At 37.8% G+C, this 288,358-nt stretch overlaps 7 protein-coding genes, 2 non-coding genes and 1 pseudogene across 28 annotated transcripts; 4 read left to right on the forward strand and 6 right to left on the reverse strand.

Moving 5' to 3' along the window:
• Positions 1 to 4,329: 4,329 nt before the first annotated feature.
• KLHL23 (kelch like family member 23) lies at positions 4,330 to 21,839 on the reverse strand. Its single transcript, XM_045066754.1, has 4 exons — positions 20,029 to 21,839; positions 17,853 to 19,067; positions 14,364 to 14,516; positions 4,330 to 7,355 (listed from the first exon to the last, which is right to left on the reverse strand). The coding sequence occupies exons 2-4, from the start codon at positions 19,063 to 19,065 to the stop codon at positions 7,045 to 7,047; spliced, it is 1,677 nt and encodes a 558-aa protein (XP_044922689.1). The 5' UTR covers positions 19,066 to 19,067; positions 20,029 to 21,839; the 3' UTR covers positions 4,330 to 7,044.
• A 1,979-nt stretch (positions 21,840 to 23,818) lies between these two features.
• Positions 23,819 to 43,106, reverse strand: PHOSPHO2 (phosphatase, orphan 2). 10 transcript variants are annotated; one of them, XR_006602486.1, is made up of 6 exons: positions 42,844 to 43,106; positions 42,051 to 42,084; positions 32,472 to 32,562; positions 29,651 to 29,729; positions 24,356 to 24,453; positions 23,819 to 24,206 (listed from the first exon to the last, which is right to left on the reverse strand). XR_006602486.1 is itself a non-coding variant. In XM_045066696.1 (4 exons), exon 4 carries the CDS (start codon positions 37,753 to 37,755, stop codon positions 37,030 to 37,032), a length of 726 nt encoding a protein of 241 aa, XP_044922631.1. In that variant the 5' UTR covers positions 37,756 to 37,781; positions 39,935 to 40,073; positions 42,051 to 42,084; positions 42,844 to 43,096; the 3' UTR covers positions 37,020 to 37,029. The 10 variants fall into 10 exon arrangements, 5 of the variants coding, with proteins under 5 accessions (XP_044922631.1, XP_004744091.1, XP_044922632.1 ...); XR_001178106.2 differs by having other exon boundaries at positions 29,651 to 29,713; positions 42,844 to 43,105; XR_006602488.1 differs by lacking the exon at positions 42,051 to 42,084 and having other exon boundaries at positions 29,651 to 29,713.
• Positions 43,107 to 43,156: 50 nt separating this feature from the next.
• CFAP210 (cilia and flagella associated protein 210) lies at positions 43,157 to 80,129 on the forward strand. Its single transcript, XM_004744095.3, has 9 exons — positions 43,157 to 43,321; positions 48,608 to 48,834; positions 51,861 to 52,034; positions 52,133 to 52,326; positions 62,032 to 62,188; positions 67,850 to 67,989; positions 71,692 to 71,884; positions 73,041 to 73,205; positions 79,654 to 80,129. The coding sequence occupies exons 1-9, from the start codon at positions 43,273 to 43,275 to the stop codon at positions 79,996 to 79,998; spliced, it is 1,644 nt and encodes a 547-aa protein (XP_004744152.2). The 5' UTR covers positions 43,157 to 43,272; the 3' UTR covers positions 79,999 to 80,129.
• A 6,330-nt stretch (positions 80,130 to 86,459) lies between these two features.
• Positions 86,460 to 141,041, reverse strand: PPIG (peptidylprolyl isomerase G). Of its 8 annotated transcripts, none has more exons than XM_013052049.2 (16): positions 140,889 to 141,038; positions 139,429 to 139,471; positions 139,294 to 139,331; positions 122,999 to 123,046; positions 122,623 to 122,700; positions 122,461 to 122,535; positions 121,144 to 121,251; positions 120,308 to 120,352; positions 119,217 to 119,304; positions 113,122 to 113,151; positions 112,895 to 113,034; positions 94,804 to 95,017; positions 93,815 to 93,982; positions 91,272 to 91,359; positions 87,985 to 88,121; positions 86,460 to 87,786 (listed from the first exon to the last, which is right to left on the reverse strand). In XM_013052049.2, the coding sequence occupies exons 5-16, from the start codon at positions 122,681 to 122,683 to the stop codon at positions 86,679 to 86,681; spliced, it is 2,262 nt and encodes a 753-aa protein (XP_012907503.1). In that variant the 5' UTR covers positions 122,684 to 122,700; positions 122,999 to 123,046; positions 139,294 to 139,331; positions 139,429 to 139,471; positions 140,889 to 141,038; the 3' UTR covers positions 86,460 to 86,678. The 8 variants fall into 8 exon arrangements, with proteins under 8 accessions (XP_012907503.1, XP_012907501.1, XP_004744087.1 ...); XM_013052047.2 differs by lacking the exon at positions 140,889 to 141,038 and adding an exon at positions 140,477 to 140,830; XM_004744030.3 differs by lacking the exon at positions 139,429 to 139,471.
• On the reverse strand, positions 90,651 to 90,757 carry LOC123388035. The gene has a single exon (XR_006602569.1). It is a non-coding gene; the product is annotated as a U6 spliceosomal RNA (small nuclear RNA).
• A 9,098-nt stretch (positions 141,042 to 150,139) lies between the features above and the next one.
• Positions 150,140 to 204,522, forward strand: FASTKD1 (FAST kinase domains 1). The gene is made up of 15 exons (XM_004744026.3): positions 150,140 to 150,234; positions 152,760 to 153,277; positions 155,319 to 155,384; positions 168,883 to 169,008; positions 171,075 to 171,473; positions 173,646 to 173,756; positions 174,640 to 174,771; positions 185,345 to 185,831; positions 187,544 to 187,658; positions 194,751 to 194,879; positions 196,092 to 196,223; positions 196,588 to 196,701; positions 201,878 to 202,016; positions 202,847 to 202,961; positions 204,328 to 204,522. Exons 2-15 carry the CDS (start codon positions 152,943 to 152,945, stop codon positions 204,421 to 204,423), a joined length of 2,496 nt encoding a protein of 831 aa, XP_004744083.1. The 5' UTR covers positions 150,140 to 150,234; positions 152,760 to 152,942; the 3' UTR covers positions 204,424 to 204,522.
• LOC123387978 lies at positions 157,232 to 159,972 on the forward strand (annotated as a pseudogene).
• Positions 204,523 to 208,941: 4,419 nt separating the features above from the next.
• Positions 208,942 to 225,366, reverse strand: KLHL41 (kelch like family member 41). Its single transcript, XM_004744025.2, has 6 exons — positions 224,165 to 225,366; positions 220,560 to 220,717; positions 220,329 to 220,436; positions 215,654 to 215,839; positions 213,651 to 213,797; positions 208,942 to 209,601 (listed from the first exon to the last, which is right to left on the reverse strand). The coding sequence occupies exons 1-6, from the start codon at positions 225,272 to 225,274 to the stop codon at positions 209,490 to 209,492; spliced, it is 1,821 nt and encodes a 606-aa protein (XP_004744082.1). The 5' UTR covers positions 225,275 to 225,366; the 3' UTR covers positions 208,942 to 209,489.
• Positions 225,367 to 228,480: 3,114 nt separating this feature from the next.
• Positions 228,481 to 253,325, reverse strand: BBS5 (Bardet-Biedl syndrome 5). Of its 4 annotated transcripts, XM_004744021.3 has the most exons (13): positions 253,052 to 253,182; positions 252,347 to 252,437; positions 250,849 to 250,931; positions 246,747 to 246,812; positions 245,814 to 245,863; positions 245,556 to 245,683; positions 241,332 to 241,467; positions 238,516 to 238,611; positions 236,097 to 236,159; positions 234,032 to 234,166; positions 230,016 to 230,099; positions 229,072 to 229,095; positions 228,481 to 228,920 (listed from the first exon to the last, which is right to left on the reverse strand). In XM_004744021.3, the coding sequence occupies exons 2-13, from the start codon at positions 252,361 to 252,363 to the stop codon at positions 228,819 to 228,821; spliced, it is 984 nt and encodes a 327-aa protein (XP_004744078.1). In that variant the 5' UTR covers positions 252,364 to 252,437; positions 253,052 to 253,182; the 3' UTR covers positions 228,481 to 228,818. The 4 variants fall into 4 exon arrangements, with proteins under 4 accessions (XP_004744078.1, XP_004744080.1, XP_004744076.1 ...); XM_004744023.3 differs by lacking the exon at positions 252,347 to 252,437 and having other exon boundaries at positions 250,849 to 250,981; positions 253,052 to 253,299; XM_004744019.3 differs by lacking the exon at positions 252,347 to 252,437 and having other exon boundaries at positions 228,482 to 228,920; positions 253,052 to 253,275.
• LOC123388041 lies at positions 244,350 to 244,453 on the forward strand. Its single transcript, XR_006602575.1, has one exon. It is a non-coding gene; the product is annotated as a U6 spliceosomal RNA (small nuclear RNA).
• Positions 253,326 to 288,358: the final 35,033 nt, after the last annotated feature.

Genomic DNA, 288,358 nt, shown 5'->3' on the forward strand with positions numbered 1-288,358 from the left:
AAAAATGCATACTCATCTGCACATTAGTACTGTTATTCTGAGTAGTGTGTGTATGTGTGTGTGTGTAAGATGTGGCAGAAAGCAAATGATCTATAGTGTGATATTCTAATTCTAGTATCCCAGGTGACTCTGAGAACCAGACACTTCCTGTGGCAAAAGGGGTCTACAGATGTTAGGATAGAAGAGGTTGGGTAAACACCCTAGAGTGCTTTTAGCACTTCCCTGACAATGCTAAGACCTTACAAAATTTTAACTCTAATTACCCCCTCCTGTCTTTTGTGTTATTGTTGTTATGTATTTTAACTTTAGACCTAGAAACAATGAACAATCTACTGGCAGTAAACATTGCTAGCACCCAGGCTTTGAGTGAAATATCATTTCTTTTTTTTTTTTTTTTAAAGATTTTATTTATTTATTTATTTGAGAGAGAGAGAGACAGTGAGAGAGAGCATGAGCGAGGAGAAGGTCAGAGGGAGAAGCAGACTCCCCGTGGAGCTGGGAGCCCGATGTGGGATTCGATCCTGGGACTCCGGGATCATGACCTGAGCCGAAGGCAGTCGTCCAACCAACTGAGCCACCCAGGCATCCCGAAATAGCATTTCTTAAAATACCATTTCTCAGTAAAAGAAACCAGGAATGCTTGGAGAAATCTCAGATTCCGGGTTTGAGGCAAGAGAGATACAAGATGAGCGAGGAGTATGCTGTCCTACCAATCAGCAAAGAAACTATGGAAAACTATTGGGACTCAGCCAAAAGGAACTGGAAAACAATCTGTAGATCCTTCTACCAGCTTAAGAATGGAATAAATCAAGCTTCAATAAGAGTAATCACAATAAAATGAAAAGTGACAAGTAGGTTTAAATCCACAAGTTCATAATGATTAAAGAAACCAAATCTAATAAATCACCTTTGAAGGATGCTGTTTATTTAGCAAACTGGTACATAAAGGTAAGAATCAAGCATTTATCCTACTTTTCCTGTACCTCTGGGTAAGAAAACTAGTAAATGTAGAAAAGATTATAGCACTGGAAATCACCATTTGGCAGACTCTAAGGAATCAAAGATCTAGGTATTGTGTATCTGTGTTAGGGGGGCCCTTAGCTGGTGTATTAAATCAAGAATATGCAGATTATGTCCTGCTGAAGGAGAAGGCATAAGCCATCCACACAGGGATCAGCAGGTAGCTTCCTCAGCATCAAAGCTCCCACTTTGGGGAAGTGAAAACCCCAGGGTCATTTTGATGAAGCCATAGTTTCCATACACTCACATTAAGGAAGAAAAGTCATATGATTTATTACAAATGTCAGAAACCAAGAATTGGGGGAGTAGGGGGCACACAAGAAGCCAGGGCAAAGGCAGTTTTCTGTCCCAGGTCAGGAGCAAGCAGGAGCTAGAGAGCAGGGTAGCAAGCACTTATTACTTATAAGGTGGTTGGGGCAGAAGCCACTAACTTTTTCCAGGCTCCACTCTACATGTTTATTTTAAAAAGTACCCAAGAGAAAGCAAAGCAGGAACCTGGATGGGGATCCTCAGCTCAGGTCTTCATCGAAATATCCAAACTCTGGCATGTACGGTACAGTATAGGGAACATAATAATACTGTAATCACTTTATAGAGTGACAGATGGTGACCAGATTTCTTGTAGGATCATTTCCTGATGTATAAAAATATGAAATCATCTATGATATACACCTGAAACTAATAGGATACTGTATGTCAATTATACCTCAATAAAAAAATAAAATTCCAGAAACAAATATCCAGACTCTGGGTGTAAGCAGGGTTGTCATACCAAGAAATGCCTAGCAGCAACTCCAAATAGCGGTTTCCTCATCACAGTGTCTGTGGTTGCTAACATCAAAAGGAGACAATTGCAACTGTGCCTTTTTTTTTAAGATTGTATTTATTTATTTATTTATTTATTTATTCTACAGAGGAACACAGCAGTGGGAGTGGCAGGCAGAGGGAGAGGGAGAAGTAGTCTCCCCCCAAGCAGGGAGCCCAACACAGGGCTTGATCCAGGACCCTGGGATCATGACCTAAGCCAAAGGCAGACGCTTAACTGACTGAGCCACCCAGGTGCCCCCCCCGACAATTATTTAATAACAGCCACAGGAAACTAAAAATCCAGGTGCTAATACTAGTGGAAGAAAGAAAATAATCACCACAGTAAGAACAGAGGTTATTCGCAGGGGTGGGAGGCTGTGTTCGGGATGTGCCCCTGGAGTGGTTGGCCGGTCCTCTGTCCTGACGGGTGCCAGTTACAAGAGGGTTCGCCTTTTTATAACTCATTAAGCTGTTCATTTGTTTCATGTGGCTTTCTGAATTTGTATCCTATTTGACAGTTTACAAAAAAGTTTAAGAAATCATACAGAAACCAGTGAAGCTCTTATCTCCCTGCCTGCCTATGCTCAAGGTCCCATACTCCCTTGTCCGGGAGAAGGCTTGTCTCATTTCCTTAATGAGGAAGGTGGGAGGAGAAAGAGCTAAAGGGTAGAAGAGGGCTGCAGAAGTATGTATCTGGGAAACCCAAGTGCCATCCTTGTGTCTCCATCTGCGTGTATACGGAAAGATGTAGTTAACAAGTTTCGGTGTCAGGCAGGCATTGTTAAGAATGTTCCCAGATCCCATGAGCCCAGTCTTACGTTGGTGAGCAAAAGTGGTAAGGCATGTGGGTTTTTTGGGAGGCAAGGTGTGCTAGGGAACAACTGGCTCCATCTCTCCCTATCAAGGCTGAAGTCCACAGCTCTGGCATTTCACATTCCCCTGTGAGAACCTGTGTAAGAGAGGCACTTGCAGGTACACAGAGGTAAGAGCTTGTGGTATGGTTTGAATTTCAAAGGTAAAAGTTGAAATATTGGTAATCTTATGTATACAACAGAACACAATTTACATTGATTCTTCCTAAGCCAGCAGAGAACACCCTAAATTGTGGCTTATTGGAATATAGAATATTCACTGATGGTTTGAGCAAGTCACTCAATACCACTCCAGTGAAGCCCCAAAGAGAATATTACATCTTAAATCAGAAAGCTAAGGCGGAGGCACCTGAGTGGCTCAGTGGTTAAGCCTCTGCCTTCAGCTCAGGTAGCGATCCCAGAGTCCTGGGATTGAGCCCCACATTGGGCTCTCTGCTCAGCAGGGACCTGCTTTCTCTCTCTGCCTGCCTCTCTGCCTACTTGTGATCTCTGTCTGTCAAATAAATAAATAAAATCTTAAAAGAAAAGAAAGCTAGGGCGGCACCCGGGTGACTGTCAGTTAAGCCTCCCACTCTTGTGATCTCCTGGTCCTGAGATCAAGCCCCTCGTTGGGCTCTGCACTGAGCGTGGAGCCTGTTTGAGATTTTCTCTCTCCTCTCCCTCACCCTCCCCCACTCCCTGCTTGTGCTCTCTAAAAATAAATCAAATCAAATAATATAAAATAAAATAAGAGTTAACAGTTTATGACTCACGATTTCAAAATGCATAGGTGTCCCTGTAGGGGGCGGTAGTTAGGGCATCAGTAGACACAGTCTTGGCAAGAACTAGGCAGACAGAAACCCCTAGCTAGCTACGTCTACTAGCACCTAAGAAAAATGAAGCTGTCTTTATAGAGTTTCAAACATTTTCAGACTAATAAAACAGGTGTTTCTGGTCACTTTGTGTGGGAGGGGTGGGAAAGGCCGGGATTGTCTAGGGAACAGACCGTCTACACCTGGCTGCTTCGGCTCCCACACCACAGCACGTAAAGCACTACTGCTTGTGTGGGCTGTGTGAGGCAGCTCAGCTTCCACAACCAAACATCACAGACTGGGCGACTCAAACAACAGAAAGTTTGCTGACAGTTCTGGAGGCTGGAAGTCCGAGACGAGACCCAGTTCTGGTAAGAGCTCTCCTTCTGGCCTGCGGATGCTGCTTTCTCACCGTGGTGTCACACCGGCAGGGAGAGAGAAAGCTCTCTGGTGTCTTTTACAAGGACGCTAAGCCTGTCTGATCAGCGCCGTATCCTTACATGCTGAATTGCTTCCAGAAGAGGTACTTCCTACCTCTACAGTCACACTGGGGATAAGGGCTTCAGCCTAGGCATTTGGCGGGACACAAACATTCAGTCTTTAACACAAGCATATATTTACATGAATGTGAAAACGGAGGCTAACGTACTACCTTAAGCCAGTTCTCCAGATGCTGACCCTATTTCAGTTGCAGCTCAAAACTAAAAATATGACTTGTGAGAAACTGCTAACTTGTTTATTTATTTATTTAAAGAGGTGGGTGGGGGTGAGGAACAGAGGGAGAGAGAGAGAATCGTAAGCAGGCCGCACAACCAGCGTGGAGCCCCACACAGGTCTCCATCTCACATCTCAGATCCTGACCTGAGCAGAACTCAGGAGTCAGATGCTTAACTGACTGAGCTCCCCCTCACCCCCAGGCACCTTGAGAAACAGTAACTTTAAAATTTGGATACTTAGAGTTCTCTTAATTCAGTCATACTTAAAATCATCTCCACAGTTTTAATTATTTTGCAAAATAGTGCTGGCCCTTCCAAAGCCATGCTTTGCATTTAATTATAGTAAAATATTTTTCACTCATACTACAATGATTTGGAACTTGGGATAATGCTGATAGAAGTGTTTACCTTCCCTTCCCTAACACTTTCTTGTGTGTACAGAGCAATAGCAAGAACAGAATTTTACAGAAAATAGGCACAATAAATTAAATACCTCAGGCCGCAAACTGAGGAATGCTTTTTTTGTAAAAATAACCAATACCATCACCTTTCTTTAAAAAGTACACTGGAGAGACAAATGAAATGCTAGGACTTGAAAAAAACTAAAAAGATATGATCCATGAACTCAAAATTGTATATACTTCACATATATAATGATAAATCCTTAAAATGTGACAATGGGAGTTTTACTGGGCCTGAGCCATAGGGAAGAATTCCCAGAGGCTGGACTCCAGTCAGGATTCTATAGGACCTAGGTAAGCTAAAAGCAGAGGAAGGTGATTGCAACTCTTTTCATCTATTCCATAAAACAGATCTCTAAAACACTACTGGACATCATATGACTGGCCCAGCATTAATTGCTATGTGTCCTTAAAAGCAATAAAAGGGTCTATAATCCAATTATAGATTGAAATCGTCTATAATCAACGGTTTCACTAACTCTGTCCTTTGACTCACTCAGGCCAAATTCAAGCAGTTTTACCACATATTCAGTGATTTACTTATTTTTATTGAAAACACAAATATTAAAGAAAACCATTAAAAAAAAAAAAAAGAAAAAAAAAGAAAACCATTTAAATAAATTAAAAATCATTCCACATCCCCCTACACTAACACAAAGGATTTGTTTTGCTTATTACCTTCCACATGCAAAAAGATTTTACGAAGTCACAATCATAGTACGCATACTCTTTTCTATGGTGCTTATTTGACTTACCGACAGACACAACCATGTTTTTACAGTCTTCCAAATAATTATTTTAATGGCAGTATGATACTTCATTATTTTATCAGTCCGCTTTCTTCTTTGACACATAGACTATTTTCAATTTTTTTTTGCTATTATAAATAATGCAGACATAAACATCCTCATGCATTTCCCTTTGTTTTGTTTTTATATTATTCTTTATGTTACAAATCTAGGAGTAGAATTTATGGGGTAGAGATATGGCCCTTTTTTGGGCTCCTTCTACGTGGTACCATATTGCATTCCCAAAAGGTTGCACCTATTTAAAATGCCACCTGAAATGAATGCATTGAACAGTCCCTTTCTTAAAAAAAAAAAAAAAAAATCAGAAGAATTAGGTAGTTTTCAACTTTCATGTTTTAAGTTAAAAAATAATTACTGTGTCTTTAAGAAAATGAAGAGTGTGGAGAGATGGTCTATCAGATCACTAAAACTTCAGCTAACTTAAGCAGTGCTTCCCAACTTTTATCAAGTTTTGGCACACACAGAAAGTAATACTGCAGGCACACTGGGGAAAGTGGACAAAGGTGTTTCTGCTCAGAAGCTCCAGCCACCCAGGCTACCTCTAGCTGCCCCAGGGGTTATGGGAACCCACATGGAGGCACATCTGTGGCCCAAAGTCCATGGGTCATGAAGCTCTAATCAGGGAGAGGTTAAGTGACTGTGACTCAATTCAAGTCACAAAAAAATCTAGTTAGTGGCACAGCTGGGAAATGAATGCAAATTTCTTCTCATCAATGTATTTTCTATTACATCACAACTGTTCTACATGCCTTCTGGCTCTAAAAGTCAATTTTGTATGCAGTAATGTATCTACACTTATGAATAAAGAGGATTTTTCTAACATGCTTGAACTAAAGACACCTAAACTAGCAATTTACATCAAGGCGGAAAATTAAAAATAGCTCTTAGCATTAGCAAATATTTAACTATTTTCTCTGCAAATGTTCAGATTTGCTATTCTTTAAAATTTAGTTTGTAAACTCTGAACAGTAATAATCTTTTGCACAGTATCTTGTATACCTCAGGCAGTCAGCAAATAAAGAACAATAAATTATACACACTACAAAGAAAAAAAGACTTAAAATAAGTCCACATTCTAAACACATCTAACCATGGAAAAATGCTATTTTAAAGTGTTGATTTTGTAGAGGTAGAGAAGAGTCCCTCCTTAAAATTTCAAATTCCTTGCTAGCTAAATGGAACCTTAATATACACTAGTACATTACAGGGTCAGAAGAGACATTTCATTCCAAAGAATGATTCTGACCTGCACCCAGTGTTGATGCTACCAGGAGAATAATTCACTACAAAGGTTTTTCACTTTTTGCCAAGTGTCCAAAATTCCATATTACCTTGAAAAGCAGAGATTATAGGGTGTTAACCCTACTGATTCAAATGTAAATACACATAGGATTTTTCCATTAATCACTGCGTTAAGGTGAAGAGTTGGGGTTAGACATGGGAATTCACCCATTATGTGTCAGGCCACAACGATAAGTAAGGGACTCCAAATCCCAAATTCTGTCTTTCTCTGTCTCTTTTATTACACCCGAAAACAGTGATTACTGGGTCCACTTCTATGGATTCAATCAGACATTATACACACAAACACATCCATGGGACCGCATGGCGCTTGGAAGATTGCCCACTATTTCCCACTTATTAAGATCTGGATCATATTTCTCAATGCTCTGAAGATACGTTCCTTTCGAGTAGGAATATCCCCCAGTGACATAAATACATCCATTCATGATGACGGCACCACACTCCATCCTCCTTTCCATCATGGGAGCTATTTCTCTCCATTCATTTTGTTCAGGGTCATAGCATTCCGTGATTGTAGTCTGTCCGCCAACTAGATAGAGCTTATTTTCAAATGGAACTGAACACAATCCATATTCTATTAAAAAGAGAAAAAGCAAAATTTTATTAGGATAACAAACAGAGATCCCTTAGGCTGGTGATGTAAGAATCCCTTACAATGCGGCATACAAAAATCGAGTCGTCTTGACATTCTGATTCCTCTACCACAACACTGAGCCTTAAAATCCATCCCCTATCACCCGATTCAGACTGCCTCGCCCTGCCATTCTCTCTCAGGTGGTCCCTCCTCTGGCTTTACAGGGTGCCAGGGAGGAAGTCCTCCTCAGACCTCTACCCAGCACAGACACCTTTTATTCTACACTCTGGGTACAAGTTGTGGAGACCCCCTGACGTTCTGACGTGAAGACGTCTGAGGGAACTGGTGTAGGCTCCTTCAGGTCTTAGTGGCCACCCCCTACAACCAGGGGCAGGCACTCTGTAGCGTCTGCAGCGCCGGGGGCAGGACGGAGGACCTGGCTTGCCTCTCTCACACTGCTGCTCAAAAAAGACAAAACCAGATTAGTGGAGATCTAGAGTCTATGATCCTAAGAGACCAAAAGCAGCTCAAAGGCAGACAGCTGCTGTGTGGGGTCTGGATCCCAGGCTGGGAGTCTGCCTCTGGAGTTGGGAGGAGGTGGGTCAGCCTTCTGGGCTGTTTTAATTTTTCCCATATTATTTATCCCTCTCCCTCCGCCCCCTGCCTCCCACAGGCAATCAAGGCACCCAGCTCTTCTGGAACCTCACTTCCTCTCCCTTCCCAGCACTGTCCCTCAGGTGACGCAGGCGAGGCAGGCGAGGCGTCTGAGGTACCAAATGCAAGGCTGCTGCTCTCATTCTCTGAGATGGACTCGGACTCTGTGCCTCTGGCATCGCTCTTGCCTCACCCTGGTCCCAGCTGTGCTTCTTCCTTGCCCCCATTTCCAGCACCATGACTAACCTGTGAGTTCATTCTCCGGGAATACCAACCATAGGATTACACTTAAACACCCCTAGCTGCAGGCCGGGAGAAGGAGCAGGACTTGTCAGGGGCCCAAACATTATGGCAAATAAATGAAGACTCAGCTTGCTATTGCTGAGGGCTTCCTCCTGCCTAGAAACTTCTGCTCCCAGGACTTGACACAACCGCCCCCTTCTTGTCATCCAGGTCTCATCTTACGGTCATCTCCTCAGAGCGCCCTCCCCTAACCACCCAGCCTGACGTGGCCAGGCAGGCATCCCCTCCACCTCACCCTCTTTCATATTCTCCACAACACTTTTCACTGTCTGACGTTTCTTGGTGACTGTCCATCTCCCCTCCGACAGTGTAGGACCTGCATCCTGCCCACTATTCCATCCCTGTTGGGGAATGGCAAGTGTCTGGAACCTTGTAAGGACTCATTAAAGTTTGTTGGATCAATGAATGAATTGGAACTTGTACCCTCTGCACCCAAATGTGCACTCCCATTATTCTGTGGGGGAAAAAACAAAGCTTATAAGCCCCCCTTCAGAAAGAGACAATGTATAATAAAAAATGTGATTTCTCCTTTAAGAAGGCAAGCACATTCTTATCAGTAAAGTTCTTGCTATCTAGGTTTCAAAGGCTAAGGAAAAATCTCAGAAGATGAGTCCACATACTGGTTGTTCTCAAAGTATCTGACAGCGAGGAAAACAAGAATTCTCCTACCCTTGTAAAGCCCCATTTATTTTACCCGGGTTTCCAGTTACTATACATGCAGAAGTTTTGTAGAATTTGTTTTGGTACTTGTGAAACATTGTTTATGTAAATTATATGAGTGATTCTATTAAATGGTTGTGAAAATTAATAATTCAGAAATTTTATCAGTTTGTGTGATTCAACAAGTTCACTAGGCTTTTCTTAAATTTCAAAGTTTAGCAAAAAAACCTCAATTTGTGGTTCTTAAGAAAAATATCTTGATCTTCCTATAGCAGGAAAAATGTTTAAAATAAGGTGATTCCTGGGGCACCTGGTTGGCTCAGTTGGAAGAGCATGCAACTCTTAGTGTTGTGAGTTCAAGCCCCATGTTCCGTATGGAGATTACTCAAATAAATAAACTTTAAAGAACAGAAAAAAAAAAATAAAATAAGGTGTTTCCTGATAGTTTTTTTCCTGTTACCCAAATCAACATAACCTTCTGTTATTGTTGATGGAAACTTCTTCTTCCACAGGTGTAACTGCTTTTTTCCTGTTGGTCACTCTACAAAGCTATTGAGCCCAAAGGACTGTGCCTTGTTTATTGAGCTCCTAGCACTACACGTCACATTCGGGAAATACTCAGCAAACCTTTGTTGGGCAAACGAAGGAATGAACAATTTCAAACTAAGTACAAGAATGGCACCATCTGTCATGGCTCAAGAAGTTTACACATAAATATTCACTATAAACACACACTAGTCTGTATTCAGGGTTGCATGAGTGATATGAAGAAAGCCATGCAGGGATTCACAGACAACCACAATATTTTCAGATATTCAATATCCACTGAAATGATTTAGACTTTTTTCCTAAGATTATTCACATTGAAAAGACCTGTAAAGCTTATCTAATCTAACTTCTTTACTAGAAAGTAAGACCCAAGAGCTTAAGCCGCTGCCCACGACTAGCCATGTGAATAAATGGCAGAGCCAGGAGAGAACTCTCTTCCCACTTGATGCAGCTCTCCATAGGCTTTATCCCTTTACTACTTTCTGCTTCTTCCCTGGTCTTCCCACACTCTTCCTTCCCAGCTCATCCCTTAAACAGTGCCGTTTCCCAAGACTGTGCATAGCTGTACTCTGAGTCCTACCCTCCCAATGCACCTCAACCATCTCTACACCCACAGTCATAGATAGCCTCCAAGCAAAGGACACCTTGATCTCTAAATTTGGCCCCACTCTTCCTCCTGAGCTGCAGACCCGTACTTCCCAAGCCCTGATGGACAGCTCTCGTGGGTGATCCAACCAGTCCTCCATACTTAACTATAAAACTGAGCTCCAACTCGGCTCTCAACTCTCTCATGTTGAATGCGTAACATTTCTCACATCTACCCGTTTTCACCTCCTACCGCTTTCAGGCTTTCAGCATATCTCACCTGGTGTATTATGACAATTTTAACAGATTTCCCTGCTGTCTTTCTCCTAATCTATTCTAAAAGACTCAAGAGCTTTAGTAGTTCTCCATTTTTAAACTTCTCCTGACTGCCATTGGAAGCCCTCTGGGAAATGCTCTTCAACCGAACTCTCCCATCCAATCTCTCATTCTACCCTCTCACATCTCATCATACACATCCACTCCCGAGTCCCCAAATAAACCTGGAACTTGCCTTCCTGCTTCCCACCACTGGCTCCCTTCTGCCAGAAAACACTTCTTCAAAAAATACCTTAATTATAGCCATTCTTTAAGGCCTAACTCATAACAACATACTCCTGGAATTCTAAGATTTCCAGATTTCCCTTAAATTAGACTCAAGCTCTTTCTACCCTTAATTTCAAGAGCACTTACTTGTATACCTGCCTTGTATTCCTGTTATGTATGTATATTTGCTACTAGATTCTGGGTTTCTGTAGCAGTAGAGACAAGCCCTTAATCATCTTTGTGTCTTACAGAATAACGAGAATGGTATCTTTCCCAAGGTAAGGTCTCAATAAATATTACCTTGCATTTAATGAAATTAGAGTCCCTTGGTTTTTAACTATCCAAAAGTACCACCCTTAAAGGTATCAAGAAAAAAAGATAACACTTGTATTACCCTTGAAAAATAACGGTAGTCATGATTTCTTTGTAGTCTAAGCTATGTATCTGTAAGGAAGGCTCAAGACTGGCACTGTACATTCCTGGGGAGGTGCTCCCATGATGAAGAAGAAGCATACCTTGCTACAGTTCACAGGATGCAACTCCAAATGCCTTCAGGGGCTAAGGAGCTAACAGACTAGTTGAATGAAGCAGGCCAGGGGGAGGAGAAGCAAGAGCACAGTCCCCCAGGTCTATGGCGGGATGAGAATGGAAGAGACTAGTGAAATGGAGCATGCAGGTGCCATTTAAAAGTGAGCAGCCACTACGTGGCTCCAGTGATCTCTGCCAGAAGGAAATGTGGTCCATGGTTGCTACAATTTTTCCAAAGGCCAGAAATCATGACTTTTCTTTGAAATCTCCTAGATTTTAAATATTGGTAGCAAGCCAGTTAAAAATATCTTAAGCACTGAAAGCCAAAAAGAACAGACCAGGCAGGGTACCAACTTGCTACCTTTGTTTCTTGCATTATGTCAGGAAAAAGTCCAATGGAAAGCAAAACTTAACAAACATTATTATATGTTCCCATCGATTTATAGTCAAATTTAGTATTTATTTCTGATTTATTTTTTAGTTGGCCATGGATTTTCATGCTTTGGCTTACATCTCATTGCCTTTCAGACTCCCGTTCAAGCAGTGAACAAGGTACATGTAGCTTAAATATGTTATAAGATGTTTGAAGGATCCCTTATATGAAATATATATTAAATTGGTAATGTAAATAACTGCGCTCTAATTTGTTAATATGACTTTTCATATACTGGACTTTCTTTGTAAAGATGTCAAAGTCATGTCTAACTGTTAAGGTTAACAGGGGGAAGAAGCAGTTCTTAAAAACATGGCTTCCCCGCCAGATTGCCTGGATTTGAACTTCACCTCTAACAAGCACTAGCTAGCTGATCTTGGGAAATTTATTTAGTGTCTCTGTGCCCCAGTGACCTGCAAAGCTCACAGGATTGCTGTAAGGTTTAAACAGATTACGACATAAAAAAATTACTGGAATAGTTAGTGCCTGGCTCATACTAACTAAATAAATGTTAGCTACAGCTCAATTTGAGCTGGTATTATTATTTTCCATTATAACTTCATTGGTCATAACAGAAAGTGGTGGGGGGTCTGAGCTAATACATCTGGGCTACTAGGAGGAAGAAGGCAGCCTGTTCCATGATGTCTTCAGAGCCAGGACGGGCTGTGGCTGAAGTCTCTTGTTAGGCAAAGCCTGTGGCCTATGGAGCTCCAGCCCAGGTGCAGAGGACTTTCTCTGAACCGTGAGATGAAAGGTCTGTTGCTGGGGTGGATCCAGCGGCACTGGTCCAGAGCAGGACAGCCTGCTCCACTCCCTTAAGGAGAGGGAGGCTGCTTAGTCGCTGTAGCATGGAGTATGCCATCAGACTGCTGAACTGAACCTTGGTCCACCACTTCCAAACTGTGTGACCTTATCCTTTCTTGCCACCATTTCTAAATATGTAAAATGGGTATAAACAATACCTATTCACAGGGCTATAGACATAAATTAAGGTAATATTATGTGTAAAGTGTTTAGTCAGTACCTGACGTGTAGAAAGTGTTCAGGAAGGTTAACTGTTACTATCACTCTCGGATGGTTCAAGCTTGCGAATTTCAACCATGCTCGCCAATGACTCACAGAGATAGAAGCCTTATGCTATATGGAAAATGATTCAAAGTAGTATAGTGATATGGTGATATAAATCTTTCCTAATGAAAAGTCTCAAACATATGCCATAACTGTAACAGGCTATGGCTCATACTTCTCAGAGCTCTTCACAAAGAGACAAGTCAAAGAACAAAGGCACAGTAGGCAGAAGGCTGGCCATTCCTTACGGGCAGACCACAGGTCACCTTCCTGATTGTTAAAGTAAGGCTAACACAGGGTTCTGCCCATCCCAGGAGTAAGGTGCTTAATAGTTATCGAGACCCAGAAAGAACATGCCTTTAAAAGAAGACACCACCTCCTGTTGAACACAATCAATGGTCACTCCCCCCAACTGTTTGACAGACTAGTGCTTTTTTTTTTTTTTTGACAGTTTGGTGACTTTTTAAAATTTAAATTCAATTAGCCAACATATAGTACATCATTAGTTTCAGATGTAGTATCTAATAATATATCAGTTGCATGTAACATCCAGTGCTCATCACCTCACATGCCCTCCTTAATGCCCATCCCCCATTTACCCATCCCCCACCTCCCCTCCAGCAACACTCCATTTGTTTCCTATAGTTAAGAGTCTCTCATGGTTTTTCTCCCTCTCCAATAACTTCCCATTTAGTTTTCCCTCCCTTCCCATGTGGTCCTCTGCGCTGTTTCTTATATTCTACTTTGAGTGAAACCATAGGCTGTCTTCCTCTGATTGATTTATTTAGCTCAGCACGATACCCTCCAGTTCCATCCATGTCCATGTAAATGGTAAGTATTCATCCTTTCTGATGGCTGAGTAATATTTCATTGTGTATATATATATTCCACATCTTCTTTATCCATTCCTCTGTCAATGCACATTTAGGCTATTTCCATAGTTTGGCTATGGTGGACATTGCTGCTATAAACATTGGGGTACAGCTGCCCCTTTGGATCACTACATTTGTATCTTTAGGGTACATACCCAGTAGTGTGATTGCTGGGTCATAGGGTAGCTCTATTTTCAACTTTTTGAGCAACCTCCATACTGTTTTCCAGGCCGGCTGCACCAGCTTACATTCCCACCAACAGTGTAAGACAGTTCCCCTTTCTCTTCATCCTTGCCAACATCTGTCATTTTCTGACTTGTTAATTTCAACCCTCCTGACTGGCGTGAGGGGGTATCTCATTGTGGTTTTGATTTGTATTTCCCTGATGCCAAGTGATGTTCAACATTCTCTCATGTGTCTGTTGGCCGTTTGTATCAGAGTAGTGCTTTTTAACTGTCTACAAGAATTGTTTCATATAATGCATATACATGAAAGAACGCACTCAACAGAGGAATAAGAAACACAACAAAAGAACCTAGGTGAAGAAAATTTTAAAAAGAAGCTACCATTTTTAACCACCCAGGCTTAAAATGTGTCTCATAAAAACATCAGGGAAAGTATTTGTAGATGTGATCTAATCAGAATAGCCTGTGATTACTGTTAGATGGACATATGAATATTCTGAGCCTTCTAATTACACCCATGGGTAGTCTGCTGTAAGTCTAGCATTTTCTTTTTCCAGGCCATTTTTAGCTGTCCCTCATAGTCTAAACTGTATTACAACATGTGCTCCCTGGAACAGTATTTAATTACCTGGATGTGGACTGGAGGTGATGAGGCTCCACTCATTGATATCTGAGTTGTAGCTCTGGACCTTGTCGTAGGTGCAGCTCCCTCTGTAGCCACAGTGGCCGCCAATGACATAGATAACTTCGTGTAAGACGCAGGCAGTCGCATTTCCCACGCCTGTGTGTTAATCAAAATCATGTCTTCAGATGGATCTATCGTTGTGTTTCATGATGAATATTTGGGCTAAATTCATTATTGTTTCTGTTGCTACTGACAGTAGATGTCAGGTCCTGTGCTAAGTGCTATGAGAGATGGAAGACTGAATACGAAAGGTCCCTTGCACTCTTCTTCTTCTTCTTTTTTTTTTTTTTAAAGATTCTATTTATTTATTTGACAGACAGAGATCACAAGTAGGCAGAGAGGCAGGCAGAGAGAGAAGAAGGAGGCTTCCTGCTGAGCAGAGAGCCTGATGTGGGACTGATCCCAGGACGCTGGGATCATGACCTGAGCCGAAAGCAGAGGCTTTAACCCACTGAACCACCCAGGCGCCCCCCTTGCACTCTTCTAAAAGAGGGTGAGACACTTACCCAAATATTTAGAGCACCGGGTACGGAACCACTGTGAACATTCAGAGCCTGGAGACACTGCTTTGAGCAGGGAAATGATGGCTGGAGGTGGCAGAATTTGACCTGGGTCCCAGCAGGTAGGACTTTGGCAGGTAGAGGTGAGAGAAAAGGCAAGTGGAAAAGGCAAGTGCAAAGACCCAGTGGGCAATGTCGCATATCCCCATTTGATGCCAGCACACGCAAAGGCAGGTGACCCAGCTGGAGTTGCCAGATGGGAATTGAAGCTGACACAGTAAGTTGGAAGCCACACTGCAAAGGATCCTAGTCCCCAACTATGAAGACTTCATTCAGCAAGACTTTAAAGATTTTTAAACAGAGGAAGAGAAAGACTACAGAAGCAGAAGGACAAAAAGAGTCAGACATCCAGATATTGGCCCAGGTGGGAAGTATTGAGGGCCCAATTTAGAAGGGGTTTTGGGTGTGGAGGGAAGGGCATGGAGGTAAGAGAGACAGATAAACACATAAGCCTTGATGCCCGACTGTGTCCGAAACAAGCAAAACTGATGGTGAGGTCCTAAGTTCGGGAAATTGGGAAATGCTGATGCTCTAGGAAAATGGGGAGGAAGAAATGAGTTCGGCAGAAAAAAAAGCTCAGAGGAAGTAAGATGAGGCTCATTTTGGTCGAACACATCAGTTTAGTCTTTCAACCAACAGTTGTTGGTTGACACATGCTGGATGCAGTTTAATGTGCGTTTCTACTCCAGCATAAATGTGAGTTTATACGCAGGGCAGCTATGATGAGGGAGAAAAAAGAAATCAGGAGCTCCTAAATAGTCAAGTATTTATTTCTTCTCTGTACATCCCTAAACCAAAAAAGGAAATGAATTTGAAATTTGACTCTACACAATTTAAGTTCTGATTACCAGAGGAAGCTGATCATTCACGTCATGACTACAAAAGGAAGCAAACTGGGAAAAGTAATGTTACCCTTGCAACAGAAAAATGAGAAACTTATAGTTCAAAACCAGCACTGTCCAAAGCTGGATAGAACGGATACAGGATTACCCTTCCCAAGGATGATTGAATATAACCAGGAATCAGACTTCAAGGTAAAAGTGTAACTAAAACTGGAATTTCAGACCCAGCTGGTGTGTGTGTGGGCGGGCGGGGGGGAGGTACTTCGGCATATGAGGGTCTCCCATTCCACTCAAGGTGAAGGCAAGAACACACAAGGCTTTCTTTAACAGTGGACCCACCACGGAAGCATTTCTTTTCAGCAAGTGTGTTTCAAATATGATGTTTAAAGATCGCAATAAAGTAACCAACTTTCCTCCTCATGAAAATATGCTCTGAACTATGAAACCATGGCAACCAGTATCTCGTCATCAAGAAAGAGAGGCAGAAATGTATCCAGGTTGACAACAGCCGCTACAATATTTGAACCTTCCTTGTTTCTTTAGTAGGAAAGGAGTCAGGAGGACGCTGAAGACCATCCTGGGGATGAGACCAGGAATGGGCAGTTAAGCTGAGGCAGAGTCCAAAACAGGAATGGCAGCAGCAGGGGGGGCTCTAACCCCCCCTTGTCCCCCTCTACCAACCACTACTGAACCTTCATGCATGCAGGAGAGCAGACATGATTTCCTATGAAAGAAAATTTTGCTCTGTCAAAGTTGACGTGGTTTTTTTATAAGGGCCTTCATTATGACAATAATGAACAACAAATAGTGACAATTAACACCCACAACAACTCCTGACACTGTGTGCTTCCCCTGCTCCAGACCCTGTTCTACACACCTCACATGCATAAATTCACTTAATCCTCTCAAAGCCCTGAGCTTCATAATGTTGTCTCCCCCATTGTACAGACAATAAAACTGGGGCACGGGGAGATGAAACAATTTGCCTGAGCACACTAGCAAGGAAATGGAAAGTCAGGATTTGGACTCAAGCAGTTTGGCTTCAGGAGCAATGTGCCTGATCACAAGACCGTTCTGCCTCTCGGGCTTCCTGCCTGTCATCCAACGACCACACCAGGTCAGATTCCCAGACCAGGTCAGATTCCCACACCCTCAGTAGTATTAAAACAGAAACAGAAAGGCCTGGGAAGGAACATTTGGAATAAAATGACGCAAATTTAGAAACAACCTACCAGTTGTTTTTGTGCAACTCCCCAGCACAAATGAATAAATGTAATTAAGTAAGATTCCAGTTTAACTTTTTTGCCAGTGGGAGGGAAGGAGAGCAAGGCTAATCAAGTACTGAACACAGCAGAAAACAGAGTGTTTATCAGACAGACATTGAAACCCAATAGTGTGCCTGGCGGTGTAGACCACAGGAGGGAGGGCATGGGATCTGCCCCTATCTTTCACCTTAGGAAGAAAGACTTGAATCTCAAAAAGCAGGGGCTATCTGTCTCTACTTTTTTAGAGAATGTAATTTGTTACACTTTCAAAGTTTTAATGAAAGACCTTTTAAAAGAGAGATGATCAGATAATGGGAGGGAAAAGACTGAATATTTAAAAGCAGAACTGAAAAGGGTTCAATTTCAAGAGCATAAATAAATAAATAAGAACTAATAAAACCACCCAACTTTCTCTTTTCATTTAGCCTTTGACTTAAATATAAATTCTAAGGACCTGAAGCAAGAGCTAAACTTGAAACAGGCTGTAGAGTAAGTGGGATGAAGTATACTGTTTTCTTATATAAATGATATTTTTCTAGTCTGAGGAACATGCTCTAATCACATAACCTCAGACAAGTTGGGGACTGCTCTACTGTGCTTCTACTTGGAACATTCTGTCCACTATTATTTGTATAATCTATTATAGTTCCTAGATAGCATTCCAAAGTGATGCATTCTTTTTAAAGTTCTCTGCAGGAGAATTTAGACCACTGGCCTAACCTCAAACATCTAGAAAATTAGAGAGTAAATATAATCTGGACTTACCTTTAATCATGTTTGCAATAGGAATCCATTTCTCTTTTAATGGATCATAGAACTCGGCCTCTTCTGCAGGAGCCCCTTTCCTGTAACCGCCTAAAGCGTAGACGCAGCCACCCAAGGTGACGGCACAGTGGTAGTACCTGGCATTGAGCATAGGCAAACCTTCTGTCCATTCATCACTTTCACTGTTATAGATCCACACTGTGTCAAGAGCTTCTATGTTATCCGTTCTATAACCCCCAGTTACATAAATGTTGGGTCCCAAACATGTAACACCATAGCTCTCCCTAGTATAGTCTGGTATTTCCGCTCCCTGAATCCAAACATTTGTCAGAGGATCCCATATGTGAACCTCTGATAAAGGATGCCAGTAATAACCTCCAATGATGTACATTGTGGCTGTGGACCTCTGGGAAATCTCTTTATGCAGGGGATTCAGAGCATTGTATATTAGAGATCGTATCTTATTTTCAGTTAGTAGGCAGCTTCTTTGAAGACCTAAAGCTGTTTTTAAATACACTGGATCTATATCTATGTTTACATAGCTTAGTAAATTATACAGGCATTCAATTCGATTTTCCACATCATGAGCAGTCCACTTAATAACAGGCTCTATGATAGCTTCTTCTTTCCAAACACTGAGATTCTTTCTGGACAATATAAAGAGAAATTTTTCAAGGCTGATTTCCAGAAATTCTTCTTGCTGCCACACTTCCTTAAACCTTGAACAGAGAATTCTTCGAGATTCCTTCTCTAGTTCTGGACACATGTGAAATTCTGCAAAGGAGTGCATTCCAATACAATTATCAATATCCAAGTGCCTTACCAAAAACTGCTCACAAGCTTTCTTTACCGAAAGGAACTGTAGCAGATCTGCTGCTTCAAGGAGGCTTTGAACGTTTCTTTTAGTTATTTCAATCTGGGAAGTGTATGCATAATTCACAAGGCCTTCCAAAATATCATGGTGGATGCCAGAGATTTTTATTTTATTTTTAAATTTTTCTTTCATATCAGCTGTAAACATTGCCTTAAAATAATTGCTGCAAGCAGCTAAAACAGCTCGGTGACAATGGAAGATTATGCCTGAAGGACACTGAAGGGTAATATCAGTAAATAATCCATCCAAGTAGAATGTTCTGAATGCATCCAGAAAATCGACTGGATGCGCTGTATCCTTGAAAAGGTAAATATAATCTTCTTGTCCTTTTAGAGCCATGGCTGCAATAAACATGAAGTAAACGGGTTTTCAATTTTGCAGATTACGGCAAATAATCAAAAGCTAAGGACGCCAAGGCTTGCGATGATTGATTAGCATCGTACATACTCCAAACCTAGATTAAGTTCAGCATTCTAAGTAAGAAACGCAAAATGTGGATAGACTATTTCATAGTTTATGTGATGGTCAATTTAAATTCGGGGTAGCTTGGAGCCTGAAACGAGGCCCCCGGGGTTTTCAGTAATCTTTTAAATTAGAAATACTGATTTGCTACCCCATTCGCCCAGTCTCCGCAATCGGACCCGAACTGGCTGTCCGAGAGGACCCCGCTTGGCAAACCAACTGTCCGAGGGGTCGCCCCACTAGAGACCGGACTTTGGCCGTCTCTGCTCGGCCCCAATGCAACCTTTTTTCACTAGCTCCATCTCCCTTGCAAGTCGCATCGAGCTGCCAAAAAAGGGAGGATCGAAATAGAATTGAAAAAGAAGAAATCTCGGAAAAGGGAAACCCTGTACCTTTCTGCTTGAGAAACGAGAGAAAAGAAAGCGGCCGGGCCGCGGCCCCTCCACGGCCCCTCCACGCCCCGCCATCCCCGCCATCCCCGCGCCCCCTCCCCCGCCGCAGCCGCAGGGGTTTCCGCGCGCCCCGAGCCTGGGCCCCGGGCCCGCGTTCCCGCCGGGAGACCGCCCCGCCCCGGGCCTGGCGCGGGGACTCGACTCGAGGGCGCCGCGCGCAGCCGGCCGGGCCGGGTGCCCGCGTCCCTCTGCCCCGGGACGCCGCACGTGTGTGGGGAGGGCACAGCGGGCGGCCCCGCGCTCGACCCAGCCCAGCGCCCGCGCGGCCATTGTCTCCGCGCCTCTGCGGCCGGCGGGCTCGGGAGGCGGCGCGGCCTCGTTCTCCCGCGCCCGGCCCCGCCGGCTCCCTTACGGCTGGCCCCGGGCGGCGGGGCCGCGGGACACCTACCTCCGGCGGCGGCTCCGGGACGCGGTGCTGGCCCACGGGCTAGCGGCGAGCGAGGGCGGGGGCGCCTCCGGACCCTCTGACCATCTTTGGAAGAGGCGCGGCGGAGGGTGCCTGCTAGTGCAGCTCCAGCCCACAAGCGGCTCCTATTTTGGTGCCCCGGCTGCTCCCCGCCTCCAACCGAACGGCCCCCCGCGCGGCCTGGGCGCGGGGCCACTCGCGGGAACTCCCGGGTGGCGGCACCGCGCTGCGAGCAGGGGTGGGGCGGCGGGGGGGGAGGTGTCGGCGGGCACGCGGCTGCGGCCCCTTCCCGGCGGTTCCTCCCAGCAGCAGGTGGGAAGGCTGCCCTGAGGACAGGGCTTGCGCGACTAGCTTTCCCCTCTCTCCTTGGGTCTGTGTTCCACACAGCACACACCCCCGAGCGTTTTCCGTCTACACCAACTCAGTAAGTCCTGAGTTAAGACCACATATGGGAGCTGAGGGGGGACTGTATCCCTTCCCCCTTCCTTCGGTGCTCTCACCAGCCCAGGCCCTAGAGGGAGAGATGGAGAGGACCGCGTGGAGAGAACGCCGCAAACCTGGAAGGTCTGGGGTGGAAGATGCCTTCAGAATGCCAGAAGTAGCTGCCGCTTTTCCACGAACCCTATCCCGCTCGCCAGCGGAGCACTCAGGAGCGAGTCCCTGGGGCTGTTTTGCACACTAACCTGGAAGCTTTCAGAAAAACGGAGAGCAGCTAAGGGGAAGGATTCAGGTTAAGGTATTTAGAGTAGAGTAGCTGGAAGAATCAGCCTCCGGTCCTTTCTTCCTGGTGACAGCAGGTCCCGTCAAAGATGTCCATGTGCTACACCAGAAGGTTCATTTTCTTCCAGCAAAAGCCAGTTTCAAATCTTGTCATTTATCATTCATCCATTCATTTGCAAGTTTTTATTGAGGGTCTGATAGGGCTAGGCATTGGTACCTAGAGATCTTATGGAGCTTACAGTCCAGCCACGTCAGGGGAGGAAAGAGACCAGGATGAAATGAACACTAGAGGCCCAGTGTGTTTCAGAGTATGGTGTGAGAGGGCAATGGCCAAACTATATGTGAACACAGAACTCTGAACCACAGAAGAACCCCCGGAAGCGACACCATAACTTCTGTAGCCAGAGCAGAACAGTCAGGACATCCTCAAGGACTGCCAACTTCCCTGTTTTTGCTGGACTTCCAATTCTGGACCCATCAGGGAAAGCCTGTGTGTTCCGCAAACCAATCACATAAAATCCCCCTTATTTCTAGTAGTCTGCCTCCAGCTTTCCCAGACCAACAACTTCCAATCAGAACATACCTGAAACCTTCCCCTTTTTTCAGTTTTATAAAGCTTTCCCAATCTTCCTGTCTGCCTTTGAGCCTCTGCCAAAGGCAAGTGATGGTGGCTGACTCTGTTACTATTGCAAGAGCTGAATAGTGTCCGCTTGTTCTCATTTGGGTGGTTTTAGTTTCATTCTACAAGTCGATCTCAATCGAATTATGTGAGATGCTAAGGATGCAGCACCCCACAAACACCACCACACGCAGACTTCGCCTAGGAGCCCTAGGAATCTGTATTCTATTCAAGGGCATCAGGTGATTCTTTTGCACAATTCGAAGAATGAATGTTGGACCCAAAACGGAAGAAAAACAAAAGGCTCAGTATCTCAACATCTGGTGAACTGTTTGGTAGAGAAGAAAAGTATGTGAGATTTTGTTTCAGGGTTACCATTCATCTCTGCTACTTTTGTAACATATAGCCTTAAGCAAGTCACTAAATTTCTCTGATCCTTACTTTTCTGATACATAAAACAGAAAATACTACTATTTGCTCAACTTAACATAAGGTTATCAGAAAGACAAAATAAAATTACAAATGTGAGAGCGTTTTGGATGTGGCATTTAAATATTATGTATGAAAGCTATTATAATGAGAGGATATTTACACTTAATTCTTCATCATAACCTCAATTTAGAAATTAGTATTTTAAAACATGTCTTCAAAAAATTATAAATTTTGTAGTTAGTTGTGATTATAGACAGCTTGTCCTTCGTGACTGATAATGATGTTATTGTTGGGGCTATCATCCAAGGCTGTGATTGTGACTGATTAAAGATGGGGCATTCTTTCCATGTTTGTCACTGAAGTGTCACAGATGGCTGTTTGTGGCTATGGTGCCAAGTCTGATGTAAAGAAAATATTATAGACTCTACCTAACTAAGAGCAGGGGCTTCTAGAATCAAGATGGCATGTAATAAGTTATTACTAAATATTAGAATTCACTATAGTGCCATTGGCACAGGTATTTTTTTTGTTTTTTGTTTTTTGTTTTCAGAAAACTCAGTCAGTTAAGCAGCTGCCTTCAGCTCAGGTCATGGTCTCAGGGTCCTAGCATTGGGTGCCCTGCTCGGTGGGGAGTCTGCTTCTCCCTCCACCTGCCCCCCCACTGTTTGTGCCCTCTCTTTTTCTCTCAAATAAATAAATAAAATCTTAAAAAAAAAAAAAGAAATAAAACCTTTTGCTTCCATTGCCTGATGTTGTTCCCTGGTTGTGAATATTACTTAAAAGTGTATATGTTACACATCAATTATATCTCAACTTTTTAAAAGGCAAAAAAAAAAATGTGTCTATGAATATATATTAGACTGCCTCAACTTGCCAAGGGAAGAGCAGGGCCTGTAGGGGGCTGCCAGAGCAGTTCCTCTTTACCACATGCTTTGTCAAAGAGATCACTGCAAATGCTAATAGATTTGATGCACTCGGAAACATATAATTAGCATTCATAAGTTAAATAAAGTAATGACACTGTTCAAGAAAACAAATGTGCCATCTGTGAATTCAAGTCTTGAGGAAATAAAGAGCCACCGTGGAGATGAGCTATAAATGACTCTTGGCTGATATTGAGTTTGGCATGGAGTTAGATGCCTTTTGACATCACGCTTCGCTTTTCAAAAGACTCTTAGTTTCTAAAAATAACTATTTTATTTATTGTTTTAACTGTATTAGTACATCTTTCCACTAAGTATTGCTATGTCATCAACTGTTTGATATGTTGATTGTGATGTCATTACCAATGTGTGTAAATGACGGATATATATAGGAACTTTTGTATATTTCATTTACATACTGGATTAAATAAGTTGCTGCTAAGTATAAAATAGTAAGGATATTTATAAGGCCACCACATACAGCTGTGTAAGTTGTGCACTGCCCAATTCCAGCTCGTTCCCCTCAAGTAGAGTACAATATGAACACTGTCCTTAGGAGTTGTATAGTTCACAACTAGCACAGACATATTATAGCCACTTTGGAGCTGATAACATCTGGCAAAGCTTGTTTGGTACGCTTTTTAGAAAATAAGAATGTTAACAGTCTAATGACTGGGTAACAAATACTTTTGTAAGTAAGAAGTTTTAAAATTCCTTGTTTTTAGCAAAAGTAAAAGAGCATTTTTGACAAATAACTTGGAAAGAATCCACAAAATGAGTGGTACTGCTATAGTAAAATTCCTCTCATTCCCATCAATTTGTCTATGTGAACACACTTTTTCATGGATTTTATCGACAGAAATGAAAAACAGGAATATCATTGACCTAAACTCTGTCTCATTCCAACAGTAAGCAATACTTAGCCAAAAACGTATGGCTTAAGTGAAAAGAAAATCACCCATCAGATGAAATAAAATTTTTACTTTTAATTTAGACATATTTATGTTGTTTGATCAATTATAGTAATTTTAATGTTAATTAGCCCAGAATTCTTTTTACTACTTAAGAATCAAAGACATCAAATAGTTTAAATTTTAATTTATGTACATTTTTGTAGCAGACAAATTTAAGGAGGTGATTAACAAAATGTATAAACGTATACAGACAATCCTTTCTTTGAATGGTTCCAACATGCACGAATTTCAGTTACTGTGGTTTAGTTAACACCAATCCCCTAAACTGGGTTCGAATTTCAATTACTATGGTATATTAACTGTAATTGTACAAAATACAAATTTCACCCCTAGCTCTTCAATCCATGAGTCACCACATAAATAAAGATGAACGTCATGGTCAGTGACAAAACATGTTTCTTCTCTCAAAATCATTGGTGATTGGTCACTGCATGTCTGATTCAGTTCACATGTGGATAGCAAAGTTTGTAGTTGTCTTATCTCCTTGTCTGCCTGTGAAAAATGTATGTAATATTTTACAAAAATAGATCATTGAAAGAGGACATTGGCCAACAAAATGAAAGCACAGCAAAGAATTGAGGGATCATGCCACAAGTGAAATTTGAATCGAATATAATGAAATTCTAGAAGAAACAACTGACCGTGGGAATGTTGACAGTGCCACCACTCGAGAAAGTCGGGTCATGCAGTCAGTGGAAATTGCTGCAGGCCAACTTAGTGACTTCAGTGAGGAAACAAGCTGTTGACAAAAAAGAATGAAGATGTCCCAGAAGAAGTGATGTTAGCAAAAAACTTCATATTAAAAGAACTCGTGAAGATTCTTCACAACATTGAAAATGCAAAGGATAAAATGTTGGAAGCGGATCCAAACTTAGAAAAAAGTATGACAATTCACTAGGGCATAGATTCTGGTCTCTCTGTATTGTTAAGCAGTATGACAAAATGAAGGCAAGAACTGTTCAAACTACTCAGTAAAAATTTTTTACAAAGAAATACTTTCATCCTCAGTGTTTCTAACTGCAGTGTACTAAGTAAGTACTGATCTTGCTATGTTTTTCCTTTTTCTTATTTTTTTGGTAACTAATTTGTAACTAATAGTAAGGCAGTTTTTAATGTTCCTGCAAAAAAGTGTAAAGGTCACAAGACAATTAAAATGTTTCCCACTAATTATTAACATTACTTTTTGCACAGTGATCTTGTATGGTCATTTTTATGCTCCTGCACTACTGTGTAAAATGAGGACTGCCTGTATTTTCAGTAAGACAACATTTTCCGGGAGAAGTGGAACAGAAATATAGGCTCAAGAAGAAAAAAGAAGGAGCTTAAAAATTTTCCACTGTTGAATAAAAGGCACAGCATAGGAAATGTAGTTGATGGTATTGTAATAGGTTGCCAGGTGACAGATGGTAGCTACATTTGTGGTGAGCATAGCATAATGTATAAGATTGTATAAACAATCAACAATCACTATGTTGTATGCCGGAAACAAATGTAACATTGTATGCCAATATACAATTACTATGCATATTTTTTTCAATAAAAAAGGAAAAAAATTCACACTGTTAAAGAACAATTTATTTAGGTTTTTTTTAAAAACAATTTATTTATTTTTTAAGATTTTTATTTATTTATTTGACAGACAGAGATTACAAGTAAGGCAGAGAGGCAGGTAGAGAGAGAGGGTGGAGAAGCTGAGCAGAGAGCCCAATGCCGGGCTCGATCCCAGGACCCTGAGATCATAACCTGAGCTGAAGGCAGAGGCTTAACCCACTGAGCCACCCAGGCACCCCCATTTAGGTCTTTTTTTTTTTTTTTATGATATTAAGTAATTTCTATACACAACATGGGACTCAAATCCACAACCCCAAGATAAAGACTTGCATACTCCACTGACCAAGACAGCCAGGTACCCCCTGTTTATGTATTTTTAAATGAATGATGGCAGGTTTCAAGTTACTATAGACAGGTTTTATTAAATAGACTTAAAAGTTATTTAAACTCCTATTTAAAAAGTCATCCCTGGATTGCCACAGTTGCTCAGTCAGTGGAGGGCATAACTTGATCTCGGGGTTGTGGATTCGAGCCCCATGTTCAGTGTAGAGATTACTTAAAAATAAAATTTTTAGTGGCGCCTGGGTGGCTCAGTGGGTTAAAGCCTCTGCCTTTGGCTCAGGCCATGATCCCAGGATGCTGGGATCAAGTTCCCCTGCTGAGCAGAGAGCCCGTTTCCCCCTCTCTCTCTGCCTGCCTCTCTGCCTACCTGTGATCTCTGTCTGTCAAATAAATAAATACAATCTTTTAAAAAAAATCTTTAAAACAAAGTCCTACTTTCTAATATAATATATTAGAAATCACAACCTGGGGCGTGGTGGGGGGGTGCGCCTGGGTGGCTCAGTCAGTTGAGTGTCCAAATCTTGATTTTGGTTCAGGTCATGATTGTGGGGTCATGGGATGGAGCCCCAGGTCAGTCTCCATGCTCAGTGTGGAGTCTGCTTGAGATTCTCTCCCTTTGCCCTTCCCCTTACTCATTCTCTCTCTCTCTCTGTAGCTTTCCAAAAATAAATCAATAAAATCTTTAAGAAAAAAGAAATCACAGTCTTAGCAAATGTTGAAACCTATGTTGAAAAGTCTTCAATATCAGTCTGAAGATGTGGAAGTGAGTATGTAATTTTTCAGTTGTTTGGGAGCACTTGTTCAAAAAACTTAAGAAAGCCTCAAAACAGGAACTAGTCTGCTTTGCGGGGGAGAGTCACTTAAAAGATAGCGGTTTATTGAAAATATGTTTTTGGTGCCACCGTTAAAGTTAAATTCCAGATAAAATTAATGGAAGACAGAGTATAATAAACTAGAAACTTTTTCAATTACAAGCGGCAGAAACCCAATTCTTATGAACAGAAAATTTAAAAAAGTAAGAGTATTGGCTCAAATAAACCAAGACAAACAGATACTTTAAAGTAAATCAGCGATTAGAGCTCTTTAATGACTCTGTGTCTCATTAAGGAAAAGACAAATTACTTATAATGGCTTCCTGGACCCCCACACCAGCTGTGCTTTCTGCTCTCACTAGGAACAGCACTGCTTCTGTCCTCATTAACGGCTCTTCCTTTTCCTACAACTGCTTTTTGCAGCTACTGCTTTGTGACCCACTCAGGGCTCCCTGTCAGGTTTTTACTCAAGGATCAACTTCTCAGTGAGGCCTTCTCCTACGAACCCATTTAAAATTGTCTCCCTGCCCTGCCAGCTATTTCCTATCTCTCTTACTGGCTTTATTTTAACCCATAGTTCTTATTACCATCTAGAAAATCATATATATTTGCTTATTTATCAGATTATTGTATCATTTCTCCCACTAGAATGTAAGCTCCATGAAAGCACTGATTTTTGTCTGTTCATAGTTGCTATCGCTAATTCAATTCTATATTTTTAGAACAATGTCTGCATTTAACAGGTGCTCAATAAATATTTGTTATATAAATGGAAACATGAATGTATTAACAGGAAGACTTCTGGAATTTTGTTAAAAAACATGCTCAAGGTCCATAGTTCTCTAGGAAATGACGTAAGTGACTTAATCCACAGTAGGATAGATTAGCATATGGTCTAAAAGGTTTGACTTTTTAAAATTTTCAAATTTAAACCATCTGGTTTATCTCTTCATTTTTTAAAAAAGATTTTATTCATTTATTTGACAGAAAGAGAGAGAGACAGTGAGAGGGGGAGCACAAGCAAGGGGAGTGGGAGAGGGAGAAGTAGGCTTCCTACTGAGCAGGCAGCCTGATAGGGCTCCATCCCAGGACCCTGGGTCATAACCTGAGCCGAAGACAGACGTTTAATGACTGAGCTACCCAGGTGCCCCTATCCCTTCGTTTTAATTCTCTTATGGGGTCTTTGTCACTTCTCACTTACAGTAAGACTTTCCTGTGTTATCTCTTCCCTTTCCTCCCAAGTTGTACATAACCTTTCAATGTCCCCAAACACCACTTCCTGCACATCACTTCCATTAGCTTACTCCTGAGAGCTTTGCAGAAAAAATTCAAACTCCACTGGTTAGCTTTCAAACCTGTCCATAAATTGGCCAAATCCCACTTACAAAACTGATTCCATTACACCCCAGTTTAAACCCTTGACTTCATAACCTCATCACAGCCTCATGAGTATGCTGTGCTCACTCCATCTTATTTCAGATTATTCCCTTCATCTGGGAAGCTCTATCCTTTCCATCTCTCCAAATCCTTTCCATTTTTTAAAAAGTAATCTCCATGCCCAGCATGGGGTTTGAACACATGACCCCGAGATCCAGAGCCGTATGTTCTACTGATGCAGCCAGCCAAGTGACCCTACTTTCCATTTTTTAAGGTGTGCATCACAGTTGACCGCTTTCATAAAGCTTCTCTTATATCACAGTTAATCAATTGGGCACCTGGGTGGCTCAGTGGGTTAAGCTGCAGCCCTCAGCTCAGGTTGTGATCTCAGGGTCCTGGGATCGAGTCCCGCATCGGGCTCTCTGCTCAGTGAGGAACCTGCTTCCTCCTCTCTCTCTCTGCCTGCCTCTCTGCCTACTTGTGATCTCTCTCTGTCAAATAAATAAATAAAATCTTTTTTAAAAAAAATCAAATGATGGAGAGCAAAACACTGCACTATATGGTCAATCAGTCCTTCCTTGGACTAAGTACTTTTAGCTTATGCTAATTACTAAGATGCCTCATGAAGCATACTTTGTTTTTTGTTTTTTTAAAGATTTTATTTATTTATTTGAGAGACAGAGATCAAAGTAGGCAGAGAGGCAGAGAGAGAGAGAGGAGGAAGCAGGCTCCCTGCTGAGCAGAGAGCCCGATGCAGGGCTCAATCCCAGGATCCTGAGATCACAACCTGAGCCGAAGGCAGAGGCTTTAACCCACTGAGCCACCCAGGCACCCCATGAAGCATACTTTGGTATTGTGAATTATGAAAGTAAGTGTACCACCCCTTCAAATTATAACTTCTTAGAAGGGTGTCTTTCCTTGGAAGAGATAGTTCTATACTTCCAGAGGTTTTTGTTTTGTTTGCACACAGTGGGTGGCAAAAACATATTTGTTGAATGATTTTTAGCCTCCAAAATTGCACAAAAGGATTTTCTAGATTTAAGTGTGAGAAGGGCTAAGTTGTTAATAGATCCATGAAAGAATGTTATTTCATACTGAACTGACGATGATAAAATACCTTTTGGACCAACTTGTGAAAAGAGTTGTGATTTTTGTATGTAACTTAATCCAGGAAATGACTAAATGGCAGGAAAAATGTGAATGAGGAGCACCTAAGTGGCTCAGTCAGTTAAGCATCAGACTCTTGATTTTGGCTCAGGTGATGATCTCAGTATCATGAGATAGACCCCCGCAATGGGCTCTGTGCTCATTCGAGTCTGGGCTCTCTCTCTCTCTGTCTCTCCCCTGCCCCACTGCCTAAGCTCATGCTCTCTCTCCAAAACAAATAAATCTTTTAAAAAAATGTGAATGAGGAAGATTTCCATTTTGCAATGACTATAAAAATCTTAGGAGGTAAACAATATTTGGTTTAATTATAAATAAATATGTACTAGTTGTTTAGATACACAAATGACATTTTATTATTTAAATACATGACAAACTAATTTTTTTTTACTCAGTCATGTTTTCCATAAACAATGGGACTTTCTAAGAATTTCTGTGTTAAGGAACATCTATGTTAATATTTTGTTTCTATTTGAACAATCATACAGACATTAGTTTGTATGACATAAACAAGGATAGATATAGTTTTTGGCCTAGACTATTCCATGAGCCCTTATAGAGAACATCAAAAAAATCTGTGTACAACAGAACTCTCACATTGTCCACCTAAGAAAGAAATCAAATAGAGTACACAATATGGTAATGTATTAGTCAAGGAATTTAATCAATTACAGTTTATACATTTCTTACAGTTAGTCTCATCTGAAGATGTGTTGTTCGGTTATTACATCAGTAGAGGACTCCTCTCATCTTCTGTAAAAGAGCATATCTGATTATAGGGGTGGGGAAAAGGCTATAAATTCTAGTCCCACTCACACTATTAACAGAGCTACTCTACCCCATTTGGTCCCTGCCTGCAGTTGTCCTACTGACATATCAGTTATCCCTTGAAGGAACTTATGAGACTGTTAAAAAAAAAAAAAAAAAAGTCTTTTCTAACTCTCTTTCAGGGCTAGTATAAACCAGGAGCTAAAAAAGTGAAATGCTATAAAAGCAAATCAATACGTGGGCATATCAGGGGTGCCTGGGTGGCTTAGTCGGTTAAGCATCTGAAATTGGTTTCTGCTCAGGTCACTATCTCGGGGTCCTAGGATGGAGCCCCACCCACATCAGGCTCTGCCCACCAGGGAGTCTGCTTCTCTCTCTCCCTTGGCCCCTCCCCCCATTCATGCTCTCTGTGTATCTCTGTCTCAAATAAAGTTTCTAAAAAAAAAAAAGGCAAAAGGAAAAAAAGATGGCTAGATAGAAGGATGTATAGATATGTGAAAAAACAAGCAGAGTTAAATGTTAATGGTAAAATTTAAATAATAGGTACACATGTGTTCATTGTAAAATTAAAAGATTAATAAAGGAATATTACAAAAAGCTGTGTGTCCCTGAATTTCGCAAGTTACATGAGGTGAAGTCCTTGAGAGACTTCTTTTTAAAGTATATTCAACATTCTTTAACTCCCTCTTCAATAGTGGAGTCTAGTTCCCGTCCATTTGAGTGTGGGCTTAATTTAGTGTTCTGTTTCAATAAATAGAATATGGCAGAACTTATGGTGTTTGGCACCTGAGACTAGGTCACAAAAGGCATTGTGGTTTCCTCTCTGCCCTATCTATTAGATCACTCACTTAGCAGGAAACCAAGTCTTTTGGGACACTCAAGCAGTTCTTTGGAAAGGCCCAAGTGGTTGGAAATTGAAGCCTCTTGCCAAAAACTAGCAATGAATTGAGACTTCCTGATAAGCCGTGAGGAATTGCAGCCTTCTGCCAGAAGCCATGTGAGGAAGCCACCTTGCAAGCAAAGCCTCCAGCCTTAATGGAACTTTCATGGCTATAAGCCTAGCTGACATTTTTTTTTTTTTAAGATTTTATTTATTTATCCAAAAGAGAGGGACAGCGAGAAAGGGAACACAAGCAGGGACAGTGGGAGAGGGAGAAGCAGGCTTCCTGCTGAGCAGGGAGCCCAATGTGATCTTGATCCCAGGACTGTGGGATCATGACCCAAGTGGAAGGAAGACGATTAACGACTGAGCCACACGGGCACCCCCCTAGCTGACATCTTGACCCGTTAAAGATCCTGAACAACCCAGGAGAGTGCTCCTGAATTCCTCATCTACAGAAACTGTGAGATACCGCTTAGCTTTAAGCTGTTAAATTCCGAGGTAATTTGCTATGCAGCAATAGATAAATAGACCCAACATACGACCAAAGTTTACTCAAGAAAAATTATACAACATGAACTGTCCTATATCTATTGAGGAAATTGAATTAGTAGCTAAAATTCTGCCAACAAAGAAAACTCTAGGCCTGGATGGCTTCATTGTTGAATTGTATCAACATTTAAGAAAGAAAGAATGCCAGTTATTAAATTAATTGTTTTTCTTTTCAATGTCGTTTTTTCTTCTGACTGCTTTTTCCATCTTTGGTTATCAGTGTTTTTTTTTTTTTTTTTTTTTTTGGTTATCAGTGGTTTAACAGTGATGTGATTCTATGTGTTTTTTTTTTTTTTTTAATCCTGTTTGGGGTTTATAAAGACTCTTGAATTTATTTTGCTGTTGTACATCAATGTTGTAAAGTTCTCTGTTATTATCTTTTAAAACACTGCATGTTTAATTTTTTTCCTCCTTTCCTATGTTTCCATGTTAGATCTTACATAACTTCCATGTTTCTTTTCTTCTGTATTTTCACTATTTTGTCTCTCTCCACATCATTCTGGTTGTTTCCTTCCAACTTGTGCTCATACTCTAACTCTTCAGCTGGGCCTGTTCTGCCATCAAATCCATCCACCAAGATTCTAATTTCGGTCATGGTACTTTTCAGTTCTAGTATTTCCATATTGTTTATGTAATTTTCAGTTTTTTTTGCCAAAATTCTCCTAAGTTTCATTTGTGTCTGAAAATGCTAATATCTGTTTAAATGGAGCTTCTGCTTCTTCTGGTATTCATTCATGTCTTTTGGTGTGGCTACTTTTTATCGTATGCTCCAAAAGGTATTTGCAAAACTATTTATAGAATTTATTTTGAGACCTACTGCATTAATTTTTCTACTGCTGCTTACCAGTATTACCACAAATTTAGCATCATAAAACAAGAGACATTTCTTATCTCATAGGTTCCGCGGATCATGAGTCCAAACACACCTCCACTGAATCTTCTGTTTCAGGGTCTCACAAATCCAAACCAAGGTGTCAGGCTGAGCTATGATCTCAGCCGAGGTCCCACTAGGAAGGGATCCACTTCCAAGCTCACATAGTTGTAGCATGCAGTTCCCTAAGGGCTACTGCACCAGGGACCTACTCTTTGCTGTTGGCTAGAGGCCACCCTCAATTGCTTGCCCTGTGGCCCTCTAAAGTCCTGTTCAGAACAGAGCAGCTTGCTTCTTTGAAATCGAGAGACAGAAAATAATAATAACAATAACAATAACAATAACAATAATAGGGGTGCTTGCGTGGCTCAGTTGGTTAAGCCTTGGACCCTTGGTTTTGGCTCAGGTCAGGATCTCAGGGTTGTGAGATTGAGCCTCACCTCGGGCTGCATGCTCAGCAGGGAGTCTGTCTGGGATTCTCTGTGCTCCTCCCTCCTGTTCACATGCACGTACGCTCCCTAATAAATAAATCTGAAAGAATAAAATAAAATAAAGGGAGAGAATTCATTAACAAGATAATTATAATCTGATATAATGTAATCATGTCACATTATCACATACATCCCATCATCTTTGTGGTATTCCATTGATTAGAAGCAAATCGTAAGTCTCACACACACACACACATACACACACACACAATACCAGGATAGAAGGATCATGGGGGGCCACCTTAAAGTCTGTCCACCACACTTGGATATTAATTTCCTCTTGAGGGAATTAGATTTGCTTCTGCCAAGCACCTGGGAGGTCTAAATATCCTAGGTAATCTCATTTCCTTACTCAGTTACCTAAAAGTAAATGTGTTTCAACATAATCTAGTTTATAAATTTACAGCAAAACAAAGATTCAAATGAAGAATTACATTTTTAGCCTAGAAAAAACAGATGGTACAAATTTTTCCCATTAAATTATGTTGAAAATCTACTTTTGGAGCTTCTCATAATGATAAGAAAATTCTATTGTTACATAATGGAAATTTATGCCTAAAACATGAGAATCTAGAAGTTAGCATAGAATTATAAAACTTTCAAGGTAGTTGGTGTTTTGCTAATACCCTCATGTGAAACAGTCTCTTAAATGTTGAATATTCCGGGACGCCTGGGTGGCTCAGTTGGTTAGGCAGCTGCCTTCGGCTCAGGTCATGATCCCAGCGTCCTGGGATCGGGTCCCACATCGGACTCCTTGCTCAGCGGGGAGCCTGCTTCTCCCTCTGCCTCTGCCTGCCATTCTGTCTGCCTGTGCTCTCTCTCTCCCCCTCTCTCTCTCTGATAAATAAATAAAATCTTTAAAAAAAATTTTTTTTAAATGTTGAATATTCCTACTATTATATATTGTATCGCTCAAATATGCATCGCTAATCTTGAGAAAGAAGAACAAAGCTGAAGTATCACAATCCCAGATTTCAGTATATATTACAAAGCTGTAATAATCAAAACAGTATGGTACTGGTACAAAAATAGACACACACATCAGTGGAACAGAATAGAGTCCAGAAATAAACCTAGATTATGTGCCCAATTTATCTACAATAAAAGAGGCAAAAATATACAATGAGGAAAAGACTGTCTCTTTCATAAATGGTGCAGGAAGGGGTGCCTGGGAGTCTCAGTCAGTTAAGTGTCCGATTCTTGATTTTGGCTCAAGTCATGATCCAGGATTGTAAGATCTAGCCCCGCATTCAACTCCGCACCAGGTATGAAGGCTGCTTGGCGTTCTCTCTATCCCTCTGCCCCTCCCTACTCTCTCTTTCTCTTAGGAAACAAAATAAAACAAAACAAATATATATTTAAAAAAAAGAAAGAAATGCCTCATATTTAAAAGTAATAATAATAATAATAATGGTGCTGGGAACACTTGACAACTACATGCAAAAGAATAAAACCAGACTCTTTCTTACACCATACACAAGCATAAATTCAAAGTGACTAAAGATCTAAATGTGAGACTTGAAACCATAAAACTCCTAGAAGAAAATATAGGCAGTAATCTCTTTGACATTGGCCTCAGCAACATTTTTCCAGATATATTTCCTTTAGGCAAAGGAAACAAAAACAAAAATAAACTACTAGTTCACACCAAAATAAAAAGCTTTTGCACAGCAAAAGGAAATATCAATAGAACAAAAAAGCAAACTACTGAATGGGAGAAGATATTTGTAAATGATATATCCAATAAGGGGTTAATATCCAAAAGTATAAAGAACTTACACAATTCAACACCAAAGAAATGATCCAATTTTAAAAATGGGCAAAAAATATGAGCAGAGAGCCATTTCTCCAAAGAAGACCTATAGATGGCTAAGAGACACATGAAAAGCTGCTGAACATCACTCATCATCAGGGAAATGCAAATCAAAACTACAGTGAGATAATACCTTACACCTATCAGAATGGCTAGTAACACACAGACAAGAAATGGTAAGTGTTGACAAGGATGTGGGAAAAAAGGAAACTTCAGGCACTGCCAGTGGGAATGTAAGTTGATGCAGCCACCATGGAAAACAGTATGGAGGGTTTGTTTGTTTTTTTTTAAAGATTTTTATTTATTCATTTGACAGACAGAAATCACAAGTAGACAGAGAGGAAGGCAGAGAGAGAGAGGAGGAAGCAGGCTCTCCGTGGAGCAGAAAGCCCCATGTGGGGCTTGATCCCAGGACCCTGGGATCATGACCTGAGCCAAAGGCAGAGGCTTTAACTGAGCCACCCAGGTGCCCTGGAGGTTTATTTATTTATCTTTTTTTAATGGGGCACCTCAGTCATTAAGCAACTGCCTTTGGCTCAGGTCATAATCCCAGGGTCCTAGGATCGAGGCCCACATCAGGCTCCCTGCTGGGTGGGAAGCCTGCTTCTCCCGCTCCTGCTCCCCCTGCTTGTATTCCCTCTCTCTGTGTGTCTCTGTCAAATAAATAAATAATATCTTTTTTTAAAAAAATCTTTAAAAAAGTGTAAATACTATATGATCCAGTAATTCCACTAGGGGTATTTACTGAAAGAAAACAAAAACATGAATTCAATAAGATATATGCAACCCTGGGGCACCTGGGTGGCTCAGTGGGTTATAGTCTCTGCCTTCAGCTCAGGTCATGATCCCAGGGTCCTGGGATCGAGCCCCACATCTGACTCTCCGCTCAGAGTGGCGCCTGCTTCTCCCTTCCTCTCTGTCTGCCTCTCTGCTTACTTGTGATCTCTGTCAAATAAATAAAATCTTTAAAAAGATACAAGCAACCCTATGTTTATTGCAGCATTATGTATAATAGCCCAGCATGGAAGAAATCTGTGTCTAGCATAGTAAAGATGTGATGTGTACACACACACACACACACACACACACACACACAGAGGAATATTACTCAGCCACAAAAAGGATGGGAGTTTGCCATTTGCAACAACATGGATGGGCCTAGAGGACATTATGCTAAGTGAAATAAGTCAGGGAAAGAGATATACCATACGATTTCACTTATATGTGTAGTTTGGAAAATAAAACAAGCAGAAACAGACCCATAAATATAGAGAATAAACCCACGGTTGCCAGACATGTGCAGAGTGGAGGGAAGGGAAAAGTGAGGAAGAAGAGTAGGAGATATAGGCTCCCCGTCATGGAATGAGTGAGTCACAGGATGAGAGATACAGTATAGGGCATATAATCACCGGTATTGTTACAGCCTTCCACAGTGACAGATGAGGGAGTCACACCTGAGGTGAACATAGCATGATGCATAAACATGTAAAATATAAACTTGTCCAAACACCATGCTGTACACCTGTACAAACAACATGCTGTAACACGGTATCAACTAAACTTAAAGAATAAAAAGAAAGAAAAACCACAATAAAAAATGGGGCATGTGTGTGGCTCTGTCGGTTAAGAATTTGATTCTTGATCTCAGCTCAGGTCTCAATATCAGGGTTGGGAGTTCAAGCCCCATGTTGGGCTCCATGAAGTGTCCTTAAAAAAATAAAAGACTTCGTTTCTAAATAGAAATAACATACTGATGAAACCAGCATACTGGAATTATAGCCTGTGGTGCTGATATAAATTTAAAACATTTGAAGAACATTAATTTATTTCATTAAAAAAAAAGAAAATCTGAAATTTATATAAACTTGTGCAATAGATATTGCATCTGTATCTTAAAAGCTGATTTGGGGGACACCTGGCTGGCTCAGTTGGTTGAGCAGCTGACTCTTGGTTTTGGCTCAGGGCATGATCTCAAGGTCCTGGGATAACCCGTGTCAGGCTCCACACTCAACAGAATCTGTTTGTGGATTTTCTCTCTGACCCTCCCCCTGTTCATGCTCTCTCTCTCAAATAAATAAAATATTGACTTGGGAGTAGGACATTATATACATTTGGGAACCTTGTATTGTTACTTGAATAAAGTAACACGCTTATTCTTAAGATCTGTAACTACGAGACATGCTTTTGAAGTAAGCATCTAAGAAAGTAAAATATATGACCACTCTATCTGGGAATAAATTTTAAAATATTATCTACCTATCAACCACCTTTGGCAGACACTAATTGCATCTACCTTAATCCTGTACTCCTTTCTTCCCCCAATTTTTCCCAGGCATATGGTCATCTGGAATAAAAGCTGTATTTTCATCCTTCCTCGCAGTCAGATGGGGGGACCGTGACTAAGTCTTGGCCAAGAAAATTAAGTGAGGGTGCAACCTTCTCACTCGACTGCCCTCTGCTTTGCTGGTTAGTGTTGATGTGAGGGAAAGAGTTTGAACAGCAATCTTGGAATGTAAGAGAGAAGCCAAATGCTGAGGTTGCTAGAGCACCACAGCAGCCTTGTGATACTTACCTCTGAAACCCTGTTAAGTGAGGGGAAAAAAAACTTTCTTTTTTTAAAGCCACTCGTATTTGGGTTTTAGTTTTATGCTGCTGTAGTAACCTTAACCAATACACATTGCAGCTGTTGGCATATTACTCCTTTATTAGAAACTGTAAATGAGAAATTATTTCGACACCTGAAGACCAAACTATAACAGATGATTCCATAGGTTCAAGATTTTGAGACATTCTAGAAAGAGTTTTCTGTAAAGTATATCCTTTCCGTGGCATGGCAACATCATTCTTCTTTAAAAAAGTTACTGGACAGACATCGTTTCCACCATCACCTATATAAACAATTCGTGTATAATTCACTCCCTGTTGTAACTGTTTATCTACAAATTCTACCAAAACTACATTTTTGCAAAGATTTTTGGGGCACCTGTTGCAAGAATGGGCATGGTAACTTTCCACAGTGAGATGACCATTGCTATTGAAAGCTGCTGGATTTGTAAACACTTTATCAAACACATCATGAAAACTGGTAGCTTCTAAAACCCAATCTATGAAGACTGAATTTGAATCTGAAATAATGATGCAGTCAAATTTATCCTTGTTCTTTCTTATAAAGTTCAAAAGCTCCACCATCCCTAGAGTGAAAGGCATTGATGTCACTGCTCTTTTCATTTCATCTTCTCTTACACCTTCATCTCCCAAATACTTAAAGACTCTGCCCATAAATTCTGTCCAAAATCCTTTTTCATAAGAATCTTGTAGTTCAATAGGAAGCTTTTTCTCTGGAGCACACTGTACAATCCAGGTGTCACTATTATCATCTATGATTGTATTGTCAAAGTCAAAAACGAGCAAAATTTTCATGGTTCCAAAAGCAAATGTGGGTTACCCTGAAAAACAAGAAATAGTGTTTCCTAAACATACTGTTTTACATGTCTAGCTATTACACTTATTTAACAAACATTACTGAGTGTTAATCTGCTAAAACAAAGGGTTAATATAAAAAAAGTCAAATGATTAAGCATTTAAGGCTACCACTTAAGCATTTTTTTCTTAAGAAGCAAAGTTCATATTTGAGTACTTCAAGTAAATGGAAACAAAATATCTAAAAGGATATTCACAGTATTATTGTGTTCTGGAGGGTATGATTCTTTGACACTCAGAATTAAACTACAGAGTAAGCCAATGAGAGGAGTAATGAAATAATTCTTTTACAGCCTAATTTAGAAAAATTATAAAAAAGACAGAGAAAAGTAGGCTAATCACTCTTATTGTCTTTAAATTATCAATCATAAATTAGTTTAAAATATTTATAATAATCCAAATATTAAATAATAACTCACATATAATATAAATCCTCTGTATACTATCCTAAATTCTGACCGAATTTTAACACCATGACATCTTGCAAAATTTGAACAACTTTCCTAAAAAAGGCATTTAGCTTAAAATCATTAATGCCAGTGTTATAACTAAATGGTTGCTTGATGTTGTACTTGAAATCCTAAACAAATTAAAGCTGGGAGTTAATTCCATTCTTCTAAACTAGAAGTAACTTTTGTTAACAATTTTCACATTTATTTGTATTTTCCTTAGACAGTTTAGCTCTGGAGTACCAAATAATCTGGGAATGTGTGAAAAATCTCATTGCTATGATATGACGATTACTTAATTCTTAGTTTTCATTAAATGATAATGAAGGTCATTAATTCTAAATCTTGAGAAAAGGAAAAACTAAACTGGCCAACAGATAGTATGGATAAAAATTATGTAAAAAAAGACAGTTATAAAGAATACCCATGAGGAGCTACAATTAACTGCATATAAACAACAAAAAAATCTTTTTTTAAAGAGTAACTAATACTTTTAAAGATATCACAATACACTAGGCTAAGAACTTTACAATCTCATCACCTACTTAACTTCATAACTCTATTAAGTAGAAATTATTATCTTCATCTTAAAAATATATAAACTGAAGATTAAATATTTGTTAAGTTGATTAAATTTTAGTTAATTTGAAGAGCTAAAATTTGGACTCAGGTCCACTTCACTCCAAAATTCATGCTTAAAGTACAGTACTCTAGTGGCTAAGAAATAGAATATTTAAAGATTATTAATTAGTTTATTTATTTTTTTGTAATCTCTACATCCAACATGGGGCTGAAACTTACAACTCCAAGATGAAGAGTCACATGGTCCTCCAAATGATGGAACCAGGTGCCCCACTTATTAATCAGTTTAAAAATAAATATTAGGTGGTCATTTTGACAAAAAGATGTTTAATACATGAAAACATTCATTAGTCCCGAAGTACACACTAATCATAATACCACATCTGTGACTTACTTATAACCATTCTGAAGTTTTAACAAGAAATCCTAAAAAGAAAAGTGAAGAACCTCACCAATAAGAAAAAGAAGAGATCAATTAAAAATGGAAAACATGGCATTTAACCATATATATTCGGTAAAACTGAGAATAGAGTTTACAGACTCATATAAGAGTAAGTATTCTATGTCTCTCAATTTAGAATATCTGGAGAATAACTAACGCAGAAGGGTATCTCTTGTTGTGTGAATTTAGACAGTATATAATACTCTGATACTCTGGATCCTTGTATCTCTAAATATCTAATCCAGGTGTCTATGGATGATTCCTAGAGATTTAAGTGCAGAATTCACTGTCATAGAATAAGGCATACACATTAGCACTACACTCTAGGCACACTTTAAATTAAACACACTTTTCAAGCATTCTGAACTTTATACATAATTTAAAAAAATTTTTCAAATGTAATTCATTGGTTGAAAACTGTCTCAAGCCTAGATTTAATGAGCCACAAGTTATCCAAATTCCTGAACTATTAACCTCAAAATAAGATATATCATAAGCCTGAAGTTAACATAGTTCTGCAATGGACTATAAATTTCTATCTAAAAATGTACTTTTCTTAATTTTAATTTAAATTTAATTTTAGATCATTTTCTGTTAGTTTTTTTTTGTCACCACTCAACATAGACCTTTATTAAAAAATACTTACCCAACTTAGTATTTCCAAGGCAATTATTTTTACTTCAGAATAGGGTTTAAGTTAAACAGTCATGACAATCTTCAGTTTTAAACACCAGCCAGTTTCTAACCAACATTACTCCTACTCTATATGCAGAGAACAAAGTCTTCTGGTTTGGAACAAAGAAACGGAGACATCTTAACTCCTAAAATTAATAAAAGTATTTAAGGTATTTTTTTAAATTTATGTTTTCTAATTATGTTGTTTTCTCTCACATCAGAGAGGCACATGTTGGCAATAGGAGAAACAAAATCTTGATTAAACAAAGGTCTTAATTACAAAACAGGGAATGTTATATTAATCTACATTTTTATCCATGGGATAAAATCACAAGCATTAGACTGATGATGCTGAGATTTCCAGATTCCATTTTCTTCTTTTTCTTGTTAAATAATACACAAGTACTACATTCTGTTGTCCATAAACTTTCAAAGATTAGTGCTATATATTTTTTTAAAAGTCTTCAAAACTCAAGAATGTGCACAAAAATTAGTGGTAAGAATGTGAATCTATTTTAATCCAATTTGTTAAAATTCCAAAAGCAGTTATTAACTATTCTCTCCAAAAGAATGAGCAGTACACATTTGGTATCTATGCAATGTTTCCTGCATTAACAATAGCCTAAGTGTTTTTTACAATACTGAAAATTTGAAACTACATAGACATCCAAGGATTGGGGACTGGTTAAATAAGATAATGTATATGATAACCAGATAATGAATATTTATGTAGCCAATAAAAGCTAAGATGTTTAGTACAAATTAAGTCACTAAATAGTGTGTACAGCATAATCGCATTTTGGTTTTAAAAAGATGTCTGTGTTTACAGTGACAAGATCATGGGTGCTTCAATTGCAGTGCATTCTTTTTCTACACTGATTTTTTTTTTTTTTTAAAGATTTTATTTATTTATCAGAGAGAGAGAGGGGGAGAGAGCGAGCACAGGCAGACAGAATGGCAGGCAGAGGCAGAGGGAGAAGCAGGCTCCCCGCTGAGCAAGGAGCCCGATGCGGGACTCGATCCCAGGACGCTGGGATCATGACCCGAGCCGAAGGCAGCTGCTTAACCAACTGAGCCACCCAGGCGTCCCTCTACACTGATTTTGTAATAATTTTTCCCCAGAATAAACTCTGTTTCAGATCGAAATGCAAATACTGGGGCGCCTGGGTGGCTCAGTGGGTTAAAGCCTCTGCCTTCGGCTCAGGTCATGATCCCAGGGTCCTGGGATCGAGCCTCACATCTGGCTCTCTGCTCAGCAGGGAGCCTGCTTCCTCCTTTCTCTCTGCCTGCCTCTCAGCCTACTTGTAATTTCTGCCTGTCAAATAAATAAATTTTTAAAAAATCTTAAAAAAAAAAAGAAAAGAAATGCAAATACTACCTTAATTTCACAACAAAATAAAGCACAGAGATGGAATCAGAGAGATAACTAACTCTAGATAGACTTAGCTGTAAACATCCATGGGTTCGGTGAACCAGGTGTTGGAAGTTGAATGATACTAGACTATCATGTTAAACTGGCAAATTGTTGACACTGAATTTTATGATTCAATACTTTCTGTAACCTATTTAGTTAAAATTCCAGAGAATTTTTGTTAGGAGGTAATTCTTCATGGGTCTTTACCGGCTCTACATGCCTTACAAGCAAGACATTCACTGCTCTATGCTCTCGCCTATCGTCTCAAAAATGTATGTATAGTGAACAGTCTTGAAAGGCATGTTTATTGTTCAGTATAATAAATATGGTCCCCTAAGCTCAGGGTTCCTGTCCTGTAAGGCAACACACTCCACTTGCAGGTGACTTCTGGGCCTCTTTGCATCACCCTGTGGGACGTGGAGCAAAACTGCTCATAGTCCGTCTACTGCTAATGCTCTATGTAGGTAATCCATCTCTGCCTAGGAATCTGTGTCTTCTACAGAACTGTGGCAGGCTAAGTCGTTAGCCTGCAAGTGGGATAAAAATCTCTGACCCTTCCCAGCTTTTGACATTTATACAACCATGCTTTCAAAAAACAAACAAAACCATCTATACTATATGTGCAAAAGCTAATTTCTGTCAACAAGTATTTTATTAATCCTTTCATACTTACCAGCATTATTACGGTAGAACATCTGATAGAAAATCTAAAGAAAAACAGTACAACTACGTGTTAGAACTTTAGTGATTAAAAATCTTACCTTCTTTCATTTTGAGTGACTCTAGCTTGATGCCTAATGTGTAGGTGTCCTAGCCGACTAGCTTATAATGAAATCATTTGTACTTCGATGTGTCAGAAAAGGATCTTCTGAAACCTAGCCTGCATCCACTCTCAACAGTTTTTTGCGTCCTTCGAGGTCTGACTAGTCCCACAGATACATTCAATTTTACTATACTGTATTTACAGAGCAAATTAAAATGTCTTAAAGGTCCTAACAGGAATGTTCTGGGACGATATCCAAGTTTTAACACTTCTCTTTCTTGAAGAAAAGAAAAGAAAAAAAAAAAAATATATATATATATATATGCTTCATCTAACCTGTTTCATGGCTTAGAAACCGAAGTATTTAAAAACAGATTTTCTGGGGTGCCTGGGTGGCTCAGTGGGTTAAGCCGCTGCCTTCGGCTCGGGTCATGATCTCAGGGTCCTGGGATCGAGTCCCGCATTGGGCTCTCTGCTCAGCAAGGAGCCTGCTTCCTCCTCTCTCTCTCTCTGCCTGCCTCTCTGCCTACTTGTGATCTCTCTCTGTCAAATGAATAAATAAAATCTTAAAAAAAAATAAAATAAAATAAAAACAGATTTTCTGTCCATGACTCTACGGAAGGGAGGCCTCTGCCCTCCACCTTCCACCCGCGGAGGTCTGCGGACCGCGCACACCGAGCCCAGGCCTCGTTCTCCCACACACCTGCAGGGTCCGCACTGAACGTAGGCGCAGGCACCTTGCTGGGGGTCATCCCCTGTGAGAAGCGCGCTGGATGAGGATGGGAGCGCCGAGCCGGTTCCCCAGAGATCCTCACTGACCCAGACCAAGTGCCAGCAGCAGCCTTTCCTCCGCGCCGCTCCCGCGGACTCTGCCCTCCGACCTCGTTCCAGTGACTGTCAATGAGGGTAACCCATCAGGCACGCTGGGCCACGACTTCCCGCGCAGGCGCAGTCCCTGTTTCCCAGCCCAATGGCCCGTGGCAGCACGCTCGCCGGTCCGCCGTCACTTCCGACGGCGTTGCTAAGCAACTGTGCAGTTTGGCAAACATTCGGCAGGCTGGAGCGCTATTCGCCCAGCATCGCAGTCATCTTTCCAAGTCACAAAGAGCCAAAGGCACCTACCTCGTTAGAGATGCTGGTGCGGTTTGGAAGGCGCTGTGGACGGGCAAAGGAAGATACAGGTGAGGTAAACTGGCCTATCTAGGCACAGGGATTGTTTCTGGCCTCCAGGCATAGAGTAAGGGTGGCAAATGAAAGTTTGGTTACTTTTTGAAAAGGGCTCAACCAACTCGAAAGCATCCCCACAGGGCATCATTGGGCTCTGTGTAAACGGACGGTTTTGCCTTCAGATGAATAGGTGGGTGGGAAAAGTTTACAGTAATAGAAGCGGAGAAAAGATAAGTCATAGACTCCCAGTTGACCGTCTGGCCTGATCCTCAAACAGTGCAATAGCAGCTCCAAGAGTCCGGTGTTTGCTGAATTCCCTTAAGCTTTTGTTATTCACTGAGTGAATTGGAATATCTTTTGGAAATATCAGTGACCTCATTAGAGTCTTGGCTGTGCTGTGAACCTACTGACTGCTCTTAGCAAAGTCTCTAATGGCAATGTCTCAATTTCCTCATCTCTAGAGTGAAGAAGTGTAAAAAATAATTCTACTTAGATAGTGTAATCTAGACGACCTGTTATAAAAATCTGATTTTTGAATAGAAGTAGCCTAGGGGGGCATCTAAAGAACTCTTTAGCAATTCCAATGATTTTATTTTCTTAAGTCTGTAAAATTTCCAATTAATGTTGTCATCGTGACCACTTGGACCTTGGGAATCTGGACTTTCTTCATGTCATTGCCTGAACTTCTGTAGCAATAGCGCCTCTTTATGCCAGATGTAGAGTGAGGGCCAGACATTAACTCACCAGTGGACATTAATGGGTATTTCTGCAGTGAAGGACCATGAAGTAGCAGCAGAAGGTCCTGACTGGTTGGAGAGAGAAAGTACCCATATGACATGTATTGAAAAAACACAATTAGTCTCACATACTCACTGTCTCATATACAGAGTACTACAGTAAAAGTACTTTGATTTATCTGATAGATATTAAATAATGTTTTGTGTCATTCAATCCAAAAGTTACCATCCGAGGGGTACCTGACTGGCTCAGTCGGTAGATCATGTGACTCTTGTCGTGCGTGTGAACAGCATGTTGGGTGTGGAGATTACAAATAAGTAAACAAAATAAAGGTACTATCTGAGCCTTACTACTAAATTATAATCTCCATTGAAGTAGTGAAGTAGGAGAGGGGCTCAGATATGTAGACAGCTATCTGTAAAACGATTATCTAAAGATTTAGTGGGGTGACATCAGCCAGAAATCTATTTTGGAGATAACAATCTCCAAAAGTCCTCCTCTTTATTAAATGAAAAAGAACACTGACCAAAAAAAAAAAAAAAAAAAAAACCTGTCAGAACCAACATTCTTTTGAGAACTCAGGAAATTAACCAAAGGCTTGCAATAACTGGGGAGTGTTTATCAGGAAAAATAGCCAAATCTTGGTAACAACAGTATGTTTTTTGCCATTTTAACTTGCTCTAATCCCATATTTTTTTCCTAGGCCCATGGAGATCTAGAAAACCATTGCTACCACAGTGAAATCCAGTGGCTTAGTAATATGGAGGGGGTGGAACCGGATTGGATCCTCTCCAAATCTCCCCCCTTTTTAAGAACTGTTATTTGACCTGTCTCACTGGAAAATCCCACTCACAAGGCTTGACTTTATTTGACCTGACTCAGAGCTCACTGGGTATACTTGTTAAAATGATCAGTAGCATTTTTTTTTTTTAACATCACAGCAGTCTGATGACTACATCAGTTACCACTAGGTAACTGTTGGTACAAACAACAAACTAACCAAAAAACTTAAGAGGAATACCTGGGAAATGAGATGTCCATAGGGGGCTGAAGATTCTACTTATTCCTGGGAATTCATAAGGACAAATGCATGCATCGTGCTGTGCACATGCCCAGGAAATACCTGAGAATGAAACTTTCACCTCTGGCTGAATTTGAGGCTCTATGCAAGAAAAAGTAAAGGCTAAGACAGAGTTGTAAACTATCTGCCTGAGCATTGAAGTCATGCTGCACCCCTCACAGAACATTTCTTAGCTAAGTCTGGGAAACTTATTTAAGGAAATAAAATTTAATTTAATGAAACTCTGTCCAGTTATTAGCTGACAACTAAATTAACCAAGCTGAAATTCCAGACAATGAGCTCTTCAAGACATAGCTTGATGAAACTTTTAAAAGACAAAAGCAATAACAGAATATATATTCCTTTCAAATGCACATAGAACATTCTTCAGGATAGACCATATGACAGGTTATAAAACAAGCCTTTATACATTTAAAAGGATAGAAATAATACAAAACATATTATCCAAAAACAGTGGAATGACTTAGAAATCAATAATAGAAATTTGGGGAATTCACAAGTATGAAGAAATTAAATGCTTTTAGGTTTTAAAAAATGGGTCAAAGAAGAAACCATGCAAATCAAAACCAAAATAAATGGTGGCTGTATAATGACTAACATAACATAATTTAAAAAATAGTGGTTGTTAGAATAGCTATTATCAAAAAGATAAGTAGGGACGCCTGGGTGGCTCAGTTGGTTAAGCGGCTGCCTTCGGCTCAGGTCATGATCCCAGCATCCTGGGATCGAGTCCCACATCGGGCTCCTTGCTTGGCAGGGAGCCTGCTTCTCCCTCTGCCTCTGCCTGCCACTCTGTCTGCCTGTGCTTGCTCTCGCTTCTCTCTCTATGACAAATAAATAAAATAAAAAATCTTAAAAAAAAAAAAGATAAGAAATAACAAATGTTGGTGAGGATGTGGAGAAAAGGGAAGCCTTGTGCGCTCTTGTTGAAAATGTAAATTAGTCCAGACACTATTGAAAACAGTATGCAGGTTCCTCAAAAATTACAAATAGAATAACCATAGGATTCAGAAGTTCCACTTCTGGGTAGTTATCCAAAGAAAATGAGGACACTAATTCAGAGAGATATCTGCACCCCCATGTTCATTGCAATATTATTTACATATGTTAGAATATGGAAACAACCTTAAGTGTGTATTAATGGGTGAATAGGTTAAGAAAATACGGTTTATATGTACAATAGAATATTATTTAGACCCAGAAAAGAAGAAAATCTTGCCATTGCAATAACATGGACTTCAAGGGGAATAAGTCAGACAGAGAAAGACAAATACTGTATGATGTCATTTATATATGTGGAATATAAAAAACAAACAAACAAACAAACAAACTCCATAAAACCTTCCCCAAAACCAGACTCATAGAGAACAGACTGGTGGTTGCCAGAGGCAGGAGATGGGCAGTGGGAGAAATGGTGAAGGAGGCCAAAAGGTACAAAGTTGAAGTTATTATAAAATAAATAAGTCCTAGAGATGTAATGTATAGCATCGGGACTATAGTTAGTACTATATAGCATAATTGAAACTTGCTAAGACAGTAGATCTTTAAAGTTCTTGTCACAAGAAAAAGATACTAATATGCTTAACAATATGTTAATCAAAACGTAGATGGTTTAACGTAGTAACCTTTGTTTAGTTAGCCTTTAATTGCAAGTAGCACAAATCAAGTTGAGTCAGTTTAGGCAAAACAAAGGAAATTTGTTACAAGGATGTATTTGTCAGGACTCTGGTTGCAAGTGACTAATCAAACTTATGATAGTTAAAACAAAGGGGACTATTTTGGCTCACATAGCTGGGGATTTATTTTATTTTTTTATTTTTTATAAACATATATTTTTATCCCCAGGGGTACAGGTCTGTGAATCACCAGGTTTACAGACTTCACAGCACTCACCAAAGCACATACCCTCCCCAATGTCCATAAAGATTTTATTTATTTGTTTGACAGAGATCACAAGTAGGCATAGAGACGGTGCGGCGGGGGGTGGTAGCCGGCTCCGGCTCCCCGCTGAGCAGAGAGCGGGATGCAGTCCTCAGTCCTCGATCCCAGGACCCTGAGATCATGACCTGAGCTGAAGGCAGAGGCTTAACCCACTGAGCCACCCAGGTCCCCCATATAGCTGGGAATTTAGGTATAACTTGATCCAGGACACTATTCTACTTCCCAGCTTTGTGTAGCTTATTATGCGGGCGGAGACTTGGTATGTGATAGGCAAGATGGTACCTGTGGTTCTAAACTCACACTTTAGCAACCAATTTCTCAATCCCATCAACCTTAATTCAATCCCCAAGGAGACTCTAGTTGATCCTTGCAGCTTTTCTCTCAGTGTCTTTATCTGTTTCTGAAGTCATGTGATTTCTGGCTTCTGCTTTTCTCCCTACATCTGTTTCATTCATCTTAAAATAAAAATAGTAAACATAATAACTAACATATATTGAGAACATACTGTGTGCCACATCCTATTCTAATTTTTTTACATATATAACTTCATTTAATTCTCACATCAACCACATAAAGTAGGCCCTATTAATATCTCCATTTTGCAGTTAAGGAACTCGAGAGTTAAATAATTTTACCTAGATTTACATAGTTCATATGTGGTAGTTCCTTTATGATGCTTTTTAAGTCATACATAGAATATCCAACTCAATCATATTTAAAAAAAAGGAAATTTATTTGCCCATGTAACAGGAACTCCAGGCTTCAGGTCTGATTGATTTGGCATTATAATGAGACACTTATTGCCCCACATTCCTCCTTTGTTTCTCCTTTGTGGTTCACAGTAATAGCTTCACTGTAAGGCTGCTTCCTTTTGTGGTCATAGGATGGTTGTCTGTCTGTTCTTTATGCTTCCTTGGTCATATCTAGTTTAAGAGTCACTCTCAGATGTCTCTTCCAGAAGAACAAGAAAGAACCTGTCTAAAAGTCACAAATAAATCTCTTTTCCTTTTGTTTGCTTATTACAGAAATAATTATTGGCAAAGGAGATGCAAGTATTCTTAAACTAATGAGGCCCACCCTGAGACCGTAGTTTTCCAAATTACATTGCTGCTACTCAATTAGGAAGGGATTGAATAGAGTCAATGATGATGTCCACAACTTCTAAAGATGAACATTCCCCCAAATTATCCATTTATAGACTGCTACTTGGTCAGTTTTGAAAAAATGTTTTAATAACAGCCTGTTGGGGTAGGTATTGATCTCAACTTTAAAGATGTTGATACTGAGTCTCCAAAAAGTTGAATGACTTATCTCAGTTTACAGAGTAAGGAAATGACCAAGGGAAGACTCAAATCTGTCTTTTGATTCCAAGTTCTTATATATTTTGTGCTTAATCTCAGTGTTCTTTTTTTTTTTATCTCAGTGTTCTTAAACTAACAAGAATAAAATTATTTAAAATAATTTCCAGATATCATGACAATATAGAAAAAACATTTAAACTCTTGAAAGTTTTTAACATTCATTCTTTAAAATTTATTAGAAATAAAGAACTCTGAAGAAGATCAAGCTCTCTATCCACCTCTTCTACCTAGCAAGGTAGATCTCCGGGAGGTTACCATAATTCCACAAAATGAGTGGAAAAGGATTCAAGATAGCCTTGATAGTTTGACAAGAGAAGCAGCATGTCTTCGTGCAGAAAGAAAGGCAAAGAAAGAAATGCATTTCCGATCCCAAGAAGTGGTAAAACATTGGACTAACACATATGCAGTAAGTATTAATCACCCGGGAGTACACATGCACTGAAGACTCACTCTCTTTTCTTAGTACTCTTCTATATGTTTTTTTTACATGTAAAATACCATAAAAAATACTTTGAAACACATTCTCAACAGCTTTATTTAGGAGAAGTGACACAATAAAGTAGACATATTTAAAGTGTGCAATTTGATAAGTTTTGGCATAATTATACACCCCTGAAACCGTTATAATTAAGATAATGAACATACTCATCACCCAAAGTTTCCTCGTGCTCAGTTTATTGCTTCTCATTCCTCCTCACTCTTTTTCAGACAACTGATCTGCTTGATTCCTTTCTTTCTTTTTTTTTTTTTTCAAGATTTTATTTTTAAGTAATCTCTACACCCAGTGTGGGGGTTGAACTCACAAACCTGATATCAAAAGGCACATGCTCCTTCGACTAAGCCAGCCAGGCAGCCCTGATCTGCTTTCTTTTCTTCCTTCCTTCCTTCCTTCCTTCCTTTCTTTCTTTCTTTAAAGATTTGTGTATTTATTTAAGAGAGAGAGAGCGCACGCATACCTGTGCAAGCAGGATTTGGGGGAGGGCAGAGGGAGAGAGAATCTCAAGCAGACACCCTGCTAAGCACAGAGCCAAATGCAGGGCTCCATCTCACTATCCTGAGATCATGACTTGAGCTGAAATCAAGAGTCCATCACTTAACTGACTAAGCCAGCCAGGCACTCTTGCCCTCAGCTGCTTTCTATTATAAATTTTATTCAATGCAATTGTTTTGAAATTCTTTCATGTTGTTGTGTATATTAATCATTCATTCATTTTTATTGCTGAGTAGTAGTATTCCCTTGTATGGACATACCACAGTTTGTTTATCTGTTCAATGGTTGATGGTTTTGGCATCAACCAAATGTTGATATATGAGCTGTTTCCAGTTTGGGGCTATTATAAATAAAGCTGCATATGAACCTTCATGTGTAAGTTTATATGTGGACATACACTTTTACTTCTCTAGGGTAAATATCTGGGTAGAATGGCTGGATAATATGATGGTTGCATATTTAACTTTGTAAGAAACTTCTGAACTGTTTTCAGAAGTAGTTCTAATTTTACACTCCCATAAGAGTATAAGTGTTCTATTTTCTCCACATTCTTGCCAACTTTCTATGGTCCATCTTTTTAATTATAGACATTCTAATAGGTGTGAAGTAGTTTTAATTACAATTATAATTTGAATTTGAATGCCTCTGATTATAATGATGCTTAACATCTTTTTATAAACTTATTTTCTATTGTATATCTTCTTTGGTGAAGTGTTTATTGAAATCTTTTGCACATGCTTAAATGGGGTTTGTTTTGGCATGCACATAGGTGGCTCAGTTAATTGAGCGTTTGACTCTTGGTTTCATCTCAAGCCATGATTTCAGGGTCCTGGGATCAAGACCTGAGTCAGGTTCTGTGCTCACCGCAGAATCTGCTTGAGATTCTCTCACTCGGTCTGTCTCTCTTTAAAATAAATAATTAAATATTTTAAAAAATAAGTGGGGTTTGTTTTCTAATTTTTATTATTAAGTTTAGGGAATTTTAAAATATATTCTGAATACAGATCCTTTATTAGATATTTGATTCAAAAATATTTTCTCCCAGCTGTGGGAAGGGACATAGAAAGCTTATAGTACCTTGCTTTAGGAATAGTGTTCATAATTTATTCTTTTTTTCTAGAAGAGGGAAAAATGTCATGGCTGATATCATGTATTACATATGTTACATGTAATATATATAGCATGTGCAATAGTACATATTTTATAATATATTATATCACATATTATATTACATTACATATTATGTATATTACTATATATATTATATTATATATTACATATATATGTTATGTTCTAAAAAATGCAAAACTACAGGGAAAGAAAACAGATCTGTGGTTGCCAGGGATTGCAGATGGGGGGAGTTGTTGGTATACCAGGGCATGAGTTCCATGAGGATGGAACTGTTCTATAAGTGACTATGCATTTGTAAAACTATACTAAAAGGGGGTATGTAGATTTTGCTCCTAAAAACATGATTTTAAAGAAGTCCCTGATCCATAAAGGGATGGGGGAGTGGAATATACCATATAAATAAACCGAAGTAGCACACTGTATATAATGCTTTGTATCTCCATGGATGTTAAAGAATAAGAAGAAGTATAGTAAATGTGGTAGAAATGTAGTAGTAAAAACTGTTTTATAGGCACAGAGATTGAAAAAACAATAGACCAGAATAGAGAGCTTAGAAAAACTCACATGTTATATATGGGAACTTGACATATGACAGAAATGTCAGTCAAGACAGAAGGGAAAGGACTGGGTATTCTGTAACTAATACTGAGATAATTGGCATATGGAAAGATGAAATTATATCCTTATGGTATAGAATATGCAAAAATGAATTTCAGCTGGATGAAAACCCAGATGTGAAAAGTAAAACAGTAAAAATTTAAAATAAATAATAGGTTATCTTCAGGATTTTAGTGTAAAGTAAGGTTTACTTAAGACATATGAAGTATGACCCATAGAGGAGAAGAAGGACTCCATCTGACGTGACACATTGGATAGACTCCTCATAGATGTAGAAGAGCATTAAATATGCTACTGTTGATTTTTTAAAGGAATAAAAATAGTAATATATATATTTATATAAATATGGAAAGGAACTTTGGAAGTGAATATAAGAAACTAATAATAGTGGTTATCTTAGAGATTGCTGGTGGAAGCTAGGATTAGAGGGAGAACTTCACTGTATATCTTTACAATATTTTGGGGTTTTGAACCAAAAATATTAATATTTAAAATATTAAACATGTTACCTACCCAAAAGTTCAATTAAAATATTAGCTTATAAGTGTAACATCTTATTTTATTTATTAATGATATATGCAAATACAATAGCTCATAATGAAAGCTCAAATTATTTTGTTATATGTAATGTTAAATTTTATGAAATTGAGTTGAAAAATGAAAATAGAAGACTGATTTTTTTCTTTTTTTAGGGGATGAAAGAACAGAAACTTGAAGCCAAAAAGAAGCGTGATGAAGAAGTAGAGGCAGAAAGACAAATTCTTGATATAGAAGAAGAAATATACAAACAAGGAGAAAGAAAAAAGGCTATTGAATTTGCAAAGCAATACCAATTGTACCAGACAGAAAGAGTGAAACGCTTTCATGTACTACTTGGGTTTTCTTGCATTTCTCTCTATATTTAATGTTATCTATACATAATTAGACTTTATTTTCTTAAAATGCCACAATTTTTTTTTTGTAGTCAGGACTTCTTCTTAGTAGAGTTATGAAAGAACGTGATGCACAGATTGAATTCCAAAAGAATAAAATAAAATCAGATGAAAAATGGGAAGAACAATTGAAACTCAGCATTGAAAAATCTTTTAAAGAAGAAAAAGAAAAAGCAGAAAAACAACGCAGAGATAGAATGGCTCTTGCCAATGATCATTTAAAACAGTATGTATATATGAATTACCTTTTTTGTATCTTATCTTTCTCACAAAAGCTTTTTTTTCAGATTATAAAAGTAATACATGCTGAAATACCTAGTAAGTAGAAAAAATACAAAGAAGGGTTAAAAAATCTCTATTACTCTTACCCAGAGATAATATATTAGTTACTATTGTCACAATAATGTGGCATAACAGTCACACAATCCAGTGGCATTCAGCAAACCATTGATTTCTCATGCATCTGTGGGTTGTTTTAGCCTGGTTGTACAGCTTTTCTGCACACTACAGAACTGGTTGGGTTTGCTGGTTGCTGTGGAGAGGGCTCTGATCTGTTCCATGTATGTTCATTTTTAAGATCTAGGATAAAGGGACTTGGGGAAACTTTTCTCATGGTATTGACAGAGATGCAAGAGAATGAGCCTGAGCTTAAAAGAAGAGATTATGCTGAGTGAAATAAGTCAAGCAGAGAGAGTCAATTATCATATGGTTTCACTTATTTGTGGAGCATAACAAATAACATGGACACGGGGAGTTAGAGAGGAGAAGGGAGTTGGGGGAAATTGGAAGGGGAGGTGAATCATGAGAGACTATGGACTCTGAAAAACAATCTGAGGGGTTTGAAGTGGCGGGGGGGTGGGAGGTTGGGGTACCAGGTGGTGGGTATTAGAGAGGGCACGGATTGCATGGAGCACTGGGTGTGGTAAAAAAATAATGAATACTGTTATGCTGAAAATAAATTAATTTTAAAAAAATGTGGCTAAACTCAAAGGCAAAGTCAAGGAAGTGCACTTGATCTACCATAAGGCTAAAGCAAAACATATGGCCAAGTCTAACAAGCATGGAATAGAGAAATAGACTCCAATGGAAATGAGAAGTGAGAGAGTGAGTCTTTTTGACCAATAATCTAATCTACTGCAATAATCTGTAATTTTTTGGCATGTTGGTATATAGCCATATATTTTTTGGTGGTGGTGGAGGGGGTCAGATTCATTGAGCTGTAATTTACATTTACTAATAAAATTCACCTTTTAAAAAGCATATAGCTATATAACTACCCCTAAGTCAAGATATAGAATACTTCTAGCACCCCAAAATTTCCCTCATGCTCCTGCGCCTTTGCACTAAGTTCTATTCTTCACCCTCAGGCCCTGGCAATCTTTGAGCCACTGCTACAGACTTTTTTTCTGAGCATATATACTCATATTTTATAAAATGGAATCAGATCAATAGTATCATTGGATATTTTTTCACTTACTAGTATATTATGAGCTTTTGCTATGTCAGTAAATAGAAATCAAACCTTAACTCTTTCAAAGAAGTAGCTACTATATATGTCAGGAGAGGGAATTGTATTTGTGTATAATTTTACTTACTTTTCTAAACAGCTGATACATACAAATAGGAAAAGGCACAAAGGGGATTCAGTAAAAAGTCTGTTCCTCATCTGCTGGCCACCTTGTTTTTCCAATGTGAGACTTACCAGTTTCTTTACATCATAGTTTAAATATGCATGGATCATTTTAAATTTCAAACAATAAACATTTTAAACAATATTACGCTTATGAAGAAAAATTATTTTTGTACTTAAACATATTATTAATATATGATCATTATAGAATTACAAAATACAATAAAACAAGATGAAAATTAAAATCAGTAGAAACTGGGGCACCTGCATGGCTCAGTGGGTTAAAGTTCTGCCTTCAGCTCGGGTCATGATCCCAAGCTCCTGGGATCGAGCCCCACATCAGGCTCCCTGCTTGGTGGGGAGCCTGCTTCCTCCTTTCTCTCTGCCTGCCTCTCTGCCTAGTTGTGATCTCTATCTATCAAATAAATAAATAAATAAATAAAAATCTTTTAAAAATAAAAATAATAAAAATAAAATCACTAGAAACTGTGATCCAAAAAAACCAAAAAAACAAAAAAAACAAAAAAACAAAGCAGGCACTGTTAACATTTGGGCATATATTTGTCTACTTTTCAAAGTTTTTTTAAAATTTTGCTAATAGGAAATGAATATTTACTTGTTAAAATTTGATACAACAAAATTTGGAATAAAATTGAAAAACCCATCTTCATATTCACACTTTCAGTGTCTCTTTAAGTCCCATTTTCCTTTTCTCAAACAGCATTATAAATAGTTTGTGACAAAAATAAATAAATAAATAGGGGCTCCTGGGTTGCTCAGTGGTTTGGGCTGCTGCCTTCGGCTCGGGTCATGATCTCAGGGTCCTGGGATCAAGCCCCGCATCGGGCTCCCTGCTCCGCAGGAAGCCTGCTTCCCTCTCTCTCTCTCTCTCTGCCTGCCTCTCTGACTACTTGTGATCTCTGTCTGTCAAATAAATAAATAAAATCTTTAAAAATAAATGAATAAATAAATAGAAAAAAAAGTTGTGACTACCCCTTCAGAATGTTCTGTTGCTATTACTCATATCTGTATACAGGGCATATATAAGTGTGTATATATTTTTAGCCATGAATGTTTTACAATGTATCTTTCTGTGACTTCATTTTTTTCAATCAAAAATATACCTTGAATATCTTTTTTACTAGAATATATCGATCTGTCACATCTTTTAAAATAATCTTATTGTACATTAAGGATGTACCATTATTTGTTTAACTGTGTTATTATTGAGGGAAGTTTGGATTTTTCCCTCCTCCTTTTCTAACAATGCTGTAGTGAACATCCCTGACCTTATGTATTTTGTTACTTTTGTCCAAAGATGTAGTTATATAGAGTAGTTTTTTTTAACCGAGCTTGGATTTTACATGTGGAGAGAAACTGCCTTTGAGAAGGCTTTAAATATGTAATCATCACTGATCTCTGGTACCCTTTTTATGTTATAATCAATGCTGGGCAGTAATTTTTTCAGAATTTAATGGACCAGGGTGCCTGGATGACTCAAGTCATTAGGCATCTGCCTTCGGCTCAGTCATCATCTGAAGGTCCTGGGATGAAGCCCTGCATTGGGCTCTCTGCTCTGCAGGAAGCCTGCCTCTCCCTCTCCCACTCCCCCTGCTTGTGTTCGCTCTCTCACTTGTCTCTCTGTCAAATAAATAAAATCTTAAAAAAAATAATTTAATGGACCAAAAAGTATTATCTCCTAATTTATATTTCTCTCAATTTCTAGTGTGGCAGGTTATTTTTTCATATGTAAATATTCACCTGTTTTGGTTTTTGTTATAAATTGGTTACTCCATTGTTCTGTTATGTAGGTTGTTTCATATTGATGTGTACGTTTTTCATTGATTAAAAACTGATTAAAAAGCAGTTTTTATATATGTTGGATATTAATCTTTATTAGACATATTGCAGATTTTTGTCATCATTTCTGAATGTTTTTAGTATTTTCTTTTTTTTTTATTTTATTTATTTTTTTTTAAAGATTTTATTTATTTATTTGACAGAGAGAGATCACAAGTAGACAGAGAGGCAGGCAGAGAGAGAGAGAGGAGGAAGCAGGCTCCCTGCTGAGCAGAGAGCCCGATGCGGGACTCGATCCCAGGACCCTGAGATCATGACCTGAGCCGAAGGCAGCGGCTTCACCCACTGAGCCACCCAGGCGCCCCTAGTATTTTCTTTTTAAAGATTTTATTTTTAAGTAATCTCAATACCCAGCATGGGGCCCGAACATACAACCCTGAGACTGAAAGTCATGTGCTTTACCAACTGAGTCAAGCAGGCACCCCTGAGTGGTTTTAGTATTTAGAAGATATTAATTTTTTAAAAGATTTTTATTTATTTGATAGGGAGAGAGAGAGCAAGCAGGGGGAACAGCAGGCAGAGGGAGAAGGAGAAGCAGGCTCCCCACTAAGCAAGAAGACCAACTTGTGGCTCGATCCCAGGGCCCTGGAATCATGACCCAAGCTGAAGGGAGATGCTTAACCATCTGAGCCACCCAGGTGCCCCAAGAAGATACTAATTTTTATGTGCTTAAATCTGTCTCTCTTTGTTGTTATGGTTTTGAGGTAGGGGTGTGTGTGTACAGTGTGTGTGTGTGTGTGTGTGTTTTCTCATAGTCACAAATGTCTGAGTGACATAGATATCGATTCTCAGGATACATGTATTGCCATATTGTTTAGTCTTCATTTCTTGTAATCCTTAGTAAAAAGAGAAGGGGGAGCCCCTGGATTTTTTATAATTTTTTCTTTGTCAGTGTCAATGCCCAAGGGTTTATACAAGTTAGGGACAGCGCCATTGGCATACGGAGGCAAATATTTGAGCAATGTGTCATCTTTGAGAAATCTCTCTTATGTTGGCTGTTGTGGCTGAGATAATTGCAGGTAACAGACTGATCTCCAGGAAATTACCTGGCAAGTGGTAACACCTTCACAGGCCATCTACCTACCTATAACCTTTGCATGTAGGCTGTGATCAGGCCAACAGGATCCCTTTCCATGGGGGTCTTTCCATGTGCTTTCCATGTGCTGTTAGAGGTTCCAGCAGGTCTAAGGTTTTTTTTTTTCTTTGGCTTATCTTCAGTGTAGTCTAGGAGATGTTGACTGGGCTCTGAGCTCACCTTAAATTCCTTTCTTTTTCCTGGTGGGCTTTGTCTTTGTGAATGATGTCCAAATATTACTTAACTTGATTGCACTCTCGAATGCCCTGTTTTTTGCTGAAATTTCTTGAAAATTCAAGTATAAGGTAAGACTTTGCTTTATTTAGTTTCTAGTAGTGATATAGAAATTCTTCCATTCTATTTGTTGCATTATGGGGACTTAGGAAGGGAAGGCTATTTGACATGTGGGTTTGGGTTGCCAATTTGCAAATTTCCATAAGTTCTATATCTTAAATTTATTAAGAAACATTCAATTCTGTAATTGAGGACAACAAAGGAAAATGCAAATCTATTATTATAAATTTTTTTAGGTATATGAATTTACAAAATTATCACCAAGTACAATTGTGTTGGATGTTGATTCATGTGTCAGTTTGATACAATTCAGAATGTATGTCACTTAAGATACTGTAGGAATGGTAATTAGCCCTTAAAAAGCCTCTTGAAGTGAACAATAGAACTGGAATACTAACACTGGTATTAACCTGAATAGATACAGAGGACCATGTAGTAGAAGAGAGAGTTTTTACCCCCACTTTCTTGAATAATAAGAGTCTATTCTGGGGCACCTGTTTAGCTCAGTTGTTAGAGCATGGGACTCCTCATCTGAGGGTTGTGAGTTAGAGCTGCATTTTGGGTGTGGAGCCCTATTTAAAATAGAAAAGAAAAAAAATTTAAATACGAGTCTGTTGGGGGAAAAAACTTTAAGATAGACTATTTTTTCATTCATTAATAAATTCATTCATCCATGCATTGTTATAAACATTTATTGGACAATCTCCGTTTGCCAGCCACTGTTCTAGTAACTGCAAATGCAAAAATGAATACAATTATCTTTTTTCTTTAAGAAGTTTACAATCTGGAGAGGAGGGTATAAATATGGAACAGATAATTAGGGTATGATAATAGATATTTTGGCAAATATACATACAGGATATGTGGAAGTATATAAAATGGACATCTGATCCAGTCTAGAGAAGGGGCTAATTTTTAGAAAAGATCAGTTCTAGCAACAAAGTGTGAAATCTGAGCAGGCGTAAGTCATGCATAGTGGAGATGTAGAAGTATTTTAAGCAGAGGAAATAGCAGGGGTGAAGTCCCAGAAGTGAGTTAAAGTATGATGGGTTTAGGTAACTACAAGCAGGCAAGAGGACTATAATAAGAGGCCTAAGAGAGCAGTGTTAAAGATGAGATTGGGAAGAGGCAAGGGCCAGGTCATGATGTGCCTTGTAGGCTGGGTGTATACGGCATGCCAAAATTTGGAATGACTTTCCACTTTGAGCAAAGACCTTATTTTAATCACACAGAAATGGAAATTACAGGATACCAAGAGGCAACACTCTTTTCCATGCCCTGGTAATTGTACAACCAAGTGCTATTCAGGTATTACCTGGTGGTGATTTAAAATATGTCCACACATTCTTTGATACTCCTCCCTTCAGAGGGTGGAGTCTAATTCCTCCCTCCCTTGAGTGCTGGCTATAGAGTAACTCATTTCCAGTGAAGAGAATGAGTAGAAGTCATGAGGTGTAACATCCTGAGAGAGATTAGGATATAAAGGGCATTTTGGGAAATTGGAAGGGGAGGAGAACCATGAGAGACTATGGACACTGAAAAACAACCTGAGGGTTTTGAAGGGGCGGGGGGTGGGAGGTTCGGGGAACCACGTGGTGAGTATTGGGGAGGGCACGTATTGCGTGGAGCACTGGGTGTGGTGTAAAAAACAATAATACTGTTACACTGAAAAGAAATTTTTTAAAAAAGGCATTGTGACTTCCTTCTTGCTATCTTGGATCACTCATTCTTGAGGATATCATGGCATAAGGACACTCAGGCAGCTCTATGTAGAGGTCCATGTGGCAAGGAGCTGTGGCTTCCTGCCAAGAGATATTTAAAAATAGTTCTCCAGCCTCAATCAAGCCTTCAGGTATCTATTACTCCAACTAACATCTTGACTGCAACCTCTGGAGAACCACCCAGCTAAGTTACTCCCAGATTCTTGAATCTCAGAAATGGTGAGAAACAATAAATGTTTATTATTTTAATCCATTAAATTTAGGGGTTACTACTCAGCAATGGATAGCTAAAACACACTGTATAATTGCTGATCCTGGGCCTGAAAGAGAGATTTCCTACATTTTTAAAACAATCTCTAAGCTGCAGACCTGGGCAGTCTGTTCCATTGTTGGGCTTTCAGCAGTCTAAGAATCTGCCTGGGGCTCACAGCCCAGTGGACATAATGAGGATGGGGCAAATGAGGGACCGTACTGACACCAAAATCCCCAAACGGAGGGGTTTTGACCAAGAAGCTTAACCATAATTATTGAAAAGAAATTTAGGGGCGCCTGGGTGGCTCAGTGGGTTAAGCCTCTGCCTTCAGCTCGGGTCATGATCTCAGGGTCCTGGGATCGAGCCCCATATCGGACTCTCTGCTCAGCAGGGAGTCTGCTTCCCCCTCTCTCTCTGCCTGCTGCTCTGCCTACTTGTGATCTCTCTCTCTCTCTCTCTCTGTGTCAAATAAATAAATAAAAATCTTTAAAAAAGAAAAGAAATTTAATAATATCTTTAGATACTGCATATAATTCTATTTCCTTCTATTGATAGGTAAGCCTTTCTCTGGGAAGAAGCCAATAGACCTTGCTTAAGAATAACTCAGTTACTATTTATCTATCTCATCAGCTTCTCAGAAGAAGGAAAAATCATCATAGGATAGTTTGCATCACTTTCACCGGATCAGATCATCCAGAGAAAAAGCAGAGAGATGAGGGCTTAAGTGACCATCAACCATTCCTAATGATTAGAAACCCATCTTAAATCTAAGAACTTCCACATTTTTAACTCTTGATCAGATCACTCCTTTGAGTCCCAGCTTTACATATCCAACTGCCTTTAAGACATCTCCATTTGGAAGTCTCAAAGATGTAAAAAATCTTAAATGTCTAATATGAAATAAAATTTTGATTCTCCACCCTTGCAGTGGAATTTCTAAAAGTTGCATCTTTATTCACTCAGTTGTTCAAATCAGAAACCTAGGAATACACCTCAGTTCTTCATGTGCCTTTATTTTCCGCACCAAATCTATCAGCAACTGATACTGAATTTTTTTTCTCCAAAATGAATCTTAAAATTACTGCTGTCATCTTAATCCAGACACCCTCATGTCCCATGGATTACTGCCTCAACTCCTTAACTGGCCTCCTATTCTCTCTTCCTAAGTACTTTTCCTTTCATCATCCAGAGAGATTTTGTTAAAATAAAAATTGGTCATATTATTCTCCCACAGGGTGCCTGGGTGGCTCAGTCGGTTAAGCCGCTGCCTTGGGCTCAGGTCATGATCTCGGGGTCCTGGGATCGAGTCCCACATCGGGCTCTCTGCTCGGCAGGGAGCCTGCTTCTTCCTCTCTCTCTCTGCTTGTCTCTCTGCCTACTTGTGATCTCTCTGTGTCAAATAAATAAATAAATAAAATCTTAAAAAAAAAAACTTTTTGGTGGTTTTCTGTTCATTTAAAAGAAAATGGAAATGACAATCTCCTGCAAACCCTTGTCTGATCTGGCCTCATCTTCTCAACCTCCTTTCCTACCACTCATTCCCTTCACTTATTCTACTTCTTTTTTTTTTTTTAAGATTTTATTTATGTATTTGACAGGTAGAGATCACAAGTAGGCAGAGAGAGAGAAAGAGAGAGAGAAGGTGGAAGCAGGCTCCCTGCTGAGCAGAGCTCCTGATGCGAGGCTCGATCCCAGAACCCTGGGATCATGACCTGAGTGGAAAGCAGAGGCTTTAACACACTGAGCTACCCAGGTGCCCCACTTATTCTACTTCTATCATACAGATCTCCAAGCCTTTGAGCACCTGTCAAACCTTTGCTTGCCTCAGGGCTTTCTCACAGGTTTTTCCCTCTGTGCGGAATTTTGCTCTCCCATTCTTCATCAGTGGGTGTCTCACCAGCTCAAAGAATCTTCTTTGCATCTAATAATTCTAACAAACTAAATAGACAATAAAAAATTTTTGAAAATCTAGTATTTTTAGGGCAATCATAAACCTGGTTTAGCTGTAAACTGCAGTGACTTTTATCTTAGCTCCTCCCACAGACAGTGACTGTGGCTCTAAAGCTGCTTACTCTGTACAGATGCATCAGCTGGGAATCTCCTGTCCTGCGTTGGCTTCATAATACCAAAGTGAACTTACTGGCTCACTTTACTGTGTAGTTCTCCATGGCACAGGGAAAAGGAATTTTCCCCTCTGAAGCTTGAGTGATGAGTCTCCAAGAAAACATTCTTTTGGATTGGATGCATATGAAAGAAAGGTTTATTCCCCAATCTTTTCATCTAAGTTTGTTGTTGAGCTACCCTGTGTCTATCTGTTCAGGAAGAAAAAAAATTAGAGACAGCAGCAGATAGAGAATGGCAGTGGAGCAACCTGCACACTCGATTGGCTGACAAGGATGCATGGGCCAGTAGGCATCTCAGGCTGAGCTGACTTGCCAGTATGCAGAGGATTGATCGCAAGATGAGACACTCAGAGTTTGCAATAAAGTACAGATGGTGGAAGCTCATGGTAGTGATGGTGATGGGGCTGGGAAGGTGGGCTGAAGACGTAGAGCTGGAGCTACATCTCCCAGAACACAGCCCTGCAGTAAGGAGGGTGCTCAGGGATCTCTGAAGCACTCACTCATAAGCCCTGTGTGGCTTACCACGCAGAAGGCGGCAATAGCTAGTGAATGCTGGCTAGAGAAAGAATGACAGCCAAAGTGGCTAGCCCATTTCCTAAGAGGCTAGAACTGTAGTGCTGAAGTTGAGAAACACTAGGGATTAAGGACTTTTCTGTATAATGTCACCATTACACTATAATGTCCTTCAGTTAGCTAGTTCTTTCTAAAGGAAAGTAATATTTGAATCTAGCATAGGATTTAATTTTGGTCAGGAACGAAACAAATGTTGGAGAAATGAAAATACTGACAATTCTGGGCTAACCAAAATTAGATTTGCTTTAATAACTGCTTTTTATATATCTGTTCTTGTCCCCAAAGAAATTCATAAGTTTCCCCACAGCTTCAAATCATCCCAGGTTAGAATCTAATTCATTTCTTTAAAATATGACTTATTTTTCTGCCTTGCTCTCAATTTTAGTTATGTTTTTACTTTAGAATCAAGGAACATAAAGAGGAAGAAGAAAGAAGGAGAAAACATGAAGAAAGGGATGCTAAAGAAATAAAGCGACAGAATGCATTATATGAAATAGAAATGAGGAAAAAACTAGAAAAGAAAAAAGAAGAGAGAAATGAAAGCAGAAAACTGTTTTTTGTAAGTAAAAAATACAGCATTTCTTCAAAAAATGTATAGAGTCCAGCAAATGACTTTTAATATATTTTTTATAAAAAATTGTGGAGTAGAAAAGAAGTTGTCATTAAGTTGGGTTTTTAAGTATACTTTGAGGTAGCTGTATTTGCTATGGATTTATGTGGACGTGCTCTCATGCATGAACAAGAGAGAAAAGAATGAGACTTTTTTCCAAGTGAATACATTTTCTTGTCTTTTTTAAAAGAGATTTTACTTACTTATTTGAGAAAGAGATCACAAGCAGGGTGAGGGGCAGAGGGAGAAGCAGCCTCCCCACTAAGCAGGGAAATCATGCAGAGCTCAATCCCAAGGCTCCAGGATCATGACTTGAACTGAAGGTAGATGCTTCACCACCTGAGCCACCCAGGCACCCCACATCTTCTTGTCCTTTAAATGAAAGTTGTGAGGAATGAATGGGGTAATATGTGTCCCGTGTCTGTGTCACTGTTAGAAGTACTCAGTAAATGTAGTAGTTGTTTTGTGCCTATTGCGACTCACTTTATTTTGTGATTTTTTTACGTTCTTTTCTCTAAAATTAGTTTTTATTCTTAACTAATAGATACACAGAATTAAAACATGAAACACCACCAAAAAGCTTAAAATAAGAGTAGCAGTTCTTAGCTTTACCCCTTCTGCTTCATGGAGACAACCACTTCCAGGTTTTTTTAGTTGTTTGTTCTGATATGAAATTATATTCTAAATAATCTGTATATTTAAAAAATATATATTTAGTTCTAAAGATATGTATCTTGATTTATCAATTTTAGACATTTTCTGTCTGGCCTTGTAGTTGAGGATTTACCTCTTTCTAATGCTGTCCCTTTCCCATTCTCCCCTTCCCCTGAAATAATTATGTCGCAATTTTAGCTAAATCATTATTATAATAAAATATTGTTCTCTGAGGAGCCAACTAATATACCATGATTATATTTCTTTGTTTGCAAAAAATGTTTTTCCAAGATTAAAATAATTGTGTATTTGCTTTGATGACTGTATACCTCAGTTTTTTTCCATATGTTCTTTAAGTTCTGTCAAATGTATGTTGATATTAGTGTTCAAATATTCATCTAAGTAATATTAAATTATCTCTGTTCTTGATTTTCTTAGAGTTCCCTCATGCAAGTCCTCTGCCCTTCTCTAGGCCGCCTGCCCAGCGATCATTCTGACTTCCCTGAGTCCCTTTCCTGGGCTTCAGTTCCCACTTCCTCAATTCCATGCCCTCCTTTTTCTTAGCTTACTTTTTTATCTTACTGAAATACATCTTTGGGTAACTTCCTAAGAAAGGATATACAGGTCAATTTTTTAAATTCTCATCTGAAAAGGTTATCATTTAAAGCCGTATTTGCTTTATTGTTTGACTGGACATAGAATTCTGGTTCAGAATTCAGAATTTTGTATTCATGGTTTCATGATCATCTGACTTCCAGTATTGCTATTTAGAAGTATGATGACATTTTATATGGCATTTTGTATTTTATTTTTCTCTCTCTCTTTCTGAAAGATTTCCAGGTCATTTTTACTTCACAGTGAAATACTTTGGTGTAGTTCTTTTTATTATTTTGCTGAGCTCTCAGTTGATGCTTTCAATCTGAAAACATATATTCCTTTCATCCTGGAAACTCTTTTTTTTTTTTTAAATTGTTTTTATTTTTTTTCCTTTTTTAAAAAAAAATTTATTTTCAGCATAACAGTATCATTATTTTTTCACCAAACCCAGTGCTCCATGCAATCCGTGCCCTAATACCCACCACCTGGTACCCCGACCTCCCACCCCCCCCACCACTTCAAACCCCTCAGATTGTTTTTCAGAGTCCATAGTCTCTCATGATTTACCTCCCCTTCCAATTTACCCCAACCCCCTTCTCTCTAACTCCCCATGTCCTCCATGCCTTTTGTTATGCTCCACAAATAAGTGAAACCATATGATAATTGACTCTCTCTGCTTGACTTATTTCACTCAGCATAATCTCTTCCAGTCCCGTCCATGTTGTAACAAAAGTTGGGTATTCATCCTTTCTGATGGAGGCACAATACTCCATAGTGTATATGGACCACATCTTCCTTATCCATTCATCCGTTGAAGGGCATCTTGGTTCTTTTCATAGTTTGACGACCGTGGCCTTTGCTGCTATAAACATTGGGGTACAGATGGCCCTTCTTTTCACGACATCTGTATCTTTGGGGTAAATACCCAGGAGTGCAATGGCAGGGTTATAGGGAAGTTCTATTTTTAATTTCTTGAGGAATCTCCACACTGTTCTCCAAAGTGGCTGCACCAACTGGCATTCCCACCAACAGTGTAAGAGGGTTCCCCTTCCTCCACATCCTCTTCATCCTGGAAACTCTTCATATTTTATTTCTTGTATAATCTTCCATTTTGTCTCTTCTGTTCTAGAGCCCTTCTGATATACATTGGACTTTCTCAATTGATGTTGTAATTAAAAAAAAAAAACAGTTTTCTAACTTTTTTAGTCAGGGGAAGTCTCAAAAGTAATAGTCCCTTAAATTTTAAAGTGCAGAGGTAGTCATTCCAAGGCTGAAATGGCAACTCCAGAATCAACAGGGACTGAAACAACTTCTCTCTCTCTCTCTCTCTCTCTCTTTTTTTTGCTTTGCTATTCTTGAAACCTAGATGGCTTCTGTCATCACAGTTGCCCCATGGCCCTGAATGGCTTCAGGAGCTCTTGCTCTCATATCCACATTCCAGGCAGCAAGAAGGAAGAGAAGATGGGACAAAAAAGAATACCCAACCATCTATTCTCCTTTTAAGGAACATTTCCAGAAGTCATTAATGATTTCTACTAAATCTCATTGGTCATAATTAGTCATACTTAGCTGAAGAGAAAGCTTGGAAATACAGTCTTTTTAGACTAGCATGTTGCCACTCTGAACAAAATCTGGGTCCTGCTTCTAATGCAGAAAAAAAAATAAGCTTAGGTAGACAATTAATTATTCCTGCCATTTTTGGTTTTCTTTTGAGAGTCATTCCCAAATTTGTCTTTTAAGCTTTCTATTGAATTTTAAATTTAGTTACCAAGGGGCACCTGGGTAGCTTAGCCAGTTAAGTAAGGATCCAGCTCTTGATTTTTTTTTTTCCCCCCAGCTCTGGATTTCAGTTCAGGTCATGATCTCAGGGTCATGGAATTAAGCCAATGCTCACTTTTTTTTTTTTTTTCCTCTTTAACACAAAATTGTAATGCAAAACCAAATTTATTTCCATGTATAACAGTGAAGATTGGGATACTAGATTAAAAGGAAAGCAGTCTTCTGTCAAACAGATCAAGATTCTTAAGTAGCTGCCTTCGAGAGCTACTGCTATGGATGACTTGTTGGGCGGCCTTCAGATGTTGACGCCTCTTGGCCCCATGTTTCCAAAAACCGTTCAGGTGTGCTTTCCCTCCCAGACAGCCTTTCTAATTCCTCCATGCTCAGCTCAGTTTGTTTGAGATTCTCTCTCTCCCTTTCCCTCTGCTCCTCCTCCTTGCTTGCTCTCTCTCAAATAAATAAATCTTTAACAAAATAAAATAAGCTACCAAATTAAGCTACCAATTAGCTACTAAAGTTTTAATTTCTAAAAGATTTTTACCTGTTATGCTATTGTTCCTTTTGCATAAAATCTTATTCTTATTCCATGGGTGCAATATTTTTATCTCTTTGGAAATAGACACTTTGGAATGGGACAGACTTTTAAATGCCAATGCTACCACTAAGTAACTATGTAACCTTGAGCTGAAGCTTTCAACTTTTAAAAATGAGAATTAACTTTGTGTTAATTAACTCTATTCTTTACTATTTTTAAAAAATCTGTATGAATATTATAATAAACTTAGAAAAAAAGAGCAAAATATAACTTTTAAGAAATCATTTAGAACAACCACCTTTAACAGTTTGATATTGTTATTAGTTTCTCATGTTGACTAATGCTTCTCCTAACTAGATTATGGGCTTTTAAAAGTAATAGCCATAAGATAGGAGAGTACTTAAGAATGATAAGCATAATAGACCCTGGGTTAAAAATATATTGGAAGATTAAATGTTGCATCTTTTACTTCAATTGGTTTCTACTTATAGTAACTGAATACACTAACATATCTATATATCCAGGCTATTGTGTTCAAAGTCATCTATTTTTGTGATATCTAATTCAGGCTGGAGTGGTAGAATATATGCTGATATGAACAGATTTATATTTTTTGTTTTGAAACATAATGACCTATATTAAAATATTTTGTTAGAATATATATCTGTATCTTGTGTATGTGGGAAAAGAAGGTCTGGACAAGAAACTAGTTTCACAGTGATCATGTCTGGTGGGGGAATTAGGAATATAGGGAGATAGTAGATGGGGAAAGAAAGACACTTTATACTGTGTATCTATTAAATATTTTTAATTTGTGTACCATATAACTATATTAACTATTTAAACATTAAATGAAAATATTTAATTTATATTTTCTTTTTTTGTTGTTTTAAAGATTTTATTTATTTATCAGAGAGAGAGAGGGAGAGAGAGCGAGCACAGGCAGACAGAGTGGCAGGCAGAGGCAGAGGGAGAAGCAGGCTCCCCGCCGAGCAAGGAGCCCCATGTGGGACTCGATCCCAGGACGCTGGGATCATGACCCGAGCCCAAGGCAGCTGCTTAACCAACTGAGCCACCCAGGCGTCCCTAATGTATATTTTCTGATTATAAAGTTTTTTAAAGATTTATATTTTTTAAGATTTTATTTATTTATGAGAGAGAGAGAACAAGTGAGGGGAGGGGCCAAGGGAGAAGCACACTCCCTGCTGAGCAGGGAGCCTGACATGGGCATGATCCTAGGACCCTGAGATCCTGAGCTGAGCCAAAGGCAGATGGTTAACTGACTGAGCCATCCATTCACCTGTTATTCAATTATTTGATAGAGAGAGTGAAAACACAGGTTGGGGGAGGCAAAGGGAGAGGAAGAGAATTTCAGGCAGACTCCTCTCTGAGTATAGAGCCCAATGTGAGGCTTGATCTCACAAGCCTGAGATCATGACACCAGCTGACGAAACCAAGAGTTGGCTACCTAACCGACTGAGCCACCGAGCCTCCCCCTAGAATTATTTTTAATTTTATTTATTTTTTTTATTTAATTACATATTTTAAAGAAATGAGATATTTGAAAGGAAATACAGAAAATCATTAAGACAAAATGTCACATATATAATCTCATACCCCAGAGATTAACTATTAAGATTTGATACATTTCTCATTATATCATTATAAAGTTGTATATCATTATAAACTTGTACCTTTATGTTTACAAAACTGAAATATGCTATGTAGTATTTTATAGTCTCCTTTCACCCCACTTACTCATTATTTGTATCTTCCCATATCATTGAGAATATAATTTATTTAACTGTTTTTTTATTATTAAAGATTTAGAGATTGTTTCCAGTTTTTCACTCTTATAAATGACTTTGGGATAAAGTATATGGTACATAAAGCTTAATGCATATCTCTGATTCTTTCTTTAGGATAAATTTCCAAGAGAGAAGTTGAGTCAGAAGCTCTGACCATTTAATAGGTTCTTGTTAGATATTCATATGTTGAAAGATATTTTTCTTTGCAATAGGATAATACATAATTTTTCCCCCAAGGAAAATATGAATGACAAAAATATCATCAAAGCTGTAGAACGGCAGCAGCAAGAGGAGGAAGATGAAAAGATTAGAAAATTTATCAAAGCTAAAAAGCGTCTTATGCAAATAGGGAAAGAAAAAGAAGCTGAAACACACAGGTAAGGTTTTAAAAGTAATTCATGTAATTAATTAAGTACTATCTGAAATTATTATAAATCAGAAGTTGTGATATATGAGAGTAATTTTTAAGAATAAGTCATTGGAGGGTCCTGGGTGGCTCAGTCGATTAAGCGTCTGCCTTCAGCTCAGGTGATCCCAGGGGACTGGGAAGACTGCTTCTCCCTCTGCCTCTCCCTCTCTCTGTCTCTGCCATTCATAAATAAATAAATAAAATCTTTTGGGATGCTGGGTGGCTTGGTCTGTTAAGCGTCTGCCTTTGGCTCAGGTCATGATCCCAGGGTCAGAGGATTGAGCCCCACACTGGGCTTCTTGTTCAGTGGGGAGCCTGCTTCTCCCTCTGCCTGCCGCTCCCCCTGCTTGTGTGCTCTCTCTCTTTCTGACAAATAAATAAAGTCATTAAATAAAATTTTTTAAAGAGTAAGTCATTATATATAACTAGGGCATTTAGTGACATGATGGTCTCAGAGTTAGGGTTCCCATGGACTATTAAGGACATTTCTCTGGTAGATGGTTGGAAATAGTGAAATCTCTGCAGTAGGGGAGGGATATGAGCTAGAGATGGCTTTGTGAGCCACTGGAACTGGGGATACAGGTGAGTTCACCTATGGTAAGTAGGTAAGAAATGAAGGTGGCGTAGTCCCTTGGGAAGTCCATATTGAAGGGTCAAATGGACAAAGAAGATCATGTAAAGACCAAAGAATAGTTTCCAGAAATTGGAAGAAAATCAGAGAAACAACCAAGAGAGTTTCCATAGAAGAGAGCAGTCTCAGGGCGCCTGGGTGGCTCAGTTGGTTAAGCCTCCGCCTTTGACTCAGGTCATGATCCCAGGGTCCTCGGATTGAGCCCTGCCTCGGGCTCTCTGTTTGTTGGGGAGCCTGCTTCCCTCTCACCGCCCCGTCTGCCTTTCTGCCTACTTGTGATCTCTGTCTGTCAAATAAATAAATCTTAAGAAAAAAAAGAAGAGAGCAGTCTTTGGTGTTAGGTCAATAGAGGTATTAAATGAGATTTTAAAAAAGATTTATGTATTTATTTTAGAGAGAGAGAGTGGGAGTGGGCACAGGGAGGGAGAGTCTTAAGCAGACTGTGCACTGAGTGTGGAGCCCAACAGGGAGCTTGATCTCACAACCCTGAGATCACAACTAGAGCGGAAACCAAGAGGTGGACACTTAACTGATTGTGCTACCCAGATGCCCCTAAATGAGATTTTTTTTATCTTTTTTTTTTTATATTTATTTATTTGACAGATCACAAGTAGGCAGAGAGGCAGGCAGAGAGAGAGGAAGGGAAGCAGGCTCCCTGCTGAGCAGAGAGCCCGATGCGGGGCTCAATCCCAGGACGCTGGGATCATGACCCGAGCCGAAGGCAGAGGCTTTAACCCACTGAGCCACCCAGGCGCCCCCCTAAATGAGATTTTAAAAAGGAAATGTTCTTCAGATATGGAGGCCATTGCTTACTTTAGTGAGAAGTTTAGGATGAAGTAAGAGAGAGGAGGCTGGTTGCAGTACCTTGTGTTTCTGTCTACATCCCACTTTTGCCTTGTGCAAAATGTTGCAATGCTTTATATCTCATGTGGAGTATTTACTAAGGCCCATAAGGCTCTCCACCATCTTAATTCCCAGGTGAACCCAGCCTCATCTCTTGGACTTTATCGTGTACTACTATGCTCTCCTTCTTTGCCTCCTCATCACTCACACTGGACTTCTCCGATATCTTCTCTGGGGAATTCTGACCTCCCTAAACTCTTTCAAAAGAATCATTATTCAGATGTCACCTTCTCAATGAGGCCTTCCCTGACCACCTTAATTAAATTTACCCCACATTGTTTATCTGGTGCTGGGCGCTCTCCCCCTTCCTCTCCCTGCGGCCACCTCCCCCGGCCCTGATATGGCTCGTGGACAGCAGAAGATTCAGTCTTACCCCACATTGTTCATCTGTTTGTTTACTTTTTCCTCATTCCAATTATTTACTTTGTTAACTATCCCTCTACCCCAGCTGTAATGAAAATTCTAGAGCAGAGATTTAATGCTTTTGTTTACCGTTGTGTTCCCAACACCTGGAATAGTTTCTGGAACATGGTAGGCAATCACTAAAAGTGTTTAGAGGGCACCTGGGTGGCTCAGTGGGTTAAAGCCTCTGCCTTCGGCTCAGGTCATGATCCTGGGGTCCTGGAATCGAGCTTCGCATGAGGCTCTCTGCTCAGCAGGGAGCCTGTCCCCCCCCACCCCCAACCCTGCCTGCCTCTCTGCCTACTTGTGATCTCTCTCTCTCTGTCAAATAAATAAATGAAATCTTTAAAAAAAAATAAATAAAAGTGTTTAGAATATTGTTGTTGAAAGTCTAGATGCAGTATCACTTTTCTCATGAAGCCTTCCTTTTTTCTCATCTGCCTATGTCACTTTCTAGCTTTCTCATGGTGTGAATCACCCTTTGCTATGTATTGTTATTTGCATAAATGTCTTTTCTCCATTTTAGACTATAATTTCCTTGGGATATGCACTGTGTCCTTTCTTCTCACTTCTCCTTCATAGCTTTGCAAATTCACTCAATACATTAGTGATTCTGTCACATCTAAATTAAAAAGTATTTTTCACCCAATCCCATATGAAAACGCCCCTATTCCTTTAGCAAATACCTAGTTATTGTTAATGACATGCCTGTCACCATTCTCAGCTCTGAACTGGAGAGAGGACTTACCCATTCTCTGACCTCAGGAATCGCATAGTGTAAAAGGACAGTTATCTATCTTCATATAAATAGATGAAGTCGGGGCACCTGGGTGGCTCAATGGGTTCAAGCCTCTGCCTTCGGCTCGGGTCATGATCTCAGGGTCCTGGGATTCAGCCCCATGTCAGGCTCTCTGCTCAGCAGGGAGCCTGCTTCCTTCTCTCTCTCTCTCTCTGCCTGCCTCTCTGCCTACTTGTGATCACTGTCAAATAAATAAATGAAATCTTAAAAAAAAAATAGATGAAGTCAGGGGGCATCTGGTGGCTCAGTTATTAAGTGGCTGCCTTTGGCTCGGGTCGTGATCCCAGGGTCCTAGGATCAAGCCCCACATCAGGCTCCCCTGTGGAAGGAAGCCTGCTTCTCCCTCTCCCACTCACTCTGCTTGTGTTCCCTCTCTTGCTGTGTGTGTGTGTCTCTCTCTCTCTCAAATAAATAAATAAATAAATAAATAAATAAATAAATACTAGATGAAGTCAGTAAAGTGCTATGAATAAATTATAAACAGACTATATAGTAAGAGGATGGATTTATTAAGGTTTTGACAACTTTTACTAGATATTTTTGAGGTTTCATTTTAAGAAAGGCCTTTATTTTATAACCTAAGCCTCCAACGTTAGAGGGAACAGGGTGTCTGATTAAGTATTTTGAGAATTTTTCATTGTGAGAATTTTAATACTTTATTTCCTACACACACACACACACACATACATGCACACAACATGTACTTACAAAAGATATATGTATTAGTCCCTTTAGATTTTTAAAATATACTTCATTCTAAAAATAAAGTATTAAAAATAGTCTTCACTTAAAATAATCAGTACGTATATAAGGAACAATGAGGCTCCTTTCAGTTTTGTAAAAAACTATAAAATATCTGATTTCTAATGAAATTATTTTGGCTCATAACAAATCTATTCATGAAGATTTAACAAATAATGGTTATTTTGTTACAGGCTAATGGAAGAAAGGAGAGAAAGAATAAATAACTTTCTGAGTGAACTAATGAAAGAGAAACTTGACAATGAAGATTTGATTATTGCTAGAGATACTGCAGAAGCTGAGGCTGAATGGGAAAAAAGAGAAAAAGAAAAATATGAAAAAAACAAAGCAGAATTAAAAGCAATTGCAGAATATAGAGCTGTTGTGGTAAGCAATTCAATTATGACAAATAAAACTTTTAAAAAAAATTAAGTCCTGGGACGCCTGGGTGGCTCAGTGGGTTAAGCAGCTGCCTTCGGCTCAGGTCATGATCCCAGCGTCCTGGGATCGAGTCCCACATCGGGCTCCTTGCTCAGCAGGGAGCCTGCTTCTCCCTCTGCCTCTGCCTGCCATTCTGTCTGCCTGTGCTCGCTCTCTCCCCCTCTCTCTCTCTCTCTGATAAATAAATAAAATTAAAAAAAAATTAAGTCCTGTCCTTGCTTTGGCAGCACTTATACTAAAAAATTAAGTCCTTTCCACTGTAGTTGCCACTCCTTCAGCCTCTCTGACAAAAAACTGGCAAAGATTTGAAAAATAATGTAAGAGTTATCTTCCTATATTCTTTTTTTTTTTTAAGATTTTACTTATTTTATTTGACAGACAGAGATTACAAGTAGGCAGAGAGGCAGGCAGAGAGAGAGGAAGGGATGCAGGCTCCCTGCTGAGCAGAGAGCCCAACACGGGACTCGATCCCAGGACCCTGAGATCATGACCTGAGCCGAAGGCAGCGGCTTAACCCACTGAGCCACCCAGGCACCCCAATCTTCCTATATTCTTGAAGTCAGGCCATGTTTAATTTTTAATGGAAGCTCACATGATAATCAATTATAAATAAGATATTCATAGACACAAAATAATAATCTCTTTTTTTTCAGAACCATCTGAAATGCAAACATTGTTATTCACTTAATATACATTTGAGTGTTTTTCAGACTAATGAAATACAAATTACCCTATTGCATTTCTGTATTTTTTAATCCTTCAGATAATCCTTATGTCCTACATAATTGACTGTTGTAATATTTAATTTAGTTTATAAACATTATAGCAATTAATTTTTTACCTACAAATATTCCTCTACCTTGGGAAGATCTTGCTATTCTGTTCCTGTATTTTATTTTTTAAACCAGTATCATTCAAGTTTTCATTGTGTGTTTTACTGTTATTTGAGAAACAGAACAAAACCAAAGTAAACCAACCATGTAGGAATCAGCCCAGATTCATATAACTTTTGCCCTTTCATTGCTCCTGGCTTTCTGCTTGGAGCTTCCCACTGGTTGATTTTTAAAAAAATGTTTTTTTCTCTTTGCCTTTTAACATCTAGATGAAAAATAAAGAGGAAGAAGAAAAACAGAGGAAACTAGATGCTAAAGAACAATTGCTGGCTATCATGAAAGCAGATCAGATTTTCCAAGAGCATGAAAAGGAGAAAAAATGCAAAGCTGATAAAGAACGTCAAGAACTTCGAGATGCCCATATTCAGCAAATGGTAATTATTCTTAAATGTTTATACTTATTTTAACAATAAATATATAATGTAGAATTCATGCTAGTTTTCTGTTTCCCAGGTGGTTTCATCTGTCAAATCAGATCAAATGACCATTATGGTTATGACACAATAAAATATATAAAAAATGTGGAGTTAATTTCTCTTTTTATCTGTATTGAAGTTCCCATAGTAGGTATATATCCTTTGCACAGATATTTTTCCTTCTATCACTGTATATACTAAAGAAAATGCAAATTCATATGGCAGACCATGATGTTTATCTTCTGTTTTACTTTTTCTTCCCTCTTTATAACGATAGCTCAGAGATTATGCTGTTTGCGAGCTCATAGGTTTCAGAGTTGTGGTGCTAGGGGGTACCAGAAATTTTAGATAACACAAGGAGGACGTGGCATTTCATCATTTATGACTTAAAACTGTTTTCCAAGATGGCTATACCATTTTCCATTCCTACCAGCAACATATGCCTGGACCAATTGTTCCACACCCTCATCAACACTTGTTTTTGTTATCCTAAATGATTTCTAGTGCAGTGATATGTCTTGGTGTTGTTTTGCATTTCCCTAAAGAATAAAGATTTTGAATATATGTTCATGTCCTTTATAGACATTTGTGTGCCTTCTTTTATGAAGTGTGTATTCAAATCTTTTGCCAATTATTCAATTGGGTTGTTTGTGGAGTTTTCAAAATAAATTATTTATTTGAGAGAGAATGCACAAGCATGGAGCAACAGCAGACTCCATCCCAGAACCCTCGGATCATGACCTGAGCCAAAGGCAACTGAACCCCAAGCACCCCTGGGATGTTTCCTTATTATTGTTTTAATGTTTTTTTTAAATGTGGTAGAATATATATAACATAAAATTTGCCATTTTAACCATTTTTCAGTGTTCAAGGCCATTTAGTGCATTTACTGTCACCACTGTCCATCTCCATAACTTTTTCATCATCCTACACTGAAATTCTGTACCTTTTCATTCCCCCTTTCCACCAGTCCCTGGTGACCACTATTCTACTTTCTGTCCTGGTAAATTTGATTATTCCAGGTACCTCATATTAGTGGGATCATATCTGTCCTTTTGTATCTGTATTATTTTACTTAGCATAATATCTTCAAGACCCATCCATGTTTTAGCATGTGTCAGAATTTCCTTTTTTTATTAAGGCTGAATAATATCCTATTGTACATATAGACCTTATTTTATTTATACATCCATCCATCAGTAGACATTTGGGTTGTTTCCGTCTTTTGGCTATTGTGAATAATCCTTCTGTGGGTAGGGTATTCACCTATCTGTTGAGTCCTGCTTTCAATTCTTTTTTTTTTTTTTAAAGATTTATTTATTTGAAAGAGAGAGAGCACAAGTAGGCGGAGTGGCAGGCAGAGGGAGGAGAAGCAGGCTCTCTGTGGAGCAGGGAGTCCGATGCGGGACTCAATCCCAGGACCCTGGGATCATGACCTGAGCCAAAGGCAGCTGCTTAACCAACTGAGCCATGCAGGTGTCTGAGTCCTGTTTTCAATTCTTTTGTCTATATATACAGAAATAGAATTGCCAGATCATATGGTAATCCTAGGTGTAACTTTTTTAAGAACCACTGTTCTATTTCCTTTTTTTTTTTTTAAGATTTTATTTATTTTGAGAGAAAGAAAGAGAGTGTGCAAGCAGGGGGAGTGGCAGAGGGAGAGAGTGAATCCCAGACTCCATGCTGGATTTGGAGCCCTACCCAGGGCTCAGTCTCACAGCCCTGAGATCATGACCTGGGCTGAAATCAAGAGTCAGACAGGTGCTGACTGAGCCACCCAGGTGCCTCTTGAATGACTATATTGTTTTCTATAAAGCTATACCACTTAACATTCCCACCAGCAATATTCAAGGGCTTTAATTTCTCTGAATATTCAACATTTGTTGTGGTCTGGGTTTGTTGTTGATGGTTTTGTTGTTTATGATAGCTATCATAATAGGTTTGAAGTGGATTTCACTTGTGGTTTTCATGTGCATTTCCCTAATGATGAGTGGAGTGGTATTGAGCATCTTCTGTTTATTAGCCATTTTGGTTCAGCCTGAATACTTCCTTTAGCCAGGTGGGTTAGCAATCAATCATTTCAGTTTATGTGTTTGTGGAAATGCCTTTGTCTTCATTTCATTGGGTATGAAATTACTGGGTATCATTCTTTCCCAGCCCTTTGAGTATATTGTCCCATCATCTTCTGGCCTTCATTGTTTATCATTAGCAATCTGCTGTTAATCATATTGTTGCTCCCCTAAATGTGATGCATCATTTATCTCTTGCTGGTTTAAAAAATTCCTCTTTATATTTTTGGCTTTTAGTAAATTGACAGTTTGCTTGACAGTCAACCAATATGTGGGTGGAGCTTATGTTCAGTTCATTAATGAAATGATTTTAACCCTGGCGCACAAGCGATGTGTGGGTTGAGGATGTTATTCCTAAGAACAGCAAATTCACAATTTCCCCCAGGCTTCTAAGTTTTACTAAACTCTTTGGGGTCCCTTGTGTGAATGTGTAGTTTATCAATGAGACAAGGATGTCTTCAGCCCTTCTATGCTCATCTCACTTCCAGAATCTTTCCCTTCAATTTCTAGCTGCTTTTCTACTCAATCCAAATGGAATCTGCCATCATTGTCCAGGAAATCTGCAAATTTTCACCACCTGAGCTGGAGGGATAGCAATATCCCCCAGGCAATCTTGCATTTTTTTTTTTAAGAAGGATTTTTTAAAGATTTTATTTATTTATTAGAGAGAAAGAGAAAGCACAGACAGACAGAGTGGCATCGGAGGCAGAGGGAGAAGCAGGCTCCCCGCCGAGCAAGGAGACAGATGTGGGACTCAATCACTCTGGGATCATGACCTGAGCTGAGGGCAGCCGCTTAACCAACTGAACACCCAGGTGTCCCCAATCTTGCATTTCTTACCTGACTTAGTAGCAGTTTTTCATGAAAAAACATTTCTCAAGTAGTTGCTTATACATGGTCATTTAACAGTGCTTTGAAATGGGAATTTCAATAATTAAATAATCAGCTTGGTTTTTAGAGAGGGGAAATGGCCAACCTCTTCATGTAGCAATTGACAGAAGTAGGATCTGCCATATTATTTTTAAGCAAATCCCAGATATCATTTTATCAATGTATATTTAAGTATATATCTCTCAAACTCAGGGACTCTTTACAAATTTACATAATCACAATTCCATTATTACATCTAAACCAATTAATATTCAGTGTTTAAATTTCCTTTAAATTGCCTTGTATTTTTTTTAGCTTGTTGGTTTTTTTTTTTTTTTTTTTTTTTTTTTTTTTTTTTAAGTAGACTCTATGTGCAGTGTGGGGTTTGAACTCAAGACCCTGAGATTGAGTCACATGCTTTACAGACTAACCCAGCCAGGCACCCCTTAGTTGTTTTTTTTTTTTTTTAAAGATTTTATTTATTTATTTGTCAGAGAGAGAGCGAGCACAGGCAGACAGAGTGGAAGGCAGAGTCAGAGGGAGAGGGAGAAGCAGGCTCCCTGTGGAGCAAGGAGCCCCATGTGGGACTCGATCCTAGGATGCAGGGATCATGACCTGAGCCGAAGGCAGCTGCTTAACCAACTGAGCCACCCAGGCGTCCCCCCCCTTAGTTGTTTTTAATCAGGATCAAATATGGTTCATATATTCTATTTGGTTGATATGTCTTTCAAGTCTCTTATCAAACGTTCCTTATCCACCCCTATCCTCTTTTAAGTTCTTAAGTTCTCTTTTTTTGTCTTTATTGTTTCTTTTACAACTTACTTGTTGAGGGTTTTTACTGGTTTACAGGGATTGTATTTTTGAATTACTACAGCCTGCATTTTTATGGATGAACCCCTGTTGTGTAGTTTATTATGTTTCCTGCATTTCAGGTAAAATCTAGTTGAGGTCAGATTCAGGTTCAAATCTTTTGGTGAAAACTCCTCTTATGTGGTGTTGTATACTTCCATCAGAAGGCACATGGAACAGCCTTTGATGATTATTGCCTTGATCTCTTAGTTCATGAGGTGGCAAGATACTATTATTCTCTCATTTTTTCTTACTCACTTGCTCAAGTCTTCAAAGAACTTTTCATGATCAACAAGTTGGTTTCCCTAAGGTAGAGTTTTTAAAGAAAGACAGAATACTTGATCCCTTCCCTTTATTTTCCAGTATTCAAAATAATTAGCCGTCTAGCATCTTCTAAGATGCTTGTTACTTTACCCCCAGCTGTTGTAATTTTTAGGAATTTAAAACGATGTTTTAAAAGCTTTTTAAAAACCGATTTATGCTTAATGCAATAAAAATAGAGGCATCAATAATATGATCCATTATGATAATCCTTCCCTTCCCTTGTCACTTCGTTTCTGTACTTCAGATGTTTCTCCTTGCTTCCTTAATATCTTTCCACAAATTGCTATCAAACATATCCTAGTTGCTCTGTAAGTTACTAAATTATAGCATTTTACTTTTTATGAGTGGTTTTAGCTTTTTCTGATTTCTCAGTCTTTTTGAAGGTCATTTTCTTACTTTTTCAAACTCCTGGTATTTTATCACCAATTCAACAAATAGCACATAAGCATTTTTTTTTCCAGCACATAAACCTTAATTTCAAATTGTATTTGAATTAATTTGAATTTGAGTTAAATTCCAAAAAATTGATGTTTAATACATTATTATTGCTCTATTTACTTATATATTTCAGTCTACAGTAGTTATCAGGTTTGGGCTCTTTTATACTAAAGTGTTGGTTACTGATTTAGGAAAATATTTTCATAAATATTAAAGATATTCATATGTAGATAAAATCACTCAATTTTTGACAAACTCAAATTCAGCATTTCTTAAAATCCTGCTAAGACAAAAAGTTGTCAATCAAACTTCATTAAAATCACCTCATATAATCAGTTAAAAGAACAATATTTTTGCAAACATAAAGAGTTTTTTAGATATAAATTGGCTTTTGGTATATCGTTTAGAGTACTTACTCCACTCAGTTCCAGATCAACCAATGTACATTGGTAAATGTCACTTGTTACAACTGCAAGTTCCTGGGAAAATAAAATGTAATTGGTTTAATTTGGTTTAGATATTCACTCATGATTTAACCTTATTTGACTGGTTTAACCAATATACATATACAATATATGTATATATATATATATATAAGTATATATAGTATATATATGTATCATATATAACACTTGTATGTGATACATATATATTGGTTTATATATATATATATATATATACATATATATGTGTATATGTATATATAGGTTTAATTTGGTTCAGATATTTACTCCTGATTTAACCTTATTTGGCTGGTTTAACCAATATACATATATATGTATATGTGTATGTATGTATGTACACACATACATACATACACACACACACACACACACACACACACACACACACACACACCTTATTTGGCTGATTTAACCAATATACATGGTATATTGGACTGACTCAGAATGGTGGACTTCAGTGAGTTCCTCCAGAATAGCAGATGGCGGGAAGGGCACCTATCTGGCTCAGTTGGAAGAACATGCAACTCTTCATCTCAGGATCAGGTGTTTGAGCCCCACATTGTGTAGAGATTAAGAAAAAAAAGGATAGTGGATAGGTTGGAGGCAGTGATTGGTAGGTCTTCTATACCTGCCAAAGTACACATTTTTATAAATGGTAGAAACAGGATTCTTTTTTAAACATATAATGTATTATTTACCCCAGGGGTACAGGTCTGTGAATCATCAGGTTTACACACTTCACAGCACTCACCATAGCACATACCCTCCCCAATGTCCATAACCCAACCACCCTCTCCCTTTCCCCTCCTCCCAGCAACCCTCAGTTTGTTTTGTGAGATTAAGGGTCTCTTACAGTTTGTCTCCCTCCTGATCCCATCTTCTTTCATTTTAGAAACAGGATTCTAAACTCAGTTATTTTTTACCTAAAATTCATGCTTTTAACTACTTTGTTATATTGTTTGAAGATATGTTACTGCATAAGGTTATTTCATTGAGATTGATTTGTTACCATTTGAAAAAACTCGGAGATGAATCACATAGCCTAGAAATATGAACTCCCCAAATTAAAAAAAGGTAATTATTTTGAGAACGCAGCATATAATACGTATGTGCATACAAAATGTGTCAACTTTATGTTATCAGTAAGGCTTCTTGTCAATCATAAACTTTTAGAAGTCTTTTGGAGTCAAAAGTTATACATGAATTCTTTACTGTACCAGGAGTTGGTGTCCCTAACCCCCATGTTGTTTAAGGGTCACATGTAGTTTTTAAGTCAGAAATTGCTACCCATCAGTGAGTTTAGAAAATTCTATCTACAACTTCAAATGCTATGGATACTTAGAAAATTGATCTCTACCAATATTAAATTGCTTTTTTTTCTTTCCCATATAGGCACAAAATAAATTTAATGCAAAGCAAGAAAAACAAGCAGAATTAGAGTATTACAGACTTACTGAAGCTCTTGTGGCTGAAAAGGAGAAGGAATTTCAGGATTATGCCAGAGAAGTAATTGAACTGGAGTCTGAATCAACAAATAAGTATATCTATCCTCTTGTAAAAGCTGTACGGGAAGGACATGGAGGTGGCCGTGGACCAGTGTTTGTGGACAGAGGTGGATTAAGACCCAGTTATCAGGCAAATGATGTCACTGGAGTCCAGCTCCCTTTTTATAACTCTCAGGGATCAAAATATAGTAATTTTGAAAAGTCTAAGGGAAGGCTAGGTTTTACATGGTAGAAAAAAGTTTATTTTTGATAAACTTTTATTTTGATTGAGAAGACTAAGTTGTAGCTCATAATAAATATTATGAGCTACAAATAAGTGAATTTTATGCTTGTAATTTATTAATAAAGCTGCTCTTCATCAAAGTGCAATTGTCTGTTTAATATCCTTCACTACCAAAGTTTAACAGATCCCTTTGATAATGCATGTGCAAGTGTAATTTTAGCCTTTAAAAATATGTATTCAGTGGCACTAAGTAGAACTATAATATTGTACAACCATTACCATACCTAGTTCCAGAACGTTTTATTCCTCCAAAGGGAAACCCTGTACCTAAGCAGTCACCTCCCACTTCCCTTCTCTCCAGTCTCTGGCAACCACTTTGTCTCTATGGATTTGCCTATTTTGGATATTTCATGTAATTATATGGAATCATACTGTGGCCTTTAGTGTCTGGCATTTTTTTCAGGTTTCATCCAAGTTTTACCATTATCAATACTTTGGTCCTTTTCATAGCTAAATAATATTCCATTGGAGGCATTATTCTCTTCAGCCGAAATTTATTTATCCTTCAGTACTTTTAGTTTCAAACACTACCAATATTATTACTAACAATAGGATTACAGAGTTTATGACTTGTGGCTTGTTTTGCAGAGTGCATCTCACTAGACATGTGCAAATTACTGTTTTTGAGTTACTTGAATTTTTCTACAAGTAGTTATATGAGCAATTTGAAACAGGTGACCGTGCATCAATCTGACTCAAAGGTTTGAGTTGTACAATAACTAAGTTTCACACATTCCATTGGTGAATGTGTTTAAGAGTGAAATACAGGTTATTTTCCTTTTTCACAGGGCTACAAAATTGTTTGGTAGTTCTTTTGGCCTACGGTTGCCACCATATTAAAAATTACGCGGGTACAAAGGCTCAATGAACTAATAAACTCAGAACCTCTGCCATGTATCTTTTTCTTTAAATTGTTATAGAAAGTACTATACATTTCTAGTTTTGGATAAAGCTAGTTTTACATTACAAAACAGGAAACATGTTTCTACAAAATGGCTAATCTCATGTTTTATAACCAACCTAATCTGAGTGAAGAACATAAAACATTACTAGTTTTCTTCCCTTATGTTAAGTTTCATTGTATTACTTTTTTAAAAAAAGATTTTACTTGACACAGAGAGATCACAAGTAGGCAGAGAAGCAAGGCTCCCTGCTGAGCAGAGAGCCCGACTCAGGGCTCGATTCCAGGACCCCGAAACCATGACATGAGCTAAGGGCAGAGGCTTAACCCCTGCACTTGGGCTGGTCTTTCTACGAGAGTTAAGCACATTAAAAACAAAAGAGCTGGGGCGCCAAAGTGGCTTAGTTGTTAAGTGTCTGCCTTTGGCTCAGGTCATGATCCCGGAGTCCTAGGATGGAGCCAGGCATTGGGCTCCCTGCTCCATGGGAAGCCTGTTTCTCCCTCCTCTCTGTGTCTCCCTCTGTCAAACAAACAAACATATCTTTGGGAGAAAAAAGTGCTATGCAAAGTTTTAAAAATCACAAAACAATTGAGTGAAAAGGAACAACTTGCAAGGCAATCAGAACAGTGGAAACACAACTGTTATAATCTGCCAATATAAGTAATCCACAGCTAAAATGTGTGGCTAAGGGGCACCTGGGTGGCTCAGGTCATGATCCCAGTGTCCTGGGATGGAGCCCTGCATTGGGCTCCCCACTTGGCAGGAAACCTGCTTCTCCCTCTCCTGCTCCCCCAGCTTGTGTTCCCTCTCTCACTGTGTCTGTCAAATAAATAAATAAAATCTTTAAAAAATATAAAATAAAATAAAATAAAATAAAATGTGTGGCTAAATTGGATAAGCATCTGTGTTCAACTCAGGTCATGATTCCAGGATCCTGGGATTGAGCCCCACATTGGGCTCCCTGGTCAGTGGAAAGTCTGTTTCTCTCTCTACCATCCTCCAGCTTGCTCGTGCTCTCTCAAATAAATAAAATCTTTTAAAAATAAAAGAATTCCTTTAAAAATTAAAGTATGTGGCTAAGATACATATTTTGTTATTGAGGGGGGAAATGTATAACAATTATCAATCAGCACTTTAAAAAGGAAGTAACAGTATTAGGTTGGGAAATATGTTTTAAGAAGGAAGCCTAAAAAGCAATGAAAATAGAAAAAGCAAATTGATACTAAAAGTATTTTAATACACATTTAATTTACACAGTCCATATGAAGCACTCACATTTTACATATTCTCCTGGCTAAATAAAGCATTTAAAAACACACCAGAATTTGAGAATTTAATATCACCTCTTAACACATACAAACCACTGAATGGTCAGAACATTTTTATCTAACCATATATATTTTCAGTGACTAACTTTCAAGTTGGTGCATTTTCCCTAAATATATCTAAATTTAATTTAAATAAAAATAAAATCAAACAAGAAACCAAAAACTAGACAATTTGTTTTACGAGTCAATTAACATCTATATGGCTTTACAATGTTCAGTGTTATATTAAAACTGGCAGGCACAGGATATAATACAGTGTTCCCAATGCTGAGAAATTTGGAGGAACTAAAAAGCAAATGGTAGCATTCCAGTAGACAGTAATGCAAATTCCAAATCTAACCTTAGGTTTGCTGAGGCAAAAAACACATTGTAATCTGAAACATTATGATTTAACATTTACACTAGAATTTATCTCCAAACCTTCTGGAAATCATCACTGCTGACTAAATTCCTAAAGAAGTTCAGTACTGTTAAACTCTTTGCTCAGTTTTTCCTAATACAAATTCTATATCCCCAAGGGTAAAATAAAAGTATATTTTAGTTGATTTATCTTCATTATTTAGCTTTTAATAAAAATAAACGTTGAATAACTAATACAACAGTAATTTTAAAAATACAAAACAAACTGTTATAGTTTATTTAATACAATGTTTAACTATAAAAGTTGATAGTTTCAGAGTTTAAATTCTGTAAAATGCAGTTTGCAGAAAACAGTTTTAACAGTTACTAGACTAATGATAAGAGAAGCAGCATTTTGTAACTAATTATACAATTGTGACAACAGCTTTATTCCTAAAGTTCATTAAAAAAATATACATCACAGTGACTTTTGAGCTAGGAAAAGAAGTCCATTAACTTCATTTGGATTTTTCCCTTCCACTGAGAGAGCAGCCACAACTTTTAACATCCCCACATACAATTAACCAATTCATTTATCAATCCTTCAAAGTACTAGAAACACACAAAACAAAAAATCTATAGCATGGGCTTTTGGTAACATAGGAATTTGTATTAAAGAAAAAAAAAAGGCAGAAACACAACTCAATCCTACGACTTCCTCCTATACTTAAAAACCAAACCCCTCAACAACTCCCTTCTCCAACCTCGCTGATGGATTTTTATTTATGTTGTTTTTCTTTTAATATTTACTTCTTGAATCACACCACAGGCCAGAGTTTACATTTGAACCCTTTAAAGGTAGCTGGGAAACCCGCTATGGGCAGGTGTCAGCCAATGCTGTACCTGGAGTTTATTAATTTTTAAAGCAAGTATGGTAACAAAACATCTTTTCAAAATAAACAGGTTATAAATGTACAATCCTTGGCGTTTATTCAGCTGTAAATGTATGAATACTAAGCTGAGTGATTATAATAAACATGATCAAAAGAAGACAGGAAAATACCCATTTTATGTTTCTTTGTAACAATCAACTATATGTGGTATATATTTAAAGTACCTTCTGTTGAAGATAAAGGGAACAAGTTTCTATAGAAATTTACTATAAAAGATTCAAAGTGTGATGAAATACAACTGCCACCTGGACTAAGCACAGTGAGCTATTAAAAAAAATACTAACTTGAAAATGAATTAGAATTTTCCTTTAGTATCACTACTCAAAATACCAGAAACCCAATGTGTTCCTGTCCATAACATTAAGAAATGTTTACTTCTCAGTTTCATACCTTTCACTGGGTACAAGAATCAAAGGCCATTCAGCAAAGCTGATAATAATCAGTATCACACTTGTGCAAATTCTTTGAAACTTCTGTGAGGGCTTTAAGGAACTCCATTAGAAATTACAATGCTCTATGAACTCATTAATCGTAATTTTAAAATATTTTAAAGCAACCCAGTAAATTCTCTACGACTCATCAACATTAATCTCTCCATAGTGTCAATTTCTGTGGCAGATGGTTTACCCCCAAAAAAGAATGAAATAATCATGAAAAAAAAAAATCTCAGATATTGGCAAACAATAAACCAATTAAATATCTTTAGAGGATATTAAGTCAAAGATAGTTTGAGGTAAACCATAAGCTCAGACTTAACTATAAAATCAATTTTACAGGAAAGAGCTGGCTTTCAGGAAAGAGTATATTCAAAGTAAAAAGCTAAAGGCGGCACAACAACTTTAAAAATGCAATAAAAGAACTGTGTGAGCTATGTGCTACTTCAAATGCAAAGGCAGACGAGGTACAGTTAATGCTATTTATTTTCTAAATTTTTTTATTCTGAAAGTAACATCTAGCTGATTGTCATCCTTCATCTTAATTTCTTCACCATTATCTGTTCTACTGTAAAAACTAAGTTTTTAAATGTCTATAAAGGCTTAGCATGGAGTTGCTCTCTTGATAACCAGAACAGAATACTACTTATAGAAACTGCTAACCTTTTTTTCCCACAGTTGTCTATAATTCTTAGTAGATACAGCTCTATGATCAGACAACATGTAAGCATTTTCACTTAGAATGGGTTTTTTAAAATTATTAGAAAACCTTTCTTAAATAGCACCTTTCTTAAAACTCAAATAGTTTTAGCAGATATTTTTAAAATGCAATTTACTGAATTTAAATACAATAATTAACTTAAAATATGTAAAGGTTAATAGATTATACAGCCTGGGAACTCAAGACTCAATCATCCCTAAATTAGGTTTGTGGTCAAAGTCTCTAAGGAATCAATCACCCCAGATTATCATAAACATCTATCACTTTTATCATCAAGAATAATTTAGAAAGACTTCATTGTGGATTATTTGCTTCAAGATATTCCAAACAATCTTATAATCATTACCTATTATTTGTTATCCAAACATCTACCACAATGCCAAATGTTCATTACTATATTAATCAATAATAGGAAGTATTATGTTAAGCACTGCTTTGCTCAGTACAAACAGCACTGAATAGTTACTGGGTTTACCAAGAACCTACCTTGGTAAGAGTTGACACTACCTTGACAAATATGAAATACAAAACACTCTAAAGGCTACTATTAATTGGAATTCTGAAATTTCTTCTCAAATGAGGCAGGTTTTGTGTTTGCTGGATGTTCAATATTTTATTTAGAAGAGAAATTACAGAAAAGAAAAGGCCACACATCACAAAAATAGCAATATACAACACACAAAATTCTAAATGGACTTCGGGTATCTATTACTGTTTACCTCTGTAAGCTATCAAATTTTGAACCTTCTACTTCTATGTGGCAATGTTGCACATGCCAAGCTAAAATAATGTTAACAGTAATGGTATAAAGCCATCTGAATAGAAAGAAACCGGAGTCATAAACATGCTATACCCTACTGTGATACATATATAGAAAAGATGCATTTTCTTGCCATTTGAAACTCGCAACTATGAGAGTTAAAGAAGTCAGCTCAAGTTAAAAAAATAAAACCAAAACAAGAACCATGCAGAATTAACACTCAACTCTGTATAGATCAGTGGCCAAAAGAGAAATCTTGGAAATTAGTATGTCAATACTATCAATTATTAGAATCTAACTTAAAGACCTGCACAAGTGATATGTTTTAGTGAGAAAAACATTTTCATTTTAGAGAAAGGTAATAACAGTAATTATAAAACAATGTTTCCCAAAGCAAAAAGTTTATCTCTTCAGACCAAAAACAAAATAGAATTGAGAATTACAATCTGATCTTCCAAGGTATAGTTCCTGTCAGCTGCTGTAACAGCAAATCAAACTAAGTAAGTACATCAACTGAAAAAAGTACTCAACTATTTTTGTAAACAAAACTAGGCAGGAAAAATATTAGTATGAATCAAGCTATGAGTGGAATTATAAAGAGTAACATAAGCAGTGCCATATAAATAACTTTTAAAGCAAATTACTATAAAATCAAAAGTGATGACTTAAGATCTCAAGTTATTAGGATCCTGCTTTTCTATGTTAATTAAAAGCTGCTGCTGCAAGCCTCTATTTAAATGCAATCAGAAAATCTATACAAGATTTCTTCTATCTAGTGGCTTCTAAAGTTACTTCAATCATGAGAAACACAAGCTTCTCTAACAATGTATTCCAACAATCAGTTACGGTTGTTTTGAACTGGCTGATCACACAAACTGGGATGTAGAATAGCACATTTGCTATTGGCTGATTGTTGCAACACAAAAATGCATACATGAAATAGTTAAACACAGCACACAGTATTACACCAAAATGTTTTTCTCATTTCAAGTTTATTAAAACTTTAGCAGTACAAATTATCCAGGTTGCAGATTATCAAAAGATCAACTCAATAAAGTCCACATTAAAAAAAAAAAAGGACAAACATAAAACCCAAAAACAATGAAAAGAGGAAAACAACATAAAGGAGATTCATCAGGAAGTCTCTAAAACTTAAAATTTGAGCAGAATGGAAATAAGAAGTTTACACAACTCATCCACTTTTGTCTTCATCTGTTCCAGGGCTTGATTCATGATCAAATTTTTTATTTTTATCATGTATGTGGTCATTTTCTTGACCCTTTGATTTTTGGTTTTCTTTTTCCACAGAGGATCTGGTCTTCTCATCCTCCTTATTTTTCAATGTGGAGAACTTTAATTCATTGTCCTGACTACTTTGTTTTATTTTTGAGAATGGACTTTGATCTCTATCAGACTTTTTTTCCCTATTATTTGAGCTATTATGATCACGATTTTTAGAGTACATTCTCTTCTCACCCTCAGAATTTTCTTTTCTGTGTGAACTCTTACTTTCTTGGTTTCTGTATTTTTCTTTGTTTCTGCTTTGACTTTCTTCTCTCTCTGAGCTCCGTGAATCTCTCCTCCTCCTTCTCCTATCTTTACTTCTTGATCTTCCTGGTGTTGCTCTTCTCTCTCGGCTTCGTGACCTTCCTCTTCTCCTGTACTCCTGTTCTCTGTATCTATGGTACTCTTTGCTTCTGCTGCGATCCCGGTCATGGCTTCTAGATCGCACTCTTCTGCTCCTGTCCCTACTTCTGCTTCGTTCCCTTGTTCTACTATTGTAACTGTGTTTGCCTTTAGTTATATCACGTTCTCTACTTCTAGACTGTGCACGTCTATCCTTTTCCTTACTTTTATTATGATCATGCTCATTACTTTTTGATTCTAACTGTTTAGACTTCTCTTTACTTCGACTCCTTTCTTGATCTTTTCCTTTAGAATCAGACTTTTCTTTTTCTTTAACAATCTCATGATCCCTTTCTTTACTCCTTGACCTCACCCTCTTTTCTTCATGTCTATTATGCTTTGTATCTCTTTCTTTACTCTTTGATTTCTCTTTGCTCTTACTCCTACTTTTAGATTTGGCCCTTTTCTTCACTTTGTTTTTATTATACTTCTCATCTTTTTCTGAGTTTCTTCTGATGTCTCTCTCTTTGCTATTAGATTTGTGGTCTTTAACTTTCTTTTCCTTTTCATTTTTTCTGTTTGGACTCTCAGACACATGCCTGTGATCAGTTACTTTTTTCTCTTTTATTCTAACTGGACTTCTTTGATTTTCTTTTATTTCATTTAACTCACTCCTAAAAAAAAAGGAGAAAAAAGCTTTTTGGAAATTTTATAGAAAAAGGATGATGTCCATTAGTAACCAAAATGGTATTCTGTATGTTTTTTAAATATTCAGAAACAAGTGAAATGAGTATAAATAGAACAACTTTATGTACAAAAGTAAAAACAAAAATACATGTCACTACATTCGAAATAATATAGGTAAATCTTACTTATCCCCTTTGATCCATCTTTCACCACTTGATACCCTCATTCTTTGTGCTCTCTGCATCTCTTGCCTCCAATGTGGAGGAGTCTCACTACGTCTGAAACGATCCCTTGATCTGGATCTAGAAGGAGTTCGGTAACGCTTAAAAGAATAAAATGGGAAAAACATTAGCCTCCTGAAAATATAAAAGCATTACAATCATAGCTGTAAGCTTATACATTTCTAGGTTCAAATAAAATGTCTGATATTTCTATAACCTCTAAAATAAATAAAATTTCCTAATTTTCAGGTATGAAACCAGTGAGGCAAAAACACTCAGTCATACTATAAATTCCAAATAAAAAGCATTAACCACACAATCTCTAGCCACCCATGTCCTCTTCACAGAACTGTCCTATTTAAGTGATGCTACTAGAGCATAACAGATACAAGTACCCTTACAAGTTGCCACGTTTCAATTTGGAAATATGTATTCTTGATGTTCCAAAGCAAATATCCCATATTAGGAGAAAAACTGAATAAATGCATAATGTTAAAAAAATGTGTAATGTTCATCCATTCAGCCAATATTTACTCAGCCCCTGGAATGGCCAACCATTCTACCATGTGTTGCAGCAGTATCAGTGAGCCAAGACGTATCTCAATTTTGCTCTTTTGGAACTTGAATTCTACAAGGCTAGGAGAACCCTCAGATCTATAATCACAGATATTCATAAACACAAATCAGTTACAATTACAATCAGTGTAAAAGAAGTACAAGGTGCTCAGAGAATACATTACAGTCATCCAGCCTAGTACAGGAAGTTGAACGATAACTAAAAGCTAACAACTAACAAACATGTATGAAGAGTTACATAGACAAGGATAAGGAAAAGAAGGTAGAAGTGTGAGGAAGGATGGGCAAGGAAGAATAAGTGAAGTGTAAGAAATATCTTATTTGAGGGCCCCGACACAGGAAAAAACATTGCAATTTTTAGACATGACCACAAGATAGATGAGTATGGCTAAAGATAAATGGTGCCAGGGAGGGGCGTTTGGGTGGCTCAGTGGGTTAAAGTCTCTGCCTTTGGCTCAGGTCATGATCTCAGGGTCCTGAGATCAAGCCCCACATCAGGCTCTCTGCTCAGGAGGGGCGTTTGGGTGGCTCAGTAGGTTAAAGTCTCTGCCTTTGGCTCAGGTCATGATCTCAGGGTCCTGAGATCAAGCCCCACATCAGGCTCTCTGCTGAGCAGGGAGCCTGCTTCCTTCCTCCTCTCTCTCTTTACCTACTTGTAATCTCTATCCAAATAAGTAAATAAAATCTTAAAAAAAAAAAAAGGTGCCAGGGAAAGTAATACTAGATATACTGATGAGGTAAGCAAGGCCTAGATTTTGTAAGGTCTCATAGGCCATGATAACAATTTTGGATCTATCTTGTAATTGATGGCAAAGGAGTGACATTTTCATTTTAAGATGACTATTCATATCTGGCTCTGAGCTTAGCATCTGCTCTGACCCCCTGCTCATGCTGTTTTTCTGTCAAATGAATAAATGAATCTTAAAAAAAAAAAAGAAAATCACCATTCTGGATGCTGTTTGGACAACAAATCCTATCAGTGATTCTCAAAATGTAGTCTAGGGATCCCAAGACTCAGGGGACCTGTGAAGTCAAAACTATTTTCATTGTACCATATTATTTGCCTTTTTCACTTTCATTATTGTACAATACAGCCTTTCAGACTACATAATGTTTTTAGTATTTTTGCTTTCATAGCTAACTGAATGTGTGCTTATATATTCTTGTATCTTAAATAGTTCTTGGTTTTAATTTCTAAAACTATAAATAGCGATGGATAACCCAAAGTTCCTTTGGATCCTCAATAATTTTTAAGAGTATAAAGAGATTCTGGGGCACCTGGGGGGCTCTGCCAAGCGTCCTACTCTTGATTTCAACTCAGATCTTGATCTCAAGGTTGTGAGTTCAAGCCCCGCATTTAAAAAGAAAGAAAAAAAAAAAAAGAGTGTGAGAGTGTAAAGAGAGATTCTAAGACAAAAAAGTTCAAGAACTGCTGTGAGAACAGTTAAAAGGCCATTGATAGTTCAGAGAACATACAAAGGTAAACTGAAATACGGTGGTGGGAATGGAACTTGAGAAGTAGATGGATTTCAAAGTATTTAGAAGGTTGAAATGACAGGATTTGGTGTTGGGTAAGATATGCAAGTTAGGAAAGGAGGGAAGTAAAATGATTCTTAGGCTTTAAGTAACTGCACAGGTGATGGTGTCTTATTGGTAAAAGCAGGAACTTAAAGGAGGATCAGGTCTGAAGAGGAAGTGGTTATGTTCAACATTATATACACTGAGTTTGAGGTGTCTGTTAAGCAACTAACTGGTTGTCAACTAAGACCTGGCACCAGAAAAGCAAATGAGCATTTGATATTTATCAACACACAGGTAAGCCACTGAAGCTGTGGGAGTGATCAGACTGCTGAAGGACCATATGCAGAATGAGAAGTGTTGGAACCCTGAGGTACTACTATATTAAAGGCCAGGTAAGAGTGTGAACTGGCAACAGCCACTCAAAATAGACTGGCCAGAGACATAAAGAAAGTAGGACAAAAGCAAGTGGAAAGAGTATTACAAGGAGGCAATTAAGAAAGACAAAGACTGAAAGGAGCCACTGGACTTTTTTTTAAAATATGGAATGCTTCTCAAATTTGCATGTCATCCTTGTGCAGGGGCCATGCTAATCTTCTCTGTATCATTCCAATTTCAGTATATGTGCGGCCAAAGCGAGCACGGACCCACTGGATTTTGTGACATGTAGCAAACGATACAGCAAGTGCTGTTTTCAGCAGAACAGTAGAAGACGAACTGAAATGGTTTAGAAAGGAGTATGAAGTAAAGAAATAATATACCAAGTATAGCCACATTTCTAAAGAGTTTTGAAAAACACAAGAAGATATTCTGATGGGGGAATCCAATAGAGATAAAGAGGATAAAATATAGAACAGGTTTAATTTTTATTAATTTTTAGCAAGATTAGAGATATAGTGGTCAGGAATTAACAAGGAGGCACAAGAAAGACAATGATCTCATTTTACACCATGTACATTTAAAATATACTAACATCCTATGTATTTTCAGTTTTGAAGTACCTACACTAAGAAGTTACTATAGAGAGAACGTGTAATTCAATACCCATATCTACTCTAAATTTTAGTTACTTATGTAAAACAATATTTAAGAAACAATCTAAAATTATTTACAATAAATAAAGTATTATTAAGATTTCTAGGAAAAGAATCACCTACCCTTGGTCCTCTTCCTTTAATCTTCCTGCCAGACCTAGTAACTAAAAGTCGCCTCTGGTATGAAGCAGGCTGAGAGTTAGGTGGATTACTAGAAGGAAGCAAAGGGAAAATTAAAACAAACATACACACACACACACTCAGTCATCAAAAAATATGAAATTTTCCATTTTTAACAATGGGACTAGATTATGCTAAATGAAATAAATCAGTCAGAGAAAGACAAGAGAAAGACAATTACATGGTATCACTCATGCATGAAGGTTAAGAAACAAGACAGATGACCATAGTAGGGGAGAGAGAAGAATAAAATCAGACGAAATCAGAGAGGAAGACAAAGCATGAGGGTTGCTGGAGGGATGGGGCAACTGGGTGATGGACTTAAGGAGGGCATTTGATGTCATGAGCACTGGGTGTTGTATGCAAATGATGAATCAGTAGACTCTACCTCTGAAACTAATAAAATATACTATATATTAATGAATTAAATTTAAATTAAAACAACTTCATTAAACAAATCTGGAGAATACAGCTTTACTGATCTAAACTAATAAATTTAAGGCTTATATATAATCAGTGGTTTTCAATGTTATCAACTCCTAGTAGTATCTGGGAAAGTATAGGAGCATTTTTCAACCGTTCATGACTTGCAAGTGCTACTGGTACTTAGAACCATGAGTTAGGAATGCTAAAATCTTGCTATGCACGAGACTGAAGAACTACTCTGCCCCCAAATGCCAGCTGTGTGCTGAGAAACACTGTTAAGTAACCATTTTTAAGATGAAATTAACTTGACAGTGTTAAGGAAAATCAGCATAGGCTGTATGCCACTAAGAGAATAATTTTAAAACTATCTTATTCTGGGGCATCTTGGTAGCTCAGAAGGGTTGAGCCTCTGACTCTTGATTTCAGCTCAGGTCATGATCTTAGGGTCCTGGGATCAACCCCTTGTCAGGCTCTGTGCTCCAAGGGGAATCTGCTTGAGATTCTCTCTCTCTCTGCCCCTCCCCCTGCTTGCACAACACTTTCTCTAAAATAAATAAAATCTTTAAAGAACAAAACAAAAAAACTGTATCATATTCCAAAGTATCTTATAATCCTATAAGCAACTGTTCACTGTTAAAACAACTACAGGAAAGAGTAATTAATCATAATAAAGTAGACACAAGCAGGTGTGAATTAGCAAAAACATTTATATCCTGGCTTACACCAAAAAGGGAAAATTTTCAAAAAATAACCAGTTAATATTTAATTAGCACAAACAATATCCATGTAAATTATGTTTGAAAAGTTCATTCTAAAGTAGTTTAAATATTTTCTCTGTAATATTTATTTCCTTAAAAATATCCTTTCCTAATACTTGAGGAAAAATGAACTCAATCCAATCTATTGATATTACCCACAATTCAAGTAAATATATTTTTTTAAACTAAGACTTATTTTTATATTTTTACTGTATTGTGAAAGTATAGGGGAGATATTCAGAATTTTATTACTTTTATAACATTTTAAACATAAATAAGAAAATGACCTCAAAATATTTTTGTTTTTGGACATAATTATTAAAATGATTTATAAAGAACCAGTAGCCGGGGCACCTGGGTGGCTCAGTGGGTTAAAGCCTCTGCCTTTGGCTCAGGTCATGATCCCAGGGTCCTGGGATCAAGCCCCGCATCGGGATCTCTGCTCCGCAAGCAAGGAGCCTGCTTCCCCCGTCTCTCGGCCTGCCTCTCTGCCTACCGATCTCTATTAAATAAATAAATATTTATTTATTTGACAGAGATCACAAGTAGGCAGAGAGGCAGGCAGAGAGAGAGAAAGGAGTCAACAGTATCCCTGCTGAGCAGAGAGCCTGATGTGAGAGAGGCTTAGCCGAAGGCAGAGGCTTTAACCCACTGAACCACCCAGCCACCCCAATAAATAAAATCTTAAAAAAAAAGAACCAATAGCCTACTAATACTACTTATGTGAATTTATGTAGAAAAATTTTCAAAGACCTTGAACACAATATCAATTTTCATAACAATACAATGAATTAGGCATTTTTTAAAAATAGCATTTTTGCTCTATTAGATAACTGAAAAATAAGGGTTTTTAAAGTTTTAAGTTTAAACTTTTAAATTTAAAAGTTTAATACATACAGATTACACAGTAAGACAGCTTGTTTTAAATGGAATTGGTTTGAAATGCCACAACACATCTTTTTACAGTGCTTTTTTTTAAAAAAAGTAACTTTAACTCAAATCTGTTTGAATTAAGTCAGTGTATCTTTTTAGCTATGTAGTTAAGAAAAAGGAGCTTTGCTAACATTATCCTACAAAAAAAAAAAAAAAGATTTCAGTCTTAGGACAAGGTCACCAATTAAATCTTGCTTAAAGACTTAAAAAAAGTCTACGGCCATACCACCCTGAACGCGCCCGATCTCGTCTGATCTTGGAAGCTAAGCAGGGTTGGGCCTGGTTAGTACTTGGATGGGAAGACTTAAAGAAAAAAAGTTCTATTTTAAAGAGTGTAGGGCACTCTACAAGATAGAGACGTTAACATACCACTCTCTGTCTCTCTCTCTCTCTCTGTTTTTCCTTTCTTTTTCATCAGCTTTAGGAGGGCTTTTTCTCATTAGGAATCTATTTTCAGGTATAGGAGGGATCTCTTCTGGACGGACAGTAGACTGGGGTTGTGCTTCAAGATTTTCAGTCTCACTTTCACTAGATGCACTTAACAGAAAACATAAAAAAAATTCCACTTGGTTATTATGTGCCTACCTCAACCAACTGTTGCTATTTCTTTTCTTTGTAAGATGTCACAATATAGGAGCCATCCTGCCCACCCCCTTCAAGGATGCGATAATATACAGAAAATCCTCCTTCATTCTTCTGATAAACCAGCCAACCAACCCCAAACCAAAATCAATCGTTTCCATGATCACATTCTCAGAAAGTATTTTCCAATTAAATGGATCTAAAATATGAACTTCATAGGCAATATACTCAAATAAATTTAAAATATTTTAAAATGTAGGCAAAGAAATTAGTTGCTTTAAAGGCAATAGGCATCAAGTTCTAGTACAAAAATTATTTCAGACAAAACAGAAAAGTAAATATACTGACAGTATTTACTTTTACCCTTGTACTTTCATAGCAACAAAGGGAATAAAGGACAAAAAAAATAATAAAGGACAAAAAAAAAAGCGAGAGAGACTGCTATAAAAAATAAAGAGAACAGTAGCTGGTTTCCTATAACTCTCATTAATCCTATATATTCCTGCTATGAAACATAAACTTATAAAACCAAAAGCATCATTTCAATGAGTTCAGACAAAAAGAACTGAATGGCTTTGTTGAAAATGGAAATGAAATGTACCTAAATTTAATCTATAGACTCTAGAAACAAAATGGTCTTATACTTATTGACAGGAAATATTTCTCACTATTTTAATATTGCCATACAGTTGATCCAAAATCCCAAAAGATTTACTTATAAACTAAAGGGAATTAGGATATAAAGCTAGTACTATAAAAGAATTTAAAATTAAGACCTTTTCTTGCTTTTCTTTCGCTTCTTCTTTTCTTTCTTGTGTTTTCGGGAATTTTTCCTATGTTTCTTTTTTCTTTTTTTTGATTTCTCTTCAGAAGCACTTTCTGAGTCAGAAGTATCAGAAGAGGACTGAGAATCACTTGAGCTATCTGAGTCACTGGATGAGGAGGAAGATGATGATGACGACTTATGTCTTTTCTTTTCTTCTTTCTTAGCTTTAATAAGAAACAAAAAATGTTTTGGTCAGGACTTTTTAGATAAACTCTGTAAGTGGAAATTTAGGTTTGCAGCAGATTCTCACTAAGTCCAGTATTTAACACTTGCTCATCCAGCTATCTGAACTGAGGGGTACAGGGAAGGAGTCAAGACTTAGGATCAGAATCCAGATCTCTGAATTAATGGATCAAAGTTGTATCTATTATGCCAAAGAATTCTGGAAAAGTAACAGGTAAGTCTAAAGTACTAAGCTGATTTTAGGAAACATTTAAATGAGTTTCTAAGAAGGAGAGAATTTTAAGAGTCCCAGATCAAATCTTCTTGCGGTTTTTGACTTTTTCTATTATCAAGAATAGAGGGATAACTGTGGGAGAGAAGTAACACACATACACAATACTCCGCATGAATTTGGAAAATAAGAAACATGACTGGCACTGGCACTGGCTTGTTTCAATACCTGAGCATTCCTCTAATGATTAAAAATTTAGCTTAGTTGAAGAGCAGAATTACCAAAGAGGGCAGTCATTTGCTAATGGTTAATAACTGTGTTACAATACTACGCTACAAAAAGTAATTTCAAACTGAAATTTTATTTTGGGTTAAGTAGGTAATCATTTTTAAAGGGATCCCAAAACTCAAATGCTTTAAGGACTAGGCAACTAATATATTTAAGTGAAATTAACCAGGTATGATACAACAGGAACTGGGGAAAGATAAGATGAACTGAATGGAGCCTGACTCATCAAAAGGTATTCAAAATCAAACTATGGTGGAGTTAAAGTGAAATCAAGCCAAAGATGGGACACTGATATACGGATAAGTATAATAAATTGGAACACATCAAATATATCCGAATCCATCAGTTCATAATGATATTTGCAAATAAAATATGAAGAATTTACACACTTTTCTTTGTACAAACTGTACCCCATACAAGCTAACCAAACAGTAAATGAAAGGAATATGCTCTTTTATCAAAAGTATTACAGGAATAAATGAAGTAGAAATTAAGGTTAGGATATCATCATTTTGTAACTCATAATGAGGCACTGACACCAAGAGGACCTACAGAGCACAAAAACTACCTTTCATACATGACACTTGCTCCTGTCAAAAAAATACATCCAGGTTGCGTGGGTGGCTCAGTGGGTTAAGCTTCTGCCTTCAGCTCAGGCCATGATCTCAGGGTCCCAGGGAGCCTGCGTCCCCTTCCCACTCTTCCTGCCTCTCTGCCTACTTGTGATCTCTCTCTCTCTCTCTGTCAAATAAGTAAATAAATAAATAAAATCTTTAAAAACCACTAAATAAATAAATATATAAATCCATCCAAGCTGCATCTGATCCACTTTCTAGACTTAACTACAAAGTCATATGTAACATATGTTACATAATGTGTTCAAAGAAAGAACACATTATGTAACAAAGATGCAATCAGTATGATCTAATGTGTGCAATAATGGAAAATACTACAGGACAAATGACCTAGCTTGTTCAACAAATAAATCTAAACTAACAAAAGAGATGGCAGCAGAAATTTATTTAAAACAAACAAAAAATTCACACAACCCCAATGTATTCAAATTAAATCATTAAAAAAACAACATTAACACTGACAGGAACATTTAGGAATATATGTTTGTGTACATTATGATTATGATTTTTTTAAGAATCATTTTTTTACAGACCAATAATGAAATATTTATCAATAAAATGTTATCCTAGAATATCCTTCAAAATTATAAGAAAGGGAGAACAGGCCGGGGCATAGGTAAAATGAGACTGGCCATGACTTACTTGTTGAAGCTGCGTAATGAACACTTGCTTGGTGATACAACTTCAACCACTTCTGTATAATATATTAGTATTTTCCAGGATTAAAGAAAAAAATCAGAGGACATAGAACATCCATCTTTGTACTGACTGCTGGTTGATTGCAGACCTTAACTCAAAGGGTTAACACTTGGTTTATAGCCTTTCCTTTAGCCGAAGAAGCACCTGAGGACCTAGCAGTTGGCCAAATCATTCTTGAAACTCTTAACTCAGAATTTATAGGAGTGTACTAATTATAAGATAAATGACAGTCTGGCTGAAGTTCCTATGTACTTTATCCAGGATTTGCAGTTCACTGCCAAGATTGTTTTTCCAGTACCAGTTAAGATGCTGTTGCACTGGAGAATGGGAATAAGGTATAAAAGGTGAAGGGGGAGGAGACGGGAAGGTGAAGGGACCTGAGGTAAAGGCTTCATCACACAGTCATGTTCCTCAGGATCATGAATATAACAAGTATGAGATACCTGGGACATATGCAAGCTCTGTGTGGAAATCATGAGATCTCTACTATATTGTTGTACAAGCTATGCTGTTCCTGTCCTGTCTCCTTTCATAAAGGAAAATAAAGTCAGTGTTGAGTAAAGTCTATTTTGTCTCATGAGTCCAATTGTTAATCTGAACCCAAGACTACTATTGCCAGTTGAAGCACAGAATGGGTATGTAAATATATACAAACTGCAACACCTACTTATATATAGTACAAACCTGAGATGGGTGGGTGGGTAGCAGGTAATCAAACTTAAACTGAAGGAATAAATTCATAATGAGTAACTCTAAACATGAGATCACATAATAGGCTGTCGGGAGCCAGTACAGGAGGCCTACTCTAAGAGCTGTAAGGGACTGAATATGACTGGCTGTTCATTTAGGTCCACTCTCGCGGGAGGTGCATGAGCACTGCATTGTGATTTGAGTAACACTGCCTGTATAAAAACACATGCGCCGAGGGTAGAGAGAGGAAGAAAAAAGCGATTAAAGAAGAAGGTTCGCCGCTACGTGAGTCTCCGAGTCGTTCTTGCGGGCCGAGAGCGACAAGTGGTGCCGAAACCCGGGATTCTCATCGTGAGAGACGCACGGAGTCGGCGACGATCAGGTAAAGAGTGCACCTATTTCTGTCTAGTGACAGGGAAAGTTCCTCAAGTCGAGGACGAGCGTAGAAAGCTTTCCGGGATGGGAAACGAGATGGCTGCAAAGTTCCAAGGATAAGGACGAGAGTAAAGCTTTCCGGTATGGGAAACGAGATGGCCACATATAAAGTGCTGGGGCCGCTTTCTGATATCCTTAAAGCAATTGGTACTCCTTTAAAAAATAAAACAGCTCGTTTGTTTTTGAGAGAAGTGGGACAAACGACTCCCTGGTTTGTGGAAAGGAGCAGAGGAGGGAAATCGCCCAAAAGCCAAAAGGTGAGCAAGATGCAAAAGGAGCTTGCAAAAAAGGAGGAAAAGCTAAAGAAGGCTATGGCGCAGCTCAAAATGCAGGGGGAAGTTATGGCGCAGCTGAAATTAAAAGCGAAAGAAGGAGCTATGGCGCAGTTACAAACAGAGACGGAAGTGATAGATAACTTAGATCCTGTGCCCATGCGCCCAGCCCCAACAGCGCCACCTTACGAGGGGCCTCCTCCGTATAAACCTTGCTGCACCAAGGCCTGCTATTGTGCGAGCTGCACCGCACGAGTGGCTGCCATAGTAGCCTCTCAGGAGTTTGGATGGGAACAGGATTCTCATTCAGTCCTAAAATCCCCACTTACTCTAACTCCACCTTTTTTGGCTATAATTATACTTACCAAGACCCGGCGCAAGGCGCGTCAGCTCACCTTCTAGATAGGTGGCTGCTCTGCAATGCTGCACAGGCATGTACAGGCTTGGAAAGCCTTCACTTTATTAATGGGTCTACATGGCGTAACTGTACATACAACTATACAACTATCACGTAGGCTCTCGATTTGAAACAAATGTTACTTGCAATTGCACCTCAGCTAAGCACATAAGTTACTCACCAATGCCCGTCTGTGTTAGAGCTCCCTTTCTCTTCATAGTTTTTAATGCTTCTACTATTAACAAGTCATCTAGTCTCTCTTGTGAGTCCCAGAATTGTCTGCTATCAGAATGTTGGAACGCCACGGTGGGAGACTCGGCAGTAATAGCCAAGATACCGACGTATATCCCGATGCCAGTACAGGTGAACCCCGACAACCTGCCGGTGCTGCTTCTACATAAACGAGACTTTGGAATAACAGCAGACATTATTGCAGCTATTGCAGCATCCGCCGCCGCTGCTACTGCTGCTGCAGTGGCGTTGACAACCTCGGTACAGACAGCAGCTGCACTCAACAACGTCACAGGAATGGTCGCTGAAGCATTGGCTACGCAAGAACAAATTAATGGACATTTGCATGCCGGGATCCTTATTGTAAATCAAAGAGTTGATCTAGTACAGGAACAAATAGATGTCTTAGAATCTATAATCTCAACAGGATGTATACATAATATGGCGGGACTTGGTGTTACTCCCCTAGTTTACAATAACTTGTCAGTAGCGGCCAATCTGTCTCGACAATTGAGAAGAATGCTTAATGGTACCTGGAACCGTCAATTTCAAAATTTAACTAGGCAATTACGAGCTCAAATTATATCCATAAATTCTACCAAAGTAACTATTGCACCTGTTAGTGAGTGGAAAAAAATGTTACAGCAATCTGTTTCATTCCTCAAACAGTGGGCCGGACTTGGTGCCATGGCTGTTCTCTTAATCACAGCTAACGTACTAATGTTACGTTGGGTGTGTGGCCGTGTCCGTTGCAATCAATGACAATAACACCTCATGGTTCAAGCCATGGTGGCTCTTGAAGCTGGTACCTCAACCCAGATATGGCTAAGTATACTAGATCGGTAGTCAAAGACGGGTAAGACTGATCCCACACCATAGCAACCTAAGACAGGGGCTCTTCGACCAGGGAGAGTACCCGATGACAGGTAAGCATGTGTGCTGAGGATTGGCAACCTAAGACAGGCACGATCTCAGCCATTATAAATAAATAAAAAAGGGGGAGATGTCGGGAGCCAGTACAGGAGGCCTACTCTAAGAGCTGTAAGGGACTGAATATGATTGGCTGTTCATTTAGGTCCACTCTCGCGGGAGGTGCATGAGCACTGCATTGTGATTGGGTAACACTGCCTGTATAAAAACGCATGCGCCGAGGGTAGAGAGAGGAAGAAAAAAGCGATTAAAGAAGAAGGTTCGCCGCTACGTGAGTCTCCGAGTCGTTCTTGCGGGCCGAGAGCGACAATAGGCAAGCAAAATTTCACATAAACATAGTAATACTTTGATTACCATGATTTACGAGATTAACAAAGCTTTATTTATCAGTTCCAACTTACATTTTTTTGCAATGAGATTCTTTCCCATGATAAATACATTGCAGTTGGTTTAACAAATAAGCGTATTCTCCCCACTGTATTAAATGTATTTCAAATGACCATTATTTAGTTCATATACCGCTTTTTTCCTTAAATTTTACTTATTTAAGAGCAAGCAACAGAGTGAGATAGACAGAGAGAGAGAGAGAGAGAGAGAGCACGCACGAGCACACAAGCAGGGAAAGAGAGTGAGGGTGGAGCAGACTTCCTGCCAAGTAGGGAGCCTAATGAATACTCAATACCAGGGCCCTGGGGGATCATGACCGGAGCGCAGGCAGTCACTGAACTGACTAAGCTACATCACTTTTCAAGAAAACATCTGAATGAAGCAAGGTACCACAATAACATGAAATGCCAGAGAGTGATTTATGACTATTTTTAATGGTAATATAATCTCTGCCTGAATATCAAATGACATCTACTATAAATAAACTATGTTTTAGGAAAAATGACTTGGAAGGAAGCTTAGAAAGCTCCAAGGTTGGGAAAAAAATTCCCACTTCTAATGTTGTCATTATTTTACAAGTGAAATTTAGTTTTTGTGTCCTTTTCCTATTATGTGCTCAGAAAAAAAAGAAGAAAAAAATGATTCAGAAAGAAATGGCAGTTAAAGAACAAAAGAGTGAAAAGGCAAAAGGGACATGCCAAAATCAGTATTAGTTCTAACAGAATATATCCTGAGTCTCCAAATCTGTGTTAAATTAAATTTAAAACTATGATTTAGGCATATTGTGAATCTGACTGAAACTTTATCCTTTCCAAATGGATGACCAAACCCCTGTATAGTCAAAACTCCGTGTGCAATTTTTGACTCCACAGAAACTTAATTGCCAATAGCCTACTATTGACCAGAAACATTACCAATAATATAAATAGCTGAGCAACAAATATTTTGTAGGTTATATGAATTATATACTGTATTTTATTTTATTGTACCTTTTTAGAGAAGGAAAAGAGGAGAGAGAGAAGTTGGAGCAAAGGGACGGAGAGAGAGAGAGAGAGAAACTCTAGCAGGCTCCACACCCAGCATGGAGTCTGATATGGGGCTTGACCTCTCAACCCTGAGCCAAAATGAAGTGCTGATTAACAAACTGAGCCACCCAGACGCCACTGTATACTGTATTCTTAAAATAAGCGAGAGAGGGGCGCCTGGGTGGCTCAGTGGGTTAAAGCCTCTGCCTTTGGCTCAGGTCATGATCCCAGGGTCCTGGGATGGAGCCTCACATCAGGCTCTCTGCTCAACAGGGATTCTGTTTATTCCTTTCTCTCTCTCTGCCTGCCTCTCTGCCTACTTGTGATCTCTGTCAAATAAATAAATAAAATCTTAAAAAAAAATAAGTGAGAGAAAAAATATTAAGAAAATCATAAGGAAAAAAACACATTTACCAGTATTATACTGTATTTATATATTTTTAAAAATCCATGTATAGGAGGAAGGAGTCAAGATGGTAAAGTAGCAGGCTGAGACGACATCAGGTAGCAGGAGATCAGCTAGATAGCTTATCAAACCATTCAGAACACCTACAAATACAACAGGAGATCGAAGAGAAGAGCAACAATTCTAGAAACAGACTGACCATTTTCTGAAAGGTAGGACCGGCAGAGAAGTGAATCCAAAGCAATGGGAAGACAGACTTTGGGGGGATGGGCCGGCTCCTGGCAAGCAGCGGAGCAAGGGAGCACAAAATCAAGACTTTTAAAAGTCTGCTCCACTGAGGGACATTGTTCCAGAGGCTATGCCGGGATGAAGCCCACATGGCGACAGTGTGGCCTCAGGTCACGCAGGGTCACAGAAAAATGGGGGGTGTCTGAGTGTCGCAGAGCTCGCAGGTTATTAGAGCGGGGAAGCTGGCTACAGAGACAGAGTTGAGGAGTGAGCTCTCAGCTCGGGGTCACCTTGAATCGTAATCCGTGGCACAGGCCACTGCTCTGTGAGTGGGGTCCCCAGAAGAGCTCAAGGATCTGCAGGGTTCAGAGACTCCAGGCGGAGCTGTGTGCCAGAGACAGAGACGCTTGGTCACAGGCTGGGTGAGCTCAGAGAACAGCCGTGGTCAGGGAGACAGGAGTGATGGAGTGCTTTTCTCTGAGGGCACACTGAGGAATAGGGCCCCGAGCTCTCGGCTCCTCCGGGCTGGAGACTGGGAGGCTGCCATTTTCATTCCTGACCTCTGGAACTCTACCTAAAGTGTTCAGAAAACAAAAGCTCCCAAAAGCGAACCCAAGGGGATTACTTAGCCCAGCCCCTGGTAAGGGCGGTACAATTCTGCCTCAGGCAAACGCACTTGAGAATCACTACAACAGGAACCTTCCCCAGAAGACCAACAGGAAACCAGCGAAGACCAAGTTCACTTACCAAGAACAGCGGAATTCCAGAGAAGGAGAAAGCAAAGCGTGGAATTTATGGCTTTCTCCCCATGATTCTTTAATCTTGCAAAGTTGGTTAATTTTTTAAAAATTTTATTTTATTTATTTATTTTTAAAAGATTTTATTTATTTATTTATTTGACAGAGAGAGAGATCACAAGCAGGCAGAGAGGCAGGCAGAGAGGCAGGGGGAGAGAGGAAGAGAGGAGGAAGCAGGCTCTCCGTTGAGCAGAGAGCCCGATGCGGGACTCGATCCCAGGATCCTGAGATCATGACCTAAGCCGAAGGCAGAGGTTTAACCCACTGAGCCACCCAGGCACCCCTAATTTTATTTTTTTTCTTATGCTAAATTTTTAAAAACTTTTACCCTTTCCTCTTTTAACATTTTTTAACTAAGTTTATCTTAACAATACCTTTCATTAAAAAAACTAATCTTTTTTGAAACTTCATTATTATAGTCATAGTTTATCCTTCATTGTATCTAACTTTATTTTTTGTATACACATAGAATTTTTTCTTCTAAAAAATTTGGGGTACAACTTCTTCTAATAGATCAAAATATGCCCTAAATCTGGCACCGCGCTTCTTCTAGTCTTCAGCCTGAGAAAACTCTCTCCACCTTCTTTTTCTCTATTCTCCCAATCAACTTACCTTATCAACTTTTTATCAATTTTTAAGAAATTTTTAAAAATATATATTTTTTCCATCTTTATAGTCATATTCCATCCCTTCATTGTGTTTACCCTTATATATGTTTTTCATTCTTTAAAATTTTGGGAGGTACTTTCTTCTAGGAGACCAAAATACTCCCAAAATTAAGTGGGTGACCCTGTTCTAGGCACCAGTCTAATATATATATATATATTTTTTTCTTTTTTATATTTTTTCTTTTTTTTTTTTTTTTTAATCTTTTTTTGAACTTCTTTTTACTCCTTTCTCCCCCGCCCCCTCCATGATTTGGGGTCTCTTCTGATTTGGTTAAAGCACATTTTCCTGGGGTACTTGCCACCCTTTAAGTATTTTATTTGCTCCTTCATATATTCTTATCTGGACAAAATGACAAGGTGGAAAAACTCACCACAAAAAAAAGAACAAGAGGCAGTACTGAAGGCTAGGGACCTAATCAATACAGACATGGGTAATAGGTCATGAGTTCAGAATGATCTAGAATTCAGAATGACAATTCTCAAGGTTCTAGCCGGGCTCGATAAAGGCATGGAAGGTATTAGAGAAACCCTGTCCGGAGAAATAAAAGCCCTTTCTGGAGAAATAAAAGAACTAAAATCTAACCAAGTTGAAATTAAAAAAGCTATTAATGAGGTGCAATAAAAAATGGAGGCTCTTACTGCTAGGATAAATGAGGCAGAAGAAATAATTAGTGATATAGAAGACCAAATGACAGAGAATAAAGCAGCTGAGCAAAAGAGAGACAAACAACTACAGGACCACGAGGGGAGAATTCAAGAAATAAGTGACACCATAGGACAAAACAACATTAGAATAATTGGGATTCCAGAAGAAGAAGAAAGAAGGGAGTAGAAGGTATATTGGAAAGAATTATTGTAGAGAATTTCCCTAATATGGCAAAGAGAACAAGCATCAAAATGCAGGAGGAGCAGAGAACCCCTGCAAAATTAATAAGAATAGGTCCACACCCCGTCACCTAACAGTAAAATTTACAAGTCTTAGCGACAAAGAGAAAATCCTGAAAGCAGCCCGGGACAAAAAGTCTGTAACATACAATGGTAAAAATATTAGACTGGCAGCAGACTTATCCACAGAGACCTGGCAGGCCAGAAAGAACTGGCATGATATATTCAGAGCACTAAACGAGAAAAACATGCAGCCAAGAATACTATATCCAGCTAGGCTATTGTTGAAAATAGAAGGAGAGAAAAAAAGCTTCCAGGACAAACAAAAACTGAAAGAATTTGCAAACACCAAATCAGCTCTACAGGAAATACTGAAAGGGGTCCTCTAAGCAAAGAGACACCCTAAAAGTAGTAGATCAGAAAGGAACAGAGACAATATACAGTAACAGTCACCTTACAGGCAATACAATGGCACTAAATTCATATCTCTCAATAGTTACCCTGAATGTTAATGGGCTAAATGCCCCAATCAAAAGACACAGGGTATCAGAATAGATAAAAAAACAAAAGCCATTAATATGCTGCCTACAAGAAACTCATTTTAGACCGAAAGACACCTCCAGATTTAAAGTAAGGGGGTAGAAAACAATTTACCATGCTAACGGACATCAAAAGAAAGCTGGGGTGGCAATCCTTATATCAGATCAATTAGATTTTAAGCCAAAGACTATATAATAAGAGATGAGGAAGGATACTATATCATACTCAAAGGGTCTGGCCAACAAGAAAATCTAACAATTTTAAATATCTATGCCCCTAATGTGGGAGCAGCCAACTATATAAACCATTTAATAACAAAATCAAGGAAAGACATTGGCAATAATAACAATAATAGTAGGGGACTTTAACACTCCCCTCACTGAAATGGACAGATCACCCAAGCAAAAGATCAACAAGGAAATACAGGCCTTAAATGAAACAATGGACCAGATGGACATCACAGATATACTCAGAACATTCCATTCCAAAGCAAAAGAATACACATTCTTCTCTAGTGCACATGGAAGATTCTCCAGAACAGATCACATCCTGGGTCATAAACCAGGTCTCAACTGGTATCAAAAGACTGGGATCATTCCCTGAGTATTTTCAGACCACAATGCTCTGAAGCTAGAACTCAATTACAAGAGGAAATATGGAAAGAACCCAAATACATGGAGACTAAACAGCATCCTTCTAAAGAATGAATGGGTCAACCAGGAAATCAAAGAATTGAAAAAATTCATGGAAACAAATGATAATGAAAACACAACAGTTCAAAATCTGTGGGACACAGCAAAGGCAGTCCTGAGAGGAAAATATATAGCGATACAAGCCTTTCTCAAGAAACAAAAAGGTCTCAAATATACAACCTAACCATACACCTAAGGGAGCTGAAGAAAGAACAAAGAAAGCCTAAGCCCAGCAGAAGAGAAAGATCAGAGAAGAAATCAGTGAAATAGAAACCAAAAAACCCAACAGAACAAATCAACAAAACTAGGAGCTAGTTCTTTGAAAAAATTATTAAGATTGATAAACCCCTGGCCAGACTTAAAAAAAAAGAAAAAAGAACCCAAATAAATAAAATCATGAATGAAAGAGGAGAGATGACAACTAACAACAAAGAAATACAAACAATTGTAAGAACATATTATAAGGAACTCCATGCCAACAAATTTGACAATCTGGAAGAAATGGATACATTCCTAGAGACATAACAAACTGCCACAACAGAACCGGAAGAAATAGAAAACCTGAACAGACCCATAACCAGTAAGGAGATTGAAACAGTCATCAAAAATCTCCAAACAAACAAATGCCCAGGGCCAGATGGCTTCCCAGGGTAATTCTACCAAGCATTTTTTTGTTGTTGTTAAGATTTTATTTATTTATTTGACAGAGATAACAAGTAGGCAGAGAGGCAGGTAAGGAGAGAGAGAGAGGAGGAAGCAGGCTCCCTGACGAGCAGAGAGCACGATGCAGGGCTCGATCCCAGGAAAATTTTAGACTCAAAATGGATGAAAGACCTCAATGTGAGAAAGGAAATCCATCAAAATCCTTGAGGAGAACACAGGCAGCAACCTCTCCGACTTCAGTGACTTCAGTCGCAGCAACAACTTCTTAGGAACATCACCAAAGGCAAGGGAAGCAAGGGCAAAAACGAACTACTGGGACTTCATCAAGATCAAAAGCTTTTGCAAAGCAAAGGAAACAGTTAACAAAACCAAAGACAACTGACAGAATGGGAGAAGATATTTGCATACGACATATCAGATAAAGGGCTAGTATCCAAAGTCTATAAAGAACTTATCAAACTCAACACCCAAAGAGCAAATAATCCAATCAAGAAATGGCCAGAGGACATGAACAGACATTTCTGCAAAGAAGACATCTAGATGGCCAACAGACACATGAAAAAGTGCTCCAAATCACTCGGCATTAGTGATGTACGAATCAAAACCACAATGAGATACCACCTCACACCAGTCAGAATTTCTAAAATTAACAAGTCAGGAAATGACAGATTCAGGCAAGGATGCAGAGAAAGGGGAATCCTCCTACACTGTTGGTGGGAATGCAAGCTGGTGCAACCACTCCAGAAAACAGCATGGAGGTTCCTCAAAAAGTTGAAAATAGAGCTACCTTACGACCCAGCAATTGCACTACTGGGTATTTACCCTAAAGATACAAATGTAGTGATCCGAAGGAGCACATGCACCCGAATGTTTATAGCAGCAATGTCCACAATAGCCAAACTATGGAAAGAACACAAACATCCATCAACAGATGAATGGATAAAGAAGATGTGGTATATACATACAATGGAATACGATGCAGCCATCAAAGAAATGAAATCTTGCCATTTGTGACTACCTGGATGGATCTAGAGGATATTATGCTTAGCGAAATAAGTCATTCAGAGAAAGACAACTATCATATGATCTCCCTGACATGAGGAAGTGGAGATGCAACATAGGGGGTATGGGGGGTAGGAAAAGAATAAATAAAACAGGATAGGATCGGGAGGGAGACAAACCATAAGAGACTCTTACTGTCACAAAACAAACTGAGGGTGACCGGGGGGAGGGGGGTAGGGAGAGGGTGGCGGGGTTGTGGACAATGGGGAGGGTGTGTGATATGGTGAGTGCTGTGAAGTGTGTAAACCTGGTGATTCACAGACCCGTACCCCTGGGGCTAATAATACATTATATGTTTATTAAAAAAAAAATCCATGTATAAATGGATTCATGGAGTTCAAACCAATGTGGCTCAAAGGTCAACTGTATGTTTAACTGAATAGTATATAGATAGGTATGTAAATGATGGCAGGAATAAAGATTGTAGAGTACATGGTAAGTTCCATAGTAAACTTATAAGGCATGCACTTTTCCTCAAAGAGTTTAGGATCTATTTGGAACATCAGACCAACAAGTTGTGCATTCAATAGCAAATACTATCAGAAAATAGCATCAGCAAATACACTTAAGTAGTAAATTTTCTAGAAACTCTTTGACTATAAATTGTATAAGGATCTAGAAGTGAGTACAGCCAAGAAACACAAGAGTAAAGTAGAAAGGCTTTCAAGAAGTAAAGTCAGTTCCGCTGTTACACAACTTATATATTCCTATAAATCATTATGCTGTATATGAAAAATTACACAATAAAAACTACATGGCTTATGGGAAAAATGGGGAAAGGGGTGCAAACTCAAAAACTTCAATGATAGGGGCGCCTGGGTGGCTCAGTGGGTTAAAGCCTCTGCCTTTGGCTCAGGTCATGATCCCAGGGTCCTGGGATCGAGCCCCGCGTCGGCCTCTCTGCTCAGGGGGGAGCCTGCTTCCTCCTCTCTCTCTGCCTACTTGTAATTTTTTTCACAGAATTGGAAAAACAATCCTAAAATCGGTATGGAACCAGAAAAGACCCTAAATAGTCAAAATAATCTTGGAAAAGGACAAACTGAAGGCATCACAATCCCAAATTTCAAGATTTTCAAAGCTATAGTAATCAAAACAGTATAGTAGTGGCCCCCAAACAGACACAGAAATCAAAAGCACAGAACAGACAGTTCAGAAATAAACCCGCAGTTATATGATCAATTAACCTATTCCAAAGCAGGCAAGAATATACAACAGGAAAAAGTGTCTTCAGCAAATGGCACTGGGAAAACTGGACAGCTACATGGAAGAGAATGAAAGCAGAGCACTTTCTAACACCGTACACAAAAATAAACTCAAAATGGATTAAGGATCTAAATATGAGTTTTGAAGCCATACAAATCCTAGAAGAGAGCATAAGCAGTCATTTCTCTAACATCAGCCATAGCATGTTTTTTCTAGATATGTCTCTGGAGGCAAGGAGAACAAAAGCAAAAACTATTGAGACTCCATCAAAATATAAAGGTTCTGCACAGAAAAGTAACAATCAACAAAACTAAAAGACAACTAACTGGAGTACCTGGGTGATTCAGACAGTTAAGCGTCTGCCTTCGGCTCAGGTTATGATCCCAGGGTCCTGGGATCAAGCCCCACATCAGGCTCTCTGCTCAATGGCGAGCCTGCTTCCTCCTCTCTCTGCCTGCCTCTCTGCCTACTTGTGATTTCTGTCTGTCAAATAAATAAATAAAATCTTAAATAAATAAATAAAAATTTAAAAATTGTAGATAATGGGGTGTCTGGGTGTCTCAGCTGGTTAAGCAGATTCCTTCAGCTGAGTTCATGATCCTGGGGTCCTGGGATCGAGCCTGGAGTTAGGGTCCCTGCTTAACGGAGAGTCTGCTTCTCCCTCTCCCATTGCCCCTGACTCGTGTTCACTCTTGCTCACTCTCTCTCTCAAATAAAATCTTAAAAAATAATAATAAAAAGTTAAAAATTGTAGATATTTTAAAACTTTCAAGTTGGACAACAATGGTTTTGATCCTGCAGAAAATCCTCCTATACTTGCCTAACCACTTAACAATCTGTTCCAAAGTATCTGTAACAAACATGTAAATATTCTTAAGGTCAAATTAAACACTGCTCAAAGCAAAATGACAAGGCAAGTTAAAAATCACAATAGATGAAAAGGAATTACAAAAAGTAATAACACTTTCAACTTTGGGGCCACATCCGGATAATTTTTTTTGATTATGTAGTTTTCTTATCATCAGGAAAAAGAACTTCCCAAACCTATTCACAGACCATTTTGGGGCTGAGGGTAGGGTGTAGTGAAATCTTATTAATTAGGTCTTGACTCTACTAGTATGATATTAAGGTAAAACAAAAACAAAAACAAATAAAACAAGCTCCAGAACATTTTGCTTCTAAAAATCTCAGGTAAAAAAAAAAACAAAACAAAAAAATGCTGCCTTATTCATTTTTATTTAAGATCCATAGATTTTTCGTCAATGAATTTCATGTGAAACCTTTGTATTCAAGTAAATTTCTAAGGCACTATCAAATACAGTTCAAGAAGAGAACAGAAATTAAAGAACAGAACTACTAAAATAGGTCTCCAGTAGATATTTTACTGGTCTCATCTAACACTTGCTAAGTTTAATATCTCATTATTTTTCAGTAAAAGGGCCATCACCACTGCCCCCAATTCCACATTAAAGGCAATGAATGGGAGGGAGTTTGTTGCTATACAAATGAGTCTCTGTATTCTTTACCATCTACTGAGTACAAGATTCACTAGCTGCTTCCCTTGCTCTGTTCTTTGTATATTCTCAGGCAATGTTTCCTACCACATATATGCAGAATTTCTGCTCATATAACTATTTACTGTCATGTTGCCCCAACTCAGCACTTGTGTTTCTGTAATGTAGCAACGACCCCCTCTCTTGTTGCATGGTCAAGGTAGACAGACCTCTATTTAAAGAACTCCAGCAAGCTCTCAAAAGACCATGACCTGAGGTCCTACTAACTTGTGAAAAACTAGTAAGTACCTTGACTGAGGTAGTGGTTTCATTCTTTGGTGGTCTATGTTCTATCCTCCACTCTCCCCCATGACAGTCTCTACAAAAACACAGTTTTTATTAGCTTCCAGTGTTCCATTTCTGCATCTTTTGGAAGGTTCTTCTTGACTGTGAACCTTCTCAGGCACATCCAACTAGCTACAAAAAGCAGAATTTCCAATCTTGCAATAGCAAAGGGAGAAAGGCCCAAGAAGATTGCCCAGACTCACCAAGACAATATACAGGTGGGCCCAGACAGTCAGAATTCTTCAGAAGTCTTTTTGTTTTCTTTCAGGAAGTTAGAAAAAGAAAAGAAAGATTCTGTATTTATTTCTTTTTAAACTGGGGTGTAAATCTCTCAAACAAAGTTTTAAATGTAATGATGATGAACACCACCGTGTTGCATGAAACTGTTTCCAATTTAAAACTGTAAGGAGGCCGTCAGTTTATAAACTGGATGTGAGATACAGCTCTACCAAAAAAAAAAAGATTATATAGAGGCATGACAAAATCGATTCTAACCAATATTCTGAATGGTAACTAAAGGACTGTAGGGTAACGGGTTCAAACTGTGTGGCCTCAAATATAAAAATCTTTTCATATTTCCACAGTATGGTCCAGAACAGAGCAGGAATGGAAGCTATGGCTCAAAACAAACCTGACCTTTTCAGGAACTCCTGGGCAGACACTTTAATAAAGGGCCAAATGTATGCCCCCTGCTACCCCCCCCCGCAACTGCTGAGAATGATAAGGGCAAGGTATGCTTCCTTAGCACAGCAGATACTACATCAACTTTCGGCACAACTTCCTGGTCATAATGGCATAGGCAAAATGAGCATTCATCTCTATTAAGTGAAAATACATCAAAAAGACGTGAGACATAAATAACAACATATAAAGAGTGACCGTCATTCATTTTCTCTTTCAGCACATATTCAAATTGTGCTGACATTTTATTATCAAAAGAATCTTTACACCAAATTTATTAGAGAATCTATGATAACTGCTTATGGCATAAAAGGTATATTTTTTAATACCTCAACTTCTTTCTAAATATATAAACGACAGTATTCTTAACTTTTATAAGCAGAGAATAGATCCTAGCACAAGAGATCTTACAGACTACAAACTACAAGAATAAAAAAGAATAAAAGATAAAGATTTCCTAGATGATATGGGAAGAAGTAATGCCTTAAACAAAAATGTTCCAATTGTACTAACAACACTCTGAAGAAATAAGTATCTGTACCAGGGTCCAAAACTTGCAAACATCACAGACTGCTTTTTAGTTTTTAATTTTCTAATAAAATAAGTTATTCAGTAATACCTCATTCTTTACTGGATCCTCACAAACAGAAGGCATACATTATACATGTTGTTTGTACATACAGACACATAGCCAGGCTCATGAACACCAAGAAGTTATATAAATACTCCCATTATGAGCTGCAGCATACTCCTGCAATGGTTTACAAGGTACATACTTGATATGACAGAGAATGAAATCATCTGAACCAAAGTGGAATACAGAAACAGAAAACTAAAAATAAGTCTTCTCTATGACAATCTCCGGTCTTTTTAAATTAAAACAAATGGGGGCGCCTGGGTGGCTCAGTGGGTTAAAGCCTCTGCCTTCAGCTCAGGTCATGATCCCAGGTCCTGGGATCGAGCCCCGCATAGGCTTTCTGCTCAGCAGGGAGCCTGCCCCTCCGCCTACTTGTAATCTCTGTCAAATTAATTAATTAATTAATTGAAACAAATGTGTACATTTCTACATGACACAAAGAAATTAGTATACCTAAAACTTGAGAACAGAATGTTCTACTTACGGCAATTCTGAAAGGGATTTGTTGAAGACTTTAATGCATTAACAATACATAACAGAAAAAAGTTCTAAATCTGGAGCCAGCAACCTTAGGTTTGAAGCTCAGCTCCCTGATGTGGTAAACTACTTAATCTTCCAATCATCTTCACCAGTAAAATGGAGGTAATACTACCAGGTTGATGTGAAGATCACAAAAAATTACAGAAGACTCTCACATTTGTTAAACACGAAAAACTAAGTACTGGTATTATTACTTCCTAGACTAGTTAGAATGGGCAGAATAGAATCCATTTATTATTTTATTGCTTTCTCCACAGGTAATCTCACCCTATATTTTTAGAATAAGAGACCAAGTATCTGTAATAAATGGTAGCAGTTATATATTTCACAAATATAAAATACTCACTTAAAACAAAGTTCTTACCATTCAGATAATATCATATCAAACTACTGGTCATGTTAACTTCAAAAGTTCTGGTCTAAGAAGTTTCTCAAAAATGCCAGGTACTTCTGAAATCTCAGGAGTGCATGAAGGGAAAATACTTTATTCCCCAGTTTCGTAGTCTATCTTATTCTCTTCAACTGTTATCTTCCCCTTCACTGTGTCTTTCTCTAGAACAGTATTTATTTACCATGCTATTTAGACCACTACCATCAAAAAAAACAAAACAAAGTGGAAGGATAAATTACAGCAAGTACTGAGAAAATTAAGTGATTCCATGGTAAATGAACAAAGTATAAAGATAAAATACATTTAAAAAACAAAAATGCCTGATAATTATATTCATATTAGCATAAATTTCATGCCAACTATGTAGAATGTCTCTGTTCATTTTGTATGCATAAGAATTACCAGAAGTATATACTTGCTTTCTTACCTTTAGATTTGGGAATTAGCTCTCCACAACTGAGTATCCGCACCTCAGCAAATGGTTTGCTGGCTGCATCTGTTTTCTGGTTTTCTATCTCTCTCACAACTTCTTGACCAGATATCACTTGCCCAAAAACAACATGATGCCTAAACAGTCAATTGTAAGATGATCAAATAACAGCTTTTAATTTTAACATTAATTTAAAATGGTCAAAAAATAAAAATAATCTTTACCCATCTAAATGAGGAGTTGGCTTCGTTGTTCTTTGGAAGTCATCAGATAGAAGAATAAAAACAAAGTCAGAGAAAAACAAAGTTAGCATCTCTAAAAAGGAAAAGAAAATAACTGCATTGGAAACAAAGTTGCAAAGAAATCATGATATTTTAACATAATAGAATCTTATTACATTAACCTTAAGTAGAACAAATAATGCAAGATGGCTTTTACATAATCTGTTTTCAAAAACTTATTCTGATCATAAAATGAATATCTACTCATTGTTGAAAACTTACATGTAATTAAAGTTGACATTTTGCTGTCATTTCTATCCATCTATGTTTCTTGCATGTGACTGGATTCTTACGAAGTTCTATAGTTGTATAATGTTCTATTGTATGGACAGACCATAATTTATCAAAAGATTCTACCAGCTTATAGGTTTAAATGTAAATTATAGTGCTTTTCAACCTTAACATTTTAAACAGTTAAAGCATAGGTCACCTCCTTATCCATGGTTTTGCTTTCCACTATTTCAGTCACCTATAGTCAACTGCCGTCAATCGCAGTCCAGAAGCAGACAATCCTCTTCACATACTGTCAGTTCAATAGTAGCCTAATACTATGTCACAATGCCTGTTAGTCACCTCATCTCATTTTTTCTAAAGATTTTATTTATTTGACAGATAGAAAGAGCCCATGCAGGGGGAGCAGCAGGCCGAGGGAGAGGGAGAAGCAGGTGTTCCGCTTAGCAGGGAGCCTGACATGGGGCTCAATCCCTGGACCCCAGAATCATGACTCGAGCTGAAAGCAGACGCTTAATCAACTGCGCCACATAGGCACCCTTCACCTCACTTCATTTCATCAGGTAGGCATTTTATCATCTCACATCATCACAAGAAGGATGAGTACAGTAAGATATTTTCACAGCGACCACCTTCATATATAACCTTTGTTACAGTGGATTAGTATAACTACTTTATTTTATTACTATTGTTGTTAATCTCTTACTATCCCTAACTTATAAACTAAACTTTATTTGCAGTTTCAAGCATCCACTAGGGGAGTCTTGAAACGTACTCCCTATGGATAGTATTTAGAAGGTCCTCACACATGTTCTGTTGGGACCAGAAAAGAAATGGTCCTTATAGTGTTTATAAAATTTTCAATTAGTTGCCAAGATTCAAAATTTTGGATACTTTCACATAAAAGTCCAGATTTCAGACCTTTTTTGGAAAGCTGGAAGGTGGGGCACCTGACATATGGCAATAATGGGTCAGGTTGATTATCCTTGTCTTTTTAATACATAGATTAATAGTTTAGGTTCTTTTCCCAGCAGGCTTTATTTGCTTATTTTACTTGCCTAGGACCTGAGGACTTTTGAATTTTTTAGCCATGATAAACAAGGAAACTTCACAATGAAGAAAGAGATCTGGATTAAAACTTTGGACAAAACTTGGGATGCCTGGATGGCTCAGCTGGTTAAGCACCTGCCTTTGGCTCAGGTCATGATCCCAGGGTCCTGCTTCTCCCGCACTGTCATTCTCCCTGCTTGTGGCGCACTCTCTCTCTCTCCCTGTCAAACAAATAAAATCTTTAAAAAAAAAAACAGAAACTTTGGACCAAACTCAAAGTAAGCAAAAAGTCCAACAAATAAATAATATTTTAAAATTCTTTTTTCCACTCCATATATTGCTTAAAGCTCTATAGTTAAGACTGGTATTTGAGTAGCTATGAAGACATACTGCTATAACGACTGAAGATGAGCATTGTATATCATTTATTATTATTATTTTTTAAAAGATTTTATTTATTTTTTGACAGAGACCACAAGTAGGCAGGCAGAGAGGCAGGCAGAGAGAGGAAGGGAAGCAGGCTCCCTGCTGAGCAGAGAGCCTGATGTGGGGCTCAAACCCAGGACCCTGGAATCATGACCTGAGCCGAAGGCAGAGGCTTTAACCCACTGAGCCACCTAGGAGCCCCTCATTTATTATTTTAAAGAATCATCAAGAAAGGCATTAGAAGTTTGGAAGAAGGAACACAATTTAAGCTAAGCTTTGGTTAAAGCCCACACAATACTAATGAAAAAAATTCAAACATGTCAATGTATTTTTAAAAGATCATCTTACTTTTACAACCAACCTATTATTGTTTTCTGACTCTAACAGCTATGCTCAACTGAACCTGCTTAAACCATCTAGAGATATAAAAACCTATGTGTATATATGTACTTGTATTTTTTGTATATATAAAATTCGCATTTACATTTAGTCAATCTTTGCTTCACAGATACATTTGCCAAGTTCACCTGCTCTCCAGAATTTACCTGTAACCCCTAAACCAATACTCTATTTTCATGGTCATTCCCAGATTGGTTATTTAAAAAAAAAAAAAAAGTATTGACGAGGAGTACAAAAACTACAACTCTTGTAGAGTGTTGGTAAGAATGTAAAATGATGTGGAAAACAGTTCAGTGGCTCCTCACAAAACTAACTACAGAATTACCATAAGATTCAGCAATTTCACTTCTTGGTATACACCTAAAATTGAGAAGGGACTCACACAAATATGGGTATGCCAATGTTTGCTGCAGCACTCTTCATAATAGCCAATAGGTGGAAACAACCCAAATGTCCATCAACAGATGCATATGGATAAACTAAACATGGTATGTACACACAATGGAGTGATATTCGGCCATAAAAAGGAAAAAGTTCTGATACATGCAACAACATGGTTGAACCTTGAAAACATGCTAAATGAAATAAGCTTGACACATAAGGACAAATATTGTACAGTTCTGCTTGTTTCTCTAGAATAGGGAAATGCACATAGATAGAAAATAGAGGTTACCAGGGGCTGAGGGTAAAAAGAAATGGGTTAATTTCTGGGACAATGAAAGAGTTTTGGATACAGTGGTAATAGCTCCAGTACTGTGAATATAATTAATATAATTATACACTTAAAAATGGTTAAAATGGCAAATTTTATATCAAATGCATTGCCACAATAAAAAATAATTTAAGATTAAAAACTGATGTTTTTCTCCTTTAAAAACAGTAACACACAGAAATTAAAGAAGGGCTACCTGGAAATTAAGAGATAAGGAAAAATCAACATATAGAGGGAAGGTTCTGAAAATATACATGAAAGATTATATAAACTTAACAGAGAGGTTTTGGTTAGCACAGAAAGGATTTTTCTTAAAAAGAAAAAAAAACAGAAAAGAAAAAGGAAAACAAATGATAATACTAAGTGTTGTTGAGAATCTGGTGACAGTGGAACTTTGCATACTGCTGACCAGAGTCCAGTAGCAATAAACCTGCAAAGGCTTAAAAATGCACAAACAGGGGTGCCTGGGTGGCTTAAATGGTTAACCATCTGACTGGCTCGGGTCATGATCCCAGGATTCTGGGATCAAGCCCCCTTCTCCCTCTACTTCTGTCCCTCCTCTCTGGTTGCGTTTTCTCTCTCATATAAATAAAATCTTAAAAAAAAAAAAAAAAGTGTAAACATTTCACTAAGTAAACTCCTAGCAGTTTATGTAAAATAATTAAAAATGCATCAAACAGGTATAACAATGTTCACTGCAACAGTTCGAAAACAAAGAAGTGAGTCAAATGTTTAAAAATTAGGTAAATAGAGGAGCCTGGGTGGCTCAGTGGGTTTAGCTGCTGCCTTCGGCTCAGGTCATGATCTCAGGGTCCTGGGATCGAGCCCCCCATCGGGCTCTCTGCTCAGCAGGGAGCCTGCTTCCTCCTCTCTCTCTCTCTGCCTGCCTCTCTGCCTACCGGTGATCTCTGTCTGTCAAATAAATAAATAAAATCTTAAAAAAAAAAAAATTAGGTAAATAAAGCATAATACATCCAAACAATGGAGTCACATATAGTTATTAAAAATGTTAATACTTAGTGCTTTGCAGAGATTTATACTGTATCCAAAAGTTGATTATAGAATATATGCAACATTTACTTATTTAGGATTTTATTTATTTTTCAGGGAAAGAGAGAGAGTACATAAGCAAGGGGAGCAGCAGGCTGAGGAAGAAGCAAGCTCCCCACTGAGCAAGAAGCCCAATGCAGAACTCTATTCCAAGACCCTGGAATCATGACCTGAGCCGAAGGCAGACACTTAACCGACTGAGCCACTCAGACATTCCTGTATGCCATATTTACTTTCATTTCAAATGCAGAGAAAGATACCCTGGGATGGGAATGTTCTTAATACCTGTGTTCTAATTTTTTCTACAACCAACACAATATAAATTGTTTTCATTTAAAAAATCAGAAAAATCCCCAACAATTGGTTTAATCAACCAGAGTATATTCACACAATATTATGCAGCTGCAAAAACAAATGAAAAGGATCTCTATGTAATGACATGGAATGATTTCCAGGATATAGTGGTAAGTGAAAAGAGCAAAACACGGTATATAGTATATGCTATTATCGTGTAAGAAAAAAAGGAAAATAATATATATGTATCTATGCTTATCTTTATTAAAAAAAAAAAAATAGGAAGGGGTGCCTGTGTGGCTGTCAGTTAAGCGTCTGCTTTCAGCTCAGGTTATGATCTCCAGGTCCTGGGATCAAGCCCCTCATCAGGCTCCCTGTTCAGCAGGGAGTCTGCTTCTCTTTCTTTCTCTCCCCACCCCATCCCTGGCCGCCACTTTTTCTCTTCCAAATAAATAAATAAAATCTTAAAAAAAAAAAAAAAGTACAGGAAGAGAAACCAGAATCTAATGAGATTGGTTACTACAATGGATGGGTGGGAACAGAGGATGAAAAAATGGGGAATGACAATGGGGTGAAGAGTTAAGTGGGAATGACAGTTTCAGAGACATTCTTTTTGAATCACGTAATGTGGGCGCCTGGGTGGCTCAGTGGGTTGAGCCGCTGCCTTTGGCTCGGGTCATGATCTCAGGGTCCTGGGATCGAGTCCCGCATCGGGCTCTCTGCTCAGCGGGGGGCCTGCTTCCTCCTCTCTCTCTGCCTGCCTCTCTGCCAACTTGAATCACGTAATGTTTTACAAACACAAACAAAAAAAACAAATCAAAACCAGGTGAGAGAACAAAATATACTCATAAACAAATGAACCTAACATATTGAGTCACAAAATCACACAGAATCACACCCAAAATGCACTAATGCAAGTCACTTTTAAACAATTATTTTAACTACATACTCTCAATCTAAAACTAAAAATAGCTATAAATAAACAGTAATGCTAGTGAATAGGTTACTTTTCACAGTAGTATAGAATGGTGATTTTCTAGTCTAGGACTCAACAAATGGGTACAAATTCTGAAATAATGGGAGCCAAGTTTCTTACTGTTGAAGGGAGTTACAAATATGGAATAGTAAAACCCTGGAATAATCCATATGGTGCTTACAGATTAAGTTCCTCTGAGAGTAGGAGAGTTCAAGGCTACTGAAGAGGAGAATAAATCTGTATCCACAGGACATAATAAAAAAACATATATTGTTGACAAGAGCGCTGGTCAAAATTTTTGGGGGGTCAGAATTGGAGAGCATCAAGAATACTGACTTTGGGGGCTATAAACAAATTTTAGTGAGTACATGAATTCACAAATACAAAATCTCTGACTAATAAGGATCAACTGTATTCTACTCTTTGTAATCATGTAATTTATAAAGAGATACTCTATAAATATCCCATTATTAAATTTACCCTCTAAATAGATAACTCTTAATCAATCATTACTGAGATGAATGCAAAATGGCAAATTTTCTATCATTCCTTTTACCTTTATTAGCTGCCATTCTAAGGAACAGCTTTTTCTGTCCCTTTTTTTTTTTTTTAAATTTTATTTATTTATTTGACAGAGAAAGATCACAAGTAGGCAGATAGAGGGGGAAGCAGGCTCGCTGCTGAATAGAGAGCTCGATACGGAGCTCCATCCCAGGACCCTGAGATTATGACCTGAGCCGAAGGCAGAGGCTTAACCCACTCTCTTCAACTCTCTTCAACAATTCATTGTTCTCCTTATTTCAAAAATTTTCCCCATTATGGATCCCTTTATTAGTGATCAATGAGAAATGACACACCATAAGAAGGGATATTTTAAATGATCATGGCACAGATACTTACATGAAGAACTGTGAACCATTTGTATCCTTCCCTCTGTTGGCCATAGACAAGAGAAATTCTTTGTTGTGTTTAACAGCAAAACTCTCATCTACAGAAAAGCAAAGTTTTCAGTTACACTACTGATAGAACCTCCAGAAAAATTTCATTTTCATGTTTCATTTCTTTTGTTCATATGTGCTCTTTAGCACCAGATAAAATTTAGACAAGTCAGGTTAAAATAAGAGAGAATCAAATATTAACTAGCTCCCTCTCCCATCTTTTTAGATAAAAATATTTCTAATTTTCAATCCTTTGCTAAAATTCCAAATACTATTATCAACCCCCTTCCTTTCCATTTGCATGTCTATTTTTTTTTTTTTGAAAAAACAACACAGCTTTGATTATTCAAGCAAAAAAAAGAAATGTTCCTTAAAAAGCAAGAGAAAGAAACCAGACAGGATTCTTTTACATTTCATCTGTTTCATTTTTGAGCACAAAAAGGCACATATACTATTTTAAACACAGAGAGGCACTCATTAACTTAATCTCTGCCACATCATCATTTATTGTAGAGTAGCCTGCCTTCCAATCTTAGATTAGAATATGGGAACAATGCAAGTGGAATGTGAAACAAAATGTCACTTAATCCCTAATGTGAAAGATGGGAAATATGAAATTATTTCCACATTCATATGTTTATATTTCTTTCAAATGATCTTCACATCAATAAAAAATAAGAGAAAACTTAAAAAGTTGAGAAAAAACATTATAGCCGAAGTTTAATAAGTTAAAGAGATTTTTTAAAAAGTGCATAGGAAAGTTTATCCACTAAGCATGTGGATACTGTTACTATGAAATACTGCTAAATCTTTTAATAAAAATTAAGATTAAGCTATGGCAGTTCCCATTCTAGCACTATACTTCCAAGATTTTATTACAGACCATTGAAACCCTTCAAATAACATGGTGCATTAATGTCCTCAACACACAAAAATTCCTACCTCTATAAGAAAATCTATCACATAAATTTTTCACAAGAAAATTAACTGATTCAATAGAGAAAAATAATACAGAAAACATTAAAAATAAAATTTAAATGTAAACATCTTTACCTTCAAAAAATCCTCCATAAATAGATTCCCCTCCTCGTCCATTTCCTAAGGACGAAAAACACAAGACTCTCAAAACAATAACCTTTTTGAAGATGTCGCCTAAAGAAAATACTTCTTACAAAGTAGGTGTTCAAATGACTTCAAATCAAAAATACTCAAAGGCTCACAGGATATCCTGAAAGATACTAATTTAAATTCAATACTGACAAGATCCCAAATTACTTTCTTTCCCCTTCGATACAAGAGCAAAAATGTGACAAGGCCTATTAAGATATGTGGGAAAAAAAGAACATTCAGATTCTAATGATTATGTAGACCTTTGAACAAAAATTAGATTTTTTCCAAAGCATCTTTAAAAATAGTTTGTTTTTACAATTTAAAAGTATAGGTAAAAACTAGGGGTGCTTGGGTGGCTCAACTGATTAAGCATCTGCCCTTGGCTCCTTGGATCCTGGGATCCTGCCCTGCACTGAGCTCCTTGCTCAGCGGAGAGCCTACTTCTCCCTCTGTGTGCCGCTTCTCCTGCTTGTGCTCTCTGATAAATAAGAACAAATCCTTAAAAAAATAAAAAATAAATAGAAGTATAGGTATAAACTATACTGTAGTTAAGGATTACTAGTTTTGACAAGACCAAACACACATACTGATAGGTTACTAAGAGATGAATACAGAATTGTTTTTTATCTAGAAGCAAATTTCTGAAATTACTTCATTCATCAAAAGTAAAATTATTTCCTACCTGCTTCCTTCTTTTTGTCTATTTGAGTATTTTTACAGACTTGTCTAACTTTAAAATCTATGATACTTAACAAAGCATACATGATTTTCAGTCTTACCTTCACTGAAGTCACCACCTTGAACCATAAAATCTTTGACAACTCTGTGAAAAAGACAACTCTTATAATGTAATGGCTTCTGAGTTGATTTCCCTGTCCCCTTTTCACCTAAAGAGAAGAAAAATTAGTTGGCCATTTAGTAGAAAGGAAGTTAAGGAAGCAAGTATTAAAGTAAAATGATGAAAACTTTTTCCTATAAAATACACGTCTCTTAAACTATGTAGATGTTTTTAAACTATAAAATTTTCTCTCCCCTTAGGAATTCTTTTTTTTAATTCATTTAAAAATCATCCATGTTTTTCTGCAGAGTATAGAAATATAGAAATCCGGGGCGCCTGGGTGGCTCAGTGGTTTAAGCCTCTGCCTTCGGCTCAGGTCATGATCTCGGGGTCCTGGGATCGAGCCCCACATCGGGCTCTCTGCTCAATGGGGAGCCTGCTTCCTCCTCTCTCTCTGCCTGCCTCTCTGCCTACTTGTGATCTCTGTCTACCAAATAAATAAATAAATAAAATCTTAAAAAAAAAAAAAAAAGAAATATAGAAATCAATCTCAGATTGATTAGAAGGGTGCCTGGGTGGCTCAGTGGGTTAAGCCTCTGCCTTTGACTTGGGTTATGATCTCAGGGCCCTGGGATTGAGGCCAGCATCAGGCTCTCTGCTCAGTGGGTTCCCCCTGGTTCCCCCTCTCAATCTGCCTGCTGCTCTGCCTACTTGTGAGCTCTCAGTCAAATAAAAAAATAAAATCTTTAAAAATAAAATCCCATTACAAGTGGTATTTTCTAAAATTTACTTTCATGGGGTATCTGGAATAGCTCAGTGGGTTAAAGTATCCGACTCTTGGTTTTAGCTCAGATTGTGATCTTAGGGTCATGAGACTGACCCCCTCCCCCACACCCCATTGGGCTCTGCTGCTTAAGGTTCTCTCCCTCACTCTAAATGAAGAAAAATATATTACTTTCACATCTTGGTCAATGGTACATAATCTGCATAAAGAAAATTAAAATATGTTAAATAAAAAAATTAAAACTATAGTCAAATGGTACTACTTTTAGGCCAACCAAAAATATCAACAAACGGGACACCTGGGTGGCTCAGTTGGTTAAGCTACTGCCTTCAGCTTAGGTCATGATCCCAGGGTCGGATTGAGGCCTCGGGATCCTTGCTCAGCAGGGAGCCTGCTTCTCTCTCTGCCTCTGCCTAACACCTTGCCTGCCTGTGCTCGTTCTCTCTCTCTCTGACTAAATAAATAAATAAATAAAATTTAAAAAAAAAAATTAAAAACTCTTAAAAAGAAAAAAGAAAAAAAATGTCAACAAACCTGTACAGAGACAACGAAAGTTCTCGCATGTTTTTGGGCACACATCAGAAAATAATTCAAAGACAACTCTTCCAGCTGAAAAAGAAGAAAGCTCGTTTATACTTTACTAATTTTTAATATTAAATATTTATAAATGATACATGGGAAGATTAATTTTCTTACCAGGTTGATTATTAATTGCAATGTCAAAAAAACATCGAGGACGCTGAACCTTTATTCCCATGGCTCCAATACTTCAATCTATGAATAAAATACAGTTTCAGGCAAACAGACCAAAACAGCAAAAATTTCTTATAAATTTCTAGGGGAAAAAAAAATCCTGGAACAAAACTAAAAATGTAGATTGAACTTAAATCGACATTTTTTTTTTTAAGAGATTAGACTGCACTCTGTGAAACATTAAAGACAAAAACAAAAAACAAAAAACAAAAACCTCAGCCATAATATTTAAAATTCTATTTTAACCACTGAATATAGATTGCCACCCACACAGAAAATTGTACTAAGTCTGTATGATTAGTGAACTCAATCAGATTACCTTTAAACAGAGAAAAATCAAGGGCAGACTAATCCAATCCTTTTGCTCCTTGAAAACAAAAAGGAGAGTTTTGATTAAAATGGTGCTTTAAAAAGAAAAACATTAAAATTCCTAAAATGCAATAAAAATAAATTATCAAGGAAGAAAATGGGATATTTTAACAATAGTAATATATGGTATCTTTCCACTCTCAGTAAAATCACATTACATATGAGGCTATTTTCTGATCATGAGCAAGAGACTTTACTGATATGCTAGTGTAGACACAAAAAAATACCAATAGGTGAGATACTCTGTAAACACTTCTATCTACATAGCAGATCACTATTATTTAACATTCTTTAATGAGACATTTATTTGAAGGATATTTCAGCCATGATATGTGGTAGGATATGACAGGGTAAAGTGAAGAGCAGAAGAAACAAAGGTAGTTAGTTTAAATAACATCCAAAATTATGGACTATAAAAATAGCTGCATCTGCTCAGAATAGAAAGTGTAATATATATGCTTTTCTGAAAATTATCATATCTAAGCTGGTAGTTCTACAAGCACTGTAGGATATTTTAGGTCCAGCAAAGCTGTGCAAAATCCATATTCTCCATCCCAAATAGATTCCTGTCTTTATCAATTTGTATAGGTATCTATAGATTCACCATAGATTGTAAGAAATAATATCATAGTATTACTTTACCAGTTTCTTCCAATGGTAGTATTTTAGAAAACTGTTATATAATACTGCCACTGTAGCATAAAGCAGAACAATGTTGATACAATCCTTTATCCCTGTTCACATTTCTCTGTCTCACTGGCACTCATTTGCATGCTTGTCTATTTATTTAGTTCTACACAATTTCATCATATGTGTAGGTTTATGTATCACCATCTCTCATCAATTTTACACAACCCACAAACTATAAATCAGAATACTCAATATTGCCCAAATCACCAGCAATTTGAAAAATGCAGATATGTATTCATTTGTTTAATGTTGATTATGTGAATTAGGGATAAAATTATATAAAAGACGTATTATAGCATTCAAAATCAGGCCAAGTGTTGGTATATTCACTTTAGGCATTATTGTATGAGAAGAGGGAGGACCGCATTTTTCATGATTTCTCCATTTTTTATTTCTAATAGATATAATGGATACTACAATTTGTTTCACATGAAACACAAGCAAAAAAGCTAAATTTTCAATCCTCCAGTAACCCAGACTTCCTGAAAACAAAAGAACTTAGCAATTTTATAATCTTGCCAAGTTTGTTGCATTGTTTTTAGTTGTACAGAATCTCAATTCCTGCATACTTGAAACTGAGAATATGTTGAATCCATAAAGCTGAGGAAATTTTCTTAAAAATCTTAGTACCTGATTATCCTTATCTTCTAAGTAATTTTTATAGGCCACCTTAAATTCTCTACTTTTGCAGGTAGAGGAAGAGAAGACAAAGTTCAACGACTTATTTTTCCCTGAAAAAACCTATATAGCTACTTATTTAACCACAATACCCCAAGTAGAGATTTCTATTCTTATGAGTACAATACTCTACTATTCTTACAATGAGTACTAATAATATAGATAATTTGTCCCAAATGTATCAGATTGTTTATAATTACAGTTAATTTCCTACATGCAGTACTGTAGGAAACAAACTCCCACTTGAAAACAAACTCCCAATTTGAAACCAATCCTAATTTGGGTGCCTGGGTGGCTTAGTGAGTGTTCTAAGATCAAGTAAACCATGGAGCTTCCTGCTCAGTGGGGAGTCTGCTTATGATCCCTCTTTCTCTCTAACGCAATCTTAAAACAAAAGTAGGCATAATTTATGGTAAGTCAGAAAAACCCCTAATTACCCATAACCTTTTAGACACAATTTTTGATAACTGTCTAAGTTTCTCAATTCTAGGGCACAATGTAAAAAAAGTCTTCAGCTCTGGTACTCTGAAATGTAATGAATACCACTACTAATTTACAGAGTTATAAGCACAAGTGGGAGCTATCAGGATAGTGTTTGTTTTGTTTTGTTTTAAAGATTTTATTTACTCATTTGACAGAGAAAGAGAGAGAGCACAAGCAGGGGGCGGAAGAAGCAGAGGAAGAAGACGACTACCAGCTGAGAGGAAGAAGCAGACTACCAGCTGAGCACGGAGCACAATGTGGGACTGGGTCCCAGGACAGTGGGATCATGACTGAGCCAAAGGCAGATATTCAAACCACTGAGCCACTCAGGGGGCCCTTGTTTTCTTTTTTTTTTTTTTTTTTTTTTTAAAGATTTTATTTATTTATTTGACAGAGAGAGATCACAAGTAGTCAGAGAGGCAGGCAGGGAGAGAGAGAGGAGGAAGCAGACTCTCTGCCGAGCAGAGAGCCCGATGCGGGACTCGACCCCAGGACCCTGAGATCATGACCTGAGCCGAAGGCAGCGGCTCAACCCACTGAGCCACCCAGGCGCCCTTCTTTTTTAATCTGAGAGCTGCTTACCTGGATGAGTTCACCTTGGGAAAACTGAGCTACACTTAAGATTTTACGTAGGTTTCGGTACACTATACCGAATACACTATATATATTTTTATATGTAAAAAAAATTTTTAAATAATAAATCTAAAACGAAACTTTACTTCTCTATACCCAATTCTCTCAAAATTTAGTAAATGTTATCACTGTCCAAATCAGCCAAAGCTGAAAAACTGGAATCATCTGTGACTACACTCTCCTTCATAGTCATTATCCAAATCATTAATAATTCAGTTTAGCACTGACTTAATTTTAGCTTAAAAAGTAGTCTCATCGGGGCACCTGGGTGGCTCAGTGGGTTAAAGCCCCTGCCTTCAGCTCAGGTCATGATCAAGGTCAGGTCCTGGGATCAAGCCCCACATGGGGCTTTCTGCTCAGTGGGGAGACTGCTTCCTCCTCTCTCTCTCTCTCTCTGCCTACTTGTGATCTGTCAAATAAATAAAAAAAAAATCTTAAAAAAAAAAGCAAAAAAAAAAATGCTCTCATCATCTTTATACAATTATTATCATTTCTTACATGGACTATTACAATAGACTCCTAACTGGTTTCCCTGTTTTTACTTAGTCCTGTATTATCTATTGTCCATAGAATAACCTGAATGTAGCCATCTTTAAAAGCACAATTTACCATTTCATTCCTCTACCTAATATTTTCTAACATACATCACATTTATTTTTTTTTAAAGATTTTATTTATTTGACAGAGAGAGATCACAAGCAGGCAGAGAGGCAGGCAGAGAGAGAGGAGGAAGCAGGCTCTCTGCTGAGCAGAGAGCCCGATGGGGGGCTCGATCCCAGGACCCTGAAATCATGACCTGAGCCAAAGGCAGCGGCTTAACCCACTGAGCCACCCAAGCGCCCACATTTATTCTTTTTTTTAAAAGATTTTATTTATTTATTTGAGAGACAGTGAGAGAGAGCATGAAAGGTGAGACGGTCAGAGGGAGAAGCAGACTCCCCATGGAGCAGGGACTCTGGGATCATGACCTGAGCTGAAAGCAGTTGCTTAACCAACTGAGCCACCCAGGTGCCCAACATACATCACATTTAATCAGAATGTCTTTCCATGGATTTTAAGAACCTAAACCAGCACTGTCCAACAGAAACATAAGCCACATTCATAGTTTTTAAAATTTTTAGTAGCCACATTTTAAAAAGTAAAAAGAAACTGGTTAATTTAAATATTTTATTTAACTCAGTATGTCCAAAATATTACCTCAACACATAATCGACATAAAAATGTGATTGTGAGGGGTGCCTGGGTGGCTCAGTGGGTTAAAGTCTCTGCCTTCAGCTCAGGTCATGATCTCAGGGTCCTGGGATCTAGCCCCATGTCGGGCTCTCTGCTCAGCGGGGAGCCTGCTGCCCCCCTCTCTCTGCCTGCCTCTGCCTACTTGTGATCTCTGTCTGCCATATAAATAAAAACTTAAAAAAAAAAAAAAAGATTTGTGGGGCACCTGGGTGGCTCAGTGGGTTAAGCCGCTGCCTTCGACTCAGGTCATGATCTCAGGGTCCTGGGATCAAGTCCCACATTGGGCTCTCTGCTCAGCAGGGAGCCTGCTTCCCTCTCTCTCTCTGCCAGTCTATCTACCTGTGATCTCTGTCAATTAAATAAATAAAATCTTTAAAAAAAAAAAAGATTTGTTAAAAATAAAAAAAATAATAATAATAAATAAATAAATAATGTGATTGTGAGATATTTCCCATTCTTTCTGGAATACTAAGTCTTAAAAATCCAGTGTTCATCAACTCAAAATTACTGTATTTCAAGTGCTCAATGTATGCATGTGGCTCATAGCTACTGTACTGGACTGCACAGCTCTAAATATTTTAGCCCCTACTGACCTCTATAACTTTATCTAACATTCTTCTCAACTTTGCTTTAGAAACACATGTTCCTTCTTCAAATATCCCGGGGTGCCTGGGGTGGTCAGTTGGTTAAGCATTTCCCTTCAGCTCAGGTCATGATCCCAGGGTCTGGGAGTCAAGCCCTACATTGGGCTCCCAGCTCAGCAAGGAGCCTGCTTCTCCCTCTCCCTCTGTCCCTCCTCCCTGTTTGTGCTCTCTCTGTCAAATAAATAAATAAAATCTTTAAAACAAAACAAACATCCCAAGGCCTAGTCCATCAGGTCTTCCCCATTTGTTGTTTCCTCCATGTGGGATGCTCTATCCCAGACTGTCAAGTGGTTCATTCCCTCACTTATTTTAAGTCATTGCTGAAGTATCCCCTCCACAAAGAAACCATCCCTGACCAGTATATCCAAAGAAACAGCCCCTATCCTCCAACACTTTATATCCCCTTACATGATTTATTTTTCTTCCCTGCCTTTATTGTTAATTTTTTTTATTATAAATTCAAGTTTTTCTATCTGTTCTTCTCACTAGAATATAAGCTCCATGATGTGATAATAGGTTTGCTCCTCTCTTAATTCCTAGTGCCTTAAACAGTATTTGGCTATGGTAAGAAATCAGTACTTATAAATACATGAATATATATGAAAGGATAGTCATATGTGAGAACACAGTTTTCTAACACTGTAACAACAACAAAAGGAAACATCCAAAATATCCCACAATGAGAGAACAGCTGAATAAATTCTGGTATATACATGCTATTTAATATTATATAGCAGGTTTTTTTTTAAAGATTTTATTTATTTATTTGACAGACAGAGATCACAAGTAGGCAGAGAGGCAGGCAGAGAGAGGGCAGGAAGCAGGTTCCCTGCTGGGCAGAGAGCCCAATGTGGGGCTCGATCCCAGGATCCAGGATCATGACCCGAGCTGAAGGTAGAGGCTTTAACCCACTAAGCCACCCAGGCGCCCCTATATAGCAGTTTTAAAAGTCTATATACTCTATCCAAAAATACTATGACTTAGCTGAAAAGAGAAAAAAGCTATTTGTATATCAGTATTGTGTTTACACTCTAAAATAAATACTGTAAATAATGCTAAATAATGCTCTAAATAATACTCAATTTCTACAGAGTTACATAGCAAAACTGATAGCACTCTGCAGAAGGGACTGGGAGTAGGGATGGAGGTCAAAGGAGTCTTTAGCTTTAACTATAAAGTTTGAATTTTTGCAATGAGAATATATTCATGTATTCGTTGCCCAATTAAAAATTAATAAAATGTAAAGCTGTATCTGCATAATAAAATAAAACAGTAAGAAATAAACAAAAATACTAAGAGCCTATCTCTAAACGAAAGGGTCATACACAAATTTTTTTTAGTTTCTCATTTCCGAAGTTTTCTATACACCTCTAAAACTCTTCAAGGGGCACCTGGGTGGCTCAGTGGGTTAAAGCCTCTGCCTTCGGTTCGGGTCATGGTCTCAGGGTCCTGGGATCAAGCCCCACATCAGGCTCTCTGCTCAGCGGAGAGCCTGCTTCCTCCTCTCTCTCTCTGCCTGCCTCTCTGACTACTTGTGATCTGTCTGTCAAATAAACAAATAAAAATCTTTAAAAATCAATCAATCAATAAATAAAACTCTTCAAAAGAGCACTCAAATTTTAATGTACTTTTTAAGTGTCTCACTTTCATGATTATTACTGCTCTCTAACATTTAAATCTAGAAGACCTTAAGAAATTATTTTTCTTTTTCCACGAAATTGTGTACTCCTCCCCCAATGGAAACTAGGAAAAGTACATGTGAATATTTATCCAAACTGGGTATTAAATAATTGTTCGGGTTCATGAATAAATAAAGGAAATAAACAGATTTGACTTCATGAAGATATTTATTATTCCTATTTTTCAAAAGAAAATTAAAAAGTAGAAAATGGGCACATGAGTGGCTCAGTCCACTAAACCTCTAACTTGGTTTTGGCTCAGGTCATTCTCAGGGTCATGACATCAAGCCCCATGTGGGTCCCTGTGCTCAGCAGGGAGTCTGCTTGAGATTCTCTTTCTCCCTCTTCCTCTGCACCTCCAACCCTGGGTTCACTTGCACACACTTTCTCTCAAATAAATAAATCTTTTTTAAAGTAAGTAAGTAAGTAATGGGACACCTAGTAGCTCAGTTGGTTAAGCTGCTGCCTTTGGCTCAGGTCAGATCCCAGGGTCCTGTGATCAAGTTCCGTGTAAGGCTTCTTGCTCAGCGGGGAGCCTGCTTCTCTCTCTCTGCCTCTACCTGCCACTCTGCCTGCTTATGCTCTTTCTCTCTGATAAATAATAAAATCTTAATAAAGAAATAGAAAAAAATATTTTTAAGTCTTTAAAAAGTAAGTAAAAAACAGGAAAATATTTTCAACAAACATGATGGGTTAATTTTTTACTGTAGAACAGTGCTTAGGAATAGGGTGCTAGAACAATTCTTCGCTAACCAGAACCATCCTAACTCACTGCAGAATGTTAATCACCCATATCCCTATTTAAATATCAGCACATGTGACAACCAAAAAGCCCTCTCTGTGTTCATGTCCTTCTGCACATCGTCCTGTATGGGACAATGCACCAAGTTAAAAGCACAAAACCCACCCAAGGGAACATAAACAATTTATAAAAAAGTGAAATCGAAAATATAAACATTAACAATTTTGCTAAGCAACTTGGCATTACAGACCAACTTTGAATATATTCATATTAACATTTAACACTTTCATAATTTAGTATCTTGGAATCTCTCTGAAGGCAATCATTTTAAATGAAATATTCTTTGATTTTGGTTTAACAGTAATTAAAACAACCTACATGTCCAACATATCAGTTAACTAAATTAAGAAATACTCATATAATGATCTATTACACTGCCTATGAAAATGCAATTTTTAAAAATATGGAGAAAATGTTAAACAAAAAACATTATATGGTTCTAACATTAAATGATTAGAAAGATTTTAAGTATAAAAAAATTGGGGGCGGGCACCTGGGTGGCTCAGTGGGTTAAAGCCTCTGCCTTCAGCTCAGGTCATGATCTCAGGGTCCTGGGATCAAGCCCCGCATCGGGCTCTGTGCTCCACAAGCAGGAAGCCTGCTTCTCCATCTCTCTCTGCCTGCCTCTCTGCCTACTGATCTCTATCAAGTAAAAAAAAAAAAAAAAAAAAAAATGGCGGCACCTGGCTGGCTCAGTCAGAAGAGCATGTGTCTCGGGGTGCCTGGGTGGCTCAGTGGGTTAAGCCGCTGCCTTCGGCTCGGGTCATGGTCTCAGGGTCCTGGGATTGAGTCCCGTGTTGGGCTCTCTGCTCAGTGGGGAGCCTGCTTCCTCCTCTCTCTCTCTGCCTGCCTCTCTGCCTACTTGTGATCTCTCTCTGTCAAATAAATAAATAAATAATCTTAAAAAAATAAAAATAGGGCGCCTGGGTGGCTCAGTGGGTTAGGCCGCTGCCTTCGGCTCAGGTCATGATCTCAGGGTCCTGGGATCGAGTCCCGCATCGGGCTCTCTGCTCAGCAGGGAGCCTGCTTCCTCCTCTCTCTCTCTGCCTGCCTCTCTGCCTACTTGTGATCTCTCTCTGTCAAATAAATAAATAAAATCTTTAAAAAAAAAAAAAAATAAAAAAAAAAAATAAAAATAAAAAAAATAAAAATAAAAAAATAAAAAAAAGAAGAGCATGTGTCTCTTGATCTTGGGGGTCATGAGTTTGAGCCCCATGTGTTATTAAAAACATAAACTTAAAAAAAAACCCTCACATCTACCCTTTACCTTAAAAAAATTCATACACAGTTGCTGAAGTGCTTTTTATAATAAAAAATTTTAAAAAACCAGTTGTGATAGAAATTGGTTAAATAAATTATTCTCTCATGAAATGGATGATATTCATTTAGTCACTAGAAATCATATTCTTACATGTCAAAATCAGAGATAACATTTTCACCTAACAAAAATAAACAATACAGGGGTGCCTGGGTGGCTCAGTGGGTTAAAAGCCTCTGCCTTCAGCTCAGGTCATGATCCCAGAGTCCTTGGATCCAGCCCACCATTGGACTCTCTGCTCAGCGGGGAGCCTGCTTCCTCCCCTTTCTCTGTCTGCCTCTCTGCCTACTTGTGATCTCTGTCTGTGAAATAAATAAAATCTTCCAAAAAAAACAAACAATAAAGACCTCATACATTGTTGCCAATAGTAAAGGGGTAAATTGATACAATCCATTGCCAATTTGACCATATACAATATTACTAGCCATATGAGCACAATATTGTGCTAGCCAATATTACTAGCACATTAAATACCCTTTGACTCAGTAACACACTTTAGATATTTTATACAAATCCCACACATTTGCAAAATAAGGTTATGTACAAGGTTATTCAAGGCACGATTGTTTCTGTGGTTAAAAGGCTGTAAATATAAATGTCCATAAAGAAAGACAGATTACATAAGTCTTACTATATCCATACAATGTACAAGGCTATAAAAAGGAATGGAAAGCAGTTTATGTACTGCTTTAAGTTTAAACTTTAAGTTTAAAAAAATAAAAAGCAAGATACAGATATGTGTATGGCAATGCTTTGCTTTCTTTGTATATTTCTCAAAGTAAAAAGAATATGTATATATGTTTGCTTATCTAATACAGAGGCAGCTGCTGGTAGAGGAAATGCTGGGGAAGATCGTAAGATTTTTTTTTTTAACTGTATAACCAACCGTTTATACCTTTTCAGTTTTATACCATATGAACATATTGTTATTAAAAGTTAATACAGGGAAGCATGGGTGGCTCAGTTAGTTAAGCATCTGCCTTCCGCTCAGGTCATGATCCCAGGCTCCTGGGATGGAGCTCCAGGTTGCACTCCCTGCTCAGCAGGCAGCCTGCTTCTCCCTCTCCCTCTTGCTTGCTGCTCAGCCTACTTGTGCTCTCTCTCTAGCTGTCAAATAAATAAAATCTTAAAAAAAAACAAAAAGTTACTACAAAATATAAAATGGAAAGGAAAAGTTATCGAAGACTACTCAGGGATGAGAAGATATTCACGATATATTAAGTCAAAAAGGTGGGTTAGTAAAGATTTCCAAAACTTTACACATAAGAGATATACATTAAAAAGAGATGAAACCATTATGCTGAAGACTTATCTGTTCCACCATGTTCAGTGCAGCATTATTTACAACAGCCAAGACATGGAGACAACCTAAGTATCCATCAACAGATGAATGGATTAAGAAAATGTAGTGTATTTACATATACAAAAGGATACTATTCAGCCATTAAAAAACAAGGAAATCTGGCAATTTGCTACAACATGAATACTGTATGATCCCACTTATATGTAGAATCCCCAAAAAAAGATAAATTAAAAAAATACATACACATACACACACACACACACACACACACACACACACACACACCCTGACCAAACTCACAGAAAAAGAAATCTGATTTTTAGTTACCAGAGCTGTGGAGAGAGGGTAGAAGAATCAAATGAAGATGACCAAAAGATATAAACTTCCAGTTATAAGTAAGTACTGGGGATATAATAAAAACATAGATGGCCTTAGTTAACTGCTGTATGGTATATTAGAAAGCTGCTAAGAGAATAAATCCTTAAAACTGTCATCAAAAGAAAAAAAACTTTCTTCCTTGCACCTATATCAGATGGTGGATGTTAACAAAACTTATTGTGGTAATCATTTTTCAGTATATGTTAAGTCATATGCTGTACACTTTAAATTTATACTGTGCAATATGTCAATTACATTTCAATGTAAGTGAAAGACTAGATTTACACCAAAATACTGACACTGATTATAAATTATGCAGCATTATTTGCAATAGCCAAGACATGAAAACAACCCAAGTGTCCCCTGTTGGATGAATGAATAAAGAAAATGTGATATGTGCACATACATATACACAGGAATATCATTCAGCCACAAAAAAGGAAATCCTGCAGTGCCTGGGCGGCTCAGTCAGTTGGGTGTCTGACTCCTGCCTTCAGCTCAGGTCATGGTCTCAGGATCATGAGATGGAGCCCCAGGTTGGACTCCACTCTCGAGATTCTTTTCCTCTTCCTTTCTGCCCCTACCTCTATAAAATAAGTAAAATCTTAAAAAAAAAAAAAAAAAAAAAAAAAAAAAAAGGAAATCTTATCACTTGTGACATGTATGAATCTTGAGGACATTATACTAAGTGAAGTAAGTTAAGAGAAAGACAAATACCATATAATCTCACTTATATACATATATAACCTTAAAAAAAAAACCCAACTAAATAAAACCTAAATTCATTTGAGGTCCTGGGGAGTAATGTACAGCATGATGACTATATTTAAGAGCACTATACTGTATATTTGAAATTTGCTAAGAGAAAAGATCTTAAAAGCTCTCATCACAAGAAAATATTTGCACCTATGTAAGGAGATGATTAACTAGATTTAATGTGATCATTTTGCAACATATACAAATATCAAATCATTATGTTGTACCTAAAACTAATATCAATTATAGCCCCAAAAAATGAATAAATAAAAGAAGTCACCCCCAAAGATTTACACCAAAATATTAACATTGATTATAGTTAGGCAATGAGTTTAAGGATAATTTTTACATATTTGTTTTCCAAATTTTCTTCGACAGGTACTAAGTTTACAGTCATGAATATTTTTAAAGAAACAGTCAGGGACACATGGGTGGCTCAGTTGGTTAAGCATCTGCCTTCGACTTGGCTCATGATCCCAGGGTCCTGGGATAGAGTCCGGTATCAGGATTCTTGCTCAGCGGGGAGTCTGCTTCTCCCTCTGCCTGCCGCTCACCTTGCTTGTGTAAGCTTTCTAATAAATAAATAAAATCTTTAAAATAATTTTTAAAAAACACTAATAAAATGAGAGAATGTTTTGCCTATTAAAATAGTAAAGAGTTGGGTGCCTGGGTGGCTCAGTGGGTTAAGCTGCTGCCTTGGGCTCAGGTCATGATCCCGGGGTCCTGGGATTGAGTCCCTGGGATCTCTGCTCAGCAGGGAGCCTGCTTCCCTCTCTTTCTCTCTCTGCCTGCCTCTCTGTCTACTTGTGATCTCTCTCTGTAAAATAAATAAATAAAATCTTTAAAAATAAAATAAAATAGTAAAGAGTTTTTCGAAGACTAATTTCCAAAACAAGACACAGCTCCTCCGGAAATAATATGTGAAACTCTTAAAACTATTTATACCTTAAACTGATTTTCACTTTAAACCAGTAAAATTCACATAACTAGGAATCTCTTACAAGAAATTACCCTTTTAGAAAGACTTCATGTATAAAGTTAGCTATCTTAGTGTTCTTTTTAGGAATATATAATCAGAAGCAACCTAGTCAATATTATAAAAAATGGTTAAATCATGGTCTCTAATTGAATGAGATATCATAGTTGTTAAAGTAATGTTATAAACATTAGTAATTTGGAAAATACTTATAATTTGTTAAAAAATAAGATACAAAACAGTATATGCAAAAGCATTATAATCAACTACTCCTGAAGATTTATAAAAAGAAAAAAAAAATTGGAAAATCATTATTGTGTTGCCTGTAAGACCAAGACAGTTTTCTGCCTTCCTGTACTTCATTCTACTTTTCTTTAATAAATATAATTGGTATTATAAAGAAAAATTCATAATAAAAAATGTATATATAATCTTCTAAGATTATAATGTACATGGCTATAAGTGATTATAATATATATATTTAGGTTATCCCATATAAGAACATTTTTCATAGAAACAGATTAAAGTTAGTTTTCCTTAAGTAAATAAAAAAAGCCTTAAATTCAAGAAAGATGACAGCAATTATTATTAAAAGCACTACAGAAATCTCAACTATGTAAATGTTGTTATAGCTAATGAAGAACAATGATGACAAAAGATGGCTCGATACTATGTCTCTAATTTACTGGAATCAGATTTTACTTAATCAGAAATATAGGACATAGAATTTCCTCTGTGAAATTACTCAATATTTTCATAGAGGTATTACTCTATAATACCTCTGGTATTACTTAATAATACCTAAAATCAAACATGAGATAAACATCTGATCAATTTTTCACATTTTCAAGAAAAAGTAAACAGAAATAATACTGAGAGATACCAAAGAACAATTCAGGGAAAAATCAAGTCTATGCAATTTTCAATAAAATAATTCACAACTTTCCTTATATAATGAAAGGTTTCAGAAGAGTCGCCTCCTTTGTTGCAAATTTGTTAAACCTAAGTGAGTTGCAGCTATTTCCATAAAATCCAGACATTAATTTTTCTTGAAAAGCAAACAAAATTAATGTGCTCCATTCCTGTACAGCCAGCAATCAACATGGTCTGCCTCCAACTACAGCCTATTAATTTTTACTATTTACTATCTACTTGACTTCATGAACTCATTTCACCTGCTTGACTCCTTCAGAAATTCAAGTGATACTTAACCACACCTATTTTTTTATAATGAAAATACTTTTTACATAATAAAGCTAACCGAATCACTGCAAAAAGTTAGATCATATAAAAACACATGAAATCCTGACACTTAGGGTGTAACTTTTAAAATGTCCATGTATATTCTTTTTTCTAAGCAGAGAGAAATACAGTTGTTTTCAACTGTATTGTCTACCAACAATATCGTTTTGTATGTCAATAATATGTAGTATTTTAAAATAGTAAATACCAGAATATGTAAACTTCTGTAACAAATACATTTCATAAAAATAAGAGGTAACAAATTCATATGTAAAAAGATTATAATCTTGTAGTTTCATACATAAAATAATTTTGATATTCATCCTAGAGTAACATGAAGGATGGGGAAAGGGGCCAGGACAAGAACAGAGACAACTAATTACTAAACTATATGGTAAAGGACACGGTATTTGCAGTTAGGCAATAAATACTGCAGTGATTTATGACATTCCAAGAATTATTTAGAAGTTTCACAGAGTATGAAAAAGTCAACAAAGTACTCAGTCTTCAAAACGTAGAGAGTAAATCTTTTAAACTATTAAGATTAGCTGGTCTTTGCCCTTTCTGATTCCCCTGGCTAATTTCTCTGTGTCCTTAAAGATTCAAAGAGAGTACACCCTGGGAACTTCACCTTGACTCTCTAAAGCTTAAATGATCCTCCTTTGCTGAATCTTATTTTCATTATCATAAACTTGTTTGTAGACTCCACAAATTCAGAACCCTTCTAACTTCAAACATGCACAAGGCCTGGCCCAGACTACATTATCAAATGGAAATAATACTAGTTTATCAAGGCACATGCAGAACCAGGCTCTGCCTAAACTTCAGTACTTCCTCCTCTATGTACTGCTTCTCACATGGAATACTAACATCTGTAGTTAGTAAATTCTCCCAGAGCCTACTAAGTCAGTAACCGTCCTCTGAGTCTTTTCCATAATTGAAACAGAACCTATTCCCTAGATCTGCCTAAATGAGTTGCATTTTACTAATAAAATGTTTTTTCTTTCTTAGTAAACAGAATACATTATAAGAGGGAGCATCTTCAGTTCAGGACGAGGAAATAAAAATGCAGGAATGCCTGGGTGGCCCAGTCAGTTAACCATCTGCCTTTGGCTCAGGTCATGATCCCAGACTCCTGGCATCAGCCTCACATCAGGCTCCCCTGCTCAGCAGGGAGTCTGCTTCTCCCTCTCCCACTGTCCCTTCCCTTGCTTGTCCTTGCTCTCTCAAATAAATAAAAATCTTTAAAAAAATAAATAAGGGCGCCTGGGTGGCTCAGTGGGTTAAAGCTTCTGCCTTCGGCTCAGGTCATGATCTCAGGGTCCTCGGATCGAGCCCCACATCGAGCTCTCTGCTCAGCAGGGAGCCTGTTTCCTCCTCTCTCTCTGCCTGCTTGTGATCTCTGTCAAATAAATAAATAAAATCTTTCAAAAAATAAAGATGGAAAGTTCTCAACTGCTTAAGTTTAGTAAAACAGGTAACAATTTTCACACACCATTTCCACCTCTAAGTGCAAGCATATTACATTAAACTAATTAAAACCACAGATCTTTAAAATTACTTTCAAAGGCAATGTGACATTCACATCAGTATCTTCAGCCTACCCCCAATACAATTCAGAGATAAAATGAGAAATGAAAACAGACTGTTTCAAAAACATTTTAATGCATTTGAGTAGCATATTGTTAATTAATTACTTAAGCCCAAACAAATTAACATTCTGAGGCATCAGAAAAGGCAACTATGCTCTTCGGTATGATCCCCCCTCACCTGGTGTCTGATAGTCACAAACCACTAGGCTGGTAGAATCATGAGTAACAGTGTACCTGCACTTCCTAAATTCTCAAATCCTTTAGAAAACATAAAAATAGCTGTAAGGTTGCCAAGTTTGGTGTTAAATAGGGTATTACATACTTTCAAAACATAGAATATGAGAGCATAAAACTATGCTTTGTTAGTACTGAACTCAAAGCATATACTAACTGGGAAATCCCTGACAATACTCTTCATACTGCACCTGCAATTATTTAAGTTTTTACAATGATAAATTATACCACTCTCTCATACCTATACCATACAATAGCAACATGCTAGCCAATGTGATAATTCTCTCATAAACTACAGACTTTTGAAGTTTGGAGGAAACTTAATCTAATCAGTCTTCTGATTTTATAGGTTTGACAATAAGAGGACTAAAGTGACTGAAGCAAGGTCATAAGTTGAAAAAGCAAGAGTTTTCTGGTTTACTTTAACAGCTTCACTGTAGAAAATACCTTATTCATAAATATTCCAGATAATGGCTTATTTAATTTTACTTTCTACCTTATGACTATAATGCAATGATATAATTATGAATAAATCTTAAGCTAAAGTTTATACATAATTAAGAGTACCTGATATATAAAGAGGCTTCATTTTTTAAAAAATCAATGACTTAAGGTATCATTCATGTTTATTTAAAAAACTGATGTCTATATTTATAGGTACAATCTCTTTCAAGAAGAGGTTGGTGTTTGCTTTATGACACCTCTTAAAAGTGCAAAAGATATGCTGTATGGTACTGAAAGTACAAAGTCCCCAGTTATGGAAGTTTTCTCTGAGTATTTATACAATACTGCCTGTAGTAAATTTCAAGATGGAAGATTTGCCCCACAGAAATACAAATACAGAGTTCTTACAGAGACAGTATATGCATTAAACCAGGGTAAAACCACTGACACTTAAACAGAAACTAAAGCTTGGTGCTAATATTAAAGATAAAAAAAAAGTGAAGTAACACAATGTAGCAGAAATCTGCAACAAACTCTTCAAATCACTTGAATTAATTATCTAATTAATTCAATTAATCTTAGTATATTAGAATACTAAAACTAATACATTATAATTCTATTGAAAAACCCGAATAGTATTAAAGAAAAAAGAAAAGGAAAACATCAACATCTGTTTCTTAATTGAGCAAGACTGGAATAATTAATTGCTAATGATTCATACCTTTTTTTTTTTTTTTTAAGATTTTACTTATTTTGCAGAGAGTGTGAGAGAGAACACAAGCAGGGGGAGTGGGAGCCCGATGTGGGTGGGACTTGATCCTAGGACACTGGGATCCTAACCTGAGCCAAAGGCAGCCGCTTAACCAATGAGCCACCCAGGCACCCCGATTCATACCACTGACGACTAATTCACATTATTATGAATGGCTACCAATTTTCCTTTGCATGTAGAATGGATGTTGCCTGACAGAAAACCCAATTTAAAATATGCAAAATATCAAAAAGATAAAAACTTTACTCAGAGACCACTGATAACTGCAAAGCACCAAAAAAGAAAGGCCTTTAATAAGTCACAATAAATATAATGTATGTTCTTTACTTCACTCATAGAATCACTGACTTCTTACTGAAAACCAATTTTACAGAGAATTTTAACAAACCTGATTATTTATTTTTGAAGTCCACAGTTGATGACAGCCTGAAATCAAAATAGTTTATAGATGAAGAAACTGAGATTCAAAAGATGGTTGAGCCAGAAACAAATCCAAATTTTCTAAACTAGGAAGCTTGCATACTTGTACACTGCTGACAGCAGGGGAAGGCAACCCTGACAACAGCCTGCAAAGACCAAAAAAAAAAAATCTTAAAAAGCAAACACAATTCAAAAAACAAAAAAAAGCATAGCAGAAGCCTACTACAAGACCCAATGGGATTTCAGAGCACCTATTAATACTGAATAATAAAACCTTAAATGACGTAAAATGAACTCTAATTTAGAGAGAAGTCATTTGTTATAGAAATAGCCGTATTTAAAATGGTTAAAATAAAAAAGGGGGGAAATGCTAAAACGGGTAAATTTTCGGATACCTAAAAAATATGATGAGAGAAGCAGCCATTCTAGAAACCCGAGAGTTTTCTGGGTTTTACGGTACTATTTCGAAAATGTTCATACACCTCCTCACCCATTTTTTAAGAACCGGCAAATTACTTTTTTTTTTTTTATACCGACACGCACACATATTTCCCCTTCTATCCGGTTTTAGCTACTAAAAGTTAACGGACCCCCAAAGTCCAGAACATTTTGTTTCTTCGACGTATTTGTCATCACTACTGCAAAAGCTGGGACCTGAAAAGAAAATACTGTTGTAGGAATAAATTCAATCAACGTACAAAATGGTGCTTTTAAAACATTTCCAAAATGACTGGGAGTTCTCCGTTCCCGCGGACCTCGACTTAGCTCCTTAAAAGACCTAAAGATGAGCCAAATTCGCACACTTCCCCTAAGGCATATGGAGCTCTGAAGCCATCGCCTTCCTCCTAAAGAGTAATGATCTTCTCCTACAAGGCCTGCGCTGCTCACAGCTCCTCGGAAACGTGGGTGAACTTCGAGACAGCCCTGGGATGAAAAGGGAAGAGCCTGGATTTCAGTTTTAGTCCAAAGGCCTGTAACACTTAACTAGGTACGACAGACGCTGTCTGTGAGAGGAAAAAGGTCGGAGTAGGAGGAAAGCCCGTTTTCAGTCTAATCTTCACCCCTATGATCCAGGCTCCTCGCCCGCAAGTCTCCGACCCTCACCTGACAAGACGTCAGGTTACTTCTTCCCCACCAATTCTGCCACCTACCCCGCATTAGCGATTAGTCTTACGATTCTGAAGCATCAAAAATCACCCTTGTTCCCTAGAGTTCAGGCCGCCGCCGCTGCCGCCATATTACAGCTTGTGCGGCAAAATGCGTCAGGGAGGGAGGTGTGCGCCCAAGTGAGAGGGCGGGGGCTGGCAGGGGGAGGATCGTTTCCCACGCCTGGGAGGCACGGCTGGAGGCCTTCTCCAGCTGCAACAGCTGCAAAGCGAGAGCCACGGCCCTTGGGGGGCTCGTTCAGGGACCAGGCAGCCCAGACACCTCGAGGCGAAGACGGTTGGCTCCGCCGGGCCTAACGCGTCGACTCCGCCCCTCTCCTCGGGCTCTTCCCGCTCTCATACCCTGGGACTGCTGCAAAGGACGCCACCGAAACAACACGGGCTTCGCGCCACCTACCTGCTCCTGTTGTCTTCACTTCCCGGGGTCCGGTCCTTTAAAGCGCTTCAAATCTACCGCCGCCAGAAAAGGCGCTAAAGCCCACTAACCGCCTCCCTCCCCCACAACCCAGTCCCAGCGTGGAGGGAAAGCGTCGCGCAGGAAGTACGTCACGGGTTGACCGCATCTCCTGGTATTCTCTTGCTTGCGTCACCTAGGCCCTCCCTGGAGTTCTAGGATTTTGATACCTGTTAAATAACTAAGTCATGGGTATAAATGCTTTTGGTGTGAGTTGATTGGGAACGTTTGTAACCGACAAAATGCCATATTCATCATGAAACGAAGTGCTTCATCCAATAAACTTTTATTCATCCTCTGCCAAGAGTATTGGGAAGGAAGATCTACCATTAAGGAACTTCCAGTTTAGCTTCCAGTTAACGCTGTGACACAAATTTGAAAAAGCAGAAACGAACAAAGTGCTAGCTTAGGAAAAGAGGAAATTACCTAAGGTATTGACTCTCTGCTTTAAGATTCTCACAGCAACACCATGATACAGGTTATTAATGCGTATTTTACAGATAAGGAAATCAAGGCTCAGGGATGAGAAGTGCCTCCTTCCCCCTAAATACACTGTTCCTCAATACCAAAGCAAATCTTTGACTCCAAATCCAGGGGTATCTAGAGAAAATAGGACATATGTTGCGATTTAATTATTTTAAGAGGCAAGCAAGTCCCTAGAATGTGTTAGAAATAAATGCCTCTGATATTTGTAGGGAAGCGGGCTGGCAACAATCGTTGTGGGGACGTGGGGTGAGTTTTAGCGGAACTAGCTAAAGGAACTTAGATTTTGTTATTGTATAGAAAAAAGCGTAAGTTACTGTTATTTAAGTTTTTCACTCGTTTAGGGTAGGTGAATTATCAACAACAGCTGATCATGTGATATATATAAGGGTCTTGACCAATTTTAGTAGCTGTAAGACTGAGAGGACTATCCCCCTCCATATTCCCCACAACCACCACCCCCCTTTAGGCTTCACTGGTATTGCGGGAGAGTCACAGCACACCAATTCAAATGCTAATCTCACCCAGAAACACCCTAACAGACACACCCATAAATAAATATTTAATCTAGGTAGACCTTGGCGCAGTCAAGTTGATACAAAATTAAGCATCACAACGGGTGTTGCACAGTTTATTTATCTATTCTACTTTAGATGGATATTTGTTTTGTTTTTGAGTTTTATCTCTTATTGAATAAAGCTTCTGTGAACATTCTTGTATCTGGTATATTAGAGAACATATATTTCACTTATATGTTGGAAATATACCTAGGAATGGAATTGCTAGATTTCAGGATATGGATAGGATCAGTTTTGGTAGATACTGCCAAAGAATTTTCTGTAAGTGGTTGTACAATATTCTTATCGCATATGCCTTGGGATTCCAGTATTGGTGAGAGCTCTCATTTGCAAATGAACCCAGCTTGAGCTGGCTTAGGTAAAATTGAGAATGAAAACTGTTGCACAGTTTGGTGGTTTTAAAATATCTATAAATTCTCTAATGTAGCTTGCTTTTTTCCCCCCTCTAATGTAACTTTCTTTTAATGAATAGTAAAAGGCAGAGTGACAGCGTGATTTTGGAGACTAGATCATAAAAGGCATTTTAATTTCCTCCTTGCTGTATCTCTTGGATCACTCACCCAAGGGGAAATCAACTGCCATGTCAAGAAGACACTTAAGCAGACCATGGAGAAGCCCACGTGACAAGAAAAGCTTCTTGGCAAAAGTCAGGAACTAGGTCCTCCTGCCAAAAATCATGTGAGTGAGCCATTTGGAAGCAAACCTCCAGTCTTCCTTAAGGCTTCAGATAACTATAGTCCTTGTTGATATCTGACTTTAATCACACAAGAAATTGTGAGCCAGAACCATTCACTTAAACTACTTCTGAATTTCTGGCCCACAGAAACTGCAGGATGATAAATGTTGTTTTAGGTCTCTATGTCTTGGCAAGATTTATTACAATAGCAATGGATAACTAATACAGAGAAGAAAGAATAGATTGAATATCAGGGAACCTATCTCTTGTCTACTCGATTTATGTGTTTTTTGACTCCATTCTCTAGACTGAAGAGGTTACCTCACATTTTAATAGTCTAAGTCCCTGCCAGCTCCAATTATAAAACTCCAGAGAAGTCTTTGATTACCACTGTAGTGACAGACCCAAAATTTATGCTCCCACTTACATAATTAGGAGTGTTGCTGGGAAGTGTCTGACATGCCTACATTTTGTTTTTATGTCCCCTTGCATCTAAGTGAGGATAGGTGAATACTTTCTATCAGTGGAAAATAAGTGAAAATTATATATATTTCATCCAGGCCAAGATGTTTATAAAGTACCATGTCTTCTCCATGTTCTTTCTTCCTATTTTTGTTAGCTGGATCCAGAGAGTTTTAAGGTCCTGGGAGAGTATAAAAGAAGTATAGTTTTGTGAATCTCCATATAGAGAAAATTCTTCCACTGACTAGAGATATCCATGTTGGAATGTGATATGATCAAGATATCAAATTATGTTGATCTCAAAGGGAACCTGCACCCCAGTGTTTATAGCAGCAATGTCCACAATAACCAAATTGTGGAAAGAGGCAAGATGTCCATAGACAGATGAATGAGTAAAGAAGATGTGGTATTAAAGAGTGGAATGTCACTCAGTCATCAGAAAGGATGAATACTTACCATTTACATCCACATGGATAGAACTGGAGGATATTATGCTGAGCAAAATAAGTCAATCAGAGAAATATAGTTGTCATATGATTTCACTCATTATATGGAATATAAGAAATAGCACAGAGGGCCATAGGGGAAGGAGGGAAAACTGAATGGAAGTTATCAGAGAGGGAGAAAAAACCCGAGAGACTCTTAGCTATAGGAAGCACACTGAGGGTTGCTGTAGGGGAGGTGGGTGGGAGGATGGGGATATTGGGTGATGGGCATTAAGGAGGGCATGTAACCTGCATAGCACAGGAGGTTATAAGCAGCTGATGAATTTTTGAACTCTATGTTTGAAACTGATGATGTACTAAATGTTAGCTAATCGCATGAAAAAAAAAAAAGAAATCAAATTATGTTGGTTAAACCACTGACATTTGGCTTTATTTATCACAAAAGATAGGATTATCCATCTAGTAGGCCATGGACCTGAGGTAGATTTGGTCCAACATAGATTAGGTCATTTCAGTCTTTAGAGTATAAAGAGTGGAGTCTGATACCAAAAGAGAGGAAGTTGGTGGGCTGGGCTACTACAATTAACTTACCATTATTTTATTATTTTTAGAGATTTATTTATTTAATTTTCAGAGAGATAGTGTGGTTGGAGGAAGGGACAGAGGGAGAGGAAGAGAGAGAATCTTGAGCAGATTCCCTTCTAAGGGTTGAGCCTTATGTGGGGTTCAACTTCTGGACACCAAGATCATGACCTGAGCCAAAATCAAAAGTCAGACACTTAACCTACTGAGCCACCCAGGTGCCCCAATTTATTTTTTTAAACATTTTAGTTTTAAGTAATGTCTGTGTCCAACATGGGGCTTAAACTCTGAGATCAAGAGTCATAGTCTCAGGGCATCTGGGTGGCTCAATGTGGCTGGGCCTCTGCCTTCAGCTCAGGTCATGATCCTGGGGTCCTTGGATGGAGACCAGCGTCAGGCTCCCTGCTAAGTCTGCTTTTCCCTTTCCCTCTCCCTCTGCCTCTTCCCTTGCTTGGGTGCTCTCTCCCTGTCTCTCTTTTTCAAATAAATAAAATCTGAAAAAGAGTCACAATCTCCACTGATTGAGCCCACCCCAACTTACCATTTTTTAGAAGAATGAAAAATTTTCTTTCTACCTACAGAAAAATGACCAAGTAGGGCACCTGGGTGGCTCAGTCATTAAGCATCTACCTTAGGCTTGGTCGTGATCCCAGGGTCCTGGGATCGAGTCCCGTGTAGGTCTCCCTGCCCAGCAGGGAGCCTGCTACTCCCTCTCCTACTCCCCCTGCTCTGTTCTCTTTCCGGCTGCCTCTCTGTGTCAAATAAATAAATAAAATCTTTTTTTTTAAGATTTAAAAAATTTATTTGACAGGGATCACAAGTAGACAGAGAGAAGGGGAAGCAGGCTCCCTGCTGAGCAGAGAGCCTATTCGGGGCTCTATCACAGGACCCTGAGATCATGACCTGAGCCAAAGGCAGAGGCTTAACCCACTGAGCCACCCAGGTGCCCCAAATAAATAAAATCTTAAAGAAAAAGAAAAATGACAAGTTATTGTTTATTTTCTTCTATATCACCAATCATATAATAAAAAGTCAAACTTTTCAAAAACATATGCTTGTTGTCGCATATATTTACAATATTGTAAAATTTTGAAAATTCCATAGAGGTTTAAAAATAATTCCTCCTAACCTTTTCAAATTCCTTTCCCTCGAGATATCCATTAATATTCTTTTCTATTCCTGTACTAACCTTTAAAACTTTCTCTCCCTTCCTTCAACAAAAATGAGATCCCATCAAACATATTACTTCTCAATTGCTTTTGTTTGCAAAAAAAATATATTACGAGCATTTTTTGATATCTATATACCATTCTACAGTATGGATATACTAAAATATATCCAGACATTCTTCTTTTGAACATTTCAGTTGTTTCAAGTTTTGGTTAATACAAAAAATACTGTAATAAACATCTTTTACATATATCTTTATGTATTGATGCTTATAAATCTTTAGGAAAGATAGGCAGAAATGAGATTAATGCATCTCAGAATCTGTACACTTTTCAATGTGATGTATAGTACCAGATTAGTATCCTGAAAGATTGAAGCACTTTAAGGTTGTATAAAAGTGGCTCTTTTCCTTGTTGGAGGTTGTTTCCAATTTTTTTTAGTTTTTGCCAGTATAATGGGTGAAAGAATGGTATCATCTTATTTTCTAATTTCCAGTCTGCCAGTGAGGTTGCCCTTTTTTAAAAAAATTGAATACCTTTAAAAAAATTTTTTTAAAGATTTTATTTATTTATTTGACAGAGATCACAAGTAGGCAGAGAAGCAGGCAGAGAGCAAGGAGGAAGCAGGCTCCCCACGGAGGAGGGAGCCCGATGCGGGGCTTGATCCCAGGACCCTGGGATCATGACCTGAGCCAGAGGCAGAGGCTTTAACCCACTGAGCCACCCAGGCACCCCCCAAAATTGAAAACCTTTTTAAAAATTGTAGTAAAGCACAATCTTAGCCATTTAAACAATTATTTATATATTTATTATTTTTTTTTAAAGAGCTTTTTTTTTTTTAAGATTTTATTTATTCATTTGACACAGAGAGATCACAAGTAGGCAGAGAGGCAGAGAGAGAGAGAGAGAGGAGGAAGCAGGCTCCCCGCGGAGCAGAGAACCCGATGCGGGACTCGATCCCAGGACCCTGAGATCATGACCTGAGCCAAAGGCAGCGGCTTAACCCACTGAGCCACCCAGGCGCCCTATTTATTTATTTATTTGAGAGAGAGCAAGCACAGTGGTGGGGGGCATGAAGAGCAGAGGAAGAAGCAGACTTCTTGCTGAGTGGGGAGCCTGATGGGGGCTGGGACTCCAGGATCATGACCTTAGCTGAAGGCAGAGGCTTAACCTACTGAAACACCCAGGTGCCCCAATCTTAGCCATGTTTATGTGTGTTGTTCAGTAGTTTTAAGTATGTTCACATTGTGCAACCAATCTTCAGAACCTTTTGTCTTGCAAAACTGTAGCTTTATACTCAATGAACAACTCCCCATTACCCTTTCTTGGCATCCCTTAGCATCTGCTCTTCTACTTTTTGTTTCTATGGATTTGACTACTCCAGGTACTTCATAAAACTGGAATCATACAATATTTGTTCTTTTGTGTCTGGCTTATTTCATTGAACCTAAGGTCTTCAAGATTAAACCATGTTGTAGCCTGTGTCAGAATTTCCTTTCTTTTTAAGGCTGAAAAAAATTTCACTATAAGTATATATGACATTTTCTTTATTCATTTATATGTCAATGGACACTTGGATTGCTTCTATACGTTGGCTCTTATAAATAATGCTGCTAAGAACATTGCTGTATAAATATTTGATCAAGTTCCTGCTCTTAATTCTTTTGAGTATTCAGAAATAAAATTACTAGATTACATGATAAGTCTGTTTAATTTTTTGAGGAAACACCATACTGTTTTTCTCACAGCAGTTGCACCATTTTACATTCCCACCAATAATACAGAAGAGTTCCAGTTTCTCCATGTCCTTGCCAACACTTGTTATTTTCTGATATTTTGATAATAGCTGTCCTATTGGGTGTGAAGTGGTCTTTTATTGCACTTTGATTTGCATTTCCATATTGATAAGTGCTGTTGAACATTTTTTCATGTGCCTGTGACCATGGAGAAATGTTTGTTGAAGTCCTTTGCCCATTGAAAGAATTTTTGTTACTGATTTGTATGAATTTTTCATATATTCTGGATATTAATCTCTTATCCGATATATCATTTGCAAATATTTTCTCCCATTCTGTTGGTTGCCTTTTCACTCTGTTGACAGTGTTCTTTGATGAATGAAAGTTTTAAATTTTGATGAAGTCAGGGATGCCTGTCTGGCTCAGTTGGTAAAGTGTCTGTCTTTGGCTCAAATCATAATCCCAGGGTCCTGGGATGGAGTCCCGCATCAGTCTTCTTGTTCAGCAGGGAGTTTGCTTTTCCATTTGCCTGCTGCTCGCCCTGCTTGTGCTCTCTTTCTCTCTCTCTGGCAAATAAATAAACAAAATATTTAAATAAAAAATTTTTAAAAGATTTTATTTATTTATTTGACAGACAGAGACTACAAGTAGGCAGAGAAGCAGACAGAGAGAGAGGAAGGGAAGCAGGCCCCATGCTGAGCAGAGAGCCTGATGCGGGACTTGATCCCAGGACCATGAGATCATGACCTGAGCCGAAGGCAGCGGCTTAACCCACTGAGCCACCCAGGCGCCTCTAAATAAAAATTTTTTATTAAGTCCAATTTACTTAGTTTTTTCTCTTCTTGCCAGTGCTGTTGGTGTTATATACAACAAACACAATTTTACTGGCAGAATTACTCCAGAAGAAAAAGCATTCAAGCTAATTTGTGAGGGGAAAAACAGTCTCTGATGTTGGAGAAATTGGTCTAATATTCATTGTTAAGACTCAATATTATTTCAAGCTAATCTGACAGGGCTTAAAGCATATTATCCTCCTGTTGGACATAAGCAATCTCACAGAACATTGACATTAGACAAGGTTACTCTGCCACACAAAATACCAAGGATTCCCCTCTCATTAAATGAGTAAATGCTACTTGTTTACTAGTTTCAACTTTATCCCCACGTTAGTCTGCTTTTCTATCCAACTACCTAACACCTATAGTTAGATGTATTAGATGCCCAGTCATAGAATTGCCCTGCTTCCTTAGAGCACCCAAGATAGAGCAAACTTTTCCTCTTTAGACCTTCCCCCAAATTACCCAGCCAAATCCTATAATAGTTTCTTTCTAATACTCTTTTACTGTGCAGCTAAATGATTCCCTGCAGTGTGCATTTTCCTTAGCTCCAACAAGTAATAAATCTCATCTTCAGGTTTCTTGTGATTTTTGGCTAAAGGGCATTGACACTTACTAGGAGGAAATTAAAAGCCACACTTTGTTAACCACTTTTTAACGTTTATAAAAGATGCTTCTTCATGATTTAAGTCATTAGCCAGAATACAATTTTATAGCTATGGACTTAAATTATTATTACCTTAACTTTGTACTTAGGTGTGATTTATATATAAATATGTATCTTATGAATGCACTAGACTGCAAGTAAAGAAAAAAGTTACTAACAGTGACTAAACAAAAAGGGTTTCCTTTCTTTACCTAAACAAGATTCCAAAGGAAGGCAAGCTTCTGGTATTTGTGTCTTAGGCCAGTCTCCTTACAATTCTGAAAACTGGTGAGAAGGAGATGAACAGGTCCCAACAGTGAAGAAACTGTCCTGGCACTATCGTTTAGGCCTTATCGTTGCCAGAGCTGGTCTGGCACTTGTAGCTCAGTGTAGGTTTTCTGGTGAACAGTTGCAGAGAACACCAACATGAGACAAGGCCACTGTCTGACTATGATGGAACAAGACAAAGACAAGGCCATTCCATAATCATACAGAGGTGAGATCAAAATAAAAACATTGTCCAAAGCACAAAAAATGACTGAACATCTACCTATCCTGGCTATTATGAGTGACTGCTCTTTTTTGTTAAATACAGCTGTAAGCTCACTTCATTCCTCCTGCCCTACAGACAAAGTTTATTAAGATACCCAATAATGGAATTATCTCTGCTTCCTCCACAGCATTCAGACAAGAGAAAAGCCCTGTTAACCTCCCCCAAATCACTTAACACAGGGCTGAATGCCATAGTGAGTTCTTTCTAACACCTTCTTAATTTGACATTCCTTGGGGTGTGTTCTGCTTCATTGCAACTGATCAGCAACCCCAACTTTAACTATGGGTCTCTAACTGTAGGGTATTGACACAGGTTATGCCCAGTTTCATCCTTACGCTTTTTCTAATGTTTGTTCTGAAACTCTATCTATTTTGTGCATTAAGGGTAACCTCAATCTTCAAATTTGTTATCAGCTGATCTGCTTCCAAACAATCTAAATCAGTGCTACTCAAAGTGTGCTGGCCATTAGTGGTTGTCTATGGTGTTGGAGGTGAGAGATGGAAAATGACGGCTGTTGGTTAGCTGGTGTCTTTTTGGACTTGTAAAAATGTTCTAAAATGAGTTGTGATGCTCCACAATGCTAAATTAGGAAAAGCATTGAATTATACACTGGAAATGCATAAATTGCTTGGTGTGTAACTAATTTCTCAATAAAGCTGTTAGAAACAAAAGTATGGTTCCAAAGACTGGCCTCACCATGACACAGAGGCAGAAATTGAAAGAATTTGCTCTTATAGCCATTTGACAGTTTTAGGTATGTTGAATATTGTAAGTAACAAAAATCCACGTGTTTTTTTCCGTTTGCCGTTTCAAATTTCATTTTCTAAATATTCATGTCTTATTATATATTATTTAAAAATCAGTCTTCCATGGGCTGGGAGAAAACCTCAGATAGTTGAGAAACACTGACCTAATGTAACTTAACAGTTTAAACGGTGTTGTCGCAGAGGCTCTCAATGTGGAACTACCATGCCCAGAATGCCCCGCGAATGCGTAGGCGACGTCCGTTCCGCTGGCCTCGCCGCTACGTCCCCTGGGGCATGTAGTACGTGCCTTCCGCTGAGCATGCTGTGCTGTCCCGGCTTTTTTTCCTGTTTGGGGGACTGGATCATCAGAGGAGAGGTGATGTCTCCCGAGGAAAGGCTGCAAACTATGTAATATCGGGGGGCGGGAGGGAGTGACACAACCGAGCCTGTTACATCACTTGTTGGGGACCAGAAATAGCCCTGACTTACGAGCCATCGTGACGAGCCTTCCCCGGAATCCTCCAGAAATGTTGGGAAATTGTTGAGGGAAGAGCTTAATCTGCAAGTCCGGGCCGGTAGCGGCGGCAGGTTTTCTTCCGCCCAGCACGATTTCTATCCGAGATGCAGGGTATTGGATTTTTCCAGTGCTTGGAGGAGGGCAGGCGTGAGCCCACTCCTAGTGAGGACGGGGGAGATCACTTTCATTGGTACAGGACTTACTGTGCGCCCCGCGTGGAGAATGCTTGTCATTTACACAGGGTGTCACTGTTGACCCTGCACTGATAGTCCCAAGGCCTCTCCTTTAGTTAAATGACTTCCCCAAGGTCATTTATCTGGGGGTAGAACTGGAAACTTAACACGTTGCTTTTCTAGCCATGGGCTGGTTCCCTTCTCTGTTGTAGGCAGACAGGAGCATTTTGAGGATACCCTTGCTGTGTACCGGGTTTTTGTGTACGTGTGTACCCAGGTTGGCTTAGGTCAGCATGCTTACTGATAGACACAAAGTACCAATACTGTCTTGTTTTTGTTTTTCTTGTGGACAGCCTAGCATAGCCATAGAGAGGAATCTGAGCCAATCTTTCAGTGTTGGTTTTGTTGATCTAAGGAGGTGTTCCAAGTTGAAAGAGTTGAAATAATTGAGTGACTGTCTCAGCTCCACAAGTGCTAGATAGTTTTTTAACCTTTTTGAAAATAGCTTTTATCTGTAAAATGCAGATGATAATATCTACTTGATAGGTTAGTTGAGAGAATTTAACAGGATGGTATATTTTAGAAGTCCTTTGTGAAATATTGCAGAATTGTTAGATGCTAAGATTTTAGTCCCAGCTTTTCTTTTGTTTCAAAATTAGAAATATAAACATTTATAATATATATTTAAAACAAATAGTCCTTTTTCATAATTATCTTCTTATATTGCTTCATCATGTCTTGATACATTTCTTGATTTCTCTGTATTTCCTGATTGGAGCTTTAATCTTCTTACTTACTGATTTATACTGATCTAAGGTCAGTAGTGACCAAACCATTAGAGTTCTTTTAGAGTACCAGAAGAAAGGAGAAAGAAATTATCCTTAAAGTAAATAAACCAGAAACTATCTTTCTGAAAAAAAATTTTTTTTTAAATTTTATTTATTTAACAGAAAGAGAGTGCACGCATGCAAATGGAGGGAGAAATGGGGAGAGAGAGGGAGAGAATCTCAGGCAGACTGGGTGCTAAGGGCAGAGCCCAGTGCTGGGATGGATCCCACTCTGAGATCATGACCTGAGGAGAAAGTAAGAGTTGGTTCCTTAATCGACTGAGTCACCCAGGTGCCCCTAAAAAGATTTATTTATTCATTTATTTTTGTAAAAAGTTTATTTATTTGAGGTAGAGCAAGTGAGCATGTGAGTTGGGGGGTAGAGGGAGAGGGAGAAGTGGACTCTCTACTGAGTTGGGAGGCAGATGCAGGACTTCATCCCTGTACCCTGTAATCATGACTCAAGCCAAAGGCAGATGCTGACTGACTGAGCCACCTGAAAAAAAATTTTTTTTTCAAAAAGTGTATAGCTCTGAATTAATGGCTGTTCCTTGTAAAAATGTTAAAGGTGATTATTTATTGCAAATAGTTTGACTTATTTGTTTAAAAAGATGTTTCTGAGTATAGGATTTTTTTCCCTTCTGCTTTTATGGTCATATATATATAGGTCACATATATATGTGGTCACATATATATGGTCACACATCTATATATAGATATAGAAAAATATTTTCTATATCTATATATAGATACAGAAAAAAGATATAGAAAAATGTAAAAAAATTTGTTAAATCTAACATATATATAAAACTATATATATATCTATATCTAAATATATCTATGTATCGATATATAGTCATTTACACAGGGTGTCACTGTTGACCCTGCACTGATAGTCCAGAAAAAAATAAAAATTTTTTCAAAAAGTGTATGGCTCTGAATGGCTGTTCCTTGTAAAAATGTTAAAGGTGATTATTTATTGCAAATAGTTTGACTTATTTGTTTAAAAAGATGTTTCTGAGTATAGCAAAAAGATATCTAGATATATCTAGATATAAATATATAAAACTATATATATCTAGATATACATCTATAAAATCTATATAAATATATAAACTATATATATATATAGTTTAGATGTATATCTAGATATATATAGTTTATATATATATATGTTAGATTTAACAAATATTTTTTTAAATGGAGTGCAGAAAGAAGTCCCTTTTCATGGACACTTAGTTTCAGACCAAATCCTGCTGTTTGCTTCAGACTAGAACAAAGCCTCTAGTTAAAGCAGAAAAAGCTTATGACTTTAATTTGAATTTTGGAACTAGTTTGGTATTAATAATACTAGCATAACCATGTTAAACCAATCCTTTTACAGAAACTGCATGTTGGAATGGGATTTGGAGTTGTCATAACGGAAGCAAAATACATGAAGGAAAAATAGTTACCTTCTAATCAGCATGTTGCACCTGACTACTAGTTGCAGATGGTTTTTGTGACCTAAGAAAATTTGTGATGTAAATGAAAAATTACCTTTCTTTTAGACTGGTTGTTTGTAAATATGCTTCGTCTAAGAGCAGTTTTTCCGTTCTCTCGGAGAGTGTTTCAATTTCGAACCTGCAGTTGTAAACCACTAATTAGCCAGATGATTACATGTACAGATGAAGAGCAAGTATTCGATCTTATTGGAAAAAACAAAGCCATACTTTCAGAAAAACAAGTGGAATGTGCACTGAATATACTTTGGCGGTTTCAAAAGCAGAAGACCAGCTTTTTCAAAAATACTGAATGTATCAGAGACCATCCCCAATTTCTTACTCTTCATAGTTTAGCTACAAGTGAAATGGAATTCATGAATGATGATACGCTAGTGAATGTGTTGTATATCACACAACAGTAAGTAATGTGCTTTTAGATTTTATAGAAATCACTGTAGTTTATATTTTAATTTTCTAAAAATCTCTTTAAAATGAAAAACAGTGCTTTTTTTCTATAGATAGTTTTCCTGATCATCTAATACTTTTAAGATGTTTAGAAGATATTCTTTGATTTTATATGATATATGTATATCAAATATCCTGTTGTGCAACCTAAATATGTACAATTTTTATTTGTTAATCAAATTCAGGAAAGCTGGGAAAACATTAACAACAAAAAAAGAAATTTTACATTGTTTGCAAGGGAATCCAGCCTTTAGAAGAACTGGATTTTCTAAATAAAGTATTTGGCAGATGTGTAAGACAAAAATAACACACAAAAGTTGCAATAAGTTTGTTTCTTAGCCTTATTCATGGAAAAACAGCAGTTTTCTCACAGAATTATCCAACCTGTATATCAGTATACATTTGTTTTCTCAGTGGTCATGTTAACTTGGAAAATGATGAATAAGACAAAATTAAACAAGTCTTTTTTTTTTGCAGGACCTTTCAGAGCCTTTAATATATTAATATATATTATAAATACATTATATTATAAATAAGGTCAGTTTCCAGACTTACTTAACCATAAAACATTGTGTAAAATACCTCAGAAGACTCGTGTCTATTAGGCAGATGGAGAAATGCTGCTTGGTGATGATTTGTCTAAAAACTATATTTCTATGTTTCCCTCCTAGGTCATATTTTAATAATGGAGGGATTTCAAAAATAGAATATATTTTTTGTTTTTGAGTTTTAGAAACAATATGTAGCTTAGTTTTGCTTTATGACTCAACCTGAAAGTCCTTGATTTTTAGGAGACAAACTTATATAACCTTAACATTATAAAGATATTGAAAAAAAAAAGATTTTTATACCTACAAAATACAGTATATGTGGTTAGTTATATAGAAAGTATTCATTGTTAATGAAGATATACTGGAAGAGGGACTCTTATATGTTGTGGTGGTATAATATATATCAAAAACTATAAAAATATCCTGGATCCAATAATTTTGCTTCTAGGATTTATCCTAAGAAAGTAATCTGAGATATATGTAAAGGTTATTGTACATTGATACTCACCTCAGCATTATTTGTAATATTGAAAAACGAAAATTCTAAAAGTAGTTGTGTGTTTAAATGATATATTCACATAAGGGAATAGAATACAATGTTTAAAAATTGTTGTGAACAATATGTCATGAGCAAATGTCCGTAATATAATGTTAACTTATTGAAAAGGCAGGATATAAAAATGTAAAAGAAATATGTGTATTTCATATATGTGTAAGAAAGATAACTGGAATGAAATGCTCCAAATTAATGATGGTGGCTATTAATGAGTACAGACCTATAAATGATTTTTAGTACCCTATTCACGTTTTTCTTTATTTTATGAACTCTCTCCTATAAAAATATTTTTGCAATCAGAAAATTAATATATACATTATATATACTTTTAACATAATATATATCATTGAACATTTTCATTGTTCAGTGGAAGGCACTGAACAGACAAAAGAATGAGAGAGGCATGGGATAAAATGTAGATGTTTATTATATTGTATCAATGAAACAAAATTTTTTTTTTTTTAAGATTTTATTTATTTATTTGTCAGAGAGAGAGCGAGCAAGAGCGAGCACAGGCAGACAGAGTGGAAGGCAGAGTCAGAGGGAGAAGCAGACTCCCCGTGGAGCAAGGAGCCCGATGCGGGACTCGATCCCAGGACGCTGGGATCATGACCTGAGCCGAAGGCAGCTGCTCAACCAACTGAGCCACCCAGGCGTCCCTCAATGAAACAAAATATTAAAAAGAATGAAAAATGAAAAAAATGAAATGAAAAATGAATGAATGAAAAAAATGAATGAATAAAAAAAAATGGGAGTGAACCATAAATAAGGACTGCATAAGAGTAGAATAACTTGAGGTTCACTTTTGCGTTCTTACTTGCGTAATTGTTTTAAATAATTTAAAAGTGGTTATGTATGGAAAATGATTTTCTCTTGATTTTATCAAGGTGTGCTACTGAGGCCCATGACCTGGTTGCAGTGCTAGTTACAGAAGCATGGAGAAGACTGGAAAGGCAAGTACTCTATTTCATCATCTTAGATGACAGTTATCCTATTCAAGGTTAGCTCAGTAAAATCTTATAAAGAATGGGGTGCTGCTGCCTACCTGTTAAGCTTCACTGAAAAAAAAAAAGTAAACCCATTTAGGTTGAGGATTTTTTGATTATGTAAAGGAAAATAATAAGGAATGTGTATTTTCCTAAGGAGAGAAAGAAAACACGAATATTTGCTCTTTAAGAGTGGGAACAATGTGCTTTTCCACATATATAATTAATCAAAATATAAGTAAGGTGCAGTAACAGCTATTTGGCTTTTTGAATCTTCTTTTCTGGAAGATTCTGCTTCAGAAAAAAAGATTCAAGGTGCTTGGCTGACTTAATTGGTAGAGCATGAAATTCTTGATCTTGGCATTGTGAGTTTGAGCGTAGATTGGGAGTAGAGTTCACTTAAAAACAAAAAAAAAGAAAGAAAAAAAAGAAAAGATTCTCTGAGTGATAAGCAAGAAAAGAAGACACCAGTTTACTAGAAAGGAAAACTATTTAACATTGTTTAGCAGCATGTGCAGGTGCTTATTTATTACTTCTTCTTTATGGAGAGACAGTGGACATGGCTCATAGGTGACTTAGTTTTCAAGTCTACTGCTGTGAATATGATCAGATCTCTTTCCTGTACATAGCTATATTTGTAACATGTTGCCATAATCAGTAACGAACTAGAAAATGTAAAATTTGTCCAGGGTGTTCTTATGAGTATAGAGAAGTCTATTCTATTCAAAATTTTCTTATATATACTATATAAGAATATGTGAGAAACTCCCATTTATTAAAAAAAAGGGGGGGGAGATAATAACAGACCTTATTTTGGAATATGTTTAGCTATTTCTGAAAATTTTGCATAGCCTAATCCCTTTTTAACATAGTGATTCAGGATAGCCTATATCCATTATTAGTGGAGTATAACAAATGTTAGTGAAAAAAGGGAAAATCAAAGTGGGAAAGAGAAAGGAGGATTTAAAAACTACAGAAAAGAGAGGTGGTTCAAGATGGTGGCACAGAAAGACCCTACTCACTCTACCAAGTACACACCAAATCTCCAGATACCTAGGGAACAACTGTCTCAGAAAGGACCTGAGGACTGGCTGAACAACTCTTCCACAACAAATGATCCAAGGCCATCTTGAGATAGGTAGGAGAAGTAGAGCCTTGTTCTCACCAAGAATCCCACTCCCTACTCAGTGATTCGAAAGAGGGAGGGATCTATCCCTGAGGAGTGAGGGGTTTGTGCCACACATCAGGAATCCAACTCCTGGGACCTGTACCACAGAGATGAGCTCTCAAATGTATGGCTTTGAAAACCAATGGGGCTTACATCAAGGAGACCCAAGGGTTGTGGGGACTGTGCTCTGAAAGTGCTCACACACAGACTTACTTGTCCTGGGACCCAGCACAAGAATAGCAGTTTGGAAGTGCCTCAGCCATATGTGATGGATTCACTGGGTAAGCTTTAAATGCCTGCTAGAAGGACAGGGGTCTATTGGAATTCTCTCTGTGTCTAGAGGCACACTGGTGGGCACCATTTCTCCACTCTTGTACCTTGCTAGCACCAGAACTGGCATGTGCTATTTTTGCATTCTCCCTTTACCTTATAAAAGCTGTTTTCCCTGTCTTTTGTTCTTCTGTGACTCTGCCCCACCAATCCTATTGGACCAACTTGCCCTGACTCAGGGCTCCCCGCAGCCCCAAACTGCTAAAGATGGTAGGCAGCTTTGTCTTGGCCTGGTGCTCCTCCTTGGCCCTGCCAAGGCTGGCAAGTATGGCAGTCCATAGAGGGAAGACCCTTTAAACACCTGCCTCTAGTGTCCATGCAGGCTTATGTTTCTGGGACCCATGGGACTGAACAAATCAGAGAGTTCTTAATACCCACAAAGCACCATACAGATAAGCAGATTGTAATGTCCCAGTCTTCCTGTGACCACTCCTTCAAGACTGAAGAGATAGGTATGTTGTCTAATACATAGGAACAGACACCAAAAGCCAAAGAAAAATGAGAAAACAAAGGAATATGTTCTAAATGAAAGAAGATAAAACCCCTGAAAAAACCTTAATGAAACACAAGTAAGTAATTTACCTGACAAAGAATTCAAGGTCATGGTCATAAAGATGCTCACTGATCTCAGGAGAAGCATGGATAAACACAAAACTTTAAAAAAGAAATGGAAAACATAAGAAAATATAAACAGAAGTCATGGAACTGAAGAATATAATAACTAAACTGAAAGACATAAAACAGAGGTTCAACAGCAGACTAGATGAACCAGAAGAAAGGATTAGTGGCTGAGACGAGGGGAGTGGAACTCACTCAAACAGCAGCAAGAAAAAAAAAAGTCGAATTAGCTCATGGGGGCCATGGGACAACATCATGTGAAATAATGTTCTCATCATAGGTGTCCCAGAAAGAGAGGAGAGAGGGATAGAAAACTTATTAGAAGAAATAATAGCTGAAAACTTCACTAACCTGGGGAAGGAAACAGACATTTAGATCTAGGAGTCCCAAAGAGTTCCAAATAAGGTGAACCCAAGAGATTCACACCAAGACACATTATAATTAAAACATCAAAAGTTAGAGAATCTTAAAAGTAGCAAGAGAAAAACAGCTTGTTTTGTACAAGGGACTCTCCCTCTTACCCCCAAGCCCAAGATTCTTATCAGGTTTTTCAGCAGAAACTTTGCAAGTCAGAGGGGAGTCATGTGATATATTCAGAGTGCTGAAAGCAAAAAAACTTCTAACCAAGACTATACCTGAGAAGGTTATCATTCACAATTGAAGGAGAGAAAGTTTTCCAGACAAACAAAAACTGAACAAGTTCACCACTACTCAACTAGACTTTTAAGACATTAAAGGTACTTCCAAGTTGAAAAGAAAGGCCAATTGGTGACAAGAAACATATCAAAGTAAAGAACTACAGCCAGAAAACAGATAACAAAATGACAATGAGTAGATACCCATCTATAATTATTTTAAACATAAATGGACTGACGCCCACTTCTAGCTCTGTGGCCTCAGCAGAGTTGCTTTAGGTGTCCTGAACTGCATGGCAGAGCGGTGGCTCTGGTGGGCAGCCAGTAAGAACTCCATTGAGTGCCAGTCTAGGGAGAACTGGGGGACTGGAGGCTGGGCTGAATCTTCACCAGACTCTCCACCCAGGCAGAGCCTGGCTGCCAACCCCTCTGGCTATAGGCCCCTTGAGTTCCCAAACTGGTCCTAGACAGATGGCTCCCCTGCACTTCCAGTGAAAGGCTAGGTTCAAAGAAAAGCCCAAAGGGAGAAGTTTGCAAGATGAATTGTACTGCTGTCAGGGGAAATGGATGCTAGGTTGCAGGCATGGCAGCTTAAGCCGTAGGAGAAGTTGCAGAAAGACGAAAAAGAAAAAATGCCCTTAAACCTGATGGGGCTCTACTGCAGAACCTACTACTAGGTCAATAAAGAGCAATTCTGATCTCTCTTCCCCAGCCTCTCTGCCTTTCTTTTCCATCAATTATGTGCCACATCCTAGCCAGAAAAGAACCTTCATGTTCCCCATCTGTCTGCAGAGCACAAGATCACCACCTAGAGGGGTTGTCTCAGTGCCCTCATCCCTGGCTCCATTTTAGTTCAGCAGAATCTTGCTTTTGGATACCTACCCCTTTTGCAGGCCATAAGGCTGCACAACTATGAACACTAGCTGCTCTGTGAACATGAGGAAGGGGAAGCAGTTTTCCTGGTTTTAGCTAAGGACGTAAGCCTCCAATAGCTCATATACAGCTCAGGCCACATATGGTTATTCATTTAATAATGTTTTGATGAAAAGAGCAAACCCCCAACCCTCCAAAACGGACTAAATTCTTCAATCAAAAGATATAGAGTGGCTGAATGGATTAAAAAAAAAAAAAAGCAAGATCCATCTATATGCTGCCTATAAGAGGCTCCCCTCAGATGTATTGACACATACAGGTTAAAAGTGAAGAAATGGAAAAAGTTGTTTCATGCAAATGGAAACCAAAAGTAAGCTGGGGTAGCTATTCTTACATCAGACAAAGTAGACTTAAAATAGACTAATAAAAGAAAAAGGTGGGCATCACATAATGATAAAGGACTCAATCTAGCAAGAAGATACAACATTTGTAAATATTTATGCACCCAACATAGGGGCACCTAGAAGTATAAAGCAATATTAACAGATCTAAAGAGAGAAATTGACATCAATCCAATGATAATAAGGGCCTTCAATATCCCACTTACATCAATGCATACAGGAATAATAAGGAAACATCAGCCTTAAAACACGTCAGGCCAGATGAATTTAGGTATATGTGGAACATTCTACCAAAAAGCAGCAGAATACATATTCCTCTCAAGTGGAACATTCTCCAGGATTAATGATATGTTTGGCTACAAAACAAGTCTCAAGAAATTTTGGAAGATTGAAACCCTCTCAAGCATCTTTTAAGACCACAGTGATATGACAGTGGAAATCAATCACTAAAAAACCTGGAAAAATTACAAATATGTAGATATTTAACAACATGCCACCAGACAACCAATGGATCAATTAAGAAATTGAAGGAGAAAGGTGCCTGGGTGGCTCAGTGGGTTAGGGCCTCTGCCTTTGGCTCAGATCATGATCTCAGGGTCCTGGGATTGAGCCCCACATCAGGCTTTCTGCTCAGTGGGGAGCCTGCTTCCTCCCCTCTCTCTGCCTGCCTCTCTGCCTACTTGTGATCTCTGTCAAATAAATAAATAAAATCTTTAAAAAAAAGAAACTGAAGGAGAAATTTAAAAAATACCTTGATAAATGAAAATGAAAATATAGCTTTCCAAAATCTGCAGCAAAAGCATTTCTAACAGGGAAGTTTGTAGTGATAGAGACCTACTTCAGGAAACAAGTAAAATCTGAAATAATCCAACTTTCTACCTAAAGGAACTAGAAATCAAAGAGCAAAGGAAGCCCAAAGTTAGTAGAAGGAAGGAAATAACAAAGGTCAGAGAAGAAATAAATGACGTAGAGACTAAAAAGGGGCACCTGTGTGGCTGGGTCGGCTAAGTGTTTGACTCTTGGTTTCAGCTCAGGTCGTGATCTCAGGTTATGAGATTGAGTCCCAATTGGGCTCTGCTCTCAGCATGGAGTCAGTTTGAGATTCTTTCTTGCTCCCTCCTTCTCTGGCCCCCCCCAACTTGTACGCATGCTTGCCCTCTCTCTCTCTCTCAAATAAAAAAATAGACTAGAGAGAAAATAGAAAAGACCAGTGAGGGACACCTAGGTGGTTCAGGTGGTTAAGCATCTGCCTTTGACTCAGGTCATGATCTTGGGGTCCTGGGATTGAGCCCCACATCGGGCTCCCCACTCAGTGGGAAGCCTCCCTCTCCTTTTCCCCCAGCCCTGGCCCACTTGTGCACTCTGTCTCTCAAATAAATAAAATCTTAAAAAGAAAAAAAGGAAAAGATCAATGAAACTAAGCTGGTTTTTTGAAAAAGTAAACAGTTGATAAACCTTTAACTATTTACTAGGAAAAAGAACTTAAATAAATGAAATCTGAAATGAAAGAGGGAACATTATAACTGATACCAAAATAATACAAAGGCTAGTGAGAGGCCAATAAATTGGACAACTTAGAAGAAATGGTAAGTTCCTAGAAACAGTCTTCCAAGACTAAATAATGACCAATTACTAGCAAGGAGATTGAATCAGTAATCAAAAAACTCCCAACAGAGTGGGAGACGAACCATGAGAGACTATGGACTTGGGAAAACAAACTGAAGGTTTTAGAAGGGAGGGGACTAGGGAGATGGGTAAGCCTCATGATGAGTATTAAGGAGGGCATGGATTGTATGGAGCACTGGATGTTATATGCAAACAGTGAATCATGGAACACTGTTTGTTCAAAAACCAATGATGTACTGTATGGTCACTAACATAACACAATAAAATAAAATGAATGAATGAATGAATGAATGAATTTTGAAAACTCCCAACAAACAGGAGTCCAGGAGAAGACAGTTTCAATGGTGAATTCTACCAAACTTTCTTTTTTTTTTTTTTTTAAAGATTTTTATTTATTTATTTGACAGAGATCACAAGTAGGCAGAGAGGCAGGCAGAGAGAGAGAGGAGGAAGCAGGCTCCCCGATGAGCAGAGAGCCCGATGCGGGGCTCGATCCCAGGACCCTGGGATCATGACCTGAGCCGAAGGCAGAGGCTTTAACCCACTGAGCCACCCAGGCGCCCCTACCAAACTTTCAAAGAGGATTTAATTCCTATTCTTTTCAAGCTCTCCCAGAAATCTGAAGAGGAGGGAACCCTTCCAAACTCATTTTACAAGGCCAGCATTACTCCAATACCAAAAGCAGACAAGGACACTGTAGAAAAAGAAAATTACAAGTCAGATCCCTAATGAAATAGATGTAAAAATCCTGAACAAAATATTAGCAGGCCAAATTTAATAATACATTAAAAAGATCATATACCATTGTCAAGTGAGATTTATTCCAAGGATGCAAGGATGGTTGAACATCCACAAATCAATCAATGTGATACACCACATTAATGAACTGGAGGATAAAAATTATATGAACATCTCAATAGATGCAGAAAAAGCATTTGACACAATTTAACAACTACTTATGATAAAAAAAGAAAACAAAGCAAACTCTCTACAAAGTTGGTAGATAGGGAATGCCCCTCATCATCATAAAGGCCAAGGGCAATGTCAACAAAAGCAAAATAAGCCTAGTAGACTACATTAAACTAAAAAACTTTTGCACAGTGAAGAAAATCATCAACAAAATAAAAAGGCAACCTACTAAATGGGAAGAGATCTTTGCAAATCATATATCTGAATAGGGGTTAATATCCAAAATATATGGAGAACTCCTACAACTCAATAACAACAACAATCTGATTAATTAATTAACATGGATAGAGAACCTGAATAGATCATCTTCCAAAGAAGACACAGATGGCCAATGGGCACATGAAAATATTTCTAACATCACTAATATTGGAATTGCAAATCAGAACCACTGTGAGGTATCATCTCACTATTGTTAGAATGGCCATTATCAAAAAGACAAGAAGTAACAAGTGTTGGTGAGGATTTGAGGAAAAGGGAGCCCTCTTGCACTATTGGTGGGAATATAAATTGGTAGAGTCACTATGGAAGACATTATGGAGTTACCACAAAAACTAAAAGCAGAATCACCATATGATCCAACAAGTCCGCTTCTGGGTATTTATCCAAAGTAAATAAAAATACTAAAAAAAAATGTATGTTCATGGCAGCATCATTGATAATATTCAAGATATGGAAACAACCAGAGTGTCCACCAATGGATGAATGGATAAAGATGTGGTGTGTGTGCATACATGAACACATACATATAATATTACCCAGCCATAATAAAGAATGAAATCTTACCATTTGTAAACACATGGAGGGACATTGTGGATATTAGGCCAAGTAAAATAAATCAGACAAAGACAATATGATTTCATTTATATATGGAAATTTTAAAAAATGAGTGAACAAAAGAAAACTTACAAAGGCAGAGAATAGATTGATGGTTGCCAGAGGGGAGTGTCGTTGGAAGATGGGCAAAATAAGAGAAGGTGGTGGGCAGGAGGTACAAATTTCCAGTCACAAGTCATAGGGTTGCAATGTACAGCATGGTGACCTTAGTCAATGATATTATGTTACATATTATTATGTAATTTTATATGATAACAAGAGTAAACTGGACTTACTGGGGTAATCATTTCACAGTGTATATAAATATTAATTCATATACAAATATCAATAAATGTAAATTCATACTGAAACTAATGTAATGTCAAATGTCAATTACACCTTGATAAAAAATAAAATGAAAACCATGGAACACAAAGAGCAAAATACATGAACACAAAGAGCACAAATACATGTTACTAAATAATGAATTGATGAACCAAGAAGTCAAATAAATCAAAAATAACATTGAAACAAATGAAAATTAAAAGCCAAGTTTCCAAGATCTTTGGGATGCAGCAGAAGTCTTGAGGGAAGTTTATAGTAATACAGGCTGACATCAAGAAGCAAGAAAAATCTCAAACAATGTAACCTTACACCTAAAGAAGTTAGAAAAAGAAGAACAAACAAAACCCATACTGAGCAAAAGGAAGGAAATGATGAAGGTTAGATAGGAAATAAATGATATAGAAACTAAAATATACAATAGAAAGGTCAATGAAACCAGGAACGTGTTTTTTGGAAAGATTGATAATATTGATAAACCTCTAGCTGGAGTTATCAGAGAGAGCGAGCAAAAGAGAGAGAGAAACCAAATAAAATCACTAATGAAAAAGAAGAAATAACAACCAACACCACAGGTAATGTTTGGGTGGCTCAGTCACTTAAGTGTCCAAGTCTTGGGTTTTTGGCTTAGGTCAAGATATCATGGTTCTTGGATTGAGCTCTGTGTCAGACTCCGTGATTAGCAGGGAGTCTGTTTAGGATTCTCTCTCTCCCTTCCCCTCTGCCATCCCATTGCTCATGCCCTCTGTCTCTCTGTAAAATGAATAAACTGTTTTAAAAAGAGTACCAACACCACAGAAATACAGACAACTATAATATGAAAGCCTATATGCCAACAAATTGGACAACTTAGAAGAAATGAATAAATTCTTAGAAACATATAACTTACCAAAACTAAAGCAGGAGGAAATAAAAAATTTGAACAGACTGATTACCAGCAATGAAACTGAATCAGTTAATCAAAAAAATAAAAATCAGAAGTCCAGGACCAAATGCCTTCACAAGCGAATTCCACTAAACATTTAAAGTAGAGTTAATATCTATTACTCTCAAACTATTCCAAAAAATAGAAGAGGAAGGAAAACTTCCAAATTCATTCCATGAGGCCAGTGTCAACACTGATACCAAAATCAGATAAAGACACCACCAAAAAAGGGAACTACAGGCCAGCATCTCTAATGCATATAAATGCAAAAATCCTCAATGAAATATTAGCAAATTGGATCAATAATACATTAAAAAATAATATGTCACAATCAAGTGGGATTTATTCTAGGAATACAAGGGTGGTTTAATATTCACAAAATAATCAATGTGATACATCACCAGTAGAAGAAAGGATAAAAACTGGCCACTTCATTAGATTTAGAAAAAGCATTTGACAAGGTACAACATCCATTCATGATCAAAATCCTCTGCAAATTAGGTCTAGAGGCAACAAAGCCCAACATCAAAAAAACTTTATATGAAAAACCCATAGCCAACATCATTCTCAAGAGTGAAAAACTGAGACCTTTTCCCCTAAGGTCAGGACAAGACAACACCACCTTTATTCAGCATACTACTGGAAGTCGTAGCTACAGCAGTTAGCCAACATAAAGAAATAAAAAGCTTCCAAATTTAAAGGAAGCAGTAAAACTCTCAAAATTTGCAGATGACATGATACTAAATATAGAAAAACCTTAAAGACTCCATCAATAATGTGGGGTGCCTGGGTGGCTCAGTGGGTTGGGCCTCTGCCTTTGGCTCAGGTCGTGATCTCAGGGTCCTGGGATTGAGCCCCTCAGGAGGGAGCCTGCTTCCCCCCTCTCTCTCTGCCTGCCTTTCTGCCTACTTGTGATCTCTCTCTGTCAAATAAATAAGTGAAATATTAAAAAAAAAAAAAGACTCCATCAATAATGTAAAAAAAGGAAAGACATTCATGTTCATGGATTGGAAGAACAAATATTGGTAAAAATGTCTGTACTAGCCAAAGCAGTCTACAGACTTAATGCAATCCCTATCAGATATCAACAGCATTTTTCACAGAACCAGAACACACAATCCTAAAATTTGTATGGAGCTACAGAAGACCTCTAATAGCCAAAGCAATCTTGAAAAAGAAAAACAAAACTGAAGGTATCACAATTTCAGATTTCAAGTTATATGATAAAGCAGTAGTAATTAAAACAATATGGTACTGGCATAAAACTAGACAGATCAATGGAATAAGCCCACAGTTACATGGCCAATTAATATTTGACAAAGGAGGAATCAATATCAAATGGGCAAAAGACAGTCTGTCCAACAGACAGAAACACCTTTTTTTTTTTTTTACCATACACCAAAATTAACTCAAAATGGATTAAAGACCTAAATGTGAAACCTGAAGCCATATAAATCCTTGAAGAGAGCATAGCCAGTAATTTCTCTGACAGTGGTCATACCATCATTTTTCTAGATACATCTCCTGAGTGAGGGAAAATAAAAGCAAAAATAAACTATTGGGACTATATCAAAATAAAAAGCTTTTGCATAGGGGCGCCTGGGTGGCTCAGTGGGTTAAAGCCTCTGCCTTTGGCTCAGGTCATGATCTCAGGGTCCTGGGATAGAGCCCCACATCGGGCTCTCTGCTCAGTGGGGAGCCTGCTTCCCTCCTCTCTCTGCCTGCCTCTCTGCCTACTTGTGATTTCTCTCTGTCGAATAAATAAATAAATTCTTAAAAAAAAAAAAGCTTTTGCATAGTAAAGGAAATAATCACCAAAACTAAAAGGCAGCTTATTGAGTGGGAGAAGATATTTGCAAAGGACATATCCCATAAAGGGTTAGTATCCAAAATAAATAAAGAACTGATACAATTGAACACACCAAAAACAAATAACCTAATTAAAAATGGGCAAAGACATGAACAGACATTTCTTCAAAGAAGACATCCAGATGGCTAACAGACACATGAAAAGATGCTCAACATCACTCATCATTGTGGAAATGCAAATCAAAACTACAATGAGATAATTCCTCACACCTGTCAAAATGGCTAAAATCAACAACACAAGAAACAGGTGTTGTTGAGGATTTGGAGAATGAGGAGCCCTCTTGCATTGTTGGTGGGAATGTAAACTTGTGCATTTTACTGTGGAAAACAGTATGGAGTTTCCTCAAAAAGTTAAAAATAGAGCTACCCTATGATCCAGTATTGGCACTACTGGGTATTTACCCCCAAAATTTAAGAACACCAATTCAAAGGGATACATACACTCCAATGTTTATAGCCCCTTTATTTACAATAGTCAAACTATGGAAGCTGTGCAATAGGTGGGTGGCTGAAGAAGATACAGTACCTTTAAATGATAGAATATTATTCAGTTTTTAAAAAGAATGAAATCTTACCATTTGCAACAACATGGATGAAGCTAAGGAGTATAATGCTAAGTGAAATAAGAGAAAGACAAATAACATATACTCTCACTCATATGTGGAATTTAAGAAACAAAACAAATGAGCAAAGGGAAAAGAAAGAAAGGAGAGACAAACCAAGAAATAGACTGTTAGTTATGGAGAACAAACAGATGGTTACCACAAGGGAAGTGAGTGTGTGTGTGTGTGTGGGTGGGGGAGTGGCCAAAGTAGGAAATGGGGATTAAAAAGTGAAAAAACAAAACCAACAAAACACAGAACATCTCTCCTAAACCAAGTAGAAACCTAGGGCAGAAAGGAAAGGATTGACTAAGGTGCAGAAGAAACAACAGGATTTAACCTGTAGACAGAGAGGAGCAGGCTCAACACTGGTTATTATTACTCCATCTTAAGCCTTTCAACATATTGCTTCTTAAAGTATAAACCATGGCACATTCTTAAAACTGTAGTTATATATGGGTGAGTCCTTTAGGCCTTTGTTATTATGTACTAGATTAAATTAAATAGGATCAAACAGTTCTCTGGCTTGAGAAATTCTACGTTTACTGAATTATGATTCTAGTAAGTCTCGTGACCTAAACCCATCTGTCTTCTCTTCACCATTTTTGCATTCTCTTTATCTGTAACTAACTTTTTTTGAGAGAAAGGAGAAATATCTTACTTCTTTTGTGCGCAGTAAGGAGAGATACCTTATTTCTTTTGTGAGCAGTCCAAACTGGATTTTTGGGTTAAATTTGGTCATTGTTGCCAATAGCTCAAATTTTTAAAATTGTTCTTTAAAGCAGCATTGTTATGTATATTATGCTGCATGAACAAATCAGTTGTAAAATAGATGCTTTTTTTTTGTTTTTCTGTTAAATAGTTCAATTTCAAATTACAGTTGTACTTTCCAGTCAACCAGGCATTTCTCTTTACTTTTTCATTTCAAAATAGCTTAGAAGATTTTATTCTATATGATGTTTTTTATTTTTAGTGATACTTTCATTTTTTCATATTGATAATATTTAAAAATTTTTAAAACTCTAATTATATTTCCTATGTAGAATTTTTAGTAGTATCATAAAATAACATTAACTCATGGTTTTCTTGGTCGCTGTGGCCTATTATGTTAATTTTTTGTTACTACATTAGCTATTAACCAATATTTTGTTAAAATGTTTATAAATGTTATGTAAACATAATTTGGAATGATTCAACTAGGACACATTATGAGTTAACACTATATTAAGGACTCTAGGAAGGGTAATTAGCTTGTATTTGTTTTAAAGATTCCTCCATGATTTAAATGATTCAGCTGTTTTTTTTTTATTGTTGTGTGGCATTTTATGAATAAGTACAATTTATCCAGTGTATTTTTTTTTTTTAATTTTATTTATTTGACAGATAGAGATCACAAGTAGGCAGAGAGGCAGGCAGAGAGAGAGAGAAGCGGAAGCAGGCTCCCCACTGAGCAGAGAACCCGATGCGGGACTCGATCCCCGGACCCCGAGATCATGACCCGAGCCGAAGGCAGCGGCCTAACCCACTGAGCCACCCAGGCGCCCCTATCCAGTGTATTTTTAATAGATATTTAGATTGTTTCAAGTTTTTTGCTATTAACATATTGTGCTGCTGTGGACTCCTTTATGCCTGTTTAGTGAATTCTGAGTTCTTTTTTTCTTTTTTTTTTAAATCTATAACAATTCTCCTTCCTTCTCTTTTGTCTTGCCATTTTCTTGTTGAAGAAATGGAATCATTTTTCCTATAGAAAAATTCACAGTCTTGTTATAGTAGTGGTTGTTTTGTTAATGTAGAATCTTATGTTGAAATTGATCTGTCACCTCAAAAAATGAATAGATTAATGATTCGAATAGTTTGAACTGATTTTTCCCTTTAAAAAGTCTTCCAATAGGGGCGCCTGGGTGGCTCAGTGGGTTAAGCCGCTGCCTTCGGCTCAGGGAGCCTGCTTCCTCCTCTCTCTCTCTGCCTGCCTCTCTGCCTACTTGTGAACTCTCTCTGTCAAATAAATAAAATCTTTAAAAAAAAAAAAATCTTCCAATAGTATCTGGCTTTTTAATTGTTAGCTTTTATACTTTTATAATAGTAAAAAAATCAATATTTAAAAAATATTCCTTTTATGTTAGTAATGTATTAGTATATTAATACTTCTGAATGTTCATTGATAGATGAATGACTTTTTATTTTATAATTGTATTGTGTTTAATTTATAATTATATAAATTAATTTATAATTGTATATTGTGTTTTAAGTGAAAGTAAATAGTAATGATATCCTTTGTATATTTCCTTTAATAGGTTTGATATTAATGTGCTGTCAAAATTTTCCTCTTGCCTAGCAAGTCAACATTTGTATTTCAGTCCACTAATGGGAAAAATAGCCGCTATTGTACATAAGAACCTGGAAACCATAGAGGACTTAAGGTAAATGTACTTAAGGTAAATATATGATAGATCTGGGCTTTGGATACATATACACTTAGATTTACCACTTACTTCCTATGTGACTTTAATCTCTTGAAACTTTAGTATTGTTATCTATAAAAGAGTACTACTTTGGAATCTTCTTTGCAATGTTGCTGTGGGAATTAGAGATAAAGTATTAAAATAGAACATGATATTGTTGAAATCTGTGAAATATTTGAGATTTTACTTTACTGTAAAAGCTTAAAAGTTTGCTGCTCCCAATGACCTCATTTAACTTTAATTACCATCCTAAAGACCCTGTCTCCAAATACAGTCACATCGAGGGCTAGGACTTTAATATATGGAGTTTTGTGAGGGGACAGTTTAGTCTGTAGCATACTTCAGTGTTCATAGCAGCTTTAGTTGTAATAGTCAAAAGGTGGAAATAACCTAAATGTTCATTGATAGATGAATGAATAATCAAAATGTGATATATAGCTACAATGGGATATTATCCAGCCTTAAAAAGGAAGGAAATTCTGATGCATGCTACAACATGGGTGACATTATGCTAAGCCAAACACAAAAGGACAAATATTGTATGACTCCACTTAAATGAGCTCCCAGAGTAGTCACATTCATAAAAGCAGAAAGTAGAATGGTTTTTGCTAGGGGCTAACAGGTGTGAAGAATTGAGAGTTACTGTTTAAATGGGTAAGGAGTTTTTGAGAAGATGAGGAAGTTCAGCAGGTGGATAGTAGTAATGATTGTAGAATAATGTGAATATACTTAATACCACTGAACTGTATACTTAAAATGCTTAAAATGGTAAGTTTTATGTTATATATATATTTTTATAAACATAGAGCAACGTAGCTTGTAAAAGCAGAGAAAATAAAAATCAGTGTAAATTTTTTTAACTTTAAAAAATTCTTGTAGAATCTAATTCTTTGAGAATCTAATAAAATCTTTGGATATTTCCCTACTCTAAACTGCAATTACAAATATACATAAAATCAGTGTAAATTTTTTTAACTTTAAAAAATTCTTGTAGAATCTAATTCTTTGAGAATCTAATAAAATCTTTGGATATTTCCCTACTCTAAACTGCAATTACAAATATACATAAAATTAAAAAAATCATTTCAGAGGCTTAATGGTTAAATGAAATAGCAATACTAAGTTACCAATTAATGTTGCTTAATATTAACATCAAACACTTGAGTCGAGAAGTCAAAGTATTATACAACTGGGTTTTAAAAATATATTTGTTTTATTAAAAAGGTTGAAGAAATTTGGAAACAAAAATAAATGCAAACAGTCCCCTTGTCATAAGGGTTGAGATGGTTTACATTTTTTCTGTAGATGTTTTATAATTATCATCCTTGAGCATTTGTTATATACCTTTTCCATTTTGCATTTCTTATCCATTATGGGTACATTCTTGTATTTGTGGTTTTCTGATTTTTGTATTATGTAAGATCTGTGTTTTGAAAGCAGGGACCTCACCTTTGTAATTTTGATGTCTCCCTCAATGCCTGGAGGAGTGATTTATGTTTCCTAAAAGTATTTTTTAGTGAAGAAATAGTAAATGCTATGTTATATTCAGTACTTACTGTCATATATTACTATCTGCCTAGCATAAGACATTAAAAAATATGAAATCATTTATTAGTGAGAAATATTTTGCCAAAATTTTTATTAGTAAGTTACAGATACAAAGAGAAAGGAGTAACAAACAAAGTGAAGTTATTGCCAAAAATAAAAATTGAGATTTTTAATGTTGCATTCATGGGCTATTGGTCCAAAGTGATTTCTGAGTGAATTTCACTAAAATATTTTCCTTCAAGGCAGTTATCTATAGAATGAGATATTATGTACACTTAACAAAAGATATTATTGCAAATTTTTAAAAATCTACATTTGATTACTAGGAGGCCCCATAAGAATATATAAAGGCAAAATTCTGTGGTATAAAACCTGTAATATTTTAACTAGTTCTTTTCCATATCGAATCATTTAGTCTTAGGATTGTTCTTTATTCTTAAATAAGGTGAAAATTTTTGCATCTTTTTCCTTTTTAGGTCCTTGTCTGTATTGATGGTCAGCATATCTTCTTTAATATCACAGCGTTTTCGGGAACAATTAGTGAACAAAACAGAACATCTTTTTGATACCATAGATTCTTCTCAGGTCAACGTTGCAAGAAGAATAGTAATATTTCTTCGAAATATTAGATATAGTTATTACCCACTATTAGAAAGGTGTAATGAAGTGTTTTTAAGCAATATGAACGACCTTGATTTGGATTCCATCAGTAAAATACTTAGTCTATATCATTCTTTACAGTTTCATAGTTTTGAATTTATTAAAATGGCTAAAAAGAGGCTAACTGAAATGATTCCTCTGTTTGATCACCCTGATGGCTTTGTAAAACTGTTTGTAGCACTGGGACCCATTGCAGGACCTGAAGAAAAGAAACAGTAAGTTCAGTTAAAATTGCTTTACTTTTCTTGTTGTAATTGAATGGAACCTCGCAAGCTTAGACCTTGAAGTTCTGGAAGGCACATATATTACCCCATGCAGCTCTGGAAGGGAGAATAATCTCTTATGTCTGCTCTTTGATCCCTTCTGATTGTTTTAATTTACATCTCAAACTCAATTTACTGTTAAATTCTGAGAAAGGACCAATAACTCCATGGTGGTGGCCAACATAAGAACGGATAGGGAGATGGATATTCTCTCTAGAGAATGCCATTTAAGTGTTTTTATTCTCCCTTCCTGGGCCAGATGACTGACACTACACACAGATATAAGACTTTCCCACCTCTAGTATGGGGTGTAGAATATTCAGAATTATAATTATAATAGTCCTAACAATGGACCATTCTGTTCTTTGTTGTCTTCATATTCGTCATCAAAGTCATAGATTGTTTAAGCACCTTGGTAAATGTTCCCTTATCGGGTTGGAGTGAATTTCTTCTTTTCCCTATCTTTTAAAAATTCCCAGTTTTACCAGATATTGATGTAGATAGAATTGTTTGGGATATAAAGATGGGCTAACATTAAATTAATGTATGATTCCTAAGTATGAGTAAAGAAATAAGTATGATTGGTAGATTCAGTTAAGCAGGGGTTCCAAACGTTGTATAATAGAGGTTATCTATGTCATTACTCTCTTACCAAAGATTCACGGAGAGTTTTATTTTTAAGTGTCCTTTGAGTTATATAAAGATATTTAAGGATACATTTTAAGAGATTGTATCAAGATGGGAACAAGATGACTACTTAAAGAGATTTTATTGAATTTATTTATTTATTGCCACCAAGTACTGTTGGAATCTCATATGCTAAAGCAGTACAAGAGTTGAATTTAACTGGCTCCCTGCCTTCAAGGAATTTATATTCCAACCAGGAGGATAGAAATGTATATATAATTAAAATGTGTAAATACCATGATATTGCAATACCGTTACAAATAGGTACTCAGATTAGTGATAGAAATAGTAGATAGGAAAATGAGAGAAAAATGTGGACATAAATGACTGGGAAAAGCTTTGAGTAGAAGCTGGGTTTGAAATGTTTGATAAGGTTGTTGAAAATGATGGTGTAGAGCTATCCAGTATGAACAGAAAATTAATTTATCCTATTACCTTCAGATTTTATGTTTTGGGCTTGTTTTCTAAATTACTGTATAGGGGCACCTGGGTGGCAGTTGTTTAAGTGTCTGCCTTCTACTCACATTGTGATCCTGGGGTCATGGGGTGGAGCCCCACTTGCACTGGGCTCCCTGCTCAGTGGGAGCCTGCTTCTCCTTCTCCCTCTGCTGCTCCCCATGGTTGTGTGCTCTCTCTTTGTCTCAAATAAATAAAATATTAAAAAAGAAATTATTCTAAAAGATAAAATTAAATATAGTTACTTGTATTAGTGTATGCACTACTTTGGGTGGTTTAAGAATGGATTGTCTTTTTAAATTTTCATTTTATAGTGTCACAGCAAGTATTTAGTGTATGAAATTTCTGTTAATATGCAGGTGTATTGACTTTCTGATTAGATCTTACTCAATTTAAGATAATTGGGATATCGTTAGAATGTTAGTTTTTAGTTCTTTAGCTCTGTAGTACTGAATAATTTCACTGAATTGTATTTTATAATCATTATGACCTTATTTGAGTATCAAGTTAAAAACCTTTTGTCTATATTTCTTTAAGAGACAGTTTAAGATTAGAGCATACTGAAGCCTTAATTCCTTTGATAAAAATGGTGTATTTTTCTTTATTCAATCATTTATATTATCCCCTATCACGTGGGGAGAAAATTGATACTGCATATTGAATTCAGTTTTTGTTTGTACTTCTTTTCTATTCATTACCTAATAACTTATTTTATTTTTTTTTAAGATTTTATTTATTAGAGATAGAATGAGCAAGGGGATTGACAGAGGCAGAGAGAAAGGAAGATGAAGGCTCCCTGCTGAGCAGGGAGCCCCACATGAGGCTTTATCCCAGTACCCTCGAATTATGACCTGAGCCAAAGGCAGCTGCTTAACCTACTGAGCCACCCAGGCACCCTACCTACGAACTTGTTTTAAAAAAGAACTTTTTATAAGCTAGTCATCAGTTTTTCAACATAAAAACATTTTTCTTTACTTCTAGACTTAAATCAACTCTATTATTGATGTCAGAGGAGCTAACCAGCCAGCAGGCCCTAGCAGTCATGGGAGCAATGGAAGAGATGGAAAGCCGAAATTCACATCTGATTAAAAAGTAGTCTTTCCTGAAATTCATGGTGTTACCTTTGCTTGTCATCCATAAGTAACTATTTTTCTCGGGGATGCATTATGTTTTTTTTCCTATAATCTATCTGTTGATTTTGAAGAAATAAGGAATTAACACTTAGAGCATTTTTTTATTATCTGTATAGTTCAGATTTTAAAAATAAAGGTTTTTAAATCATTTATATAACATTTTTCATTTCATTTGCTGCTGCTGTTATTTTCAAGTAGAGCATCATAATCTAGGGAAGTGGAGAGCATCTATGTGAACTTGAATTGGTTCACACCACAGTTTCCTTGAAATCATACTGCCATATATTGTCTTTTTTAAAAAGAAATTTAAGAAGAAAAATACATAGTTAAGATTATATATACTTAATGTTTTATTATCTATTATATGATCCTTTTTAAGGTATTCATTCTGCCCCATTTATTCCAGCATACTCCCTCTTAGCATTTCTCATTGCTTTTAATCCATTCCATTAGAGAGCAAGTGAATTAAGGGAGAAAATCAGTTTTGATAATTGTTAATAACTCTTGGTAAAGATTTCTTTGCAGGGAAAATGTGGAATTTAATGGCTGTTCTGAATTTTTTTTAATTTAGAAAGTGAAACTTCATGCTTTTCTCCCCTCTTACTATTAATAATTAAATATTATTTTATTCACACTTTATTGGTAGCTCTTGTATCATTCTATTTTAATTGTTTACATGTCTGTCACCATTTTGAGACTGATCTTCAAGAGCAGAAAAACTTATTTCATTCATTGCTGTTTCTTTGGCACAGAGCATGTCTGGCATGAAAGAACTCTTCAGTAAATATTTAAGACCTAAATGAATGAATTGATTGTAATATATGTTTTCTCATTCTTTATAGAATTGCTTCCATCCTGTGTAAACATTTGGATAACTATAAACCAGTAGAGTTATTGAAGATAACTCAAGCATTGATTTTTCTACATTTTCAAAGTAAAGAGCTTTTTGTGAAACTCAGAGAATTACTGCGTAGGTAAGGTTAAAATCAAAGTGTTTATTTTACAATCTAGACTCAATATTTGTTCTGTTTAATTATGTGGAGAGTTGTTGGAACTTTTGGAGTTAGAATTAAGTGGCATATTACTTAAAATGTTAACACACTTCTCTTTCCCCGTGCATGTTCTGCCAGTTGAAGCCAGTAAGGCAATGGGTTTCCTGGCGATGAATAACATTAAAAAAATCAAGGCATTTTCCTTTCCTGCAGGAATACAGTAACTAGGAAGACTGGAGCTGCCCAACAAGGCAAAACTCCATTTGGGAACACTCATATTTAGGGGCCTTTAGTCTGCTTACTTGCCTGTTTTAAGGCATGTTAATTGTTTTAAAGCATATTAAATCTTTTGATTTGTAAGTTTTTTTTTTTTTTTTTTTTTTTGTCAGAGAGAGAGAGGGAGAGAGAGCGAATACAGGCAGACAGAATGGCAGGCAGAGGCAGAGGGAGAAGCAGGCTCCTTGCCGAGCAAGGAGCCCCATGTGGGACTCGATCCCAAGATGCTGGGATCATGACCTGAGCCGAAGGCAGCTGCTTAACCAACTGAGCCACCCAGGTGTCCCTGATTTGTAATTTTAAAAAATAAGATATTTAAGAGCAATGTTACTGAAAAAGTATTTTTATGTTTATAATTTAACATTTTCTGTTTCTCCATGACTATAACATTCATATTTTAACAGGGAAGTTACTCAGTTTTCCAAGGATGTTTATAGAAATGGACTCAAATAGAGTTTTCCTTGAAAAATATAATGACTTGAATGAAACTAAAATTACATTAATTAATTAATTAGATTAATCTTTTTCTTCTCTGTTTTTCTATACTAGTTTGATTTCTTATTTTGATTCCTGGAAGACAAGGTATGGTACCCTATGCCATAATCAAAAGATTGGCATAGAGTTGAAAATGATTTTTATTATAGTAAAATGATATGCCGTTAAGGTTAAGAGGGATTTGAATTGAAGAATAAGAGATGGTACTTTATGAGGCGAAAATTTAGCTTATTAGATAAGTTAGTAAAAAGTTCACCCTTCTCTTGAAGAAATAACTTTCTTCTTACCAAGGTGATTATATGCAGGATTACTGTTTCTTCACCCTTTTCATATTTAGCATAGACTTTCATATAGCCTCTGAATGAAGAATTTTATGTTCTATATTAAGTATCAAACAGGCCCAGGGACATGGTTTCTTTGGTATACACAATGTTATTTAAAAATTTGAAATTACACAGTATTGTTTGCCTATAGGTATGCTAACAGAAAAATAAGAGCAGAAGTGGGTATGTCAAAGGAAATTCTAATTTACCCATGATGTTTTATTTCCTTTGTAAAATGACTTAAAATAATATGATAATGTTAAAATCTAGAAATTCTGAGTTAGTGAGGGCCCTTATACGTCTCTGGGGTTTAAAATATCAAAAAGTTAGTTGGGGGATTTTGTATGGAAATCATAGGTACTCACTTTCTCCTATTTCAGTGCAGGCAGTATCAAGTAGACTTTTAGGGGGAACACAGTCTAATCAAACTCTTCACATAACTATTCCTATAAATAGCTCCTGAAACCACTCAGGGAACACAGGGAATTCATTTACTAGAATAATGTGGCCTTTTTTTAAAGACCATATTGAAATGTAATCTACATACAGTACACCTTTCTCCTCCTCATTACTCTGCTTCTCTCATCCCCCAGGTTAGCTACTACCCCTAGTTCCAACTGTGTGGATTATTAGTTTGTGTGTCTCTTCTTTTGCTCAATAATTATGTTTATGAGATTTACCCATGTTTTTGCTATGTTGTATTTTCTTTGTAAGGATATAACAACAATATTTTACTATAAATCCATTTTACTATTGATGAATATTTTATTTATTTCCAGTTTTTGGTTATTATGAATATCCTCTTACATATCTTTTAGTAAATATATTATGCATTTCTGTAGATATTTACCAGGGAGTATAATTGTGGGTTTGTAGGTTTTACATACATTCATCCTCAGTAGATCTGGTAAATGGTTTTCTAGAGTGGCTGTGCAAGTTTATATTCCCACCAGCAGAATGGAGAGCTGAGCATTCCTGTTGCTTGACATTCCTGCCAACACTTGCCATGTTTTTATTTTCTATTTTTAGTTATGCTGGTGGGTATGTGGTAGTATTATAAATAAACATGCATGCACATGTAAGTTTTGGAATTTGAGGAAGTGTTTCCAGGAAAAACATCAAGGGGAGGTTGGAGAGAATGTATCTGTTGGGGGTGTATTTTTAGACAGATACCACAAGGTTGATACATATTGAGAGTTCTACCCTTTAGGTCAATTCTGCAAACAGATAAAGCTTCTGGGTCCTTTTCTTTATACACACACACACACACACATGTATATATATACATGTATGTATATATATATATATGTATTTTTTTTTCTTGGTTATAAGGATAAAATATTCATTTAGTACTAATTGGGTACCTACTTTGTGCCAGGCAGTGGGCCAAATACCATATAAAAATCATTTTGTAGCACTTATACATGGAGCCTGGGCATTCCACCACTGCCGCCTTTGCGGGTGTACAGCCCTGCACTGTTGCCCCCAACAGACACTGGGCAGCTGCGATCATCAATAATTTGAACAAAGAAAGTCATAAGCTACATTTTAATGTACTCTAAAGATGCTCAAGAGAGCCGTGGTTTGCAAGAGAGCATCAGATTATATTAGTCTATTTTCTTCAGAGTTCGAGATGGCTTACCATTTTGGTCCCTCTTTATGAACACGTTTGAATAGCTCATTGCAGCAGTCATAATACTTCAAAGATCTTCTCTGAAATTCACAAACAGCTATTTTTGGATCTCTGACATATCATTTGCCCTGTGTGTCATGCCTTCTGCTAAGCTTGCCAACCTTTGCAGCAAGATGTCTATATTGCGTGGTGGTGATTTCCAAGCTCTTTACATGTCAGAACTAAAACTGTGATTGGCAAATCTGAACAGCACCCTATACCGAGGAATGAGCAAACCCCAGCTTGGAGGTCACTGCTGTTGACTACCTGGCTGTCCTGACCCAACCACCTGTGCTGCAGCTGTTATTTTGTACCCTATTCATGTGATGGAGCAGCTCCAAGTCTAAACATCTTATGCTGAACATTCTATGCTGGCCGTCCTTGCCTGGGTTGTGCCTGAAGATCAGGGTGTTCAGCTGCCACAGGGTCATGGATGTGTAATGTGTGGCGGTAATGGCATGACCTCTGAAGAAGCAAAACAGCCCTTGTGTGCCAGGTGCACCTTGACTGGATCGTGGTTGATATATTCAGCTATACATCCCCTCAACCACCTCTCACCAAAATGACTAGGAGGAGGAACACCCAACAGAGGGAAAATTCAGAGACTCTGACCTCTGCCACAGAACTACTGGATATGAACATAAAACAACATGTTGGAAATGGAAGTCAGGGTAACAATCATCCAGGCAATGGCTAGTTTGGAGAAGGCCATTAGTGGCAACATAGAATCTGTAAGGGCGGAAGTAAGAGCTAATCTGACAGAACTTAAAAATGCTGTCAATGAGATCTAATCTAATCTAAATACTCTAACAGCCAGGATAAGTGAGGCAGAAGATCAAATTAGTGATCTAGAAGACAAACTGATAGAAAAGAAGGATCAGGAGAAGGCCTGGGACAAACAGCTTAAAAGCCATGAAAACAGAATTAGGGAAATAAATGACACCATGAAACATTCCAATGTCAGAATTATTGGGATCCCTGAGGGAGTGGAGAGAGAAGACTAGAAGATATAATTGAACAAATACTGGATGAAAATTTCCCTAATCTGGGGACTGGAACAAGTGTTTATGTCCCAGAGGCAGAGAGGATACTCCCTCCAAGATCAACGAGTTTAGAAAGACCTCTAGGCAATAATTGTGAAATTCATGAGTCATAAATTTGGAGAGGATGTCTTAAGGGCAGCTAAGGGGAAGAGATTCCTTTCATACAGAGGAAGGACCATCAGAATACGTCAGACGTATCCACAGAAACCTAGGAAGCCAGAAAGGGCTGGCAAGTCGTATTGAGGGCACTAAATGAGAAGAACATGCAGCCGAGAATACTTGATTCAGCAAGTCTGACATTCAGAATGGATGCAGAGATAAAGAGCTTCCAAGACCAGCAAGGCTTAAAAAATTATGTGACCACCAAGCCCGCACTACAAGAAATATTAAGGGGGGGGGGTTATAAAAGAAGAAAGAACCCAGGAGTAACATAGAGCAGAAATTTGCAGAGACATTCTGTAGAAACAAGGACTTCACAGGCAACATGATGTCAATAAAAAGTTATCTTTCAATAATCATGTGAATGGCGTAAATGTTCCCATAAAGTGGTACAGGGTTGCAGACTGGATAAAACAACAGTATCCGTCCATATGCTGTCTACAAGAGATACACTTTGGACCTAAAGATATTGAAAGTGGAAGGATGGAGAACCATCTTTCATGCCAACAGGTCTAAAAAGAAAGCTGGAGTAGTGATTCTCGTATCAGATAAATTAGATTTTAAGCTAAAGACTGTAGTCAGAGATACAGAAGAACACTATATCATTCTTAAAGGGTCTATCCACCAAGAAGATCTAACAGTTGTAAATATTTATGTCCCCAGCATGGGAGCAGCCAACTACATAAGCCAACCGTTAACCAAATAAAGAGTCATATTGATATGAAAACATTAATTATAGGGGATCATAACACACCACTCTCAGCAATAGACAGATAATCTAAGCAGAAAACCAATAAAGAAACAAGAGCTTTAGGGGTGCCTGGGTGGGCTCAGTGGGTTAAGCCGCTGCCTTCGGCTCGGGTCGTGATCCCAGGCTCCTGGGATCAAGCCCCGCATTGGGTTCTCTGCTCGGCAGGGAGCCTGCTTCCTTCTCTCTCTCTCTGCCTGCCTCTCTGCCTGCTTCTGAGCTCTCTCTGTCAAATAAATAAATAAAATCTTTAAAAAAAAAGAGAGAGAGAGAAAAAAAAAAGAAACAAGAGCTTTGAATGACATATTTGACCAGATGGGTCAACAATAAATTAAGGCAACCCCATGCACAAAAAGGGGAAATTATTAAGATTAGAGCAGAGATCAATGAGTTAGAAACTATAGATATGGTAGAACACATCAATGAAACTAGAAGCTATTTCTTTGAAAGAATTAATAAGATCGATAAACCACTGCCCAAACTAATCCAAAAGGAAAGAGCGAGGACCCAAATTAACAAAATTATGAACGAGAGGGGAGAGATCACGACTAACTCCAAAGAAATAGAAACGATCATCAGAAATTATTATCAGCAGTTATATGCCAATAAGTTAAGCAGCGTAGAAGAAGTGGATGCATTCCTGAAAACCTATAAACTTCCAAGACTGAAACAGGAAGAAATAGACAACCTGAATAGACCCATATCTAGTAAGGAGATTGAAGCAGTGATCAAAAAACTCTGAAAAAATAAGAGTCCAGAACCTGACGGATTCCCTGAGGAATTCTACCAAACATTCAAAGAAGAAACAATACCTATTATCCTGAAGCTGTTTCAAAAAATAGAAACAGAAGGAAAACTTCCAGACTCTTCCTATGAAGCCAGCATTACCCTGATTCCCAAACCAGGCAAAGATCCCATCAAAAAGGAGAATTTCAGACCAATATCACTTTTGAATATGGATGCCAAGATTCTCAACAAGATCCTAGCTAATGGGATCCAACAGTACATTAAAAAGATTATCCATTATGACCAGGTGGGATTTATCCCTGGGATTCAAGGGTGGTTTAACATTTGCCAATCAATCAATGTGATAGAACAAATCAGTAATAGAAGAAACAAGAACTATATGGTCCTCTCAATTGACGCAGAAAAAGTGTTTGACCAAATACAGCATTCATTCCTGATTAAAGCTCTTCAAAGTATAGGGATAGAGGGAACGTTTCTCAACTTCATAAAATCTATGAAAAACCCACAGCGAATATAATTTTCAATGGGAAAAACTGACAGCCTTCCCATTGAGATCAGGAACACCACAAGGATGCCCACTCTTGCCACTGTTGTTCAACATAGTACTAAAAGGCCTAGTAACAGCAATCAGACAACAACAACAACAAAAAAGGTATTTAAACTGGCAAAAAAGAAGTCAAACTCTCTTTGCAGATGACATGATACTTTATATGGAAAGTCCAAAAGACTCCACCCCCAAACTACTAGAACTCATACAGCAATTCAGTAATGTGGAAGGATACAAAATCAATGTGCAGAAATCAATTGCTTTCTTATACACTAACAATGAAAATATAGAAAGGGAAATTAGAGAATCGATTTCATTTATCATAACACCAAGAACCATAAGATACCTGGGAATAAACCTAACCAAAAAGGTAAAAGATCTGTACTCGAGGAACTACAGAACACTCATGAAAGAAATTGAAGAAGACACAAAAACATGGAAGAGCATTCCATGCTCATGAACTGGAAGAATAAACATTGTTAAAATGTCTATACTGCCCAGAGCAATCTATACTTTCAATGCCTTCCTGATCAAAATTCCACTGGCCTTTTTCAGAGTGCTGGAACAAACAATCCTAAAATTTGTATGGAACCAGAAAAGACCCCGAATTGCCAAGGAAATGTTGAAAAAGAAAAACAAAGCTGGGGGCATCACATCGGCTGATTTCAAGCTTTACTACAAAGGCTGTGATGACCAAGACAGCATAGTATTGACACAAAAGTAGACACACAGACCAGTGGAACAGAGTAGAGAGTCCAAGATATGGGCCCTCAACTCTCTGGTCAAATAATCTTCAACAAAGCAGGAAAAAATTTACAGTGGAAAAAGGATGGTCTCTTCAATAAATGGTGCTGGGAAAATTGGACAGCTATGTATGGAAGAATGAAACTCTTTTTACACCATACACAAAGATAAACTTGAAATGGATAAAAGACCTCAACCTGAGGCAGGAATCTATCAAAATCCTAGAGGAGAACATAGGCAGTAACTTCTTCAACATTAGCCACAGCAACTTTTTTCAAGACATGTCTCTAAAGGCAAAGGAAACAAAAGCGAAAATGAACTTTTAAGACTCCCTCAAGATAAAAAGCTTTTGCATGGTAGAGGAAACAGTCAACAGAACAAAGAGGCAACCCATGGAATGGGAGAAGATATTCGCAAATGACACTACAGACAAAGGGCTGATATCCAAGATCTATAAAGAACTCCTCAAACTCAACACTCACAAAACAGATAATCACATCAAAAAAATGGGCAGAAGACATGAACAGACAATTCTCCAAAGAAGACATACAAATAGCTAATAGACACTTGAAGAAATGTTCATCATTAGCCATCAAGGAAATTCAAATCAAAACCACATTGAGGGGCGCCTGGGTGGCTCAGTGGGTTGGGCCGCTGCCTTCGGCTCAGGTCATGATCTCAGGGTCCTGGGATCGAGTCCCGCATTGGGCTCTCTGCTCAGCGGGGAGCCTGCTTCCCTCTCTCTCTCTCTCTCTGCCTGCCTCTCCGTCTACTTGTGATTTCTCTCTGTCAAATGGATAAATAAAATCTTAAAAAAAAAAAAAAAACACACATTGAGGGCGCCTGGATGGCTCAGTGGATTGGGCCGCTGCCTTCGACTCGGGTCATGATCTCGGGGTCCTGGGATCGAGTCCCGCATCGGGCTCTCTGCTCAGCAGGGAGCCTGCTTCTCTCTCTCTCTCTCTCTGCCTGCCTCTCCATCTGCTTGTGATCTCTTTCAGGTGAATAAATAAAATCTTTAAAAAAAAAACACAAAAAAACAAAAACACATTGAGATACCACCTTATCCCAGTTACAATGGCCAAAATTAACAGGACAGGAAACAACAAGTGTTGGAGAGGATGTGGAGAAAGGGGAACACTCTTACATGGTTGGTGGGAATGAAGTTGGTGCAGCCACTATGGAAAACAGTGTGGAGATTACTTAAAAAATTAAATATAGAGCTACCCTATGATTCTGCAATTGCACTACTGGGTATTTACCCCAAAGATACAGATATAGTGAAAAGAAGGGCCACCTGTACCCCAATGTTCATAGCAGTAGTGGCCACAATCGCCAAACTGTGGAAAGAGCCAAGATGCCCTTCAACAGACAAATGGATAAAGCAGATATGGTGTACAAACACGCACACACACACACACACACACACACAGGAGTATTACGCAGCCATCAGGATGAATACCCAACTTTTGTATCAACTTGGATTGGACTGGAAGAGATTATGCTGAGTGAAATAAGTCAAGCAGAGAAAGTTCATTATCATATGGTTTCACTTAAGGAGCATAGGGAATAATATGGAGGACATTAAGAGAAGGAAAGGAAAAGTGAATTGGGGTAAATCGGAGGGGGAGACAAAGCATGAGAGACTGTGGACTCTGAGAAACAAACTGAGGGTTGTGGAGGGTGTTGGGGGGTGGAAAGAGTGAGCCTGGTGGTGGGCCTTAAGTAGGACACGTATCTCATGGAGCACTGGGTATGGTGCATAAACAATGAATCTAAGAACACTGAAAAAATAAAATTATATTTCAAAAAACCATTTTGAAAATTTTGGGAAATAGAAAAAAGTATAAAAAGGAAAACAAAGATCATTCCTAAACTCATTCATCCACTGATGACAATTTTGTTTATTTACTTGTGATACGTACTTAGCATGTGTGTAAAAATTTTTTCCGTTCTAGTTGAGAATACAGTTTTGTACTTTTTTCCCCCCACTTAACCTTACCCACTTAGCATTTTCTCACATCATTGAGAACTATTTGTGTATCTTTTTTTTTTAAAAGATTTTATTTATTTATTTGACAGAAATCACAAGTGGGCAGAGAGAGAGAGGAGGAAGCAGGCTCCCTGCTGAGCAGAGAGAGCCCGATGCGGGACTCGATCCCGGTACCCCGGGATCATGACCTGAGCCGAAGGCAGCGGCTTAACCCACTGAGCCACCCAGGCGCCCCTATTTGTGTATCTTTTTAATGACTGGAAATTACCCATCATATGACCGTACCATAATTTATTTAAGTGTTCTCTCATTGAACATTCAATTTTCAAATTTTAGCCATGTAAAAATATGATACGTAACACAAATCTTTGCTAGCATTTTATCTATTTGTAATTCTGTGTATTTAAAAAAATTTTTTTAATTGAAGTGTAGTTGCCATTTGCTCATATTTTAGATTCTTTTCTCTTTTTAGGAAAATATTTTACTTATTTATTCATGAGAGAGAATGGCAAAGGCAGACAGAGCAGGGAACCCGATGTGGGACTCTGTCCCAGGACCCTGGGATCATGACAAAGGAAGGCGCTTAACCAACTGAGCCACCTAGGCACCCTTTAGATTACTTTCTTAGACTAGTTTCCTAGACAGGGATTAACCATGTCAAATAACGTAATTACTTTTCAGTTTAGTAAGTGAAGGAGAATGCCTGTGTCGATGGACCCTTGCTAGCATTGCTACTATGGTTTTTTTAATACGCTAATTTAATATTTTAAAAAGTAACTCAACAACTTTAATTTACATGATTTTTTCTTCTAGTACTTCTAAGTCAAAAGAGTCTTTTTTTTTTTTAAAGGATTTTATTTATTTATTTGACAGAGATCACAAGTTGGCAGAGAAGCAGGGAGAGAGGAGGAAGCTGGCTCACCAGCTCGGTGGTGGGGGGGCTCGGTCCTGGGATCGAGCCCCGCATTGAGCAGAGAGCCCAATGCGGGGCTCGATCCCAGGACCCCGAGATCACGACCTGAGCCAAAGTCAGAGACTTTAACCCACTGAGCCACCCAGGCGCCCCCCAAGAGTCTTTAAAAACTCCAGTTTTAGGGCGCCTGGGTGGCTCAGTGGGTTAAGCCGCTGCCTTAGGCTCAGGTCATGATCTCAGGGTCCTGGGATCGAGTCCCGCATCAGGCTCTCTGCTCAGCAGGGAGCCTGCTTCCTCCTCTCTCTCTCTCTGCCTGCCTTCTGCCTACTTGTGATGTCTCTCTGTCAAATAAATAAATAAAATCTTTAAAAAAAAAAAACAAAAAAACTCCAGTTTTAACTTTATAATTTAACAACTGCTGCCCTGGTGGCTGGTCTCTTACTTTGGGGGTGGGACTGTTACCATGGGAATTTGGGAAAAGAGGCCTGAGAAGGGAACCAGTGTTACTGAGGGATCAGTGTATGATAAGTCATACCAGCTCCTAACAGGTCATATCAAACATTTAGCCCCAAATTTGTCTCTAGCAACAGCATTAGAAATATTGTTTTGACCCTGATCTTCGGTATGCTGGGGACTATGGTTTCATTTTTGAGTAAAAGATTTGAGATGTGCTTTAGAAAATCTTAAGACTTATCGTGGTAGTCCTTTGTGGACCTGTCAGTACATTTATCTAACCGGTTCTTCTTAAATTAACTTGTATTTTAAACCTATCACACCTGTTAATAATAATAATAATAAATAATAATAATAATGTACTCAGACTTTAAATAATTTTCATTTTTTATTGCCAATTTATTAATTTTGTTCTTTTCATTTTCTTCTTTTTCCTTTATAGTTATTTGAAAATTAGTTTTATACCTAGTGAGATTTCCATCCTGGTCTATACTCTTTCCATTCTTCCATCTCCTCACCTAGATGAAGTGGAAATGTCTCGAATTGAAGCTGTTGTACCGCATTGTGACCTAAATGACCTGAATGGTTTAGCTACATCTGTTTTAAGATGGATTCATTATGATCGCAAATATCTGGATAATACCACTGGGAAACAACTGAGACTGCTTCAAAAACTAGATCACTATGGTCTTCAGAGATTACGAAAATTCAACAATTTGAATCTATTATGGGAAGAACTTAAATCTTTAAAAGGAGACTGGTTTGCCGAGTCACTTCTTGAAGAAACAGTTGCTACTTTACAGCGCTTGATGGATGAAATTAATTACAAAAATGTTGCAGAGATTGCAACTTTTATTTCTAGAACTAACTACCTTAGTACTTTGCTACTGGATAGGATTGCCTCAGTGGTCGTTCAGCAGATTGAAAAGGTGATAATGAGTTTTAAATAGTTGTCAACTTCTAAAAGCATAAATGTTTATCATAAGTACTTTGAGAACTTAATTAGAATTGGAATTTTATTAGCTTTTTATTTTATTTATTTATTTTTTTTTAAAGATCTTGTTTATTTGAGAGAGAGAGTGCATGCGAACTGGAGCAGTGGTGGGTGGGGTAAGGGCAGAGGGAGAGGGACTAGCAGACTCTCTGCTGAGCAGGGAGCCCAACACTGAGCTGGATCCCAGGACTCTGAGATCATGCATGACGTGAGCTGAGGGCAGATACTTAACTGACTGAGCTACCCAGGCACCCCTGGAATTTGAATTTTAAAAGTTAAGTTCTAGTATCTGGTTCAGCAGTTTGTTTCTCCTCTGAAGTTTTTTTCCTCCAGTGTAGATCTGGGGAGTATAGCAGTCATCTTTTGGTTCACTACAATATTTTAAAGACTGTAGTCAAAACTCATTGTCTAGAAAGAAATGCTTAAAACAATATTAATTGTTTTAAGAAAATGAAGAATGAATTTTGTTTTCTTTTTTCTTATTTTCTATAATCCTGTGATGTTACTTTTACTATTTAAGAATGACTACATTCAGGGGCTCCTGGGTGGCTCAGTGGGTTGAGCCGCTGCCTTCGGCTCGGGTCATGATCTCAGGGTCCTGGGATCGAGTCCCACATCGGGCTCTCTGCTCAGCGGGAAGCCTGCTTCCTCCTCTCTCTCTCTCTGCCTGTCTCTCTGCCTGCTTGTGATCCCTGTCTGTCAAATAAATAAAAAAAAAAAAAAAAAAAAAAAAAAAAAAAAAAAAAAAAAGAATGACTACATTCAAAAGTGTGAGATAAGTGTGAAGAATGAGGGAAGGGGCACCTGGGTGGCTCAGTGGGTTAAAGCCTCTGTCTTCAGCTTAGGCCATGATCCCAGGGTCCTGGGATCGAGCCCTGAACCAGGCTCTCTGCCCAGCAGGGAGCCTGTTTACCCGCTTTCTGCCTGCCTCTCTGCCTACTTGTGATTTCTGTCAAATAAATAAATAAAATCTTAAAAAAAAAAAAAAGAACGAGGGAAATGTAGGGTGTGCACTGACTTCCATATTCTTAAATTGTCAGTGTGTCTTCTTACAAATTTATTTCTGGAACTTATTTGTAAATTGTTGCCTTTTGGATTATGTGAGAAGCAGCTCACTTAAAAAAATCTATATCAGGATAAGGCTTTTACTTAGGAGACAGTATTTCTCCCAAAATAAAATAAAAATCTGTCTTATTTGTTTAGCATAGTACCTGGCAGTCAATAAGTTTTATTTGAGTGAGTGAATAATGATATTTTAAAAATGAATGAATGAAAGAAAAATGATTATAAACTAACTTCTTTAATTACATTATATGATGAGTCTATAAAATGGACTGATAACCACAGAATTCTGTTTCCTGTTCATTTTAATGTCTAATGAATTCTGCAACAGGATTTTACACCTAACAAAATTAATTTGCAGATTATCTGATTAATTTTTTTCTGCACTGATAACTTAGAGGTACTAGAAACTACTGGTGATACTAAGAAGATTATAAAAATTGGAAAAAGTAGTAAGTAGTGATGCATTTATCATTTTACTCTAGGCAAGTTAGAAAAAGATTTCTACCCACAATAAAAATTAGGTTAAATTTTTGTTTCATTTTACTGAAGTTTAAACTATAACTTTTTGTTGTGTTTATACAGATCCACCCTTTTGTGATCCTTGGTATTATTCTTCCATTTAGCATCATGAACTATGATCCACCTCAAAATGATGAATTTTTCAGGATTTGCATTCAATACCTGAATTCTTACTTAAGTAGGTATATTGTTTGATAATATATTGAGTAAGTATGTTGGAGGATACTATTGCCACTGTGGTAAGAAATATTTCTCATTTAAGGGGTAACCATAATAGCTGTGAGTTCTAGACCTAAAAAAAGTTTGTTATCCATTTTTTTTTAAGATCTTATTTACTTATTTGTCAGAGAGAGAGAGAGAGAGAGCACACACAAGCAAACAGAGTGTCAGGCAGAAGCAGAGAGAGAAGCAGGCTCCCTGCTGAGCAAGAAGCCTGATGCCAGACTTAATCCCAGGGCCCTGGGATCATGACCTGAGCTGAAGGCAGCAGCTTAACTGACTGAGCCACCCAGGTGTCCCAATTTATCCATTTTTATTATGAAAAATATAAAGCTTAAAGAAGAAATGGAAAAAATCAAAGAGTGCCTATATTCTCACTGGGCAGACTTAGTAATTGTTAACATTTTATCATTATTTGCTTTACTGTTTGTTTCTCTTGCTCTCTTATTTTTTTGGAACCATTTCACAGTAAGCTGAAGGCATCATGACCTTTCACCCCTAATTGCTCAGGCATACGTCTCCTAAGAATCATGACCTCTTCTATCACCACAACACTACTATGACACCTAAGAAAATTAATAGTCCCTAATATCTAATATACAGTCCATGTTTAAATCTCCCTTATTAGTCTCAAAATACCTCTTAGGGTGGTTATTTTGGGCCCAACATCCACTCATTGCATTAGGTTGATACCTCTTTAGTCTCTTATAATCTAGATATTGTTTTTTTTATTCCTTTCCCCTGCCATTGACTGGCAATGTGATATGACAGCCATGTCTGATACTACTTTGTGAATAGACAAGTAAAATGGGTTGCTGTGATAGGATTATATTTAGTCATGAATGGGCGTAGGCCTGTTTGGCATTCATATATACCTCCTTTTTTTTTTTTTAAGATTTTATTTATTTATTTGACAGAGATCACAAATAGGCAGAGAGAGAGGAGGAAGCAGGCTTCCCGCTGAGCAGAGAGCCCGATGTGGGACTCGATCCCAGGACCCTGGGATCATGACCCGAGCCGAAGGCAGAGGCCTTAACCCACTAAACCACCTAGGCGCCCCCATATATACCTCTTTTTAAGTAACACAATTATGTAGAAAGAGCAGACTTTAAACTGAAGCTTATTGTGCTTTCCTGGTTGTTCAGTCTTGTGCCAATAGCCAGAAGGAAGTGAAAGCACATCCTTTAAAAATAAATAAATAAATAAATAAATAGTTTGGGGCGCCTTGGTGGCTCAGTGGGTTAAAGCCTCTGCCTTCAGCTCAGGTCATGATCCCAGGGTCCTGGGATCAAGCCCCGCATTGGGCTCTCTGCTCAGCAAGGAGCCTGCTTCCTCCTCTCTCTCTCTGCCTGCCTCTCTGCCTGATTGTGGTCTCTGTCTGTCAAATAAATAAATAAAATCTTCTAAAAAAATTTAAAAAAATAAATAAAATAAATAGTTTAAGAGAAGAAAGTTTGAGAAATACAGCTTTATTATTTTTTTTAAAGACTTACTAAGAGAATGGAAAATGCTTGGTGACCTTTATAAGTAAAATTTTAAATAATGGCATAATATTTTTATTTTGAATAATTATTAGATTTGACAGGTCACTATTTTTTTAAATTAAATTTATTTATTTTTTAAAATAAACCTATAATGTATTTTTATCCCCAGGGGCTGTGACTCTCCAGGTTTACACATTTCACAGCACTCATCGTAGCACATACCCTCCCCAATGTCCATATCCCCACCACCCTGTCCCATCCCCCACTCCCACCAGCAACCCTCAGTCTGTTTTTTGAGATTGAGTCTTTTATGGTTTGTCTCCCTCCCAATCCCACCTTCTTTCATTTTTTCTTTTCCTACCCCCAATCCCCCCACATTGCATTTCCACTTCTTCATATCAGGAAGATCATATGATAGTTGTCTTTCTCTGATTGACTTATTTCGCTAAGCATAATACCCTCTAGTTCCATCCACTTTGTCGCAAATGGCAAGATTTCATTTCTTTTGATGGCTGCATAGTATTCCATTGTGTGTATATATACCACATCTTCTTTATCCATTCATCTGTTGATGTACATCTAGGTTCTTTCCATAGTTTGGCTATTGTGGACATTGCTGCTATAAACATTCGGATGCACGTGCCCCTTCGGAGCACCACGTTTGTATCTTTAGGATATATACCCAGTAGTGCAATCGCTGGGTCATAGGGTAGTTCTGTTTTCAGTTTTTTGAGGAACGTCCACACGGTTTTCCAGAGTGGTTGCACCAGCTTGCATTCCCACCAACAGTATAGGAGGGTTCCCCTTTCTCTGCATCCTCGCCAGCATCTGTCATTTCTTGACTTGTTAATTTTAGCCATTCTGACTGGTGTGAGGTGGTATCTCATTGTGGTTTTGATTTGTACATCACTGATGCCGAGTGATTTGGAGCATTTTTTCATGTGTCTGTTGTTGGCCATCTGGATGTCTTCTTTGCAGAAATGTCTGTTCACGTCCTCTGCCCATTTCTTGATTGGATTATTTGTTCTTTGGGTGTTGAGTTTGCTAAGTTCTTTATAGATTTTGGACACGAGTCCTTTATCTGATATGTCGTTTGCAAATATCTTCTCCCATTCTGTCAGTTGTCTTTTGGTTTTGGTAACTGTTTCCTTTGCTGTGCAAAAGGTTTTGATCTTGATGAAATCCCAATAGTTCATTTTTGCCCTTGCTTCTGTTGTCTTTGGCGAAGTTCCTAGGAAGAAGTTGCTCGGTTGAGGTCGAAGAGGTTGCTGCCTATGTTCTCCTCAAGGATTTTGATGGATTCCTTTCTCACATTGAGGTCCTTCATCCATTTTGAGTCTATTTTCATGTATGGTGTAAGGAAATAGTCCAATTTCATTTTTCTGCATGTGGCTGTCCAATTTTCCCAGCACCATTTGTTGAAGAGGCTGTCTTTTTTCCAATGGACATTCTTTCCTGCTTTGTCAAAAATTAGTTGACCATAGAGTTGAGGGTCTATTTCTGGGCTCTCTATTCTGTTCCACTGATCTATGTGTCTGTTTTTGTGCCAGTACCATGCTGTCTTGATGATGACAGCTTTGTAATAGAGCTTGAAGTCTGGAATTGTGATGCCACCAACTTTGGCTTTTATTTTTCAACATTCCTTTGGCTATTCGAGGTCTTTTCTGGTTCCATATAAATTTTAGGATTGTTTGTTCTATTTATTTGAAAAAAAATCGATGGGATTTTAATAGGGATTGCATTAAATGTGTAGATTGCTTTAGGTAGCATAGACATTTTCACAATATTGTTCTTCTAATCCAGGAGCATGGAACATTTTTCCATTTCTTTGTGTCTTCCTCGATTTCTTTCATGAGTACTTTATAGTTTTCTGAGTATAGATTCTTTGCCTCTTTGGTTAGGTTTATTCCTAGGTATCTTTTGGTTTTGGGTGCAATTTTAAATGGGATTAACTCCTTAATTTCTCTTTCTTCTGTCTTGTTAGTGTAAAGAAATGCAACTGATTTCTGTGCATTGACTTCATATCCTGACACTTTACTGAATTCCTTTACAAGTTCTAGCAGTTTTGGAGTGGAGCCTTTTGGGTTTTCCACATATAGTATCATATCATCTGCAAAGAGTGATAGTTTGACTTCTTCTTTGCCGATTTGGATGCCTTTAATTTCCTTTTGTTGTCTGATTGCTGAGGTGAGGCCTTCTAGTACTATGTTGAACAGCAGTGGTGATAACGGACATCCCTGCCGTGTTTCTAACCTTAGCGGAAAAGCTTTCAGTTTTTCTCCCTTGAGAATGATATTTGCAGTGGGTTTTTCATGGCTTTGATAATATTGAGGTATGTGCCCTCTATCCCTACACTTTGAAGAGTTTTAATCAGGAAGGGATGCTGCACTTTGTCAAATGCTTTTTCAGCATCTATTAAGAGTATCATATGGTTCTTATTCTTTCTTTTGTTAATGTATTGTATCACATTGATTGATTTGCAGATGATTTGCAGATGTTGAACCAACCTTGCAGCCCTGGAATAAATCCCACTTGGTCATGGTGAATAATCTTTTTAATGTACTGTTGGATCCTATTGGCCAGTATTTTGGTGAAAATTTTTGCATCTGTGTTCATCAAGGATATTGGTCTGTAATTCTCTTTTTCGATGGGATCCTTGTCTGATTTTGGGATCAAGGTGATGCTGGCCTCATAAAATGACTTTGGAAGTTTTCCTTCTATTTCTATTTTTCTAGTTTCAGGAGAATAGGAATTAATTCTTCCTTAAATGTGTGGTAGAATTCCCCTGGGAAGCCGTCTGGCCCTGGGCCTTTGTTTGTTTGGAGATTTTTGATGACTGTTTCAGTCTCCTTACTGGTTATGGGTCTGTTCAGGTTTTCTGTTTCTTCCTGGTTTGGTTGTGATAGTTTTTATGTCTCTAGAAATGTATCCATTTATTCCAGATTGTTGAATTTGTTGGCGTAGAGTTGCTCATAATATGTTCTTATAATTGTTTGTGTTGGTTGTGATCTCTCCTCTTTCATTCACAATTTTGTTTATTTGGGTCCTTTCTCTTTTCTTTTTGATAAGTCTGGCTAGTGGTTTGTCAATCTTACTAATTCTTTCAAAGAACCAGCTCCTAGGTTCATTGATTTGTTCTATTGTTTTTTAGTTTCTATTTCATTGATTTCTGCTCTGATCTTTATGATTTCTCTTCTCCTGCTGGGTTTAGGCTTTCTTTGTTGTTCTTTCTCTAGCTCCTTTAGGTGTAGGTTAGGTTGTGTATTTGAGACCTTTCTTGTTTCTTGAGAAAGGCTTGTACCATTATATATTTCCCTCTCAGGACTGCCTTTGTTGTGTCCCACAGATTTTGAACCATTGTGTTTTCATTATCATTTGTTTCCATGAATTTTTCAATTCTTCTTTGATTTCCTGGTTGACCCATTCATTTTTTTGAAGGATGCTGTTTAGTCTCCATGTATTTGGGTTCTTTCCAAATTTCCTCTTGTGGTTGAGTTCTAGCTTCAGAGCATTGTGGTCTGAAAATATGCAGGGAATGATCCCAATCTTTTGATACTGGTTGAGACCTGATTTATGTCCCAGGATGTTATCTATTCTGGAGAATGTTCCATGTGCACTAGAGAAGAATGTATATTCTGTTGCTTTGGGATGGAATGTTCTGAATATATTTGTGATGTCCATCTGGTCCAGTGTGTCATTTAAGGCCTTTATTTCCTTGTTGATCTTTTGCTTAGATGATCTGTCCATTTCAGTGATGGGAGTGTTAAAGTCCCCTACTATTATTGTATTATTGTCGATTTATTTCTTTGAAATTGTTATTAATTGGTTTATATAGTTGGCTCCTCCCATGTTAGGGGCATAGATATTTAAAATTATTAGGTCTTCTTGTTGGACAGACCCTTTTAGTATGATATAGTATCCTTCTTCATCTCTTATTATAGCCTTTGGCTTAAAATCTAATTGATCTGATATAAGGATTGCCACCCCAGCTTTCTTCTGATGTTCATGAGCATGGTACATTGTTTTCCACCCCCTCACTTTAAATTTGGAAGTGTCTTTGGGTCTAAAATGAATTTCTTGTAGGCAGCATATTTTGATGGGTTTTGTTTTTTTATCCATTTTGATACGCTGTGTCTTTTGATTGGGGCATTTAGCCCATTAAAATTCAGGGTAACTATTTCCTGTAGAGCTGGTTTGGTGTTTGCAAATTCTTTCAGTTTTTGTTTGTCCTGGAAGCTTTTTATCTCTCCTTCTATTTTCTTTTTTTTTTTTTTAAGATTTTATTTATTTATTTGACAGAGAGAAATCACAAGTAGATGGAGAGGCAGGCAGAGAGAGAGAGAGAGAGAGGGAAGCAGGCTCCCTGCTGAGCAGAGAGCCCGATGCGGGACTCGATCTCAGGACCCCGAGATCATGACCTGAGCCGAAGGCAGCAGATTAACCCACTGAGCCACCCAGGCGCCCCTCTCCTTCTATTTTCAATGATAGCCTAGCTGGATATAGTATTCTTGGCTGCATGTTTTTCTCGTTTAATGCTCTGAATATATCATGCCAGTTCTTTCTGGCCTGTCAGGTCTCTGTGGATAGGTCCACTGCCAATCTAATGTTTTTACTGACAGGTCACTATTAACCTCATTTGTGATTTGATCTTGATTTATGAAATAAACTCAGCAAAAATCTGAAAGCAAAGATGTAATGTCTATTTTGTCCTTTCTAAGTATATTGCTCTCAGTAGGAACCCTTTCCTTCTCATCAGAAATGTCTCTTGGGTGAGGAAAATCTGCTGAATAACCTCAACGTGCCTTTGCTGTTGGGTGACAGATAAGGGAGGAGGTGCTCTTGGAAACCTGAGCTTCGTATTCATCTACACTCAACCTGGATATTTGAGATTCCTAACAGCAATACAGAATAGTAGTCCAGGCTCCGGAGCTGGGCTCTCAGGGTTAAACCTCACTGTCTGCTTGCTAACCATGTGACTGTAGGCAAGTCATTTAACTTCTCTGTGCCTCTGTGCATATATTTACAAAGGGGAGATAATAATTGTTTCTACTGTATATTGAAATGAGATTTCAATGCGTTAATATATGTAAAGTGCTTAGAATGATACCTAACACATTCTGAGCATCTGTGATATTGTTATCATCAATACATAGAGACTTGGACCACTTAACCACATATACTACTGACCTTTTTGTTTTGAATTCTTTCTCTACAAAGCCAATTTTTAAAACTTTTTAATGGAAGTCAAATAATAGTATAGGAATATTTACATATCCTTAGCACATAGTATGAATTTACAGAAATTGAATCGCCCAAGGAATTAGTACCCAGGTGAAGAAACAGAGCATTACCACAGTGTCTTCTCTCCTGTCCCCCTTTCCTTACTCTGCTCCCCTGCAAAGGTAAGCACTTCACCACTATCCTGACTGGTAACTGTATAGATTAGCTTTGTCAAGGCTGTGTTTGTATCAGTTTTTTAAAACCTGGGTTGACCTGAATAAAGTGTGTGCCTATGTATATGTGAGGTGGCTGTACATTATAATTTTTTTATCTTAATTTTGTTTCAGATGTGTTGAATCCTCTCATGTTAGTGTTTCTTGGTTATTCTTTGGCCATTCTTGGGTATTTTCCAGAAGATCTGCTGAAGGCAATTTTTAACATCAAATTCTTAGCCAAAATGGATTCTCAACTTGAATGTGTGTATCTACATTTTTTTAAATTTTTATTTTTTATAAGGATTTTATTTATTCATTTTAGAGAGAGAGAGAAAGCACAAGCAGAGGGAGGGGCAGAGGGAGAGGGAGAAGGAGAAGGCTCCCTGCTGAGCAGGGAGCCTGATGTGAGGTTCCATCCCAGGACCCTGGGATCTGACCTGAGCTGAAGGCAGTATCTACAATTTATTAAACTATTACCTATACTTTATATTCAAATTTCATCTCTATCTAAACTAAAGCATTTAAATGTAAATATGTATTTTTTAATGAAAGTATTTCCTACTTTCTGGAGAAAATTTGGAAAACAGAAAAGTATAAAATAGGAAATAAAAGCTAACTCATAATTTTACTAGCAAGTGAAACTACCAGTTTTTTTTTCTTTTTTTAAAGATTATTTATTTATTTATTTGACAGAGAGAGATCACAAGTAGGCAGATAGGCAGGCAGAGAGAGAGATAGGGAAGCAGGCTCCTTGCTGAGCAGAGAGCCCGATGCGGGACTCGATCCCAGGACCCTGAGATCATGACCTGAGCTGAAGGCAGCAGCTTAACCCACTGAGCCACTCAGGTGCCCCGAAACTACCAGTTTTAATAATATTTTAGAGTATATCTTTCTTTCTGTCTCCCTCCTATTTTTATGTATATGTTTATATATCTATATGTATTTTAAAACAAAGTTTGGATTATTAGTATATTCATTTTTCTATGTTGCCTCTTGTCATTGAACTATATTTTGAACAATTTTGTGTGCCATTAAATATTTTCTGATGTCATGATTGTTTTAGTGTCTGTATAATCTGCTATGATAGGTATGTAATAACATTTATTATCATGTAAGTCATTTCCAATTCATCATTATAAATAATGATTATTATACATAAATCATTGACCTCATCTTTGTTTCTTTAGGATAGAAACCTAAATGTGGAATATTAGGTCAATGAAAATTCTTTGGTAGTATTTTTCAAAATGTAGTTGTCATATTCATGATTCGTGAAAACGACATAGGAGTTGGTCCTAATCATGCCACTGAATAATTTAAAAAATATAAAGCATGTGTGTGCAAATGAAATGATTTTATAATATGAGGGAAAAAATACTAACAAACAATGGGGATAAATGAATGTGAAAAAATGGATTGCCTTTGTTACGTCCCACCTGTCAAAATCCATTAATATTTTGTTTTTGATTTCAGTTTTATGTTCATCTCTAAATATGAGGGTCCAGTTACGTCTTATGGAATTAAATAGAGCAGTCTGCTTGGAGTGCCCTGAGTATCAGATTCCATGGTTTCATGACCGCTTCTGTCAACAGCAGTATAATAAAGGTTTGAGTTGTCTTTGGGTCAAACAGCAAATTTTAATTCCAAGGTGAATTCCTAAGTAGCAGCATTTTGTTAAGCCCAACCATGACACCAGAGTTAATGAGAGTGCCATGACCTGTTTGATAGAACCATTTTATAGGTGAGATTTATGTTATAAGACTTTCTTAATATTTAGGACACTAAACCTCTCTGGTAGAGAGCACAGAAATTGTATCGTTCTGAATTAAATGTCATTGCATATGGTATTATATCTAAGCTCTTGTTGAAAATATTAATCTTGATTTTTTGGTTAGTACAGTTCGGTTGATTTTCATGTGAAACTGATTAACTTATTTTAAGTGCACTAATTATTTTTATTTTCTTAAAGATATTGGCAGCTTGAGTGGAGCACAGCAGCAGATTTATAAAATGTTAGCAGAAGTGCTGGGAGGACCCAATTGTGTAAAAGCCTCAGTTCTTACACCTTATTACCACAGAATAGGTGAGTGTGTGTTAGGTTATCAGGTACTCTCAGAAGACTAAACTAATTAAAGTACAATCACCTCATCAAATGGAAATCTCCAAACAGACTAAAATAGAAAGAAGAGTATAGTGATTCCCATGGGCCAGCTTTGATAACCATCAGCATTTTGTTTTAAAAAAATAATTTTTTTTTTTAAAACCAGTCTTTCCCAATTCTGAATAAAACCCCGATTCAGATTCACTGAACAGTTCTAGATCTTCAGGTTGTATTATCTACCTGGATGAAGATTTCTGCAGACTTGTGCCCAACTCTAAACTCATTGACTTTCTCAGTTATCTAGTTGTAGAGGGCATTTTGATTTGTCAGGGAGGACATAAAGTTAGTAGACTAGCTGATAAATTGGATGGCAACATAAGATTTTTTTTTAAAAATAGCTAAGTTCAAGTGGTGAACTTAAAGATGAAATTTTAAGAGAATTAACATAAACTTTGTAAATTTAGATTTAGAAAACATCTTGCATACATACAAGTTGTTATATAGAATTATAAGTCTGATTGGGGTGCCTGGGTGGCTCAGTAGGTTAAAGCCTTTGCCTTCTGCTCAGGTCATAATCCCAGGATCCTGGGATCGAGCCCCACATTGGGCTCTCTGCTCAGCAGGGAGGCCTGCTTCCATGTCTCTCTCTGCCTGCCTCTCTGTCTACTTGTGATCTCTGTCTGTCAGATGTCAAATAAATAAGTAAAACTTAAAAAAAAAAGAATTATTCGCCTGATATTAACTAATTCTATAAATGATTGTCAAAAATCAAATACTATTTTAAACTATGTTATTAATAATAAGAATGTTCTTCAGACATGTCTTAGTATTGTATTCTTTTTTGAGGGTTGCATTTTGTGAGAGACAGTGACAAATGGGACCTGGAAAGAGTCTAGAAATCCTGTCTTAGAACTAGAGAGGACGGGGACTGCACAGATTTAAATTCCTTAGCGAGTTCTTCAACCTTGGAACCTTATTAGTTTCTTCATCTGTAAATGGGGATAATAACGCCCTCTTAACAGGGTTAACTGATTTATTGTATGAAAAACATTTAGCACGGCCCTTGGAACATAGTGAGTGCTCAATAAGTTTTACTAAAAAAATACAAATATAATATAATGTTTAATCTGAATGTTTAAACTGAAATGTTTAATCTGAAACCAGGAAAAGTTGTGGTAAGCATAACTTAAAATATTTGAAGGATTGTTATGTGAAAGAAGAAAAAGATATCTATTTCGAGGGTAAAAATACTTTAAAAATATTTTGTATATTATTATATTTTAAATATAAATACTTTTTAAAATATTTTAAGTCAATAAAAGAATTTTATGAAAGTTTTGTCAAAATCTGAAATAATGGGGTGCCTTGTGAAGAAGAAATGTTTGGGCAAAAGCTGGATTATCAGACTGAGTGTTCAGAAGACTGAACCAAATTCATCATTTGTACTCTCATCTTGCACTACAAAACCCATTTTCTCAGTTGTTTGGTTTTATTTTAGGCTTACATTTGCCTATGAGTGACAAAAATCCACAAGTAAAGGAACTTAACCAGTTTATTTCCTTCTTCCACGTGCATAGGGTATCCAGGGCTGGGATGCCAGCTCCACAAATCTTAAACGATCAAGATCCTTCTATTTTATTTTATTTTTTAAAGATTTTATTTATTTGTCAGAGAGAGAGTGCAAGAATGCACACAAGCCCAGAGAGGGGCAGGCAGAGGGAGATGGAGAAGTAGGCTCCCTACTGAGGAGGGAGCCTGATGTGGGGCTGGATCCCAGGACTGTGGGATCATGACCTGAGCGAAAGACAGACACGTAACCAACTGAGCCACCCAGGCGTCCAAGATCCATCTATTTTATTCTAAACTACAACCTCAATATGTAGCTTCCATTTTATGGTCCAAAATGGCTCCTTCTGCTTTAGCCAACATATCAACAATCTAAGCAGAAGGTGGAGGGAGGGAAGAAAAAGGAAGGGTGTGCCTCTGAGCTCCGCTCCTTGAAGTTGCACATACCATTTTTAAATTATACCCTATGGTCACACTTGGCTGTGAATGAGTTTAGGAAATGTTTTCATTCTGGGTGGCCATGTATCCAGCTAAGAATAGAGATCTTCCTTGACTTATCATGGGGTTGTAAGTTGAAAATATTTTAAGTCAAAATGCATTTAGGGGCACCTGGGTGATTCAGTCAGTTAAATGTCCAACTCTTGATTTTGTCTCAGGTCATGTTCTCAGTGTTGTGAGATCGAGCCCCTCCTGGGGCTCTGTGCTGGGTGGGGAGTCTGCTTGAGATCCTTACTCACCCCCTTCTCTCTGCCCTACTCCATCCTCCACTTGTACCGTCTCTTGCACACACAACCTCTCTAAAAAAAGGAAAAAGAAAAAAAATGCCTTTCATGTACCTAACATGCTGAACTTCGTAGCTTAGACTAGCCTACTTAAATGTGCCCAGAACACTCACATTAGCCTATAGTTGGGCAAAACCATCTACCACAAAGCTTGTTTTACAATAAGGTGTTGAATATCTCATGTAGTTTATCAAAAACTTTACTGAAAATGAAAAACAAAATCATTCTGTTTCTCCTCACTATTGCTGCAGAGCACCAAAGAGATCCAAATTCAAAATCTGAAGTATGGTTTCTATATTGAATGCATATCACTTTTGTACCATTGTAAAGTTGAAAAATCATAGGTTGGGGACCATCTGTGTACTGTTAATTTGTACTACTTAAGCTATATCTGTATTTTAAAATATACTCCTGTAAAAATAATACTCACAGAAGGAAATGTACTACAATAGGAATATGAAAATGATCTGTAATTCCATCTTGTAATTTAAAATTATTGAGCTTCGACTTTGTGACAGGCACTGTAGCAGCTCTTTATTCCTGTTACTTCATTTTATTCTTTTTGATTTGCTTTTGTTAATGTTTCTTTCAAACCATAAATAGTCATATCTATATAAAACATTTGGAAAATACAGAAAAGAAAAAAAAAATCACGCCTTACAAGTCGTGCATAACGTAATTAGTAGTGAAACCAGGATTATTCTATCCCAAGACCATTGTATTTCCAATTCATATTTGTACCTCCTGTTGTCAAGAGGCTTATTTTAATGTGAAATGTACATAAATCATTAAAAGAAGATTTAATTGGTAATATTTATATATAAGGATGTAGCATAATTAAGACAATGTAATAGTATGATTAATAACTATTAATTAGAAGCAGTGCTTAAGGTTTAAAAAAACAGCTCTTGCTTAAAAAAAAAACCACAGGATACCTACTCACAGAAAAACAAGAAAGCACAGATAACAAAAAAAGAGAAATTACCATGATACAGCCATTGTTTACTTTTGCTGTCTTTTTTTGTAACTGACTTCTTTAAAACCAAAAATGGCTTATTCTATAATGTTTGTAGCTATGTTTATATATAGCAGATATTTTTCTGTGCCCAAATATATACATTATTTTTAGTGACTGCATACATATTTTGTTGAATTGAGTAAGTCATGGTTTATTTAATCCTTAGGGTTTTTTGTTGGGACATGCATCTGTTAAACAGTGCTGCAATTTTATATAATAACAGCAATAGCAAATGATATACCTACATATTTTTATTATGTTTAAGGTGTTTTATACATAATAAATTTATTATGCCCCTACCAGGTACATAAATTATTCTATTTCATAGATAAGAAAATTGAGGCTGAGACATTATTGTTTGCCCAAGATTATATCTGGCAAATGGCGGAGCCAGTATTTGAGCTAGGCATTCTAGCTCCAAAATTCATTCTCTCAGTGAGAGAACTATATTTCTTGTTTGATAATTAGCTGGAAGCTGCTTCAGTGCCCCAGTTTCCCTTATATATAAAAAGCAGATAATCAAACCTACTTTTTTCTTTTCATCTGTTGTTTCTTTTTTCATTTGTCCTTTCTTTTTCTCTTGGTTTAAATACTTTTACAATTGTTTTTATTGCAGAAAAATCTCAAACATACACAGAAAATAGAACAGTATGATGAACCCCCATTCAGCACTCACTCACCACAGTCCCACCTGATCCTTTTCAAGCAAATCACACATATCATCTTAAAATGTGTATCTGAAAAGATAAATGACTTCAGTACCATCATTGTCACCCCTACCACCATTCATAATAAGTTCTTAATGTCACGTAGCTTGTCAGTGTTCGAATGTCTCAGTTGTCTTTTATATGTTCCATTTTACTGTTTATTTGTTAAAATTGGGATCCTGACATCATATTTGGTTGATAGGCCTTTGTAACTTCTCCCTTTCTCTTTTCCCCTTCCTATTTATTTATTGAAAAAAAAAATTTTTTTTTCACATTCTAGACTTCTCACTTATACCTCTGTTGTATCTCTTAACCTGCTCCTGCATCCATTATTTTCCTGTAAGTCACTTCCTAGATCTAGTGCCTTGAATAGATTCAGGTTAAATTCAGGTTGGGATTTTTTGTCTGTTTCTTTTGCCCAATTTCATAGGTGGTATGTACTTCTTATTGCATCCTATCAGAAGACACATCGTGTTGGTTGTCTTTTGTTCTATTAAAGATTCATCATCTCATCCATTAGAAAGTTCTATGAGTTTTTCATGTACAGATTTTGTCAGTCTAATTATTGTCTAAATTGATTACTCATTAGGGGTGGTAAAGTAGTGATATTCAATAGCTACCATTTCTTCTGGATTAGCTGGAATTTGTCTAAAGAGACTTTTCCCCCGTATCAGCTATTTAATTACTCTTATGTATAGTTCATACAGGAATCTTTGTTTGAATCTTTGCCCTTACTAGTTTTCAGATGACTAGGTTTAGCTTCCTCCAAATGCTACCAAGAGATTTAAGAGGATTAAAATAAAACTCTTAATGTGACTTGGCCTATACCACACTAAATATAACTCCATGCTAAATATAGTTTAGTAATACTTGCTGGTTGATTTTTATTGATTGATTTTCAAAGAGAGGTGCCATTGGACCACATCTTATAAAACAAGTTGAATAATTAGGGAGGTGTACATCATTTTTCCATATGTGTGTGTATATACATGTATAGTGCTATATGTGTACAAATTTAAAATGTATCTTAAACTTTTACCTGTAAGAATTTACTTAATTCATATTGTTGATTCCTGTACTTACAGATTTTGAGTGTATCTTGGATAAAAGAAAAAACGCTCTTCCATATGGAAGCCACAGTATAACTTTGGGGAGTCTGCCAGAAAAGCACTGGGAATCAAATACCCAAATAACTGGATCAAGATTGCCACCAGGAGCTGAAAGGTAACTTACTTCTTAGTTTCAGATTTTGTTAGTTAAACGTTAAGTTTGGCATAATTTAATGAACTCGGTTATCAAGGATCGATTGCAGGAGAATCTGCTCCTCATTTATCTCCTGCATTCTGCCTCTGTGCCTTTGCTTTTCTTTGCCTTCACCCTTTATGTCTGTCCTTTGCTTTCCAATTCCTGGCCGTGTCTCTAAAGTGCTGAGCTTCTCGTTATCCTCACTGGAAGCAAATAGTATCTTCTTTGGAGCTCTGCTACCTCTCCACTTACCCAGTAGCACTTAACCTCTTCCTACACTGTACTGCAGTGACTTAAGATGTATCACATATTGTTAGACTGTAAGCTGTCTCTTTAGGTTTGGATCCTCACAGTGCCTTCCGTATGGTAGTTGCATAATAAATATATATTGGACAAGGAAACAAATGAATGAAAGCATGGAGATTTTCACTGTAATTTGGTGTAAATTCTAATGAATAAGCTTACTTTATCAATTACTAATCAATTAAAAATCAATTACTAATTTATTTTTTTAAGATTTTATTAATTTGACAGACAGAGATCACAAGTAGGCAGAGAGGCAGGCAGAGAGAGAGGAAGGGAAGCAGGCTCCTGACCCTGAGATCATGATCTGAGTTGAAGGCAGAGGATTTAACCCACTGAGCCACCCAGGCACCCCCATCAATTACTAATTTAAGTAGAAAAATAGCATATTCATTTGTATTCATTTGGCTTTTGTTAATTTGTAAAGAGGCAACTTTGTACCTAAAAGGCTTATAATTATTGTTTCTCATTTTGATTCAGAAGTAAATTTTTTTTATCTTCTGTAGGATTTCTCTGGAATTTTTGGATTCAAGAGCTTTTTGTAGAAACATGCCTCACTTAAAAGGAAAATCCGCTATGCAGAAACGACAGTTGGAAATTTTGGGCTATCGTGTAATTCAGGTATGAAATACTCATGTAATTCAGTCTCTAAAAAAACCAGAAAACTGGCTGTACATGTGTTTCCTTTTTTAAAAATTGGAGTATAAATTAACATACCGTTTTTATGCATTTCACCTACACAGCATAATGGTTCAAGAGTACTCTACATTACTCAGTGTTCGCCATGATTAAATATAGTGATCATCTCTCATCAGACATTTTTTTTTTAAGATTTTATTTATTTATTTGACAGAGAGGGATCACAAGCAGGCAGAGAGGCAGGCAGAGAGAGAGAGAGAGAGGAGGAAGCAGGCTCCCTGCTGAGCAAAGAGCCCGATGCCAGATGCCGGACTCGATCCCAGGACCCTGAGATCATGACCTGAGCTGAAGGCAGCGGCTTAACCCACTGAGCCACCCAGGCGCCCCTCTCATCAAACATTTTTTCAGTCTTATGGACTATATTCTCTGTGCTCTATTTTCATCTCTGTGATTTATTATTTAGCAAGTAGAACTTTGTACCTCTTAATCCCCTTATCTATTTCCCCCTCCCACCCCCTGCTGGACGGCCACGGTCTGTTTTCTGTATTAAGAGTCTGTTTTTTGGTCTCTCTTTGTCTTTGTTCATTTGTTTTGTTTCTTAATCACATATGAGTGAAATCACATGGTATTTGTCTTTCTTTGTCTGACTTATTTAACTTAGCATTGTACTGTCTAGGTCCATCCAGTATATGTTCCCTTTTAACGTGAAAGTTCTAGAATTACTTTTTTTTTTTAAAGATTTTATTTATTTGTTTGACAGAGAGGGATCACAAGTAGGCAGAGAGGCAGACAGGGAGAGAGGAGGAAGCCGGCTCCCTGCCAAGCAGAGAGCCTGATGTGGGACTTGATCCCAGGACCCTGAGATCATGACCTGAGCCAAAGGAAGAGGCTTACCCCACTGAGCCACCCAGGCGCCCTCGAATTACCTTTTTTAAATATTAAAAAAATGTTATATTAAAATGTCTCTGAAACAGAACATCCTCCATTTTTTCTTGAATGGTAAATAAAAATCATTTTATTGTCTTTGGAAGATCTATTTTTTTTTTAATTTATCTTATGAGAGAGGCACTATGCAGATGGGTAGGGATACAAGAGAAAAAGGCTGGTTTATGTGTGTTGGAAAGGTACATAGGAAAAATGGTCTGCTGTTGGTATTGTAGGAATAGGAGGATAAAAGCTGGGAGGAAGAAGTAGGTGTCTGGGCTTTATCAGGAAGAAGGATCAACTCGGCTTCTAAAAATGGCTTATGCTTTTGTAAACTAATTTCGCAGGTTCCTACAGCTCGGCTTAGTGGTGCTTACAAGTCTTTCCTGATGTCTCTTTGTTGTTGCTTTGGCATATTTTACAGATCCCGCACTTTGAATGGAACTCTATGGCACTGGCAACAAAGGAAGCTCGGATGGACTACCTGAGAGAATGTATATTTGGGGAAGGCAAATCATGACTGTAGTTTTTATTTAAAATTAGTGATGATGGTGTGTCCCAGCTGAACTTATTTTTAATTATGTTTCCTGACTCAATGAAAAACTAATAGTTCAGAGTTGATGGATTTCAAGGTCAGCTGAATACCTATTAAAATAAACAAACAGGGGCACGTGGGTGGCTCAGCTGGTTAAGCAGCTGCCTTCAGCTCCGGTCATGATCCTGGAGCCCCAGGATCGAGTCCCACATCAGGCTCCCTGCTCAGCGGGGAGTCTTCTTCTCCCTCTGACTTTGCCCCCTCATGTTCTGTCTCTCTCATTCTCTCTTTCAAATAAATAAATAAAATCTTTTAAAAAACTTAAAATTAACATTTTCCTTTTTCCAATATTTCTTTATTATCTGGTTGGGAAATGGTATAAAAATTCTTAATATAAGGAACTTGTAGCTTTTAAGAAACTTAGTTTACAATTCGTTTTTTGAGTGCCTAAGTGCCAGGAAGTGTTTTAGATGCTGGGGATTCAGCAGTGAATGTAGCATATCTGCTGTGGGTAGAGTCCAAAAAATGAATAAAATATACTGTGCCATAGATGATTGATGGACTCCGGTAGGTTTTGCGGGCCGACAGGCACGAGGAGAGCGTCCGGGCCAGCCGGTAGCTCCCCTTGGGGCTGAGCGGGTTGGTGAGTGTCGCGAGTCCAGGCGCATTAATGAACCACACCAGACTCGGGGAATCTGTCGAAGCAGGATCTCACTTTATTGAGCGGGGTTGCAGCTTATATTGGGTAGGGGATGGGAAATGAGGTCAGCGGGGAGAGAGCCTATGGGGTTTGGTTACATAGTCAGAGATATGCGGAACGGAAACCGCCACGTTGGCGCCAATACTGCCACGGTGGCGCCTTTTCTAGCCGGAAGAGAAGGCAGGCCAGCGCCATCTTTGCTGTGCCCAACAGATGATATTAGATGATATGGAGAAAAATTGGGAGGGTCGGGGATAGGAATATTTTGGGTAGGTATGATTTTATATGGGGTGATCTGAGGTGGACTCACTAAGGTGATATTTGCATTAAGGTTTGAGGAGGTGAGGCTAACTGGCAGTAGAGTATTCTAGGTGAGAGACCAAGATCCTGATGTAGGAATATGCCTGACATATTTGAGAATAACAGGGAATCCCCTGTGGCTGGAGCAGAACAAATGGGAGGTTGAGGGTAGAAGTATATAATACGAGAAAAGGTAACACAGATAACAAATACATAATGCCCAACCTCTTGGCTATAGTGAGTGAGATAAGCAGCGATTGGAGAGTTTCTATAAAGGAATGAATCTCTTGGGCTACTCTGTTCAGTGAGATGGGAGAAGACTGCAAGGAGACTAGTGTTTAAGCAGGGAAACCCATTAGGAGGTCATTGCAATAATCCGGACAAAAGATGTTGGTTGGTGAGGCACCTGGCTGGTTCAGTCTGTAGAACAGGAAGCTCTTGATCTCAGGGTCATGAGTTCAAGCCCCACAATGGGCGTGGAGCCTACTTAAAATAAATAAAAAATAGGTGGTCGGCTTAGAGTGGTAGCTGTGGAAGTAATGAGAAGTGGTCAGATTTTGTGATGTATTTGGAAGCTGAGGCAACAAAATTTGCTCACTCACAAAAAGAAGTATGAGGGAAAGAAGTCAAAGATACTTGTTTTTGTCTTGAGCAACTAAAAGGATGTTAATGCTGTTGGCTGAGATGGGAAAGTCTACTAGAGGAAGAAATAGAGGGTGCAGCGAGTGTGAAGATCATGAGTTTGGTTTTAGAAATGTTGAGTTTTTGATGCCTTTTAAAAAAATTTTTTTTTTAATTTTTTGAAAGATTTTAAAAATTTGTCAGAGTGAGAAAGCAGTCAAGCAGGGGGAGCAGCAGGCGGAGGAAGAAGCAGGCCCCTTGCTTCTTCCGAGCAGGGAGCTCAACGTGGGCCTCAATCCTAGGACCCTGGGATCATGAACTGAGCTGAAGGTAAATGCTTAACTGACTGAGCCACCCAGGCACCCTGTGATGCCTTTTAAACATCTTAAGTGGAGTTACCAAGTAGGCATTTTAATGAGTTTGGAGGTGAAGGCAGAGGTCCAGATGTCAGATACAAATTTGGAAGTTGTCTGCAGTATTTAAAGTCATGAAGGGTCACCTGGATGGCTTAGGGGGTTAAAGCCTCTGCCTTTGACTCTGGTCATTGTCTCAGGGTCCTGGGATCAGCCCTGCATCGGGCTTTCTGCTCAGCTGGGAGCTTGCTTCCTCTTTCTCTCTCTCCCTGCCTCTCTGCCTACCTGTGATCTGTCTGTCAGATAAATAAATAAAATCTTAAAAAAAAAAAGTTATGAAAGTAGGTGAAATCACTATAATATGATTAGAGGAGAGTAAACAGAGGAGAAGTCTGAGGACTCAGCTCCAGGTGCCCCGACGTGAGGTCAAGGAGAAGAGAAATGAGCAAAGGAGGCTGGGCAGGGATGGCCATTGAGGTAGGAGGGACAGTCATAGGTCATAGGTAGGACAGCCAGGTCGAGAAAGCATTTCGAGGAGGAGGAAGAGGGGGTGAGCAGTTGTATCAGATGCTGCTGATGGCTCAGGTAAAACGAGGATTGGGAAATGTCCATTAAACTGAGCAACATAAAAATCATTGGTACCGTTGCAAGGAGTTGTTTTGGGGAAGGGGTGTGTGTGGAAACCTGACTGGTGTAATAGAAAGTTGGAGGAGACATTTTTTTTTTTTTTAAATAAACGGAAATAAAGAGATGGGAGTGGGAAATGGACCAATCTTGACCTGGCCTGCTCCTATCCATGATGAGGAAATAATGATTTTCTCTTGTTTTACAACACATTTATCCAATAAAATAGTTACTAACGGCCTACTATGTGATATAACACCTAGCCCTTCTTCTAAGAATGATTTATTTGTGCTGGGCAGAAAACCGTGTAGTAATTATCCTCAGGCCACCTGGTGGGAGTGCAGGTAATTAGCATCTGAAACTTACTGTCTTCTGACTTAATGACCCTCTAAGTTCATTCTGTCCCTAAATAAGTTGGTAGCCAGAGCGCCTTGAATCTTAAGCATAGCTATAAAACATGGGTCCTGCATTAAGTTTTGGTCTGTTGATATTTGATGTAGGTTTAGTTGAAAGTACCTTGTTTAAAATATCGTTACTTAGCTGGACACCTGGGTGGCTCAGTGAGCTAAGTGTCTTCCTTTGCTCAGGTCATGATCCCAGGATCCCCTGGGTCCCCCAAAGTAACCACTATCTTGCTTTTATAGTAAGCACTTCCTCTAACAGTTTTATCATTCAGGTTTGCATCTCTATAGAGACCATAATTTGCACCTCACCCCCTTTAAGTGTGTCTTAATTTATAAGCATCTCCCACATTCTCTCTCTCTCTCTTTTTTAAGATTTTATTTATTTGAGAGAGAGAGAGAGACAGTGAGAGAGAACATGAGCGAGGAGAAGGTCAGAGGGAGAAGCAGACTCCCCATGGAGCTGGGAGCCCGATGTGGGTCTCGATCCCGGGACTCCAGGATCATGACCTGAGCCGAAGGCAGTCGTCCAACCAACTGAACCACCCAGGTGCCCCAATTTTTTTTTTTTTAAGATTTTTTAAAAAAAATTTATTTATTTGACAGAGAGAGATCACAAGTAGGCAGAGAGGCAGGAAGAGACAGGGGGTAAGCAGGCTCCCTGCTGAGCAAAGAGCCCGATGCGGGGCTCGATCCCAAGACCCCTGAGATCATGACCTGAGCCAAAGGCAGAGGCTTAACCCACTGAGCCACCCAGGCGCCCCCATCTCCCACATTCTCTTCCAAACAGTTATCTGCTGAAAAACCTGTGGAGTTTCCCATCCTCAGGATTTGTGGATTGTATAATGGTGGTATAGTCTAGGGCAGTATTTGTTAATACAGAAAAGTACTCAGGATTCTACATCAGAGATCCAAAGTAAAGCTGGGTTTTTTTGGAAGTTCCCATATTTATGGTAGAGACAATAATCCTGTATGAAGACTCACCTTTTCTTCATGAAATTGCTTGACAAGTAATAGTGGAACATTCCAAATTAGCTCCAAGTCAGGTTATTCAGAAAATAAGATGTGTAAGGATAGAAGGCAAACGTATCTGTGGATGCATCGGTGGTTGTGGACAGACTGAGATGTCAATTTAGTGTGTACATTAAGAACAACATATTGAATATGGTGTTTCACATCCCAGAAAATGCAATAATACAGTCACCTTTCTATCAGAAATTTATGAATAGGTAGCTCTTCCATGGAAAATATAGATAAAGCTTAAACTAACAAATACATACCCTCCTCCAGTACACTCACTGGCTCCAACTAATGCCTGGCAATTTAGAGTCAATTCATTTCCTGAGAACAATCCTTAACCCTTCTACCATAGATACTGTAGTTAGGAGCTTGAAGACTGTGGTTTACTGGTATTTAATTTTTTAAAAAATTTAAAATTTATGATTTAAATAACAATATACTAGTATCACAAAAGGAATGGAGAAAAAAAGGAAGACCACTTGAATTTGACTACTTAAGAGATTTTTTCCCTTCAAATGAGACCATTTATTACACTTCTTAAAAGGTATTTCCAAAGTTTTCTTATGCTATGTAATCTTTAACATAATGCATAGGATTCTTGTCATATCTTGAAGCACAAGGGAAAGTGATATTTGATACTTTAAACATTAAAAAATTGTAGGTGTACCTATTTCATTCCAATTTAATATATAATAGAAAATGAGTGTAAAGTTACTGTAAAAATGCAAGTGAAAGAATTCGTAAACAAATTTAGAAATCTTTACAGCTGATTGAGACAGAGTAACAAAAGAAATAATCCATTCAACTTAATATTTAATTTCTTACTAGAAAATGGTTTTAAACAATGATCATTACACCTAGGAATTCAATGACTTGAGGTTATGATGCTTACTGCTAACCTCATGGACAGTAATTTAGTGAATAATTTCTACATGAATCTCTGCGTAGGCTTTTGAAAAACAGAATAAATTAAAGCCCTATTTCCAAACAAAACACATCCCATTCCATTGTTTTTTTTTTCCACCTCCCCGTTTATAGTTTAGACAGTTTGAAGAGGTTTAAACGTGTTGCTAGGCAACTAGCTCCTGAAGCATAACGTATTTCCTTCAACATCCCGGCCCATTCTTTTTTATCATCTTCATACCTGATGGAGAAAAAAGAAAAGTGATCAATAAGAAGTTTTTAGATAGCTCTATAGGTTTCCTAGTATTCAGTATACAAATAATGGGTTTTTGAGAAAATCCTACTGGCTTTTGTCTAGAGGAGGATGCACCTGACTGGTGGAATACATTCCTCCCCAAATATGCTTTCCCTGAATGAGCGAGTGTCTGAACTCCTGAACCACTGCCATGGTATTTAATCAGGATGCTTAGGCAGTTAAGCCTTTTCTGGGAATCAAAGACTGTTAAGAGACTAAGAGTAATCAACAGTTAAAGCAATCAGTTGTTCACCTTTGGGCCAATAATGATGGCCAGTCTCTATGAGTCAAGGTCAGTTGACTCTACCTTAAGAGTAAGAACTGGGAAGAACAGGGGTGGCTAGATGCCTTGATTATAATTTCAGTTTTTCCAATATACTTGTGCCCAGCATGGCACCTGACCCTAGTGATCACTCCAGAAGAACCTATTTCCCTTCCCCATTAATGTCTTGTGCGAGTACTCCTCTTAGATTTTGCACTTGATGTTAGGTAAGAACACTAGGTTGTTCCCTGGGGGGGAAGATTCATGGTTATAAAGATACAGGCAACTCGAATTGCTTTGAAATATGTGTGCCTCTACTCTCCCTCGTGCCTGGAATGCTTTTTCTGCATGAGCAATTCTGAAATGCTGCCTTCTTTCTGAAGCCTTTCTTGCCTTCCTCAAGCAGAGTTTGTAGTCTCCCTTCATTTCTCACATTGTCCTTTATATAGTATCTATTATAGCAGTTATAATTCTTTTAATCTTTTTCCCTATATTTATGTTCTCAACAAGCTCAAGGGTACTTGAGGGCAAATAACATCTTACTCCTCTTGGTGTCCTCCCCTTCTCCAGAAGCTATCAGTAGTTGACACATAAGAAATACCCCTAAATCATCCTATAATGATGAATAAGATTTAAAGTAATAATTTTTAAGATTGCTAATGCCTATGTAAGCTGTGTGGTATCTGACTTAATATCATCAGTGGTCTAAATTTAATCTTTACATTTGTACTGTGCACCAAGTGATTTTTTATGCTAAGTAGACAAAAATATTTTACAACTAATAAAGGGAAGAACCTTAATTATCTCTGCAAAATTTGGGGCAACACACTAAAAGATAAGGAATAGTTTTAAATGAGAAAGTGAGCACATATAAGCAGTAGGAGGGTAAATGAGTCTTAGAAGCATTTGCTTCTTGGCAGTTATATTTTTACTTTCAGCTTGGTCAATCCTAAATAATGGAAAGATTTCAATAAAAAAATTAAGAATGGAAAAAAATTTTTTTTACACATCACACTAAGACGGTGTGTAGGTTTAGAATGTGGTATACCGGTATTACCGATAGTTTTCGTCTCTGAATTTCATCTGCATGTGTGGGTAGATTCACTAGGAAGTCGAGGACAAGTGGGCAGCCACCTTTCTGCAGGTGAGTTGCTGTCAGTGTTAGCACACATGTGAGTCACCTGGAGGACTTGCTAGAGCACAGTTTGCTGGACTCCATCCCCAAAGTTTCTGTAGATCTGAGGTAAGGCCTGAGAATTTACATATTTATCAAGTACCCAGGTGGTGCTGATGCTGCCTTGGGAACCACAACAGATCACTGGTTCTCAAACATGACTTGCACATTTAGAGCCCACCTAGAGACATTAAAAATATTGATGCCTGGCTCTCACCCCCAGAGATTGACTTAACTGGTATGGAGTATGGCCTGGGCATGAGCATTTTTTTAAAGTTCCCTAAGGGATTCTAATATGCAGCAAGATTTGAGAATTATTGCTCTAGATTTTATCACCCGAGTGGAAACCCCAGTACCTAAATTTAAAGTTTTACAGCTAAGCAGACAGTGATGAATGTATTCTTGCCTTTCCCCAGTCGGGTGGTTCCCAAACTTGTCTGCACATGAGAATCAAAAGACCAGAGGTCTTTTGAAAGTTTCAAAGCCCAGACCATACCCTGGACTGATTAAATCCTAGTCAGTGGTGGTAGGACAGAGGTGTCAATACTTCCTGAAGCTCCCTAGGTGAGCCTTGGGAACCACCATCCTAATCGCAAAATACACCATCATCAGAGAGGGTCCCTCTTTCAAGCCCCCCTCAGGAGGGTAAGGGCTACTTTTAGTGGAGATGCTCCCCTTTCCTGCCTACAGCTTCCTCCCACTGAAGCAACTTGGCTTTTGGTCACCTGTAGTGAGCAGAGCGGCTCAGATGGGATTCAGCTGACTGATGGCACCATTTCCCAACATCACTGTTTCTCAACCCTGGCTGTTTGGTAGAATCACCTGAGAAGGTTTTAGGACCTGACGGCAGAAATCCTGATATAAATGGCCTGCACGGAAGTCCAAGCATTGGTATATTTTAAAAAACATCTGAGGTGATTTAAATGTGTGGCGAGTGTTAAGAATCACTGCCCATCTCACTGTTGGTATTCATCCCTGTTTTCCAAAAACCCCGGCCTTCTCAGCCCTCCCATTATTTCATTCTTTTTTTTCCCTACTGCTTCCAGTCTTTTTCCATCTCAACCTCTTCCTGAGTCTAGCCTCTTCCTTCCCTGGAAATGTCCACTTTTCTTTCTTCCTCCTTCTTTTTGCGGGGGAGATGAGGAATAGTTTATAGCCTTTATAGCCATTTTCTTTCTTGCCCTCTCCACAGCTAGTTACTATCACAACAACACAAGGAAATGATGTTTGATGCACAAAATAATTGCTTGGTTAAGCCATGGGCCTTTCAGCCTTCCCATTCCCCAGGGAATGAGGCATGTGCTGGGTCAGGTATAGAACCAATAACATACACTTTCTATTCTCAGCCTTGGTGGTATGCCTTCACTGATCCCTCTTCCAGAGCTGTCCCTACAAATTTAAATGTGCATGCAAATCACCTGGGAACCTTGTTAAAATGAAGATTCGGATTGAGTGAGTTTGGGGTGGGGCCTGGGATTCTGCATTTCCAGGAGACTCTCAGGAGATGCCACCACTGCTAGTCCATAGGCCATCCCTTGAGTGTGTCCAAGGTTCTGAACAATCTGGTAACAGACCAGGGAAGGGCCTCCATCCTTGAGAGTGGGGGCTGGCCTTTAAGCTGAGAGGGAAAGCATGAGTTTGGCAATTTTTGGGTAAGTGTACGGGATGAATTCAGTAATGCTCACCGCGGGAAACTGAGATCTACCTACTATGAATTTTTCTCAGCAAGCACAGTTCCTGGGCTGAAGGCAGCAAGCATCATTTGGCAGACCCATGAGGTGCCTAATGGTAACCAGATATCTGCATAGTGTATGCCCTGCCCAACTACGTGACTCTCTATGCATGACACAATCTACCCATCTCCCAAGACTTCTTGTGTACACCCTGTTCTCCAGGGGGTGTTCACAGCATCAGAAACTATGGTAGAATTCTCCACCCCACACATGCTGTATAAACACTACCTTCATTTTAAGTCTAACTTAAAATACTCAAATAGTAACAACTGCAAGTGTCATATTTGGGACATCTGACCAGCTCCTGGTAAAATGGATGGCTACTTTTCACTTCTTCTTTTTAAATAGCTTCTGTAACTGAATCCTCAAAAACTGGAAAACCACTTGCATTAGATTCAAAATAGAATTAATGAATTCACGGAAACTCAAGAAGTTATGTGTTTCTTCAGAACTCTGTTTTCTGAAGATATCAAGTACTCATTGGTAGAAAGGGTTGGAAGTAGCCTTTGCTCTGCTAGTGCCTAGAGCAGTACACTTTTACAGCCAGAATGGAGCTCACGGAATCACCAGTCCAACTCTCATTTTCCCGTTCACGGGCCCAGAAGACTCCTTCCCCAGGCACAATGAGAAGCAGTACTTGATGCTCAAGTAAGTGGCACGTGCAGAAGTCCAGTTAGGTTTGAAAAGTGTTTAGTCTACTACCAAGAAGAAGCATCCATGTTAGGAAAGTCTGGCCTACTCTTTACTGCAAAATTGTTTGTCTTATCTGTTATCGGTTATTTGATTTGCTATTTGGTCCTGAAAACTGGGAGTCAAAAAAACTTACTTCCATATGTCATTGACTTCAGTGGGGGCAAACTCTTTGGACTCCAGTTGAATCATGGCAAAACCACCGATGGCATATAGGGATCCAGCCAGGCCGACCAAACTGATGGAGCTTCTTTCTTGGGGAAATTCAGTCATTACTTCCCACCTAGGAATTTTTTAAAATAGAGTCAATGTAAAACCCAAGGAAATGTCACATGTGTTTACTGAACAATTATATAAAAATTTAATTTAAAAATTCAACTAGCAAAGGCATCTATACTAGAAGGTTAAGTTTGTTACTGAAAAATATCGACATATTCCTTTATTTGAAAGATGTAACCAGATTAACTATAAAGCTCTCAATATGTCAATCCCAGAATATTTCCTTCATCAGTTCGCATGTTCAGCAATGGTGATATAAACAGTGGGTGTTTTGTGGCAGTTCTAGGCCTCCTAGGCCCTACGGTGTTGGAATTCATTTGAATGCTAATACACATTTTTAGAAACTCTGATTTCCATCATTTCTCAAGAAATCTTCAAATCCTTTGTGATAAAGGCATGTGACTAACTTTATATTATCCTAGTTTAGAAACTAGGATATCTTTTTGATGACTTATCCTACATCTTTTTAAATAAAGGATTTTTTTTTAAGATTTTATTTATTTATTTGACACAGAGAGATCACAAGTAGGCAGAGAGGCAGGCAGAGAGAGAGAAAGGAGGAAGCAGGCTCCCTGCTGAGCAGAGAGCCCGATACGGGACTCGATCCCAGGACCCTGAGATCATGACCCGAGCTGAAGGCAGCGGCTTAACCCGCTGAGCCACCCAGGCGCCCCTTAAATAAAGGATTTAAGGGAACTTTTTAATGTTAACAGCCATATGAAATAAGACACATAACTATAAAATCAACAAATTAGTTGGCAGGATCAAGAATCTAAAATGAGTTAATCATTTTGAAATTCTCTATTTGATTACTCTGGCATTAAAAGTGGACCTTTACTCAAAATATATTATCTGTTTTTCTAACTATAAAAGTAGGATATGTACATTGGAGAAAAGCTGGAAATACAGAAAGGTATAGAAGAAAACAACTATCACCCATAATCATAGCCTCCAGAGTAATCATAAGGAACATTTTAGTGTAATTTTGTTATTTCTCAAAAAGCATACAAATTTAAATATAAACATCCATACACACATACGAAAAAAACTAAGAACATAGAGTATTTACAATTCTGTGAGTTGCTTTTTAACTTCTTATGAGTGTTTACTCATAATACACAGTTTTCAAAAAAGATGATTTTTCACGATAATTTAAATCCTCTCCCATAAAAATTCCTTGGTGATTTTCAGATACTAAAGTCTATTTTGTAATCACACATTACATGGTTCCTTAAAAAAGTAATGATAGTAACTCTAATTTTTTCTTCATTGCTAAACTAGGAGTATAAAAACTATATACTTATCCAGATGAGTGAGCTCAAAAATTTGAAAAAGACTAATTTTACACAAAGAATATCTGTCAAATATCTTTTCATATTAACTTTAAGCCAGTAAAAGCTTATATATGAACATTTTAAGAAAATTATAAAGAGCGTAAAAAAATTTCTGAAGCATTCATACTTTACAAACATCACAAGCTAAGTGGCGGTCTTTCCGTCCTTAAACAAACTACATATTTCAAATCAAATAACCACATGGAGATATGTATATCCATCCAAATGCATCTCATTCATTAGCATTACCTTTGCATGACTAAACTCACAAAGTTAATAAAAAGGATAAATGGAACATTCTGGCATTAACTTGAGGTTTATGTATCCCAAGTTGCAAACCACTTAATGCATCAGAATGTTAGGCATTTCACACCCAGTAACAGCAGAAGAAACCCAGATCCAGATGTTTTCTTTTAATCCTTGCCTCCTGCCTTCCTCTCCCCATGCCCTGATTAGAAAGTTTAATTTTCATCCAAAGTTGGAAAGTAGAGTGACTAATATGCTGTAGTAAGATATAGCAACTCACTTATTGGTTGTGAGGTCAAAAGCTTCCACTGAAGCTGAAAGACCATCTTCAGTGACACCTCCCGCAATCACAATTTTGCCTTTATGCACTGCCACTCCGAACATGGAACGAGGGATTTTCATTGGAGCCAGATCCTTCCAGTCTCCTTTTTTGGGGTTGTAGATAAACACCCTGTTTGTACACTTTCTGTAAACATAAAAGACAACAAAATGGTCCTTTTAGAAACTTCCTTTTCTGAAGGAAGCAATTTCACTAATCATTTAGCTTTGCTTCCCATCTGAAATACATAAAACAGAATTAGAAAAACTCAAAGTATTCTTAATCTGAATATATAACAATTCCAAATGTGGGGAACTTAATTATACTACGGGAAGGTAGGGTAGCTTTCCTTTTGGCAACTGCCCGGACAAAGTAGATTTTAATCCTTTCTGTTGCTAAATTCAATGGGAAGACAGGAATAGAGCTAAAAAAAAATTCATAAATCTTTTACTGTGCTAAGTAATAAAAATGTTAAGTTGATCTTATTATTTGAATCTCCTAGGAATGGATCAGTTAATTTCAAAAAATTAGGTATGGAAGTACCTATTTTAAATTTAATATGATGGCTTATTTCATTTTAGGATATCAGTAATACACCAATGCATTTTTAAGAAATCTGGGACTATAGGCAACCAGTCATGGGAGTAGATGAGTAATGAGAACAGTTTTATACGCTAAATGCTACCAAGAAAACCTGTACTTATCTGAGTTAGTATCTTCCTTGAAGTTATCCATAATTTACTGATGGGGATTCAAAATGCTAAATAATAATTGATTAGCTGGATATATTTGTGCATTTTTTGTTTTGTTTTTGCTTTAAAATTTTTTTATTTATTCATTTGAGAGAGAGAGAGAGAGAGAATGTGTGTGTGTGTGTGTGTGTACACGTGCGCAAATGTGGAGTTCGGGGGCAGGGGTAGGAGAAGAAGGAGAGGGAGAGGCAGACTTTTCGCTGAGCCAGGAGCCTAACTCAGGGCTCGATCCCAGGACCTGGAGAACATGACCTGAGCCAAAGGCAGATGCTTAACCATCTGAACCACCCAGGCATCCCTGTTTTTACTTTTTAAAAATATATATATATTTTATGTATATTGTTTTAAAGATTTTATTTATTTGACAGAGAGAGACACAGCAGGAGAGGGAATACAAGCAGGCAGAGTGGGAGAGGGAGAAGCAGGCTTCCCACTAAGCAGGGAGCCTGATGCGGGGCTTCATCCCAGGACCCTGGGATCATGACTTGAGTGGAAGGCGGACGCTGAAGGACTGAGCCACCAGGGCGCCCCTGTTTTCACTTTTTTAAAGTAAGCTTTATGCCCAGTGTAGCTTGAACTCACAACCCCAAGATCAAGAATCACATGCTCTACCAACTAAGCCAGCCAGGCACCCCTGAATGTATTTGGTAAAGTCAAAAAGCAAACAAACAAAATCCCCAACGTTTTGTGAGGACAACTTTTTTTCTTTAGTCTTATGAAAAACCATGTATTCAGAGTAGAAGAACTTCTGCTAGTATTTGACTATAAGTATTACTTTAAAACTTCTTGACAAGGGCATGATTACAAAATCATGTTCTTCAAATCTAGTGGTTTAACTAGTGCGATTCAGTGCTTACTTTTAGATAATGACTCATTTCAAAGTTCTTGACTTTGGCATTTGTCAAGCAATGTTGTCTTGGTTAATCATATTCTCAAGATTAATATATTCTTACTGACAAGACCTGTATGCTTTCACTGACATATCAATTTCCTAGTTACTAACACCACTTGAAGGAAACAATTCAAATCATTTGGCAGGGTCACTACATTTCCAAAGTCAGGACACTGCTTAATACACATTTTCCATGCCATTTAGTCAGGAAAAATACCCAAAATAAGATTTTTCACTGAGTAAGTTTGTAATATGGCTTTCCTATAAATATTTATTTGATGGGAATAGCTTAGATTAAGGAAAATATAAAAATTTCAGTATATGTTATCCTTGAACAGGATAGACTGTATAAAAGCCCTTTTTAAAACAATTAGTCTTTTGTTTTTAAAATTGAGATATAATTGACATACCATATCATATTCATTTCAGGTGTGTATCATAGTGATTTGATATTTTTATACATTATGAAATGATCCCCCATGGTGAGTCTAGTTACCATACAAAGTTATTACAATATTATCCACCCATCCTCAACTCTACCCCACTCTGGTAACCACCAGTTTGTTTCCTATATCCATGAGTCTGTTTCTGGTCTTTTTCTTTTTCTTTTTCTTTTTTTTCCCAGGTTTCCACTGCTTTTTTTTTTTTTTAAAGATTTTATTTATTTGACAGACACAGATCACAAGTAGGCTGGCAGGCAGTGAGAGAGAGGAGGAAGCAGGCTCCCCACGGAGCAGAGAGCCCGATGTGGGGCTCGATCCTAGAACCCTGGGATCATGACCTGAGCCGAAGGCAGAGGCTTTAACCCACTGAGCCCCCCAGGCCCCCCAGGTTCCCACTGCTTTTTAAAATCACATTTTTGGGGGGTGCCTGGGGGGCTCAGTTTTAACTGACTGCCTTTGGCTCAGGTCAGGATTTGGGGGTCTCAGGATGAGCCTGACATTGGGCTCCCTGTTCAGCGGGGAGCCAGCTTTTTCCTCTCCCACTCCCCCTGCTTGTGTTCCCACTCTTGCTGTCTCTCTGTCAAATAAATAAATAAAATATTTTTTAAAAATCATATTTCTTCTGTTATATGTCATTTTAATTTAATAATGACCATTAATTATTCACTATGAACATAGAGTTCTTTATTCCTAGCACATTTCCATATTTCCATATTTTACTCTCCTTTCCTGCTTTGTCCATTTAATTCTTAATTCTGGTTCCCTTTCCAGGATTGACATCTTTATTTATTAAGCAACCTGGGCAAAAGCCAAATTAGGCAGAGTTTTCAGGGCCAAGAAATTAATTCTTACTATTTAAACTGAAAATCTTCATTTTACCAGATGGACTACTCATTTAATTAACTGATTTCTACAGCACTCTGAACTCACTTCTCCCCTTGAGTTACAAAATCTTTTTCCTAATGAACTATCCCTTGAGAAGTGCCTAGAAATCAAGTTCTATGATTTTCATCCTGTTTTCCTCACAAGACACTGGACACTAGTGGGTGAACCAGGTGCAATAGTTCTGTTTGATCAGTGCCTCTTTGTAACCCATTGTTAAATGTTTTTAATATCCTCTCTGTCCAGGAGTAAGTCAGTGAAACATTGCTTAGGAAACAACTGCACTCTTTTCAGTCCCCATGCTTTTCAGTTTCAAACTCATCTATCTAAATTCTCTTTTATGAATAGAAAGTACAAATCTGTAGTATTTTTATGCACTATCCCTTTAGCGGTTATATTTTAAGTATTACATTACAGAGGTAGACTTAATTTTTATTTATTTATGGTCAAAAGAATAAGAAAGCCCACTGTTTTTTTTTTTTTTTTAACGATTTATCAGTTTATTTTAGAGAGGGAGGGAGAGTGCAAAAGCACAAGTGGGAGGAGCAGAAGGAGAGGGAGAGACAATCTCAAGCAGACTGCATCTAATGGGGAGCCTAACTTGGGGAGCCCAACTAGGGGTACCCCACTAGGGACTTGATCTCAGGACCTGAGATCACAACCTAAGTCGAAACCAAGAGTCCAAAGGTTAATCTACTGTGCCTTCCAGGTGCCCCCAAAGCCTATTGGTTTTAATGTAGTGAGATATAATTAAAAATTAGCCCTGGGGCACCTGGGTGGCCCAATTAAAGAATTGATTATGCTCCTAAATGCTGCTTTCTCACTGTAAGAATGCTTATGATGGCAATATCATGCTAGTTCCTAGCAATATGCTGGAATCTACAAGTTTACTTAAGCAACTTTTTTTTTTTTAAAAAAAGCTTTTATTTATTTTAGAGAAAGAGAGAGGGGGAGAGGTAGGAGGAGGAGGAGAGAATTTCAAGCAGAGTCTATGCTGAGCATGGAGCCCAATGCAGAGGTCCCTCTCACAACCCTGAGATCATGACCTGAGCCGAAATCAAGAGTCAGACGCTTCTCCAACTGAGCCACCCAGGTGCCCCAGGTTAGCAATTTTTCAATTTTATTTAAATTGCCCTTCAGTTTCCCTTAGAAATCATTTATAATATCCTCTAATAGCTTTTCAAAATTTTATTTTGAAACTTTAACTTCGAAAGTATTATGGATGAGAACCAAGTTCCATTTCAGTACATAGGTTCAAATGAAAGTAGGAAAGAACTCTTGCAATAAAAATCATTTGGAGGGGTGCCTGGCTGGTTCAGTCAACAGAACATGCAACTCTTGATCTCAGGGTTGTGAGTCCAAGCTCCACCCTGGGGCTAGAGCTTACTTTTAAAAAACCCAAAGGTGGGGCGCCTGGGTGGCTCAGTGTGTTAAGCCGCTGCCTTTGGCTCAGGTCATGATCCCAGGGTCCTGGGATCGAGTCCCGTGTCGGGCTCTCTGCTCAGCAGGGAGCCTGCTTTCTCCCCTCTCTCTCTGCCTGCCTCTCTGTCTGCTTGTGATCTCTGTCTGCCAAATAAAGAAATAAAATCTTAAAAAAAAAAAAACCCAAAGGTTTAAAAAAAAAAATCATTTGGATGTAAACCATAAGGAGATTTTAGGGTACTTACTTGTCATCTGTCTTTCCTCCTAGACAATATATCATCCCCTTATGTGAAATCACACTGTGGCCATAGACTTTGATAGGCAGTTTTTTAACTTCATTCCACTTTGCAGCCCTGCAATGAAAAGATGGTAGAACTTCTGTGCTTTCAGTTAACACCAGAGTGTAAGGTTACAAATATGTAATAGGTACTCATATACCCAAATGCTTAGGAAACAGGAACGTCATGTCAACTTACACGGGATCATAGCATAATACTGAATCCAGCGAAGCCTCTGTTTGAAGGTCCTTGCCTGCCACTACATAGATTTTGTCATCTACCTCTCCCAGACCAAAGAGACACCTGGCTGAAGGCAGAGGTGGAAGTCCAACCCACTCAGATGTTATGTTATCAAGCTGAAAGAAAAACATATGAGGAATTTTGGAACTTGTTAGAAAAAAGTTAGTTGCACCAAGCAATATGCTATATTTTACATGTTGTGTTGAATGCATTGACATAATGAAAGATGTTGCAGGTAAAATAAAACTGCAATCCAAAAGTATCATATTTTACCACTGGAATACCATGAAAAATGAGAACACCTACTTGGCTACTTAAAATGCCAAAATCTGCAGAAAGGAGGGAGAGAATAGAGTCACTAGTGATCACTTAGAACTGTGAGGTTCCTTGTCAAAGTTTCTTCCCATGTTGCCTTCTTCAGGTTCAAAAAAGACATCATAATACTTTCAGGGCATTGAGGAAAGAGAGGTTGTCACTGTAGGGAGGGCCACAGTATGTGAGTGACCCCAGAATGCTATATTTAACACACTCCCCAAGCCGGCACCCAGGACAGCTGGACCTGTCGCTCAGTCCACAGACAACTGGGATGTTAGGCAACATCTTTTTTCTAGTCTTCGGAATTGTTTAGGTTCTCTTTGTTTCACTTTATGACTTCTGACATAGGCAGGTATTAACATCTATAACGTCCAACCCTTTCATTGGAAGTCATTTGAAATACCCTTGTCTCTATTTAAAAAAAAAATCTATTAGTAATAGAAGCAACTTGCCTGTTTTTGCGGCTGCAACTTCTGCAAGCCTAAGCCAGCTCTCGAAGTGCCCATGCTCTCATGGGTCATTCTGGTATGGCTGGCATTGGTTTCAGCACTTACTATTGGTCATTTATAAGATTTTCCAGTTTGCATTTAAGGACACCAAGGCATGAGAACACATCTTCACGAGGGAATGCAGTTACAGATTGTTCTCTGTCGTGCTACTTCTGTGTAGCAGAAGAAAAAGGAATAAACCCCAGAATAACTGGATACCAAGAGCAGGTGCAGATATTAAAGGCTGCAGGCCAGGGAGGGATCTCTGTAGAAGTCTGTATATATCTTGCCTCATAACTCTGGTTAAAGTAAAGCACTAATTAAGACTAGATATGATGATCAGTCTATTCTTCACATATATATTGTTAGCTCTGCAGTCACGAATTTTAACATCTAGACAGTGAGCTCTAATGTTTTCCTTCTGAAAACAAATCCTTTGATCAAGAAGGTGGTGTGTGCTCCAGTAGAAATAATGAACATTTATGAAGTTTGGCTCTGTGACAGGTTTTATACTAAATGCTCACAGAGCTTTTAAGTGATATTCAAATAGAAGCTATATAAATCCACTGTTTTCTAAATGGGAACAGTAGCTGCTGTAATCCCAGACTGGAGGGCGAACTGCCCATGCTGGACAGTACCGCCAACAGCCCCACACGACCCCCAGTTAGGGCACTTACTACAGCAAATGTAATAGGAGACTGCCTACCAGGCACTTTCATAGATGAGCTGTCAAGCTATTTAACTTTTCTGGCTCTAGTTTCCGATCAAGGTTTGAACCTAGAGTACTTTAAGATGGGGTGCTATTCAAAGATTTGGTGAATCTATTAATTCTAAGGAAAAAAATCCCCTCTCTTACCCAGGTAAAGAATTCTCATCATCTATTTATAACATACAACCGAAGATCATACTACTCCTAACTTAAGACATTTTAAACAGATGTGACCAAGCAGAAAAATACAATATAAAACCTGATATTCTCATACGTGCTTTTTCTTGTGAGTCATAAATAACCCTTTTTATAGTCGGGTGTTTTATCCTGGTACCTTGTTGCACTATTGTGCCTTTTAAAAGGAGCAAGGCATGTGCAATGACAAGCCGATCTTTTCAACTTTGTGTGACTTTTAATAACTATAAAGAACATCAAACAGGTTTCTTGAAACAGAAATGAGAAGCTTTGCCAATAAAAGTAAGAAGAGTAACAAGATGGAAGAGAATGAAGATAAGACTATAAGTATTTCTTGGATCTATGATTTCTAGGTATCTGTTCATCTGTATTTTTTTGTATTTGCCCATCTGTGTTTTGATGGCATTTTTACTTCCTAGATATAATTATTAACTTTTAAATAGAATTTAGCTTTTCTGAAATTTCAGTGAATTTGAAATTAGGGCTTAGGAAATTTTCTGGCATGCATTCAAATACTTATGATTATGGCTTCGATTGTATTTTTATATTTTGTAGTTAACACTTTTTGACAGAACTTTGAATATTAAGAATTGTGATTAATGTGAGCAATGTGTATTATTAGATTTTTCAAGATTAGAAAAAGCTGGTTAAAAGTAGTATTTTGTGAATGCATAGCATGTCACACACTCTGAGAGCACACAGTGACTATGACATTCTACACTTATCTTTGGCCTTTCCAACTCAAGTGCCCATAAACCTCAGGCTCTGGGTAGCTATGACCTAAACAGACACTTCTGAGCTAGCTGTAAGCTACAAAGTACTGGTTTTGGCATTATTCAAGATAAAGGTTAAGCCACTGATTCCTTCATAAACTGATAAAAAGATATCATGTTGATAATATGAAATAAACTCCCTTCAAATAAACTGCAAAGAATTTATTAGTTTGGAGGATTTGTTTTCCTGGATACTTCTGGGGTTTCACAAAACAGATTAACTTGCAATAATGTCTAAGTACAACTCTGATCCAAATACATGTGGTCACTTGTCATAAATAAAAATTAATGGGGCGCCTGGGTGTTTCAGTCTGTTAAGCATCTGAGTCTTGATCTCAGCTCAGGTCTTGATCTCAGAGTTGTGAGTTCAAGCCCGGTGTTAGGCTCCATACCTAGTATGGAGTACCTACTTAAAAAAAAATTATCATAAAAAAAATTTCTAAATATAATTAATGAATTCAAGTTAGTCACACTGGTGTAGATACTTTTTCCCCAAAAGTAACCCAAAGTGTGTAAATTAAGTATGTAAGTTCTCTTCATTTACAACAAAATTATATTTTTGTCAGTAAACATAAATAACAGATTAAATGCTACCTTTAAGAACTATTCAGATCACTTCAAGAAAACCTGGAAAAAGGCTGAAAATCTGATCAATTATCATTTTTGTAATGTGTAAAGTACTAAATCTTAGGTTCCCTAAGTCATAACCTAACCTATTTTTCAGAAGAGATACAAGAATAAATTTAAGTCTTACTAAAACACTGGGTTTTGAGAGAGCATAGTCATGATCAGCTAAAAACTTGACATTTTGGGTAAGAGTATAAAGAAAATCTTGAGTCATCACTTACATATTAATTAGGACCTCATTTTTCACCAAACTATTTCTAAGATATTGACAAGCCATTAAATTAACTGATTTAAATATTTCTGTCAGCTCTCGAAGTAGCAAAAGTGCAAGGGGCTGGAATAGGACATCAAGCAGGATAGAACATAAGCAGCCTGAATAATTCACACACCAGCTAACGGAATGGTGAATCACAGTTTCCTTTATGCCTCTACTTTTATAAAAATAGCGCTTCTTACCTGGAAGAAGTAAGACTGTAGAGGCTGATCTTTATTTTCTTCATCCACATATAGTCCTCCTACCACATACACCTGATTTTGTTGGGTAACAATGCTAGAATGATTTCTGGGAATCTGCTCAGCCAGTGCAGTAAGGTAGCACTCATTTTCTGTGGGATCATAAGCCACTGCAGCTGTGTCATTAACCAAGAGGATGAGGTCTTTGACAAACATCCCATGCCTGGGAATGTCATTCAGGTAACCAGGAAGTAAGTCTTCATCACCAACATCACCATTCACCTCACCAGCCCCAGCCTTCTCTGCATTTTTGCTAGGTTCGGGGAGTTTGCCTGCGAAGGCATCTTTGAGAACTTTGATTTTTTTCTGGAGTTCTGGGTTGCTTTTAATTATATCATCTTTCTCAACATGATCTTTAAAATATTTTTCTGTCATAAGGCGAAAACGAATACAATCAAACACTTCACTAAGGTTCTTAACCCTGTTTTCTTTGTCCGTTCGCACCCATTTCATCACTGCCTCAAACACTGCTTCTTCCTTTTCTACATTTAGGCTGTCATTTGAAATTACTGAGATCAGTTCCTGTGGAGATAGCTGCATAAAGTCCTCTTCCTTGCAAATCTGTACAAAGCGATCAGACACAAATTCACGGGCAGAGATGGCGAGTCTTGGGCAGTCGAGAAGAAGTCCTAACCTTAAGATTGCTAGACAGTTGCCAGGAGCAAGTCTCTTCTGAAGATAAGAAACACAGACAGTGAACACCGAAGGGATCTGAAAGCGGCTGGCCAGGGCAAAAATATCCTGCACGTTTCCATCGTTGAGGTCGATACTGGCAGAGTACAGGTACTTGATGATCAAATCCAGCACAGCAGGATCCACATTATCTAACACTACTTCCTTTTTTTTCCCCTCATCAATTTCAGATAAAAAATACTCACGGAAGTAAGGACTACAAGCTGACAAAATCAACCTGTGGCAAGGAAGACTTTTGTCACCTGCTTTTAGGGTGCAATCGATGAATTTTTTTTCTTCCAGGAGATCTTTTAGACCGTCCTGAAGAAGGGTGGATTGGTAAAGCCGCAGTTCCTCTGTGAGTTCCCGCTGAGAATCCATTTTGTGAGTAACCTGGGTAAGGAAGGGGACACTGAAGGCCTTAGCTCCTTGCAATACACAGGTCTAGCTGTAAAAAGGCAGATTGGTGTGCTTTGCCCAGCTTGAAGCCTTTGCAATTTAATCCCACCAGCTAAATATAGATACCAACTCTAACAACAGGAATTCAGGAGAGCTAGTTTGGAAAGAAGAGTTGTTCCTGCAGCTGTTATAGATTGAAGGGAACAACTGGAACTTTCAATCACTAAGGAAACAGCTAAGAAACAAGCCATTTAAATGAAGTGGGAAGCTTTTACATAAAGCATTAGAACATAGGCCAATAAAGACATGTTTAAAGAAAGTGTTTATTGAACTGACAGAAAACTGAATCATAAAAATGAGTCAGTCCGCTAAAAATGGTCTAGTGGCAAACTCCTTGGCTGTCTGAATGAATGATGCAAAGGTCAAGAATATGAGGTGAGTTCATTTGAATACTCATAAGCAAAATCCCTTTTCCAATTACTGTTACATAAAAATTTTTATTTTCTAGTCAAAACAGTGGTATTTATAATTTTCTTTTCGAAGTAGGAAACTTAAAGACTTCTATTTATGTACTATTAATATAATCTAAAAAACCTTTAAATAACAATATCTCATCATAATTGAAGTAATAAACGCAGGGAAACTGCTACTTTTCTAACATTCTAAATTACCCTTTTAAGTGGAAAAACTGTAATTAGTATTGAATTACATTACAAAATTATTTGTTATTCAGACCCTGCTTTTCTCTACAAAGGATCTGATGTGGCAAACAATTATAACACAAGTAGGATAAATGCATAAGGTTAAAATGAAACAAGTTCAGAAAGAAATAGGAATAGTTAAGAGTCAACACTAGGTAAAGAAAAAAATCACATGATTACTAAAGATATTCTGTGATTTAAGTGTTGAAAATTAAAAAATTAAATAAAAAGTTAAAAATACAGAACAGATGTAACTCCATGAAAATAATGCTATCAACAGGGGCGCCTGGGTGGCTCAGTCATTAAGCGTCTGCCTTGGGCTCAGGTCATGATCCCAGGGTGCTGGGATTGAGCCCTGCATCAGGCTCCCTGCTTGGCGGGAAGCCTGCTTCTTCCCTTTCCCACTCCCCCTCCCTGTGTTCCCTCTCTTGCTGTATATCTCTCTGTCAAATAAATAAAGTCTTAAGCAAACAAACAAAACAATGTTGTCAACAGAACACAGCAAAATCAGGAAACAGTGCTGTATCACTGGCATAATTTGGAAAACAAGCCCATTCAAGAGAAAAAAAAAGAGTAACTGAAATCATAATTTAAGTTGTTGATTGTAATAGAACACCCTCTTAATTATGGAATGCAGAGTCATGATTTGAAAAAAAAAACTTTTTTGTTTATATGCAGATGACATCATATAGACATCATATATACCTCTTCATGAATTATTACAAAATTTTTACTGTCACATTTTCTGAACTCAATGGTACTGCAGGAAATTACTGTATAATTTCAAAGTCTGGTATTCTTTTTTTTTTAAGATTATTTATTTATTTATTTATTTATTTGACAGAGATCACAAGAAGGCAGAGAGGCAGGCAGAGAGAGAGGAGGAAGCAGGCTCCCTGCTGAGCAGAGAGCCTGATGCAGGGCTCAATCCCAGGACGCTGGGATCATGACCTGAGCCGAAGGCAGAGGCTATAACCCACTGAGCCACCCAGGCACCCCTCAAAGTCTGGTATTCTTAAACCTGCTCAAAAGAATATAAGCTCCCTGAAGACAGGAATTTTTTTTTTTTAATTTGCTTTGTTCAATGCTATAGCCCCGGACCTCATGTGCTCTGTAAATACTTGTCAAATGAATCAATGTCCCTAGATCAGTGAATTGGGTATTTTTAAACTTCAAAGTCTCTGTGAGTAAAGGTTTTTTTCTTTTATTTTACATCACAGTGAAGTCAAAGGTACTGTCAGCTGCTAAAACAACAGCTGAAAGAAGAGCTCATTGACTCTTTTTTCCATTTATAGTTGTCACTAAAGGTTTTAACACACTAGAAGAAACTAACAGCTGCTCCCCTGATTAAAGAATAAATGACTCATTTCTCTCTACTCTGTTAACAACTAACATTTGAAAAGATTAGTGAGTCAGATGTGAACACCATGATATGACATTTGAGATTCCTTACTAGTCAGCAATTATAAAGTCTGTTTTGCTTCGAAAACTATTTAAACATATTCCTGGCAGCATTTTGTGACCTGTGTAAAAATTTCGAACAGCCCCTTTTTCCCCTTAATGTAGGTTGTTTATTATAACTCTATCTCTTAAAAATGTACAACTCCTTTCTTTTTAAAATAAAGAAACCAATGCATAGCTTTTATTCTTTGACTTTAATTAAACTAAGGTTAGCACTTAGTTAGCATTTGGTTACTAAGTGTTTATGGTTGTACATACAGTTGCATCTTATTTTGTAAGTTTTTACACACTCACTCCTTTCCCTCTAGAGAAAGAGGGCTCCTTTGGTTAATTTCAATGATTTGACAAAGGCTCCTTACAATTTTTTTTTCTTAATATCAAAGCAGTAGCAAAAAGCAGGGATGCCAGAGAAGTTGCCAAATTGTAGCTAACCAAAAAATCGGAGAATATCCTATTTGAAAATTTCAAAGAGGCTTTTCATTGAGTACAAACAAGGAGAAAGTCAATAAAAGAACAATTTGTTTACAAACTATTTAAAACTATTTCCTTAAAAAATAAATGTATTCTTGCCAATACTATATTGAAATTACTTATAAGATAGTGCCCAAAACATTACGTAGGGATTGATATCCTCTACAGTTAACTATAATTTTTAGGTTTTACAGAAATGGTCACTTACACATGACAAGTTTAAGGGTTATGATTTATATTACAGTTGGCTTACATTTGGAGCTATTTGATAATTTATTTAAACCAGAGTTTTATAATAAAAAAGGCAGTACTTTGATTACTCCGTAAGAATAGTCTTTTTTTTTTTTTTAAAGATTTTATTTATTTACTTGACAGAGATCACAAGTAGGCAGAGAGGCAGGCAGAGAGAGAGGGAGGAGGAAGCAGGCTCCCTGTGGAGCAGAGAGCCCGATGTGGGGTGGATCCCGGGACCCTGAGATCATGACCTGAGCCGAAAGCAGAGGCTTTAACCCACTGAGCCACCCAGGTGCCCCTCCATAAGAATAGACTTATTCTTTTAAATAATGCTTTCAAAACATTAAATGGTGCTGCATAAATTCTTTATTAAACCCAACAAAATACAGTCATTTAATATCTCTAGACTAATAATTTACAAGCATTAGGTACAAAATAAACATATTTACAAACCAGATACATTTTGATTACAATTTTAAATACAATTTTTAGAAAAGTGGCAATAAAATCTTAGATAAATGAGTTTTTCCTTAATCATTAAAAAACTCTTTTTTAAAAGCTTTCTCTGTAAAAGTAAAAACTATTCCATGCTTTATAGCAGGCAACTAGTATCTTTAATCTTGAGATATCTTTAAATAGAAATCCAGCTCAACTCAAGATCAACTCATTACTTCCCAAAGTCCCTGTAGGGTGAATCCATCCTTCAATTTCTCTATTGCAAGCCCCAGTTCTTCTGAAAATACAGGTTCACGATCTTGTTGCTTTTTGGGAGATAAGAGGATAAGATGGGAATAGAGAAGGTGGGCAAGGAAGAGGAAAAAAACAAAAAATAGGTTTCACATAAGTTTTGTGAATACTAAATGTTAGAATATAGCAAGTTTTTTTCAAATACTATAGATAAAATGTCCTTACCTTATTGCCATCAGCAAAATAAGCCTAGAAGACAAAGAAAATTCTATTTCACATACTTGACATGTAACAGGTCAGTGAACTAAGGAACAGGTAATTAATTTACAGAACAATTGTGTAACTAACTGTATTTTACATTCTGTTACTGTATGTCTAATGGTCTTCTCACCTATCTTTACTATGGTAGTAGCAGATTTCACTTCTATTAATCATTAGTAACAACTATAAGAGTTATATTTTGAGCTCCAAAAAATGTATTTTGTAATTTAGTATACAATTAGCATTGTTAACTTGAAAGGAGATTAAAAGAATGACTTAGAAGCTATAAAATTTCATCCCTACTTTTGGTTTAGGAGAAGGTGCTGGCAAAACAAAGCAATCAGTGCTTCAATGTGTCAGCAAATGCTGTAGTTTATAATTAGATATTTTATACTAATTTCACACTTGTTTAAAAATATTTATTCCCAGAGCGGTATGCTGGTCAGATCCATACATTACACTATATATAAAGAATTAGTATTATTTTGGCTATGAAATCATACAAATTTGGAAATAGGAAAGCTCATAGTTCAAATATAGTTTTTAATATAATATATCAATAAGTTGAAAGGAAGTCAATCTTGTAAAGATTAATAATGAAAAATATATTTTACATTAATTTAATTAATTATTTAACCTGTTCTCTTATTCTAAGGTATGAAAAATTTTTCACAGATCTGAAATCCTCTGAAAAACAGTGTTCTCAAACTATTTCCCAGTTTGGTAATTTAAAAGTAATTTCAAACAAAGAAAAAAATCCTTAACTTAAAAAAAAATTACTTTCTAACTCATGTTTAAGATAACTCTCAAGTTCAATGGTGTTTTATACACGTAAGCCATTACTTAAACATGACTGAGATTTTTAAAAAATCGTAAGAAATTTAGTAGCTCTTCTTTGTCATGCTCACCACAAAAGCGTCCGTGTGATCATCAGAGTCTATTTCTACATCATCTTGAATCTGTTCAACTGTTAGAGCTTCAAGGGGCTGTGGCTAAAAATCAGTAGATATTAAAATGCATCAAGGAAAAAAAATGCATCGAGGAGACAATATTAATTAAACAAATAGTTTTAATAAAATGTGCTGTGAGAATTGTAAATACTTGTAAATGAGTAAAACAATTGAAAACTATTCAAGTCTTAGAAAAATCATTGTATAATTTATATTCTACTAAAACTAACCTGAGTAATAAATCAGTTAAACCTAAGCTTTTAAATCTGAAGTCAGTATCATCAAAAGTATTAATATGACAAATTTATAAAAACTTAATATGATACTTAGAGATAGCCTTAAAGAAAAACTCTCAATGGACTTAATCTGATTTTCTTTCATACAGTTTAAAAAAACTAAGTTTGGATATAGCAAATTTTCAATTTTCTTCAAAACAGTCATTAAATAGAACTCGTGAAAAGTAAAAGAACTAAGAGTTGCACGGAATATGCCAATGGTAAAGCAGAATAAAATGTGGTACCAATATTAATTCTTTATTCAAATGTTTTAGTATTTTTGGTGTGTTAGGCACTATGCTAACACTGCCAAGTAAAAACTCCCTGTCCCTACTCACAAAATGTTTGTAATCTAGTGGAGGTGGAGAAAGAATAAAACACAATTACAGATAACTAAATATTAGGTTGGAACATATGAAGTTACTATTTTTGTTAGTAAAAAATGATCAAATATTAGTATCATATGGTTAAACCTATGAATAGCAGTTGTAACGAATGTACTATCCATTATAAAAGAAAGGTTTAGAGACAGCACAACTTCTGGATTGTAAATCCCAGAAACTTTCATGAAGAAAAGAATGACATGTAATCTAGGCCTTTTAGAATGAGGATGACTTCCATAGGTAGGATTAGGGGAAAAGGTATTTCTGCCAGAGGAGACCAGCATCAGCAAAGGAGAGAAACCACAGAATGTGGCTGAAGAATGATGAATAATCCAGTATGGTCAGAAGAGAAGAGTCCCATGAGACAGAAGAAGCTATGCAGGGCTACTGTACTGAACAAACCCAAGGAGCATCATTCACACTGAAGTCTGTGTTTACTATGTTCTCATAGCTGAGCAGTGCACAGCCTGCACAACCAGACACTGTGACTGTGCAGATAAGGTAGAAAATGTAGGCTGGTGTCCACTGAAATTCTTTAATACCAGCCCAAAGAATTCAGACTTTATCTATAGGTAACTGGTGGGAGGGTGTATAGGGTAGAAGTATAGTGCTCAACAAAAGTGATCTGCTAATCTGAGGAGAGCCTCAAGTGTTTCAACTGCATTCAGAGTTGTGTGACAAGTTTTATGTACAAGTAACTTAACCTAGCTAAGCCTCCGTCTCCATAACTGTGAGATAAGGATAATAATAATGTTATACTTCATAGTACTGTTGGGAGGACTAAATGAGATAGATGATGCATATGAAGCTCTTAGAGCAGTGAATGGGAACAACAGGTGTTCAGTGCAGTCATTCAACATCTATGAATATTCACTAAAGCACCTATTATGTGCTAGTTCTAATTGCTGGAAATACAGGTTTAAAGATAGTAGATGAAAATCCCTGACTTTATGGAGGTTATTTATAGTGGAGAAGACTTATGAGTGTTATCAAAAACAAAGCAAACAAGCAAACAGGGATAAGGAACAATAAAATGATGAGGCTACTGTTTTAGATGGTGCTCAGGGAAGACCTCCCTGAAGAGGTGGCTTGGCATAGGGACTTACATGAGATGACAGAGTAGGTTATTATGGCCACTATTATTACAAACTAGGGGCCAAAAAAGGAAAGAAATGAAAGATAGAGAGAGAATGGGTAGGAGAACTAACATACTAAGTATCTCACATGCCAGGAATTTCATGGATATGATTAATAAGTTTGTGAGGCAGATGATCTTCATTTAAAAAAATGTTTTTAAAGATTTTATTTCTTCATTTGAGTGAGAGAGAGAGGGAGTGAGAGAGCATGAACAGGGGGAAGGGCAGAGGGAGAGGGAGAAAGAGACTCCTTGCTGAGCAGGGAGCCTGACACATGTCATGATCCCAGGGCCCTGGGATCATGATCTGAGCTGAAGGCAGACGCTTAACTGACTGAACCACCTGGACACCCAGATTATCTTCATTTTATAATGAGAAAATTGAAGCTCAAATCTACCTAGAATCACAAATAAATGGTGAAATTGGGACTAAAGTCAGGTTTGCCATGTTCCAAGAACCAGGTATGTTCTACAATATTATTATGCAAGCAAGAGTAATAATGGTAATGTGGTTTGAGTGAAAAGAAAGGGATAGGAAAAGGGAGGAGACATTCATGATTGAATGTATGAAATAAGACAATCAGGAAAATAAAAAATGAAATCTCTGAGGTTCTGAGCACAGCTGACTTTGCCAATGCTAAAAATAAATAAGTAGAAAATAAATAAATCTATCAGTAGGATGGTGCTTTTGAGAAAAATGATAGCATTTTAAGTATGCCACGTTTGAGATACTCAAGTCCCAGTGTATCTTACAGATTTGGAAAATTATTTACTTAATTAAATTACTAGGACAAATTTTTAAATGAGAAATTCAGTTTATGTTGTTTGAAATGCTCATTTATAGTGAAGATATTCAAGAATATTTAGAACCATGGTCATCTGAGAGAATGTGTCAAAATCAAAATAAAGTGGGAGTCATCTATAGAAGTTTAAGTTGAGGGGCTCCTGGGTGGCTCAGTCATTAAGCGTCTGCCTTCAGCTTGGGTCATGATCCCGGAGTCCTGGGATCAAGCCCCACATCGGGCTCCCTGCTCTGTGGGAAGCCTGCTTCTCCTTCTCCCTCTCCCTCTCCCCCTGCTTGTGTTTCCTCTCTCACTATGTCTCTCTCTGTCAAATAAATAAATAAAATATTTATAAAAAAAAAGTATAGGTTGAGGAAACTGGAAGAGAGCTGATATTCCTGAAGAATATACAGAGAAGGCAGAATGAAAGGGAGAGTGTTGAAAGAAATGCAAGTTGGGAGGAAAACAGAAAATGATGATTAAAGATGTGAAAAACATGAGTGTATGTCTAATACAGTGTCAGCAACCCAAAGAGATGTTTCAGCTTGAAGGGAAGGGGGATATACAGAGAATATTGCAGGAAGAGAAAAAAACTAGCAAGGAGTGCTACCAGGCAACAAGGGTCTGTTTGAAGTCAGAGGGTGTGAATTTGAACTTAGCTACTTCCTGATCTTCTCGAGTCACATGCTGCAGTCCAAGAGCAGAAGAGATATAGATAATATATGTGCTGTGTGATAGGGCTCAACACGCTGAGCACCAGGAGGGACGCTGTTGAAAGAGTGGGTGGCAAGGGCACCATCATAGCGTACAGTGAGGGTGCCGGCAAAAGAGCAGACAGCAAGGGAACCTGAGATAAGAGTGGTCGGTGAGGCTACCCGAGATAGAACCTCTGGCCAGAGTACCGCTGATAGAGCAGATAGAGTGTAGTGGCTGGTGAGGACACCAGTGACACACCAGATGACAAGTGTTCCAGCTGGAGAGGCTGAAGAGTAAAGTCAAAGGAGAGCTGAGGGACTTGGAGAACAGGGTAGGTTTGGTGTCTGTGAGGCCTGTAAGGTTTGCCCAAATGCTAATGGGAGGCAGAAGTGGAATAAAAATAAAACAGTGAGAGACTAAAGTCTGTCCACATCACAGGAGCCTTGCACATAAACACTTCTCTGGATAAGGTGCTCACCTAAAAGGGCAGGAATGAATGACGAAGCAGCCAGTGAGAAGATAGGTAGATGGCACAAATTAGTATTGGCCAAGGGGTCATGTTCTCTGAGCAGAGTCTGTATATCCATCATTTTAAACATAGTTCAAACTTAAATTGTTCACAATGTGTTTATATCCTTATTTTATAGATTGTGTGAAAGCAATTCAGCAAACTGTATTTTACATAGCATAGTGATCAAATTACCTTTTCTTCCATCTCATAATCCACTCCAAATATAGGACTGGCAGAATAGACTTTGTGAAGTGAATTGATTTCCTTAACTGATTCTTGTAGTTTTTCCACAGGATCTATTTTAAAGCCAAGAACATATCCTCCACTCTGTAAGAAAAAATAATGAAAAAACAAAAAACAAGCCTGAGGAATGGGTATTTATACTATATGATAAACTATACCCCATTGTCTAATGTTATTTCAGAGCTCCATACATAAATTGATTTTTAAAAAATTTTTGTAATGAAAAACTTAAAGAATATATAAAAATAGGAAAAAAAAAAGGTATAGTAAGTGTCTATGTAGCCATCAACCAGCTTCAATAAGTAGCAATATATGGCCAACTCTCTTCCATCTTTAACCTCCCCTTTCCCCAAATCTCCTCCCCTTACCCACTTAGGATTATTTTGAAGCATATCCAGATATCACATCATTTATATATACAAATATCAAAGATGAGATTTTAAGATTTAAGAAAATACACTATTGATTGTGAAGGCCAATGGAACTAAGTTTTTATTGAGCTAGACCTTGAAAGGGAAAAAACCATATATCAGAAGAAAGGGAATGGTCCAACTGAGGCTAATTCCTTGAAGAATTAGGAAAGAAACCTTAACACGACAGATTGTTGTTGAAAACTGTTAAAAAATTAAGTAGCAAAAAAAAAAATTAAGTAGCATACTGTAAATGGTGAAAGCATATGATTTAGGTTGACAGCATATACTGTTGAGTTTAAATTCAGGTTTTACAACAAATTTGCCAGCTATATGATGCTGGGAAACATACTTTTCTTAGTCTTTTAAGCCTCAATTTTTTTAAAAAATAAATTTATTTATTTATGTTCAGTTAGCTGACACATAGTACATCATTAGTTCTTTTTTTAATGGTCTTCTGTGTGTTTCCTTCCTTCCTTTTTTTTTTTAAATTAACATATAATGCATTATTTGCTTCAAGGGTACAGGTCTGTGAATCATCAGTCTTAACACAATTCACAGCATTCACTATAGCACATACCCTCTCCAATGTTCATAACCCAGCCTCCCCACCCCTCAACAACCCTCAGTTTGTTTCCTGAGATTAAGAGTCTCTTATGGTTTGTCTCCCTCCCAATTCCATCTTGTTTCACTTTTTCCCTCCCTACGCCCAACAACTCCCTGCCCTGCCTCTGAAATTCCCCATATCAGAGGGATCATATACATCATTAGTTTTTGATGTAGTGTTCAATGATCCATTAGTTGTGTATAATACCCAGTACTCATCACACCACATGTCCTCCTTTATATCCATCACCTGGCCACCCATCCAAGCCTCAATTTTCTAACCATAAAACAGTTATCAACTTGTTATATTAAATAAAATAATGTACACATGATATTTGTACAGTTCCTGGAACATAGTAAGCACTCAGTAAATGGAAGCTACAAATCTGCAGGCCAGGGGAAAGGAGTGAGTAGACATTCATATTTACAGTTAGAATTTACAAGAGCACTGATTTTACAAATAAGTATATGTTTTATTTAAATGTATTTCTGCAAAGATCTGGCCTAATGGGGCACAGGAATTATAATTAGATACAGTATAACCTGCATGTGTGTGTATATTTGTATATATCTGTGTTTCTCATTGATATTCTTGTGAATCAGTCAGACCTGACTGACTAGTTACCAGTTGAGAGACTGTGGGCAAGGTTCCTAATTTCTCCAAGCCTCAGTTTCCTTGAATGTAAAATGGGGAAAAATAGTAACTGTATCATAGGGTTGTGTAAAGATTGAAGGAATGCATAAAAAATACAGTGACTTAACTCTGTCACTAAAAATAATAATCATAATGATAATAATTGTTATGTCTGTCCAACAAGGAAACATGAAACAATTTTTCCTATGAGTACAATTACTATACAACTTTAAACTCTATTCATGTTATAGCTAATATTCTTCTTGAATGTACACAGGTTACTTTATAAATAAAACAAAAAATATAGACTGTCACATAGTTTAAAAAATCTATTAAAGATTAATATGGATATATAATACCTTACCTGCTGAGAACTTTCTATGACAAGAGCTAAACCAAATTTTGAATCTCTAATCTTTATGGAACGCTAGATGTAAAATGGAAAAGAAGAAAATGCATATTTTTATTACCTGATAGTAGTGATTCTTTAGCACAAACAAATTTTTCAACTTCTACACAGTAACTGCTTTTTATTAATCTAAAGAACAGAATTCTCCCTCTTTCCTTCATTATATTCCCATAGAGATCAAGTAAATGAAAATGTCTTTACTAGAAATAGCCATCAGACTTGTAAGGAAATACAAAGGAGACGTATCTGAAGTATGCACAAATTATCTGACTCCAATATCCCCCATAATCAGGGAGTATACAAATTTTCTGAGTATTTTAAACCAAGGGCCAGCAATCTTTTAGTACTAGAGAGCCGGTGTTTTGAGTGGTTCCCAAGGCTGGGTTAGTTTTTAAAAGTCACATGAATATGACTGTCCTAGTGACAGACTGTGATGATATCAGATTGCAAGTTGTTTGGACAAAGCTGAATTCATTCCAGAGGCCATACTTGGGAACTGTATTCTTAAATAACAAAAAGCATCTATCTGAAGAATAAAAAGCACAAGGTTGTTTACTACTCAGTAATTTTGTAGTATAATAGAGATTAGGTCAGACAAGCTGTAACATATGTAAACCATATAAAACAGCAATGGACAATACAAACCCCAGTTTATCAAATACCTACGTAGATTCTATTATATCTTCCCAGCCACAATTATAAATTCTTGTATTTCTTTGGATGGCCAGAAATTATTTTTTTCCTACCAGATTCTATGATTTTCTGTTTAATCTCTATCAGACTGAAACCTTGATGGCAGGCACTGTGTACTGGTTCATAATTCTCACAACTGTATTGCTGGCACCTAGCACAGCATAGGTGCTAAATACTTGGCAAATGAATGACCTGATATTCTAAAGAAACTCAAAAATCAAACAATTCAGCAAACAATTGGCTTGGGAATAGTTAGCAAAGAATCATCCTTCTTGTAAACCAGGAAATCTTTTTAAAAATGACATCTTCCAGATATCGCATACATTGTGTCTATTCAATAAATATTTGTTAATGAAACTGCTCAGTATTAAGACTAATCATATCCCGCAATAAGTGTAATTATCATAGGAAAATCACACAGGATTTTCATTAACTATTTTTTGTTCCATCTAATTTGCACTAGAGTCCTATAAGTAATTTCCTTATGTAAAACGAAATACTTCAGTTTACTGGAGTTTACTATTTGTTTCACTGAATCACATAGTAGCAGCAGCAGAAGAGATAAAAAGAACCACCTTTATTCTCAAAACAAATTGGTCTCAGATGTAGTTAGTTCCTGTTCTGGATTTTAACAGCTTTAGTTGAACTTAAGCTAAAAATCATTATTACTGGGCACCTGGGTGGCTCAGTGGGTTAAGCCTCTGCCTTTGGCTTAGGTCATGATCTCAGGGTCCTGGGATCGAGACCCGCATTATTGGGCTCTCTGCTTGGCAGGAAGCCTACTTCCTCCTCTCTCTCTCTGACTACTTGTGATCTCTCTCTGTCAAATAAATAAATAAAATCTTTAAAAAAAAATTATTACTAAAAACCATCTTAATTCCTTTCACCAAAAGGAATCCAGCTTATATTACATGCTGTCTCTGAATATAGTGAAAACAATTCATTCACAGAATAAAAGAATTCCTCTGGCTTTAAAAGCAAAGTGTCAAGAGAGCCAAAACAGTGTGTGTGCATCAGTGCGCTGAAGCCAAGCAAAGAACTGCTGTATACATGCCTCATGAAAAGATTATGGAAAACTGTAGTAGCTAATGTCCTCTGACTGGAATCTAAGAAGGACACATCTTAAAAAAAAAGAAAGAGAGAAAGAAATAAAGAAGAAAAGAAAGAAAAAAAGAAAAGGAAAAGGAAGAAGAGAGATACATTTTAATCTGCATAGCGACTATTTTTGTTTTTAAAGATTTTATTTATTTACTGGACAGTGAGAGAGAAAACAAGCAAGAGGCAGCAGAGGGAGAGGGAGAAACAGGATCTGCATTAAGCAGAGAGCCCAATGTGAGGCTCGATCCCAAGACCCCGGGACAATGACCTGTGCTGAAGGCAGACGCTTAACTGACTTAGCCACCCAAGTGCCCCTGTATGCTATTTAAAATTTTTAAGTCCAGTATATTTTTCTCTTAATAGCAAGTTTATAATGGTGGGGCATCCCTTGAATGTAAGTACTGTTGGGTCTTTTCTATGTTGAAACTGTAAATTATCAACATTTTAAAAGTCTGTTGTCAGCTATACTGCTGCCACTGAAAAAGAGGGAGACAATTCATCTATTCTTGAAAGTTCCATTAACAAATGAACAGAAATTATTTATTCTGCATTAAAATAAGAACACCAAAATGCATGCACTTACAATTTGCAGATATGGTATGCTGACGTTAAAACTCTCATTCATATTTGCATGCCACACGATTCTCACGTTGGTAATAAAAAAGGTTCCTAAATTTCCCTGTAAAAGACAGATACATGAGTGACCATTTGTTTGAATACTTACTCTTTATTTTCTAAACACTGGGATAATTCTAATTATCGCAGTAGCAGAGAATACCAGAATTGAATATCATGGAGAATCAATGACTTCATTATTCACTGGATCGAAGAACAATTAGCTGACTGAGGGCCTGGATTCTGAAGTTAGACTATAATCATTATGCTATCAGTACTTACCAGTTGCCTGACCATGGGCAAAAATTTGTTCTTGGTGCATTGTGTCAAATGTAAAGTGGAAATTTGATTAAATAACCCCTATAAATAAAGCCCTTATCACAATGCCTGACACATAGTAAGCATGCTGCAAGTGTTAGATCTTATTACAGCTATTGTTCAAAACGTGGGATTAAGTTAAGACAAGGAAGTTGTGGTAAGAGAAAGACAAAACATATGTGATAACTTCCATTGGTCCACGAGAGATGCTTTATGGCTCTTCAACACTAACCATGAATCAAAACTGTTTTCCAATTATATGGCCCCTCAATATTTACTCATAATTACTCCAGTATGGTAACTAAATGGTCTAAAAAAACTTTAATACCTAGTACATGACACCAAAATTAGCCACCTCTACTATTTATCCATATCATTATCTACCTCCATTTCTACCTCCTCCCCACCACATACTCCCAGAGGAATTTATATGTTGAGGTTGGGCATAAAATATTAACTTACAAACCTAAAACCTGGGATGACCAGGTTTGAAACAACAGAAAAGACCAACTATTTCTTAATTATAATTAAGTTAATAAACATATGTAAGTATATAGATTTCCCTCCTCTACTCTCATCTTGCAAAAAATTGTCATACAAAGAATTTTATCCCCCTTATCCCTGGCCAACATCCCATTAAACAGTACTAAGTCTAACTTTATAAAGAGTAATTATTTATGTCATTCTTTCCTCTTATTTTAGAAGAGAGCAACTTACAAAACTCCTAAGGATTTTTTAAATAAAAGAATAGGAAGGCATATTTTATATTTAATAAACAGAAGTTAGGTTAACAATAACATTCCTATTTTCAGTAAAATATTTCTGACAATCCTGAGCATCTTAATTAATCAATTTAAAATGCCAGGTGCAGTGCTAGATGGCAAAGATTTAAATATGAACAGAGTGATTCCACTCCTACCCTTATAAAGCCTACAGTCTAATGCTGGGGAACAGACAAGCTCTGTATTTTAGATCAGGAACAATTTAAAGTAGTAATTAAGTACAGACTGCATAAGCAACACTCAGAAGGAAGCCTTATAGAAAGCGACTTCTAAGCTATGACCTAAAGTAGGGATCTGTAAACTATGGTTTGTGGGACAAATCTGGCCTCTCGCCTCATTTTGTATGGCCCAAGAGCCAAGAAGCCAATTTTCTTGGCCCCACAAATCAAATTTTAGATTTTTAAATAGCTAGAAAAAAGTCAAAAGAATAATAACTCATGATACGTGAATACTGTATGAAATTCAAATTTCAGGATCCATAACAAAGTTTTTTTGAAACACAGCCATGCTCATTTGTTGTCTATGTCTGGCTTCACACTACAATGGCAAGTCTGAGAAGTTATGACAGAAATGGTATGACCTGCAAAGCCTAAAATATTCACCATCTGGCCCGTCAGAGTAAAAAGCTTGCTGATTCCTGATGAGGACTTATTCAGATGTAGAGAACCATCATCAGAGTTTAAAACTAGAACTTTTCAAATGAGCAAAATTTATTTACAACTTAAGTTTATGATAAAATGTTTAGCAAGAAGTTCTTCATTCAAATGCTAAATTTACCCAGTGGTTATCGGTCTAACCAAAGAAACTATTCTTATGTAAGAGAAAATTTTTCTTTAGAAATTGATGTATTACTTACTCCAACTTAGATGTTTTAAATGGTCATAACTTCAAGAGCAAATGAGAAGTCATGATAATGGATATAGGAATCACCAAATGAGTTATATGTTTAATTCCATAAGGATCATTTTTTTTTGAATATTTTATTATTTATTATTATTTTTAAAAATTTTAAAAATTTAAAGGCAGAGAGGCAGGCAGAGAGAGAGGGAAGCAGGCTCCCTGATGAGCAGAGAGCCCGATGAGGGGCTCGATCCCAGGACCCCGAGATCATGACCTGAGCCGAAGGCAGAGGCTTAACACACTGACCCACCCAGATACCCCTAAAGATTTTATTTTTAAGTAATCTCTACACCCAAACATGGGGTTTGAACTAACAACCCTGAGTTGCATGCTCTTCCAACCAGCCAGCCAGGCATCCCCAAAAGACCAGATTAAAAGTCTTCCATGACTGTCCACCTCATGACTATCCTCCATCAGTGTAAGTTATCAAGATGATGAGAGTAGTGTGGCATGAGGAGAAGAACATAGTTCTCAGATGAACTAGATGTGTGAAGTCACTTTTCTTTGGCCTGAGTTTTTAATCAATAAGTGAATGGAGACTGAACCAGATAATCTCTAAAGACCACTCTAGCTATAAGTTCTATGTACAACAAATGTTGCTAAAAAGAACATAAAGATATGAAAATCAGAAAATTATTTTATATGAAGAGCTTCAATACTAATTTATCAGGAGACATAATGCTATATTTTAATAGAATTAAGTGAATATTCAAACTCAATGACAAATAGGAAAATGATTACCAAAGCACTGACCCAAAAGGTTCATTAGCTTTTTGCACAATACCTGATCACTGGATAAATTCCATACTCCATTGACTTTATCATATACATGTTCTTGTGGTAATAATCGTAGTTGCTTATTTTGAATTAGTGCACTTCTCAATTTAAAATCACGATACATTTTAGAAGTTTCATATGCTCTATAAAAAAGAACAGAGACCAACCCAAACTGAAAATGTGGTTTTCCTAGGTTATGTTTACTTATCTACCAAAATATACAACTGTTAATACTTATGTATATCATTCAATTATAACAAATTTAAAAATTTACTTTTCAATAAATTTTGGTGTCACAGTCTTTTATAGACTATCATTTTACTGTAGTATTTACATATTTTATCTCAGTACCTGTTTTTAGAAGTCTAATTTTTTTTAAAGATTTTATTTATTTGACAGAGAGAGACACAGTGAGAGAAGGAGTAGGAAAGGGAGAAGCAGGCCTCCTGCCAAGCAGAGAGCCCTATGTGGGACTCGATCCCAGAACCCTGGGATCATGGCCTGAGCTGAAGGCAGATGCTTAACAACTTAGCCACCCAGGTGCCCCTAGAGGTCTAATTTTTAAGGCAACATGTATCATATATAGCACATATGAGAGGAAACATTTTCTCTTTAAGCTGAAAAACAATGCTTGCATATAATAGACTTGGAAATTATTTTTCCCTATCAAAATCCTTCTCTCCATTTCTGTTTTAGTCAAAGGAACAATTGGGCGTCCAGTTAATTTTCTCATTGCAACCGCAAACATGCTCATAGTTACCTCTATACAGAAAATTGGAATAAATCTGTACCAATCACAAAAGGGAACCTAGAACAGTGTGTATGCATGTGCAAGTGTTTGTGTGTGTGTGTATACATTTATATATATATAAAATCCCTCTTTGTTCTCTCTCCATGCCTTCCTATTGATAAATAATAAATACTGAAGAAAGTACTGTATTCAAAACTTTCTTCATGGGACGCCTGGGTGGCTCAGTTGGTTGGACGACTGCCTTCGGCTCAGGTCATGATCTTGGAGTCCCGGGATCGAGTCCCGCATCGGACTCCCAGCTCCATGGGGAGTCTGCTTCTCTCTCTGACCTTCTCCTCGTTCATGCTCTCTCTCACTGTCTCTCTCTCAAGTAAATAAATAAAATCTTTTAAAAAAAAAAACTTTCTTCAGTATTTATTATTAGTTTTGATTAGTTTTTTTTTAAAGATTTACTTATTTGAGAGAGAGCACACACAAGCAGGAGAGGGGCAGAGGGAGAGGAAGAAGGAGAGGAATAGAAAGAATCTCAAGCAGATTTCCTGATGAGTATGAAGCCCAATCATGGGGCTCAATCTCACAACCCTGAGCCAAAATCAAGACTGAGGATGCTTAACTCAGCCACCCAGGTGCCCCTCATTAGTTTTAAGTTTTTGGATTAGTTTTATTATAACATTTGATTGATTATAATTTTACCCCACAAAATTATAGGCTAATTTACTCATTTAATAAGACTAAAGAATTTTCTTAGCCTGAATAACTTTAAATGTCTTTTACATAAATCATAATATTCATTGTTAAACCTGTCATTTTAACTTTAATTGAGCTAATATATAAATTGTAAAAGAAGAAGATTTGAGGGCGCCTGGGTGGCTCAGTGGTTAAGCCGCTGCCTTCGGCTCAGGTCATGATCTCAGGGTCCTGGGATCGAGTCCCGCATCGGGCTCTCTGCTCAGCAGGGAGCCTGCTTCCTCCTCTCTCTCTGCCTGCCTCTCTGCCTACTTGTGATTTCTCTCTGTCAAATAAATAAATAAATAAATCTTTAAAAAAAAAAAAAAAAAAAAAAAAAAAGAAGAAGATTTGAGCATTTGCCTATAGACCTTAATTTCCTTTAGTGCTATAATCATTTAACCAGTGGACAAAATGGAAACTATTTATGCTGTGAGTTACTTGTGGGGAACACTTATTTTTATTCTATTGAAGAAAAGCAGCTTATAAGGTCCTTTCATAATCCTCTTCATATTATATTTCTAAGTAAAGTAAAATAAAGAGCTAAGGTTTAGAAATATGTCCAACACAAATTAAAAACATTCATAGTAGCTAAAAAGTGGAAACAATCCAAATGTGTATCAACAACTAGTAAGAAAACAAAATATTTTTACACAATGTAATACTATTTATAGAAAGAATGAAGTACTGATAGATGCTACAACATGGATGATCAGTGAAAACACTGAAATACGACAGCTATAAAAGGTCACTATATTGTATGATTCCATTTATATTATAAGTCCCACATAGGCAGATCCATACAGAAAGAAAGAAAATCAGTAGTTGCCAGGAGCTATGAAGAGGACAGGATAGGGAAGGACTATGGGGACTACAGGGCTACAAGGGTTTCATTTTGGGGTGACAGAAATATTCCAGAATTGGTAGTGATGACAGCTACACAATCTTGTGAAAACTAAAACTATCAAACTGTAAACCTTATTTGTTTTTAAAAAAGATTTATTTGAGAGAGAGCAGAGAGAGAGAGAGAGAGAGCACATGAGTGGGAGGGGTGTGGTGAGAGGGGCAGATGGAGAAGCAGGCTCTCCACTGAACAGGAAGCCAGATGCCGGACTCGATCCCAGGACTCTGGGATCACGAGCCAAAGGCAGATACTTAACCAACTGAGCCACCCAGGCACCCCTCAAACTGTAAATATTAAAATAGTATTTTATACTATATGAATTACATCTCAAAAAATTTATATGATTATATAGATTAGAAATCATCAACAAAATGAAAAATCAAGTAACTAGGAAACTAAGAAATAAATTTCAACATATATGACAGATGAGGGCATAATTAAAAAATTTATAATAGAAAACTATAAATAGCCAAAAAAGGGAGAAAAATGTCTACATCACTAGTAATAAAGAAATGCAAATTTAAAAAAGTATATATACTTCTCTGTGTGAGCATAAATTTGTGTATATGTATAATAGCCTGTCATCTTAGCCAAGCTTTTAAAAGATCATTGTACTTAAGGCTGGTTAAAAACAGAGAGCTAAGGTGCTCACTTAGCAGCACATATACTAAAACTGGAATGATAACAGAGATTAGCATAGACGCCACACAACGATGACATGCAAATTTGTGAAGTGTTCCATATTTTCTGCAGTTCCCCAACTAATGGCCACCCTTTGTAGATTCACTCGAGGGAAATGATATGAGCACAATGTGCAGCACTGAATAATTAAATTGTGATGTTTTATTTGAAAAATATTCCTGCAAAGCAATTTATGATATGTGGATTGAGGCCGAGTTTCACCCAAAAAATTATGTGCAAATATGTTGTTTCTACATATCTTGGAAATGAGAAAATGTCAACTTGCATTTCCTTATAGAATTAAAAAAAAAAAACAAAAAAAAACCAGCAGGGCACCTGGGTGACTCAGTTACTTAAGTAGCTGCCTTTGGCTCAGGTCATGACCCAAGGGGTCCTGAGATAGAGCCCTGTGTTGGGCTCCTCATTCAGCAAGGAGTCTGCTTCTCTCTCTCTCTCTGTCCTCTGTGCTCTCACTCTCTCTCAAGTAAAAAAATAAAATTAAAAAAAAAAAGCTAAGGTAGTATAAAGAATTTAGCAACAAATGAACAAACCGCCACAAAAGAAAACAAAACTCTTAAGGGAAAACACCCAGACATGCCTTCAACTGCTAGTAAAATAACCATTTTTTTCCCCCTAAGATTTACTTATTTATTTTAGAGAGAGAAAGTGAGAGAGCAGGGAGTGGGGGAGGGAGGGAAAGGGAGTGAGAAACTCACACTGACTCTGCACTTAGCACAGAGCCCTAGCTAGAGCTCATTCTTATAATCCTGAGATCATGACCTGAGCCAAAACCAAGAGCTGGAGGCTTAACTAACTGAGCCACCCAGGTTCCCCTAAAATAATCTTTTTTAATTCATTAACTGAATTATCCAACTTCGTTATCTATATTGAATGAACTCTCTGTTTCACTATAACTAGTTTGGTAGCTAATTTAATAGAATCTTCAAGTAGAAATTTTTATGAATCTTCAGTAGTCTTATGTGTTTTAGAAATACTTTCAAAGTGCTTATTAAATGATAATGCAATATGTTCTTCTATATATCTTCAGGATACTCCAATTTTCTGAGCTTGGAAGAAGATGGTACCATACTTATATACTTTGCTCTACAAACTTCTAAATCATAGATTGGCCTTAAAATTATTCAATATTCCATAAAGTATTATCATACCTGTGTACTGCAATCACAGAAGTAAAAAGTCTAGGACTTCCAGGAACCAAATTTGTAAATATAAACTCAAAACGAGTACTGTTACATTTTGTTAGTATATAAAGAGCTTCAGTTTGGCCTCGTAATTTCTGTAAGGACAAATTTATTTAAAAGTTCAGATTTCAAGAGCAATTTCTCATTTACAGTGAAAATAAGTCCAATATCAAATATCTAATGCTTCTTCACTATATATATTTCAATAAGATTTTTCAGACTTACAGAGTTAGCAGTCCTTGTTGTAATGCTCAATATGCAGTTGTAACCGATAGCTAAAATTCAAAAGCAAAGAATTTCAAGAACATGATATAATAAACTGAAAAATAAAAACCTCCGCATATAGAACTTTAAGTTTTTTAAAAATTAAATATAAAGTACAACTTTAAAACATTTTAATATATTACTACAAATTTAAGTTAAATAATTAAAAGAACAAGTAAATTCTGCTTCTTTGCAAACATTCTTAGCTTCTTTAAGAAAGAAAGAAAGGAAGTTTGCTTCTCTAAAACCTATATATTATTATTTACTGAACATCTTAGCACCAATACCTCTAGAGAAAAAGTCTAGCAGGACAATCTAAAATAATTTTTAAAAATAAGTAAAATAAAATTTAACACAATGGAAGGTTGCACTTTTTTTTTTTTAAAGATTTTATTTTTTTATTTGAGAGAGAGACAGTGAGAGAGAGCATGAGCAAGGAGAAGGTCAGAGGGATAAGCAGACTCCCCATGGAGCTGGGGGCCCGATGCGGGACTTGATCCCAGGACTCCGGGATCATGACCTGAGCTGAAGGCAGTCGTCCAACCAATTGAGCCACCCACGCATCCCGGAAGGTTGCACTTTTATTAGAGTTTAGATCTCCCTTCTACTGGATTAGTTGAAACATAGGAAATTGTCAAAGATATGCAAAGAACAAAACCATTCAGTGTAAAAGCACTAATCTCGTGTGTCTCCAAGAGACAAAACGGACTGATAAACCTTTCTTTGCAAAATGGTACAGTCTGTGGTTAGTCTAGGATTGCTAAAAATTTTTTTTAATCAATTTTTCTTCATATTTCATGGTACAGCTTTTTTGGTTATCAAAAGCCACTGTGTAAGTTCATCTGACAAAGTATTTTTTTTTTTTTTTTAGTGTTCTCTAACAAAGATACTTACAAAGATTGACTCTGGGTAATGCCAAAGAATGCCAGATAATTCTTAAATTTGTTACTAAGAGTCTACCTAAAAGCAAACAGACAAAAAAGTAGGTTACCTTAAGTAAGGACCCATTTTTGCAGTAGAGAGAGATAGGCATGAAACCTCTAGCTCAGGAAGAGCAGTAACCCCCACAGATGTTCTCAGACATTTATCAACTGAACATGTTTACTGCTCTTATATATCCAGTATAAGGCATATAATGCATGACTCAGAATCCCAGAGAAACAAAATCTGATAGTTATAGATGGGATACATGTCTTCAATGCCAATAGCTTGGTTTGACTCAAATTAATAGAGAGAACTGTGTACTGGATTTTTGTCTTGGTGGAAGCTGTTCTGGAATTCTGGCAGGTCATATGTGCACAACTGAGAATGAGTATGGGATGGTATAATCACAAAGCCATTTGTTGAAATCACACTACTCAAAGGACTTTCATATATATACTAATCTCTTAACAGTTCTCATTTATATGAGCCACACTTATAAATACTTTTTCTCTTTTTTTGCAATAAGCAAAAAATTTTTTGCTCATATGAAGTTATGGCCAAGCTGAAGTCTCCTTAAGGCCTTATGTTTTTCATTCCTAACCTCAGACTGATGTTCTTACACTGACACAGAGTTAGATAAACTTCATTTCTCAAAGTGTATCTTATGAAACAGTAGTACCTATAAATGCTCTAGAAAAAAAAAGTCAAGTAAATCTGAGCATGGTAAACTATGTGTCTTACAGATTTATGATACAATTAACATACTAGCATAGCTTTGTGATAATCCTGAATAAAACTCAGTTAACTTTAACATTTCTTCAACAAATTATAAACCATAGAATTTTTTTACAAAGATTTTATGTATTTATTTGATAGAAAGAGACAGACCATAAGAGATGACATACAAGCAGGGGGAGAGGGAGAAGCAGGCTTCCTGCTGAGCAGGGAGCCTGATGCGGGGCTGGGGCTCCATATGGGGCTCGATCCCAGAACCCTGGTATCATGACCCGAGTTGAAGCAGATGCTTAATGACTGATCCACCCAGGCGTTCCCACCCCCCCCCAGCAAATTCTATTGATGAGTCATCTATAGCCAGGTAATATTTCTTCCTCTCTGAAAACCCTGAGAATATCCAAAATTAGAGAAACTAAGCTTGTATGAATGCTAGGGTAAGATGGATAAGGCTGTTACCAAAATAAAGGAAGGTGTTCTCAAGAGAAACTGTAGAACATAGTATGTTTGACAAAAAGTAAATAACCCAGCATTTCAAGACTATAAGATTCACTCAAGATATAGAAGAGTAGACACGGAATCTATCAGTTGGGGTCAAATGGACAACAGATGGCACATTCAAATCAGAATAACTGAGGTTTATTTATAAAAGGACTTATAAATAAGTCACTTATTAGAAAGGTATGGGTGGGGTGTCAGGAACCGTAAGTGAGTGCTGCAAACCTGTTACCACCCCAGGCCCAGTGGGACAAGGAAAGGGAACAGTTAAGCAAATGTGGAAGTCCTGCATGGCTAAATACCTTGAGAAGAAAGAACTGGGGGAATAAATATCCAGACCAAACTCTCCTGATCCCCTTTGATCTTTTGGCTTGGCTTTTCCAACCCAAAGCTAGAGTGCACAAGTAGCCCCTTGACATGGTCTATACAACTCATTTTCCCTGGGCAAGGGGGAAAGGGTGATGGGTGCTGGACCTGGAGGGACAAATGTAGGCCAGTGGCACAAGCAAGAAAGATTATGGACAAACTATTCTGTTATCATAGATACAATGATTTATGTTTTCCTTACACCATTTCATGTAACTAACATTATGTCTCCACAACTGGGCTATAAGCCTAGGATATCTTTTTATTCTTTTTGATATTTGTCTATTAGAAGATTCCAGGAAAAATTATGAAGTGGTAAATAAAGCCAATAACCAACTCTAATGACCTATTTTTCTGATCTTGGTACATTTCCTATAAATCTCTAGCATTCTTAGGTTGCCTCTTTCTTGCTGAAAGGCCCCATCCTATTGCTACAAACCTAGTGTCCTAGGCATGGACTTGTCTCTCTCTGTGTTTTCAAACACCAAAATATAATTGTCTCTGTTTTTCCTAATCTCGAACACTGAAATATGGCTGTTTCTTTCCCGTACAGCTTCAGTGCAAAGCTAATCTGATAATTTCGTGTCAGGGTTCTTAAAGTTGAAATGGATTAAAAGTGCTAATCTTTTGGGGGTATTTATAGTTTTAACATGGGTTCCTGAACTTAATGAATGCCTTAATTCAGCAATTTTCAAACTGCTGCAAAGGAGAGGAAGAAGGCTAAAAGGCAGGACTCCCCTTCTTTTTTCTACCTTCTTATTTACTAGAAGCTCTATACCCACCTGTAACATTTCAGTTTCTGAGGAATGTTTCTGAGGCGAGTATACATACAGTTATTTTTAGGAATAGGAAGATTTCAGGTACCCACTGTGATGGACACTTCTGGCCAGGGAGGTGTTTTGCCCTCTCTATTCCAAAGTGCTAGTATAAGATTCTGCACTCAATGAATACCCAATGAACCAAAAAATGTTCTATTACCCACAGTCTCTGTCTCGAATGACAGATGGACTGTCACATAAGAGTTCCTGCCAGTCTATATGAGAACCACCAAATTTTCTCTTGGCTTCCTTAAGTTAATTTAGGTTTGTCAAGATCCAGGTACCTAGAGATGATTATTCCACCCTCAAAGGCTCAAAGGCACAAGCTAAAACTTCTTGTTTGCTGCTAAACCTTCATACCTCACTCTCACCTGGGCCTGATACTAGGAATCACTTCATAAATGTGATCTAAGCATTCTTTTAAGGATGGACCCTTGCCATTGACAGGATCTGCCTATTGTGGTGGTGATGATAGGTGCCCTTCACAGGGAAGAAAGGACCGCAACTAAGAGCTGCTTACATTCCACCCCAGAGCAGACCAGAGGAAAGACCCAGAGAGCAAGTGGCTGCTTGAAAGGCTGCAGTGAGCCCATTCTCCCAATAAAGTTTACTGTGTAGCCTCTAGGATTTACTGATCCTTCTTACCTGAAAGAGGTTTTTTACTATTTACTCTTCTCTTCAATAATAGGTTTATGACCCATCCTCCTAAACCTCCCTTTCTCTAAAAGACCTTTTCAGAGATACTAGACTGCCCACTCATCCCCTATTTTTTTACACCCAAAACAACAGTAGTGATGCTTACAAGAACTGGTCACTGGATGCTAGTTTTATGTACAGCTGTTGTATGCAGCTTGGACTTTTCAAAGTTCTAGCCTTTGGGGAATTTGATTTGGGGGGACTCTAGAGTCCAACTCTGGCTGTTCCTCAGTGACATACACAGATGTTTCACAAGACTTTTCACTGCTTAACCAACACTAGACTTAACAGTACAGCACTAAATTTGCTCTCCACATGTCTATCTCCAGGTGTCAGTCTCAAGGGATCATGAATTACTCTTGGATTTCTTAAAAGGAAGCATGGCTCCAGATAGCACAGCTATGACCTACTTATGTTCCACGACCTCATATTCTTTTCATGAGGAGGCAGATTCAAAAGTCAGAACTATCCCATGGCCCTTACAAACAGGGATCCTGAAGTTTTAACAGTTATGTTGGAGAAAGCTGATATCAAAACTGAGACTTACTGAAGGGACCAAACTTCTGAGGAAGAACCTGTATTCCCTGGCTGAAGGTTTTTTTTTTTTTTTTTAGATTTTATTTACTTATTTGACACAGAGAGAGAGATCACAAGTAGGCAGAGAGGCAGGCAAAGAGGGAGGGGGAAGCAGGCTCCCCTGCCTCATGTGGGGCTTGATCCCATGACCATGGGATCATGACCTGAGCCAAAGGCAGAAGCTTAACCCACTGAGCCACCCAGGCGGCCCTGGCTAAAGGTTTAATACCCATCTTTCTCCTGTTTAAGTCTGAGAAAATTCTTATGTGGATTTAACTCTTTTACTGTCACAATTACATTTCTTTTATATCTTACTCTCCAGTTAATATGATTTAACATTTGGAAATCAAACCAGAAATATAAAACATATTAGGAAATATACTCACCTCTATCCCCATTATTTCCTTTGGTGTCTTCAATTGAATCTAAACAATCAATAAGGACTTCTCCAGGTCTTGTTTTCATTTGTCTAAAATAAATATCGAGGCTTTAATAGCTACAACCATACCCACTTACAATCTAGTTAGGGAGAGAAGAGACATATGCATATAAAACAACCATCAGTATAAATGATACAGTACCAAATGCTCATGCATTTGAAAATAGGGGCTTAAGAACTTTAAGAGTCTGGAGACCCGTGGAGCCTGGAGTAATCAGGGACATGTAGAAAAGCCAGAAGTAGGAGAGGTAGGATTTGGAGAAATGAGAGAGAGAGGGAGGAGAGTGGTTAAAGACCAGAAAAAAGAAATAATATGTGGAATGTGGAAAGATGGGCCTAGCTAGGGAAGAAGATCCATGTTAAGAGGTAGTGAGAAATACATGCCACTACCTCTGAATGCTTAGTCAGATAGGTATGGGCCTTATCCTGTGGACAATGGAAAACCCTCAGAGGTTTCTGAGTAGATGAAAGAGGTTAGGCAGTTACGGAAGGAGCAAGTTAAAGCATCATTAGGAATCGGTAAACAATTAGATACAGGGAATAAAAGGAAATAAAGAGGCAAGAATAGTTTGCTGTCAGACAGAATGCATTCCAGAGTGTCCCCAAACAAACAGAACCTAGTAGAATATGTGGTAGGAAATTCTAACACATTCTCCATACAGCTGACCCAATTACCTACTCAAAATACAGATATGATCATAATATAACTTTTCTGCCTAAGAATCTTCCATGTCATCCCACTGCCACAAAAATTATGTCCAAAATCCTGCGCTAAACATTTTATAATCTGGCTAATCTACCTGTTTGTTCCTCCATCCTCCACTTGCAGACTTTGCCTTCCAGCCAATGCCGTTTGTACTTCCAAGACTTTGCTCCCAGTGTTTTGTTTTCTTTTTTTTCTGGAATACTCTCCTGTCTACCATGACAAGGCCCTGTCTAGTCTTCAGGGTTGAACACAAATATTATTTCTTCTTCAAGGCATTCTCCAGGCAAAATGAACCATTCTGTTCCTATGATACCCCAGCTTTTTGTTCATTTTTTTTCAGGATGGATATTTACCACATTTTAAATAAATAGTTGTCTATGTGTATCTCCTGCACTAAAATGGGTGGCAGGTAATCATTTTCTATTATTTTTGTATCTCTAGCTATCAGCATAGTACCTAGAACATAATAAGCATTTGATAAATGTTCAAGAAAATGGAAGTGTTCATGAAATGGACCTTTGCTTGGTTTAAGAACCCTCCGAGAATAATAGAAAAAGTCATAGAATGTGTGCAGTCTGTAACCATTGTTTATAAATTCCCTTCCCTCACAACTTCTTAAAGGATCTAAGACCCTGTTAGTTTTAGATACCAAGCCATAACTAAGCCTGGGAAATTATTTCATTTTCTAAGGTTTTGGTCATGATAGGGAATCATAGGAAGTGGCTAAGAAGCTTCATACCTTAACCCGAGAAGCATCACAGTCTTCCAACAGTTAATTTCTCAATGGGCATTTCGCCCCTGGTCTTTGGGTAGGAAGGTTGTATTTTTTTCTTTAAAGCATGACATTAAAAAACAAAAACAAAAAACCCAGGGTTTCTGTTGAGAGGTTCCAAAAAGTAGCTTCTTCCCCCCACTGGCGATTTAAATGAATGGCAAGATGGAAGCTTATCATGGAAACCAAGTTCTCAAGAGGTTAGCCATTATGGGAAATGCTTATTCCCACCTCCTTTGTTTTACGAAGAGACTCGAGCTTAAAATGGCGAGGCCTAAGGGTCTACAATATGTGTCGCTATTCCAGACCTAGTTTCAGAACCCTGGTCTCTCTGAGTCCCTTCCAAACGTCCCCCATCACAGAAGAGGAGCACTCCCAAGCTCACTTGGGTGTACTTGAACGCCCAAGTCCTAGATGGTCCCGGACGTACTTGGGCTCAGTTTCCCGCTAGGTGCCCGGGACCCTCTTTCTCTGCCTGGAATTCTCTTTCCCCAGATCTCTGAAACGGTTTCATTGAGATGAATTCCCTCAATGGCCAAGCCAATCTGGGATCTCCCGGGGACCACAGGCTCAAACCCCCTCCCGCTCTCGCGAGGGCCGTGAGCTGTGGGGGCGCAGCCTCCTCCAGAAACCGCGCCGCGGCGCCCTCTATAGGCCATAGGAGCGACTCACTGCGAGGAGACGTCGAAGCGGACATCCCGGTCCTCCCAAAGCGCGTCCAGCACCGACATGGTGACCGAGGCCCAACACGGGCACTCTCCACAGCGGTGGAGGCCGAGTGGCGTCTCACTGGCTCCCAGGCAACGGACCGCCTCTGTCACGACGTCTACGGCGGGCGCCGAGATCCAAGCTTCCTGAGGTAGAGTGCGCGCTCTCCGCCTCCGCCCCGCCGCCGCGTCGCGTTGTTAAGCGGATTTGAGGCTCCAGGCGGGGTTGGGCGGCCCCGGCCCAGGAGCTTGTGCTTGACCTCTGAATGACTTTCCGGGCCTCCAAACAGACATTCTTAAGCTATTCCACCCTCTTCCCCCATTTTGCTACAGTCAAGAAATTTAAACTTAAAAACTCTTAATTCTTTACCTGGCCCCGCCAGATCTGGTCCTGCCCACCTGTCCGACCTCTTGCTAACCCAATCTTTCTGCATACATTCCAGCTAGGCGCGCGGGGGGTGGGGTGGGGGGCTTTCTCTGCCAGGAATTCTCTTTCCCAGATCTCTGCATGACCCGGCCTCTGTCACTTAAGTCTCAGCTCAGATGTCGACAGAGGCTGTCCCTGATCTTTCTTTCACCCCTACATACGCCGAGCACCCGGAGGGCAGCACTTGATCTATCTAGTTTGCTTTGAACAGTAGCTGGCGCAGAGTAGGCGCTGGAAAACTTTTCAAATGAATTAAAATGCCTTCCTTCCCTCAACTTCTGACAATTCTTTAAAGTAGTGGTTTTTAAAGTGTGATCTGGGGATCTCTGGAGTTCCTTAAGATCCTTTCAGGCCACCTAGAAGGTCAAACTATATGCACAATAATACGAAGACATTCTTTGCCTTTGTAACTTATTTATTCATTGAATGTGCAGTGGCGTTTTCCAGAAGCCATACGATGTGTAATTGTATGTGGAAGCAGGTGTGAGAGTCCAGGTGTCTTCCATTAGCCAGACGAAGAAGACTTGCAAAAATGTAAGACAGTGCTACTCTTCTCACATTTGGGGGTGTATGTGTGTGTGATATAATTTAAAAAAAAAATGTTATCCACTTTGGGCACCTGGGTGGCTCTGTGGTTGGGGTATCTGCCTTCTGCTCCAGTCGTGGTCCCAGAATCCTGGGATTGAGTCCTGCATCAGGCTCCCTGCTCAACAAGGAGTCTCCTTCTCTTCCCTTATGCACATTCTCTCTCTCTCCTCTCTCTCTGAAGTAAGTAAATAAAATCTTTAAAAGATGTTATGTATGTTAACATATAATGAATTTACTACTCTTTAATGACTCAGTAAATGACATTTTAAATATCTTACTAAAAATCAATGCATATAACCCATATAAACAAAAGTTCTTTCAGGTCCTCAGTAAGTTTTTTTTTTTTTTAAATCTCAATAATGTTTATAAGAATATAAAGGGATCCTGAAGTCATAGGTTTGATAACTGCAGTTTTAAATTATCTAGAGCACCTCTGCGGTAGGTTCTTTGCCAAATACTAGAAATGTGAAAGACCACAGGAGTTTTTCTCAGGTTGAAGAAAATAATGAAGACAAAGGAACATACTTAAGTGGCCCCCAATGAGTCAGGCCCTTGTAAAAGCCTCTTGCTATGGGTATAGGCAGAATCTGTGACTTGCTTCTAGCCAATAGACTATGGCAAAAGTGATGGGATGTGAAAGTGGTGGGGTATCTTTTCCATGATTATGTTGTTATGTAAGACTTGATCTTAGCTGACTGCAGCAAGACTCTCCTGCTTGCCTTAAAGAAGCCAGTTGTGGGGCGCCTGGGTGGCTCAGTGGGTTAAAGCCTCTGCCTTCGGCTCAGGTCATGATCTCAGGGTCCTGGGATGGAGCCCCGCATTGGGCTCTCTGCTCAGCGGGGAGCCTGCTTCCTCCTCTCTCTCTGCCTGCCTCTCTGCCTGCCTCTCTGTGTCCTTGTGATCTCTCTCTCTGTGAATGAATAAATAAAATGAATAAATAAAATCTTAAAAAAAAAAAAAAAGGAAAAGAAGAAGAAGAAGAAGCCAGTTGCTATGATGTGGCCTTTAGGGCCAGTAACCTCAGTTATATAAGCGCAAGGAACGGGAATTTGCCTGCAACCTGAATGAGGTTGGAAGCAGATCTTTCTCCAGTAAAACTTCTGATAAGCCCTTTGCTCAAGGAGTATTTAGCTTGCAGCCTGGCTTGACCATAAGCAGAAAACCTAGAAAAACCATGCTTGTAGTTCTGATCTACAGAACAAGGAGATAATACATGTCTGTTGTTTTAAGCTGCTGAATTGGTGGTAATTTGATATATGCAATAACAGAGAACTAAGACAGGTTGTAGAATCAAGGGTGCTGCTACTCGAACAAACAGCAGAGGCTAAGACCCAGCAAAATTCCGGTAGGAAGCAGGCTGATAAAATTTCAAACCTGCACGTACGTTTTACCTTTCATGAAAAGGCAAGGATGGAAGTTTAGAACTGAAATATCTCTAACTGTTCTTCTGTGCTTAGCCCACCATTGTGTGATGGAAGTGTGGGGGACAGACAACTGGTCTCTTTAGTTTCCCAAGTCTGTCAAGAGGAATTGTGCTTCGAGGAACTGTACTTAATGGTTTATAGCCCGGAACATTATTTGCACCACATATAGATGATTTAGATGATGAGATCATGGATTTTGAGCTGCCAGTGTAATGGAGGCGAAAGGAACCTTGGGAGGGAGCGAATTGTATTTTTTTCCTTTGGGTGGAGCATGAATTGTTGAGTGCCAAAGTGTAGACTATGGAGACAGAATTCTGAATGACCCCTAAAATTCTTGTTCTCCTTACGTGCATACCTTATCTAGTCACTTTCCCTCGAGCATGGAAGAATCTATGACTATTAATAAGATATCAGCCCTGTCATGAAATTATGTTATGTGGCAAAAATGAGATTTTGCAGATATGATTAATGTCCTTCAAATTCATCAAAAAGGGAGGCTATCTGGGGGCACCTGGGTGGCTCAGTGGGTTGAGCCTCTGCCTTCGGCTCAGGTCATGATCTCAGGGTCCTGGGATTGAGTCCCGCATGGGGCTCTCTGCTCAGCGGGGAGCCTGCTTCCTCCTCTCTCTCTCTCTGCCTGCCTCTCTGCCTACTTGTGATCTCTCTCTGTCAAATAAATAAATAAAATCTTAAAAAAAAAAAAAAGGGAGGCTATCTGTAGTGGGCCTGACCTTATCAGGTGAACCCTTAAAGGGGATTTTTTTCTGCAGGATTTGTTGAAATAGTAGCCAAGTTATGAGAAAGCCACATGGCTAGGAACGGAGGGTAGCCTCTAGGAGCTGAGAGAGCCAGCAAGAAAACAAACTGCAGCCATCTAATTATGAGGAACCTAATTCTGCCAACCCAAATGAGCCTGGAAGAGAACCCCAAGCCTCAGATGGGATCATGTCTTGCTGACACCTTGATTTCAGGTGAGACCCTAAGCAATGAACTCAGCCCAGACTCCTGAGCCATGGAAACTGAGACAATAAATTTGTGTTGTTTTAAATTTTAAAGATTGTGAAAATTTGTTGTGAAGCATATTAAATTAATATACTGAAATTACAGTAAGATTTTTTTTTAAAAGATTTTATTTATTTACTTGAGAGAGAGACAGTGAGAGAGAGCATGAACGAGGAGAAGGTCAGAGAGAGAAGCAGACTCCCCATGGAGCTGGGAGTCCGATGCGGGACTCGATCCCGGGACTCCAGGATCATGACCTGAGCCGAAGGCAGTCGTCCAACCAACTGAGCCACCCAGGCGTCCCAATTACAGTAAGATTTTTGTAATGAAGACTGAAACGAAGACATATTTTTCAATGTGCTTATAACTAGAACTTCATATATTCTGTTTCCCAGACTTTATTTTTCTCTTGCCTTTGCAAGGAAAGTTTGTGTGTGTGTGTGTGCTTAAACGTTTATTGTTTAAACATTTAAAATTTTTGAATAAATTTTACTGAAGTATGATTTACATAGAAAAATGCATCTGTGGGGTGCCTGGGTGGCTTGGTCAGTTAAGCATCTGCCTTTGGCTCAGGTCATGATCCCAGGGGTTTAGGATCAAGCCCCGAATGGAGCTCCCTGCTCAGCGGGGAGCCTGCTTCCCCAACTCTTCCCCTTTCCTCTAAACCTGTTTGTTTCCTGGAGTCCATTGTCTCTCATGGTTCCTCTTCCCTTCTGATTTCGCCCTCTTTGTTTTTCCCTTACTTCTCCTAATGTCCTCTAGGCTATTCCTTATGTTCCATAAATAAATAAAACTATATGATAATTGACTTTCTCTATTTGACTTATTATTTCACTTAGCATAATCTCCTCCAGTCCATCCATGTTGATGCAAAAGTTGGGAATTCATTATTTCTTATGGCTGAGTAGTATTTCATTTTATATGTGGGTCACATTTTCTTTATCCATTCATCTTTTGAAGGGCATTTCGGCTCTTTCCACAGTTTGGCTATTATGAACATTGCTGCCATGAACACTGTGGGTGTGTATGGCTCTTCTTTTCACTACATCTGTATCTTTGGGGTAAATACCCAGTAGTGCAATTGCTGGGTCATTGGGTAGCTCCATTTTTAACTTTTTGAGGAACCTTCACATTATTTTCCAAAGTGGCTGTACCGACTTGCATTCCCACCAACAGAGTAAGAGGGTTCCCCTTGCTATACAAACTCTCCAACATTTGTTGTTTCTTGCCTTGTCAATTTTTGCCATTTTGACTGGTATAGGGTAGTATCTCAGTGTGGTTTTGAGTTGAATTTCCGGGATGGCTAATGATGATGAACCTTTTTTTCATGTGTCTGTCTGCCATTTGTATGTCTTCTTTGGAGAAGTCTGTTCATGTCTTCCACCCATTTTTTGACTTGTTTGTTTTTTAGGTGTTGAGTTTGAGAAGTTCTTTATATATCTTGGATATCAGCCCTTTGTCTGTAGTATCATTTACAAATATCTTCTCCCATTCCGTGGGACTTCATTTTGTTGACTGTTTCCTTTGCTGTGCAGAAGCTTTTTATTGTAATGATGTCCCAAAAGTTCATTGTTGCTTTTGTTTCCATTGCCTTTGGAAACTTGTCTTGAAAGAAGTTGCTGTGGCCAGTGTTGAAAAGGTTACTGCCTATGTTATTCTGTCTCGCGTTGAGGTATTTCATTCACTTTTGTCTTATCTTTGTGTATGGTGTAGGAGAATGGTTGAGTTTCATTCTTCTGCATATAGCTGTCCAATTTCCCCAGCACCATTTATTGAAGAGACTGTCTTTTCTTCATTGGATATTTTTTTTCTGCTTTGTTGAAGATTATTTGACCATAGAGTTGAAGGTCCATATCTGGGCTCTCTGTTCTGTTCCATTGATCTATGTGTCTGTTTTTGTACTAATACCAAACTGTCTTGGTGATCACAGCTTTGTAATATAGCTCAAAATCAGACAACATGATGCCCCCAGCTTTGTTTTTATTTTTCAACATTTCCTTGGTGATTTGGGGGCTTTTCTCATTCTGTACAAATTTTAGGATTGTTTGTTCCAGCACTTTGAAAAATGCCGTTGGTATTTTGATCAAGAGGGCATTGAAAGTATTAATTGCTCTGGGAAGCATAGACATTTTATTTTATTTTAAAGATTTTATTTATTTATTTGACAGACAGAGATCATAAGTAGGCAGAGAGGCAGACAGAGAGAGAGGGAGAAGCAGGCTCCCCGCTAAGCAGAGAGCCCAATGCGGGGCTCAATCCCAGGACTCTGGGATCATGACCCGAGCTGAAGGCAGTGGCTTAACCACTGAGCCACCCAGGCGCCCCAAGCATAGACAGTTTAATGATGTTTATTTTTCCGATCTATCAGTGTGGAATGTTTTTCCATGTTTCTGTGTCTTTTTCAATTTCTTTCATGAGTGTTCTGTGGTTTCTAGATTATAGATCCTTCACCTCTTTGGTTAGGTTTGGTTATGGTTTTTGGTGCTACTGTAAATAGAATCAATTCCCTAATCTCTCTTTCTACAGTTACATTATTAGTGTATAGGAAAGCAACTGATTTCTGTGCATTGATTTTGTATCTTGTCAAATTACTGGATTGCTGTATGAGTTCTAGTAATTTAGGGGTGGAGTCTTTTGGATTTTCCACATAAAGTTTCATGTCATCTGTGAAGAGAGAGAGTTTGACTTCTTCTTTGCCAATTTGAATACCCTTTATTTCTTTTTGTTGTCTGATTGCTGTTACTAGGACTTCTAATGCTATGTTGAACAATAATGGCGAGAGTGCGTATCCTTGTCATGCTCCTGATCTTAAGGGAAAGGTTCTCAGCTTTTCCTATTGTGAATGATATTTGCTGTGGGATTTTCATAGATGGTTTTTGTGAAATTGAAGAATGTTCCCTCTATCTAGACACTCTGAAGAGTTTTAATCAGGAAATGATACCATATTTTGTCAAATGCTTTTTCTGCATCAATTGAGACACAACACCATATGGTTCTTCTCTCTCCTCTTATTGTGTCCTGTCACATTGATTGATTTGTAATGTTGAGCCACCCTTGAATCCCAGGGATAAATCCCACCTGGTTGTGGTGTATAATCCTTTTAAGGTACTGTTAGATCCTATTAGCTAGGATCTTATTGAGATTCTTGGCATACATATTCATCAGGTATATTGGTCTGAAATTCTCCTTTTTGCTGGGGTTTGTGCCTGGTTTGGGGATCAAGATAATGCTGGCTTTATAGAAAGAATATGGAAGTTTTCCTTCTGTTTCTATTTTTTGAAACAGCTTCAGGAGAATAGGTATTATTTCTTCTTTGAATGTTTGGTAGAATTCCTCAGGGAATCCATCAGGTCCTTGACTCTTGTTTTTTGGGAGGTTTTTGATCACTGCTTCAATCTCGTTACTAGGTATTGGTCTATTCAGGTTGTCAATTTCTTCCTGTTTCAGTCTTGGAAGTTTATGGGTTTCCAGAAATGTATCCATTTATTCTACATTGCTTAACTTATTGGCATATAACTGTTGATAATAATTTCTGATGATTGTTTCTATTTCCTTGGTGTTAGTCATGATCTCTCCCTTTTCATTCATAATTTTATTAAATTTGGGTCCTCTCTTCTTTTGGATTAGTTTTGGCAGTGGTTTATTAATCTTATTAATTCTTTCAGAATCACCTTCTAGTTTCACTGATGTGTTCTAGTGTATCTCTAGTTTCTAACTCATTGATCTCTTCTCTAATCTTAATTATGTCCCTTCTTGTGCATGGGGTTGGCTTAATTTATTGTTGATTTTCCAGTTCTTTTAGGTGTGAAGAGAGTTGGTATATTCAGGATTTTTCAGTTTTTTTGAGTGAGTCTTGGATGGCTATGTATTTCTCCTGTAGGACTGTCTTTGCAGTATCTCATAGATTTTGGACAGATGTGTTTTCATTCTTGTTGCTTTCCATGAATTGTTTAAGTTCTTTGATTTCCTGGTTGACCCAAACATTCTTAAGCAGGATGGTCGGTAGCTTCCAAATGTTTGAATTTCTTCCAAATTTTTCTTGTGATTGAGTTCCAGTTCAAAGCATTGTGGTCTGAGAATATCATATCAGTTGAGCCCTGATTTGTGACCCAGTATGTGGTCTATTTTGGAGAAAGTTCCATGTGTACTCAAGGAGAATGAGTATTCTGTTGTTTTAGGTGGAATGTTCTGTGTATACCTATGAGGTCCATCTGTATGTCATTCAAAGCTCTTGTTTCTTTGCAGATTTTCTGCTTAAATGATCCGTCTATTGCTGGGAGTGGAGTGTTGAGGTCTCCTACTGTAGCTTATGTCAAAAATATCAACCACAATCCAGGCAAGGTGCACCCTGGGAATGTTCAGAGCGATCAGAGGCCACCACCAAAGAAATCCAGCCAACATGAAACCCAAGAATAAGATTTGTAAAGTTAGGGAAAAAAGAGGGGTTGAGGCAAGGGGAGGGGGCTATAAACTCTTAATGTGGGTGAGGTTGGGCGTTTTCGTTCTTCCTGTGTGTATTTTGGTCTCTTTGTTAGGGAACATTGTTTCCCAGAGTTATAGGAAATTAAAACTGGTGTGTATATAAAGATAGTATTGATTAGGTAAAAAAGGACTGCATTGAAGCTTATATCTATATCTATATATGTATAAAAAGAAAAAGAGAAAAAAGTATGTGTGTGAAACAATAGAAGTTAAAAAGTTACTATGGAATATGTTGTATTAAGCATCTAGTTGAAATGCTAAGTAGGTAAAAAGAAAAAGCTGAGAAGAAGCATGAGAAAGCATAAAAAAGTTATATCTAAGAAATACACAGGCTGTGAGGCAATACCAGGAGTTCAGTATACTATTTTCCCCTGTTTTACAGTTTTATGAGGACCCTCAGGTTGTTGTCCTCTTGTTCGTCCAGCTTGTCTTCTGCGGAGGGGCCTGCCACACTGTTTTTCAGGCAACCCTGCTTCTTCGGAGTTGCCCAGCCCCGTATCAAGGGGCTGGGCTCCATGGAAACTGGTATTTTAGACTTTTGTCCTCGGTGGCTTTTTGTGCCTTTTCAGAGGGTCAGGGCAAAGGAGAATGTTGTGCCAGACCTCTGTCCCAGAGGGGAGAGGGCACAATCTGCTTCTCTCTGAACCCTCCAGAACACAGTCTCCCCCTCTGTGAGCGCCACTGAAAACTGCAGCCTCCCACAGGCACTGCATGCCCCCAACAATTGTCTCAGTGGTCTACCCAGGCCCCCGCTTGTGTCTGCCCCCTGTGCCTCCAAAACTGTGAAGGATCTGGTTCCAGCCAACCCCTAAGGCCCACAGGCACAGGTCCATGCAAGGGGCCCAGTGAGTCCAGTGTTTGCCCCTTAAGCTCATGGATTCTGTTTGATGGCTGTTATCAGGTGCTTCCCATCTGTCACTGGTCCCCAAGTGCAGGATGTTTTTGCACTGGGGTATTATTTACTTCCCAGAGGGTAGCTTCTGGTGGGCCCTTCCCTCCTCTGTTTAGCCTCCGATATCTGTCCTGGCAATTACAACTCCCATCCTTTGTGCCTTTGGACTGAAGAGCCTCTGCCCCTGTAGAGATCCAGATATATATAATCTTACATTTCAGGCAGATTTCATGGTTGTTCAGACTGGCTTGGTAAATATCCAGCTAAATTCAGGGGACCGGTTGAAATGGAGTCCTCTACTAGTCTGCCATCTTGCCCTTCCCCCAGAGCACCTTAAATCCAGCTTCTACTTTTTATTGTGTGTTCATAATACATTGGATATCCTAGTGGTTGGTATTCTTTCTGGCAAGAAGACACATTTTACTAGGAAGACATTCAGTAAGCCAAAAATATTTTATGATCTTAATATTAAAAAAATATGAAATCTTGAATGTATATAGCATTAACTGTGCATTAGTAAAAATATGTTACTCTGTTCAATTAGGTGGCAATCAATATTGATTGAAACATATTTCTATCAAAATAAAATTATTGCACCTAGAAACAAATTTCTAAGTCTAACTACTAGAAAATGGGTACTAAGCAAAAAGCCTTTAGAGAGAGATGTAATTATATCCGTGCTTTTCCAAGTGTTTGATCTGTTCTTTAACTCTGATCTATTCCTTAGCTTTTATGTGAAGATAATCATTAAATACATGTCACAAGTCCCTGAGTAACATTTACTGTAAGCTCTTTTAAAATGTAGAAGAGCTACTAGATGGTTTTAATGTTCCCATAAATTTTTATTTTGAATAAATGTGTATACTGAAATGTTGAATTTATGGAATCCTTTGTTCTTTTGTTGAAAAAAGATGTTCTTACTATAAAGAAGTTGTGGAATCCATTTAAAGATTTTAAGCTTATGCAAAATAAAATGAAACATTATGGTTTATTTATAAGATGGTCTATGGAATGCATGGACATCATAGGGGATGCATTAAGAAATAATGTTTCCAGGGCACCTGGGTGGCTCAGTGGGTTAAGCCGCTGCCTTCGGCTCAGGTCATGATCTCAGGGTCCTGGGATCGAGTCCTGAATCAGGCTCTCTGCTCCACAGGGAGCCTGCTTCTTCCTCTTTCTCTCTCTGCCTACTTGTGATCTCTCTCTGTTGAATAAATAAATAAAATCTTAAAAAAAAAAAAGAAATGATGTTTCCTTATATCACTGAAAAGGAATGAAAGAACTGCTTAGCAACTGGGTGAAACACAAAAATTCTTAATTTGTGAATATTTATCAGCAGCTAGTATATGCTGTCAAGAACACTATGCCATGCTCAAAAACAAGTGAACGAGAGAGAGAGCGTGCACACAAGCTGTGGGAGAGGCAGAGGGAGAGAAAGAAGCAGATTCCTTCTGAGCAGGGAGCCCGATGCGGGGCTAGATCCTAGGACTCCGGGATCATGACCTGAGCTGAAGGCAGGCACTTAACTGAGTGAGCCACCCAGGCACCCCGAAACTTGTTCATTTTCTTAACGTATTGCATCCAAAGTAGATGTATTCTTGCTCAGGTAGATTGAGTTGAGTTTAGTGTAAAAAGTTGGCAATGGATTATGCAGAGGAGGCAAATCTCAGCTTTAATGGGGACAACAAATGGTAGGGTAGGGAAGAGAGGAAGGCTATGTACTCCTCATCTTGTGTCTTCCTATCTAGTTCTCATGGTAATAGTTACAGCCACTCTATTTCAATGCTACCAGTAATAGGTATCAGGCCTTTTCTCTTCCCAGTGTCAACAGCCCCATTAATCTGGTCAAATTTTAAACAAACCAGTGATTCTGAAGTGAATCACTCTATTTCCATTTACTATACTTCAGTGTGTCTTCCCTAAACTTTAATAGGATGAGTTCTTTATCATTATCGTTATCAAGCCAGATTACCCCCAAATTCTAGCATTACATCTCATTATTTACTGATGACCAGGAATTCTGAACCACTGAACTGATTACCAGTATGTGCCTGTACTTTCTTTATGCTGTTTCCTGCCTACACTGTCCTTCCTAAAATAAATCTATCAGACTATCCAGTTATACTCCAAAATTCATTTATTTATATTATGACAACCTCCCCTAAAAACTGGGTAAAACGCTATATATTGACCATTATTGCCAAAATGATAGACATTTCTTTGGCAGCCACTTTACCAAAACTAAGCAGTCATTTATAACCATACAATAGTACAATTGTATTACACATACATGGCTTTGATCTCAGTTGGTCAACATCATAATTCCTGTCTTCTGTATAAAAAAGAACAAGGAAAATGTCTAATTATTTATATTTTGTTATTGATCATATTTATAAAACATTTTATAAACATTGTAAACTCATACTTCCAAGGTAGATTTACTATGGTACCCAAAGTTATTTTAATAGCATGCCATTAGTAGTACATAGTAACACATTTAGAAGGCTATTATTTTGTTTTACAATATGATCTGTACACTCAAATTGAACTTCAGTGCTCAATGGACTGATAACATAGCAATTCCTCACAGCATTAAACATAAATGTTATGAATGGAATGGGTTTAATTGTTACTGTTCTTTCGTGCAAATCCAAAACACAAAAACAATCTGATGACGTTGGGGCTATTTACAGTACATTAAACAGCAGGTTAATTTTAACGATTAAAGAAGGTATAGAATTATAGAATGAAGAAAAAAGTCATTGCCTAATTCTTAGAATTTCTATTATCTGCTGATTATAACAACCAGTGAAGTTGAGAAAAATCCTTTTTGTAAGCTATACTATTATCTATACCAATAAAAAAGTTAACAGTATGAAAAATGCTTTCCAGAAGGCTGTCAGCTTATTTACCTTTAGGATACTCACACGGGGGGCGGGGGGCGGGGATGAGTGGGAGAGGAAGTGAGAAGCCTGGAGGGAGGCTGAAGTAGAAATTGCAGTTTCAACATAATGGCAGGTCATTTGAATGGCATGGACATCTAACTCTATATTTTAAGTTATCGGTAGAATTGTTGTGTAAACCCCATTCATCTCACAAAACACAAAGCTTTGTGTGAGTATTTCTTCCACAGTAGAAATCAGAAAGTAATGTCAAATTTCATGGCTCAGAACAGGGACAGGAAGTTTGTGAAGAAGGTATCATCCGTAATCTTAACCAATTAATTCTGAGGAAGTTAAAGCTTGGAGCTATAGGTATCTATGAGAAGACAAACCCTTTGAGACATCAGACATCTTGGATATTGTGTAGAAGGTGGAGTGGATGTTTTACCCAATCTTACCCAGTCAACTTTTTACCCAATCAACTTACTTACTTAGAATCAAGATGATAGTGCTGACATCTGAGGTTCATGTAGATTAATGCCTGTTTTAACATATGAAAATAATGGTATCTTGGGAATTCAATGAAGATGTAATGTTCTTTGCCCTTCTCTATTTATTTGAGAAAGAGAGAACATGAGATGGAGGAGGAGCAGAGGGAGAAGCAGACTTCCCATTGAGCAGGGAGCCCGAGGCTGGACTTGATCCTGGGACTGCAGAGTCATGACTTGAGCCAAACGTAGTAGCTCAACCAACTGAACCACCTGGGCACCCTGCCCTTACCCCTCTTTATAGTCATTCTCATAGGCTTCATATTCTTTTTTTTTTTTTTAATTTTATTTATTTGACAGACAGAGATCACAAATAGGTAGAGAGGCAGGCGGAGAGAGAGAGAGAGGAGGAAGCAGGTTCCCCGCTGAGCAGAGAGCCCGATGTGGGACTCGATCCCAGAACCCTGAGATCATGACCCGAGCCGAAGGCAGAGGCTTAACCCACTGAGCCACCCAGGCGCCCGGCTTCATATTCTAACTCCAGTGATCCTTTGGTGTGTAAAACATGCATTCTCTTATTCATACACTTGCCACTTGCCTTAGCTGGGAATGGGCAAAGATTAGTAGTCCTGGGAGCTACTCTTTTTTAATTTAAATTTTGGTTAGTTAACATACAGTGCAATATTGGTTTCTGGAGTAGAATTCAGTGGTTCATCACTTACATAAAACACCGAGAAACATATAGGCACTCGCCATCTAACTAAGCCTTAACACTCCTGCTGGAAAAGACACTAAAGTCTGGTGTTGAGAAAGGAGAGTTCAAATTTAAGAGTAGCATTTAATTATATTGTTGTGAATTAAGTATTTTGAAAATAAATGAAAGTAGAGAATGACAAATCAGAAAAGATCTTCATAAGATACTTTAAGACAGCACTTCTTTGTGTCTGGAAGGAGACCAGAGCTATGGAGTGTAAAATTGCAAATTTTTTTCTCCCTAGAGCTCTTCTTTTAGACCATTTCTATTTTTTAAAATTCATAAAATTACTTAAGTTATTTTAAAAAATTTTAAAACCATACAGAAATGTGTAGAATAAAGAGTGAAAGTGCTCCTTCATCTGTCCCTTTTCCTCCAAGAAAACTTTTCTCCCTGGAAGTAGCCATTGTTAACAGTTTCATCTATTTCCTCTCAAACCACTTTTGTATATTCCTGAATAGACTCATACACACATACCTATCCCTAAATTGAGGTAAGTGTGTAAAGAAACAAAAGAGATTTTAAATATATTTTTGAGATTAAATTTCCTTATATATTTAGAGAGTTCTGTGATATAAGGGATCAAATCGGAGGGGTAGATGATATCAACATGACATCACGGATAATGCCATCCTTGATCACCTAGTTAAGGTGGTGTCTGCACCAGGTTTCTCCACAGTCACATTACTGTTTTCTCTTTCCCTGCTCAATTTTTGGAAGCCACTAAGTTCAGCCTACACTTAAGTGTGGGAAGATTAGGCTCCATATCCTGGAGGGGGAAAATATCTATGTTTATTATTTAGAATTCTGTAAGAAAGGTTTTCCCTTTTCTGCCATGTATTTATTTTTTCAATCATTTATTCATGTCAGTATGAACTCATGGATATTTAACTTACTCTGAGTTATAATACAGTACTATAGTTAATTATTTTGTTACTCAAGTTTAAATGCTTTTTCACTCACTCACTCACTCAGTCACTCATATACTCGAGAGACATCTGTGAAAGAGGAGCAAGCGTAATAGGATTCTATTTATGTTTTTGGCTTCTTGCTCATTCCTCTCTCACTGAGTCACTGGTTTTTAATGTCAGCATTCTGATGAAATGAAAGTCAGGTGGGCGATGAGCTGTGTATGAGGCACAGTCTAAGCTCAGTGAAGGTGGAATTGGGGTAATTAGTTGGAGCTCTACATGTACCTTGCCAGCCCACACCAAACACCTATTACAGATGATACGAGTGATTTCTTGACTCTTTAGTATTGTCCATTCCTGATCCCAAGTCCCAGAAATAACTTAACCGGGTTCCCAGAATAAACTGGAACTAGTTTATCAAAGCTGCTTCTTTCAAGGGCTGGATCCAAGTAACTAGTGAGTGAGCTAAAAGATTTTACCAGTTGGTATGAAAATGAAAAATAAGTTGAATTGACTAAAAAAGAATCTTCAAGTTTTGATTTAAAAAATACCATTTTTGGGGCACCTGGGTGGCTCAGTGGGTTGAGGCCTCTGCCTTCGGCTCAGGTCATGATCTCAGGGTCCTGGGATCGAGCCCCGCGTCAGGCTCTCTGCTCAGCAGGGAGCCTGCTTCCCTTCCTCTCTCTCTGCCTGCCTCTCTGCCTGCTTGTGATCTCTCTCTGTCAAATAAATAAATAAAATATTTTTTTTAAAATACCATTTTTAAATGTACTTTAATCTACTTTAAAAAGTAGATTATCATTTCTATTATAAAAGAATCTATCTATCTATCTATCTATCTATCTATCTGACAGAGAGAGCACAAGCAGGGGGAATGGCAGGCAGAGCAGGCAGAGGGAGAAGCAGGCTTTTGGCCCACCAAGAAGCCCAACACAGGACTCAATCTCAGGACCTTGGGATCATGAACTGAGGGAAAGGCAGATGCTTAACTGACTGAGCCACCCAGGCATCCCTACTGTGACAAAATTTTAAAAAAAGAAACAAAATTTTATCATTTGATCACACTAGGCAGAACCTGGTTTACAAACAGCAGGGAATTATTTATTTACTGACAATTAAATCTTCTTTAAAATGATTCCAGGGGTGCCTGGGTGGCTCAGTGGTTTGGGCTGCTGCCTTCGGCTCGGGTCATGATCTCAGGGTCCTGGGATCGAGCCCCGCATTGGGCTCCCTGCTCCGCAGGAAGCCTGCTTCCCTCTCTCTCTCTCTGCCTGCCTCTCTGCCTACTTGTGATATCTGTCTTTCAAATAAATAAATAAAATCTTTAAAAAAAAAATGATTCCAGAGAGTACAATTTCTGGGTCATAGGGTAGTTCTATTTTCAAGATTTAGAGGAACCTAAAGATACAAACGTAGTGATCCGAAGGGGCACATGCACCCGAGTGTTTATAGCAGCAATGTCCACTATAGCCAAACTATGGAAAGAACCTAGATGTCCATCAATAGATGAATGGATAAAGAAGATGTGGTATATATATACAATGGAATACTAAGCAGCCATCAAAAGAAATGAAATCTTGCCATTTGCGATGACATGGATGGAACTAGAGGGTATGGTGCTTAGCGAAATAAGTCAAGCAGAGAAAGACAACTATCATATGATCTCCCGGATATGAGGAAGTGGTGATGCAACATGGGGGGTTAAGGGGGTAGGAGAAGAATAAATGAAATAAGATGGGATTGGGAGGGAGACAAACCATAAGTGACTCTTAATCTCACAAAACAAACTGAGGGTTGCTGGAGGGAGGTGGGTTGGCAGAAGGGGGGTGGGGTTATGGACATTGGGGAGGGTATGTGCTATGGTGAGTGCTGTGAAGTGTATAAACCTGGCGATTCACATACCTGTACCCCGGGGGATAAAAATATATTATATGTTTATAAAAAATAAAAAATTAAGAGAGTCAACCTCAAAAAAAAAAAAAAAAAACAACCAAAAAATGATTCCAGAGAGGCAAGCAGAATAAATATACAGATAAAGAGATAACACATTTTATTAAGAAAACTTAAAATTCAGGGTGCCTGACTGGCTCAGTCAGTAGGCCATGAGAATCTTCTTTTTCCTTTTGAAGATTTTATTTATTTATTTGAGAGAGAGAGAGAGTACAGCAGGTGGAGCAGCAGAGGGAGAGTGAGAAGCAGGCTCCCCACTGAGCAGGGAGCCCAATGTGGGGCACCATCCCAGGATCCTGGGACCATGACTTGAGTCCCTCTCAATCTTAGGGTCCTGAGTACAAGCCCTATGTTGGGTGTGGAGCCTACTTAAAAAACAAACAAAACCAAACCGCTCATTGGAATGTTGTGTCTTTGTTTCTTGTGCTGTCAGTGGTGCCCAGAGGGAGGAAGGCACGGGTCACCTGGTTATTTTTCTGGTGTCTGCTGCTCATTTTAGCAGTGATGGATGGATGTTATCCCCAAGCACTATAGGATGTAGGACTATTATGACATATTTCAGGTTGAATAACTATGAGAGGCTGTTTGGGGTGACCAAATTCTCTATAGGTATCCTGAACCAAATCCCTATCCTATCGTTACCCTAAGCAGGGGTCTAATCACCCCGAGCTATTGTAAAAGTGACCACATATGCCCAAACCTCTTGACATATTATGATTACATGATGCATATCACATAGCTGGTAATAAATCTTTAATGAATGAATAAATGAGTGATTGAGACTTTCCATGGATCCTCTGGGATCTTTCTGAACCCAAATAGTGCTTTTTAATTTTTTTTTACACACTGGACAACTGCCCAGTAACCCAAAATATGTTAATGCAACATTTTTATAATGACATTCAAATTCAATGAATTATGTTAATATTAAATGTTTAAAAAGCTATTAGAATACAAAAATGATGCCCTTCCCCACCCCCCCCTCACCACACAGGAATTAGTTTATTATTTTTTTTCATTTCATTTTATTTTATTTCTTTTCAGTGTTCCAGCATTCATTGTTTATGCACCACCCCCAGTGCTCCATGCAATACGTGCCCTCCTTAATACCTACCACCAGCCTCACCCAATCTCCACTCCCCTCCCCTCCAAAATCATCAGTTTGTATCTCGGAGTCCACAATCTCTCTTGGTTTGTCTTTCCCTCCGATTTCCCCCAGCTCACTTCTCTCCATCTCCCAATGTCTGTGTTATTCCTTATGCTTCACAAGGACGTGAAACCATAGAATTGACTCTCTCTGCTTGCTTTATTTCACTCAGCATAATCTCCAGTCCTGTCCATGTTGATACAAAAGTTGGGTATTTATCCTTTCTGATGGAAGCATAATACTCCATAAGGAATTACTTAGTTTTTTAAATTAAGGAGGTTGGGGGTGGGGGCACAGCATGGGAGGTGCGAGGAGGAGGGGGTTTGCAAGCTCTTAATTTTTTCTCTAGAACAATAGTGACACCCTGTGGCAAATTCTTATAATAGACTATTTTAAATCGAGTGGGTATAGATTCCCTATTTGAAGGCAAAAAGTACTATTAACCAAATTAATCAGACTTCAGATTAAATGAGAATTTATTGGGTGCCTACTATGCACAAGAACTATCCTAGTTGTTACTTATTTGTGTTATTTTATATGTCTCCCAGACGACCAGGTGCTAAAATAATTATACCTATGTCATAAAGCATCAATGGCATCCAGAATACCTAAAATTGTAAGCAAAATATGTTTATGTGTATTTCTAGAGAAACGAGCCCTTAGCTTCCACACAGTTAAAACTGATACCTTAGAGCATGTTTCTTTCCTTCTTCTTCTTCTTCTTCTTTTTTTTTTTTTTTTAGGTTTTATTTATTTATTTGAGAGAAAGAGAAAGTAAGCAAGAGAGAGAAAGAGCACAAGCCTGTGGGGGTCGGGGAGGAGGAGAGAGAAGCAGGCTCCCCACTGAGCAGGGAGCATGAGGCAGGTCTCAGTTCCAGAACCCTGGGATCATGACCTTAGTGGAAGACAGATGCTTAAAGGACTGAGTACCCAGGTGCCCTAGAGTATGTCCCTGTCAGTACCGTTGTTGATAACCTTTGGACCAGCTATATCAATCTCTTTTTCTCTGGAAGTTGCCATTTCTTCTGGCAAACCATATTTACCATAGGTCAAAAAAACTTAAAGAGAAAAAGAAAGAAAGGCAAAGAAAACAAAAAGCAAGAGAACGGGTTTTGAGGTTTATAGTATACAGTTCCTGTAAAAGTTTTCTTAGGTGTATACCTTGATATTTCATTTTTTGGAGCTATTGTAAGTGGTATTGGGTTTTAATTTTGGTATTAGTCTATAGCTTTCTTGTACTGTCTTTGTCTGGTTTTATCATCAAGGTCATGCTAACTTCATAAAAAAATTAGTTGAGAAGTGTTCCCTCCTCTTCTGTTTTCTGGAAGAGACCGTGTAAGATTTGTGTAATATATTTTTTAAAAATGTTTGGCAGAATTCCCCAGTAAAACCATCTGCATCTGGAAATCTTTTTTCAGAAGACATTGACTATAGTTTCAATTCTTTCGTTAGTTATAAGGCAATTTAGTTTATCTATTTCATTTGGGTGAGTTTTGATATTTTGAAGTTAAAAAATTAGAAAAGTATTTTATTTTATTTTTTATTATTTTATTTTTTCTTCCAAGTTTTTATTTAAATTCCAATTAGTTAACAAACTGTAGTATTATTTTCAGATGTAGAACTTAGTGATTCATCACTTACATACAACACCCAGAGCTCATCACAACAAGTATCCTCCTTAATACCCACCACCCATTTAGCCCATCCCCTTGCCCACTTCCCCTCCAGTAACCCTTTTTCTCTGTAAGTAAGAGTGTTTCTAGGTTTTCCTCTCTCCCTCTTTTTTAAACTCATGTTCATCTGTTTTGTTTCTTAAATTGCACACATGAGTGAAATCATATGGTATTTATCCTTTTCTTTTTTTTTTTTTTTTTTTTTTTTTTTTTTTTAAAGATTTATTTATTTATTTGACAGAGAGAGATCACAAGTAGGCAGAGAGTCAGGCAGAGAGAGAGGAGGAAGCAGGCTCCCTGCTGAGCAGAGAGCCTGATGCGGGACTCGATCCCAGGACCCTGAGATCATGACCTGAGCCGAAGGCAGCGGCTTAACCCACTGAGCCACCCAGGCGCCCCGGTATTTATCCTTTTCTGACTGATTTATTTTGCATAGCATTATACTCTCTAGCTCCAGCCTCATCTTTGCAAGTGGCAATATCTCATACTTTTTGATGGCTGAGTGATATTCCATTGTATACATATACCACCTCTTCTTCTTCCATTCATCAGTCAATGACATTTGGGCTCTTTCAATAATTTAATTATTTTTGCTAATGTTGCAATAAACATTGAAATGCATGTATGCTTTTGAATCAGTATTTTAGTCTCCTTTGGGTAAATACCTTAGTAGTGCCATTGCTAGATTGTAGGGTAGTTCTAACTTTTTTGAGGAAAATTTATATTGTTTTCCAGAGAGGCTGCACTAGTTTGCATTCCCATCAACAGTGTAAGAGGGTTGCCCTTTCTCTGTAACCTTGCCAACATGTATACTGTGTTGTTAATTTTAGGCATTCAACTGGTGTGAGGTGATATCTCATTGTAGTTTTGATTTGTATCTCCCTGATGATGAGTAATGTTGAGCATCTTTTCATGTGTCTGTTAGCCATATTGATGTGTCCTTTGGAAAAATGTCTATTCATGTTTTCTGCCCGTTAAAAAAAAATATATTTACATATTATTTGAGAAAGAGAGAGCATATGAGCTGAGGGAGGGGCAGAGGGAGAGAAGCAGACTCCTCACTGAGCAGAGAGCCTGATGTGGGGCTTGATCCCAGGACCCTGAGATCATAACCTGAGCTGAAGGCAGACGCTTAACTGACTGAGCCACCCAGGTACCCCCTCTGCCCCTTTTTTTAACTGGATTATTTGTTTTTTTGGGTACTGGTTTTCATAGGTTCTTTATTGTGGATATTAATCCTTTATCAGATGTCATTTGTAAATATCTTCTCCCATTCCATAGGTTGCCTTTTAGTTTTGTTGATTATTTCCTTCACTGTGAAGACCTTTTTATTGTAATGAAGTCCCAATAGTTTATTTTTGCTTGTTTCCCTGATTTTTTTAAAAAGATTTTTCAGAAGTTTTTTTGAGAGAGAGAGAGAGCACAACTGAGAGTGTGAGCATAAGAGTTGTGAGGGTTGGGGCGCCTGGGTGGCTCAGTGGGTTAAGCCGCTGCCTTCGGCTCAGGTCATGATCTCAGGGTCCTGGGATCGAGTCCCACATCGGGCTCTCTGCTCAGCAGGGACCTGCTTCCTTCCCTTCCCCTCTCTCTGCCTGCCTCTCTGCCTACTGTGATCTCTCTCTGTCAAATAAATAAATAAAATCTTTAAAAAAAAAAAAAAAAGAGTTGTGAGGGTCTGAGGGAGAAGCAGACTCCCTGCTGAGCAGGGAACCTGATGTGGAACTCAATCCCAGGTCTCCAGGATCATGACCTGAGCTGAAAGCAGATGCTTAAAAACTGAGCCACCTGGGCGCCCCGATGCGGGGCTGGATCCCAGGATCTTGTGACCTGAGCCAAAGGCAGAGGCTTTAACCCACTAAGCCACCCAGGTGCCCCGATATTTTGCAGTTTTAAAGGAAATGGTTTGTTTCATCTTGATTGTTGTATTTATGTGCATTGAATTGCTTGTAGTATTCCTTTATTATTCTTTTAACATCTGTAGGATCTTTTGTGATTCCCTCTTTCTTACCTGATAATTGGTAATGTGTGTCTTTTCTCCTATTTTCTTGTTGGCCTTGTTAGAGGGTTTTCAATTTCATTTATTTATTTATTGAGGGTTTTCAATTTTAATGCTCTTTTATTTTGGTATTGTTTTCTCTAGTGTAACTCCCTTCCTTTTTTTGATTTGGTTAGTTTTAATCTCATTGATTTCTGCTTTTATGTTTTCTAATTCTTTCCGTTTGTGAGATTTTTGTTTATTTTACTTTTCTTTTTCAGTTTTTCTTTTTTTTTTTTTTTTTAAGATGGAAACTTAGCTTATGGATCTGAGACTGTCTTCTTTCCTAATGTCAGTATGTAATGACATGAACTCTGTAAACCCTGCTTTAGCTGGACAGCATGCGTTTTTGTATGTGGTATTTTATTTTCATTCAGCTTAAAACATTTTCTGACTTCCTTTGAGAATTCCTGTCTGATTTATTTTTATTTATTTATTTATATTATGTAAGTGTGTGCTTTTAAGTTTCCATATGTTTGAAACATTTTTCTTTCTATTATTGATTTTTAGTTTAATTCCTTTGTGGTCAGAAAACTTTATATGATTTTAATTCTTTTACATTTGGTAGGGTTTATGTATGAGCCAGGATATGTTCTTTCTTCTTCTTTTAAAAAATTTATTTATTAATTTTAGAAAGAGCAAGTGGTGTGCATGAGGTAGGGAGGGGCAGAGGGAGAGGAAGAGGGAGAGAAGTCTCAAGCAGACTCCCCACTGAATGTGGAGCCCTTCCAAGGGCTCCATCTCATGACCCTGAGATCACGGCCTGAGCTGAAACCAAGAATCAGTCACCAAACGATTGCATCACTCAGTCGTTTAAAATATTTTAAAATTAATTTTGAAATTAATTTTTTAGACATAATGTTATTGTACACTTAATAGACTACAACACAGTGTTAACAACTCATATGTACCAGGAAACCAAAAAATTATTTGGGTTGCTTTATTGTGATGTTTGCTTTCTTGTAGTGGTCTAGAAACAAACCCACAATATCTCTGAGGTATGTCTGTGCCCAGTAGAATTGCTGGATCATAGACCTTGTGCTTATTATTATTATTATTAATTTGCCTCATGCATTTCTTGAATATAGATTTAGTGATATTAAATTTTGTAGTATTAATATTGACCTATGTCCTTTTCATTCACTGTATTTCATCTATTCATTGTTTCAATGTGCATAATTGCAGTAACTGATAATCCCTTGTTTTAATATAACTTCAACCAAGTAATTGATTAAAATATTAACTAGGTTAAGAAAGAAAACCTTGTAAGAATGTTCTAAAAGACCTATAGGTTTCTTCATTCATTCATTCATCACATTTTATTAAGTGTCTACTGTATGCCAGGTATTTTCTAATCCCCTGGAGATATGAAGGTGAATAAAATAAAATCTGTTGACAGAGATCCAGAAACCAATGTGCTTTGGGTATTGCTTTTCAGTCATCAGAATGTACCTAACTTTACTAATCAAAACAAATATTTGAGCCTGAGTCAGGATCTGTGAACTGCAGTGAACAAGTTAACGACAGTCTCTGTCATCAGAAATTTGTCAATTTTATCTGTACTATCATCTTGTCTTGGTTTCTCTATCATGGAGGACTTTGTCACATGACTTTAAAAAAGAAAAAGAGGTCAGTTGCTCTGAGTTATCTCTAGTTCCTTTCTAAGTGGTAACCAACTCTATGTTTAAGCTTTATATTTTCTAGAGCCTGGTATCAGCAAATCTGCAGAATCTAGAATCCAGCTTTTCCCTTTCAAAAAAACAAGCTGCTTGTTTTCTTTAATCTTAACTACTCCCTGCCAACTTGAATAGTATCCAAACCATTTTCCCTCTTTGTAGACTTCCCTGTATCTTCTGCTGTCTATGTCTGCTCTGTTATTAGACTTGACCTTCTTTTTCTCTAGTTATATTCCCACTTACCTCTCTTAGAAGCTTCTCTAGAGGGAGGAAGTGGATAACCACAGTCAGAGCAATTAATCTTTAGAAAAGGTGGAGGAGGGGCGCCTGGGTGGCTCAGTGGATTAAAGCCTCTGCCTTCCGCTCAGGTCATGATCCCAGGATCCTGGGATCTAGCCCCACATAGGGCTCTCTGCTTAGCAAGGAGCCTGCTTCCCTTCCTCTCACTCTGCCTGCCTCTCTGCCTACTTGTGATCTCTGTCTGTCAAATAAATAAATAAATAAATCTTAAAAAAAAAAAAAAAGAAAAAAGAAAAGCTGGAGGAAAGAGAACCACAGAGATGATGAATCCCATTGCTATTATCTGTGCTTAGGTCTTCTTTGAATATAGATGTTTGGTATTAGACCAATATTTATTAATGGTATACACTCTCGGTTTGACTGTTTCAAGGCTAGGAGTGGTTGCATATGGAACTGTTGGTAGAAAGTGTTTACTTCAAGACAGAATGAGTTAAATAGAAAGTATATTTTCTAGATATGGTAGTACCTGTTCCTATTATGGGCACTTTCTCAGTGACCCTGAAATCCAGGTAAAACTCGAAATATGAAAAAGGTCATTACTATTAAAGTCAAAATCTTCTCTTTCCTCTTTTGTAATAGCATTATAGTCCCCATACAATGAGAGTTGATTAATACCTAATATTGGATTCTAGTATAGTAACTTAAATCTGGTAAATCTTGTGATCCAGCCACCTTTCCATGAGAGATATAACCATTGCCTTATTAAAAGACACTTTAACACAACACAAACACAGCAATAAGAACAATAGTGCAGCAACAAAACGCAGTCTTTAGCAAAACCCTGATTCCACATCTATGCTGCGCAAACTCAGTACTTCCTAAATAATTGCCCTATACTATCCTCCCTTTCTCTCTCATTTCACAAAACAAGACTTTCCCACTAAAATCAATCACTCTTTGTCTCAGCTCATGTTTTCTTATGTACAGGAGTTAGAATGGCTCTGGACAGTTAATTAGCCATAAATCCATCTCTAAAACACAGAACACGTCAACTGCTTTTGTAAACTCTCGATGTTTCATTTTGCTTCAGTGCCTTTTTTATAAGCCTAATTGTGTTAATGCACTGGCATATTTATTGTTCACCTTTTCACCCTTTATCCTGATCCCTGGCTGCCCACGGGGTCCTTTCAATCGATCAAAACCACAATCCTCTTGTGTAAAAAAGGTCACATTTACTCTAACAATGGGTACCCATAGCCATGTGTTGCCTCAGTGTGGGTCACCAAGGGGCACATCAAAGCAAAGGCTGTGACTTGCATGGATCCCTTTTGGGTTTTTACTTTCCCAGTTTCAGACACAGAGGCACAGGAATGGTTTTTTAAAAATCTTGACTGTCATCTCACAGTCATATGAGTTTTGAGAGGGAAAATGGGAAGTGTGTATTAAAAAGAAATATGTCTTTTCTCCACTCAGGGTTAGACCAAAATTTTTCTGAACATGACCTGTGACAGGTAAAGAACAGAGTGGAAGAATGGGGAAGCTAAGAGGATTCAGCTGTCAGACTTCCTGGGCAGCAAGACACATGTGGAGGATGTGAGTTTTACCACATGCTAACTTTGTTCATTTATCTCTTTTTCTATCCATCCATCCACCCATCCACCCATCCATCCATCCACCTATCATCTATCCATCTATCCATCCATCCATCCATCCACCTATCATCTATCCATCTATCCATCCATCCATCCATCCATCCATCCATCCATCTACCCATCCATCCTTTACACTGTAGAGATGTTAGAAGCAGAGACCCCTTTGGGGGCATGAATGAGGTTTAAAGACTATGCAAGATGGGAATTTGGGTGAACTGGAGGATACAGTCCCCATCTTAAAGAGGCGGCCACTACTGAGCCTTAGCATCTTTTAAGCAGGAGTACAGGTCCAGTGTGAATTGAATTCAGCCCAGTGTGATCAAAATTCTCAAGAGAAGTGGGAAATCCAGCTTTTTATGAGAAGTCACCCAACTTTTATTTATTTATTTATTAATAATTTTTTATTTTATTTTATTTACTTGACAGAGAGAAACTAGGCAGAGAGGCAGAGAGAGAGGAGGAAGCAGGCTCCCTGCGGAGCAGAGAGCCGGATGCGGGGCTCGATCCCAGGACCCTGGGATCACAACCTGAGCCGAAGGCAGAGGCTTTAACCCACTGAGCCACCCAGGCGCCCCCAACCAACTTTTAAATGTTGACAATAACTACTTGAAAGTTCTAAAGTTACTGTGCAGAATGGATTTGCAGTCTGAATTTGACTAGAACTTTAGGACATCCAAAGCTCCACTGTTCTCCTGGAGTTTAGCAGGGAACTGGGGAGGTCAGAAGTGATTACACTACAGAGTAGTGGATGGTGGGGGCCAAATGGGTGAGAAAAAAGTGATGATTTCAAGGAGAGAGATTAAACTCAGCTGAGATAATCAAGGCTTCTTTGAAGGCCTTAAAAAATAGGGCCTGAAGACCTTGAAGAGTTTTGATAGGCTGTGATGGAGAGAGGATTAGGAACTGGGAGAGAAGGCACCTATAAAAACATAGAAATAGGCAATCTTAGCCTGAGGGTAGAATATCGTATGTCATCAAATTGGGAGTTTATGTAAATTGGAGAGAAAGATTGAAACTAGATTATAGAGGACTCTGTAACCAGATTCAGAAGTTAGACTTTATTAACATTCAAACTCACACTGAAGAGGCATTGAAGGATTTCAGAGAAGTGAAAAAGAGAAAATGTTCTAGGAAAGTTATTTGATATCTGTGTGCAGGATAATGAGAAATGGGAGATACTAAGTAGAAAACGAGAGACAATTATAACAGTGTAGGCATAAACTAGGAAGAAGCAGTGGTAAAAGAAAAGAAGAGGTTGGGACGCCTGGGTGGCTCAGTTGGTTAAGCAGCTGCCTTCGGCTCAGGTTATGATCCCGGCGTCCTGGGATCAGGTCCCACATCGGGCTCCTTGCTCCGCAGGGAGCCTGCTTCTCCCTCTGACTCTGCCTTCCACTCTGTCTGCCTGTGCTCGCTCTCACTCTCTCTTACAAATAAATAAATAAAAATCTTAAAAAAAAAAAAAAAGAAAAGAAGAGGTGGATGGAGGAAAATCCTGGGAGGAAAATGTGAGCAAGATGAATTGGTGTTTAAAATATTCAAGTCTAGGGGCGCCTGGGTGGCTCAGCGGGTTAAAGCCTCTGCCTTCGGCTCAGGTCATGGTCCCAGGGTCCTGGAATCAAGTCCCACATCAGGCTCTCTGCTCCTCAGGGAGCCTGCTTCCTCCTCTCTCTCTGCCTGCCTCTCTGCCTACTTGTGATCTCTGTCAAATAAATAAATAAAATATTAAAAAAATAAAATATTCAAGTCAGTACCTGAGATGTTCCTACAGGTATAGATGGAAGATAGGAAGATGTTCCTACTTCCTCTGGGTTTCTGGCTTTCTTCTAGCTAAGGAGGATGGATGTGTGATGAGAGTTCTATGGAGTGATAGGAGGAGAATGGGGATACCAAGTAAGGTAGATGAGTAGACGGCTTCCTGGTCCATAATCTTACTAATTCATCTGCTACTGGTCCCTGTCCTGTGGCTGGTGGGAGGCTTGTAGGAGTCTAGGATTGGTGCAAAGTGCCAAGTAGGGATCAGGAGTCTGAAGGAAAGGTGGGTGCCCTTTCCTAACCAGCAGGGGCCTCAGATCACAGAAGCCAGGATTACGGGGTGGATAACACTGGGACATTATGCTTTGTAGGTTTCTGTACTTGCATTCTTGGATGGGTGAACCACAGGTTAATCATGAAAGCAGCACTCTATGTACTTTTTTTTTCCTGTGTACTTTTTTTAGTGTTTTGAGGGTTTGATTAGTCAGTCAGATTTTGAAAAGCAGATGACAAAGTCAAAATACACTTTGATGTGGGAAGGTATTAAACAGGGTGTTCCAGAAAAAGGAGCCACATTTATATGTTTGTTCTAATATTATCTTGTTCAAAACACTGTCCTTATTTTTTTGTCTTCTCTCTCATTATTTAAAAAAAAATGAGATATAATTCACATTATCATTCACATTATATAATTCACATTATATCATATAATTCACCCTCTTAAAGTACACAATTTTGGGATGCCTGGGTGGCTCAGTGGGTTAAATCTCTGCCTTCAGCTCAGGTCATGATCCCAGGGTCCTGGGATTGATCCCCGCATTGGGTTCTCTGCTCGGCAGGGAGCCTGCTTCCCCGCCTCTCTCTGCCTACTTCTGATCTTTCTCTCTCTGTCAAATAAATAAAATCTTTGACAAAAAAAGTATTTAAAAAAAGTACACAATTTAGTGACTTTTAGTATATTCACAGAGTTGTGCAATCATCATACTAATTCTAAAACACTTTTGAATACTAGTGGCTGGGTCATAAGATAACTCTGTGTCTAACTTGTTGAGGAACTGCCTAAGTGTTTTTCACAGCAGTTGTACCATTTTACATTTCCACTGGCAATGTATTAAAGGTTTTAATGCCTCCACATCTTTACCAATGCTTGTTACTGTTCTTTCTCTGTCTTAAAAAATATATATATTATAACCATTCTAGAGGGTATGGTAGTATGTCATTGTGGTTTTGGTTTGTATTTCCTTGATGGCACTGATACTGAACTCATTTTTCACATGCTTATTGGCTATTTGTGTATCTTCTTTCAAAGAATATCTATTTAAATACTTAGGGGTTTTTGTTGTTGTTGTTGGGTTATTTGTTTCTGTATTCTTGAGTTTGAAGTCTTCTGCCATTTTTGCAGGCTTTACTTTTCTGCAAAAAATGGTGTTCCTCTTGCACATACTGCCTCTAAATCTTTTTGTATGGTGAATTGACCAGTCAAACCATAATTGTTGTATTATTTAATTAAATAAATAATATTTAATTATATTATTCTTCATACCAAGAATTACAGTTGGTTCTAGTCTCAGAAGTAAGAGCACTAGCTAGACAGTATCTCTTCTTTAGAGAATCCCAGATCTTGGGTTTCCTCCTCTGAGGTTTTTAAAAAATTTGTGTATTTGAGAGAGAACCGCCACAAAGAAGAGAGCCTGACATGGGGCTTCATCCTGGGGCTCTGGGATCATGACCTGAGCTGAAGGCAGATGCTTAACCCACTGAGCCACCCAGGTGCCCCCCTCCTCTATGTTTTTGTTTTAATGACTCCACCCTCTTCCTTTCGTTCCCCCAACTTTCAGGGTGATCGCTGCTTCCTGACAGTTATAGTCTGTATTACCTCAGACTTCTCTGTTTGCTTTTTCAGTTTTCCAAAATATGTTTAACCAATTGTATTGGTTAAATTGTAACCATGTATTGAATTCTCTGTGGAAATGACCTGTGTGGTTTCTGGTTTCCTGACTGATATAATTGTTTAAATTTGTTAAGTTACTCTCCAGTACTAGTTCAAGATTCTAACTTAGCTTGTGCTGGGCTAAGCCTCTAGCTTTCGATCAACAATTTTTTTCCCAAATAAGAGAGTCAGTTGATGGCTACACCCATCTTTCTTAAACACATCTCTTAAAATTTATTTTGGACAGGAATGCACCTTAAAATAAGGAAAGTCCATGTCTACAATGTTAATTAGTATTACATTCTTATTAGGTACCAGAAGTGGCTTTGCTTAGAATGAAATAAACACAAAAAGGCTAGAGCCCCATTTACCACATGGGTTTATCCCAGTATCAGTTGTGAAGAAGACTTTTCCAAAGCACTTGAAAATTTCAGTGACCAAGGAAAATTCTAGCCTTGGGCTGTCCCAGTTTTGCAACTGTAAGTCTAGGACATGAAAAAGGAGATTCTGGACACTGGTCATTTGCTGGCATCAGCCTTTGTACACTGATAATTCCATTAGATCTAGTGGTTGGAAGTGTCTTTCATATGGTTGTATCCTTGAGGTCCAATAAGATTCTCAGTATGCAGAACATTCTCCTGAACCCTAGGAAGAATATTAAATTGTGATAAACATATTTCCTTGGCCCTGATGAGGGCTCTCATTAGCTGCACCTTGATGTTTCTGTTCATGTATAATAACACTGTCTCTGCAAAGATCCTCTCCCTCCCAACCTGCAGCCACATCTCTCTCTAATCAATCCCCAGCAGCTATTCCAACCCACTGGCTTGTAGTGTTAAAAAGGGTATAGGTTATATACTCTTGCTAAATAGAGAAGGTGGCCTAGTTTTTCCAGAGCCAAAGGCTCACTGCAGTGTATATGACAGGATAAGCAGCTTTCCTAGAGAAGGAGATTGCATTTTCAGACATCCCTGATAACCACACTTATTCTGTGCCTCACACATAAAGCTAACAGGGAGGATTCCTCTGTGCATTAGGAAAACATAGACCTTGGGACTTTCTCCTGGAAGAGACCAGCCCCACATGCACAGTCTAGAACACCTAGCACTGACCCAGCTGGTAGAGAAATATGTCTAGGGATGAGGATCCAGGAACCTGAGCAACCTTAGCTGGGGTCTCCTAGGGTCTCTATCTCTAGCTCCAGGACTATCCTCTGGCACTCTGACTGACTCCTTTTAGGTACAGGAGGAATTCACCTGGCCCTTCCTTTCTTTGGGACCTTCCCCTTCCCTCTGGATTTCGTCCAGGTTTGTCCTCCAGCCCTCCCATGCACTCCCATGCTTCACCATGCCATGGTGGGCTGGAAAATGTCCCCCAGATTTCCCTGGTTTCCACAGTTTCCCTCAGAAGCCCTTTCTCTCACCTAAGAGTTGGTGGTGGGGTGGGGGCGTGGTGGCCCAGGACCAGCCTGCAGACCTGGAGGTACAGCTAATCCTTTCAGCAAACCCTGCCCTTCTGGAGGGAGGAACATGGGAGGTCACAGGGCAGAGTTGGGGAGACACACTGGGCCTGTGGGGTATGGCAGACTGTGTGACAGACTGGCCAGAGATGGGATGGAATGGGATTTCATGGCCAAGAACATCCTTTGCCCTGGATATTTTTTTTCAAGTTTTTATTATTCTAGTCAGTTAACATAGAGTGTAATATTGATTTCAGGAGTAGAATTTGGTGATTCATCACTTGCACATAACACCCAGGGCTCAACACAAGTGCCTTCCTTAATAACCATCCCCCATCACCCATCTACCTGCCCACCTCCTTTTAATCAATCCTCAGTTTCTTCTCTATATTTAAGAGTCTCTTATGGTTTGCTTCCCTCTCTTTTTTTTTCCCCTTCCCCTATGGTCATCTGTTTTCTTTCTTAAATTCCACATATAAGGGAGATCACATGATATTTGTCTTTCTCTGACCAACTTACTTCGCTGAGCATAATACCCTCTAGCTCCATCCACATTGCAAATGCAAGATTTCATTCTTTTTGATGGCCAAGTAATATTACATGGTACACACACACACACACACACACACACACACACCATCTTCTTAATCCATTCATCAGTCAGTGGACATTTGGGCTCTTTCCATAATTTGGCTATTGTTGATAATGGGGTGTCGATTATGTCAGTTGGGGTGCATGCATCCCTTGCTTGAAGTGTTTTAATATGCTGTTTAAAAGGCACAATATTCAGGGACACCTGGGTGGCTCAGTGGGTTAAAGCCTCTGCCTTCAGCTCAGGTCATGATCCTGGGGTCCTGGGATCAAGTCCCACATTGGGCTCTCTGCTAAGCGGGGAGCCTGCTTCCCCCTCTGTCTCTGCCTGCCTCTCTGCCTACTTGTGATCTATCTGTCAAATAAATAAATAAAATCTTTATTTAAAAAAGGCACAATATTCATACTCCTGCCTAGCCCGGTGTCAGCCTGGTGTCACTAATTCAGCAACTCCCTAGACAGGCCTAGATTTGTGGTTGACTTTACATGCACAGGCCCTACAGCCTCCCATGATGACTTACTTAGTGGACCATCAGTTTTCAGTGGACTTATAGGAGTGGCTACCTTTGCAATCACTCGAAAATCAAAAATAGGATGTCATGTGATTGTGAGATGGCTTTTAGCAGCCTCTGCCCCACTTCCTGCTTGTTCTAGTATTAAGTTCTTGGTTACACAACTGAGAACTGTCTGGTAGGACAGAATACATACTGTGGACTCAAGTTATCTCATCTGATCAAAGATATTTTTAAAAAGTATTTGATTTGAATTGAAGTAATTGTGAGACTATTCATGCCTTAAGGATTTTCAGAAGGAATGTGGGCTTTTTTAAGGAAGTAGATTTTTTTTAACCCTACTTGCTTAAAATGATAATTGAATTTATTAGAACTTAATATTTATCCTTTTTATTTACTAGAATATCATTGCTTCAGTTCCACTTAAAAAATGGACAGTCAAATGCTCTACCCCTGAGCTATACCCCCATCCACTTAAAAAATCTGTTCTCTGTTTAAAATAGGTTAATTTTAGACATAGTAAGACTTCTAAAAATATATCTGTATATGTTGTAAAATAGTCTAACATTGTATTTTTTAAGTTCTGAATTATTTTAAAAATTTTATTGAGTATATTTGACTAATAACATGTAATTTAAGGCATACAATGTGTTAATTTGATGCTTTTATACACTATAATGTGATTGCCATTGAAGTGATATTTAGCACCTTTGTCATTTTGCATAATTATCCTTCCTTTTTAGTTGATGGGATAATGACAGTTAGTTTCCTAGCAAGTTTGATGATTGTAGTACAGTATTGTTGTCTGTATTCATTATAATCTGTGCATTAGATCTTTATGTCTTATTTACTACTCATTGCAAGTCTGTACCCTTAAATATTGGTCTTATTTCCCCTACTCCCTAAGGGCATTTTAAGTTAAGGGTACTGCCATAACTTTGAGCAGACTGACATTATGGCAGAATCAATCTTTGCTGTGCCTTTTCAGCCTAGTCAAAATCTTTCTAAATTTCTCAACTTTCAAAAAAAGTTAAAAAATATTTTTTTATGGGCCATCTCTTGATCCCCTCCCTCTTTGGGAGCTTTGTACAATCACTTTATTATTGCTCAGTAAACTTTGATTTGCTGCCCCCCCCAATCTCTCTCTCTCTCTCTCTCTCTCTCTTTTTTTTTTTTTTTTACAACTAATGGCAATATAAAGTTTTCAATAATGGGTGTCTGGATGACTTAGTTGGTTGGGCCTCTGACTCATGGTTTTGGCTCAGGTTGTAATCTCATGGGTTGTGAGATTGAGCCCCAAGTCCACCTCTACACTCAGTGGGGAATCTGCTTGAAAATTTTCTCCCTCTACTCCACTCACTTGTGCATATACTCTCTCATTCTCTCTCTTAAATAAATAAATAATCTTTAAAAAATAAAGTTTTATTTAGGTCAATAGGTCCATTTATATAGAATTTTTTTAAAAGATTTTATTTATTTATTTGAGAGGGAGAGAATGAGAGAGAGAGAGCACAAGAGGGGGAAAGTCAGAGGGAGAAGCAGACTCCCTGCAAGCAGGGAGCCTGATGCAGGACCCTATCCCAAGACTCCAGGATCATGACCTGACCTGAAGGCAGTCACTTAACCAGCTGAGCCACCCAGGCACCCCTACATAGAAATTATAATGTTACTATTACTTAAGTGATATATTACAATCTAAAAATAAAGTGCTATAGTACCTTATACATTAAACAAACTAGCTAGAAGCATTCTTCCTGCAAAATTAGTGATCTTTTTATTTTCTATTTTTTAATTTTAATTTTTTATTTTTTAAATTAACATATAATATATTATTTGTTCTGGGGTACAAGTCTATGAATCATCAGTCTTACACAATTCACAGCACTCACGATAGCACATACCCTCTCCAGTGTATGTATCCCCAGCTACCCCATCCCTCCTGCCCCCCTCCCCTCCAGCAATGCTCAGTTTCCAACTTTCCTCTTGTGATTGAGTTTGAGTTTTAAAGCATTGCGGTCTGAAAATATGCAGGGAATGATCCTAATCTTTTGGTACCAGTTGAGACATGATTTGTAACCCAGGATGTGATCTGTTCTGGAGAATGTTCCATGTGCGCTAGAAAAGAATGTGTATTCTGTTGCTTTGGGATGGAATGAACTATGTTGTGAAATTCATCTGGTCCAGTGTGTCATTTATAGCCCTTATTTCCTTGTTGATCATTTGCTTAGATGATCTGTCCATTTCAGTGAGAGGGCTGTTAAAGTCCCCTACTATTCTTGTATTATTGTTGATGTGTTTCCTTGATTTTGTATTAATTGGATTATATATAATTGGCTGCTCCCATGTCAGGGGCATAAATATTTATAATTGTTAGATCTTCTTGTTGGATAGACCTTTTAAGTATGCTATAGTATCCTTCTTCATCTCTTATTGTAGTCTTTGGTTTAAAATCTAATTTGTCTGATATTGGGATTGCCACCCCAGCTTTCTTTTGATGTCCATTAGCATGTTAAATGGTTTTCCAGCCCCTAACTTTAAATCTGGAGGTGTCTTTGGGTCTAAAATGAATCTCTTACAGGCAGCATACCAATGGGTCTTGTTTTTGTTTTTTTGTTTTTTAATCCAGTCTGATACCTTGTGTCTTTTGATTGCTGCATTTAACCCATTTACATTCAGGGTAACTATTGAAAGATTTGAATTTAGTGCCATTGTTTTGCCAATAAGGTAACTGTTACTGTGTATTGTCTCTGTTCCTTTCTGGTCTATGTTACACTTAGGCTTTCTCTTTGCGTAGAGAATCCCTTTCATTATTCCTGTAGGATTGGTTCAGTGATCGCAAAATTTTTTCATTTTTGTTTGTCCTGGAAGCTTTTTATCTTTCATTCTATTTTCAATGACAGCCTAGCTGGATATAGTATTCTTGGATGCATATTTTTCTCGTTTATACCCTGAATATATCATGCCTGTCCTATCTGGCCTAATAGGTCTCTGTGGATAGGTCTGCTAACAATCTAATGTTTCTACTGTTGTAGGCTACAGACTTCTTGTCCCTAACTGCTTTCAGGATTTTCTCTTTGTCTCTGAGATTTGTAAGTTTCACTATTAGAAGTCAGGATGTTGACCTATTTTTATTGATTTTGAGGGGAATTCTCTGTGTCTCCTGGATTTTGATGTCTGTTTCCTTCCCCAAATTAGAGAAGTTCTCTAATATAATTCACTCCAGTATACCTTCTGCCCCGCTCTCTCTTCTTCTGGGATTCCAATTATTCTAATATTGTTTCATCTTATGGAATCACTTAACTCTCAAATTCTTCCCTCGTGATCCAGTAGTTGTTTATCTCTCTTTTTCTCAGCTTTTTTATTATCTAACATTTGGTCTTCTATATCACTAATTCTCTCTTCTGCCTCATTTATCCTAACAGTTAAAGCCTCCATTTTTTTATTGTACCTCATTAATAACCTTTTTGATTTTGACTTGGTTAGATTTTATTTTTTCAGAAAGGGATTCTCTAGTACCTTCTATGCTTTTTTCAAGCCCAGCTATTATCTTTATAATCATTATTCTGAACTCTAGTTCTGACATCTTACTAATGTCCAGATTGATTAGGTCCCTGATAGTACTGCCTCTTGTTCTCTTTTGTAAGGTGAGTTTTTCCATCTTGTCATTCTGTCCAGAGAAGAATAGATGAACAAGAGAGCAAAATACTAAAATGGCAACAATGACCTCAAAGAAATACACACTAAAGAAATCAGAAGAGACCCGAAACTGGGAGGGAAGGAGAGAATATAATCAGACAGGTGAGCAGAATAGAGCAATATACTGGATTGTCTGTTTATTTATTTATTTTTTTAAGAAAACTAGATCCCCAAATTATAAAGAAAGAAAAACTTATATATGTACAAAAAATAAAATTAAATACAATGAAAGGATAGAATGTAACTGTAAAAATGGAAATTAAAAGATAAGAATAAACAAAAGAGAAAGAAAACAACAATAAAAGGAAAGGATATAAACAGACAGGTGCACAGAACACTATCTCCTGAGTATATTTTAGTCAGTTTGTTAGAGGAAACTACATCTCAAAATTGTAAGGGAAGAAAAACTTATATATATAAAAATAAAAGTAGATACATTGAAAGGATAGAATATAACTATAAGAATGAAAGTTAAAAAAGACTTTAACAAAACAATAAAACCTCCAAAGAATAACAAAACAAAACAAAACCAAAAAAAAAAAAGGAAGAAGGAAAGAAAGAATATGATCAGGTGGGTGAATAGAACAGAGCTATACAATAGATTTCAGGTGTATGTTGGTCTGTTAGAAGAAACTACAAAATTTTAAAGAAAGAAAATATATATATACAAAAATAAGATTAAATATACTGAAGGGGGCGCCTGAGTGGCTCAGTGGGTTAAGCCACTGCCTTCGGCTCAGGTCATGATCCCAGGGTCCTGGGATTGAGTCCCACATCGGGGACTGCTGAGCAGAGAGCCTGCTTCCTCCTCTCTCTCTGCCTGCCTCTCTGCCTACTTGTGATCTGTCTCTGTCAAATAAATAAAAAAATTCTTTTAAAAAAAAAAATTACCAAAAAAAAATATATATATATATACTGAAGGGATAGAATGTGACTATAAAAGTGAAAACTTAAAAAGATTTAAAAAAAGGAGTTGATAAAATAAGAAAGTTGATGGGGCGCCTGGGTGGCTCAGTGGGTTAAACCTCTGCTTTCAGCTCAGGCCATGATCCCAGGGTCCTGGGATCGAGACCCGCATCGGGCTCTCTGCTTAGCAGGAAGCCTGCTCC

Source organism: Mustela putorius, unplaced genomic scaffold (genome assembly GCF_011764305.1).
Source record: "Mustela putorius furo isolate JIRA1106 unplaced genomic scaffold, ASM1176430v1.1 tig00003869_pilon_pilon_pilon, whole genome shotgun sequence".
NCBI lineage: Eukaryota > Metazoa > Chordata > Mammalia > Carnivora > Mustelidae > Mustela > Mustela putorius.

Coding starts and splice junctions, on each gene's coding strand:
- PPIG (XM_004744027.3), bottom strand. CDS start 122,683: ATGGGAATAAAGGTTCAGCGTCCTCGATGTTTTTTTGACATTGCAATT. Junction 119,305..120,307: donor TTATGGAGGATTTTTTGAAG/GTAAAGATGTTT, acceptor GCTTTTCTGTAG/ATGAGAGTTTTGCTGTTAAA. Junction 88,122..91,271: donor TTAAAGGAAGAGGACCAAGG/GTAGGTGATTCT, acceptor TATTCTTTTAAG/CGTTACCGAACTCCTTCTAG.
- FASTKD1 (XM_004744026.3), top strand. CDS start 152,943: ATGCTTCGTCTAAGAGCAGTTTTTCCGTTCTCTCGGAGAGTGTTTCAA. Junction 171,474..173,645: donor GGACCTGAAGAAAAGAAACA/GTAAGTTCAGTT, acceptor CTTTACTTCTAG/ACTTAAATCAACTCTATTAT. Junction 173,757..174,639: donor AATTCACATCTGATTAAAAA/GTAGTCTTTCCT, acceptor CATTCTTTATAG/AATTGCTTCCATCCTGTGTA.
- KLHL41 (XM_004744025.2), bottom strand. CDS start 225,274: ATGGATTCTCAGCGGGAACTCACAGAGGAACTGCGGCTTTACCAATCC. Junction 215,840..220,328: donor GGAGGAAAGACAGATGACAA/GTAAGTACCCTA, acceptor TTATGTTTACAG/AAAGTGTACAAACAGGGTGT. Junction 209,602..213,650: donor GAAGTCAATGACATATGGAA/GTAAGTTTTTTT, acceptor TTTCTCCATCAG/GTATGAAGATGATAAAAAAG.
- PHOSPHO2 (XM_045066698.1), bottom strand. CDS start 37,755: ATGAAAATTTTGCTCGTTTTTGACTTTGACAATACAATCATAGATGAT.
- CFAP210 (XM_004744095.3), top strand. CDS start 43,273: ATGCTGGTGCGGTTTGGAAGGCGCTGTGGACGGGCAAAGGAAGATACA. Junction 62,189..67,849: donor AAAGCAGAAAACTGTTTTTT/GTAAGTAAAAAA, acceptor TTTTCCCCCAAG/GAAAATATGAATGACAAAAA. Junction 67,990..71,691: donor AAAGAAGCTGAAACACACAG/GTAAGGTTTTAA, acceptor ATTTTGTTACAG/GCTAATGGAAGAAAGGAGAG.
- KLHL23 (XM_045066754.1), bottom strand. CDS start 19,065: ATGGCTCTAAAAGGACAAGAAGATTATATTTACCTTTTCAAGGATACA. Junction 14,517..17,852: donor TATTGCAAACATGATTAAAG/GTAAGTCCAGAT, acceptor ATTAACACACAG/GCGTGGGAAATGCGACTGCC. Junction 7,356..14,363: donor CACCTCCAGTCCACATCCAG/GTAATTAAATAC, acceptor TCTTTTTAATAG/AATATGGATTGTGTTCAGTT.
- BBS5 (XM_004744019.3), bottom strand. CDS start 253,110: ATGTCGGTGCTGGACGCGCTTTGGGAGGACCGGGATGTCCGCTTCGAC. Junction 250,932..253,051: donor CGCTTCGACGTCTCCTCGCA/GTGAGTCGCTCC, acceptor TATTTATTTTAG/ACAAATGAAAACAAGACCTG. Junction 238,612..241,331: donor GGAATTTATCCAGTGATCAG/GTATTGTGCAAA, acceptor TGTCTTTTACAG/GGAAATTTAGGAACCTTTTT.